Source organism: Lepus europaeus, chromosome 10 (assembly GCF_033115175.1).
Source record: "Lepus europaeus isolate LE1 chromosome 10, mLepTim1.pri, whole genome shotgun sequence".
In the NCBI taxonomy this organism is placed as follows: domain Eukaryota; kingdom Metazoa; phylum Chordata; class Mammalia; order Lagomorpha; family Leporidae; genus Lepus; species Lepus europaeus.
Window position 1 is genome coordinate 101,191,718 of NC_084836.1, and position 226,772 is coordinate 101,418,489.

Here is a 226,772-nt window from a genome sequence, read left to right on the forward strand (position 1 = left end):
CAGAATTGGGAGAAATAAATCATTGTAGTTATAGGTCACTCAGGTTAGATATTCTTGCGAGAGCAGTGCAAACAGATCAGGAATAATCCCATTGCCCATGTCTCTCTGGAGAACACCAACATGACTTGTTTGGGCCAATGAATGTAGACAAGATGATGTAAATATGCCTGTGCACATTTACCCTTTTTTGCACTCCAGGGACCTGCTGAGGTTGGCATTGGGCTTTCCACCCATCATTGCGGCTGCAGCTGGGTGTGGGGTACATTTTCAGACGGACACCTGCTTCCGTGTCTCCTGACAGAAACTTCCTCTAGGCCTCCAGAACACACCACGGCCCATCAGCCTGTCTGCCATCTCCACGTGTCTGCCCGAGTGGAATCACCCATTTGATTGTGGAGACGAGTTTGCTTCTCCCTATGTGCTGCTTTGTTGTTTTGCTGTAGAATGCACCTAGAACTGGAAATATCTAACCATGCAGAAGAGGAGCTAGTGCTGAAGGAAAAATGGGCGAGAACTTGGATCCCATGAGCGCTGGACTCCAGGTCTGCAGAGCAGAGCTGCCCCGCCTGTGGGCTGCAGCAATGTCATGAATCGCCCCCACCTGCTAGCAATCGATACGTGGCAATGGCAGGACAGGATCTCAAAGATCTGCCCAGCACTCTACAGACATGATCTGGCCAGGACAAGGACAATTGGAACTTCTCAAAGTCAATTCTCCGGAACAATGAAGTATTCTACAGGATTCTTTGGTTCCCATTATTGTGGAAACTTCTGATGAATGTCTTGTCTTGCTCTCATCTGCATCACCTCCAGTCCCAAGGACTAGCACAGAGCAGGCACATACAAATCCTTCTCAGGTGAACAGTGGGAAGCAGACGGATGAGCACATGGAGGGAGATGAGAGCAAAATCAGAATGTCTCTGCTTCTCTTCCTCTCCCAGGTCTCCAGTACCCACATTCTAGAACCTGCTGGGGTTCTGGCACGCTCCAGGACTCATGCGCCAAGATCCTCACGTGGAGGCTCAGTTGGAACTGTTAGTCCATTGTCATAGTGCTAGCCACGTGCGGCTACCGAGCACTTGATACACAGCTAATGTGAGTGAGGAACTGAACTTTAGCTTTAATTGATTAAAATTGATTTTTAGTGAACTGAACTTTAGTTTTAATTGGTTAAAATTAAAAATCTGACCAACCATTTAGTTATTGAAAGACTTCAGGATGTTCAGAACAACATGCTATATGATGCTACTTTTTTTTCAACTGTAAATGTTATAAAATCTAAATGCAAATAAAGGATCTCTAATGAAAATTTGGCACCTGAATAGAGAAGTGCTGTAGGTATAAAATACACATTGGAGGGCCGGTGCTGTGACGTAGCAGGTAAAGCCAACCGCCGCCTTTGACACCTGCATCCCATATGGGCACCGGTTTGAGACCCAGCTGCTCCACTTCCAATCCAGCTTCCTGCTAATGTGCCTGGGAAATCAGTGGAAGATGGCCCAAGTGCTTGGGCCCCTGCACCCACATAGGAGACCTGGATGAAGCTCCAGACACCTGCCTTCGGCCTGGCCCAGCCCTGGGTTTTGCAACCCTTTGGGGAATGAACCAGTGGATGGAAGATCTGTCTCTAACTCTTATCTTTCAAATAAATAAAATAAATCCTTAAAAAAATACACTGGATTTCAAAAATTTAGTAAAAAAAGGGAATATTAGGAATATTAAATATCTCATTAATAAATTTTTATATTCTGTGTTATCTTTAAAAAATAAATTTTTATATTATGTGTTGAAGTGATGATGTTTTGGATATATTGGGTTAAATATTCACATCAGGGCCGGCACCATGGCATAGTAGGTTGCGCCTCCCACTGTAATGCCAGCATCCCACATAGGCACCAATGCTAGTCCCGGCTGCTCCACTTCCGATCCAGCTCTCTGCTATGGCCTGGGAAAGCAGTGAAAGATGGCCCAAGTGCTTGGGCTCCTGCACCTGTGTGGGAGACCCAGAAGAAGCTCCTGGCTCCTGGCTTTGGATCCAGCCATTGTGGCCATTTGGGGAATGAACCAGCAGGTGGAAGACTTTTCTCTCTGTCTCTCTCTCTCTCTCTGTCTGTAACTCTGCTTCTCAAATAAATAAATAAATAAATCTTTTTTAAAAAATAAACGTGCACATAATTTTCACATTTTAAAAATGTATTTGTAAATATAGCTACTGGAAATTTTTATTTTTTTAATTTTATTTACTTGAGAGGCAGAGAGATAGAGAGAGTTCCCACCCACTGGTTTACTTCCCAAGCACAGACAATGGCCAGGTTTGGGCTGGAGCCAAAGCCAGGAGCCAAGAATGGAATTCAGGTCTCCCACGTAGGTAGCAAGAATCCAATTACTTGGCCATTACCACTGCCTCGCAAGGTCTGCATTAGCAAGAAGCAGGAGTCAGGAGCCAGAGCCAGGAATCAAACCTAGATATTCTGATGTGGGACACAGACAGCTCAACCACCAGGTCAAACTTTAATTATACCTATGCGTCAGGCCACACTTCCACTGGCTGGTCATAACTCCCGACCCACAGAGCCAGAGAGACAACAAACACTGCTCCAGGCAGTCACGTGTCAGGGTCGTTTGTCACAGAACGGACAACCAGTGCACGGCCTTTGGGGCCCTTGGTTGAAGGTCTGCTCTTGCCCGGGGAAGGGGCTCCAGTCCTTGGTCTGGGCCATCTTGGACCGCGGGAGCCAGCACAGGGCCCAGAGGTCGCACACAAACTGCAGACACCAGAACAGGCTGCTAATGTGCTTGCAGGCTGTTTATTTATCGAAGAACGAGAGAGAGAGAGATAGAGAGAGAGAGAGAGAATATGAAGAGAGAAACCAGAGACCCCAAGGTGGTGGGACAGAGGGGACAATGAGCAAAAAGGCTTCCGTTCTTTCTCCTGCCACTGACCCCGGGGGACTCCGACTTCAGATGGGGCCTCTGGGAGTGACTCGGGGACTTCCTGGAGGCCTGGCAGTTCAGCTGTTGTGCGGAGTCAGGATCCCCACGGGGGCAGGTCCCAGGCTCGGAATGGCTTCTATGTACGTAAAATCTCTCTCTGCAAAAGGCACTGGTGGAGGGGGCAGCGGGAAGGCCACCCCAGCACAGGCGGGGTCCAGTGGGTCCATCCCCAGACCAGTCCAGGCTCCCTCGGGGGCTGGCTCTCTGAGCACCTCGCTCCTCCCCTCTCCCTCCCCTCAGCCCTGGGGTGAGTGGTCAGCGGAGGGCCAGGTCAGGCCACGTGGTGGACACCCCCTCTTCAGGGCTGGTGCATCCGGCGACTTCTAGGCCAGCAGCCCCAGGCGGGTGACTTTGGCCGAGAGGAAGGAGTGAATGATGAAGACCATAGTTTTGGGACACGAGTGCAGGTCCAGCTGCTGCAGAGAGATGGAGAGAAGCCTCAGAGGCCCTGTCCGGGCCCAGCCTCTGGGACAGCAGAGCCCTCCTCCTCCCCAGGCTGCAGGGGGAGCCCCTCCACTCACGATCTCGCCTTCAGCACCACCAAAGTCCAGGAAGAGGAGACTGGCACCGTCATCTGAGGACATCTGCAGCTTCTCGAAGGGCTGTCGGAGCAGCACGGCTCGGGCGGCGCCAGGCTCAGCCGCCCACAGCGTGAAGCCCTTGTCAATGTGCACAGAGAGGTTGCAGGGGCGGCCGTTCCATGTGCAGGCTGCAGGGGCAGGGGGCGCACGGGTACAGGGACAGCCAGAACCTCAGAGACCACAAGCCCTGCTCCCACCTGCAGTCCCCATGATGGGAGGTTCACGGCTGGTCACGACCGCTGTCCACCCACCATGCACAGTCACCCCACCCTAACATACAGAAATAGGGCCCATAGGGGCTGGCACGGTGACATAGCAGGTACAGCCTCTGCCTGCGACACTGGCATTCCGTATATTCTGGCTGCTCCACTTCTGATCCTGCTCCCTGTTAATGGCCTGGGAAAAGCAGCAGGGGATGGCCCAAGTATTTTGGGCTCCTGTCATACATGTGAGGGATCCAGATGAAGCTCCTGACTCCTGGCTTCATCCTGGCTCAGCCCTGGCTATTAGTCATCTAGGGATTGAATCAGCAGATAAATATTTCTCTCTCTCTCTCTCTCTCTTCCTATCTCTCTGTAAATTTCAAATAAACAAATAAATCTTTTAAAAACAAGAAAAAATAAATGTTAAAAAAAAAAAAAACAAGAAGGGGCCAGCGCTGTGGTGTAGTGGGCAAAGCCCCAACCTGCAGTTCTGTTATCCTAAGTGGGTACCAATTCTACTCCCAGCTGCTCCTCTTCCAATCCAGCTCTCTGCTGTGGTCTGGGAAAGCAGTAGAAGATGGCCCAAGTCCTTGTGCCCCTACACCCACATGGGAGACCCTAAAGAAGCTCCTGGCTCCTGGCTTTAGATCGGCTTAGCTCCGGCCATTGTGGCCATTTGGGGAGTGAACCAGCAGATGAAAGACTTTTCTCTCTGTCTCTCCCTCTCTCTATAACTCTACCTCTCAAATAAATAAATAAAATCTTAAAAAAAAAAAAAAAAAAACAAGAAAATAGAAGCTGTCCCTACTTCTAGTCCCAATTGCAGCAGCACCATGAGGAGCAAGAGGGAGATTAAAATGTGTCACAGACAGGAGGCCCACTCCTGGCAAAGGCACCAAGGACCTACCAGGCATGGTCTTAGAGCCCTTGGAGACCTGTGGAATAGCCCAGTTGAATTTAAATTCCGTATAAGCAAGGTACAACTTAGACAGCCAAAGACAGCATTCGTGATGTGAAATTCAGTTTTAGCTGGGAGGCCTGTATTTTATCCAGCACCTCCCCCAGGCGCCCTCCCTCACGGGCTCACCAGCAGACTCCCTGGGGGCACTGGTGGGGGCAACAAGCCACGCTCTACCTGCTCCTGCAGCACCCTGAAGGACGCCTGCCTGCCTCTGGGGACAGGAGCCTTATGACCACAGAGGCACACCAAGATCCACCCAGCGCACCTGTAGACACCTCCTGCACACCCTCGGCGGCCCGGTGACAGCCGTCCACCAGCTGACGGGTCCAGGCAGCCAGCTCCTGTGGTGACTCCACGCTGAACAGGTGCGTGTCCACCCCGTGGCGTGTGCCCGTGCGCAGGGCAAAGGAGAGCTCTGCATCGTAGGGCACGGAGCCCTTCGAGGGGCCCGAGTGCACCAGCCTGCGGGGCAGAGGGCAAAGTGAGGCGCTGTGAATGCGTTACCATCTAATGGGTCAGGGGCGCTGACCAACCCAGAGGACACCTCTCGCGCCACCCTCGCCCTCGCTCCCTCCATGCAGCCCAACTGGCGTCCTCGCACGCACCAAGCACACACCTGCCTCGGCACCTCTGCACATGCCGTTCCCTCCCTCCCTGGCCACCCTTCCCTCAGAGGCGGCGTGGTCCACTCCCTCACTTCCCTCAGATCTTCGCTCAAATGTCACCTCTTCTGAGAAGCCTTCCCTGGCCTCACAGCACACTTGTCACTCACTAGCCTCACTTTCCATCAGGGCACCGGAAGCCGTACTTGGCGTTTCCGTGTTTCGGTTGTATCTTGACTGCGATTCTCACTGCTTTGTCAGCTCAGATAGAAACGTTTCTGTTTTGTCCGCCATGGTATTCACAGTAATGGAGACCAGGCCTGGCACACAGCAGTTGCTCAGGAAACCACCTGTTGCCTGAACTAACACCGCCCTTGATCAGGTAGGCCATCCATGGCCTACTCGGCCCTCCCGGGCAGCAGCAGGCTCCCATCACGTGGGCCAGAGTCCAGCCCGAGTTAAGAGACACAGGCGACAAGGGGCCCCGACCCGCAGCCTCTCACTTGCTGTGTGGACTTGGGAAGCTCACTGCTCCCTCTTTGAGTTCTGGCCCTTAGGTCTCTCTGCTCCTCACTCCACCTCTTCTCTCTCTGATATCCTCACTTGGAGCCACTGCTGACGCCCAGTCTCCCACATCCGGGCCTGAGCGGCAGACCCACGAGTCCCCAAGCTTCCTATGAGGACCTGACTCAGCATCTGCCCATCCCCCACCCCCAGACACAAGCTGCAAACCTCCCATTCATCCTGGACGCCTCCCTCACCCTGCCCATCTGGCAAGCACTGGCCCTGTTAATTTCACCACCCCTGTGTTTCCCAGTGCGAATGCTGCCTTTCTTCTCCATCTGCTGCCTCCACCCACCTCCCTCTCCCCCAGCACCAGGCTCTCTCCTTCGGGAAGGCAGCCTCCCCACGCCTGTGCCACATGGCAGCCTTGGGCATTCTTGAGTCCCCGGGTCCCCGCCCTTGCACGCTGCCTGCCGCAGCTCTGCGGGGGAAGCTCACACTCCTTAACCAGGCGATCTCTGCGAGATCAGGCCCTGCCTGGTCTCCGTCTCTGTGCTCCCAGTTCCCCACACAAGTCCGCTCACTGGTGAGAGTGCGCTCGGAGCTCCGTGACCAGGCTGCAGCCCTCCGTGCCTCTGCACCGTGACCCTGAAGTGCTCTCTGCACAAGATGCTTTCCATCCAGCAAAGTCCCGCCTTGCCTGGCCAGGCCATGCCGTGCTCAGTGGCTCCTCCAGCCCTGCACCTAATGGCCAGTCCCTGCTTCCCCTGCTAGACTGCGTTCTTCCTGACGGCTGAGATTGCTGGGGTCAGCTCCAAGTCCCCCAGGCCACTCCACTGAGAGGGTCAGTGGAGGAGGGACCTCACTTCCTCCTGTTCCAAACTCTGATTTCACAAGTGAAGAAACTGAGGCCCAGCCAGGGCAAAGGTCACCTGGGGAATAACCCTGGGCAGAACCCTGGGCGTCCCCAGCTCCTGGGGCCCAGCCAGAGCATCTCCCCCAGAGCTCTGCCCTTGGATACCTCGTGGCGATGAGCGGGGCAGTACGGGCCGGCCGGCTCAGGGCCTCACGGGTCTGGGGGAGACCACCGTAGAGGAGCAGCTCCTTTTCTGTCAGCAGGGCCAGGGTTGGGGCTGTGCCCCCACTGGGCAGCTGCAAGGGACAAACAGCAGTGAGGAGGGGTGGGGGCTACAGATGGGTAAGATGACAAGGGTACTGAGGGAGCGGGAGAGGGAGGGGTGGGTCGGTCCCCAGCCCAGCAGGCACCTGCTCAGTCAGCCAGCCAATCTGCTTGATGTCCTGGCTCCCAGCTGGGCTGGAAGCTGCCAGCAGTGCCTGGAGCTCGTCCTTGACCCAGGGCAGCAGAGCGTTGATCTGGGCTTGGATGGCACTGGCCCACGACCTCGCACTAGCCTCATCCTTGGCTCTCAGGAAGAGGGTGTCTTGGCCATCTGCTGAACAGATCTCCAGGTACCTGCAGGCACAAATTGGGGCAGGGGGAGGGAATGGCCTGGCCACAGGGCTGCACCTGCCCTGAAATCTGCCCCAAAACTCCACCCGTTGCCAAACCAGAAGCCAGAAAAGATGTCCATGAGAGACTCAGGACAACACCAGCTGCTGGGGCTCCTGCCGCGGTTACCAAGGCCTCATGGGGGCCGAGGACAGGAGACTCCTGCTGCACGTGCTCACTCGCACATACACGTAAGGGCACACACACTGGTTAGGAGCCCGAATAATTACATTCGTGATCCTGCCCTTTGCTCTGGTTTCTATGGAGGATTCTCTTGCTGGAACCGCTCCAAAGCACAGAAGCAAAGTAATTCACTCACAAGGAGTTGGGGAGAGGATGGAAGAGGCTTGAGCTGCCCGATCTGTGTGACACATCTCTGGGGCAAAGGAGGAGGCAGCACCGTGCAGGCAAAGGCAGGAGGAAGGGTTTCGGAGGAAACAGCAGGAGAGCGACATGGAAAGGATCCCTGTCCTGGGCGCTGGCGCTGTGGTGCACCTGTGTCAGCTAGGGGCACCCACATCCCAAATCAGAGCGCCTGGTTCAAGTTCCCCCAATTCCATGCGTCAGCTCCAACTTCCTGCTAATGCATCTGGGAGGCAGCAGGTGAGGGCTCAAGGACTGGGGTTCCTGCCACCCACATGAAAGACCCGGCCTGGCTCCCAGCCCTGGATATTGTGGCCATTTGGGGAGTGACCCAGTGAGCGGAAGCGTTCCGTTCTCTCTCCCCCTCCCCCACCCCGTAACTCTGCCTTTCAAATATAAAACTGTTTTCAAAAAGAGAAAAGAAAAGAAATGCTCATTCAGCCCCTAGCTGTTCCAACCATCCCAAGAGGTACCAGGCAGGTGGGGAAGCAGCCATCTTGGGCTTTATGCCCCAGCAAATAGCACAGAGAGAACTGGCTGAAATGGTCCCCATTACAGAACTGTGAGAAATAAGAATTATTTTCTCTTTTAAAAGATTTATTTGTGTTTTTAAAAGGCAGAGCTACTGGGGGGCGGCGGGGAGAGATTCATCCAGTTCTGGGGCCAGGAGGGAGTCAGAAGCTAAGAACTCCATTTAGGTCTCCCACATGGGTGGCAGGGGCCCAGATACTTGGGCCACCTTCCACTGCTTTCCCAGGCACATCAGCAGGAGGGAGCTGGATCAGAAGTGGAGCAGCCGGGTCTCCAACTGGCACTCATATGGGATGCCAAGCATCACAAGCAGCCGCTTAACTTGCTGCACCACAGCACAGGCCCCAGTTATTTTCTTCATACGTGTTCATCTTGTAAGTTTATTTATTTATTTGGTGGGGGGAGAGAGACAGGGAGAGACAGATACATCTTCCATCTACTGGTTCTCTCCCCAAATGCCCACAATAGCCAGGGATAGGCCATGTTCAAACCAGAAGCCAGGCACTCCCTCCAGGTCTCCTACATGAGCGGCAGAAACCCAAGCACTTGAGCTAACATCTGCTTCGTCCCAGGACACAGCACTCGCCCGTTTTCTTGCTTACAGCAAGAGATACACAAAATGCCAGGGGAAATGTCCCTTTGCCTTTTGCTCCTTCTTGTCTGGAACGTGGACACTATTCTTGGAGGTACAGCTACCAGACTACTCTAGGAAAGAGGAAATCAATAATAAAAAGGCAGAGGACGAAGGAGGAAGCTCATCACAGCCTGTACAGCTGACCCCTGGACTTCTTTTTTGTTTTTGTTTTTTTTTTTTGGGGGGGGAGGGTTGTTTGTTTGTTGAAAGATGTATCTACTTGTTTGAAAGGTAGAGTTACAGAGAGGCAGAGACAGAGAGAGAAAGAGAGAAAGGTCTTCCATCCCTTGGTTCACTCCCCAGATGGCCACAACAGCCAGAGCTGGGCCAATTCAAAGCCAGGAGCCAGGAGCCTCCTCCAGGTCTCCCATGCAGGTGCAGGGGCCCAAAGACTTGGGCTATCTTCCACTGCTTTTCCAGGCAGTAGCAGAGAGCTGGATCAGAAGTGGAGCAGCTGGGACTTGAACCAGTGCCCATATAGGATGCGGCACTGCAGGCAGCAGCTTTACCCACTACGTCACAGCGCCGGCCCCTGGACTTCTTTTTAAGCATGTAGGAAAATAAACCCTTCATTTACTTAATCCATGTCTTCTTAGGGGTTCTATACTTGCAGTCCAGTACAATCCTAACACAAAGTAAAAGTTTAGGAGCTGGTGTTGTGGTGCAGCAGGTTAAGCCACTAACTGGTATGCTGGCATCCCATATGAATGCAGGTTCAAGTCTAGCTGTTCCACTTCCCTTCCAGTTCCCTGCTAATGTGCCTGGGAGAGCTGTGGAAGATGGCTCAAGTGTTTGGGCCCCTGTTACCTATGTATGAAACCTATATGAAGTTCTAGGCCCCTGGCTTCAGCCTGGCCAGTTCCAGCTGTTGTGGCTATTTGGGGAGTGAACCAGCAGATGGGAGATCTCGTTATGTCTCCCTCTCTCTCTGAAACACTACCTTTCAAATAAATAAATCTTTATTTAAAAAAAAAAGTATGGGCCAGCACTGTGGCGTAGAGGGTAAAGCTACCACCTACATTGCTAGCATCCCATATGTGCACCAGTTTGAGTCCCAGCTGCTCCACTTCTGATCCAGTTCCTTGTTAATGGCCTGGGAAAGCAGTAGAAGGTGGCCCAAGTCCTTGAGCCCCTGCACCCACATGGGATCCCAGAAGAAGCTCCTGGGTCCTGGCTTCCGATCAGGCCAGCTCTGGCCATTGTGGCCATTTGGAGAGTGTACCAGCAGATGGAAGATTCTCTCTCTCTCTCTCTCTCTCTCTCTCTTTGCCTCTGCCTCTGTCCCTCTGTAACTCTGCCTTTCAAATAAATAAATTATTTTTTTTTAAAAGTAAAAGTTTAAAAGTCTTTTTATCGGCCGGCGCCGCGGCTCACTAGGCTAATCCTCCGCCTTGCGGCGCCGGCACACCGGGTTCTAGTCCCGGTCGGGGCACCGATCCTGTCCCGGTTGCTCCTCTTCCAGGCCAGCTCTCTGCTGTGGCTAGGGAGTGCAGTGGAGGATGGCCCAAGTCCTTGGGTCCTGCACCCCATGGGAGACCAGGAGAAGCCCCTGGCTCCTGCCATCGGAACAGCGCAGTGCGCCAGCCGCAGCGCGCTACCGCGGCAGCCATTGGAGGGTGAACCAACGGCAAAAGGAAGACCTTTCTCTCTGTCTCTCTCTCTCACTGTCCACTCTGCCTGTCAAAAAAAAAGTCTTTTTATATTTTGGTTGTCAAACTGTGTTCCTTTGACCAGGGTATTGTGCTGATAAGGGGCCATGTGGAACCCCAGTTATTTCCAGGTCACACATGTAAACTACACAAGCATGCACATGTTCACGCACACATGCACGCCATACATACTCATGGGTATATGGACACCAAGGCTAACATATTCACACACAAAAACACCTCCTTCAAAAAGTTCATGAAAAAATAAATAAAAGAGAAGTTTATTTTGGGGTGAGTACTTTCTGGAGATTAAGACACTGGTTAAGACACCTGAGACCCAGACTGGAGTGCTGGGTTCCACACCCAGCTCTGGCTCCTGACTCCAGCGTCCAGCCGACCCTGGAAGGCAGCGGTGATGGCTCAAATAGGCGGGCTCCTGCCACTCCCATGGGAGTCCTGGATTGAGCTCCTGGATCTGGGTTTCACCCTAGCCCAGCCCTGGCCACCATGGGCAGCAAGGAAAGAAGCAATAGATGGGAGCTCTCTGTCTCTCAAATAAATAATAAATAAACCTGTTTATTTTTGTTTAAAAATAGAAATCCATGCATAATTTTTTCATAGTATGAATTTTCCAAGGACTTTTTGAAGCCATGGTGTGTACAAATCTGCATCCAGACACATGCAAATACTCGCGGAAACACACACTTGCACTTACAGGTTAACTACACGTGCACACACATAAAACACACACACGTACTTTCTTTCAGCGGTGCCTGGGATTGGAGGGGGGGGAACCTAAGCTCTGAGTCTCAGGAGGGCCCAGCACCACATCACCTGCACCCATCACAGAAGGTCCTGCAGTGAAGTGCCTGTAAGTGACCTGTGACTCGCTGGTCCCTGCCTCGTGGCCGTAGTGGGAGGGCCTGTATGTGTGGCCCACAGAGAGCCAACAGACTTGGGTGCTGAACATTAACCAGACCACACAGCCATTGCTGGGCACGTGCCTGGCATTGAACCTAGGCTGTAAGGAGGACCCACCGTAGCAAGAGATTACCCATGTGCCAAAGCACACCACCTACAGCACCGCGCAGCCCACTGGGCCCAACATACACTGCACTTGGCCACGGCAGCCACTCATCCACCCTGTGGCTTCTAAAGCACAGAGAGCCACCTGCAGTGAGGCCAGCACCCGCACTCCTGGTGTGTGCCCTCGGGTAGCTCATTCCCTTCCTCTGTCCTCGTCTAGGAAAATGGAGGTGAACTGCGGGACTTTCCTCGCAGGGTGAGCGTTAAGTGGAAGCGAGCATGAGAAGCCTGGCACACGGGGAGCACGCGGTTCGTGGCAGCTGGCACCAGTCTTCTCATCAGTGAGCTGTGGGAGACCGCTCGGTGGAGGTGGTGACTTTCCCCGGCCTGACATGAGTGTTGCCTCGGCAGAGTCGGCAGAGACCTGAGGAGCTCACTGAGCCCAAACCCCGTGTTTCACAGCGGAGAATCTGGAGGTCTGTGTGGCAAAGGGACTGCTCCAAGGAGGAGCAGGACTGGAACCCAGGGCTCCTCCCAGACCAAGTTCATGTGTTAGAAACTTAATACCTGGTGCTGGTGTATGGGGGCGGGGCCTTTGGCAAGTAAGGAAGGTTAGATGAGACCGGAGGGAGGGCCCTCCGGTCCGGATGGCACTGGAGGCAGAGACCTGAGCTCACACACGTGTGCCACACACTGTGATGCCTTCCGGCGTGTGCAGAGGCAGCAGGGAGGCCGTCTCAGATGCTGAGCAGACAGACGCCGGGGCCAGCCTTCAGAACCATGTGCCCTGTGTGTATCCTTTAGGAGGGATCTCGTCTCAGGTATTGTATCATAGCAACAGAGAAGCAGCTAAGACAAAGTGAGCAGCAATGCACAGCATCAGGCCCATAACTTCACTCCTGCACCCGTAAGCCTGTCTCTTTTTTTTTTTTTTTAGATTTATTTATTTAATAAAGAGGGAGAGAGAGGGGGAGAGAGGAGAGGGGAGAGGGAGAAAATGACCCAAATGACCCAAATGGCCACAATGGCCAGAACTGGGCTAGGCTGAATCCAGGAGCTAGGATCTTCATCTGGGTCTCCCACATGGGTGCAGAGGCCCAAGTACTTGGGCCATCTTCTGCTGCACGTCAGCAGGGAACTGATTCAGAAGTGGAGCAGCAGGGACTTGAACCGGTGCTCAAATGAGATGCCCGCGACATAGGTGGCAGCTTAACCCCACTACACCACACCACAGCCCCTCAACCTGTTTCGTAAGCACCCACCGTGTTCTGGCATTACGCTTGTCACTTGTGCACACAGAAGCACCTTGCTTTGGTCTCATCACACAGCACCAGAGTGTCAGCCTCACTGCCCCCCTCTCAGCCTTACCTGTGCTCCGGGTCCGTGGGGGTGCACCTCCTTGACACATAGGCCATCTTCAGGGGCACATGTTTGGCTTCGCTGAGGTTCCGGGGTTGAGACCCGGGGGACGAAGGCTGCCGCTGAAGGGGTGAGGCAGGAGGTGAGTCCCAGCCAACTGAGGTCCCACCAGCAGAATTCTTGAAATAAGGTGAGACCTCCTTCATGTACTTGACTGGTCAGGAGAGAGGTGGACAGTTACCACTGTGACAGGAGCTCCCAGGCAGCACACACCCCAGGTGGCACTACTCATTAAGAGTTCAGCGTATGCCTGACTGCGCTACCTTCTTCTGAGCCCAAGCCTCTGACAGGGCAGTGGAGCAGCTAACGCTGGGTGCCGGCCAGTGTCTGTCCTCTCACCTCTCCCGGGTGTATCAGGCACGTGGCGACCTCACACAAGGACGACACTTCCCTGTCTCTTCTGCAGTGAAGTGTGGCCACGTGACTATATTCTAACCCAGACCAGGCAGTCCCCTGGATCCTGGGGTTCTGCAGTTACGGACCAAGTTAGCTTTTAGAAAATTATGTCTGGGAGCCAGCATCCCATGTGGGTGCCGGTTCCAAGTCCCAGCTGCCCCACTTCTGACGCAGCTCCCTGCTAACTGCCCAGGAAGGCAGTGGAGGATGGCCCAAGTCCTTGGGCCCTGCACCCCATGGGAGATCAGGAAGAAGCCCCTGGCTCCTGGCTTCAGATCGGCCCAGCTTCAGCCATTGTGGCCATTTAGGGAGTGAACCAGTGGATTCAAGACTCCTCTCTCTCTCTCTCTCTCTCTCTCTCTCTCTCTCTCTGCCTCTGCCTCTCTATAATTCTGCCTTTCAAACAAATAAGTAAGCCTTTAAAAACATTACGCCTGTTCTGAAAATGTGCAGACTTTTTTGTCACTATTCCTTAAATTATACAGTAAATCACTATTTTTTTAAGGATTTATTTGTTTGAAAGGCAGAGTGACAGACATAGAGAGAGACAGGGAGAGATCTTCCATCTGTTCATTCTCCAAGCGGCTACAACAGCCACCGAAGGGCCAGGCCAAAGCCAGACGCCAGAAGCATCATCTGACTCTCCCACATGGGTGGCAGGGACCCAGATACTTGAACTGTCTTCCACTGCTTTCCCAGGCACAGTAGCAGGGAGCTGGACTGGAAGTAGAACAGCTGGGACTTGAACTGATGCTCATATGGGATGCTAGCATCACGGGCGGTGACTTAACCAGCTGTGCCACAATGTCAACCCTTACAACAACTATTTACATGGCACTTACATAGTATGAGGTATTATAAATAATCTGGGGATATAGTATAGGGGAGGATGTTCATAGATTATAATGTAAATATTATGTTATTTTATATAAAGAGCTTGAGAATTATTGGATTTTGTATTGGTGGGAAAGTGAACGGTTTTGGCCTTCAGCAAGGCAATGACAATTGTAACCCTGCTGCACCCAAACGGCCCCAAAGTCATGCTCCAGTATATGACCCTGCCTGCCTTGCTGTGCCGGCTGGACCAGGGGTGGAAACCTGAGTCACACCAGGACAAGCAAGCTGAGAATACATGGGGTCCTGATGCTGGCTTGAATGCTGTAGGGGTTGTGTCTGCTGTGGGGACAGAGAAGAGGAGAAAGCTAGTCTGTAAGAGGAGATCAGCTGAGAGACAGGGGAAGATGTGCCGGGCACCTGCTAAGATTCCAGTTTCTAGCACTTATCCTTCAGAAAGTTGGTCTATAAACCCAATGGGGCTCTATATTTGCAATCAAAAGGTCTTAACAGGATCCAGTGTTGTAGTATAGCAGGTAAAGCTGACACCCGAGATGCCAGCATCCCATATGGGCAGCAGTTCAAGTCCCAGCTGCTCCTCTTCTGATCCGGCTCCCTGTTAATGTGCCTGGGAAAGCAGCAGAAGATGATCCAAGTGCTTGGGCCCCTGCACCCATGTGGGAGACCCAGAAGAAGCCCCTGGCCCAGCCCTGGCCATTGCAGCCCTTTGGGGAGTGAAGCAACAGATGAAAGATCGACTCTCTCTCTCTCTCTCTCTCTCTCTCTCTCTCTCTCTCTCTCCCTCTCCCTCTCTCTCTCCAACTCTTTCAAATAAATAAATAAATTTTTAAAAAAGGAGTTTTGCCTGGGGCCCTGAAGATGGGGCTGGGATTGCTTGCCTGTCTAGAAAGCAATGGCAACTGGAAGCCATTGGAGCAGGTGTTCAGCTCAGCAGCTGAGACACTGGCATCCCACTCTGCAATAACCTAGGTCTGATGCCCACCTCTGGCTCTCTGACTTCAGCTTCCTGCAGGTGCAGCCCTTGGGAGGCAGTGGTAATGGTTCAAGTAACTGGGTTCCCACGATGTGGGAGACCTGGACTGCATTCCCAGTTCTTATTCCAGCTGCAACCCAACCCTGGCCCAGCCTCAGCCACTGTGGGCATTTGAGGGGTGAACCAGTGGATGGGAGTTCTCTTGCTCTCTCTCTTTTTCTCCCCTGCTGCTCTGCTTTTTAAATAAATATATCTTAGCTGGCGCTGCGGCTCACTAGGCTAATCCTCCACCTGCAGCGCCAGCACCCCGGGTTCTAGTCCTGGTTGGGGCACCGGATTCTGTCCTGGTTGCTCCTCTTCCAGTCCAGCTCTCTGCTGTGGCCCAGGAAGGCAGTGGAGGATGGCCCAAGTGCTTGGGCCCTGCACCCGCATGGGAGACCAGGAGGAAGCACCTGGCTCTTGGCTTTGGATGGGCGCAGCGCACCAGCCGTAGTGGCCATTGAAGACCTTTCTCTCTGTCTCTCTCTCTCTCACTGTCTAACTCTGCCTGTAATAAATAAATAAATAAATAAATCTTTTTATTAAAAAAAAGATATTTGCAGTTTCACTTTATAGGTAGTCTGGAGGAAAGCAAATTAGGTAGACCCTCTGCCTTTCTCGTGGCTTTCTCCTCATGACCACAAGGTGGCTGCCATGGCTCAGCCCAAGCATTTCTTACTTGACAAAACACAAAGGGAGGAGGGAAAAAGAGCCAAAAGGGTTTTCTGCTCACATCTCCTTACCAGAGACACCCCCAGTAGATGCTTCCTTGAATTTTACTGGTCAGAACTGGGCTGTATGCCCAGCTAACCCAACCATCAGAAGGAGGGAATATTCTTGAATTAGACCAATCATTATTCAGCCTCTGGGGTGGAGTTTTTTTTTTTTTACAGGCAATAAAACCAGCCTTCTATTGGCAAAGAAGGAGACACGGATGGGGGGCAGGCAATCAACAGTGTCTGCCACACTTGCTCCCGAGGGGGGCTGCCCAGTCTCTAACATGAGTTACTGGGCACAGAGTGCATACAGTGAGGTGCTTAAACGACTCGCCCCAGGGGCCGGTGCTGTGGCATAGCGGGTAAAGCAGTCGTCTGCAATGCCGGCATCTCATATGGGCACCGGGCACTAGTTCCAGACTCGGCTGCTCCACTTCTGATCCAACTCTCTGCTATGGCCTGGGAAAGCAGTGAAGATGGCCCAACTCCTTGGGCCTCTGAGCCCTTGTTGCGAGACCTAGAAGAAGCTCTTGGCTCCTGGCTTCAGACCAGCCCAGCTCTGGCCATTGCAGCCATTTGGGGAAGTGAACCAGTGGATGGAAGACCTCTCTCTCCCTCTGCCTCTGCCCTCTGTAACTCTGCCTTTCAAATAAATAAATACATTTTAAGAAGAAAAATAGGCTTGTCCCCACATTGCCCTGTCTTCCCCAGGCAGGCCATCCCCTCTGCTCCTCCACGGAGGCTACCTGATGCCTGCTAGACGTGGGGCAGCCCTCCCTCCTCCCCTTCCAAGCACACCCGCTCTGTAACATGTGGCACCTGGCTATCTGACATTTGCAGTCACAGCCCAGCTGTCTGTCGGTAGACAGCACAGGAAGCAGTTCTTGGCCCAGCTCCCTGGGAGAAGCAGATAAGAAGCTATTTCTATCTCAGGAGACACCCCTAGGGCTCAGCTAGGATTCAAGGCACACAGGGGTGAATAGAGAGGGAGTTACAAACACTTCTGGGGTTGGAGGATAGGTTGTGCTGGGTTTTCAGGAAGCAAACTCAGCTTTGGAGGTCTGAAGTTTGGGGGAGAAGACTGAAAACAAGGCAGCATCGCCAGTGTCAGTGACTCCCCCAGGTACTCTGCCATTCTCCAAGGAGGAGGAAAGGCCTATCTCAGCCGACCTGACAGTCGAAAACCACCCCCACCCCTTACTAGCAGAACCCTGAGTCCTGGAGGCTCAACTTCTCTCCAGCCTAGGGGTTGAATCCTGATTGATCAAAGCGAATGATCATACTTCTTGCTTGTGGTTCATTTGGAAAGCGGAAGGTGGGGCAAGCGCTGTGGTGCAGTGGCTTAAGCCACTACTTGGGACGCACATATGCCCTCTCAGAGCGCCAGTTGAAGTCCCAGCTAGTCTGCTTCTGACCCAGCTCCCTACTAATGCACCTGGGAAGCAGCGCAAGATGGCCCAAGTACTTGAGTCCCTGCCACTCACATGGGAGACCTGGATGAAGTTCTGGCTCCTGGCTTCAGTCTGGCCCAGCCCTGGCTGTTGTGGCCATTTGGAGAGTGCACCAACATATGGAAGATATTTTTGCTTTTCTGTCTCTCTACCTTTCAAATAAATAAATACATACATCTTTCCAAAACGGAGGGGGCTGGTGGTGTTGTGGTATAGCAGGTAAAACCACTGCCAGTGATGCCAGCATCCCACATGGGCACCGGTTCAAATTCCAGTTGTTGCTCTTCTGATCCAGCTCCCTGCTAATGGCCTAAGAAAAGCAGTGGAAGACAGCCCAAGTGCTTAGGCCCCTGAACCTATGTGGGAGACCCAGATGAAGTTCCTGGCTCCTGGCTTCAGCCTGGCCTAGCCCTGTATGTTTCAGCTACTTGTGGAGTGAACCAGCAGAAGGAAGATCTCTCTCTCTCTCTGTAACTCTGACTTGCAAGTAAATAAATAAATCTTCAAAAGAAGAGGAGGTGGGCAGATGACACAATTCTGGCTGAGACATGAAAGGGAAGAAAGCATGCTCCCTTTGTTGACTCTTCTCTCGCTGGGAAGGAACTTGGGCTAGAACACTGACAGCCACAAGGGATGGGATCCACACAGTCAGGACAGTAAAACAGGAAGACTGAGCCCCCAGATTAACCTACCCTGGGGCCACGCTGCCTGGCAGACAACGCATTTTCTTCAGGGTGTAAACCTCTCCGCTGGGTTCCTGTCATTGCAGTTACAGGTGTCCTGACTGCTCCAGCCCCCAGTGGTGCAAACACTGCTGTGCCCCCGCACTCCCCTGCTCCTGCTACCCTGCACCCATCACCCCAGCTTCTAGGCCCTCCAGGACCTGGGCCCGGCCCACCTCCCTGGCTTCACCCCCAAGCGCTCCCCTGATCTCACACTGACTGCCACAGCTCTCAGAAGCCATAGGCACTCCCACACTTCCGCACCTTCAAAAGGGCAGTTCCGGCCGGCGCCGTGGCTTAACAGGCTAATCCTCCGCCTTGCGGCGCCGGCACACCGGGTTCTAGTTCCGATTGGGGCGCCGGATTCTATCCCGGTTGCCCCTCTTCCAGGCCAGTTCTCTGCTATGGCCCAGGAAGGCAGTAGAGGATGGCCCAAGTGCTTGGGCCCTGCACCCCATGGGAGACCAGGAGAAGCACCTGGCTCCTGGCTTCGGATCAGCGAGATGCGCCGGCCGCAGCGGCCATTGGAGGGTGAACCAACGGCAAAAAGGAAGACCTTTCTCTCTGTCTCTTTCTCTCACTATCCACTCTGCCTGTCAAAAAAGGGGGGGGGGGGCAGTTCCCACCCCACGGAATGCCCTTGTACATGGTTAGGAGTCAGGTGCTCTTGGGTTTGAGTTCCAGCTCCAGCCCTGTCTGATTGTATGACTGTGGACAAGGCAATTCACCTCTGCAAAGGCCCGAATCCAGCAGACAACACGAGAGGAATAACAATGCTGATCTCAGAGAAAGGTTACGATTAAACAGAATGATGGGTGACACACAGCAAATATTAGAAATCGGGGTTTCCTGGGGTAGGCGTCTGGTGCAGCAGTTGGGGCACTGCTTGGGACACCTGCACCCCACATCAGAGTGCCTGGTTCAAGTCCCTGTTCTGCTGCCTCTGATCCAGCTTCCTGCTGTGTGCACTCTGGGAGGCAGAGGATGATGGCTCTAACACTTGGGTTCCCTATGAGGGACCCAGATTGAGTTTCTGGCTCCTGGCTTAGGCCTGGCCCAGTCCTGACTGTTGTGGACATTTGCAGAACAGTCCAACAGGTGGATGGAGGATATCATTTTCTTTCCCTCAAATAAAATGAAAACAAATACATGAAAGGTTAAAAAAAAAAAAAAGCATTTCTTAGCTATCAGCCTCCCCTGCCCCCACTTCTCAAAACTCTGTCAGAATTTTGTGGGCTGGGGCTGTCTCCCTGAGCAAACCGGGAACTCCTAGAGGACAAAGGCTGGGTTTGATTTGAACCCAGAATCAGTGTTCTTGGAATGGAGAAATAAAGGCCAGGCCAGGGCAGAACAGGTTAACAGGAAGAAGGTGTCACAGCCCAGGACCCAGCCCAGCTCAGATGCCACCCCTTCTAGGAAGCCCTCCCAGATGCCCAGTCTGGATTCATCGCACCCACCGCTCTGCAATCCCTAATACCCCACTCGCGCGTGACCAGCTGTGTGATGTGCGTGTCTCCCACCAGGCTGCGAGCACAGCAAGGGCAGGGACCTCATCTGACTCATGGCTGCGTCCCCAGAATCCAGCAGGGACCTCACATGCTACGTGCTCAGCAAACGAACACTTGTCCACTGGGAAGCCAGAGAAGCTGCTCCCGCCCTGCTGCCCCGGCCATCCAAGGACTGGGTCTGCCTTCTCCTTTCCCACAGCAACGCGCTAAAAATGGACAGCACGCCAGCTGGTGCCAGGAACAGCACTTGGATTTCACAAACCAAGTGGCCTGGCCCAGAGTGGGGGCAGGGTTCTGGGGGCCCCAGAGTATGGCCATAAATAGCCCAGCTCTGAGGCCTCCTCCCTGATCTGATTTCTGCCTGACTCACCCGACCAGGCAGGGCGGCGCTGGCCAAAGGCAGTGGACAAGAGCTGGGAGCTGACCATGGCCCTGTGGCCAGCATTTTTGAGACGCCAAGGGTAGGCCCAGTTGGCATCGACACCCTCCCCAGCCAAGCCCCTGGCCCAGGAGCTGGATAAAGCAGTGACATGGTGGTGGGGGAGGGGGTTCCTTCTTAGGGAAACTGAGGCAAAGGCAAACAGGGGCCCCAGGATCTCCAGCTCTGCCGTGGAGCAAAAGTGATGCCAGCATATCCTCAACTTACTGCATGATAAAAACAAATAAGGAGGAGCTGGTGCAGCAGGTAAGTGGCACAGCGGGTAAGCCACCGCCCTGCAGTGCCCACATCCCACATGGGCACCAGTTCTAGTCCCGACTGCTCCACTTCCGATCCAGCTCTCTGCTATTGCCTGGGAAAGCAGTGGAAGATGGTTCAAGTCCTCAAGTCCTTGGGTCCCTGCACCCATGTGGGAGACCTGGAGGAAGCTCCTGGTCCCTGGCTTTGGATCGGCCCAGCTCTGGCCATTGCAGCCATCTGGGGAGTGAACCAGAGGATGGAAGACTTCTCTGCCTCTCTGGAACTCTGGCTTTCAAATAAATAATAAATAAACCTTAAAAAAAAATAAAAACAAAACAAACACAAAGACTCTCTGGAAGGACATGTGTGAAAGCACCCACAGGGGTTTTCCCTAAGAGGTGATCATTTCATACGTCCCTGTTGTGGGCTTTGTTGAAAGAATATATATCCCTTCTTGTGTTTATTTTTTTAATATCTGTTTATTTATTTGAAAGTCAGAATTACAGAGAGAGAAGGAGAGGCAGAGAGAGAGAGGTCTTCCACTTGCTGGTTCACTCCCCAGATGGCTACAATGCCCCAAACTGCTCAGAGCTGAAGCCAGGAGCCAGGAGCTCCTTTTGGGTCTCCCACGCAGGTGCAGGGGCCCAAGAACTTGGGCCATCTTCTTCTGCTTTCCCAGGCCATAGCAGAGAGCTGGATGGGAAGTGGAGCAGCTGGGACTCAAACCAGCGCCCATATGGGATGCTGGCACTCAGGAGATGGCTTTACCCACAGCAGGTTAAGCCAGCATTCCATACAAGTGCCAGTTCAAGTCCCAGCTGCTCCTCTTCCAATCCAGCTCCCTGCTAATGCACCTGGGAAAGCAGAGGATGACGGCCCATGTACTTGGGTCCCTGCACCCATGTGGGAGAGCTGGATGGAGTCCCAGGCTCCTGGCTTCAGCCTGGCTCAGCCTTTGTGGCCAGCAGGGGAGTGAACCAGCAGATGGAAGATCTCTCTTTCTCCCCATCTCTGTAACTCTGGCTTTCAAATAAATCTTTTTTTAAAAATCCAGTTTCTTTTTTTCAAAAATATGCCACCCCATTCCAAGCCACCCACACCAGCATTCAGAGATGAAGCCCTGACCTCAGGAAGCTTAGACTCAGGGTCTGGGATCTTACTAAGAGAAAGCAGCACCTATTAGGCGCCTAATAAACACCAAGCACCCCGCTCAACTCTCTGAAACACCTTGACCTAATCTCGCCAATTCAATAAGATGGGCTGACATCCTTGTTTAGTGCAGGAAGAAACCGAGTCTTAGGAGGGTGACGCAGGGCCAATGCTGTGTGCAGCAGGTTGAGCCCCAGCTTGTGACACTGCTTCAGTCCCGGCTGCTCCAATTCCCAGCCAGCTCCCTGCTGATGCATCTGGGAAAGCAGAAGAGGATGGCCCAAGTGCCTGGGCCCCTGCACCCACACGGGAGACCTGGATGGAGTTCCAGGCTTCTGGCTTCTGTTGCAGCCATTTGGAGAGTGAGCCAGCAGATGGAAGAAATCTCTCTCTCTCTCTCTCGCTGTCACTGTCGCTGTCGCTGTCGCTCTTGCTCTGCCTTTCAAATAAATAAATCTTTTTTTTTTTAAAGAGGGGGGGTGACACAACTTGCAGTGCAGTACAAATATTCAAGAACCAGGGATTTGCCTACTGAGAGATCTGGGCTCAGTGCTTATCTCTGCCACTGTGTGACATCAGGCACGTAACTTCACGTCTCTGAGTTTCGGAGTTCTCTTCTGTACAAGGGGATGTATAACAAACCCGACTAATGAGGGGTGGCACTGAGGGTTCAGTGAAGTAACACGTGGAAGGCACAGAGCACAGTGCCCAGCTCACCGCAGTGCCCGGTAAACAGCGGCCCTCGTCCTGGCCATCATGGTGACTGCTTCCACTAGCAGCAGCAGCAGCCAGGGCTCACCGCTGAGCAGAGCCAGAGCCTGCCTCCAGAGGCCCAAATGGCATTTTAATCAAGGTCTGGGGAACTGGCCAGGGCTAGATGAAGCCAAGTTCAGTCTGTGGTCTGTGGGGAGTCACAAGGTCCCAACTGCTATGTGTGTGCAGGCAATCGATGTCCTTGAGGACACTGGCGACAAGAGGTCCCAGAGTGGCCACTCTGCCCACATCCCATATCGCTGTGCCTGGGTTGGAGTCCCGGCTCTGTTTCCAGTTCCAGCTTCTTGCTAACACACACCCTGCGAAGCAGCAAGTGATGGTTCAAGTACTTGGGTCTCTGTCATCCACTTGGAAGACCCAGACTGGAGTTCCTGGCTACTGGTTTTGGCTGTGTGGGCATTTGGGGAGTGAACCAGCAGGTGAAAGAGCTCTCTCTCTCTCTCTCTGGCCTTCAAACAAATAAAAACAAAAAAGAACAGAAGGTCTCCACAGGGCGGGAGACCAGGGGTGGGGGGCTCCATTCACGGCTCTGGTTCTGGGCACAGGAGTCCCTCAGGCACCTCTGGTCCGAGGCATCACTCAGCCAAGCTGAACAACATGGCCCCAGATCAGCTGCACCCATGAATGGCAATGACATTCCACTTTGACGGTGGTGACACATGGAGCCAAATCACCGGCAGGACACCTGGCAGCATCCATCTCCCAGGGAAGGAGCTGGCTGGAAGCCGGTCTTTAAGGTTCTGAGGACTCAACACAGAGAAGCTCGGGAGTCCATCAGAGCCAGTGTGAGCCACAGCCCCACCTTAGCCATGCAGGAGTCAGCAGCGCACCCTACCAACCCTCCCCCAAACACCCCCCAAGATCTACCATTTGCTGGGCTCACTGTCAGGCCCGGGAGCTCAGAGACAAACAACACGTGGTCGCGGCCCTCAGAGAGCCTCCAGTTTACCAGAGAAAATGGTGACAACGATGACGATGACAGGGTGGGAAAGGCTGATACTTACTGAATACGTACCACGTGGAAGACACTGTACCATTCACTTCAAATCATGGTCTCATCAACAGCAAATAAAGCCAATGATCCAGTACCTACTATGGGCACTGGCCTTGGCCCTTCACACGCACTATTCTTCAATCCTGCAAACAACTAAGCAAGGCAGCCAGCAAAAAGGCTGAGACAACAGAGGTCTCTGCCAGCACAGCGTGGTTCAAATTCTGACTTTGCCGATTTGTTAGCTGTCCGACTTAAAGTAAGCAACTAATTCTTAATAAACCCGGATAATCTTGTCTGTAAAATGGGAATGACAGCAGTATCTGTTACTCTACGCCTCCTTTTATCATGCATATTTATATGCATACTGCTCAATGCCTCTGTCATTTTTCTTTTTAAGATTTATTCATTGGGAAGGCAGAGTGGCAAACAGAGAGGGACATACACAGAAAGAGAGAACTTCTAGTGACTGGTTCACTCCCCAAAGCCCAAAACTCAATCCAGGTCTTCTGTGTGAGTAGCAGGGGACCCAGTGACTTGAGCCATCACCTGCTGCCTCCCAGGGTGCACATTAGGAGGCAGCTAGAATCAGAAGCAGAGGCGGGACCAGAACCCAGGCACTCTGTCATGGAATGCAGGCGATTTAGCTGCTGCACCGAACACCTGCCCCAAACATTATTGTTTAGTGCTCACTATTGTCACTGTCTTGCCAACCACACTGAAGATGGGAGGAGAGAAGGACATTTTCCTCATGGTTGTCCCTCTTCTTCCCCCAGGCCTGGTCTACAGGGCCCAATAGGCCTCTCTACATGGCGGACAGAGGAGTGTTAGCTGCAGGCTTGGGCCCAGACTGTGGTCACAAACACATCTCTGTGGCTAGACCAAGTCCAGGGCGTTTTACAGACCCCTGAGCTAGCACAGAAGTTCCCAAGGAAAGGGCCGTGCTGCCAAGGCCCAGCTGAGCCCGCAGCTCACACCAGGGAAATTGGGCTCTGGCTGGCACCTGGCGTTCGCTAATATCTGTTCTTCCAGGACATGTTCAGGGCATTCTGTACCACTGATCCAAACACCCAGGAAGGATGCCCAACTGCTTTGCCAAGTTCATATCCAAAGGACAGGCCATGCTTCCATGGCTCCCTAAAGGTATCCTCGGGAATAGATTTGGAAGTTCTGAACGATGCAACCAGCAACTGCACCCCAGGGACCCCTGGCTCCAGGCTGGGGCAACTGCTGGGCCCTGACCTTCTTCATAAACTCCCCAAAGTCCCAAGGGCCAGCCACAACCCAGCACCCCAGCTGTCTCCTGACATCCGGGCTTCTGAACTCACTCCTACAATACAGCGATTCTCCAGGGCCTTGGGCAACCAACCCCCTACCCGCACCCCCATCCTCTGAGCTGCTTTAGGTGGGATTCCCACCTTCTCTAAGACTACTGGGGCCATGACAACAACTCAAAAGAGACTTCTACTAAAAAAGAGCCAGAAAAAAAAATCAACAAGAAAGCCATGACTCCCTTCCTTTTATCCAGGCCTGGGGCAGAATGTAGCAAGGAATGACCTTGCCCTGTGAAGACGAGAAGCTGGAGACCCCAGTCCTGGGACAGCATGAGACTTTCCCCTCTACTGCACCTGTGGCAGGTATCACTAATCAATTCCACCTTCTTCCTGCTGAGCCCAGACAAGACCTCCCAGGCCTTCCCAACATGGAGCTCCCAGCAGCTGCCAGTGGAGCTGACGCTCTAAACGGGAGATACGCCACAGTCTCATCCACGGGGAGGGAGACTGAGGTCGCAAGGAGGCATTACCCAAGGCCCAGCAGTCATCACAGCACACAGGATCCGGTATCCCGGAGCACACAGGATCCGGCTGGTAAATCACGCATGGAGGCAGTGCTTCTAACAACACAGACTCCCCCAGGGTCTGCCCTGCCCCATGGTGGGCCCTTCAGGAGGGGGCCTCGCCCATGCCAAGCATGTAGCGGGCATCTACGACTACTTCTCTGCTCAGTGAGGAGGGAACAGAGCTAGGGAATTGGCTCCAACACCAGAAGGCGCTTCCAGCAGCAGACATTCAGAGATGCCCCACTCCCAGGATCATACACAGCCTAAGCACCAGGGCGCTCTAACCTGAAGACGAGGAGGGTGAGGGGGCCTCACCACAGACTAGAATCGTGTCTCAGGCAGGAGTCTTTTTGTTTTTTTTTTTTTTTTTTTTTTTTTTTTTTTTGACAGGCAGAGTGGACAGTGAGAGAGAGAGAGACAGACAGAAAGGTCTTCCTTTTTGCCGTTGGTTCACCCTCCAATGGCCACCGCGGTTGGCATGATGCAGCCAGCACACCGCGCTGATCTGATGGCAGGAGCCAGGTGCTTCTCCTGGTCTTCCATGGGGTGCAGGGCCCAAGTACTTGGGCCATCCTCCACTGCACTCCCTGGCCACAGCAGAGAGCTGGCCTGGAAGAGGGGCAACCGGGACAGGACCGGTGCCCCGACCGGGACTAGAACCCGGTGTGCCGGCGCCATAAGGTGGAGGATTAGCCTAGTGAGCCGCGGCGCTGGCCCATGGAGTCTTACTATGCATAGTCTGAACTCTCACACAGAAGAAACTAATTTTAAATATATATATATATATATATATATATATTTGAAAGGCAGAGTAAGAGAGAAAGAGAGGGAGGGAGAGACACAGACACACACACAGGCAGACTGGACAGTGAGAGAGAGAGAGAGAAAGGTCTTCCTTTTCCGTTGGTTCACCCTCCAATGGCCGCCACGGCCGGCGCGCTGTGGCCGGCGCACCGCACTAATCCGATGACAGGAGCCAGGTGCTTCTCCTGGTCTCCCATGGGGTGCAGGGCCCAAGCACTTGGGCCATCCTCCACTGCACTCCCTGGCCACAGCAGAGAGCTGGCCTGGAAGAGGGGCAACCAGGACAGAATCCGGCACCCCGACCAGGACTAGAACCCAGTGTGCCGGCCCCGCAAGGCGGAGGATCAGCTTGTTGAGCCACGGTGCCAGCCCAGCCCCTGTGCTTTTTAACTTTATGTTAAAATATGACTGATACAGTAAGTTTTCAGGGGCCAATATTCTCAAGTCAGCCTTTTTAAGTACAAATAAAAACATCAGTGGCATTTCAATATGTCCAAAATGTAAAAATAAAACAAAATTGAGTGGGAATTGAGGGCTGGTCATAAGAAAGCCAAAGATCACCCAGGGCCCAGTGTCTGTTTGTGTCTGCGGGCCTCTTGGAGACCTCTTAGGGGAAACCAAGGCAACGCAGCAGGACTTGAGCCCAGGACTCAGCCCTGCAGCTTTGCTGGCTGTGACACTCCATCAGCCCCCGCCACCTCTCTGTGTCTGTTCTGGGCCATGAGCCAAAGACACATTCCTCAGGCCCCCGCGGGCTTCCGGAGCCAACAGAGTGGTGTTTGAGGGAAGGGTGGAGGAGAGCAGACATCTAGGGAGAGACGGCACAGAAGTGGACACACAGCCACCAGTGGGGAAACTGAGGCCCAGAGAAGGCAAGGGTCTCTACCAAGGCCACACGGTGCAGGGACAGTAGGGAAAGCCATTCAACTGAGGTTTTCCCACCAGAACTCATCTCAGACCCTCGCCAGGATTCCACACCCTGCTCCAAAATGGCCAAGTCTTCTCCCTAAAGGAAATGGGTCTCAGGGTGTTAGGGCTCCTGGGTGTTATTAGAACCTAGAGACGAGAGCTCTCCAAGGCCCTCATGGAAGACTCTTAGTGGTGTGCATTTGATGCAGAGGTTAAGTCACTGCTTGGACGTCCACATCCCACAGCAGGGTGCTGGGTTTGAGTCCCAGCTCCACTCTTGATTCCAGCATCCTGCTCACACACACTCTGGGGGGCAGCAGTGATGGCTCAGTTACTTGGGTTCCCAGCACCCACATGAGAGACCCAGACAGAGTCCTGGGCTCCTGGCTTGGCCTGGCCAAGCCCTGGCTGCTGCAGGAATTCAGGGAGTGAATCAACAGCTAGAATAGCTCTACCTGTCTCTATCTCTGTCTCTCTTTCAAATAAAAAAAACTGAAAATAATTTTTTTTTTTAATTTTTGACAGGCAGAGGGGACAGTGAGAGAGAGAGAGACAGAGAGAAAGGTCTTCCTTTGCTGTTAGTTCACCTTCTAATGGTTGCTGCGGCTGCCGGCTGGCGTACCGCGCTGATCCAAAGCCAGGAGCCAGGTGCTTCTCCTGGTCTCCCATGGGGTGCAGGGCCCAAGCACTTGGGCCATCCTCCACTGCACTCCCGGGCCATAGCAGAGAGCTGGCCTGGAAGAGGGGCAACTGGGACAGAATCCGGCGCCCCAACCGGGACTAGAACCTGGTGTGCCGGCGGCGCAAGGCGGAGGATTAGCCTGCTGAGCCACAGCGCTGGCCCTGAAAATAATATTTAAAGATGTATTTTATTTATTTGAAAGGCAGAGTTTCAGAGATAGAGAGGGAGAAGCAGAGATCTTCCATCTGCTGCTTAACTCCCCAGATGGCCGCAATAACTGGGGCTGGGCCATAGGATGCTGGTGCTACAGGCTGCAGCCCAACCCACTGTGCAGCAGTGTTGGCCCTAAAATAAATTTTTAAAAAAGAATCTTAGAGGCCAGTATTGTGATATAGTGGGTAAAGCCACCATCTGTAACACCAGCATCCCATATGGGTGCCAGTTCATGCCCCGGTTGCTCCACTCTCAATCCAGCTCCCTGCTAACAGCCTGGGAAAAGCAGTGGGAGATGTACCAAGTGTTTGGACCCCTGCCATCTATGTGGGAGACCTGGATGAAACTCCTGGATCCTGACTTCTACCTGGCCCAGCCCTAGCCATTGCAGCCATCTGGGGAGTGAACTAGCAGTGGAAGATGGCTCTCGCTCTGTCTCTCCCTCTTTCTCTGTAGCTCTTTCAAAAATAAATAAATATCTGTTGGCGCCATGGCTCAACAGGCTAATCCTCCGCCTTGCGGCGCCAGCACACCAGGTTCTAGTCCCGGTTGGGGTGCCGGATTCTGTCCCAGTTGCCCCTCTTCCAGGCCAGCTCTCTGCTATGGCCCAGGAAGGCAGTGGAGGATGGCCCAAGTGCTTGGGCCCTGCACCCCATGGGAGACCAGGAGAAGCACCTGGCTCCTGGCTTCAGATCAGTGCGGTGCGCCAGCTGCAGCACGCCAGCCGCGGTGGCCATTGGAGGGTGAACCAACGGCAAAAAGGAAGACCTTTCTCTCTGTCTCTCTCTCTCTCACTATCCACTCTGCCTGTCAAAATAAATAAATAAATAAATAAATAAATAAATAAATAAATATCAAAAAATAAAGAAGACTCTTAGCTGCCCCATGCCTCTCCTTCCTGAGTCACTCATTGGGTGGCACATCCTACCATGTACCTTTGACCTATTCACAACGACCCAGAAAGGCAGGAGTTGCAACCTCATTTTATAGAAGAGCAAACTGAGGCTCAGGGAAAAGTGCAGTCCAAGGCCCATTGCTAGTGAATAGGAGAGAGGAAATGCAAACCAGCTCAGCTTAGCTCTGTGCCAGCTCTTCCTCTACCCCACGCTGTCTCCCAAGTCCCCACTCACCAGCCAGGCTCCAGTGCGGGGCTGGGTGCACTTGAGGCCGGGAGGAGATAGGGAAGAAGCTGGACACCGCCACCCCAGCTCCCTGGGCCCTGCGCTCCAGGGCTTACCCTCCAGCACCACCTCCTTGCCCGTCTTCTTCAGGGCCTGCACTGCTTCATCGTGGGTGGCAGAGGACAAGTCTTCCCCGTTCACTGACAGGATGGCATCCCCCACAAACAGGGCCTCTGTCTGGTCCGCCGCCAGTCCCTTGAAGATCTTGGAAATGAGGATGGGCATCTTGTTCTCCCGGCCTCCTGCACAGGCACAGAAGGAGGAAGAAACAGGCAGGGAGTCAGACCAAGGTGAAGTTATTTCTGAAGTCCTCCCTCAGTGCCCAGCCCAGGGCTGCAACAGGGGAGATGGGAGAATAAAGAGAATCTCAGAAGGGAGCCATAGCAGTTTGGGATACTGGGGCCCGTGCTGTGGGATAGAAGGTAAAGCTGGTGTGGGATACTGGGGCTTGTGCTGTGGCATAGAAGGTAAAGCTGTTGTGGGATACTGGGGCCCGTGCTGTGGCATAGAAGGTAAAGCTGTTGTGGGATACTGGGGCCCACGCTGTGGGATAGAAGGTAAAGCTGTTGTGGGATACTGGGGCTTGTGCTGTGGCATAGAAGGTAAAGCTGTTGTGGGATACTGGGGCCCACGCTGTGGCATAGAAGGTAAAGCTGTTGCCTGCAATGCCAGCATCCCATTTGGACAGCAGTTACAGTTCCCAGGCTATTCCACTTCCAATCCAGCTCCCTGACAATGCACCTGGGAGAGTAGTGGAAGATGGCCCAAGTGCTTGGACTCCTGTCGCCTACTTGGGAGACCTTGATGAAGCTCCTGGCTCCTGGCTTCGGTTTGGCCCATCCCCAGCACTTGCAGCCATTTGGAGAGGTAACCAGAGAATGGAAACTAGTTCTTGCGCGCGCTCTCGCTCTCGCTCTCGCTCTCGCTCCCTATCTCTTTCTCTTTCTCTGTAACTCTGCTTTTCAAATAAATAAAACAGATCTTTAAGAAGAAAAAGAAGAAGTCTGGGATACTGGTAAGACTAAGTCATTGTTAAATTCACAATACTAGAGTTTGGCAGCAGGGTCTGCTGGTTAAATGCTTTGAGTAACTTGTAAAGTTAATAACTTGAAGTTCAAAGCTTTTTAACTTTTTAAAAATATTTTGAGTTTAAGCAATTTTCCCACAATGACACCTCCCTACCCGCAATTAAACGAACAGTTAGCTATTGCTAGGGCTCCAGAGCACCTCGCTGACAATCCTAAAGTTTTACAGTCCAGGATCCAGGCTGGAAACCAAGGCCTTAGAGCAGGGGTGGGGAGTGACAGGCTCACAGGCCATATAAGGCCCTCAAAATCATTTGGTCTGGCCCTGCCAGGCAACCACAGGCAGGACTCGGAATCCAATAAATCTATAGCAGGCTGATTTTTAAGTTGATAATTTTGCATGGCCTGCAAATGATGTTATAAATATCCACATGGCCCTTGGCAGAAAAAAAGGCTCCCCACCCCTGCTAGAATCTAGAGATTGCAAAAGTCTATCTGAACTGGATCTCTGATACAAAAGAAGCAAATGTGCTCTACTGAATACTTTATTGCCAAGTTCTCAAATGCCTTTTTTAAAACAAGAAACGTAATCAGTTCCTATTAGTTCTGCATACCATGGGCCAAGTAGAGAGCTAAATGCTCGCTCAGTTGGCTCACTGCATCCTCCCAACACTCGCCACACAGCTAGGCTCAGATGCCCAAAGGAAAACGGAAGCCCCTCATCCAAGGTCACTCATCCACGAAGGGGCACAGCCAGATTTTGAACCTAAGGCTCCTGGCTCCAGAAACAGCCCTGTTAAACCTACAGTGGACTGTGCGGGTCAGGCCCCCAGATTTCACACTTCTGGCCTAACCCAGGAGTCCTGAAGATGAGCAACTAGTGGCCCAGAGAGGGAGATCCTGGTTCCAAGGTCACACAAGCTGCCTAGTGGCAGACCTGGGACTGGAACACCTCTCCTGCCCCCCCCCCCCCACAGGCACAACTGCTCGCTCACTGCAGTGCACAGAACATGGGGCCTGCGAAGGAAGGGGTTTTATTTACACCTGCCCTCACCCACCTAAACCAGGCAGTTGGAAGCTACAATCATTCATGACTGCCTGGGATCCAGCTGGACCCTAGAGGGAGGTTACCATGGCAACAGGCACCTGGTCTCCATCCCCAAGGCCTTGGATGGAACTGGTGCTTTCCCCTGAAGTCTCCTAAAAGTAGCCTCACCCCCACCTGGAAGTATGGAACCTGAGAGTAACTGTGTGCGACCTTGGAAAGTCCTGTCTCCTTGCTGTGTCTCAGTTTGCCATCTGCAAAATGGAATCCTATCCAAACTCTTAAGTTCCTTCCTGCTCTGACCCACTGGGTGTTCCTGTTGCCCCACCCCAGGCTGGAGTCTGGGGTAAGACTGGGACCACCCCCTGACTTCCTCATTTGCCTCTTCTGCGCCCCTTTTGTTGGCTTCCTGGGAGTTTGCCCTTCCACAGGAAAGCTGCCCTGGGCACCCCCTGGAGAACAATGGCTTGATTACAGATCCCACCCACCTCTGCCACTCACAGAATGGTGTGATTCTGGGAAAGTCACTATACCTTCTGAATATCAGTCTCTTCGCCTGCAAAACAGGGCTTTTGAAGGCCTTGGACTTCTGCCACCCATGTGGGAGACCAGGATGGAGTTCCTGGTTCCTGGCTCTGGCCTTGCCCAGTGCTGACCATTGTGGCCATTTAGGAAGTGAACCAGGGGATGGAAGATCAATCTGTCTCTTCTCTCTGTCTCTCCCTCTGCCTTTCAAATAAATAAAATCTTTAAAAAAAAAAAAAAAACCACTGGGATTTACTGCCTACCTTTACCACTTGTTGCCCGGATGAAGCAGCTGGCACAGCACCTGGCACCCGGTGACAGCATGGTATTTGCCTCCAGCCCCACCCCCTCCCCCCGGCCAAAGGGTCCAGAGGCCCCGGTGAACAGAGCCAGCAGCAGGGAGAGCCAGGGAGGGAAGAGTGCATGTTCAAGGTGATACAAGGGCTGACACCCTTTCCCAACGCACTCTGCAGGGGACGGAACCTGAGAAGCAACCAGGCAGGAACTGTGAGCTGGCAGCTGGAGGACTGAGGGATTCCAAGCACCAGGCACAGCGGCTTTGGGAGTCTCCTGGCCTCCACTGTTCCTCTCATGCAACAGCAGCTCATTGCCAGGCACCTACTGTGTGCTGGCAGGGAGAGCCTGCGTTCACAGACACAGATCCTCACTCTCACGCCACAGCTGGGGACACTGAGGACAGAGGCGGGAAGTGACTGTCCGAGTTCACACGGCTGATCTTGAACTCACAAACTACCTGTACTCTAAAGAAGTTTGTCGGGATCGGAGCTGAGAGCTCCTGGGAGAAGAGACAACGGTGCCCACCCTCTCCACCTGTGCAAGGCAAAGTGCAGAGGACCGGACCTGGATGCAAAACCCAGGTGTTGGGCTCCTCACCTAGGAACACAGCCTTCCTGGGGTCGCTGGTGTCCAGGAACCTGCCGGACCCTGTCTGTGATCTCAGCCAGGAACTCTGGGCCGCAGCACACCCTCCACGACCTTGAGAGGGTCTCAGGGGCTTCCGCTCGATGTCTCTCCGGTAGCCCAGGGCCTCAACCCCCCATTCTCCCACCTCTGACCTCCCAGGGACCTCCGGCCTCTGGCGCCCTTGCTAGTCCCCTCTCACACCCCTGTGCCCGCACACAGAACTCCCCTACCCTGAGTCCCAGTGTGCCACCAACCTCATCCACACCTGTGCCTTCCGTGTCCCCCCGGAGCCCCAGAAACCCCTGCGACCTTGGAGCCCCCAGTGCCCTGGGAGGTTTCCTCACACGCACCCAAGCCCCCCGACAGGGGCCGCCAACTCCACGTCCGCGGCGCGCAACCAGCCCCGGCCCCTGCGCCCTCAGCGTCCCCACAGACAGCGCGCCCCGCTGCCCCGCAGAGGCGCCCGCGCCCACCTTTGATGCTGATGCCCAGCCCGCCCGCGTCGGCCTTGCGCACCGTCACGCGGCGCCGCTGGAGCAGCAGCGCCTCGGGCAACTGCGGGGGCGCCGCGCCCGGCTCAGCGGCGCCGTTGAGCTGTGCGGGCTCGGGCTCCCGCGCAGCGCCGGGCTCGGGGCCTGGCTCGCCGTCGGCGGGGCTCACGGTCAGCGCGTCCTCCGCCAGACTGACCAGCACCCGCTGCCAGCGCTCTCCGCCTGCCCCCGCGCCCGTCCCGGCACGAAGCTCCAGCAGCCCGGTTCGCGGGGCGCGCCTGCCGGACGCCATCTTCGCCACCGAGCCCCCGGGTCGCAACCGAGCCCCGGCCCGCCTGCCCGGCCCACTCCGACCCGGCGCCCAGGGCGGAGGGCAGCGGGGGCCCGGCTGGGCCAGCCGCCACCCTACCCCGGCCCCGGGGGTGGAGCCTCGGGGCGGGGCCGCCTCGGGGGTGTGGCCAGCGCCAGGGGCGGAGCCAGGACGCGCGAGGGAGGCTGGGGCGGGGCCCCGAAGCCCGAGGAGCTGGAGTGGGACCACGTGGAGGGTGGGCCCCAGGGGGCGGGGCGGGGCCGCGGAGGGCGCGGTTTCGTCTTGGGGGCGGGGCCCTCGGGAGCCCTCGGAAGAAGCCTTGCCCGTGGCCGTCCAGGAGCACTGACTTGGAGCGCGAGAAAAAGGCGCAGAACCGTGGATACTGGGTGCCGGACGGAGAGCGCTGGGGCACGGCTGCGTTTGGTAGAGGGCCGGGACTCCGGGGGCTTTGCCTGAAGAGTTCCTATTGGGGGAACCTGGGAAGGGGCAGGTGTCCCATTGGAGGATCCGGGCTTTGGCTTGTGGGCGTGGCTTCTGGAGGCCACGGCCCCGCCCACCTGTAGGAGCGCACGCCGGACTCCAGGCGGGCCTGCGCGGGTAGGAGGGGGGTCAGACGCTTGAAAGCTGGGGAGGAGTTTAAGAGATAAACGCCCTACTCTGTGCACAGGCCTGGGGGAAGAATCCGGAATCATGAGAGGTGTGAGAAGGCTGCAAAGTGGGGCTCTAAGTCTGGAGGTCTGGAGGGCTGGCATCCCATCCTGGCGCAGACACTCTGCTAGCTCCTAGTGGACCTTGGTCTTGTCACCTCACCTTTCTATGCCTCAAGTCTCTCATCTGTGAAATGGGATCATAATAATCCCTACCTCACGGAATCTTTGTAAGGAAATATCAATGTGGAACGCATTGGACGCTGTGAATTCCTATGCCATCCATAGATCGCTTTCATTTGTTGTATGCTTGCTATTGGCCAGGCCTAGCATTGGGCATTTTCTGTGTGTTGTCTTATAGCCTCACGGGTAGCTCCTATCAAGAACACCCCCATTATACAGAAGGGGAAACTTGGGTTTCCAAGGTCTAATTGGCCCAGGTCACACACTTAGTAGTGGAGCAGAGCTGGACTCAGACCTAGGCCTGTTTGACACCAGGGATTGGTCCCTGAACCACTCTGCTAGACAGCTGCCAAATACAAAATTAAGGTTGTTATCAGAAAAAGCCCACCCCATCACACACCTCTTATCTGCCCCTGTCTCTGTCCTCCTTTTTAGGTGGGATTCTTGGATAATTAAAATGCCCCACAGGGGCCAGTGTTGTGGCACAGTGGGTAAAGCCACCACCCGCAACACCAGCAGTCCATATGGGCCCTGGTTTGAGACCCAGCTGCTCCACTTCCAGTCCAGCTCTCTGCTAATGCACCTGGGAAGGCAAGGCAAAGTGGTCCAAGTGCTTGCACCCCTGCCACCTATGTGGGAGACTCTGAAGAAGCTTCTGGCTCCTGGCTTTTGGCCTGGCCCTGCCCTGGCTGTTACAGCCATCTGGGGAGTGAACCAGTGGATGGAAGATCTCTCCCCCCTCCCCCAACTCTGCCTTTCGAATAAATGATCGCAGCTTCCTGCTAATGCACATCCTGGGAAGTAGCCATGACCGCTGAGGGGTTTGTTTCCCTGCCGCTACATGGAAGACCCAGATGCAGTTCCCTGCTCCTGACTCGGCCTGGTTAAGCCTCAGCTATTGTGGGCATTTGAGAGTGAACCCAAATGGAAGATCTCTTGTGTCTCTATTTTTTTTTAAGATTTGCTTATTTATTTGAAAGGCAGAGTTACAGACAGAGAGGAGAGTTAGAGACGAGGGTCTTCCATCTGCTGGTTCACTCCCCAAGTGGCAGCAACAGCCAGAGCTGGCTGATCTGAAGCCAGGAGCCAGGAGCTTCGTCCGGGTCTCCAACACAGATTAAGGGGCCCAAGGACTTGGGCCATCTTCCACTGCTTTCCCAGGCCATAGCAGAGAGCTGGATCAGAAATGGAGCAGCCGAGACTAGAAACAGCACCCCTATGGGATGCCGGCACTGCAGGCAGCAGCTTTACCCACTATGCCGCAGCGCCGGCCCCGTCTGTCTCTTGCTTTCTCTCTCTACCTTTCAAATAAAATGAAAAGGAATTAATGAGGAGTACTCACCTCAGCACCAGGAACCGACTTCCCTCATGTCCTGCAGCAGGTGGCACCGAGCTCACAGCCCACCTACTCCCCCTTTCGGCAGCACACATAGCAGAAGGTGATGCTGTGACCGTTCATTCATTCATTCATCTATGTAACAAATATTTATTAAATAGCCACTATGTGTGTCCCATAGAGCCAGGCATAGGAATTGAGTTTAAACAAGAGAGACAGGGGCCGGCGCCGCGGCTCAACAGGCTAATCCTCCGCCTTGCGGCGCCGGCACACCGGGTTCTAGTCCCGGTTGGGGTGCCGGAGTCTATCCCGGTTGCCCCTCTTCCAGGCCAGCTCTCTGCTATGGCCCGGGACGGCAGTGGAGGATGGCCCAAGTCCTTGGGCCCTGCACCCGCACGGGAGACCAGGAGAAGCACCTGGCTCCTGGCTTTGGATCAGCGCAATGTGCTGGCCGCAGCGGCCATTGGAGGGTGAACCAACGGCAAAAGGAAGACCTTTCTCTCTGTCTCTCTCTCTCTCACTATCCACTCTGCCTGTCAAAAAAAAAAATTAAAAACAAAAAAACAAGAGAGACAGGGTCTCAGCTCACAGAGCATACAGTCCACGGGGAGGCAGGGTTCCACAGTGGTTAGGAACGCTGGCTCTGCATTCCGTTTCATGGATTTGGATTCTTACTGTGTTGCAGCAGGCATGGTGGCACAGCGGTGACACCCACATTCCCTATCAGAGGGGCCAGTTTGAGCCCCAGATATTCCGCTTCCCACCTGTCTTCCTGCAAATGTGTCCTGGGAAGGAGCAGATAAATAGCTCAAGTCCTTGGACTGCTGCCACCTATGTGGGAGACCCTGATAGAGTTCCTGGCTCCTGGTTTTGGCCTGGCCCAACCATGGCTGTTGAGAGCATTTGGGGAGTGAACCAGCAAGCAGAGGATGTCTCTCTCTTTCAAAGTGAATATAAATAAAAGGTTTTTAAAATTTATTTGAGCATGGGGCCAGCGCTGTGGTGCAGTGGGTTAAAGCCCTGGCCTGGCATCCCATATGGGCGCCGGTTCTAGTCCCAGCTGCTCCTCTTCCAATCCAGCTCTCTGCTATGGCCTGGGATAACAATGGAAGATGGCCCAAGTCCTTGGGTGCCTGCACCAATGTGGGAGACCTGGAAGAAGCTCCTGGCTTCAGATCAGCGCAGCTCCGGCCGTTGCGGCCATCTGGGGAATGAACCATCAGATGGAAGACCTCTCTCTCTGTCTCTACCTCTCTCTTTAACTCTGTCTTTCAAATAAATAAAGTAAATCTTTTAAAAAAATTTATTTTGGGGGAGGGGGCCAGTTCTTTATTGCAGAGGGTTAATCCATAGCCTGCAGCACTAGCATCCTATATGGGTGCCAATTCAAATAAAATAAATACTTTAAAAAAAAATAAGCTTCTAAGAAAGGAAACTTTGGGTAAACACTTGTGATAAATGAGAACTAGATCCTACTTGGCTTCTAGAAGCTTCACTCCATTGGTAGACGGGGACAGGGAGGAGAGAGCAGGAGGAGGCAAGAGACAGGGGGAAGTAGGGCTCCTTTCCCGGGACCAGAGCCTGGAAACAGGTCCTTGAAAGTCCCCCCACGTCTTGCCCTGCTTAAAAGCCACTTAATGAGGCCCAGACCAACTTGATGAGAAAGAGTCCCTGGGGGGAGGGGGCGGAGTGGCTGCCCTCTGTGGATGCCGTGGGAGTGGGGAGGGGGAGGGGTGGTGTGCTCGGAAAGGCTAGAAGAAAAGAAAGCAGCAGAGCCAGAGGAAACAGTGATGTGCGTGTGTCTCTGTGCATGTGTGGGATGGTGCAGTGATGTGTATGTGCAGGCATTGTGTGTGTGTGTGATGGTGATGAGTAGGTGCACACGTGTGTGTGTAACAGTGTATGTGCACGCGTCTCTGTGTGTGTGACGATGATGTATATGTGCATGCGTCTGTGTGTGTGTTGTGTGTGGAGTGTCTGTGATCACATAATACAGAGTCAATCCCCTTGCCCCTATCAGCTACCCCCAGAGCCCTGTAACTCGAAGAACGCTCTGCTCCTCCACTGTGGTCAGCTGATGCCTCTCTGCTGTGGCTCAGAAATCAGCCTCCCACACACACGCACAGGCCTGGCTCTCCACCAAACCCCAGGCTCAGCTCCCAGATGAAACCGGCTCACTCCCAAGGGATAGGACACAAGGAAGGGAAGAAGAAAGAGAGAAGGGAGCTGCCCAGCCCACAGAAACCCCCTACAGGCTCAAGCCTTTAGACCAAGGGTCTGGGGTCCTGGTTGGCCAGAGAGTTCCCTCTGCACAGGCGCCAGGGCAGGGGCCAGGGGTCCCTGGACTCTGGCCTCTCAGAGCTGGTAAGGACAGAACTAATGACAGTTAACGTGACTGCGAGCTTATGAACGCCTTCTGTGGCTCGTCTTGTGTAGCCCTCAAGACAATCCCAGGAAGTAGATCCTGTGATTATCCTATTAGACGATGAGAAACTGAGGCTCAAAGACGTACAGTAAGGTGCCCAGCCGGGGGGCGCCAAAGCTCCTGGGGACGCCGCCCTGCCCTCCCGGGAGAGGCCTGGATCTAAGTGGAGAATGGGAGGCGTCCAAGGCCTGAGGCTGAGGTGCCCTGCGAGATGGAAACCAAACCAGGCTCGTCCCGTCCCTGCTGTGCTGCCTTTTACTCTGCATTGCAGCCTGGCAAGGCCTGAGCGACCATCATTATTATCCCCACTTTACAGAGAAGGAAACCAGGGCTCAGAGAGGGAAGCGAGTTGTCCAAGGCCACACAGCTAACAAAGAGCAGAGCCCAGGTAACAAAACAAATTATTTCCTTTATATATACATTTGAAATTAATTCATTTTTAAAGATTTATTTATTTATTTGAAAGGCAGGCACACACACACACACAGAGAGAAAGGAGAGAGAGAGAGAGAGAGAGAGAGGGAGAGAGAGAGAGGTCTTCCCTCTGCTGGTTCATTCCCCAAATGGCTGCAACAGCCAGAGCTGGGCCAATCTGAAGCCAGGAGCCAGGAGCCTCTTCCAGGTCTCCCACGCAGGTGCAGGGGCCCAAGGACTTGGGCCATCTTCTACTGCTTTCCCAGGCCATAGTGGAGAGCTGGGTTGGAAGTGGAGCAGCTGGCAATGGAACCAGCACCCATACGGGATGCTGGCACTGTAGGCAGTGGCTTTACCTGCTATGCCACAGCACCAGGCCCCTAAGTAATGTTTTATTTATCTGAAAGGAAGAGACAGAAACAGAGACAAAAAGAGAGCTCTCATGTACCACTTTACTTCCGAAATGCTTGCAACAGCTGGGGACTGGGGCAGGCCAAAGCCAAGAGCTTGGAATGCCATCTGAGTCTCCTACATGGACATCAAGGACCCAGGTACTTGAAGCATCACCTGCTACCTCCCAGGATGTGCATTAGCAGGAAGCTAGATTGAAAATGGAGCCATGGTGCTGGTGCTGTGATGTAGCAGGTAAAGTCACCACCTGCAGCTCCAGCATCCCATATGGGTGCCAATTCCTGTCCTAGCTGTTCCACTTCTGATCCAGCTCTCTGCTATGGCCTGGGAGAGCAGTGGAAGATGGACCAAGTCCTTGGGCCCTGCGCCCACATGGGAGACCAGGAGAAGCACCTGGCTCCTGGCTTCGGATCAGCACAGTGCGCCAGCCACAGCGACCATTGGGGGGTGAACCAACAGAAAAGGAAGACCTTTCTCTCTGTCTCTCTCACTGTCCACTCTGCCTGTCCCCCATAAAAAGATCTACTCATTTAATTGAAAGAATTGCAGGGGATGGGGACCAAAGCCAGGAGCATCTTCCGGGTCTCCCACGGGGGTGCAGGGGCCCAGACACTTGGACCGTCTTTTACTGCTTTCTCATGCCATTAGCAGGGAGCTAGTGGATCTGGATCTGAAGTGGAGCTGGATCTGAAGTGGAGCACCCATATGGGATGCCAGCACTGCAGGTGGCAGCTTTACCCACCACATCACAGCGCCCGCCCCTCAAGAGTTTTTCCTCTTACACCAGATACGCCCTGGGACTCTAATTCTAGCCCAAGGGCAAGAAACTGCATCTGAGCCGGGATGGTGACGGTTCAGGCTGGGCTTCAGTGGTGTTCATGCAGGGATGAGAACTGGAACTCAGGAGCTGGGGCTTCAGAGACCATGAGGGGCCAGGAAGGTGTTAACCTTGGCAGAGATAAATTTGGCATACTTGTCAAGGATTAATAATTAATAATTGTCATAACCTAGCATTTCATGAAGGAGGAACCAAAGGCCCAAGAGAGGGCTTCACCGGCCCTTCCTCCCCAGCCCAGCGTGGGTCCCCTGAGCACTGGTGGGAGAGGAGACAGGCTGATGCTGGAGGCCACCCAGTCCACATCCAGGTGCATGCCGCATCGAGAGCTGCCAGCAGGGGGCAGAAGAGAGTCAGGGCTGCAGGGTGCCAGCAGGCGGGACATCCCAGGCTTGGGGGAAGAAAGACAAGGGCTCCTGAGATTCTCAGCTTTGGAACACTCTCTTCCTTTCTCCACATGAAGATTACACATCCATTTCACCGATGGGGGTGATATGTAAAAAAAAATTTATTTTCATTTTATTTGAAGGACAGAATCAGAGAGAGACAGCAACAGAGACAGAGATACATGAGAGATCCTTCTGCCAGCTCAAACGCCCACAACAGCCAAAGCTGGACCAGTGTGCCAGACGCCTGCCCAGTGGTTATTGTTGTTATCTCCGTTGTTAAATCAGCCACATTATTTGATCCCATCCACTCTCTGCACCCCCACCCCCGAGTCACAGATTGGGGCGACGGAAAGCTTGGAGATCAGGCTGACCTGGCCACAGGCCCTGACTCACTGTGTGACCTCCAACAGGCCCCTTGCCCTGTGAGTCTCATTTTCCTCACCTATGAAATGAAGATAACAAAATACCCAGGGCTCTGGGAGAATGAAACTGGCCAGTGTGAGTGCCTGGCCCAGGAGAGGCCTCCTGCCTTTTAACCCCTTCTCTGGCTCTGTAGGCTGCCTGTCACTGCGGGCTTGCTCTGTACCTCGTCCTATCCTAGGGTCAAGGACACCGAGTGGGCATCACAGGTTAGCAGGAACCAGGGAAGCACCCTTATGCAAGTCCCCGCCGAATCTAGGGTGTACCTATGTGGATTTTTAAGATTTATTTTTTATTTGAAAGAAGAATAACAGAGGAGGGGGAGAGAGGGATCGATCGTCCATCCACTACTTTACTCAACTGACTGCAACAGCCTGGACTGGGCCAGGCCAAAACTAGGAACCAGGAGCTTCATCCGGGTCTCCCATGTGGGTGTCAGAGGCCTAAGTACTTGGGCCGTCTTCTGCTGCTTTCCCAGGCACATTAGCAAGGAGCTGGGTCTGCAACTGGTGCCCCTATGGGATGGCTTAACCTTTTATGCCACGACGCTGGACGCTGGCTCCACCTCTCTGATGAAGAGCCAGGATTCCAAATTCTGCTGCTGCTTTGCTTTCCATTTTTGTGCCACTTACTTTGTGATCTTGGGCTCTTGATCCTAGTTCCCGGGACCTTAATTGTATCATCTGTGGGGTAGTGATGGTACCTGGAGGATCAGAACAACATTTAAATGAGACAGTGGACCAGGACATGCTTTGCCTTATGCCTCACACATAGTAAGAGCTCAGTGAGGCAGGCATTAGGCACAGTGGTTAAGACACAAGTTGGGGCTGGCGCCACGGCTCAATAGGCTAATCCTCCACCTGCGGCGCTGGCACACGGGGTTCTAGTCCCGGTCAGGGCACCAGATTCTGTCCCGGTTGCCCGTCTTCCAGGCCAGCTCTCTGCTGTTGCCCAGGAGGGCAGTGGAGGATGGCCCAAGTGCTTGGGCCCTGCACCTGCATGGGAGACCAGGAGAAGCACCTGGCTCCGGCCTTCGGATCAGGGCGGCGGCCATTGGGGGGTGAACGAACGCAAAAGGAAGACTTTTCTTTTTGTCTCTCTCTCTCACTGTCCACTCTGCCTGTCAAAAAAAAAAAAAAAAAAAAAAAAGACACAAGTTGGGGTACCGACCTCCCGTATTAGAATGCCTGGGTTCAGTGCCCAGCTCCAGCTCTCAATTCCGTGCAGGGGATGGCTCAGGTGCTGGGTGTCTCCTGCCCATGTGGGAGACCTGGGTTGAGTTTCTATCTCCAGGTTCTAGCCCAACCCAACCACAGCCATTACAGGTATTTGCAGAGTGAACCAATAGATGGGAGTTCTGTCTGTCTGAAATAAATCAATTAGTTTAAAAAGGAAAAACAAAACCAACACAGCAGTTAAGTCACTGCTTGGGACACCCAAATCCCACATTGAAGGGCCTGGTTCGAATCCCGTCTATTCTGCTTCCAGTCCAACTTCCTGCTACTGCACATCCTTTGTGGCCAGGGCCTGTTAGGAAACGGGTGCAGTTTCATCTGTGGCGCGGTCCACACCCTGATTTACATCCTAAGGCCCCGTTCCAGCTGCCACTGCTGAAAGCCAGCTAGCCACCTGGCCCAACTACCTGTGCCAAGCTCCACCCTCAACCTAATGGGAGTGGCTATTCCTGCTTCCCTGCCCGCCCTCCGGCAACGTTTTAGAAGGGCCTGTTCCTGAACACGTGGCTCTCTTGGCTCCTCTCATCTGCTCTCCTCCTCTCTCTGCTCTCTCTCTTCTCTCCTCGATAGCTCCTCTCTCTCTCTCCCTCTCCCTCTCCTTCTCCCTCTCTCTCCCCCTGTCTCTTATACTCTCCCCCGCTTTCCCCTTCCCTCCGATCTGCTGCTTTTCCCCAATAAACCCTGTCCCTTACTCCGGTGTTTGGTGTGTTTTGTGACAGCCTAACAGAAATACATAACAGGGCCCACCCCAGAGTTTTATTTTTAAAAAAGATTTATTCATTTGTATTTGAAAGGCAGAGTGACAGAGAGAGGAGAGACAGTGAGGGAGATCGGCCTGAAGCCAGGAACCTGGAACTCCATCCCTGTCTCCACGTGGGTGGCAGGGGCCCAAACACCAGGACTCCAAAGGATACGGGTGTCACTCCGCCCAGCGGCCACAGTGGATCCCGGAGCCTGCAGGAATCTCACGCGGCGTGCTGGTCAGGTCCTCGGCCGGGCTACCTTGAGTTCCGCCCAGCCTCCCGACGTAGGGCTGGGGTGACTGTGGGCGGGCGTCCCTCAGGTTGGCCTCTGAAAGGCTTTGTCCACCGGCCCCGCGATCTGCTGCTTTGCACCAGCCCAAGTCAGGAGTTCCTGGGCCTGGAAATCCTGCCCCGTGACGCACACGTGCTCCCTGCCCCGTCACGCGTGCCCGCGTCCTCCGCACATGCGCCACGCCGCTCGCCGGGCACCCCGGCTCGCGCTGCAGCCCTCTGCAGATGTTTGCCTCCCCCTGCTCTCTCTGCTCTGAAATTCCCTCAAAAGCGTTCACTAGTAATTTTTCCAAATCACAGTAATTACCTCATTACTTGGATATTAATAGACTTCACTTGGCCCCGAGGAGCCAGTTGAGCAGCCCAGGCTCTGTGTGCAGGGAGGGTATCCCTGGAGGCAGCCCCGCGTGGGGGCATGCTGGCCAGGCCGCACCCCCTCTCCAACCTGCTGTGGCTCCCATGCCCTCCAGTCCAAGGCCCGTCAGGGCAGAGGAGCTTCAGCCTCCCGGGCAATGGTAAGGACCCTCCCCCCAATCCAAAAAAGGAACCCAGGGCCTGTGTGCCCCCCCCCATCTTCCCTTTCCTCCTCCTCAGCTGTGCCCCGAGGCCCTTCTGACTTGGAGACCCTCCAAATCCCTCCCGTGAGTCCCCCAGGCAGAAACCATCCCTAGGCACCGCCTCTTGCCTCAGCTAACACGGACAGAGAAGGGTTCCATTTACTGGTTCACTCCCCAAATGCCTACAGTAGTTGGGCCTGGGCCAGGCAGGGCCAAAGCCAGGAGCCCAAATTCAGTCCAGGTCTCCCATGTGAGTGGCAGAGTCATCACTTGCTGCCTCCCAGGGCGTGCACCTGCGGGAAGCTACCCGGGGCAGGACTGGAGTGGAGCCGAGCGTGGATCCCAGGCACTCTGAGACGGGACAGGGGCTCGAATGCAGCATCTCAAGCACATGGTCCACAAACTTTCTTTAAGGAAATTTCATTTATTTGAAAGGCAGAGTTGCAGAGAGAGAGAGAGAGAGATCTTCCATCCACTGGTTCACTCCCCAAATGGCCGCAACAGCCACGGCTGGACCAGGATGAAGACAGGCACTAGGAGCTTCATCTGGGTCTCCCACATGGGTGCAGGGGCCCAAGCACTTGGGCCATCTTCTACTGCTTTCCCAGGCGCTGGATCGGAAGTGGAGCAGCCGGGACTTGAACCAGCATCCATACCCTACTGTGTCACAAGACCAGCCCTGGTCTGTAAACTTTCGGGGGGTAACTTATTGTCCCCAGCATCCCTGAGAGCGCGCTGCTGTCATTTGAACCACACAACAGATGAAAAAGCAGAAGCACATCAGGACACCTTCAAGACGGGGCACAGTGGTACCTGGGGAGTGTGCCAGGCCTGAAGCAGCCTGGGACCTGACTGCCCTGGGCCCCTGCCCTCCCCACCCTGGGGCGCTCTCTCTCTTTTTTTTTTTTTTTTTTTGAACAGGCAGAGTGGATAGTGAGAGAGAGAGACAGAGAGAAAGGTCTTCCTTTTTGCCGTTGGTTCACCCTCCAATGGCTGCTGCGGCTGGCACATCGCGCTGATCCGAAGCCAGGAGCCAGGTGCTTCTCCTGGTCTCACATGTGGGTGCAGAGCCCAAGGACTTGGGCCATCCTCCACTGCCTTCCCAGGCCACAGCAGAGAGCTGGCCTGGAAGAGGGGCAACCGGGATAGAATCCGGCGCCCCAACCGGGACTAGAACCCGGTGTGCCGGCACCACAAGGCAGAGGATTAGCCTGGCTCAGGGCGCCAGCCAAATCTGGTGCCCCAACTGGGACTAGAACCCGGGGTGCCGGCGCCGCAAGGTGGAGGATTAGCCAAGTGAGCTGCGGCACCGGTCCTGGGGCTCTCTTCTCTCCAGGAACCTGAAAGCTCTTTCTAGAAGAGGATGCTAACAAGGTTCATATGCTGAATGCTTACTGTGTGTTAGATGCCTTCCTTATCTCACACACCCTCAGGACTGTTCTCTGTAAGGATTTGATTGGCTCCATTTCAGATGGAGAAACTGAGGACTTAGGTGATCTGCCAACTGACTCACTCTCAGGGGCAGATCTGGGTGGACTCAGGCTGACTCCCAAGCCTGTTCTAACCAGGAGACTCTTCTGCAAGCATCCGCCCCAGCAGTATTAGTCACGGGGACCTTCGATGAGGTTTCCCTGAGCGGCAGGCACGAGGGCACTGCATCTCTACCACACCCATTGCATTTGATCTTATTGCCATCCTTGTAACCATGGGGCCACACTGCCTTGGTCACACCTGCCCATCCCCATCCTCAGTTTGATGATAAATGCATTTCCAAGTTCAAGGCTCTCCAGGAGCATTAATGAGATGGGAGAAGGGGCAGTCTCAGCACAAAGGCTACCCGGGGCAGGCCAAACCAGGTCTGAGGGTGACTGGGCAGCCAGAGACTAGACGAGCCAAGCTGGTCAGCGCTGGGGGAGAGACAGTACACAGGATCCTTTGTCAGGCCACAAGCTGCAAGGCCGCCCCATCCCCACCATCTGGCTCCAGCTCCAGCCCAGTGATGCATAATGGGGAAGATGGGGGGAGGGGGTGCTGGGGGCTGCCCACCTGCTCTGCCTCCTGGGATAAGCCAACGTGAGACCTCCCAGGCCCATCTGGCCAACACATCCCTGGGCCCTGACCACCCCTGGGATTCCTTTCGACAGGCTGAAATTGGCCGGGAGAGTGGCCAGCCTGCCAGGGTCACAGGTCACCGTTAATCTGCCAGAACAAGGGAGGGCAGGCGGGTGGGCAGGCAGCCGGTGTGGGCAAAAGCCTGGCAGTTCCTGCCGTCTGCTCTGGTGGCTGCAGAGGGGGGTTTCCCTCCCTGGGAGGCAGGAGGTGGGTTGGGAAGAATACAGGACTCTAGGAAAAGTGCAGATGCTCACATCTCACCACCTAACAGTTCCCCTTCGAGAGAAATACACACTTGCCCAAGAAGTCCTTGCGGTACTGCGTGGCACAGTGAGACAGGGGGGAAAACCCAAGCGCCCAGCAGTGGGAGATTGGGTGCACATGGAAAGCCAGACCCTGATCCTCAACGTTACTCAACTACTGAGTCTGAGAACTGAGCCCCCTTGTGTGAGAGTGAGTAGACTGTCCCGGGGAATTCTTGTTTGGAAAGACGGAACTGTAACCGATCATTAACGCCACTGTTGCCACAGGAGATTCGTGCACAAACATTTGTTTGCATAAATTGTGTGCTCATCGAGCAAATACTTGTTTTACTAGACAGACCATGTTTCAAGGACCTCTTCTCAGATGTCCACCAACCCTGAACTGTTGTATCACAGACTCTGCCCAAAACCAACTGGTTTCTGCCTTACAAGAGACTTACCCGGGAGCTGGTGTTGTGGCATAATGGTTAAAGCTGCTGCCTGCCACTCCAGCATCCCATACGGGCCCCGGTTTGAGCCTGGCTGCTCCACTTCCAATTCTGCTCCCTGCTGATGCATCTGGGAAAGCAGCAGAAGATGCCCTAAGTGCTTGGGCCCCTGCACCCACGTGGGAGACCAGAACCGGAGGAAGCTCTTGACTTTGGCTTGGCCCAGCTCAGGCCGTTGTGGCCATTTGGGGAGTGAACCAACAGATGGAAGATCTCTCTGTCTCTCTCTGTGGCTTCCTCTCTTTCTGTAACTCTGCCTTTCAAATATATATATATGTATGTGTATATATATGTATGTGTGTGTATATATATATATATATATATATAAAGTCTCACCTGAAACCTGGATGGAACTGGAGGACATATATTAAATGAAATCAGTCCGGCACAGAAAGACTAATCCTGCATATTCTCACTTAGATGTAGAAGCTGACAAGTTGATCTAAAGGAACTGGCATTGTGGCACAAGGGTTAAGCTGCTATTTGTGACACTGGCACCCCACTTCAGAGCTCCAGTTCAAGTCCCAGCTAAGCTGCTTCCAATCCAGCTCCCTGCTAATGATTTTGGGAAGGCAGTAGAAGATGAACCAAGTGCTTGGGCCCCTGCCGTCCATGTGGGAGAACAGGATGGAGTTCCTGGCTCCTGGCTCCTGGCTTTGGCCTGGTTGTTGCATGCATTTGGCGAGTGAGCCAGCAGATGGAAGATACCTCTGACTTTCTCTTGGTTTCTTCCTCTCCCTCTGTCATTCTGCCTTTCAAATAAATAACTAAATATTTTTAAAAATAAAACACATGTGTGGATTTATGGAAACACAGCTTCCCTGGGGGAGACAGAAAGGGCAGTGGGATAGATGACGAATAGACAGAGGGCCCAGTGGAAGCTGCAATATTTCCTCACTTTTGTTGAAAAGGAAAACAAAAGGAAATCAAAGTAACAAAATTAACGTGGCCATGTTTGATTGCTTGGGGAAATAGGTTCACACATGATTTTTGAAAACTTTCCTATAATTGCATTTTTAAAAAATATTTATTTATTTGAAAGGCAGGGTCAGAGACAGAGAGAGAGGGAGGAGGAGGAGGGCTCTGTCTTCCATCTGCTTGTTCACTCCCCAAATGCCCACAACAGTAAGTGCTGGGCCAGGTGGAAGCCAGGAGCCAGGGACTGCGTGTGGGTCTCCCATTTAGGTGGCAGGGGCCCAAGTTCCCGATCTGCCTTCCAGTGCCTTCCCAGGTGCTTCAGCAAGGAGCTGGATCAGACACAGAGCAGCTGGGACGTGGGCTAGAGCTGGCGGTCCGCAGACAGGCAGCTCAATGACCTGCAGCGCCATAACTCCGGCCCTGTGGATAATTTTGTGACCGATCCCCACGCTGTGTCCCACAGTGGCTGCACCATTGGACATCCTCGCCACCAGCAGAGCACAAGGTTTTGACTTCTCCACTTCCTCTTCATCACTTGTTAGCTTAGTTTTGTTGTTGTTGATTTTTGAATACCAGTCATCAAAATAGTTGTATGAAGTGGGCTTTTTTTTTTTTTTTTAAGATTGTATTTATTTTAAAGGCAGAGTTAAGAGGAAGAGAAGCAGAGAAAAGTGGGCTTTTTTTTTTTTTTTTTAATGCCAGGAATAAGCGGATATAATCTTGTACGTTTTTCTATATTGAAAGAAATGCCAGGCCGGCGCCATGGCTCATTAGGCTAATCCTCCACCTGTGGCGCCGGCACCCTGGGTTCTAGTCCCGGTCGGGGTGCCGGATTCTGTCCCAGTTGCCCCTCTTCCAGTCCAGCTCTCTGCTTTGGCCCGGGAGTGCAGTGGAGGATGTACCCCCATGGGAGACCAGGAGAAGCACCTGGCTCCTGGCTTCGGATCAGTGCATTGCACAGGCCGCAGCATGCCGGCTGCAGTGGCCATTGAGGGGTGAACCAATGGAAAAGGAATCTCTCTCTCACTATCCACTCTGCCTGTCAAAAAAAAAAAAAAAAAAAAAAGAAAAAAAAAAAGAAAGAAATGCCAAAGCTAAAGGTCAGACCTGTGACCGTGGCCCATTGGGTTGGGGTGTGGCATTGAACGATCTGCTTCACTTGTCTGAGCCCCAAGTTTACCACCCAGGAGCAGGGTGACGTAGCAGATCCAGAATGAAGGAGTAGCAATCGCCCGGATGTTTGTGGATAGAAAGGAATTTGGCCAGAAAGTTGGGAGGTCAGAATCTGGGTGAAGGAATGTAGATCCAGGAGACTCTCCTAATCCAGAGAAGGAAGTGGAGTCCCCAGGGTCCGCCACTCAGGGCAGCAGTGGGACTCTGACCGCGCAGATGAAACAAGTCCTGGCTGTCATGTAACCTTCTTCTGACCTGGGCCCTACAAAGCAGAGAGTTCAAGTAACTCATGGTTACTGGGAGCTGGCCACGTGCTGGGCACTCAGAGCCCCAGCAGGAATAGGTCGGCTTTCTGTAGGAATATGGCTCAGGTAAGCAGGTCCTGGGACTGGCCCAAAGCCACACAGCCAGTGATAGCATTGGTCTGCAGAGCTGCAGAGCTGTGAATGTGGGAAACTCAGGATTCGAACCCAGCACAGGCAAGACTCAAAACCAGTGCACAGTCTTTGGCATCCTCTGTCTCCTCAGATCATCTTTCCTACTGTCTGCTCTTCTTTTTAAAGATTTATTTTATTTACTTGAAAGGCAGAATTAGAGAGAGAGATATTATCTTCTATCTGTTGGTTTACTCCCCAGATGGCTGCAACAGCCAGGCTGGGTCAGGCAGAAGCCCCAAGAGCTTCTTCCAGGTCTGCCATGTGGGTGGCAGGGGTCCAAGCACTTGGGCCACCTTCTGCTGCTTTCCCAGATGCATTAGCTGGGATCTGGATCAAAAGTGGAGCAACCAGGACATGAACTGGTGCTCATATGGGATGTTGGATCAGGCCAAAGCCAGGAGCCAAAACTTAATCCAGGTCTCCCAAGAGGATGGTATAGGACCCAGACCATCACCTGCTCTATGGCAGGGTGTGCATTAGCAGGAAACTGGAATCAGAAATGGGGCTGAGACTGGAACCCAGGCACCCAGACATGGGATAAAGGCATCCCAAGCAGCATCTTTTTTTTTTTTTTTTAAGAATTATTTCATTACTTTTTTGTAAGGCAGAACAGTGAGAGAGGGAGAGGGAAAGGGAGAGGGAGAGGGAGAGGGAGAGAGAGAGAGAGAGAGGTATCTTCCATCCACTGGCTCTCTCCCCAAATGACCACAATAATTCTCTGCCAAGAATTCTATCCTGATCTGCCACACGGGTACCAGGGGTCCAAATACTTATGCCATCTTCTGCTGCCTTCCCAGGCACATTACCAGGAGACTAGATTGGAAGTGAACTTGAAACATGTCTCTTGTGGGATGCTGGCATCACAAGTAATGGCTTAACCCACTGTACTACAATGCTGGTCCCCAAATCACATCTTCACTGCTGGGCCAAATATCCACCACAAGAGCTTCTTGTCTGACCTGGTGCCCACAGGCCGTGCTGGCCAGTCCTTGAGTGCCTTGTGAGGGATCCTCAGGGCCATCACTGCCAGGCCATCTCTGAGCTTCCTCAGTGGTACCGGCCCTGGTTGCAGATGCTATGTGACATTCACCCTGCTTTCCTGGGCCTCCAAAGCCGCCTCTCTGGCCGAGCCAGCCCCAGGGCAGCTAAGTTCTTGCTCAGGCACCAGCAGCTTAGTAGGCTCCGGAAAGAGGCAAGTCTGGGCTTGCTGTGCATATATCCCCAGCAGGCGGTGGCCCAGGCCTCTTGCCCTGCAGACTGCCAGCATCTGCTCCTGTCCCCTGCCCCAGGTCCCCACCTCCTCCTTCCTGTTAGCAGCTCAGACTCCAGGTCCTCAGAGAAGGAAACAGGAACCTGCTTGAGTCCTGGAATTGGGGCTCAAGCTTCAAAGAGTTCTTTCAGGCAAAGGAAAGGGGCCAGGGCTGGAATAATTGGGAATAATTATTTCAAGTTCAACAATCAAAAGACAGCAACATTAACAGCTGACCTTGAGAGCAAGCTTATCAGTGTGTCCAGCACACGTTGGCTTCCTTAACCTTGTCATTCTCTCCAGAATGCTGTGACCTCAGAATCTTCCCTTTCTATTTTGAAGAAGTGAAAATCCAGCTCAGACAGGTTAGAGAATTTGTCCAAGGTCACTTTGTGGCCTGGTGGAGCCTGGAGAAGAGAGAGACCTGGGACCTAGACCTTGCCCTGCCTGCTGCTGCCTGGAGCATTGTGGGAGAGTTAAATCCTCTGGGAGCTGAAGGCTTCCCAGATGCGAAAGGGAGGGAGAAGGCAGAGGGGCTGGAATGGAGTGACTCAGCCTGATGCGACCCTGTGAGCGGAAGCGGTGTCCCAGGACCTCTAAGTGGAACCGAATGAAGCCCTTGCAGTAAGAACTCTTCTTACTCAGCTGAGGACTCAGACAGGTTAAATAACTTCCCAGTGCCGCACAACGGGTGGGCAGGTTTGACTCTGGATCCCTGAGACTCCAAAGCTCTTATTCTGCAACTAGCAGAGTCTGCGAGCTCCACATCCAAGTTCCTTGAATGGCCTCTAGAGCTGCACCACCTGCCACAGTCGCCCTTGGCCCCGTGCAGGTGTTTGTAATGAAGCACACCGAGCAGCTCAGCTCCTCTACCGCACCAGCACCCGATTTCAAGCGCTTGATAGCTGTGTGCAAGCCCATGCCCTCCCCGTACTGAGCAAGTGCAGAGAACGTTGTTTCCACCCTGTTGGTGCTGTTCTAGGAGGCGGGGAGGTGTCAAAGGGCAGAAGCAGTGGGAATGACCAGGGCACTGAGCGGCGAGGGAGGGAGCCAGGGATAAAGAGGACACCGGACCCAGGCGGTGGCTGGGGGCAGGCAGGTGGGTGGGGTGATACAGCCGCGAGGCCCTGAGAGAGCAGCCCCTGGCTTCAGAAGACCTGGAACCCTCTCCCTGCCCCTTGTGTGTGGCTTTGGCTAGTGTGTGCAGGCAATTTCTCCAAGCCTGTTTCTTCCACTGTAGGATGGAACTAGGGGGCAGCCGTTAAGACGCCACTCGGGAGGAGGCACACACAGCTCTGCTTCTGATCCAGATCCTGCTCACGTGCACCAGAGAGGCGCCAGTGATGGCTCAAGCACATGGGTCCCTGCACCCACGTGGGAGACCTGGACTGAGTTCCAGGCTCCTGGTTTCAGCCTGGATACTGTCAGCATTTGTAGCCCCCGATGTTAAGAAACTAATGGAAACAAGTTATCTATCCCACCCTTCGGGGTGGCTTTTTTGTTTTTTGTTTGTTTGTTTTGTTTTTTGACAGGCAGAGTGGATAGTGAGAGAGAAAGAGACAGAGAGAAAGGTCTTCCTTTTTGCCGTTGGTTCACCCTCCAATGGCCGCTGCGGCCGGCGCATCTCGCTGATCCCAAGCCAGGAGCCAGGTGCTTCTCCTGGTCTCCCATGCAGGTGCAGGGCCCAAGCACTTGGGCCATCCTCCACTGCCTTCCTGGGCCATAGCAGAGAGCTGGCCTGGTAGAGGGGCAACCGGGATAGAATCCGGCGCCCCAACCGGGACTAGAACCCGGTGTGCTGACGCCGCAAGGCAGAGGATTAGCCTGTTAAGCCACGGCGCCGGCCTGGCTTTTTTGTTTTATGAGCAAGCCAAACAGTCAAAAAAGATTGCAGATCAGGTCTTTTGATGGGTTTTGTTCCAGCCTTGTAACTGAATGTCAAGCTGATAAGTTTTTTTCCTTCCCCAGAATTGTGCTTAAAAACCCCACTACCACCAGGCTCTTTGGGTTTTGCCTCTCTTAGAAGCCATCTCCATGCCACTCTGTCTGGAGGTCTCTGACTCTAATAAATCTTGCTTTAAATCTCAAAAAAAAAAAAAAAAAAAAAAAAGAAACTAATGTTAAGCAAAGGGGGAGTGAACCTGCGGTTGGGAGATTTCTGTTTCTGTATCTCTCTGCCTTTCAAATAAAAAATAATTAAATACAAGTATAAATAAATAAATGCAGTGCTCTACCATTAAAAAATGAAATGGAAATAATTAAGAATATCAGTTACTCACATATAAGATATGGGAGTCCCAAGAGGTTACTTTAACCCACCGAACCACAACACCTGCCCCAGGTCTCGCCCATCGCAGGGCTGAACCAGGGCGGGTTCCAGCTCCCACCCTGCCACCCTCCTGCCACAGGGCCCTTGGAAGTGCATTTCCTGGTTGGCTCCCACTGATCACTGAAATGTTTGCTCCCCAGCTGCTTCCTTTCCTGGGAAAAATGTCCTGATTGGTTAGAATTCCCAGCCTTCAGAGTGCTATTCGAATTTCACAACCAGAGAATGGTATTGATTAGAATGTTATGGCACCAGAGAAATATTGATCAGCGTCCCTGGCTCCACAATTCTATTACTCAGGATGTCATGACTTCGCGGTCCAATGGATTGGAATTTCATGGTGTCTCGGTGTCCCAGTGAGGCAGGCTTCCCGCGGGTCCCCTTCCCAGTCAGGTCGTCCCTGACCTCAGTCTGCCACCTGCTTATTTTCCCCATGGTGTTTATCCCCCCTTAACTGCATCAAGTGCATCATCTCCTGATCCCCAGCAGAAGACGCTCTGCCAGGGCAGGAATTTTGATTTTATTTATTTATTTATTTATTTATTTATTTTTGACAGGCAGAGTGGATAGTGAGAGAGACAGAGAGAAAGGTCTTCCTTTTTGCCGTTGGTTCACCCTCCAATGGCCGCTGCGGCTGGCGCATCTCGCTGATCCGAAGCCAGGAGCCAGGTGCTTCTCCTGGTCTCCCATGCAGGTGCAGGGCCCAAGTACTTGGGCCATCCTCCACTGCCTTCCTGGGCCATAGCAGAGAGCTGGCCTGGAAGAGGGGCAACCGGGACAGAATCCGGCGCCCCAACCGGGACTAGAACCCGGTGTGCCGGCGCCCACCGCAAGGCAGAGGATTAGCTTGTTAAGCCACGGCGCCAGCCGATTTTTATTTATTTTTTATAGATATATTTTATTTGTTTGAAAGCCAGAGTGACAGAGAAGGGGGGGTAGAGATTTTCTATCCACTGGTTCACCCCTGAAACAGCCACAAGAGCTGGGGCTGGACCAGGCTGAAATCAGGAACCTAGAACTCCATCCAGGTCTCCCATGTGGGTGGAAGAGGCTCAAAGTACTTGGGCCATCTTTTGCTGCTTTCCCAGGTACATTAGCAAGGAGCTGGATTGGAAGCAGAGCAGCCAGGACTTGAACTGATGTTCCTGTATGGGATGTTGGCATTGCAAGCTGTGGCTTAACTGGCTACACCACAATGTTGGCCCCTTATTTTTAAATTTTTAATTTTAGAAATCTTTTCTATTTTATTTATTTGAAAGACAGAGAGACATACACAGACAGGGTTCTTTGATTTGCTGGTTCACTTCCCAAATATACACAGCAGCCAGACCCGGGCTGGGCCAAAGCCAGAAGCCTGGAACTCAGTCTGGTCTCCCCGGGGGGGGGGGGGGGGGGGGGGGTGACAAGGACCTAAGTACTTGAGCCATCCTCTGCTGCCTCCCGGGGTGTGTGTTAGCAGGAAGCTGGAAGAAAGAGCAGAGCCCCAGTTGGAAGCCAGGCGCTCAGACATGGAATGCAGGTGTCCCGGTTGGTGCTTAACCTCCTGGGCTCGCTGCCTGCTGCAGGCAGGGATCGTTATCTGTCTGGTCCACTGCTATATCCTCAGGACCTAGAATGGTGCCTGGCATGTAGTGGGTGCTCGGCACCGAATTGGAAGACTGTTGGTGAGGGGGTGAACCGGGGGAGAACAAACAGCTGTAAGTGTCGCACGAAGGAACCGTGTGCGCCTTCTAAGGCAGCGACTGCTGACTCAGCCACCTGCCTTCTCCAGCTTGCTGCGGTCCACGCAGGCAGGGGGAGCAACTGTGCCTCTTTCCCTAGAAAATAATTCTCCCCTGAGGTTGGTTCATGTCCTGGCTGCTCCTCTTCTGATCCAGCTCTCTGCTCTGGCCTGGGAAAGCAGTAGAAGATGGCGCCAGTGCTTGGGCCCCTGCACCGGCGTAGGAGACCCAGAAGCTCCTGGCTCCTGGCTTCAGATCAACACAGCTCTGGCAGTTGCGGCCAAGTGGGGAGTGAACCAGCAAATGGAAGACCTCTCTCTGCGTCTTGCCCTCTCTGTCTGTAGCTTTACATCTCAAATAAATAAATAAAACCTTTTTAAGAATGAAATAAAAATAACTAATTTTCCCCTGAGATGTGATCAAGGCTCCTAGGAGTGGGAAAGGAGTCTCAAGGGGGAGGCCCTAGAACAAGGAACCTCCTAGTTCCTCAGTTCTCAAATATTGTCACCTCCTCCAGGAAGCTCTCCCTGATGGGCAGATGGATTTGGCTCCCCTCTCCAGTGCTCTGTAAGCCCCACACCTGCTCACAGGACTCTGTACGGCTTATATTTACAAATGTGCTAGGTGATTCTGATGTCTGCAGATGAGGCTCACATCCACCTTGTACCTTGTGCCTAGTTCCATGCCGGGCACACAGTTCCTGCTCCAGGCATATTTGTGGGAATGGACCGTGTCACATTTGAGCAGACAGGATGGAAAATGACCTGCCACAGGGTGAGAGCTGCCAATCAGGACTCCAGAGAGAGGGATATCTTTAGGGGAACTGAGCATTTGGGTTCTCAGCCTCCCTCCCACGTAGCCAACTCCTGAGTAAGGGACAAGTACGGGGGGGGGGGGGCAGACTACAACATAGGCTGTGCCAGCCATGTGGTCTGCGGTCCCTCTGTCTGCTGTCTTAGCAATCAGCCATGCACAACGTGAGCCACAGACAATGCGTACTCTGCAAGCGTGGCTGGGTTCCAACAAAACACTCCTGGTTGAACTGAAAGTTGAAGTTTCACAAGACTTTCACAGGGCGGGGAGAAGACTCGCAGTCCCAGAGGCAAAGCAGGGGTGGGAGCCTCAGGTGGTGCAGTCACCTTTTCTCCTAACGCTGGGAAGTCCCTTAACCGCTCTCAGCCTGAGGCTCCTCATTTGGCAAAGGCTGTAATAAAAGTCCTGGACTCCCAAGGCGGTCATGAGGATTAACTGAGCTAACTCCTCCAGCATCAGCCTGGCGGGCTCAGCATGAGCCATTGGATCGCTATTGTTGATCATAATTATTATTACTATTACCAAGGGGACTTTGGGAGGAGGGAACGGAAGGACATATGCAAATCCTGCAGCGCCATGTCTGGCACCAAGGAGACCTTCACAAAAAGCTCCTAAGCTCCCACATACTGCGCTCCCACCCACACACCCACCGGAGTTCATTCCAGACAGACCTTCCCAGCATCCTCTGCTGTCCCACACAAGCCGGAGAAGGTGCCTAGAGCAGCTGGCCAGGGCGCGGGAGAGGGCTGGGCACAGAAGTGAGAAGGGTTCTGACCAGGCCCCCGCCCATTGTGTCAGCCCGCCAGCCCGCCAGCCAGCTGATGTCCTGGGTGGCTGACACCAGCTGGCCGGCTCCACCCCCACCCCGCCACCCCCCCTCCACCAGGTCCCTCAGCGTCACTCAGCCTCCACCCCCATCCACCCGCAGCCCAGAGAGACTCAGGATGCAATCAGAGTCTGAGCCTTTGTCCCCCAAATCGGAGGCTGATTGGGTTCCTCAGCAGTTTGTAGAGGGGCTGGGCGGATTCAAAGCTGCTGGCTTTGGGTTTATTTACTGAGTGGGGTTGAAATGTGATTTGGGTGTTCCCTTTCAGCTTTCAGCACTTCCGTATTCAGAGACCTTGGCCTTCTGATTTCACCACTCCGATGCTCAGTTTCCTTATCTGTGAAATGGAGACAACACTTTTTTTTTTTCCCACAATATCATAGTTGTGAGGAGTAAAGGAGATGCGTGCAATATATGCAACATAAAGTGTGTGCTTGGGGCTGGTGCAGTGGCTTAGTGCGTAATGCCAGTGACTGTGGTGCCAGTGTCCCTTGTGGGCACAGGTTTGAGTCCCAGCTGTTCCACTTTTGATCCAGCTCACTGATAATGTGCCTGGGAAGCAGCAGAGGATGGCCCAAGTGCTTGGGCCCCTGTACCCACGTGGGAGACCTGGAAGAAGCTCCTGGCTCCTGGCTTTGGCCTTGCCCAGTCCCAGCCATTGAGGCTATTTGGGGAGTGAACCAGCGAATGGAACATCTCTCTCTATGTAACTTTGCCTTTCAAATAAATAAATAAATCTTTAAAAAAGAAAGTGAGCACTCAACAAATGATAGATGTTATTACTTTATAAACATTATTTATTTATTTGAAAAGCAGACAGAGTTCACTAACCCCAACACCTGCATAGCTAAGACTGGGCTAGGCTGAAGCCAGCTGCTGGGAACCCATTTTCAGGTCTTCCATGTGGGTGGCAGGGACCCAGCTACTTAAGGAGTTGCCTGCTTTCTCTAGGTGCACCTCTGCAGGAAGCTGGATCAGAAGCAGAGCTTGGGCTTGAACCCAGAGACTCCAGTGTAGGTTGTGGGTATGCCAAGCAACGTCTTAAGCCAGCTGTTATTGCTTAAAGATTTTGTCACTATCATTCATCTTTTAGAGCCGACTATTAAAACCTGTGCTGTTCAAAACAGCCATCAGGGGCTGGCGGTGTGAATTAGAAGGTAAAGCCACTTCGTGCGACACCAGTATCCCATATGGGAGTCAGTATCGAGTTCTGGACACTCCACTTCCAATTCAGCTCCCTGCTAAAGACCTGGAAAAAGCAGTAGAAGATGGCCCAAGTACTTAGTCCCCTGCACCCACCTGGGAGACTCAGATGAAGCTCCTGGTTTCTGGCCTCAGTTGTGGCCCAGTCCCGGCCATTGTGATTATCTTGGGGGTGAACTAGTGATATAATGTCTCTCTCTCTCTGCCTCTCCCTCTCTCTCTGTAATTCTGACTTTCAAATAAAATAAATAAATCTTAAAAAAAAAAAAAAAACAGCCATCACTAGGCACATGTGGCTGCCTATATTTAAATTTATTAAATTTTTTAAAAAATTAGGCCGGCGCCGTGGCTCAACAGGCTAATCCTCCGCCTAGCGGCACGAGCACACCAGGTTCTAGTCCCGGTCGGGGCACCGATCCTGTCCCGGTTGCCCCTCTTCCAGGCCAGCTCTCTGCTGTGGCCCGGGAAGGCAGTGGAGGATGGCCCAAGTGCTTGGGCCCTGCACCCCATGGGAGACCAGGAGAAGCACCTGGCTCCTGCCTTCGGATCAGCGTGATGCACCGGCCACAGCGCGCCAGCCGCGGTAGCCATTCGAGGGTGAACCAACGGCAAAGGAAGACCTTTCTTTCCGTCTCTTTCTCTCACTGTCCACTCTGCCTGTCAAAAAAAAAAAAAACTGATTAAAAAAAATTAGCACTTTAGGACCACTTTAAGTGTCGAACAGCCACAAGCCCTGGAGACAGCTACAGATCATTGCAGAAAGTTCTCCTGGGTGGTGTGGTGCTGATTCAAACCTTCTAATACCCCTAAGTCGGTTTCTCCTTCTGGAACAGGGCTCTCCCAGCTGCAGCCTCTCTCCCTTCCCCCATCCTGGCAATGACCTTGGGGAGTGGGTGTTCTTTTGTTCTCTTCAGGCCTGCACCTGGGCAGGAAGCTGGAGAACAGGTGTGGAGCTGTGCCCTGGAGCAGTGAGGGAATGGGAACAATTGTCTCCAATTGTCCCTGTTGTAACGCAAACAACTGCACCCACCCAACTTTGTCCCAAGCACCAGCAGGAGCCAGTGCTGGCAGGAGGTGAATAAGGGAAGCAGATCACCTGCCGCCAGGGGCAGTTTAAGGTCACACAACAAGTCTGGGCCTGGGTGGTTTCCAGCCCAGCTGACACCTGGGAAAGGTGCGCCAGATGGGAGGCCCAGAGGGGAGGGGAGGGAGAGTTGGCAGCTTGTCAAAGGCCAAGGCTCAGCTGCACCAGGGCTGTGGGAGGCAGAGTGGGTCACATTCAGACTACAGGTTATACACATCCTGAAACCGAGCCTTTGATGCAGGTGTTAGATACTATCAGGTCCTAGTCTCCCACGGCCTCCCAGCCTCCCTCTCTTAGATTAAAGTTTCCTTGCCCTGTTTTTATTAAAATGAACTCACCAAGGTGAAGGTGTAGTGCAGCCAGTCCCACAGTATCCCTGAACACAAGACTCACGAGATCCTTTAGCTCCCCTGTAGATCTTGCTGTTCAGGCTTGAGAGGCGTCTCCAGGAACCTCAGACCCCAAGCAAGAAGCCATCACCGCCTGACTTTGCCATCACCAAAATTCTGCAAAGTGCATGATATCACTGACCAGTCAAAGGAGCACCATGAGCACTGTGGACCAATCAGGGACAGGACGAGAACTGGATGCCCGCCTCTCAACCCCAAGGTGGGTCTATAAAGCCTTTACCCCCAGCCCTGACAAGCCTGGGAAGTGGGCAATAACTGCGCCCAGCAACAAGCACCTGCTTCTTTCCACCTCCCTGCTGTCAGTGATTGGCTCGCGCCTTGCGAGTGGACCTAAGTTTGGGGGTTCTATAGCAATTCCTCCGATCAGTTTTGGGGGTGTTCTGTAACAATTGTGCATTCACTTCAGCTCTGTATCAGCAACAGCTACATCGGCACGTGACTGTCTATTGACATCTTCAAGTTAACATCCCCAAACCTGAACTCTTGCTTCTGCCCCCAAGATGCCTGTGTTCACCTAGAGATGTGCCCCTCACTAGGTGGCTGTTGCATCCTTCTAGCTGTTGGGCCCAAAACCATGGTGTTATCTTTGACTATTTCCCCTCCCTCCCCTCCTTCCCCTCCCTCCTTCCCTCCCCTCTTTCCCCTCCCTCCCCTCCTTCCCCTCCCTCCTTCCCTCCCCTCCTTCCCCTCCCTCCCTCCCTTGCTTCCTCCCTCCCTTGCTTCCTTCCTTTCTCTTTCTTTTTTAGAGTGAGAGAGGTCTTCCATCCCCTGGCTCATTCCCCAAATGGCTGCAACAGCTGGAGCTGAGCCAGCCCGAAGCCAGGCGCTTCCTCCAGGTCTCCCACCTGTGTGCAGGGGCCCAAGCACTTGGGCCATCTTCTACTGCTTTTCCAGGCCATAGCAGAGAGCTGGATCGGAAGTGGAGCAGCCAGGACTAGAACCAGCACCCATATGGGATGCCAGCACTGCAGGCGGCGGTTTTACCTGCGACATCACAGTGCCAGTCCCTCTTCTCTTTCTTGTACCCCAGAAACAAGCCATCAGTAAACCCTATCGATCCACCTTCAAAATACATCTGTAATCCAACCCCTTTCCACCATCTCCATTGCCAATATCCTGGTCCTTGCCACCGTGGTGTCTGGATTCACCCCAGCAGCTTTTCATCTTTGCTTCTGTGAGCATAATTTTCACTCTGGAGGGCTTAAAATCATGTCATCCCTTTGTTTGAAACTGTCTAGTGTCTCTGAAGTTTGCTTAGAATGCAGTCAAATAGCAGGTTGATGTTGGAACATAGCGGATTAAGCTGCCACCTGTAGCACCAGCATTCCTCTGGGCACTGGTTCAAGTCCTGGCTACTCCACTCTGATCCAGCTCCCTACTAATGTGCTTGAGAAAGCAGTGAACGATGGCCCAAGTGCTGGGGCCCCTGCACCCACTTGGGAGACCCAGATGAAACTCCTGGCTTTGGGCCATTTAGGGAGTGAACCAGAAGATGCAGATCTCTCTCCATTTCTCCCTCTCTAATTTTGCCTTTCAAATAAATAATGAAAATCTTTTTCAAATATCTCGCTATGGCCTAGGAATCTCTGGATTTTCTGATCCTAATTCCTTTGCTCAGTCTCCAGCTATACACTGATGTTCTTTTTATTTTTTAACAGATTTATCAAATATTTAAAAGGCAGAGTTAGATGGAGACAGAGACAGAGAAGAAAGAGAGATTTTTTTCATCTGCTGGTAAAGTCCCCAAATGATCACAACAGTCAGGGCTGGACTAGACCAAACCCAGAAGCCAGGAACTCCATCGGGGTCTCCCATGTGGGTGCCAGGGGTCCAAGTCCTTGGGGCATACTCTTTCTCAGGCACTTTAGCAGGGAGCTGGATCAGAAGTGGAGCAGACAGAACTCTACTTGGGCTCCTGTGGGATGAAAGCATCGCAGGTGGCGGCTTAACCTGCTGTGCCACAATGCCAGCCCTGCTTTCTTAATTTTTAATCAGCTTATTTCATTTTATTTGAAAGACACGCACACACACTGGAGGAGAGACAGAGACCTCCTATCTGCTGCTGATGTATTCCCCAAATGCCTGCAACATCCAGGGCTGGGCCAGACCTCCCAGCCCAAATCTCTCTCTCTGTCTTTCAGTAAGTTTCTCTCTCTCTTAAGTCTCCTGACCCTTTGTTTACAGGAGATAAAAGGCAAATCAGAGTCCTCGAGGGGGCGGGCTGGAAACCTTTCATATGCCTTCCTTAGCCTCGGGCTTCCAACTCCCATTCCTGTCTCCACTCTGCCTCCTGGAGCCCAGTCCACCCTGCCCGGGAACAAGCTGAAGGAACGATGGATGAGAAGGGAGTGGAGAACTCTGCTGCTGGTGGGGAAGGTAGGAAAGAGGTGGGATGGAGGAGGGAGGTCTGCACAGAGGATATAGGATTTGGAATATCGCGGAGGCCACTTTTATATTAAGGACATTGAAGAATCTTAAAGGTGTTTAACTTCTTTCTTTTTTAAGATTTATTTATTTCTTTTTTTAAAAAAAGATTTATTTTATTTATTTGAAAGACAGAGTTACAGAGAGAGGAGGAGACAGAGAGAGAGGTCTTCCATCCGCTCATTCACTCCGCAGATGGCCGCAACGGCCGGAGCTGCGCCGATCCAAGGCCAGGAGCCAGGAGTCTCTTCAGGGTCTCCCATGCGGGTGCAGGGGCCCAAGGACTTGGGCCATCTTCTACTGCCTTCCCAGGCCATAGCAGAGAGCTGGATTGGAAGAGGAGTAGCCGTGACTAGAACTGGCGCCCATATGGGATGCTGGCACTTCAGGCCAGGGGTTTAACCTGTTGCACCACAGTGCCGGCTCCAAGATTTATTTATTTTTAAATTTATTTGAAAGCCAGAGTCACAGAGAGAGAGAGAGATCCTCCATCTGCTGGTTCACTTCCAAACAGGCTGCAAAACCTGGGGCTGGTTGGGCCAGGGGAAAGCCAGGAGCTAGGATCCTCCTCCAGGTGTCCCACATGGGTGCAGGGGCCCAAGCACTTGGCCCTTTTCTGCTGCTTTCCCAGGTGCATTAGCAGGGAGCTGGATCAGAAGTGAAAACACCCAGGTCTCAAACCTGCACCCATATGGGAAGCCTGATGTCACAGGCAGCAGCTTTATCCACTGTGCCACAATGTGGCCCCAGGATCCGACTTCTAATAGCATGGATTGGCTTTGTTTATTCTAAGGACTTTGAATATAAGTGGAAAGTATATACTCTTTTGTGTCTGGATTCTTTCACTTAACACTTAGGGAGAGTCCCCTCTGTTCTCTGTTTAGCAATAGTTTTATTCATTGTCATGAATATGCTGCATCCATTATGCAGACATATCACAAGGTTGGGACATTTCTGGTTTGGGTTTCTGTAAAGGATGCCCTAGGAGCATTATGTAAGCTTCATCTCCAGCATATGCTGGCTCCTTGAACAAGCACTGGGTTAGCTTTAGTAGTCTTTTCCTGGTGGTGGCTTTGTTACACTCCCAAGTATGAGCTTTCACAGGGTTGTAGGCAGGGAACGACCACACTCATCACAAAACATCCAAGGGTCCAAAACACAGCCATGAACAGGGAAAGTTGTCTGCTAATCAGGAACCGCAACCTGTATTGGGTAACACAGATTTTTAAAAAAAATTTTTTATATTTTTTGACAGGCAGAGTGGACAGTGAGAGACAGAGAGAAAGGTCTTCCTTTGCCGTTGGTTCACCCTTCAATGGCCGCCGCGGCTGGCGTGCTGCAGCCGGCGCACCGCGCTGATCCGAAGGCAGGAGCCAGGTGCTTATCCTGGTCTCCCATGTGGGTGCGAGGCCCAAGCACTTGGGCCATCCTCCACTGCCTTCCCGGGCCATAGCAGAGAGCAGGCCTGGAAGAGGGGCAACCGGGACAGAATCCGGTGCCCCAACCGGGACTAGAACCCGGTGTGCCGGCGCCGCAAGGTGGAGGATTAGCATATTGAGCCGCGGCGCCGGCCTGGGTAACACAGATTTTAACACAAGTTTTCAGGTAACTGAATATGTTTTTTTTTTTTTAGATTTTTTTTTTTAAAGATTTTATTTATTTACTATTTGAGAGGTAGAGTTACAGACAATGAGAGGGAGAGACAGAGAGAAAGGTCTTCCGTCCACTGGTTCAGTCCCCAAATGGCCACAATGGCCGGAGCTAGGCTGATCCGAAGCCAGGAGCAAGGAGCTTCTTCTGGTCTCCCACGTGGGTGCAGGGGCCCAAGGACTTGGGCCATCTTCTACTGCTTTCCCAGGCCATAGCAGAGAGCTGGATTGGGAAGAGGAGCAGCTGGGACTAGAACCAGCGCCCAAATGGGATGCGGGCGCCGCAGGCAGAGGATTAACCTACTGCGCCACAGCGCTGGCCCCAATGTTTTTAGATTTTTTAAAAAATATTTATTTATTTATTTGAAAGTTAAGAGTTACACACAGAGAGAGGAGAGGCATAGAGAGAGAGAGGTCTTCTATCTGCTGGTTTACTCCCCAGATGGCCGCAATGGCTGGAGCGGTGCCGATCCGAAGCCAGGACCCAGGAGCTTCTTCCAGGTCTCCCACATGAGTGCAGGGGCCCAAGGACTTGGACCGTCTTCTACTGTTTTCCCAAGCCATAGCAGAGAGTGGATCGGAAGTGGAGCAGCCGGGTCTTGAACCGGCACCCTTATGGGATGCCGGTGCTTCAGGCCAGGGCATTAACCCACTGTGGCACAGCACCGGCCCTTTTAGCTTTTATTCTTTATTTATTTAGCTTACTGAATTCTGTCTTCATTTGATTGACCTTGTATTTTCTTCGAATAGTTGATTTCTTTTTTTAAAATATTTTTAGATATTTATTTGACACCCAGAGTGACAGAGCGGAAAGACAGATCTTCCATCTACTAGCTAATTCCTCAAAATGTCTAAAACAGCCAGGCCTGGACTAGGCCGAACTGAGAGACAGGAATTCTATCCTGCTCTTAACATGTGGGTGACAGGGATCCAAATACTTGGGCCATTATCTGTTGCCTTCCCAGGCACATTACCAAGGAGTTGGATCAAAAGATTGGACTTGAACTGACACTCTGATACAGGGTGACGGCGTTCCAGGTGGTGGCTTAACCAGAGGTGCTGCAATGTCAGCCCCTATACAGAAGACTTAAGTCTGTGCTCCAGTGGGGTTTTTGGGTCTGTGTTCAGCACAAGGGAACTTCAATTGTCTGGAAGTACCGGGACTTCTGGAGAATTGCATTAGAGGAACCTAACAACAGTTAACTAGATTTTTTTTTTTTTTTTGGTGAAATTTATTTATTTCAAAGGCAAAGTTACAGAGAGAGGGGGAGAGAGAGAATCTTCCATCTGCTGGTTCACTCGCCAAATGGGCTGCAACCTCCAGGGCTAGGCAAGGCTGAAACCAGTAGCCAGAAGCTTCTTCCAAGTCTCCCACATGGGAGCAGGGGCCCCAAGACTTGGGCCATCCTCTGCTGCTTTCCCAGGTGTATTAACAGGGAGCTGGATTGGAAATGGCGCATCGGGACTCGAACTGGAGCCCATATAGGATGTCAGCGCTGCAGGCAGCGGTTTTACCCACTAGGCCACATTGCCGGCCCCTAACTAGCATTTTGAGGCTCATTTATCTTTAGATCCAGGGAGAAGGTTCAGGGACCAGAGGGTTCATGTGATCTGGAGAAGGCCAAGTATGGACAGCTGAGGTGAAAACAAGAGCTCTGAGGGCCAGCGCTGTGGCATAGCGGGTAAAGCCGCCGCCTGCAGTGCCAGCATCCCATATGGGTGCTGGTTCGAGTCCCAGCTGCTCCACTTCTGATCCAGCTCTCTGTGATGGCCTGGGAAAGCAATAGAAGATGGCCCAAGTGCTTGGGCCCCTGCACCCACGTGGGAGACCCAGAGGAAGCTCCTGGCTCCTGGTTTCAGATTGGCCCTTCTCTAGCCGTTGTGGCCATTTGGGGAGTGAACCAGCAGATGGAAGACTTCTCTCTCTCTGCCTCTTCCTCTCTGTAACTCCAACTTTCAAATAAATAAATAAATCTTTAAAAAAACAAAACAAGGGGCTGGCGCTGTGGCTCACTTGGTTAATCCTCCGCCTGCGGTGCCAGCATCCCATATGGGCATCGGGTTCCAGTCCTGGTTGCTCCTCTTCCACTCCAGTTCTCTGCTGTGGCCTGGGAAGGCAGTGGAGGATGGTGCAAGTGCTTGGGCCCCTGCACCTGCATGGGAGACCAGGAGGAAGTACCTGGCTCCTGACTTCAGATCAGTGTAGCTCCGGTCATAGCGGCCATTTTGGGGGTGAACCAATGGAAGGAGGACTTTTCTCTCTGTCTCTCTCTCTCACTGTCTATAACTCTACCTGTCAAAAACAAAACAAAACAAAACAAAACAAAAAAAAAAAAGCACAAGGGCTCTGAAGCCAGCCAGCTGTGTGTCCTGGGATGTCGCTTAACCTCTAGGAGGCTCTGGCCTCTCTTGTGTTAAAAGGGATCATATGTTAGCACTCAACAGAGCTGGGCTGTGAGCTGTATTAGGGCTTGAATGCAGCACCTGGCACACAGGAAACCTTCAATCCTTGCAGCTCTTGTCAAGTGTGTCTGTCTGTGGCTGCACGGCAAGGCAGAGCAAGCGGATGGTGAGGGTCAGGGAGGGTGGAATGGGCACAGCCTGGAACCGCCTGGAATACCAGGAGAGCTTCCAGCTGCGGGAAGCCAGATAAAGATATATGTATCTGAAAGGCAGAGAGTCACAGGGAGAGAGAGGAAAACAGAGACCTCCCATCCTCTGCTTTACTCCTCAAATGGCCAAAATGGCCCAGGCTAGGCCAGGCCAAAGCCAGAAGCCAGGAACTCCAACCGGGTCTCCCACATAGCTGGTAGGAGCCCAAGCACTTGGGTCATTTTCCACTGGTTTTAGCAGGGAGCTGGATCAGAAGTAGAGCAGCCAAAACTCAAACTGGAGCCCATTTAAGATGTTGGCATTGCTGGTGGCAGTTTAACCAGCTAAGCCACAATGCCAGCCCCTACGTGGGATTTTATTTTATTTTAAAGATTTATTTATTTGAAAGTCAGAGTTACACAGAGAGAGGAGAGGCAGAGAGAGAGAGAGGAGAGGCAGAGAGGTCAGTCTTCCATCTGATGGTTCACTCCCTGGAGTGGCCAGAGCTGTGCTGATCCGAAGCCAGGAGCCAGGAGCTTCTTCTGGGGTCTCCCACACGGGTACAGAGGCCCATGCACTTGTGCCATCTTCTACTGCTTTCCCAGGCCACAGCAGAGAGCTGGATCTGAAGAGGAGCAGCCGGGACTAGTACCAGCGCCCATATGGGATGCCGGCAATGCAAGCTGGGGCTTTAACCTGCCATGCCACAGTGCTGGCCCCAATAAACTGTTTAAAGAGACTCCAAAAAGAAGGTGTTGAGAACCTCATCCTGAATGGTGGAAGTGAGTATGAAGAAGGCATGAATCCAGCGGCATTAAAGGGAGAAGCCCTGGATGATGGCTGGGACGCGAGTTGAGAGGAGCAAGCCTCTGTGTCATTACCTGGAGGGGTGAGGTGTGCACTGCTTTGGGTGGCATCCACTTCTCCTCAGGAGCAAGTCAGAGTTTTGAGAATTCACTTATTCATGGTGGAATAATACTGGCTTCAAAAATATTTTAAAACAGTGTTAATACCCATTGTTAGGATGTTCCAAGTTGAGTGTATTAAAATACTACTAGTGGCGTTGGCGTTGGGCAGCAGGTTAAGGCATGTTTTGCAATGCTGGCATCCCATATCGGAGCACCCACTTGAACCTCAGCTGCTCTACTTCCAGTCCAGCTCCCTGCTAATGTGCCTGGGAAGGCAGTCATTGGAGTTCCTGGCTTCTGGCTTTGGCCTGGCTCAGCCCTGACTGTTTTAAGCACTTGGTGAGTAAGCCAGTGGATGGAAGATCTCTTTCTGTCTCTCTCTTTTTTTTTTTTTTTTTTTTCTTTTTTGACAGGCAGAGTGGATAGTGAGAGAGAGAGAGACAGAGAGAAAGGTCTTCCTTTTTGCCGTTGGTTCACCCTCCAATGGCCGCTGTGGCCGGCGCATCTCGCTGATCCGAAGCCAGGAGCCAGGTGCTTCTCTGGTCTCCCATGCAGGTGCAGGGCCCAAGCACTTGGGCCATCCTCCACTGCCTTCCCCGGGCCATAGCAGAGTGCTGGCCTGGAAGAGGGGCGACCGGGATAGAATCCGGCGCCCCAACCGGGACTAGAACCCAGTGTGCCGGCGCCGCAAGGCGGAGAATTAGCCTCTGTCTCTCTTTTTGTAATTCTGTCTTCTGAATGTATAGATGGATAAATCTTTAAAAAAAAAAAAAGAAAAAGAAAAAGAAAATTTGCAGCCATGTCGAATGTTTCTGTGGCACACAGATAGGCCTTATAAAGTGCCTTGGGTATTTCAGGCTCTTATTTACTCAACAAGAGCCATATACCTTTAAGTCGCTTCCCCTCGCTGACTGTCATCTGTCCTGGCTTCCTGTTTATCCTTCATTAGCGGAAGGGGCATGGCCAGAGCAGATGGCAGGCAGCGTGCCCTTCTCCATGACACCCATCTTTATCCTCCTCATCACTAGTTACAGGAAAACAATCCTTAGGCTTGGACAAAAAATAGTCAAAGCCCCAGCCAATTTGTTCAGGTCATTTAGAACCTTCGATTGTAATAGAAAGTTGTGAAAAGAATCCCAGAATGATATTCTGTCATCTGAGACTAAGCTTTAGACTCAGGCAGACGCTATGAGGGCTCCAAGCCTCTCCAAGCCTGCGTTTCTTCACTGGGAAATGGAACTTCTGCAAATCCAAACTCAAATTTCTTTTAGAAAGCATCCAGCCCTGTCCTTGAAGGGTACAATGAGAGGAGAGACAAAGATTTTCCATCCACTGATTCACTCCCCAAATGCCTTTAACAACTAAGGCTGAGCCAGGCTGGAGCCAGAAGCCAGGAACTCCATCTGGGTCTCCTACGTGGTGGCAGTGGCCCCAGCACTTGGGCCATCTTCCACTGCCTTTTCATACACGTTAGCAGGGAGCTGCATTGGAAGCAGAGCAGCTGGGACTCGAACTGGTGTTCCATCTACACAGGATGCCAGGAGCACAGGCAATACCAGCTGTGTCACAGTCAGCACTTTTTTTTTTTTAAGATTTACTTATTAATTTTTTAAGAATTACTTATTAATTTGAAATGCAGAGTGACAGAGAAGGAGAGACAGAGAGAGGAAGGATCTTCCATCTGCTTGTTTATTCCCCAAATGCCCACCATATCCAGTGCTGGACCAGGCTATATCTAGGAGCCAGGAACTCCATGTAGGATTTCCTACATGGGTGGTGGGGGCCCAAGCACCTGGCCCAACTGCTGTCTTTCCGGAAGCTAGATCTGAAGAGAGCAGCTAGGATTCCAGTACAGGATGCAGGCATCCCAAGCGGCAGCTTAACCCACGTGCAACCTCATCCACTTCTGTAATGGTTCTTTTTTTATTATTATTATTTTTTTAATTTTTGACAGAGTGAACAGTGAGAGAGAGAGAGACAGAGAGAAAGGTCTTCCTTGCTGTTGGTTAACCCTCCAATGGCCGCCGTGGCCGGCGTGCTACTGCTGGCGCACCGCGCTGATCTGAAGCCAGGACCAAGGTGCTTCTCCTGGTCTCCCATGCCCAAGCACTTGGGCCATCCTCCACTGCACTCCCTGGCCACAGCAGAGAGCTGGCCTGAAAGAGGGGCAACCAGGACAGAATTTGGTGCCCCAACCAGGACTAGAACCCTGTGTGCCGGCGCCGCAAGGCGGAAGATTAGCCTATTGAGCCACGGCGGCCTGTAATGGTTCTTTAACTTTACAAGCCAGTCTTCCCCTAGGCTGATTTTCAGAATGTAATCATAGCAGTCAAATCTTGTGCTCCAAAACCTCCAAGATGTCTAAAGAATGAAATCCACATACTTTTCCTGCAGTGTCTGTCCTGTCTCCCTTCCCAGCCCATTCACTACCACACTTCCTCTCATCCTAGCAGCTCTGGTCACCCAGGCCCCTTGGGCCTCAGGCACAGGATGTTGGTTTCCTCAGGGCCTTTGCATTAGCTCCGCCCAGAGCACAGTTCCTCCAGGGATTCCCAAGGCTTGTCTCCGCTCACATGCAACTCCTCCAGAAGCCTTCCCTGCCCCGTCACTGTAAAATGAGTCTCTGCACCTCTTGTGTTATTTTGCTCTCTCCTTTACTTTTATTTTTATATTAAGGTCTATTTTTCCTTATTTGTTTATTGTCTAAAAACTATTTCATGAAGATGTGACCATTGTGTCCCACAACAGGATAGGTGCTTCATAAATACTTGTTCAATGAGTGAGTGAGTGAGTGAGTGAATGAGTGAACACATTCACTCTTTTCCTGAAGATCCTTCTATGACTCCAAAGTGCGTGGGATGTGGATCAAGGGGAAGGGAGCTAGCAGGAGACGCCTTTGTATTCCCATAGCCTGGGGATTACTCGATAGATACTTACAGAGTGTGAACACTAACCTAGGCACTGGAGATACTTCTGACGGTGAACAAATAAAACGTTTTTATGGAGTTTGAGAACTAAAGAGGAAGACAGATACTTAGAAGTATTTCAAGAATGGGGGAGGCATGCAAAATGAAAACGAGATGGACCATGAAGAAGAGGTACATGGTTTTATAGGTTGGTTATATAAATGTCCTTCCTCAAATTCTCCTTGGAGCCAGTCTTTCCATCTTACTGGTTTCCGTGTTAAAGAGTTGAGTAAACTCTGTGACATGTATTCATTCTACCTGGTATAAAATCTTATTTTTAAAAGTGTTTTGAAGATTATTTTATCATGCATGATAAATATTCCCATACATAAATATGGGAATATAAATACAAATATAAATATACAAATATAAATATTCCAAACATATTCCCACAAAATAATTGACGTTTCAGCTGGACATTTCAGCTGCATTTCTCTTAGAGTTTCAGGCTTAGCTCGGGGCCCTTCTCCATGTTATCCTGAGGAGGTTGGAGCTGCTCAAAATGCAAGAGGCAGGACTTTCATCATTGCTCATGTCTTTGCTTATCTTAAATATTTGCCTGTATGTTCTTCTTTCTGTGTTCTGCCTTGAAAACTTGTTTTCAATCACACAAGTAATATATAAATGCATCCCATATTGTTGGTTTGAGATATCTAAAATATGGGTCTGGCATTGTGGCATAGCAGGTAAAGCCACTGCCTGTGACACTGGCATTCCATATGGGCACCAGTTTGTGTCCGGCTGTTCCACTTCCAATCCAGTTCCCTGTTAATGTGCTTGGGAAAGGCGGTGGAAGATGGCCCAAGTGCTTGTGCCCCTGTACCCACATGGGAGACTCTGACGAAACTCGGGGCTCCTGCCTTCCGATCAGCCCAGCTCCAGATATTGTGGCCATTTGGGGAGTGAAATAGCGGATGGAAGACCTTGCTTTCTGTCTCATCCTCTCTCTATAACTTTCAAATAAATACATCTAGTTAAAAAATTGAATATCTAAAATAATACTGGAAAACAAAAGTTCTCCTTCTATTCTAATACTTTTCTCCTCCTGGTATGTCACCAGTTATTTTGTAAACATTTTTTGGTGCAGTTATGTACACACACAAACATATACACTTTTCTGTTGTTTAGTTGACATAAATGGGATGATATTGAAATATTGAAACAATGGAACTGCAGTTTGCTTCTTCAGTTAATGATATTCCTGTGCAATCTTTTATTACCAACAAAAGTAGACTTAGGTATGTCTTAACTATTGTGTTCCAGTCTCAATAGTTTATTTCACTAGGGCTCCACATTCAAGCTGGTTCCAATTTTTGTTCTTATAACTCTGAAATAAACTTCCTGCCCATGCAGCTTTTTGTACACATTAACTAGTATTTCTTTGGGATGAATATCCACAAGTGGAATTTCCAATCTAGTGCATGAAATATGGTAACATTATTAGAGAAGTGGAGGATTTTTTAGTGTTTATTAGGCAGATTACTGTGCACTGTTTAGCCATTCACTATTAAATTCAGTTTTCTTGTTGGTTTAGTTCTTTAGTCTGAATATTGATTCTTTGTGAATAAGTTTAAAATATTTTATCTATCCAGTCTTTTGCTTGTAAAAGAGATAAGGAAGGTAAAAATAACCTTGTTCCGGGCCAAAAGCAGTTGCCTGTGACACCAGCACATATGGGTGCCGGTTCGAGTCCCAGCTGCTTCACTTCCCATCCAGCTCCCTGCTGATGCACCTGGGAAAGCAGCGGAAGATGGCCCAAGTGCTTGGACCCCTGCCACCCTCCTGAGAGACCCAGATGGAGTTCCAGGCGCCTGGCTTCTGCCCGGACTTTGCCGCCATTTGGGGAGTGATCTAGCAGGATGGAAGATCTCTTTCTCTCCCTCTCTCTCTTTCAGAGTAAATAAATCTTCAAATAAATAGAAATCTAAAAAAAGTTACGTCTATTATAAAATTAAAGCTATTAGGATATTTTATACATGTAGAACACTGTAGGACAAAAAGGAGAAGTCATTTTAAAAAGCGGCTTGTGCAAGAGCGATTAGGGCCGCACCTGGGGAACTCAGGTGCAGCCTAGTCGCCTCCTCCGAAGCCCCGCCCCCCAGGGCTCCGCCCCGGGGCCTGTTCGGCTGCCCCTGCCACATCAGGGGGACCAGGTGGGTCGCGCTCGTGACGGGCGCGCGTGACGCAGCGGGGGGGCGGGTCTGAGAAGCAGGATGCGCGGGGATAGGGTGGTAGGTTCGCGCGGAAGGGGCGGGGCGGGTCAGGGGGCGGGGCTTAGGGAGCTGGTCGCGGGGCCGGGCTTCCGCGTGCGTTGGTCTGGCGGGCGGGAGCGTGCAGCGGGGGTGTGCCTGGCGGGCGGGGTGGAGCCAGCTGGGGGGCGGTGCGGCGCGCGGCCTAACGGCGGCGGCGGCACGGGCGGCGGGGGTGAGAGCTCGGAGGCTGCAGGTCCCGCGTCCGCGCCTGCGAGGCACCCGGGCCGCTGGCCGAGGCGAGCGGCGTGCGGCCGGCGGCGCTCGGCGATGGTGGGCGTTCCTGGAGCGGCCTTTCAGCGTAAGCGGCGCGGGAAGGCGGGCGGCTGAGGGGGGCGTGTGAGGGGCCTGTAGCGCCACGGGCGCGAGGCTCCCCGGAGGGCCCCCCGGCGCGAGACCGGCACGGGGAAACTGAGGCCCGAGGCAGGGCGGCAGAGCCAAGGTCAAGCGGCGGGCCGGGCCTCGCCGGCGCTTCCTGTGGCGCCGAGGGCTCGGGCTCGCGAGGCGAGTGCGGCCGTGGGCCCCGCGGCCTCGGAGCCCGGGCCGGGCCGGCGTCCGTGTACTTGCCGGCGGACAAGTATTGTTTTGTTCTCCTGGCGCAGGGGCCACCGAGCCCGGCTCCTCGGCGTTACACCCGCCCGGTGTGGAGCGTGTGGTGGTGGGTGTTGCGGGAGGCGAGGATGGCCCCTCGGACGGCCTGTTGAGCGCAGGCTCGGGGGGATCGGACTGCCCGGGTTCGCGCCCCGGCTTCCCCGGGGAGGGTCCGTGACCTTGCCTCCCCCGGGGCCTCAGTTCCCCCGTCCAGAAAATGGAGATGTAATGAGCGTTCCGTTCGTCCGCCGTGGAGCCTGGGCTCACTGGGCCAGGAGAAGGCTCTGCACAGCCCCTGGCACACATGCGAGCGTGAAAATTGTTGTTATTGTTATCGCGGTTTACTCATCTCTCCCACTGTGCGCCTCACTCGAAAAAGTCCGAAATCGGGCTCTGCTTGTGTGTTTCGGATTTTATTTTGTCGGCGGTTAGGCTTGCTCTGGGATCCAATTGTTCTTGCCTCCTTTTCGCCATTCCAGTTTTGATCTGGTGTTTCTCCTAGAATTGAGATCCTTGGGGGGAGGGGTGGTATCTTAATAAGAACAATAAAATTTTAATTGTTTCTCGTTATAATAGCAGTAGTAGCCAACATTTGGTGAGCACCAGGCATTTTGTACTCTATTCATTTAATATTTATTAAAACATCTCTTAAGTAAAATGGATCATTTTATGCTCTGGGAAGATGGGCAGCAAACAAGAACTGGGGCTTTGAGTTTAGTTGGGAGAGGTTAGAGACTCAGCTCAGTGAAAGGAATCCTAAATCTGGGACAACCTAAATCAGTGTATTTGAGTATGCCCATTTTGCAGAGGATGAAACTGAGGATAGGTTATGTTCTAGCTCTGAACAACACATAGAAGCTGTGCTTTGCATAGCTTTCTTCCCCTTTGTTTGGCACCCATTAAGTGTTGGATTGAAGAAATACAAAAAAGTAGATGCACTCAGCTAATGCCTGTTCATATTTAATTAAGTCTGCTGTTGCTGCTCTGGATGGTTTGATCCATTCCGCTTGGAGCTGTGGAGGGGCAAGCAGGTGATCCCTTAGGTCTGACAAAAGTGCACACTGTAAATATTGTGAAAAGGACCTTTTACCTGAACTTACTTAAATTTATGTCCACATCTCTTTACTGTAGTCTTCAGTTTAAAATATGCCTGGAAGTACAACTTTTGCTTCTGTTACATAACTAAGGTTTTTTTTTTTTTTTTTAAGTTTTCCTGAGAGAATTCTCTATTATATTCCTAGGCAGTGTGCTTAGTATGCTTCTTGTTTTAATCTGGAAGCAAATAGTAAGTTGCATTAAAATGGAGTGGTATTGAGAGGGCTTTTTTCAGCGAGGTTCTCATGATGCAGTGAGGTTCACGTATTGCTAAACACCGGGCTCTGTGCTGACCTAGGGCTTGCAAGACATAGATGAGTAAGAGCAGGGTTTTGCCTCCAAAGCTTACCCATGGCCTTGATGGACTAATGTTTTTAACTGATGTGCTGGGGAGAGAATGTAGGAAGGAACTCGGTCCTAGGTTCAGTGCTTTAGTCCTTGAATCCGAGTCTCTGGGGAAGTCGTTTAGAACTGTGTCCTCAAGTATTTTAGTGTTTATTCCATCAGTAAATAGGATTGCATATGTACACACAACATGTGGATGTTTCAAATTACAGTTACAGTGTGCCTGTACTCTGTATTATGTATGTCTTATAACATGTACAAAGTGGACATTACAGAAGAGTGAGCTAACATAAGTGTTAGAAGTTCCAACATTTTCTTGCCTTATCTCATTTTATGACTACCTCTTGGGATAGAGATCAGTGATCCTGTAGTGGTACCATCCCTTCAACTCATTAGGCCTGTTACTCTGGGAAAAAAAAAAAAAAAGGAATCTATTCAGTAGAGTGAGTGCAGTGGTTTAGGTTGAAATTCTAAACTTCTAAAATTAACTTTTTGCAGTTGTATGTAGGTTGAAATCCTGGGGTCCGATTCTTCTAAGCTTTGAGGCTTTGGGCACATTGCTTCGCCATTCAGTGCATTTCATTTTCCTCATCTGTAAATTGAGATCATGAGGTTTTCTACCTCATTTGCCGATTAGTGCCTGTATGTGTTAATATGACATGTTATATGTAAATAGCTTAAACAGTGCTTGACATACTGTTTTGGGTGCTGTTAGTAGCTGAGCTTACCAGAATGACTTAGAATCTCAGTCTAGTAGGGACCCTGTAGGATAAGAGAGCAATGATAAAGCACTTTTAAGTGCTTTAAGCAAGGCTTTTGGGAATGCAGAGGAGGTGCAATTAATTGTTCTTTAAGGGTCTAAGTAAGGTTTAGGTAAGGAGGTGACATGAATTAGGCCTTGATGACGAAGAGAGGCTTTTTCCAGGAGGGGGTGACTCTTACTGGCTGAGGGTATAGAGTATGCAAACTTGGAGGCTGTTGAGAGCTTGTTGAGTATTTCCACATTCTGGACCTACAAGAGACCTGAGTGAAGCTGATATACCTCGTTCATAGAATAACAGTTCTGGCAGGAGTTGTGCCAGGCAGGGGCCAGATGGCAAGGAAGCCTGTTCAGAGCTTTTCACAGCACTGCTGCTCTGTGCTCTGTGGCACTTACCTCCTTCTGTCTACCTCATTATCTAAGAATATAAGCTAGACTATAAACTCCTTGTGGGTTGTGATATAATCTGCATTTTTGTCATTTTACTTTGCCTGGCAAGGTGAGTGGGAGGTCAGTAAGTGTGGAAAGGTATGTAAGTCATTGGACCTTCAAGGAAGTCCAAACAGTTGTGGGATGGTAAATGACCCTATTTATTCATGAGAAACTTGGTTACAAATCTTTTATAGTAGGTAAGTCCTATGCGTAACTATTCAGAAGGCATGAGAATTAGTCTGTGTTCAGGAACCTTTTCTTTATCTGGCGTTTACCTATTAGGTTACAGAAGACAGGCGAAAGTGTACCAGAAAGACTTCCCCGTGTTCTGCCAGGCGCCTCTCCACCCGTCCTCGCTGTATTCTCTGCCCTGGTGAGCTGACTTACCTCCAGGTCCTGTATCCATAGGCTTCCTTCCCCTCTAGGGTGACGACTTTGTTTCCTTGCTCCCTTCCTATGGGTGTTGCCCCTAGCCTCTGCCTTGATTCCAGGTCACTGCTTCGCTGGAGGTGGTCCTCTACCTGACTCCTTTTAAGACTCAAAAAGTGTTCTGTTCCTTAACCTTGTTTATAGTTCCCCTATTAAACCTTCCATGGAATATGCCATCTCTCCTGCTGGGGCCCTAACTGAAGCTTCTAACCTCGTCCGTAGGACTTTCAGTCAAAGCTTACTCATATGATTGACTGAGTCCTTGGTGCATAACCAGTTTAAAAGCAGCAAAACAGATGGGGAGGAGAGAGGCTCTCCCCAGTAGGCGTACTGACAAGGAAGGTAAGGACTTGTCTTCTCCTGAGGTCCTGCCTGCTGTGCCACATGGTTGTATTTAGTCCTTCCCACAACCCTACCGGTGGATAAGAACCAAAAATTGGAGTAGAACTAAAGGCACCATAATCTAGCCCCAGTTACTTTTGAAGCGAATGCTCTTATATGCTTCCAGGTCATGGAATCAGGACTAGTTAAATTGCACTTAGTAGACGAATTTCGTTTGAAAGCTGGGGAGATGTCCATACACGAGGCAGCTTGTTTGGCATAACAGAAAAAGCAGAGCTTGAAGTCAGACTTTGGATTTGAGACCCAGTTCTACTGGGAAGTTTTTTTGTTTTAACCAGAAAGTAATGTGTTTATTTCACTTAAAGGCTTAAAGATAAATGAGGTAATTCCTACCTCATAGTAATAATGACTGGTGTTGGAATAAGGGGGAGAGAAGCAATACTTATAGTTATCTTTTCCTTGTTTCTTTTCTTTCAAGGGGGAGACATTATCTAATATACTTCACTTCTCCATCATCCCCCATATCTTTGCCCCTTTGCAGAGTTGAATGAAGTTAGATGAAGGCTTTGAGAGTAATATTGCTACAAAATCCATTATTAAATACTGTCTTCATGTTAATTTAGAACTTGTGTTTCAGTACTCATGTGTAGAATGGTGTATATTTTTCTTTCTTTTTTTTTTTTTTAATAAAGATTTATTTATTTGAAAGGTAGGGTGACACAGAAAGAGGGAGAGACAGATCTTCCATCTTCAGGTTCACTCCCCCAAATGACCATAACAGCCAGGACTGGGCCAGGCTGAAGCCAGGAAACTCCACCCAGGTTTCCTGAGTTCCCGTGTGGGTGGCAGGCACTCAAATACTTGAGCTATCATCTGCTGCTTCCCAGGTGCGTTAGCAGGGAGCTGAACTGAAAATGGTTTTCTAAACTTGAACCAGTACTCTCAAATGGGATGTAAATGTCCCAAATGGTAGTTTAACCTACTTTGCCACAACATCTGCACTAAGTTTTTCTGTTAGTAACAAAGTTATCCTTTGACTGTGGTTGAGTTTGGAGTTAGTTAAATTGAATCATGTCTCGGATACTTGAAATGATTTTTTTTTTCTTCACTGACTTATCTATAAATTTATATGTGCTTGGAACCAACTGGATTTTCCATATACAGGAGGAAAAATCAAAGCAGAAGTGGATGTTCAACCTAGTGGCTAAGACACTTGTCCATATTGGGGTTCTATGCCTGGCTCTGGCTCCGATTCCAGCTTCCTGATAATGCAGTTTTGGGGAGGTATTGATGGGTGATGACTCAAGGAAGTCCCTACAACCTCCTGGGTGACCTGGATTGAGTTCCTGGCTCTTGGCTTTGATCTGGCCCAGCCATGGCCATTATGAGCATTTTCTTAGAGAACCAGCAGATAGGAGCATGCTTTCTCTCTGCCTCTCAGAAATAAGCACAGATTGACTTTAAGCTTATGTTAAGTCTGTTTTGTAAGGTCTATGAATCCAGGTTTTATGATCAGTTATTTGAATTTAATGAATAATGTATAATGAATGAATGTAACATTAGGATCAAAGTGAGTTAATTTACTAAGCTCTTTTAAACAATTTTTAATTTTTTTTAATTCACTAAGTTTATAGCTCTTTCAGAGTAAGGAAAATAGAGAGTGGTGGGGGAGTAGAGTTTATTACCTGTCAGTTTTATCCTCATTCCTTAGTTTTAGAATTTTTTTGCAAAGATTCATTGATTTATTTATTTGAAAGGCAAAGCAACAGAGAGAGAGAGGTAGAGATTTTTCATACTTTGGTTCACTCTCCAAATGTCTGCAACAGCTGAATCTGAGCCAGGCCCAAGACAGGAGGCTCAGACTATGTCTGGGTCCCTCATGTGGATGGCAGATCCTCAAACACTTGGGCTATCGTCTGTTTTCCCAGGTGCAGTAGCAAGAAACTGGATCAGAAGTGGAGCACCTGCAACTTTAAATCAACACTCTTATACTGTGACACAACACTGGCCCTTATTGTTTTGAACCTCATTATAGAAAATGATAGCTGGATTATCTTTTTTTTTTTTTTTTGACAGGCAGTGGACAGTGAGAGAGACAGAGAGAAAGGTCTTCCTTTTGCCGTTGGTTCACCCTCCAATGGCCGCCGCGGTTGGCGCGCTGCGGCCGGCGCACTGCGCTGATCCGATGGCAGGAGCCAGGTGCTTCTCCTGGTCTCCCATGGGGTGCAGGGCCCAAGCACTTGGGCCATCCTTCACTGCCTTCCCGGGCCACTGCAGAGCTGGCCTGGAAGAGGGGCAACCGGGACAGGATCGGTGCCCCAACCAGGACTAGAACCTGGTGTGCCGGCGCTGCAAGGCGGAGGATTAGCCTAGTGAGCTGCGGCGCCAGCCTGATAGCTGGATTATCAACAGTAGCGTGTTTAAAAGTTTGTAGAGGCCAGCGCCGCCGTAGCTCAATAGGCTAATCCTCCGCCTTCGGCGCCGGCACACCAGGTTCTGTTCCTGGTTGGGGCGCCGGATTCTGTCCCGGTTGCTCCTCTTCCTGTCCAGCTCTCTGCTATGGCCCGGGAGTGCAGTGGAGGATGGCCTGGGTGCTAGGGCCCTGCACCCACATGGGAGACCAGGAGAAGCCCCTGGCTCCTGGCTTTGGATCAGCGTGGTGCACCAGCCGCAGCGGCCATTGGGGGGGTGAACCAATGGAAAAAAGGAAGACCTTTCTCTCTGTCTCTCTCTCACTGTCCACTCTACCTGTCCAAAAAAAAAAAAAAAAAAAGTTTGTAGAAAAGTGGAATTAAAAGATAATGCGTATTTCCCATTAACTTTTTGAACCATCTCTTATTTATTTCAGATCCCTGAAAGCTTAAAGGCTAATGAGGAAGACTCTGCCCTTGTCTTTTTTTTTTTTTTTTGACAGGCAGAGTGGATAGTGAGAGAGAGAGAGAGAAAGGTCTTCCTTTTTGCCGTTGGTTCACCCTCCAATGGCCGCTGCGGCTGGCCGGCACATCGCACTGATCTGAAGCCAGGAGCCAGGTGCTTCTCCTGGTCTCCCATGGGGTGCAGGGCCCTAGCACCCGGGCCATCCTCCACTGCCTTCCCGGGCCATAGCAGAGAGCTGGCCTGGAAGAGGGGCAACCGGGATAGAATCCGGCGCCCCAACCGGGACTAGAACCCGGTGTGCCGGCGCCGCAAGGCGGAGGATTAGCCTGTTAAGCCATGGCGCCGGCCTTTTTTTTTTTTTTTTTAAAGATTTATTTATTTATTTGAAATGCAGAGTTACGGAGAGCCGGAGAAAAAGAAGAGACTTCCATCTGCTGGTTCAGTCCCTAAACGGCCGCAACGGCCAGAGCTGAGCCCATCCAAAGCCAGGAGCCAGGAGCTTCTTCCAGGTCTCCCACTCGGATGCAGTGGCCCAAGGACTTGGGTCATCTTCCACAGCTTTCCCAGGCCATAGCAGAGAGCTGGATTGGAAGTGGTACAGCAGGACTTGAACTGGCGTCTATACAAGATGCTGGCAATGCAGGCAGTGGCTTTACCTGCTGTGCCACAGCGCTGGCCCCTCCTCTTGCCATTTTTAAAGATTGTTATTGGGCCGGCGCCGTGGCTTAACAGGCTAATCCTCCACCTTGCGGCGCTGGCACACCAGGTTCTAGTCCCGGTTGGGGCGCTGGATTCTATCCCAGTTGCCCCTCTTCCAGGCCAGCTCTCTGCTATGGCCCGGGAAGGCAGTGGAGGATGGCCCGGGTGCTAGGGCCCTGCACCCCATGGGAGACCAGGAGAAGCACCTGGCTCCTGCCTTGGGATCAGCGCGATGTGCCGGCCAGCCGCAGCGGCCATTGGAGAGTGAACCAACGGCAAAAAGGAAGACCTTTCTCTCTCTCTCTCTCTCTCTCTCTCTCACTCTCACTCTCACTCTCACTCTCCACTCAGTCAAAAAAAAAAATTTTTTTTTATTGGACCCCTCTGTTGCTTGGAGGACCCAGAAGAAGCTCCTGGCTTTGGATTGGCCCAGCTTTGGCCGTTGCAGCCATCTGGGGAGTGAACCAGCAGATGGAAGACCCCTCTTATCTCTTTCTCTCTTTCTCTCCCCCTCTCCCTCTCCCACACCCTCTCCCTCTCCCTCTGTAACTCTGCTTTTCAATAAATCTTTAAAAAACTTATTTTTAAAAAGTTAATTTCCTGGGGCCCGCTCTGTGGCGTAGTGGGTAAAGCTGCTACCTGAAGTGCCAGCATTCCATATAGGCAATGGTTCCAGTCCCTGCTGCTCCACTTCTGATCCTGCTCTCTTCTATGGCCTGGAAAAGCAGTAGAAGATGGCCCAAGTCCTTGGGCTTCTGCACCCACAGGGGAGACTGGGAAGAAACTCCTGGCATCAGATTGGCACAGCTCTGGCCGTTATAGTCATCTAGGGAGTGAACCAGCAGATGGAAGACTCTCTCTCTCTCTCTCTCTCTCTCTCTCTCTCTCTCTCTCTCTCTCTCTCGCTGCTTCTGCCTCTCAAATAAATAAATAAATATTTAAGAAAAAAAGTTACTTATTTGAAAGGTAGAGCAAGAGAGAGAGAGAGAGAGACTTTCCATCCCCTGGTTCACTCTCCAAATGCCCACAACAGCCAGGACTGGGACACATGGAAGCCAGGAGCCAAGAACTGCATCTAGGCCTCCCATGTAGGTGGCAGGGACCCAAAAATTTTGGGTCATCTTCTGCTGCTTTCCCAGGTACAAGAACAGGGAGTTGGATTGTAAGCAGAAAAACCAGGGGCTTGAATTGGCCCTCTGATATGGGATATACCACACTGCCTCCTCCCCCCCCCCCCCCCCACCTTTTTTAAATGAACAGAGGCACAGAGAAAGTTTCTGTCTGCTGGTTCATTCACTCTCCAAATGCCCACAGTGGGCAGGGATGGGCCCAGGTCAGAGCCAGGAGTACAATTCAGATCTGTGTGTGTCAGGGACCCAACTATTCCAGCTATCACTGCTTCTTCCCAAGCTCTGGTTTAGCAAGAAGCTGGGTTCAGGAGCTTGAGCTGATAATGGAACTCAGGCACCCTTGTGGGACATGGGTGCATGAACTGGTAGGCTCCCATGTCCACTGGTTATTGTTTATTCTTTGGTAAGATTATCAAGGAGAGGGCCTCAGTACTGCTGTGCTGATAGGGCACATGTGCAGTATGAACTGGTATATGTTCCTGTGGCAGATCTTGTTTCTGGGTTTTATTATGGCTGGTTAAGTTGCTTTTGGTTCTGTGTGGTTTCTCTCAGGCCTCTTGAAGGCCATGAGACTATGTGAAATTACAGAGGTTGGGGTACCATAAATTAAGCTTTCTGAATGAGTCAATAGCAGATATGTCAACCAAATATGATTTTTTAGTCCAGTTGAATTCTTTACAAAAAAAGTCTGCTACATTTTCTGCCTGGTGTCTTTTCACCTCTATCACTCATCTCGTGTAATTCTTAGAACCACTTTAGAAGGGAGTTAGTATATCTTTTTCTGATGAAGAACTAAGGCCTAGAGAAGTTCAGTAAATTGCTGAAGGTTGTAGAATAAGTAGTAAGCACACTCTTCAAACCTGATTCCATATTGGTGTCAAGTTCTTTTATTATACATTGAGGTCAATGTCCAAAACCCACTGTTGGGTTGACATGGCTACTTTTTGACTAGAATGACTAGAGGTCTTTAGAACTATGCTCCAGAGGAGTCCAGAGCTCCCTGAACATACTTGATTTCCCATCATCTTTTTTTTTTTTTTTTAACAACTTTTCCACCCCCTAACAACTCTTAAAAGTGTCATAGGAAGTGGGATGATTTAAAGATGGTTGTATTGGATCTTGCTCAGGGGTATCCTAAATTGGCCTTAGAGATGAATTTAAAAAGGAAAAAAAAAAAAAAAAAAAAAGCAACAGAAACTCTCAACAGCCTTTACCAATTCATCCCATATGTTTTCTCATCTTAGCAGTGAGGCAGATGATGGCAATGAACATCAAAATCCCAAGAAATGTCCGTGCTAATTTTGCTTTGCTCTATGAGGAGCTGTCAAATATGGATCATCAAATGTTGTATATGGACTGTGCAGTGAAACTCAGCATTGTGACTCTTTCAGATTATACTTTTGCCCCTCTGTTTTGTATTGCAGTTAAGAAAGGCAGAAACCAAAGCAGAATTTGGAATAACCCAGAGCTAGGTATCCTGAATTTATAGCTTTGGAGTTGGCTAGACCTTTTAATTAAATTAGCTGATGGAGACAAATATGTAATCTGACCTCCCTGCAGCTCAAGTGAAATGTTAATACCAGGCATAGCACAGCTCCCTTGACACACTGCTTTGACCTTTTCCTCTCTTACAAATGTTTCCCTTATTCCTTTGTTAACTCAGCCAACCCTGCAGAGGTCCTGCCTGCTTTTAATTTTTCCAAGCCACATGAGAATAGACATACAAACAACACATATTTATTCAGTTTGGCCTTCTATCCCTAGAGCTTCACTAACTATAACCAATTTTTCCCCTAAATTATATGTAGTTTTTAGCTAGCTTGCTGTCTCCTTATCCTACTCACCCTTCCATATTTCCCCTCTCCCTCAAATGAAAGCTAACATACCAGTGACTCCCCCCCCCCCCAATGTGGCAGTTTTCTTGTTCTTGATTTTGAGAAAGTGATCATATCTTTTTTTTTTTTTTTTTGATAGGCAGAGTGGACAGTGAGAGAGAGAAAGGTCTTCCTTTTCCGTTGGTTCAACCCTCAATGGCCTCTGCCGCCGGCGCGCTACGGCCGGCACGCTGCGCTGATCTGAAGCCAGGAGCCAGGTGCTTCTCCTGGTCTCCCATGTGGGTGCAGGACCCAAGGGCTTGGGCCATCCTCCACTGTACTCCCAGGCCACAGCAGAGAGCTGGACTGGAAGAGGAGCAACTGGGACAGAATCCGGCGCCCCAACCGGGACTAGAACCCGGTGTGCCGTTGCTGCAGGCGGAGGATTAGCCTATTGAGCCGCGGCGCCAGCCTAGTGATCATATCTTTATTTTGTTTCCATGTAGAGAAGGGAGTCAGCCTTGAGGGGAGGAGGCAGACAGAAAGCAAGGCATCTTTATGAAGGAGAAAGGGAAGTTCTGCATGGTGAGGGAGAAGTGGGGGAGGAGGTGATGGTCTTAGCTCCTTCGGTTTTCCCCAACTGCTTTGAGTTCCCCACTGAATTTTCCCTTGGTGGATTGGTCTGACTCAGAACAGTAATGTATCACCGTGCAATGGGTTATAGGCCAGTTTGTGTGTATTTACACAGTCCTAGATAATACATCCTACTACACACTTAGTTGTATGATATATATGTTTTCTCTTTTATTTTCATGATTTATAGTATTGTGTATGTAGTCTGTCATTGAAATATGTGGTATATTGCTGTATCTGAAACTATACTTGTAGCCGTTCTTAAAAATATTAACATATACAAATATACTGTAAGATGCTTTAGAAAAATATCACATATTCAAGATTATGATCTGTATTATTTAAAAAACTTTTTGGAGGGTGTTTGGCATGGAGGTTAAGATGCTGCTTGAGATATCTGCATTTCATACATGAATCTGAGTATTGGTTCACTTCCAATTCCACCTTCCTGCTAATGGCTACCCTGGGAGGCAGCAGTTGATACAGCTCAGAGGTTGGGTTCCTGACAGCCATGTGGGAGACCCGGATGGAGTTCTAGCTCCTGGCTTCTGCTTGGCCTGGCCACAGATGTTGCCAGCATTTGGGGGATAAAGCAGCAGTGGAATACCTGTCTGTCTCTTTGCCTTCCAAATGAATAAAAATTAAATAAAAAATTTTTTAAAACTTTCTGTCCTTTTAAAAAGTATGTTGATATAAGTTCAAACTTAACAATGGTATATGTTAAAATTCCTGTAAACTGAGAAAGGTCCAAGTACTTGGGTCCCTGCTACTCCATGTGAGAGACCAGGATGGAGTTCGGCTCCTGGCTTTGGGCTAGCCCAGGCCCTGCTGTTGGAGCCATTTGAGGAGTGAACCAGCAAATGGAATGTCTCTTTCTCTCTGTCTCTCCCTCTCTGAGTTATATTAATTCTTCTTCTTCTTTTTTTTTTTAATAAAAGATTGATTTGTTTTTATTTGGAAGGCAGAGTGACAGAGAAAAGGAGAGATAGAGATCTTCCATCCATTGGTTCACTCCCCAGATGGCCGCAACAGCCAGGAGTGGGTTAGGCCGAACTAGGGACCAGGAGCTTCATCCAGATCTCTCACGTGGGTGGCTGGGTCCCAAGCAGTTGGGCCATCTGCTGCTGCTTTCCCAGGTACATTAGCAGGGAGTTGGATTGGAAGAGGAGCAGCCAGGACTCAAACCAGTGTCCATATGGGGTGCCGGGCCCTGCAGGTGGTAGCTTAGCCTGTTACACCACAGTGGCAAGCCCCTCAAATAAATAAAATCTTTAAAGGAAAAAAAAATTTTGTATACAGTTTAATTCTCCAGATGTCGAACATTGTATTCTATTTTGTGTGTTCTTTATATATACATATTTGTTTTCTGAACCAAATTTAGAGTAAGTTACAGATTTGGTACTTCTTCACCATAAATGTATCAATGTATATTTTCTGTAAAAGAACATCATCACAGGGGCCGGCGCCGTGGCTCACTTGGTTAATCCTCCACCTGCGGCGCCGGCATCCCATATGGGCACCAGTTTCTGGTCCTGGCTGCCCCTCTTCCAGTCCAGCTCTCTGTTGTGGCCCGGGAGGGCAGTGGAGGATGGCCCAAGTGCTTGGGCCCTGCATCCGCATGGGAGACCAGGAAGAGGCACCTGGCTCCTGGCTTCGGATCAGCGTAGCTCCAGCCGTAGCAGCCATTTGGGGGTGAACCAACAGAAGGAAGACCTTTCTCTCTGTCTTTTTCTCTCACTAACTCTGTCAAAAAAAAAAAAAAAAAAAAAAGAATGCCGCTGTGTGCCTTTTCAGTCATCCTTCCCTTTTAAGGAAAAAAAAAAAAAAAAAACACATTATCACATTATGCTTACCTAAATCAGAAAATACAGACAGCTTTGATGTGATATTATTGCCTAGCAAACAGACCTTATTCAGATTTTGATATCTATTCTAATAATGTTCTTTAAAGGAAAAGGTTTTTCTACTCTAGGAGTTAATGTAGAATCGTATGTTGTATTTATTTTTTTTCTCCTTTTTTTTAGAAAAAAAAATGTTCGTTTATTTATTTGAAAGGCAGTTAGAGAGGGAGAGGGAGATCTTCTGTCTACTGGTTCACTCTCCAAATGGCCAAAACAGCCAAGGCTGGGTCAGGCCCAAGCCAGGAGCAAATAGCTCTCATGTGGGATCCCTGTGTTGCAAGAAGCAGCTTAACCTGCTGCACCATAGTACTGACCTGCTGCACCATAGTACTGTCCCCTTAATCTTCATGTTTCTAATTCTTCAATCTAGAAGAGACTTCAGTTTTTGAACAGTATAGGTCAATTTTCTAGAATATCCCTCAATTTGAATTTGTCTCCCTGATGAATGGGTTCAGTTTATGTGTTTTTGGCAGAAACACCACAGAATGTCCTCAATGCATTATATCAGGAAGCACCTAGTGTCCATTTGCCAACTAATCATGATTTTGATAACTTGTTTAAGGTGATGTCTGCTACATTTCTTTACTATAAAGTTACTGTTTTTTCCCTTTTTAAATTATTTTTTTCTCTTTTTAAATTATCCTCCCACGTGGTACAGGGGCCCAAGCACTTGGGCCATCTTTTGCTGATTTCCTGGGCACATTAGCAGGGAGCTGGATTGGAAGTGGAATAGCCAGGACTTGAACCAGTGCCCTTGTAGGATGCTGGCGCTGCCAGCAGTGGCTTAACCTGCTGTGGCCACAGCACTGGTCCCTTAATGGGGGCTTTCAAAGGGTTTATGGAGAATGTATATTATGAAAAATGTATGGGGAGGAGCCAGTGTTGTGGCGTAGTGGGTTAAGCCACTGCCTGTGGCATCTAAAATAGGCACCAGTTCCAATACTGGCTGCTACACTTCCAATCTAGCTCCCTGCTGGTGTGTCTGGAAAGGCGGCAGAGGATGGTCCAAGTGCTTGGGTCCCTATTGCCCACATGGGAGACCCTCATGGGGTTCCTGATTCCTAGCATCCACCTGGTCCAGCCCAGCATTGCAGTCATCTAGGAAGTGAGCCACAGATGGAGGATCAATTGGTGTCTCTCTCTCTCTCTTTGCCACTCTAATTCTGCCTTCCAAAGAAATAAATCTTTATTAAAAAAAAAAAGTATGCATGGATTTCAACTTTTATACCAAAATAAATACATTTTTTAAACATTTTACTTTTTATTTGAAAGAGGTAGAGACTGAGAGAGAGAGATCTTCCATCCACTGGTTCACTCCCCAAATGGCCACAGTGGTTGGAGCTGAGCTGATCTGAAGGCCAGGAGCTTCTTCCAAGTCTCCCATGTGGGTTCAGGGACCCGAGGACTTTAGCCATCTTCCACTGCTCTCCCAGGCCAATGCAGAGATCTTGATCGAAAGTGGAGCAGCTGGTACTTGAACCAGCACCTGTATGGGATGCCGGCATCGCAGGCCAGGGTTTTAACCTACTGTGGCACAGCTCCAGCCCCCAATAAATATGCTTTACTTTCATGTTTCACATACTTTTTAAGTGCCCTAGTATTATAGTCAATATATTGAGTTTTGAAGTGAACTTAAGGTAGCTGCTCATTTTTGTTTGTATAAAGATTTATTTATTTGAGAGGCAGAGTTACAGAGAAAGAGGTCTTCCATCCACTCGTTCACTCCTCAAATGGCCACAATGGCCACAGCTCTACTGATGCAAAGCTAGGAGCTTCTTCCAGGTCTCCATGCCAGTGCAGGGTCCCAAGTATTTGGGACATCTTCCACTGCTTATCCAGGCCATAGCATAGAGCTGGATCAGAAGTGGAGCAGCCAGAAGTAGAACTGGTGCCCATATGGGATGCTGGTGCCGTAGGCAGAGGATTATCCTATTGCACCATAGCACTGGGCCTGATTTGGGCTATCTTGTGCTGATTTCCCAGGCATGTTAGCAGGGAGCTGTCAGTGGGCAGTCTTCCACTCTTTTCCAGGCACATTAACAGGCTGTTGGATTGGAAGTGGAGCAGCCAGGACTCCCAACTGGTGACCACATGGGCAGACCCCATGTAAACTGTTTTGTTAAACAGATAAAAAGGACTGGTGATAAGTGTGCAGCTTAATGAATCCACACTAAGTGATCATGCTTACGTAACTAGACTCTGTTTCTGCTTTTCAATTTATTTGAGAGTGTGCATGCGTGCAAGCCTTCACCTACTGGTTCACTCCCCAGATGACAGGCTGGGCTGAGGCTAAAGCTGGAATCTGAGAATATAGTCTAGGTCTTCTACATGGGTGGCAGGAACTCCGTTACTTGAACTGTCACTGCTGTCTCCCAAGGTCTGCATTAGTAAGAAGCTGGTGTCAGGAGCCAAAGCTGGGAATCAAACCCAGCTATTCTGATGTGGGACATGGGTGTCTTAACCCTTAGGCCAGATACCCACTGTTGACCTTGAATTTTAATGTGAAAACATATTGTATGTGCACATATTCAGGTAATGATAATGAGGAAGGTATGCTGTGTAGAGAGAGGAGGGTGTTGGGGAAATTCTGTCAGATAAAGTGTTTAAGGAAGACTTTTGGATCAAGTGGCATTTGAACAAAGATCAGAAGTGAGCTAGCCATGTGCACATGTTGAGGAGGAGCAGTCCAAGGAAAGGGAACAGCAAGCTGGACCCTGAGTGAGAGCATGCTTTCTGTGTTTCTGTGTTCACAGAACAGCAGGGAGGCTAGTGTGGCTGAAACAGAAGCTGCTATCAGGAAGGGGACCTAGGAATCGTGGTAAGGATTTTGGATTTCTGAAGAACTTGAGAAGCCATTGGGAGGTTTTGAGCAGAGGAATGACATTGTCCCCTTTCATTTTAAAGAGATCACTCTGCTTCTGGAAGAAACACTCCAATGAGGCAAAGGTGGAAGAAGTTGTGGTAGGCCAAGAGTGGGAGGTTGGTAGTTTGGTTTAGAGTGTTAACGTTGGAGGTAGGGAGAAATAATTGGATTCTGGATATTTTGAAGGTATTTGACAATGGGTTGGATATAGAAGAACTGCAGGAGGTTAAAAATGAGGCCAAGATTACTGGTTTGGTTGCCAGTGTCCTGATTTTTAGAAACTGAGATGGGGTCGCTGAGTAGGAGGCCCAAGTAGGGTTGGGATCGGGTGAGACATCAAGAATTTGATACGGCACATGTTGTATTTGAGATTCTGTTAAATATCTGAGTGCAGGTGTTAAGAAGGCAGTAGGGGGGCTGGTGCTATGGTATAGCAGGTGAAGCGGCCACTTGCAGTGCTGGCATCCTGTATGGCCGCCAGTTTGACTCCCGGCTGCTCATTTTCTGATCCAGCTCTCTTCTATGGCCTGGGAAAGCAGTACAAGATGGCCCAAGTCCTTGGGCCCCTGCACCAACGTAGAAGACCTGGAGGAAGCTCCTGACTTCAGATTGGTGCAGCTCCAGCTGTTGTGGCCGATTGGGGGGTGAACCAGCGCATGGAGGACCTCTCTCTCTCTTTCTCTGCCTGTCTTCTCTCTGTGTAGCCCTGACTTTCAAATAAATAAATCAATCTTAAAAAAAAAAAAAAAGGCAGTAGGATATGCCTGTATAAATAACATGGTGAGTGAATGAGATTGCACCTCATGGCTTTCAGAGGGTTGTAGAGGAAACAGAAGAGTTCTCTTCATTTGAACGTTTGTTAAGTTCATTAAGTGGAATTTGGATTGTGTGGATTTTCCTTCTGTTTTCATGAGACATTTGACAAGGGAATAGTAAGAATTTATTGAGAAGGGTCCTGGATATTTCTTGGAAGGATGTGTGACCAAAGTTACTAGACTTTGTGCAGATGCCTCCTGGTCTACCATTCTTTCTTTCTGAGTTTTATTTTATTTATTTGAAAGGTGAGTGACAGAGAGAGAGACAGGGAGAGACAGAGATCTTCGACCTGCTTGTTCACTCTCCAAGTGGCTGCAGTGATGGGCTGGGCCTGGATGAAGAGGGATCCATGAACTCCACTAAGAGCTCCCACATGGTTGGGTCATCTTCCACTGCTTTCCCAGGCACGTTAGCAGGAAGCTGGATTGAAAGCAGAGCAGCCAGGACTTGAACCAGCACTCTGATATGGGATCCCAACATCTCAAGAGGCCGTTTAACCTGCTGTGCCATACCGCCAGCCACTCTTTTTATGTTTAATGTTCATTTATATTTTCATTTCCTTGAAAGGCAGTGAGAGAGAGAGAGATAGTAGGTATCTAACATCCTCTTGTTCACTCTCCAAATGCCCACAACAGCCAGGTCTGGGCCAAGCTGAAGCCAGGAGCCAGGAACTCCACCCGTCTCCCACCTGGGTGGCAGGGATCCACGCACTTGAGTCATCATCTATCATCATCTACTGCCTCCCAGGGTGTGCATTGGCAGAGAGCTGGATTGGAAGCATAGTAGCTGGGACTCAAACTAGTGCTCTGATATGGGATGTGGGCATCCCAAGTGCAGGCTTAGTGCATTGTGCCACACACCTACCCCACCATCTCCATTTTAAAGTTGAGGAAACAGAAGCTGAGACGATAATGAGCTGACTCAAGTCAGGAGTGGGTCTGTCTGATCAGATAGTAATATCTTTTTTTTTTTTTTCTTTAAACTTATTTGAAAGGCAGAATTACAGAGAGGCAGAGGCAGAGAGAGAGAGAGAGAGGTCTTCCATCTGCTTGTTCATTCCCCAGATGGCTGCAATGGCCTGAGTTGGGCCGATCCACAACCAGGAGCCAGGAGATTCCTCTGGGTCTCCCAGGTGGGTGCAGGGGCCCCCCTCGTGGGTGCAGGGGCCTATGAACTTGGGCCATCTTCTGCTGCTTTCCCAGGCACATCAGCAGAGAGCTGAATTGGAAGTGGGGCAGCCGGGACTCAAACTGGTGCCCATATGGGATGCCAGCACTGCAGGTGGTGGCTTTATCTGATATGCCACAGCGCTGGCCCCAGTAGTTTCTTAATGAATGATAGAATTGTTATAATATTCTACTTTGATACTGCTTATCTAAAGACATTCTTTAAAATTCTAGCAAAAAGAGTAAAGTGTGGCCGGCGCTGTGGCTCAACAGGCTAATCCTCTGCCTAGCGGCGCCGGCACACCAGGTTCTAGTCCCGGTCAGGGCGCCAGATTCTGTCCCGGTTGCCCCTCTTCCAGGCCAGCTCTCTGCTATGGCCCAGGAAGGCAGTGGAGGATGGCCCAAGTGCTTGGGCCCTGCACCCCATGGGAGACCAGGAGAAGCACCTGGCTCCTGCCTTCGGAACAGCGCGGTGCGCCGGCCGCAGCGCGCCGGCCACGGCGGCCATTGGAGGGTGAACCAACAGCAAAGGAAGACCTTTGTCTCTCTCTCTCTCTCTCACTATCCACTCTGCCTGTAAAAAAAAATAAATCAATAAAGTGTAAAAATTACCTTTCACCTCATCACTGAAGGTTTATTTGCATTTCTAAACTTTTGTGGGCATTTATAACATATCTATAACATAAAAATATATTGTGTTTTTGATAAATTCATACCTAATATTTTGCATAGTCTTTATAATTTCTTGTCAAATGGCAAGTCCACAAAACTACTCTATCAGGTCTTTGTACAATAGCAAAGACATTTATCTCTTCTGTTGTTTTAAGTAGCTTAGAATGGGTTTTATCAAAGACAGCAATATTCAGTATTGATTTACTCAGTGTTGGTAGTGAGATGCCTTTAAAGTGATTGCACCTTGCATTTCAGAGAACTCGATAAAAAAGGCAGGTGCATGATTAACTGCTTCTTAAGGTTGCCAAACACTGTCCAAACTCTTTTCCCTCTCTTAGAAAGTGCAAAGTCGTCCATTTTGGAGCCATTGGCTCTTGCAGATGTGTTTGTACCTGCGGAGGCTGGACATGATGTTTCTCCATCTGTCTGACAGCAGAAAAAGCAATGAAAGACCCTGTAAAGTTCTGCAACTAGACAGAACTATGCTGGAGATGAAAATAGGGCCTTTGTGCTGTTGATGACAGGGAGGAAGAAAAACTTCATGTAACCCAAGCTCTCCAGGCTTGAGTCTGTAGAAGCCTTGCCAGTTTTCAGCTCATCACTGCCATAAAGACATTTTGGTGATTATTTCCACTGTTGTCTACTAACTCGTGTGACAAATTATTGCATTTCATTCTTTTAATACTCCTAGTGATTCAATCAGCAGATTCTCATGCTGCTAATATTTTTATTAGAAGGAAAAAGAAATTGAACTACTGTGGGGGAAAAGCATGCATGAGGCTTGCTCTGGGCCAGGCAGTAAGACTAGGCAGGTATGCTGGGGGAGGTATCGATGTCTTGATCAGGACACACAGCAGACCAAACAGGAAGTGAAGTTGTCTGTGTCTCAGGATTTCAGAGTAATGAAGGTGAATTCAGCTGGTAAATGGTTTATATAAAAACAGTGATTTAGTACGGAAAAAACTATATGCAACATACACTGTGGTGTGTCCCCCAAGCATCTGAGAAACTTATTAAATGCAGCATCTGCCACCCCTACCCTCTCGCCCCAATTTAAATCCTGGAGATCTGGTGTAGGGGCCAGGAATCCTCATTTTCATCATGCTTTCTAAGTAGTTCTTTTGTTAATTGTCTAAAGTATTTTGAGAATCACTGTCCTAGAGTGTCTAAACCTGACAGACCAGCCAAGTCTTTTTTTTTTTTTTTCTTTTTTTCTTTTAAAGATTTGTTTATTTGAAGGAGTTACATAGAGAAGGAGAGGCAGAGGGAGGGGTCTTCCATTCTGCTGGTTCACTCCCCAATTGGCTGTGATGGCCGGAGCTGCACTGATCCGAAGCCAGGAGCTTCTTCCGGGTCTCCCACGTGGGTGCAAGGGCCCAAGGACTTGGGCCATCCTCTACTGCTTTCCCAGGCCATAGCAGAGAGCTGGATCGGAAGTGGAGCAGCTGGGACTTGAACCGGTGCCCATATGGGATGCTGGCACTTTAGGTGGCGGCCTAACCTGCTACACCACAGCACTGGTCCCTAGCCAAGTCTTTTTTTTTTTTTTTTTTAATTTAAATATTTATTTATTTATTTGAAGGGTAGAGTTGGAGGAAGGGAGAGAGAGACAGAGGGAGGGAGGGATCTCTTTCATCCTCTGGTTCACTCCCCAGTTGGCCACAGTGGCCAGAGGTGTGCCAATCCAAAGCCAGGAGTTTCCTCCTGGTCTCCCACGTGGGTGCAGGGACACAAGAACTTGGGCCATCTTCTGCTGCTTTCCCTGACCATAGCAGAGAGCTGGGTCAGAAGTGGAGCAGCCAGGACTCGAACCTGCGCCCATATGGGATGCTGGTGCTGCATGCGGCAGCTTTACCTGCTGCGCCACAGTGCCGGCCCCTAGCCAAGTCTTGATAAAGAGTAAAATGAAGAAAAACTTTGTTGATATATGACAGTTTGTGGTACAAGTGGTAAGTGGAGATGTCTGAGAAAGTATTAGAAGAGTTAATGCTGTAAGAGAGAGGGATGCTGATGTCTGGTTCAGATCTTTCCTTGGATTACCTTGTGTTTTATGTATCTGATGGTGCTATGTTAGCTTTTGGTAGACAAGGTTTTGTATCTTTACTCCCAGGACATCTTTAATTTCCAATGTAACTCACCATTCTCCGTAAGTCACAAAATATTCTAAAAAATGTAACTTTTCAACCTTTATACTAATCTGTGACATTAAATGTTTGTCACCTTATTACTGTTTTTGTTTATTTTCTCAACAAATAACCACTGATTTTAATTTATCAATATTGATGAATATTCCTTAATGGGGAGAAAGTTGTTCTGAGAGTTTAAGTAAAGGTTGATTTGAAACTCCCTGGGGAGAATAAAAAATAAATTTCCCTTACAAGGTTTTGTAAGTACGAAGAAGTTCTTATTTCTCACATACTGATATTATTATTCATTAATTCAACGTATTTACTGGTCTTGACGCTACCTTTTTAATTCATAGATCTATTGATTTTTTTAAAAGATTTATTTATTTATTTGAAAGGCGGAATTATAGAGAGGCAGAAGCAGAGAGAGAGGTCTTCCATCCTCTGGCTTATTCCCCAAATGGCTGCAATGGCTGGAGCTAGGCCAGCCTGGAGCTCATTCTGGGTCTCCTACGTGGGTGCAGGGATCCAAGGGCTTGGACCATTTTGTACTGCTTTCCCAGGCCAGAGCAGAGAGCTGGATCGGAAGTGGAGCAGCCTTGACTCGAACTGCTGCCCATATCAGATGCTGGCACTACACGTAGTGGCTTTACCTACTATGCCATAGCAGTGGACCCCCTACCTTTTTTTTTTTTTTTTTTTTAAGATTGATTTATTTATTTGAAAGGCAGAGCTACATAGAGAGAGGCAGAGACAGAGATATCTTCCATCCATTGGCTCGCTATCAAAATGGCTGCAACAGCCAGGGCTGGACCAGGCAGGAGCCAGGAGCTCCTGTGTCTCCCAATTGCTTGGCAGGGACCCAAGCAATTGGGCCATTTCTTGCTGTTTTCCCAGGTATGTTAGCAGGGAGCTGGATCAAAAAGTGGAGCAGCTGGGACTTGAACCTGTGCTCCTATGGGATTCTGGCATCACAGGCAGTGGCTTAATCTGCTGTGCCACAACACTTGCCTAGACTCTAATTTTTTTTTTTTTTTTTTGAGAGATAGATACAGACAGACATACAGAGATAGAGAGCTCCCATTTACTGATTCATTCCCCAAATACCCACGCTAGTGGTGGTGGATGGCAGGAGAGCCGAGTGTGATGCTTGGAGCCGGGAACTCAATCCAGGTCTTAGACGTGGGTGGTAGGAACCCACTTGAGTTACCACCACTGCCTTCCAGGATCGCTTTAACAAGAAGCGGTTGTCAGGAGCTGGGTGTAGATCCCAGTACTCTGATATGGGATGCAGGCAGTGTAATCACTTGGCCAAATGCCTGCCCTGACCCACTACCATTTTTAATTTTTAATAAGAAGCCCTGACTACTGGGTAATGATAGTGGATTATCTTCTTATAAATGTTGTAAATTAAGAGGTTTGGGAAGTGGATAAGACAACCAAATTTGTAATCTAGTGTTGTCATACTTTATTACAGTTCTTTGACATTATTGTTGCACCTGCAAATTGTTGTATTTGTGTTTCAAGGATGAAAGGTGTATCTTAGCATTCTATTTGATAGAATGGCGTTGGTTTAATCTGTGCAGTAGGATGAAAATGCTGCCCTGGGCTTGCCTGCTCTGTAGCTAGCATTGTTCTAACAAGCAGCATGGAATGACTGTGTGGAACCAGGTGTTTTACTTTAACTGCAGCTGTGCCATATGTGGGAGCAGGTGGACAGATTCTTTGTCATCAGGAAAACACAGCTGGTGAGATTTAGGAGAAGAGTTAATTGATTGCTTTTCGACTCTCTCCAGTCACATACACCTAAGTACACTTTTTACCTTGGCACACGTGGTGTTCTAGTTAGGACAGTAACAGTAAAAGTGAACAAAAAAGGTGTGAATTTGGCTACTTGTGTGTTTTGTTTTTGGATTGGCACTGATAAAAATATTTTGAGGTCTTATTTTTTATTTTTGTTTTTAGTCACTTAAGGTTATTTGCAGCCTATTGTATTACCTGAGAGTTCCTGGTAAGGACAGTTGTATGTAGTGATATGTGCATATAGTTTATGATAGACTTTCTGGAGAAGTGGGAAGTAAGCAAAAAGGGCCTTTAATTAGGCAACAAAGAGTAACATAAGGGTCATAGTCCCCCACATTGAGGAATAGAATGGAGATGGGGACTACGATCCTAGACTTCTTCACATTAGAATAACCTGATGACTGTTGTTCTTAACTACTCCATAGATGTGAAAGCAAAGACTTGGAGAAAGTAAACTTCCTCAGTGCCAGTGCTTTGCTCCCTGGGGAACTGGGTTAAACTTAAAAATAACCGTAATTTCTGAAAATTATTACAGAAACCAATAGTGAAATTCAGTAGATTAAAGCCAGTGATATTTTACAGAACAAAAGCAAAGCAGGTAGTGAGCCAATTTTACTGAGGGGAGGAACCAGTTGTGTCCATGATATTAGCTCATCTGGTGCTGCAAACGAAAAAATGAACCTGTCATAGGTCTCCAAAAGCCTGAGTCCTCTTGCCTGCTGTGCAGAAAGTCAATCACTGACACCACTGTGGTAAAAGAAAGTAGTTTATTTTGCAAAGCACGGAACAAGAAGCTGGGCAGCTATCACTCAATTCCCCAACTTCCCGAGGTTCTAAGGGTGGTGAATCTAATGAATTAAAGGTGGAGTTGAGCAATGCGTATCAGTCCATGGAATTCCTTGGGTTGGTGAGCGATAGGAGTTCGGTGTGTTCCTGAAATGCTACGATGGCAGAGTGGGCTCTGACCCTTATGTGGTCTACAGGTGGATTGTCTATTACTTTGTTTGATCAGGCCTTGATGTTCCTGTGAAATACTTATTTCAGAATAGAGTCTAGCATTAGGATGTTAACTATAGAGGTGATGATTGAATTCTGTCTTGTGATCTGGAGTCCTACAGAGCTGCCCTGACCCTTGCACTACTCCCTTAATTGAATGAGTTACTCTTTTTTTTTTTTTTTTTTTTTGACAAGCAGAGTGGACAGTGAGAGAGAGAGACAGAGATAAAGGTCTTCCTTTGCCATTGGTTCACCCTCCAATGGCCACCGCGGTAGCGCATTGCGGCCGGCGCACCGCGCTGATCCGATGGCAGGAGCCAGGTGCTTCTCCTGGTCTCCCATGGGGTGCAGGGCCCAAGGACTTGGGCCATTCTCCACTGCACTCCCGGGCCACAGCAGAGAGCTGGCCTGGAAGGGGGGCAACCGGGGCAGGATCGGTGCCCCGACCAGGACTAGAACCCGGTGTGCCGGCGCCACAAGGCGGAGGATTAGCCTATTGAGCCACGGCGCTGGCCTGAATGAGTTACTCTTTAGGAAGGATTTGGCTTGTAATCTCCACAGTGAAGACAAGTCACTGGCAGTTAAGGGAGAGAGACTGGGGCATGCTAAAGTCTACACCAGAGGCATTAGGGTTAGAGGCTTGGTTATCAGGAGCCAAGAGTTTGCCCTATCATATTTGTGCACCTCTGTTTAAGTGATACATGTGGGCAGCATTTGAGAGGGGTAAGTTGAAAACAAATACCTGGATAGTGTTTGAGGGGGCTCAGAAATCCCCAAAAGTGGGCTTTTAGATTAGCAGTTAAGGATGTCGGCGTTGTGGCACAGTGGTTAAGCCTCCACCTGCAGTGCCAGAATCCCATCTGAGCACTAGTTCGAGTTCTGGCTGTTTTTCTTCTGATTCAACTCCCTGCTAATGTGCTTGGAAAAGCAGCGAAGGTGGCCCAGCTACTTGGGCTCCTACCACCCACATGGGAGACCTGGATGAAGCTCCTGGCTTCAGTCCAGCCAGCCCTGGTTGTTGGAGCCATTTGGGGAGTGAACCAGCAGATGGAAGTGCTCGCTCTCTTGCTCTCGCTCTCTCTCTTGCTCACTTGCTCTCTCTCCCTTTCTCAAATTTTTAAAAAAAGATTATTTATTTGAGAGGCAGTTACAGTAAGAGAGAGGGAGAGACAGAGAGGTTTTCCATCCACTGATTCACTCCTCAAATGGCTGCAATATCTGGAGCTGGGCCATTCTGAAGCCAGGAGCCAGGAGTTTCCTCCAGGTGTTCCACACAGGTTAGGGGCCCAAGGACATGGGCCATCTTCCACGGCTTTCCCCAGCCCATCAGCAGGGAGCTGGGTTGGAAGTGGAGCGGCTGAGATTCGAACTGGTACCCATATAAAATGCTGGTACCACAGGTGGAGGCTTAATCTACTATGCCACAGTGCCAGCTTCCAATGAATACATTTTTCAAAAAATATTTATTGGGGCTGGCGCTGTGGCATAGTGGGTAAAGTCACCACCTGCATTGCCAGCATCCCATATGGGCGCAAGTTTGAGTCTCAGCTGCTCCACTTCTGATCCAGATCTCTCATATGGCCTGGAAAAGCAGTAGAAGATGGCCCAAGTCCTTGAGCCCCTGCACCCATGTGGTAGACCCTGAAGAAGCTTCAGGCTCTTGGCTTTGGATCGACACAGCTCTGACCATTGTGGCTAACTGAAGAGTGAACCAGTGGATGGAAGACTTCTTTCTCTCTGCCTCTCCTTCTCTATGTAACTCTGACTTTCAAATAAAAAAATCTTTAAAAAAAAAGATTTATTTATTTATTTGAAAGGTAGAGTTAGAGAGGAAGAGAAAGATATTTTCCATCTGTTGGTTCATTTCTCAAATGGTTGTAGTGGCCTGAGCTGTGCCAAACCAAATCCAGGAACCTCTCTGGGTCTCCCATGTGGGTGCACTTGGACCATCTTCCACGGCTTTCCCAGGCCATTAGCAGCAAGCTGGATTGAAGTGGAGCAATCAGAACTCGAACTGGCATCCCATATGTGATGTCAGTGCTGCAGGCATGGCTTTACCTGCTACACCACAGTGACAGGCCCAATGAATTAATTTTTAAAAGATTTATTTATATATTTGAAAGCAAAATAAATCTTTTAAAAGAAAGCATAACAAATTAAAAAAACAAAAAGAGTAGCAATTAAGACACTGGCATCCCATATCAGAGTACCTGGGTTCCATTCCTGGCTCTGGCTTCCTGCCACTTCAGACTCTGGGTGGCAGCAGGTGATGGATGGATCAAGTAGGTGGCTCTCTGCTATTCACTTGGGAGACCTGGATTGAGTTCACAACTCTAGGCTTCTGCCATAGACCAACTCTGACCTTTGAAGGCTTTTAGGGAGTGAACCAGTGAATAAGAGTGCTCACTCTCTTTCTCTGTCTTTCAAATATATAAATTAAAACCACCTTTTTTTTTTTTTTTTTTTTTTTTTTTTTTTTTACAGGCAGAGTGGATAGTGAGAGAGAGAGACAGAGAGAAAGGTCTTCCTTTTGCCATTGGTTCACCCTCCAATGGCCGCTGCGGCCAGCGCATCGCGCTGATCCAAAGCTTGGAGCCAGGTGCTTCTCCTGGTCTCCCGTGCAGGTGCCACGGGCCCAAGGACTTGGGACATCCTCCACTGCCTTCCCGGGCCATAGCAGAGAGCTGGCCTGGAAGAGGGGCAACCAGGATAGAATCCGGCGCCCCAACCGGGACTAGAACCCGGTGTGCCAGCGCCGCAAGGCTGAGGATTAGCCTATTGAGCCACGGCGCCGGCCAAATTAAAACCACTTTTTAAAAATATCCAAATATGATTAAGAAAAAGACTTCAATTGAAAGGTTTAAAAAACTGCCTGAAGTGGAGGATGGCCCAAGTCCTTGGGCCCTTCACCTGCATGGGAGACCAGGAGAAGCACCTGGCTCCTGGCTTCGGATCAGCGTGATGTGCCGGCCAGTGCGCTGCAGCCATTGGAGGGTGAACCAATGGCAAAAAGGAAGACCTTTCTCTCTGTGTCTCTCTCTCACTGTCCACTCTGCCTGTCCAAAAAAAAAAAAAAAAAAAAAAAAAAAAAAAAAACAAACAAACAAAAAACAACCCTGCCTGAGGGCCAGCGCTGTGGCGTAGTGGGTTAAAGCCTCAGTATCCCATATGAGTGCCAGTTTGACCCCCCCCCTTTTTTTTAAAAATGTTTATTTATTTATTTGAAAGTCAGTGTTACACATGCAGAGAGAGAGGTCTTCCTTCCATTGGTTCACTCCCCAGATGACCACTATGGCTAGAACTGTGCCGATCTGGAGCCAGGAGCCTCTTCCGGGGTCTCCCACATGGGTGCAGGGGCCCAAGGACTTGGGCCATCTTCTACTGCTTTCCCAGGCCATAGCAGATCAAAAGTGGAACAGCCAGGACATGAACTGGTGCCCATATGGGAAGCTGGCACTGCAGGTAGCAGCTTTACCCGCTATGTCACAGCGCCAGCCCATGAGTCCTCTCTTTCTGTAGCTCTGGTTTTTTTTTTCTCCCCTGATTAAAGATTTAGTTACTTATTTGAAAGGCAGAGCAACAGAGGGAGAGACAGTGGTTGACTTTCCATCTGCTTGTTCATTCCCCAAATGGCCACAGTAGCCCGGTCTGGGCCATGCAGAAGCCAGAAGCCAGGAACCTTGTCCTGGTCTCCCATATAGGTCGCAGGGGTCCAGGTACTTACACCATCTTCCACTACCTCTCCAGGCACATTAGTAGGAAGCTGGATCAGAAGTGGAGTAGCTGGGACTCAAGCCAGCACTCTGATATGGGATGCCAGGATCACACAAATGGGCAGCTTTACATGCTGCAAAGCAACAGTGGACCAAGCCTTTTTCTTTTTTTCTTCTTTGGGAGATTGCACTTCCATGGTCTGGTTAAGGGCTCAAAAAAGAGGGAGAGAGGTCCCATCTACTGGTTCCTTCACCAAATGCCTGCATTGTCCTCTGTGAAGCTGGGAGCTAGCAGTGCAATCCAAATCTCCTACGTGCTTGGTGGAAACCCAACTACTTGACCAGTTGTCATTGCCTTACTCCACTGTCTGCTAATTCACTCCCCAAGTGCCTGCAACAGGCTGAAGCCAGACACTCCATCTGGGTCTCCCATGTGGGTGACAGGGGTTTAAGTACTGGAGCCATCATCCGCTGCCTCCTGGGGTATGCATTAGCAGGGAGCTAGAATTGGGAACAGAGCCCAGAATTGAACTTAGGTACTCCAATATGGGATCCAGACTTTTTAAGCAACGGTGGCTTCTTTCTTCTCCCTTCTTCCTCCTCCTCCTCATTCTTCTTCTTCCTCCTTGTACTTCTTTATTTACTTGAAAGGCAGTTGCAGATATATCTATATCTATATCTATATCTATATCTTCAATCTACTGGTTCACTCCCCAAATGGCTACAATCGCCTTTGCTGGGTCAGGTCAAAGCCAGGAGCCTGGAACTCTCACAAGTACTTGGGCCATCTTCCACTGCCTTCCCAGGCACATTACTCAGGAGCTAGATTTGATGCAGAGCAGTTGGGACTTTAACTGGCAGCACTCCCATGTGGGAATGCCTTCAATGCATTCAGCAGCTTAACCTGCTGCTCCACAATGCCAACCTCCTCCTTAGCAGCCTATTAACCACTGCTCGAACCCCTGACTACTTTATTGCTAATGTCATATACTTGAACAGTTTTACATAGGTAATAAAGTGCTTTCTATGTATTATGTAGAAGGAAGGAAAATTAGATAGAGAAAGCCATTTTGTAAGGATACCAAGATAAATGAAAGTTTGTAGGCCAGTATTGAAGAGAAAGTAGGCATCCCATATCATTTGGAATGATATGGTATCAGATAACTGAAAACTCAGAGCAGCGCAAATGACAGTCATACACTGGTTTGTAGACTAGAAAAGTCCCAGATTTGCTACAGTAGAGGGGGTTTGAGGTTGATCTGTGCAACAGCTCTATGGTGTCAGTTAATGAAGTGTTTTTTTCTCTATCTTGCTCAGTGTCTGAATCCTCTTACAGTTGACTTTACTTATGTAAAAGGTTAAGACTTTGTTTCACTGTTGTGAAAAAGAGGGTGAGGAGACCCACTCAGCATTCCACGTGAGTCCAGAAAAACAGATTAGACCAGCTTCCCCCCCCCCCCCCCCTATTCAAAAGAGTTAGAGCGATTTAGACACAGAGAGAGGTCTTTGATCCACTCCCCAGATGGCCGCAACGGCCGGAGCTGCGCCCAGGCCGGAGCTGCGCCCAGGCCGGAGCTGTGCCCATCCGAAGCCAGGAGCTTCTTCTGGGCCTCCCACATGGGTGCAGGGGCCCAAGGATTTGGACCATCTTCTACTGCTATCCCAGGCCACAGCAGAGAGCTGGATCGGAAGAGGAGCAGCAGGGACTTGAACTGGTGCCCATATGGGATGCTGGCGCTTCAGGTCAGGGTTTTAACCCAGTGTGCCACAGCACCGGCCCCTAGACCAGCTTTTAAGTCTCATGGTCATCCTCAAATCACTTGTTAGAAGCACCCTAAAAAGTGCTGTGGGTCTTCCAAGAAAATAAAGATGGCTTCTAAGTGGAGTAACTGTTGAGTTGAGATCACAGATTTACCCACTAAGTGTCTGTCTGCATGCAGTGCATTGTCAGGGTGTGTTTCAGTGAACATTTGTTGAAGGAAGACATGATTTGACTATCTAAGCTGGAGGAATGAAGGAAACTGTAAGCAGGTGATCTTGGCTATAATTCCAAGTAGGGGATTTGTATGGAATGTGAACATGGTTGACCAGATCGACTCCATTTTAAAATACAAAGTGGATGAGCCTAGCAAGTCAGATGACATGAATGAGGGACTTATCAATTGAACACACACATAACCAGAGCTCAGTGCCAACATTGACCTAAGGGATATATCAAAATGGCACAGAGACTCATGGACTAAAGGATAAGGAAACAGTTCCACCCAAAGTGGCCTATAAAAGTAGAGCAAGAACTTTGACTCTGTGCACCAGGCTGATGCTTGACCTCTAGTGTGCAGGTGCCCACCTTTGACAGCTGCTGCAAAGCATTCTGCCCAAGTGATGCTGCAAGCAAGTCAGTCTAGAGGGACCACAGCCTTGATAATCCTAACATCCATGTGCCTAGTGAGTGGACATCCCCCCACCCCCACTTGTGATGTGAGTTATTGACCAACCTTGTGTGTTTGACAAGTAAATTTGATGTTGTGGGAAGACACAAATGTGTGCAGCCCCTTTCTTGTGAGAGAATATCAGGTTCACATGCATGCCCCGCAGGATTATAATAGCAAAGGCTCAAGTGGGAAAGCACAAGAGTTGCTTTCAAAATGGCAATTACTCCCATTGAGGCCACAGTGTGTCTCACATGCTCTTGTATGTCCTCATCTTGTGTTAGGGGATTTTGAAATGTGTTTTATTGAATAATTGTTCCACTAGAAAAGAATTCTGATCTTTTGCAATTCCACATTTCAAACTGCTCTTTTCTGGATTCTTTATCCTTGAGTTTTACTAATAGCTTCTGTGGTCACAGTGGGCCTGATCTGTTCCTATCCTAAATGAAAGTACACAAATCACAAAGCTGTGTAGGCATAAATGAGAGGCATATGGGAATGGTGTCAGAGGGACTCTAGGAGCCTTACATGCCTGGGTGGGCGAGCTAAGCTAATAGCTCCCAGCAGTTCTTCTGAATCAGACATTGTGGAGCCAAGAGTCTAGCGTTTGGAATTCCACTGCCTGTGCAAAGGGTCTGTCTTTTATCCTCCAAACCACCATTTGTTAAATGGCTAATGACCCAGTGGACCTGTTGACAACAAAGAGAGGAGGCTGGCAAAGATCAAGTTAAAAGGAAAAGAAAAGTTCAAAGGTAGAAAGTAAGAACAAGAAGGGTTTAATCATATCTTCACCTAACCCCACCCCCTTTAAAATTTATTGTGGAGAATTTTGAATGCACACAAAGCAGACAGAATAATATAGTGAACCTGTCCTCACTGTCCCAGAGAGTTGCAGTTTCCAGACTTAATGAAAGGAAACCAGGACTCGGGGGATTTGGTTTGGTCTCCAGACCTCCGTAGATCTCATCACCTTTGGCCTTAGGCCATTAAACACCTCTTTCCCCTGTTTTAGCACCTATGGTGTACAGAATGCTTTTGAGACATTGAGATGAGTAGGACAGCACTTAACCTCAAGTAGCTTAAGGAATTGTTACTGTTCAAGTATAGTTTTGCATGCAGAAGAGTATAATTCTGTCTGGGGAGTACAATGAAATGGTGACTTAGGAAAATTTTATTGATAAGATGGCATTTGAGTTAAAACTAGAAGTGGATCGGCAAAGGGGTAATGATGGATCTCTGAGATACCGATGTGAATGATCTATCAGCTCTTTTTCCTTGGACTATTTATGTTATCATTTATAACCCACCATATAGTTTATATGTGGTTTTCTTTCTTTAAGCAATCTGGAAATATAAGACCACGTCAGATATCTTCTGCTAAACTCTGTCTCCTTGAAAACCAAGATGAATTATACAAGGTGTGGTAGAGTCTTTTGAAAAACACTGTTTCAAAGCAAGCAGATTTGATGGTCTGGACAGGACCTGTGAGGGGATGTAGGCTTTGTCTGCATCTTGTTTCAGTTGTATTTATCAGTGAAATAAGCCAGAAAAGCAGTCTGACTCTTGTATTTCAAAAAGCTGATAGGCCAAGGGGAAATGTGCCATAAATAGTGTGTTATAGATGAATGAGGTACCTGGCACCGTCCTCTGCCTTGTGTGCTGTCTTTGCTGTTTCTCAAGGAGGGAGTGCTCTTTGTATTTCAGCCCCATGTTTCTCACTGCTCGTAGATGATGTCTGCTTGGCTCCTTTCACTGTTTTCTCACATCCAGCTGCATGGAATCCTTCGGGGCCTACACTCCCCACCCCCGTTAAACAGTGGTTTTGCTTAATGCTTTCTTAAACCTTTTATCACTTTGTTCCCTTTTCAGTTTTTTTTTTTTTTAATTCTTGATTTTTTAAAAAGATTTTATTTATTTGTCTGAAAGGGTTATAGAGAGAGGAGGAGAGATCGATTGATCTTCAACTGCTGGTTCATTCCCCAATTGGCTGCAATGGCCAGGGCTTTGCCAGGCTGAAGCCAGGAGCTGCTCTCCTCTGCTGTTCTCCCAGATACATTAGCAGGGAGCTGGATCAAAAGTGGAGCCTGCATCATAGGCTTTACCCACTATACCATAGTGCTGGCCTCACTTTTCTTTTTTAAAAGTGAATTTATTTACTCAAAAGGCAGTTACAGAGAGAGAGGGATTGATCGATCAATCTTCCATCCTCTGGTTCACTTCCCAAATGGCCACAATGCCTCGGTTAGGTCAGGCCAAAGCCAGGAGCCTGGAACTCCATCCTGGTCTCACAAGGGTACAGGGTCCCAGGCACTTGGTCCATCTTTTGCTGCTTTCCGAGGTGCATTAGTAGGGAACTGGATTGCAAGTGGAACAGTCCGGATTCAAATTGGTGTCCACATGAGATGCTGGCATCACAGGTGGTAGCTTAAGCTTCTACACCACAACTCTTGCCCTCCCTTACATATACTTTTGTTTTTTTCATGATTAAAAAAAATACAGAGGTATAAAAAAGTAGAGGTATAATTGCCTACAAATAGACTATGAAGTGTAGAGTTTGATAAATTTTGACATGTGCATATCTCTCCTTTATGCATTAAGGTAATCATTCCTTCCCATGTTCCTCCTAGCCTGTCCCAAGTGAACACTGATCCTTGTTCAGTTACTTTAAGATCAGTGTATGTTTTTAAGAGGTGTATACGTATATATCACATTTGTATTTCATATAAATGGGATTATATAATATGTACTCCTTCCTTTTCACATACTTTTTTTTTTAAAGATTTATTTATTTATTTGAAAGACAGAGTTAGAGAGAGGCAGAGACAGAGAAAAATCTTCCATCCACTGGTTCACTAACCAGATGGGTGCAACAGCCGGAGCTGTGCCGATCTGAAGCCAGGAGCCAAGAGCTTCTTCTGGGTCTCCCACGTGGGTGCAGGAAGGAGCCCAAGGGCTTGGGCCATCTTCTACTGCTTTCCCAGGCCATAGCAGAGAGCTGGATCGAAAATGGAGCAGCTGGGACTTGAACCAGTGCCAATATGGGATACCAGTTCTGTAGGTGGTGGCTTTACCTTCTATGCCACAGCGTTGGCTCCTCTTTTATGTTTTAAGGTTTATTCATTTATGTATTTGAAAGGCACAGTAATGGAGAAAGAGAGGGAGTAGGGCTGGGGGATTGGTGGGAATCTTTCACCCATTGGCTCACTTTCCAAATGGCTGCAACAACCAGGGCTGGGCCAGGCTGAAATCAGGAGCCAGAAATTCTGTTCTGGTCTCCCACATAGGTGGCAGGAGCCTGAGTATTGGAACCATCAACTACTCCTTCCCAGATGAATTAGCAGGAAGCTAGATTGGAAGCAGAGCAGCTGAAATTTGAACCAGTTCTTAGATACAGGATACCAGCATCAAAAGTGGCTGTTTAACCCACCATGCTACAATGCTGGCCCCTTCTTCACTTTTTGTTTTGGCTTTCCTCCAGTGTTATTTTTATTATTATTTTAAGGTTTGCTTATTTTATTTGAAAGGCAGTGACAGAAAAGGGGGGAAAGAGAGAGATCATCCATCTACTGGTTCACTCCCCAAATGGCCACATTGGCTAGGGCCAGGGCTGGGTTGGGCCAGGCCAAGATGAAGTTCAGTTTATTGTTTTTTTCTTTTATGGACTGGACAGCACTTTTGTTGTTGCATCTAAGAAATCTTTGCCTGGGGCTGGCATTGTGGCACAGCAGGTTAATGCCCTGGCCTGAAGCACCGGCATCCCATATTGGGGGGGCAGTTCAAGACCTGGCTGCTCCACTTCCAATCTAGCTCTCTGCTATGGCCTGAGGAAAGCAGTAGAAGATGGCCCAAGCCCTTGGGCCCCTGCACCTGCGTGGGAAACCAGGAAGAAGCTCCCAACTCCTGGCTTCTGGCTTTGGATTGGCACAGCTCTGGCTGTTGCGGCCAATTGGGGAGTGAACCAACGGATGGAAGACCTCTCTCTCTTTCTCTCTTTCTCTCTCTCTCTCTCTCTGCCTCTCCTCTCTCTGTGTAACTCTTTCAAATAAATAAATAATCTTTTTTAAAAAAGATATCTGCTTAATCTGAAGTCACAAAGATTTTCTTTTATGCTTCCTTTTAGACTTTTTGTAGTTTTTTTTTTCCAAAGAAACTTTTTATTTAAGGAATGTAAATTTTGTAAGTACAACTTCAGAAATTAAAAAAAATTATTTATTCAAAAAACAGAACAACATAGGGAGAGACAGAGAGAGGTCCAGGTTTGCCATCCTCTGGTTCACTTCCCAAATGCCTGGAATGGCAAGGGCTGGTTCAGGCTGAAGTCAGGAGTCAGAAGCTCCATCCAGGTCTCTCGAGGGTGATACAGGTCTGAGCATTTGAGCTGCCTTCCAGGATGTACATTAGCAGGAAGCTAAATCCGAAGCAGAGTAGCTGGGACTCAGATCAGCTCTCCAATATGAGATGCGGGCATCCCAGGCAGTGGCTTAACTCACTGTGCCACAACACCTGCTCATGGAATTTGTTTAGTTTCGGGGTTTATATTTAGATCTATTATCCATTTGTAGGTCATTTTGTGTATCTTTTGAGGTGTGGATCAGAGCTCATTTTTTTGTATGATTGTACATTTGTTACACTTCCAGTGATTGAAAAGAGTATTTCTCCACTGGATTGCCTTTGTACCTTTATCAAAACTCAGTTATCTATGTATGTGTGGGTCTGTTTCTGCATTCTATTCCATTGGTATGTTAGTCTTATCCTGTGCTTATATGTACTACACTGTTTTGAATTACCAATACTTGAAATGAGATAGTGTTACTTTTCTAACTATATTATGCTTCAGAGTTGTTTTGGATAGGCTAGATTCTTTGCCTTTCCAACTAAGTTTTTAAATCAAGTTGGCAGTATCTACAAAGATAAAAGGATGCTCAGGCTTCTGATTCTGTGGGGAGAACTGACAACAATGAGTCTTTTGATTTGTGGACAATATATCTTTCCATGTATTTAGATCTTCATTAAATTTTTTTTTTAAAGATTTATTTATTTACTTGAAAGTCAGAGTTATGCAGAGAGAGAGGGGTCTTCCATCTGCTGGTTCACTCCCCACATGGCCACAACGGCTGGAGCTGAGCCGATCCGAAGCCAGGAGCTTCTCCCAGGTCTCTCATGCAGGTGCAGGGGCCCAGGTACTTGGACCATCTTCCACTGTTTCCCAGGCTATAGCAGAGAGCTGGATCTGAAGTGGAGTAGCTGGGACTCAACTGGCGCCCATATGGGATGCTGTCACTGCAGGTGGCAACTTCTTTACCTGCTACACCACCATGCCGGCCCCTCATTAATTTTTTGAGTAGTTTTTTTTTTTTTTTTTTAAGATTTATTTATTTTACTTGAAAGAGTTTCTGTGTAGAGGAGAGGCAGAGAGAGAGAGAGAGGTCTTCCATCTGATGGTTCACTCCCCAGTTTGCCGCAACTGCTGGAGCTGCACTGATCTGAAGCCAGGAGCCAGGAGGTTCTTCCAGGTCTCCCACACGGGTGCAGGGGTCCAAGGGCTTGGGCCATCTTCCACTGCTATCCCAGGTCATAGCAGAGAGCTGGATCGGCAGTGGAGCAGCCGGGACTCAAACTGGCACCCATATAGGATGCTGGTGCTTCAGGCCAGGGTGTTAACCCGCTGCCCCACAGCACTAGCCCCTTGAGTAGTGTTTTGATATTTCCATGTACAGGGATCTTATCAGATTTTACGAGGATTTCACAATTCTTGAAACTGTTATAATTGTGTATTTGAATTTTTGATCATTGCTGCTTTGTAGAAATGTAGTTCACTTTGGTGTATTGATTTATATTCTGCAACTCAGCTAAATTCATTTACATTAATCCTGAATTTGATAAAGTTGATCTTCCTTATTTAGCGTGGTGCATTTTTTTTTTTTAAGATTTACTTTATTTATTTGAAAAAGTTAGAGAGGTAGAAACAGAGAGAGAGGGGGGTCTTCCATCCACTGGTTCACTCCCCAGCCGGAGCTTCCCCGATCCGAAGCCAGGAGCCAGGAACTTTTTCTGGTCTCCCACATGGGTGCAGGGGCCCAAGGGATTGGGCCATCTTTTACTGCTTTCCCAGGCCAGAGCAGAGAGCTGGATCTGAAGAGGAGCAGCCGGGACTAGAACAGGCGTCTGTATGGGATTGCCAGCGCTTCAGACCAGAGCTTTAACCCACTGTGCCACAGTGCTGCCCCTAACTGCTCCCCCGTGCATGTTCTTTTCTTTTTTTAAAGATTGATTGATTTATTTGAAAGTCAGAGTTACACAGAGAGAGGAGAGAGGTCTTCCATCCACTGGTTCACTCCCCAGTTGGCTGCAACTGCTGGAGCTGCGCCAAATCCGAAGCCAGAGACAGGAGCTTCTTCTGGGTCTCCCACATGGGTTCAGGGACCCAAGGACTTGGGCCATCTTCTGCTTTCCCAGGCCATAGCAGAGAGCTGGATCGAAGTGGAGCAGGTGGGACTTGAACCGGTGCCCATGTGTGATGATGGTACTGCAGGCGGCAACATTACCCGCTATGCCACAGTCCTGGCCCCTCACATTGATAATCTTAAATAAATTAATAAAACGCACCCTGAATATCCCATTCCGCTTGACTAACTTATCACCTTCTAACATTCTTTTCATTTTACTCATTTATTATTTCCCTACCCTTGCTATAAAGTACATTCCAAAGAGGACAGGAATTTTGTCTGTTTCATTTGTCGGTGGATTTTCATTGCTTGGAACATAATCAGCCATGTGGTAGATGTATGATAAATATTTGTTGAATGAATGAGTAGGGTAGTAAGCAGGGTAGACAAGTGGTCCTTGGACTTGTAAAGTTTAATTTATGGTTTGCTTTCCTCTGAAGGATATTATCCATATTTTCTGCATTTTTGGTATGTACAGTTAAAAATCTTTTTGAAATAGTAGATGTTTAAACCTCTGGAAGCAATATTTCTTAAAAAGAATGATATTTTGAGGTGTGTTTTGTTTTTATTTCTATTAGTTATTTGAAAGGCAAAGAGCAGAGAACTCCATCCACTGATTCACTCTAGAAATGTCCACAGTGGCTAGGGTGGAACCAGGAGCTCAGTCCAGGTCTTTCATATGGGTGGCAGGGACCCAACCACTTGAATCATTAACCAGCCCTTTCCCAGAATGCTTGTTAGGTAGTAGGAAGCTAGAATTGGAAGTGAAGCCAGGACTTAAACTCAGGCACTCTGATATGGTATGAGATGAAGGCTTTTTTTTTTTTTTTTTTGGACAGGCAGAGTGGACAGTGAGAGACAGAGGGAAAGATCTTCCTTTACCGTTGGTTCACTCTCCAGTGGCTGCTGCGGCCTGCACACCGCGCTGTTCCAAAGCCAGGAGCCAGGTGCTTCTCCTGGTCTCCCATGCAGGTGTAGGGCCCAAGGACTTGGGCCATCCTCCGCTGCGCTCCTGGGCCACAGCAGAGAGCTAGACTGGAAGAGGAGCAACCGGGACAGAATCTGGTGCCCTGACCGGGACTAGAACCCCGTGTGCCAGCGTTGCAGACGGAGGATTAGCCTATGGAGCCGCAGTGCCGGCCGAGATGAAGGCATTTTAATCTGGCGTCATAACTAGTAGGCTAAACACTCACCTCTCAAGTGTATTTTGAATGAGCTGAAACCTTTAGAACATTAAAATAGAAAAGCCATGTGCCAAAAAAGGTGGTAACTCGATCAATTTTAGAGCAATACTAGGAGGTCATTTTGGATGTTAATTTCTTTGGCTCATTAGTGGGATTTATAAGTGAAATTATTTTAGTTCTCATTAGGGCAGCTTACCTTTTTTTAACAATCTCCCATAAAAATGAATTTTATTTAAACTCAGAAATCTGTGGAAGAACTTCAAATATGGAAGACTTTTGAATAAATATCCAGTGTTGAAGCAAACGTAAATAGTAGATATCATATTGATGCCAACTGAGGAAATGTGAGATTAGACTTAGTCAATAAATAAATCTGTTATCATAATCTGCCTTGTGCCAATTTAAATAATGAAAACATTACTGTAGGAGGATGTTTTGTTAAGTGTCCACAAGGCCTGTATCTTTGTGCAAGCCAGCCATGTGGTAGACACTTAATAATAATTGTTTCATAATAATACTGATTTTTAATTGCTTATCTGAGGGAGAAGATACTTGTATGAGAATGTAAACTCCTGACATGCCTTATCTACTGATAGTTGGCACTTTTTCTTTTCCCTGAAGATTTGCAGTGAGTTTATAATAGAATAAACATTTTTGTCATTTTTAAAACAATTAATTTCATTTTATTTGAAAGGCAGAGTGACACAGATACAGAGAGATCTTCCATTCACTGGTTCACTGCCCAAATGCCTATAATGAAACAGGCTTTGTTAAGTTGAAGCTCATTACAGTCTCCAATGTAGGTGGCAGGCAGTGAAGTACTTGAGCTGTTACCTGCTGCCTCCCAGGGCATGCATTAGCAGGATTCAGGATGCCAGCTGAGGGGCCTGCACTTGAACTAGGTACTCCCATATGGGATGCTGGCTTCCCAAGTGGTGTCTCAACCCCTGTGCCAAATGCCCTTCTTTTTTTTTTTTTATTTTTTAAAATTTATTTTTATTTTTTGACAGGCAGAGTGGACAGTGTGAGAGAGAGACAGAGAGAAAGGTCTTCCTTTTGCCGTTGATTCACCCTCCAATGGCCGCCGCGGCCGGCGCACCGCACTGATCCGATGGCAGGAGCCACGTGCTTTTCCTGGTCTCCCATGGGGTGCAGGGCCCAAGTACTTGGGCCATCCTCCACTGCCTTCCCAGGCCATAGCAGAGAGCTGGCCTGGAAGAGGGACAACCGGGACAGAATCCGGCGCCCCGACCGGGACTAGAACCCGGTGTGCTGGTGCCTCTAGGCAGAGGATTAGCCTATTGAGCCGTGGCGCCGACCAAATGCCCTTCTTTATGATGTTTTTTTCCTCCTTTGATAGTTTTTACAAAGGGTGACTGGTGAGGGTTATAAAATTGGTTCACTCCCAATTGCAACAGCTAGGGCTGGGCCAAACTGAAGCCAGGAGCCCAGAACTCAACCCTAAGTTCCCACATGGATGTCAAGAAGGAAAGTAGTTGAACCATCACCTCCTGCCTCCCAGAGTGTGCATTGGCAGGAAACTAGCATCAGAGTCAGAACTGGAACTTGAACCCAGGCAGGCCTTTCTGGGATATGGGTGTTCCAGCTGACTTTTTTTTTTTCTTTTTTGGACAGGCAGAGTGGTCAGTGAGAGAGAGAGAGACAGAGAGAAAGGTCTTCCTTTTGCCGTTGGTTCACCCTCCAATGGCTGCCGCGGCTGGCGCGCTGAGGCCGGCGCACCGCGCTGATCCGATGGCAGGAGCCAGGTGTCTATCCTGGTCTCCCATGGGGTGCAGGGCCCAAGCACTTGAGCCTTCCTCCATTGCACTCCTGGGCCACAGCAGAGAGCTGGCCTGGAAGAGGGGCAGCCGGGACAGAACCGGCGCCCCGACCTGGACTAGAACCCTGTGTGCCGGCGCCGCAAGGCGGAGGATTAGCCTAGTGAGCCGCGGCGCCGGCCCAGCTGACATTTTAATTGTGCCATACACCTACCCCCGTTGAAGTTTTTTGTTGTTGATGCTCAAACTATCTCAACTTCATCAGAAGATGGCCCCAGTCCTTGGAAGTTGAGTGGAAGCTCTCAAGTATTTTGGATACAATCCTAGAGTCTTTGATAGCCTCATTGCTCTTTGATAAAAGGCCTGTACATTTCCTGCTCCATATCTGGAATCCACGGGGGTTTTTTTGTTTGTTTGTTTGTTAAAGAGCCTAGCTTGCATTTATTGGGAAATGGTATTTAACACACATCTTGATACAAGAATTGAAGGAACCAGCTTTTTTTTTTTAATCTTTGTAATTAACAGTAAGCATTATCTCACAGTTTCTGTGTGACATAATCCCAAATGGCTTGTATCTGCAGTCAGGACGACTTATTTACGTCATAGTAGATGGCTTCCTCCTGAGTGAATGATCCATGACAACCAGCAGTAGGATTCATTTTCCTACTTGAAAATTGAGTATAATGCTCTGGTTGCGGATCCAGGCTATCTGGTGCTGACACTTGATAGCCCTATTTTCCATAGTTGTAACATACAGATAACACCTAGCTTATAGGCCCTGTAATACATGATCTTTGTGATGATTCAAGGAAATCAGAATAGTTTTGACACTTACCGGATACCCATATAGAATTCAACCTGCTATGCTCTTATTACTATTGCTACCACTGCCAGTGGATTGAACTGAAGTCCTGAAACTGATTGATCGAATTGCCCTAGACATAATTTTTCCTTCTGTATCCCACATATGTGAATAAGAGTTATAACCTGTTTGATTATATATATGGGGAATCTTTTCATAGATTTTATAATAAAATGTGACCTAAGAAGAATGTGGACATCCCTAGCAATGTCTTTTTTTTCTTTAAAAGAATTATTTTATTTATTTCAAAGAGTTACAGAGAGAGAGAGAGAGGTCTTCCATTCCGCTGGTTCGCTCTCCAGATGACCACAATGGCCAGAACTGAGCTGAAATCCAGAAGCTAGGAGTTTCTTCTGGGTCTTCAACCCGGGTGCAGGGGCCCTAGGACTTGGGCCATTTTCTGCTGCTTTCCCAGGCCATAGCAGAGAACTAGATCAGAAGTGGAGCAGCTGGGACTCAAACTGGTGCCTATATGGGATGCCGGTGCTGCAGCATGGGGCTTTAACCCACTGTGCCACAGCGCTGGCCCACCTAGCAGTGACTTAACTGCTACACCAAATGCTCCCCATCCCCAACTCATTTTAAAATATGCTTTCACAAAAAATTGAAAGAAAAAAATGCACAAGGAGGTCTGGCCGCTTCTTCATCTAGTTTACCCTAGTGGTAACATTTTGTATAACTATAGTATCACTTAAAAAAAGATTTATTTATGTATTTGAAAGTCAGAGTTAAAGAGAGGAAGAAAGAGGGAGAGAGAGGTCTTCATCCAATGGTTCATTCCCCAGATGACCACAACGGCCAGGGTTGGGCCAGATAGAAGCCATAAGTCAGGAGCTTCTTCTGGGTCTTCCACATGGGTGCAGGGGCCCAAGCACTTGGTCTATCCTCTGCTTTCCCAGGCATATTAGCAGGGACCTGGACTAGAAGTAGAGCAGCTGGGTCTTGAATTGGCACCCATATGGGATGCCAGCCTCGCAGGCAGTGGTTTTATGCGCTAAGCTACAACACGGGCCCCATAGGATCACTTTTCAATAATCAGTTTTCATTCAGCAGCAATTGACTGAGTAGCTATTATATGCTTATTCTTGGGGTTACTAAAGATTAAACTCTTTATACACTTCTGTGCTCTCTGGATTCTCATCCTAATTATCTACAAAAAATTGTTTTAATTTTTGCTTTTCATTGTTGAAAGAACCTGTTCTTTAAAAGTTGAACATCATTATTTCTCACATTCACACTTGCTTTGGTTTAAAACATTTTTTGCATTGTGTCCCCATTTTTCATTTATAATCTTTACAAGCACCAGAACCATGTTGCCTGCATTGTGGTATTTTAGTCACGTGCCAGTTTTGCAGTGCTACCAAGTCTGGATCTGAAAAGGCAGCATGTGTGAATCACTGACATACATTTCTGTTTATATTCAACAAATTTATTTTCACCTTTATATTTTTTAACCAATTATTTGTTTAAAGCAGATTTTTAATAATACAATTTAAGAAGGAATTTGTCATGTGAGATTTAAAATTGGGTTAAAAAACAGAAGCTATTAAACAATAGCAAAAAGCAGATAATATGTAGGGCTCTAAATGATAATTGCTAAACAATTGAATGTTCTCAAAAACGTGAGTTTCTGTTTTTGCATTAGGGACTTGCACAGATAGGTTTTGCACAATATCCTTGCTGTTCATTGTCAGCCATAAACAAATTACACGTATTTAACAAGTTAATGTTAGATTGGCCAGGAGCCACTGGGAGGTGTGTACTTAGTGACATCAGCTGGCAAAGAACCCTGGTAACAGGGAGCATTGCAAGGATAGTAGAGAGAGAGGAAGCAGGAGGGAGGGCGCAAAAGACTCACTGTATCTGGGGATTCTGGCAAGGTGAAGAGCTGGTCTGTTTAGCAGGACCTTCCCATCTGGGATCCATCTGTGTTTCCCTGGAATGGGACAGGCAGCTCTAGTCAGTGAGAAATCGCAGATGTGAGAGAGCTGACACATGTCCAGCTAATGAAAGCAGGAGGAAGGCTGGTCTTGGATTGGGCTTTGAAGATCAGGAGGAGGAATAGAGGAGCTTTTTAACATCTATTTTAAATAAATTTGGTGTAATAAGAATCTGGACTCTCATAATCTGGCCATTCCAGGTAAGTGCATTTAGATTTGGAGGGTAAAGTGCACAATTCTCTGACTTTTACTTATCTCCAATCATTATAATGTGAATGGTCCTTAATTTTTTTAATACTAGATGTAAGAGTTCATCTTTAACTGTTTTGATCTCATTTTATCTCATTTATATCTCATTTTCCAGTTTTCCCCTTTATATTTGAATGTCAGTCTTTTTGGAATGGAAACTTTAGTTGATGATTAGATATAAGAATTCTGTAAGTCTCCCAAATATTTCTGTAAGGTATTTCACATTGTATCCTGTGATGTTTTGAGGGAACCCTTGTCTCCTTCATCATGCAGTATTGAGGCAGTATTGAGGAGAGATGGTTCAGAGAACACCCCTTTCTGTTGTCAGGGTTTATTTCAATGTATTTAAACAAATTATAACTAAAATAGACTGCAGTAAAACTAGCTGCATTTTAGAAATATGTAGCCCTTTTTTCCCATTACATTTTGCTCCTATGCTGTTTTCTATTTACTTCCTACATATTAAATAAATAGCATTAATTATTTTGACTTGAATTCTGAGTTTGGGGTAGTTTTGCTGTGTTATGTACTTCTAGTTAGTTTGTGATCTGTGTTTTAACTATTCATGTTTTTGAGGCCTCCAAATCTAGACACCTGGGAAGAACATGAGTTTAGGAGTTCTACTTACTGTATGGCTTTTTTTCTTCTTTAAACCAATTCTATGACCTCAAACAAGCTACTGTTCTCTTTGATATCCATTTTTGTGTAATGCTTTACTCGTGTTATTACTGTGGGAATTTGTCTAACACACAGAAGGCCTACAACTTAATTTCAAAAGTTTCTAGTTGTATATTTTTCTGCTAGAGCAGGTTCCTTTGCATTTTCAAGGCCAACTCGTCTCATAAGTGTTTATCTCTAGTTTTCAGGGTACCCTTCTTCTCACTGTTCCCATCTTCCTGATCATCTGTTCAGTTACAAATGTAATATACTATCAAGCCCCACTACAGATTATAAACAGCTTTGAATCATTCTAAATATTGTAATGCAAATGGAACTGTATTATAACAAAAGAACTTTTAAAAAGCCAGCAGATCAGGAGTGAGGTACTTAATTGTGTAGCTTTGTGACAACATTGTTTATACTGTCCCCTCTCCCCCTGAAAATTCTGTGTACTCTCTAATAGGAACTTAAAATAATACCTTTTTCCTTTATTTTTTAAAGTTTTATTTTCATTTACTTTAAAATTTTAATTAGTTTTTAACAGATTCAAATTCTAGTTAGAGTTTTTAACCTTTTCTGCTGGGTGTCTGTTTTAAGAGTACGATCAGTACTTTCAGTTTCTTCCTTTAATATTATCCAGATTTCTTGAGATGTAGGAGACTTTTCACGTTTACCTAATAGATTTCATGATTTAGGAAGAATCTGGCAGCTTCTGGTTTGACAGGTGCATTGATTGTTTAGCGTCTTTCTGGCCTGTCTGAGTCTTATAGGACACAGTGTTTGTATTGAATTTACATTGTACTCATTCAGTGAGCAGACTCTTCACATTGCACCCTAGGAGAATTGTTTGTAGGCATGAGTGGCAGAGAAAGACTTAATGCTGAAGTGTAGTATATGCTGAGGTCTACTGTGGGGGCCCTAAAAGGAATTTCATACCATGCTAGCAACACTGTAGATACTAGACTGTCAAAAAACACAAGAAATGGTTTTGGTGCATTTAATGTGAAGATCCACCAACTATGCCTAAAAGTAGTTGATTGAAAGTCTTGCTAAGATCAAACAGTTCTGGAGAGTAGTTGTCCGTCATCGAGGTATCTGAGTTGAATGCTGCAGGAGAAAATTATCAACAGAAGTATGCTGAGGAGTTTTATTACTACGAAAGGAGAAAACTCCCAGGTTGGATTCCAGAAGGGATCCAAGGGCTTTTTCATAGAGGGGACCATGTTGGACTGAACATAGAGATAATAAAATAATGTAATAAAGCGGAGATGAGGGTAAAGATAGTTAAATGGCATCTTTGAAACAAAAAATGCTTTTGGGTTTGAATGAATATATTTTGTACATAATTGGAAAAATCCAAGTGGATCTGAAAGATTGGTTGGATTATTTGATGGTTATTTTAAGGCTATTCAGTGCTAGAGATGTTCTCAGTCTCTAGTGATGACCTGGGGCAATGTTAAGTTAGGAGAAGATTTTTTTTTTTTTTTTAGATTTATTTATTTATTTGAAAGAGTTACAGAGAGAGGGGAGAGGCAGAGAGAGAGAGATAGGTCTTCCATCCACTGGTTCATTCCTAAATTGGTCGCAACAGCTGGAGTTGCGCTGATCTGAAGCCAGGAGCCAGGAGCTTCCTCTGAGTCTTCCCACATGGGTACAGGGGCCCAAGGACTTGGGCCATCTTCTGCTGCTTTCCCAGGCCATAGCAGAGAGCTGGATCAGAAGTGGAACAGCTGGGACTTGAATGGGATGCTGGCACTGCAGGCGTTGGCTTTTACCTGATTGTAGAGGAAAGGATAATGGAGTAAGCAGTGTGCTTGGCCCAGAGTTTAATGCCCTAGTTGGTGGCTAAACTTGGAGTAGAATTGTGTTGAGTTTCCAGGACATTGATTTTGCAAACTTTTTTTTTATTGCCTGTTTAGTGTGATAATACAATAAGCAGTAAAGAAAGTAAAATCTCACAGAGGAGAGAAAAATCTAAGTATCTGTGAATGTATACAAGTGGTTGGTAAGATTGGAAATTAGTACCAGCTAACTTGAAAGAATCAGAGAATCTTCATGAAGGAGTTAACATTTCACGACATTGTAGAAGGACATGAAGGATTTGGACTCCTTGTGTTTGGAAGGAGCGTTGTGGATGGGGAAAGGTTCACTTTCCATTGACCTCAGTGCCTTAAATTAGACATGGTCAGGTAGTTATCCAGTGTTCATTTCTGCTGCGTTTTGAAGTAACCTAACTGTTGCTAGAGCAATTATTTGCTTCTGGGATACTTAGCTATATACTTAAATATCCCCTCCCTTTTAAATTTGTGATTTCCATACCAGGGAAGCTCTAATTTATAAGATTTCTACTATGATGGAGTGTGTGAGTTGTTCAATTTTCTAAGTTAAAAGTCAGTAAATAAAGGAATTAGTGGTAACTGTATCTTCCAGAAGAACAACTTATTTTAACTGGTTTTATATTTTCACTGGCTGATGGGCTTTCCAAACAGTATTTATCTTTTAAGCACTATATGGTGACACAGATTTATGCTGGGGAATTTAGAATACATACAGATTTACTTTTTCATAAAGCATGCCAAAACCTACAAAAGCAACTCTGTGCTTTGTTCAAAGCAACAGCTAGTGGAAATTCTGTTATCCTTCAGTCTTAGCAGCTAGTCAGAAATGTCTGGCAAGATGAGGTGCAATCCTGTATGGAATATGTATGTTTATATGAGTATTATCTATATTTGCCTGTCAGAGTGCTGAAGTAAATAATTTAGTTCTGGAGTTATTTAGGACAGGTGAAAACATTGGATGTAGGCTTTAGCTTAGGCTGTGTAACCTAGAGCTCATTTAACCTTCACCTGTAACCCTCAGTTTTCTCTACTATAAAAGGGGAATAAAAATGAGTTAAATGGATTAAATTAGGAAGTAACTGGAATAATTTGCTTCATGAATACTAAGTAAGATTTCTCCTTCCATGTGATTTTTCTTAGTTCCCCCAAACATCTAAGACATATTAGAATGTGTTTATTGTATATTTTTGACATGTCTCACTTCAGACTGATAGCAAACCAATTCTGCTTCCTTAACTAATTCCTAGTCATGGGAGACAGTGTGTGTAGAGAATTCAGCGGCCTTAAAAAACTCAAACCTGTTGCTGTGTGGCAAGCTGTTCATGTTTAGGGACCATGCATTACTTACCCTGCTGGAAGAGCTGGGGGCTGGGCCACTCTGAGGGTGACAGATGTGCCCTCTGCTGCCGGCGGGCGCGTGCCGGCTCTGTCCCTCTGCTCCCAGCACCAGGTGCAGCCATTGTTCTGGCTGGTCTCTCTTCATCCGGCCTCGTCTGTTACTCTGCTCTTTCTAGCTCATTGTTTCTGTAGGAAATTAGCATTAAAAACCCATCTGAAACCCCTATGTCCCTCAACTGCAGGTGACTGTTATTGGCCCCAGCTGCCACCCTTGCGCTTGATTACTTCCATATGGGTCTGTGCAAAGAAGTAGTAGCCATTTATTGATTTCCACCACAACCCCCACCTCTGTTACTCAAACTATAATACCCTGAAATCTATTAGACCCCCAATAGGCTGTATAGCTCGGTTGGCATTACAACTGTGATGAACGTTTTACAAGCAAAACTAATTACACCCTCTCTCCACCTCCTATCTAAATATTAAATGTAGAAAAACCAGAATGGAATACTAAATCTTCTAAATGTCTGAAGATGAATCTCTTTCTGAGTAGTAAAGCTTTTAGTCTGTGGATGGGCTTTTATGGCAAATTCTAGTCATTGCTTTAAATTTTTCATACCAAACATATAATATTCGAGCAAATGATGACCCAGTAGGCCCTTTGGGTGGGGATGAGGGGGTCAGAAAAACTTTCATCACTTGTCTTTTTGGTTGTTTGAATTTAATTTGAAAGGGTAATATATTAGGAAAGGGGCCTAGTTTACAATGGCAATGTTTTCTGGGAAAAACTTAATGCAACCAGTATTAATTAAACTCTAGTTTTATGGCCGGCACCGTGGCTTAACAGGCTAATCCTCCGCCTTGCGGCACCGGCACACTGGGTTCTAGTCCCGGTTGGGGCACCGGCTTCTGTCCCGGTTGCCCCTCTTCCAGTCCAGCTCTCTGCTATGGCCCGGGAGTGCAGTGGAGGATGGCCCAAGTCCTTGGGCCCTGCACCCCATGGGAGACCAGGATAAACACCTGGCTCCTGCCATCGGATCAGTGGAGGATGAACCAACGGCAAAAAGGAAGACCTTTCTCTCTGTCTCTGTCTCTCTCTCACTATCCACTGTATCTGTCAAAAAATAAATAAATAAACTCTAGGTTTTTTTTATTGTTCTGCACAAATAGTGCTACTTATTAGAATAAATACCACAGCAAGAAAGTTTTGCTTAGACTTATTTTTTTCTTCAGTAAACAAAAAGTAAGTGTTCGATTTTGGTTATTATTCTAAATCAAGATTGTAAACAGATAATTTTAGTACTCAGCTTAAGACCCTGAAGAATTATAAGGAGGGGGGGTCATATGGGTGCGATTCCAGTCCCAGCTGCCCCACTTCAATCCAGCTTGCTGCTGATGTGCCTGGGAAAGCAGTGGAAGACGGCCCCAGTGCTTGGGCTCCTGGGCCCACTTGAGTATCCCGGAAGAAGCTTCAAATTGGCTCAGCTCTGGACTTTGCAGACTTTTGGGGGAGTGAACCAGCAGTTGGAAGAGATCTCTCTCCTTTCCAAAAAAAAAAAAGGGAAAAAAAAAAATTATAAGAATGTCCCTTGATTGTTATTGGCTCCTGTTGAATTATATTGTGACCTTGACAATGTCACTACCTACCCATGAAGAATTTCTTGGTAGTCTTTGCAAGTTAACAGCCCACGAAATCAAGAGGGAGAGATGTCATGGACTTTGCTGCCAAGCCTTTCACTGAGCAATACAATTTTAAAGGATAAAATTCGAAAGTAAGTTATTTAATAATTATTACATTGAAAGCAACAATTTCAGTTTTTAAGGTTGTCTTCTTTATGTTTATGTCATAAATTCTGTGCTAATCTCATAAATATACTTTAGGTAAAACTTAAGGATGTTTCTGTTGGAGAAATGTCTTTTTCCCTTTCCGTTTCCTTCTTTCTTCCGCAGGTCCAGTTCCATTTTTCAATAATGTCTAAAGCTGGGGAGGATGGCAGATTTGGTGTGACTGATCTTCTGGAAGTATTCTTTTCCATTTTTATTTTGGAGAATGAATAAAATTACCTAACACCACATCTTTTAAATTGTGTCATGAGGAGGGGCAGGAGAACTGGTGATTTGTCAGTGAAATTTTTTGCTGTTCAAACACTTTTGATGTCAAGTTCAAACACTTTAGTGTAATTTTATTAAGGTATTTTCATCATTTTCCTTGTTTCTTTTTAATAAGCCTAGAACTCCATCCACGTCTCCCACATGAGTGGCAGGCAGTGGCCCAAGTACCTGGGCCACCTTTTACTGCCTTCTCAGGTGCATTAGCAGGAAACTGGATTGGAAGCAGAGCAGCCGGAACTCCAACCAGCACTCCAATATGAGATGCTTGCTGGTCTCAAGAATAGTGGGTGATTTTTAAAGATAGATGTTTTCCATTATTTAGATGTTTACTATCAACATTTTATTATATATACCTCAGATGACAGGTTAAAATGTTAATTCTCACATCTTTCTCCATTTTTAAGTACAGAGACTTCAGAGCACTTCAAATTCTGCAACTTCCCTTTTCAATGTATAACTACTGTCTAGGAATTTGTTTCCACTTTGTTTTATACTCACTCCACCCTAATAATTACTGTCATTATTTTTACAGCTGATCCTTAAGCTTTACCAGTTTATCCAATTACCTTCTCTGCTTGCATCTTTATTACAGTTTTTCCCTTCTCGGTTAATTTTCTTTCTGCCAAAGTACATCTGTTAAATTTTGAAGAAACTGAGTTGCAAACTCTTCTTGTTGACCTGAAAACATCTTTGTTTCACCTTACTTGAATAATGGGTAACCCTTGTCCAGTGGCGACTTCCATTGTCTTGGAAATGTGAAGTCTGCTCTCAGGAAAGCTGCCTTTTCTTTTTTCAACCTTGTATTTTTCCCCTCTCTGATTGAATTTACAGTTTTGTTTTTTTTTTTTTATTTGCCTTTGTTGTTCTGCTGTTGCATGATGATGTGAGTTGTGGATTTATTAGTGGTGCTCAGGAGAGTGTGTACTACTTTAATTTGAGGATTCAGGTCTTTATTCACTTTTGGAAAATTCTCATCTGTGTCCTCTTTGACGGTTGGCCTTCCAACACTCTTCATTTACTCTCTTATCTGTGCTAGATACATGTTGGACCTTCTTGTCCTGTACTGTATTTCTCATTCCTTTTGTGTTTCTTACCTTATATTTTTGTATTATATGAATAGTTATAGTGTCACAGTGTTACCGAGATGAGAGTGCTAGGGAGAAGGGGAGCAGGTTTAAGAAGGTGCAGGTTAAGGAGGGTCCCCACTGAGAGGTGATGATGTTGAGAATGCAAGGAGATGATGGATGTAGAGTTCAGTACTCTGTGTGGCCTGTATGTCTCTCACCTTTTGAGCAAATACTATGACTGTGATGAAGTTGGAGGATGGTTATTCTTGTGGGGCACCAACCTGACAAAGCAATGCATTTTTATGATTTTGAACATAGGCATAAAATTACCAAATGATTGGCCAAATAATTTGGAGTAAAGTTTACAGAGGTACAAGTCTTTGTTTTACATTTCACACCAATAGTATCAACGGTTTTGTAGTACATAAAATGAGATAGATTAAAAGACCACGCTAAAAACAGGCAGAGGGTCATGAGCCAAAGAATTTGAGACAGTAGAATGAAGTTGTTGATGCTCAACACTCAATTTTGCACTAATTTGATTTCATTTTAGCTAAAACAAGGTTGCTACCTCTGTTGCCATCATGTGGTTAGAAAACACACACCCAGCAAAGGCTTTCAAGCTAGTATAGTCAATCTGGAGAAGTGTCTCCTGAAGAGACAATTTGTATCTGAATGAAAGCCTGGAGAGGGTGGAGAGTATGAGGTTAAGGACACTGCACCAGAGCAGGTTAAGCCAGCACCAAGGGTGCCCACATCCCATACTGGAGTGTGTGGGTCAAGTCCCAGCTGCTCTGTGCTTCCAGTCCAGCTTTCTGCTAATGCTCCTGGGAAACAGCAGATGATGTCTCAAATATTTTGAGTCCCTGCCTTCCATGTAGGGGTCCCAATGGAATTCCTGTCACCTGGCTTCAGCCTTGCCTGGCCGTAGCTTGTTGTGGACATTTGGGGAATGAACCAGCAGATAGTAGATCTGTGTGTCCTGGGTAACAATAGTTAACAATAGTTAATAGTTAAATATACTATATCTTTCTTTCTTTCTTTCTTTTTTTTTTTTTTTTAACTTTTTGACAGGCAGAGTGGACAGTGAGAGAGAGAGACAGAGAGAAAGGTCTTCCTTTGCCGTTGGTTCACCCTCTAATGGCCGCCGCGGCTGGTGCGCTGCGGCCGGCACACCGCACTGTTCCGAAGGCAGGAGCCAGTTGCTTATTCTGGTCTCCTATGGGGTGCAGGACCCGAGTACTTGGGCCATCCTCCACTGCACTCCCTTCTAAATAACTGTAAGAAAGATTTTTTTAATGTTCATACCACAAAAAAAACTTGAATATATGAAGCGGTGGATGCTAATTATCCTAATTTGATCATTAAAATCTATACATGTATTGAAATATTGTACCCCATGAATACATAAAATTGTCAATAAAAACGAAGAATCTAATAAATTTAAAAAAGATGTGTGTGTGTCTCCCTCTCTGTCACTCTTTCAGATAAATACATCTTTTTATTTGTTTATTTTTAAAATATTTTTGTATTTATTTGAAAGGCAAAGTGACAGAGAGGCAGAGACAGAGAGGTCTTCCGTCCACGTGTTCACTCCCTAAATGGCCGGAACTGTGCTGATCCGAAGCCAGGAGCCTCTTCCAAGTCTCCCACATGAGTCCAAGGGGCCCAAGGACTTCGGCCATCCTCCACTGCCTTCGCAGGCCATAGCAGAGAGCTGGATCAGAAGCGGAGCAGCCGCGACTCGAACTGGCGCCCGTATAGGATGCTGGCACTGCAGGAGGTGGCTTTACTGCTACACCACAGCGCTGGCCCCTATTTTATTTTATTTTGAGAGGTAGAGATACAAACAGAGAACAGAGACAGCTGATCTGAAGCAGGAGCTTCTTCTGGGTCTCCCATGTAGATACAGGGTCCCAAACACTTGGGTCATCTTCCACTGCCTTCCCAGGCCACAGCAGAGAACTGGATCAGAAGAGGAGCAGCCAGGGCACAAACCTGTGCCCATATGGGATGCCAGTGCAACAGGTGGAGGTTTAACCTATGCCACAGTGCCAGCTTCAGTATATAAATTAAAAAAAAAAAAAAAATACCAGAGAGATAACTAATGTCTACATTATAGAATATCTTTTTAGAATAGGCTTCATCCTGTAAGTGATAGGATTAAACTTCTTACAGATAATTTTGTTTTATTTTTAAGCAGTGGTAACTTTAATTTTTAAAAACTTATTTAAAATTTTCCTTTACATTCATTTTTATTTATATTGATATATTTACACCTTTTGAATAACAGCAAATATATATTTTAATGTGTAGCCTCATTTTCCCATGTAACTTACTGTTTTCAAGTATCATAATTTCAAAACACCAACACTTTCATATAACATAATGTAATCATGTCTTTGAGGGTTTTCATGTTATTTAGATGGTGAAGGTCTGAATTTTGGTGTAGATATGATGGACTGAGGCAGAGGATTTGAATTTGGGGTGTCTATGATGCAAAGAATGATTGGTCTAAGAAGCACAGTCAGCATTAAAAAATTAAATTGATCTATGTGTTTATTTTAAATAATGTGGCCAATGAAGTATTTGTGCTTTCACAGTGTGGCTGGAGGTGGGTATTTGGCACAGCGGGTAAGCAGTGCTTGGGATGCCCATCTCCCGTATTGGCATGCTTGGGCTCAGGTCTCAGTTCCTGCTTTCAACTTCCTGCTAATGCAGACCCTGGGAAGTATTTGGGTCCCTAACCCCCATGTAGGAGACCTATTGGAAGAGATATCCCCCCCCCCCCAAATATAATGGAAAGAAATGTAATAAATGATACTGTAAAGGAGATTAGATGAATAAAGTTGGGTACCGTGTTTTATTAGATATTTGAAGGCAGCCGAATAGTTTCTAAAGCATCTCTTACAATTTCTTTTTCATTTTTATATCCAGAATGAAAAAGTAAATTCTGGGTTTCTGATTAAATTAGCAGGCCATATGGTGTTTGCACAGGCAGACTGCTTATGTGAGGTAGCTGTGTTATTTTTCTCTTTCAAGATATGGTACTTCACCTGAAGCCAATGTTCTGAAACGTTTATTTTCTAGTCAGCAGTATGTGAAGCAGTCATTCTGTCTTTGTATTTTTAAAAAATGATATATTACCACTTCTCTATAATTGGTATGTTATTTCTCTCTTAATTAATTAATTAATTTGAGAGGCAGAGAATTCCCATCTGGTGGTTCACCCCTCCAGTGCCTTCAACAACCAGGACTGAAGGTTGGAGTGGGAATATAATCCAGGTCTGCCATGTGGGTGGCAGGAACCCAGTTACTTGAGCCACATCACCACCGCCAACCAGATCTGCTTTAGCAGAAGACTGGAGTCAGGTGCCAGAGCCTGGCATCAGCTTAGGCACTCTGATATAGGATATAGTTGCCGTAACTGCAGCGCTCATTGTCTGCTTTGACATTTTTATTTTTAAACAAGGGCATCTTAATGGTGAGACCAAGTGCCCTTCCTTTTTTTTAAAATTTTATTTATTTGAAAAATAGTTACAGAGGGGAGACAGAGAAATGTCTTCCATCCACTGGTTCACTCCCTCCTTTCTTTCCCACCTTCCCTCCCTCTTCCTCTCCCTCTCCCTCTGTAACTTTATCTTTCAAATAAGTAAAACAAATCTTTAAAAAGAAGTATTACAATTAGTTGTACTGGAGTTAGGGAAGGAGAACCTATATTGTGTACGAGGTGTACTCGGAGCTCCGGTTATAAAGAAGCAAAGAGCTGAAGGAACTCTGAGAGGCAGGCCCCGAAACTGATTCCCTGTGGCACACTATCACCAATGATACTATTGTAGAGGTGTTTTTGAGGGGCTGTAAGAGTGCCTTAATTCTGAGGTAGAATTCCAAGGGTTCAATTGTTTCAAAGTGTATCAGGGAGGATTGATAAAGAGATGTTTGAGTTGAACCTAAATTAGAAGTCCCTGGGCCAGTGCTGTGGTGCAGTGGGTTAAGCCATGGCCTGGCATCCCATATGGGCGCAGGTTTGAGCACGGACTGCTCCACTTCTGGTCCAGTTCCCTTCTGATGTGCCTGGGAGAGCACAGGAAGATGGCCCAAGTGTTTAGGCACCTGCACCCACATGGGAGACAGTAAAGAAGCTTCTGGTTCCTGGCTTTGGCCTGACACTGCCCTTTCTGTTTCAGCCATTTGGGCAGTGAACCAGTGGATGGAAGATCTCTCTGTGTCTCTCCTTCTGTAAATCTACTTTTCAAATAAATAAAAAAAAATTTTTTTTAAAGTCCTTAAGGTGCCTGGGACAGAGAAAGCAGGGCATTTTAGCCGAGATCACAACCTGTTTTAATCACTGTTCTGCCTGTTTAATGTCTTTGGAAGGACCCCTCTGAATATCAACATAGATGTAAGAACTTAGGGAGTTTGTGCTAATGGCAGACATGGTGCCAGAGCACCCATCTACCTTCCATTTATGTTGTTTGGATTCAGTCCCCACTGTAATATAGCCTTATATTTGCATTGTGCTTTTAATTTTCAAAGCCTTTCATTCTCATAACAGGCCCCCAGGGAAAGGAAATAAAGGCCAGGTGGTAGGGTTGTGGGTTTATTTTTTTCTTCCTTTCCTATTTTAATAGAAGCGAAAACTGAGATACCAACATCCTATCAATATTTTAGTTTCCAGATAAGAAAGTTTTTTGGAGGCTGGCACTATGGTGTAGTAAGCTAAGCATCTACCTGTAGCACCGGCATCCCATATGGGCGCCAGTTCTGCTTCATTTCCGATCCAGCTCCCTTGCTGTGGCCTGAGGAAGCAGTGGAAGATGGTCCAAGTGCTTGGGCACCTGCACCCACATGGGACACCTGGAAGCAGCTCCTGGCTCCTGGCTTGTGCTTGGCCTGGCTCCATTGCGGCCATTTGGCGAGTGAACCAGTGGATGGAATACCTCTCTGTCTCTCCCTCTCTCTTTCTGTAACTCTTTCAAATAAATAAATAAGTAAATAAAATATTTTTTTAATCTTTTTTTTTTTTGACAGGTAGAGTGGATAGTGAGAGAGAGAGACAGAGAGAAAGGTCTTCCTTTTTGCCGTTGGTTCACCCCCCAATGGCCGCTGCAGCCGGCGCATCTCGCTGATCCCAAGCCAGGAGCCAGGTGCTTCTTCTGGTCTCCCATGCGGGTGTAGGGCCCAAGCACTTGGGCCATCCTCCACTGTACTCCCGGGCCATAGCAGAGAGCTGGCCTGGAAGAGGGGCAACCGGGATAGAATCCGGTGCCCCAATCGGGACTAGAACCCGGTGTGCCGGTGCCGCAAGGTGGAGAATTAGCCTGTTAAGCCATGGCGCTGGCCTAAATCTTTTTTTTTTTTTTTTAAAGTCTTTTTCTACTGCTTGACTGGAGAAGATGCTGTCCAACAGGAAGACCCTCCCTCAGTTACCTGGACACATGTCAGAAAGCTGACTCAGACAGCCTTTAGGAGGGCACAGCAGGGCAGGCGGCTCTGTTCCTGAGCACAGTGTGAACAGCTCGGTGTCTACAAGCTGCAGCTGCAGCCTTTGGCTACAGCATATCCGTTTTTCTGCTCACACTTGTGAAGAATCACAGGATTCTAGTGAAGAGTACAAGTTAAACCACTCCAAACTTACCAGTGTGCTTTATTGCTGGGAGTTTTATTCTGGATTGGGTAGAATTGTTCAGGAGGTACTAAGGTTGGTAGCTTTCTCAGTTTGTATATTGTCATGTTTAGTCCACCTTCCTTATACCAATTTTAGTTTAATGGCAGAATAAGATTAAGCTATCATAATAAATGAATTGAGTGGGTGCAATTGTGTCATTGAAATGTTTGCCAGATACTTTTTTTTTTTTTCCTAGCTGGCTTTGTTCTATCTCTGGCCTTCAGTCTGTTTTGGATAATACAGTAGAATACCTGGTATGTTTCAGGGTACCCTTTTAAAATAATTCTTTCTATGAGCTGTGATGGCTGTTGGCCCCTCATCCTTGTCTATATCTAGTAGTTCCTTTAAAAAAAATAAATAAATAAAAACTTGAACTTTTGCAAATCATGAAGGAATGAAATTCTCTATCATTCCTTTAAAAAAAAAAACGTATTTTATTGTTTGAAAGAGTTACAGAGAGAAGGTATAGACAGAGAGGTCTTCCATCCACTGGTTCGCTCCACAAAAGGCCACAATGGCCAAAGGTGAGTGATCTAAAGCCAAGAGTTCCCTCTGGGTCTCCCACGTGGGTGCAGGGGCCCAAGTATTTGGGCCTTCTTTTGCTTTCCCAGGCACATTAGCAGGGAGCTAGATTGGAAGTGGAACAGCTGGGACTCAAAACGGTAGCCCACATGGGATGCTGAAGCTGCAGACTGGGGCTTTAACCTGCTGTGCCACAGCACCGGCCCCTGAATCATAGACTTTTGAGGAGTTGCATTGGCAAGAGAAGGGTGGTCTTGGTTTGGAGCCATTTTCTTTTTTTAAGGATTTATTTGAAAGGCAAATTTAGAGAGAACATGCATAGATATTCGTGAGCTGGGAGCTTCCTCCAGGTGTCCCACGTTGAGTGCAGGAGCCCAAGCACTTGGACCATCCTCTGCTATTTTGCCATGCCATTAGCCAGGAGCTGGATTGGAAGTGAGCAGCCGCAACTCGAATCTGAATTCACATTGGATGCCAGCACTGCACGCAGCGGCTTTACCCACTACGCCCAGCACTGGCCCTGAGCTACTGTCCTTGAAATCATGTTTATTATTATTCACTAAGGCGTCCCATGGCCACTCCTGAAGGTCATTCATTTGCCAGCTCTTTAGTGGTTGAATACACAAATGGATTCCTACATAAGACTTCTACATTTCAGTCTGCTGTTAGGTCGTCTTTGACTGTAGACTTTCTACATTTACCTTCAGTATTTGTAAAGAAAGACAGGACCTATAGAAGAATATGAAGATTCCGAGTTAAGATCAGTGTTCATTTCTTTTCTCTTATTAAATTCTTGGTCAATGTATAAGTTTCATTGAAACATGAAATAATTCATTGTTTCAGCCTCACTCAATTGAGATTTCTTTTGCTATAGTTAGGGACACTGGAGTCAAGCAAAGCTGTTGCTTCTCCTTAGCTGCATGACCTTGGGCGTACTCTAATGTCCCTGAGCTTCATTGGTTTCTGGTTGAATAAAGGGGTTAAGAGGCCTCTTCTGATTTTTCCCCCCCTTCATAGCTGACTACTTTAGTATTTATACCTATTTTTTCCACATCCATAAAATTTTGTAATGTTTTCTAGGATAATTCATGTGATTGAATTAATTTACATTTGTGTATGGTTTCCTTGGGGGAGTACTATTATTTAAAAAGTAGCCGGCTGGCGCCATGGCGTGGCAGGTAAAGCTGCCACCTGCAGTGCCAGTATCCCGCTTGGGTGTCAGTTTGAGTCCCAGCTGCTCCACCCTCTTTTTTTTTTTTTTTTTTTAAAGATTTACAGAAAGAGGTAGACACAGAGAGAGAGGTCTTCCATCCATTGGTTCACTCCCCAGATGGCTGCAATGGTCGGAGTTGCGCCAATCTGAAGCCAGGAGCCTCTTCCAGGTCTCCCACGCGGGTGCAGGCGCCCAGGGACTCAGGCCATCTTCTACTGCTTCTCCAGGCCATAGCAGAGAGCTAGATTGGAAGAGGAGCAGCCGGGACTAGAACCAGCACCCATATAGGATGCCAGTGCTTCAGGCCAGGGCTTTAACCCACTGTGCCCTCCACTTCTGATCCAGCTCTCTGCTATGGCCTGGAATGTAGCAGAAGATGGCCTAAGTCCTTGGGCCCCTGCACCTGCGTGGGAGACCCAGCAAAAGCTACTGGCTTCAGATCACCACAGTTACAGCCATTTCAGCCATCTGGGGAGTGAACCAGTGGATGGAAGATCCAATCACCCTCCTTCACCCCCCTGTAGCTCTGCATTTCAAATAAAATAAATAAAGAGGAAAGACCCATAATCAAGATAATTTTTTTCATTGAAAATTGTGGCCAGATCTCCGCCAGGGCAAAAGTCAGGAGCTGGGAACTCAATCTAGATCTCCCACGTATGTGGCAGGAAGCCAGTTAACTTGTGCCACCACTGCCACCTCCCAGGGACTACATTAGCAGGAATCGGGGTTCAAGAGCTGAAAACCAGGGTTTAAATGCAGGCACTCTTAAGGTAGGATGCGCCTTTTTTTTTTTTTAAATGAACTTTGGATTCTATTTTTCCCCAAACTTTTTTTTTTTTTTTTAGAGATTTATCGATTTACTTGAAAGAGTTACACAGAGAGAAGGAAAAAGAGAGAGAGAGAGATCGAGAGATCTGCCATCTACCAGTTCATTCCCCAAATGGCTGCAATGGCTGTGGCTGGGCCAGGCCGAAAACAAAGCCAGAGCCAGAAGTTTCCTTCAGGTGTCCCAAGTGAGTGCAGGGGCCCAAGCACTTGGGCTATCTTCCTCTGTTTTCCTAGGCCATTATTAGCAGGGAGCTAGATTTGAGTGGAGCAACCAGGACTCAAACTGGTGCCCATATGGGATGCTGCACTGCAAGTGGTGGCTTAACCCACTGTGCCACAGCTTTCTTAAATGAATTTTTGCTTGCACCCATTTGCTGCTGCTTTTCTCTTAGAGCTTTCAGTACTTTCTCCATGTTGCGAAGTTGTCAAGCTGCTATATTCTGTGGTGTCCTACAAGGCTGGCACAATCCTCTCTTTGCAGCGCCTACAGTTATCACCCACAGGGGCCAAACACATGGCATTGCAGTGTATTTCCAGATGTCATTCTCTCTGTTTGGATGACTTGGAGCTTAAGAAGGGCATTTGCTCTTGAATAGGAGAAAAATTGTTAACTTTGGCATTAGGCCCAACCTGGCACCATTCCCACATCTGCTATTGATTAGATGTGAACACTGGTCAGTCAGGATGCAAGAGTGCCAGTCTGATCATCAACTCAGCCTTCAGAATGAAACACTGCAGGGAATCTGAAAGATGGCATAAACTGCTGTGTACAGTGTGTCTGAAAGACCCCTTCATAGCTATTGTAGCGAACCTGATGTTCAGAGATAGCTTGAGTGCTTTCCACATGTTCAGAAAATATCATAACATCTACATGCAGAAAGTGACCAGAGAGGAGAGCCATGGAATGAGTGGTGGCGTCCTTTTGCAATGATTTTAGACATAGATAAGTAAAATAAAATGCTCATCTGTGTGTTCAACCCAGTTTTTTGTTTGTTTGTTTTTTTTTGTTTTGTTTTTTAATTTTGACAGGCAGAGTTAGAAACAGAGAGAAAGGTCTTCCTTCCGTTGGTTCACTTCCCAAATGGCCGCTACAGCTGGCGCTGCACCGATCCAAAGCCAGGAGCCAGATGCTTCATCCTGGTCTCCCATTCAGGTGCAGGGGCCCAAGCACTTTGGCCATCCTCCACTGCCCTACCAGGCCACAGCAGAGAGCTGGACTGGAAGAGGAGCAACCAGGACTAGAATCCAGTGCCCATATGGGATGCCGGCACCGCAGGCAGAAGATTAACCAAGTGAGCCACAGCGCCGGACCCCTCAACCCAGTTTTTAAAATAATTGCGTACATGTGTGTACCATTCTCAACTAGAAAATTTCAAAAAGTTATAATTACCAAAATGTTCCTGTCCACCTCCTACAACAATTATCTCAGTTCTTCACTGTATTTGCATTTCATGTAAATGGAAGCATATTGTGTGCTCTTGTATATGACTTGTTCATTTTTAATTTCCTACATGTAACTTAACTGTATGGATTACTAGTGTTCCTTTATAATGTGGTAGCTTTCTATTGTGTGGAAGTACCATAGTTTATTCATTTGATGATCATTTGGATTATTTCCAGTGTGGGGCCACTAAGAAAAAGGTTTCTGGGTCCTGCGTTGTGGTGTGGAGGGTAAAGCCGTCATATGGGTGCTGGTTTGAGTCCTGGCTATTCCTCTTCTGATCCAGTTCTCTGCTATGGACTGGAAGGTAGTGGAAGATGGCCCAAGCCCTTGGACCCCTGCACTTGTGTGGGAGACCTGGAGGAAGCACCAGGCTTCTGGCTTCAGATCAGCCCAACTCTGGCCATTGTGTCCATTTGGGGAGTAAGTCAGTGGATGGAAGACCAACCTCTCTCTGTAGTAATCTTTGTGAATGTATATTGTAGTTTTACCTGGGGTGGAATTACTCAGTCATTGGTTAGATGGATATTTAACTTAATATGAAACTGTTAAACTGCTCCCCAAAGTGGTTGTATCTTTTTGCACTTAGATCAGCAGTATATGAGAGTTTTAGGTGGTCCACATTCTCAAGATTTAATGATTTTTTTTTTTCTCCAAAGATTTATTTTATTTATTTGAAAGGCAGTGTTAGAGATTTTCCATCCACTGGTTCACTTCCCGAATGGCCATAGCAGCCGGGGCTATGCCAGGCCAAAGCCAGGAGCCAGGAGCTTCTTCCTGTTCTCCCACAAGTGGTCAAGAGCCAAGGACTTGGGCCATCCTCTGCTACTTTCCCAGGCATGTTTGCAGGGAGCTGGGTCAGAAGCAGAACAGCCAGGACTCAAATTGGTGTCCATATGGGATGCCAGTGCTGCAGGCAGCAGCTTTGCTCACTGGTTCCCAATCCCAGCCCTAAGATTTAATGTTTTTTAATTTAGTTATTTTAATGAATTTTAGATGGTAACCCATTGTGCTTTTAATGTATGTGTCATTGATGACTAAAGATGTTAGCCTATATGTATATATTGGACTTTGATAGGTCATCCTTTAGATATGTCATTTCATTTCATCTGAATAGTCCCTGTTTACACTTTCAAATTTTAGGTTATTTTGCATTTTTATTGTTAAATTGTTAAAGAGTCCTTTTACATTCTAGATGAGTCTTGTCAGATCTAAGGAGTGCAAATATTTCCCTTGTCTGTGATTCATGATATTCTTTGATCAGAAAACTTTAATTTTCATAAAATTTCATTAATTTTTTTGAGATTTTCGGAAAATATTTATTTATTTTAGTTGAAAGGCAGAGTTAAACAGTTCTTCCATCCGTTGGTTCACTCCCCAAATGGCTGCAATGGCCAGAGCTGTGCCAATCCAAAGCCAGGAGCTAAGATGTTCTGGGTTTCCCATGCACATGCAGGAGCCCAAGGACTTGGGCCATCTTCCACTGCTTTCCCAGGCCATAGCAGAGAGCTGGATTGGAAGTAGAGCAGTTGGGCCTCAAACCAGTGCTTAAATGGGATGCTGGCACTGCAAGCAATGGCTTTACCCCCAGTGTTGGCCCCAAGAGATTTTTACTTATGTATTTGAAAGGCGGGGTTACAAAGATAAAGATCTTCCATCTACTGGTTCATCCCTAAATGACCACAATGGCCAGTACTGGGCCTGGCCAAAGGTGGAAGCCGGGAGCTTCTTCCTGGTCTCTCTCATAGGTGCAGGGGCCCAAATACTTGGACCAGTTGCTTGCTCAGGCACATTAGCAGGGATCTGGGTTAGAAGTGGGGTTAGAAGTGGAGCAGCTAGGAATTGAACCAGTACCACACAGGGGATGCTGGTGTTGCAGGCTGTGATTTAACCCCCTACACCACAGTACTTGCCCATCATTTATTAACTTTATTTGTTTATTTTTTTGGACAGGCAGAGTGGACAGTGAGAGAGAGAGAGACAGAGAGAAAGGTCTTCCTTTTTCTGTTGCTTTACCCCCCACAATGGTCGCTGCGGCCGGCGTGCTGCACAGATCCAAAGCCAGGAGCCAGGTGCCTCCTTCTGGTCTCCCATGCGGGTGCAGGGCCCAAGCACTTGTTCCATCCTCCACTGCACTACTGGGCCACAGCAGAGAGCTGGACTGGAAGAGGAGCAACCGGGACAGAATCTGGTGCCCCAACCGGGACTAGAACCTGGGGTGCCGGCGCCACAGGCGGAGGATTAGCCTATTGAGCCGCGGTGCCGGCCTCATTTATTAACTTTAAACATTTTGTTATTTGTGCTTTTTGTGGCCTGTTCAAGAATGCTTTGCTTACACATGAAGTGAAGAAGATAGTTTTTCTTAGAAATTTTGTGATTCTGCGTGTTAGTCTATGATCTATCATGAATCATTGTGCATGCATGGAGCAAGAGAACATTGAGGATTTTTTTTTTTTTTCCCACTTGGATATACTGATCAAGTAGTATTTGTTAAACCTTTTCTTTCATTAAATTGAATTGACACCTTTATTGAAAATTATATGACATTGAGTCTGGACTTCAAATAATTTATCCCTCAACTTTGTCCTTTTTTTTTTTTTTTTTAAAGGATTGTTTTAGGGGCTGGCACTGTGGCGTAGTAGGTTAAGTATCTGCCTACAGTGCAGCCCATATGGGTGGCAGTTTGAGTTGCAAATCGAGCCCCAATCTAGTACACTGCTGAAAGCAGCAGAGGATGGTCCTAGTGCTTGGGCCCCTGCACCCATGTGGGAGACCAGGAAGAAGCTCCTGGCTCCTGGCTTCACATCAACCCAGCTCCAGCTGTTTGGGCCATTTGGGGAGTAAACTGATGGAAGACCTTTCTCTCAGTCTCTTCCTCTCTTGGTCTATAACTCTGCCTCTCAAATAAATAAAATAAAGTCTTAAAAAATAAAAATAACTATAGTATCTTGCCTCAGATATTTTGTTATGGTAAAAAAAACTTGAATTAAACATCATTTAAAAAAAGTCTAAGTGTTGACTGTATTAAAGAGATAAGAAAGTATTGTGTTCTGTGTTCTGGTCACTGGACTTTGAAAATATAGCAGTAATCAATACCGACATGGCCCGGTTCTCCAGGAGCTTACAACTTAAGGCACAGAGACAGACAGGTTTCTTCTGAAACAAAGATTAACATATGATACATTTGAACCTTGAGATGTCAGCAGAAGTTTTTTGATACTCTTCGTTATACAGCAGCTAATAGAAATAGCAGAACTTGGTAGGACACCATTTAGGTAGGGCTTAACTTGCAGTGTGCAGATGACATTGCTAGTGACCTGGGAAAAAGACAGAAGATGGCCCTAGTGTTTGGGGCCCTCCCACCAACTTTGGAGATCCAGATGAGGTTCCTGGCTCCTGGTTTTGTCCTGACCCAGCCCTGACCTTTGCAGCCATCTGGGGAGTGAGCCTGCAGATGGAAGATCTCTGTTTCTTTCTCTGTCTCTGTAACTCTGACTTTCAAATTTAAAAAAAAAAAAAAAAAAAAAAAACAAAAACAAAACAAAAAAAAAACTTAAAAAAAAATACACCCAATATTTTCTTTGTTGGTTAACCAGTACGTATTAATTCATCTTAAAATAATTTTTTTCTAGACATTTTGTTTTTTACCTGCAACAGCATACCTGTGATTCAAATTCTAGTTTTTTTGTTTTGTTTTGTTTTGTTTTAATCCGAGAACCAGAGGTGTTAGTCTATATTTTAAAACTCACATTTGGTAGTGGTACAAACAGCTGTCACACTGAATAATTGTCACAGCATCATAAGGGTTTCTGTTGCTCACTAATCTGGAGCTATAAATCTGGGTTTTAACCACATGTGATTGGTAAAAATTAGTCCTCACAAGAGTTTATGCTCTGTAGACCATCTGTTCCCTGTTTTCAAACCCAGAATGAAAAGTTAGCCTTAAAATTGGCAAGCCAGTGAGCTGCAATGTATGTTTAGAAGGTGGGCTGACTGAAGTCTTAGAAGATGATTTGGGATCTTGTAGGTAGACACTCCTGGATTTGGTTGCAGAAGCCTTAAAAGTGTACGTGGATTCACTGTTCATGTAATAGGTGCATTAGCAGGGAGCTGGATCAGAAGTAGGGCAACCAGGACTCAAACTGGGACTCAAACCAATTCCCATATGGAATTGCTGGCATCACAGGGGGCAGCAATAAACATAAATAAGCATAGACATTTGGCTTCTTTATGTTAATGTTAATGGAATCATGATTTATATAACTTTATACAGTCTCCTTATATGCTTAATGACTCATTAATATTGCCTATATTTGTACATTTGTTAGCGGTGTTTTTGTTTTCTAAAAGGGTTACTGGTAGATTTTTATAGCTATTTGTTTTGCCTCACTTGTGTCACAAAATTGTGTCAGTTTTTATGATGAATAGTCAATGGCTTAAAATTAGAATAACTATACCTACTATTGCAAATCATGCTTTTAAAACACACTTTAAAAAATCGTTCATTTATTTTTAAAATTTTTTAAGATTTTAATTTTTTTGTTTGAGAGGTAGAGTTACAGACAGTGGGAGGGAAAGACAGAAAGGTCTTCAGTCTGCTGGTTCACTCTCCAAATGGCCGAAATGGCCGGAGCTGCACTGATCCAAAGCCAGGAACCAGGAGCTTCTTCTGGGTCTCCCACACGGGTGCAGGGACCCAAGGACTTGGGCCATCTTCTTTTGCTTTCCCAGGCTGTAAGAGAGAGCTGGATTGGAAGAGGAGCAGCCGGGACTAGAACCGGTGCCCATATGGGATGCCGGCGCCGCAGGCGGAGGATTAACCACAGCACCGGCCCCTATTCATTTGTTTTTTATTTGGAAGGCAAAAGGGCTCTTTCATCTGCTGGTTCACTGCCCAAATGCCCACAACAGCTGTACTGTGCTTGGGTGAAGCTGTGAGCCTAGAACCCAATCCAGGTCTCCCACACTGGTGTCAGGGACCCAAATGCTTGAGCCGACATAAGCAGAGCCAGAACTGGATCCCAGGCACTCTATTATGGTATGTCTTCTTGGTTTTAGGATCCCTTTGCAATCTTAAAAAGTATTAAGGATCTGAAAGAATGTTTCTTGTGTTATATACATATACATATCCCCTTATTTGAAATTAAAAATAGATTTTAAAATACTCTTAAAAACATTAAACCTATTACACATTAATATAAATAAAGTATTAGCAAAAGTATTTATGTATTTATTTGAAAGAGTTACGGGGAGAAAGAAATAGAGAAGGCAGAGACAGAGAGATCTTTGATCTGCCCAGTTTATTCCACGTGGCCGCAACTATCGGAGCTGAGCTGAGCTGATCTGAAATCAGGAGCCAGGGGCTTCCTCCAGGTCTCCCACATGGGTGCAGGGGCCCAAGGACTTGGACTGTCTTCTCCCGCTTTCTCAGGTGATTAGCAGAGATGGATTGGAAGTGAAGCAGCTGGGTCTCAAACCAGCACCAATATGGGATGCTGGTGCTGTAGGGAATGGCCTTACCCACTGCAGCCAAAGTGCTGGCTCCCAGTGAAAGTATTTTCAAAGCATACATTTGGTAAGAGTGGCACCATTTTACAGTTTTATAATTTTTTTTAAAAGATTTATTTATTGAAATGCAGAGCTACAGAGACAGAGACAGAGGCAGAGAGAGAAGTCTTCCATCTTACTGGTTTACTCCCCAAGTAGCCACAGTGGCAGGAGCTGGGCCATTCCAAAGCCAGGAGCCATGTGCTTCTTCCAGGTCTCCCCTGCAGGTGCAGGAACCCAGGCATTTGGGCCATCTTCTGTTTTCCCAGGCCATAGCAGAGAGCTGGATTCGAAGTGGAGCAGCCGGGACATGAACTGGCACCCATATGGAATGCTGGCACTGCAGGCGGCAGCTTTATCTACTACACCACAGTGCCAGCCCTGACAGTTTTATAATTCTCTCATGACTGGTTTAATAGAAGATAGTTGTCTTCTACATCTTACTTGCATTCAGTCTCATCATTCATCCTGTGGTCTCTGGAAAAGACACTATATGCTCATGAAAAGCGGGAGAGTAGGAACGGTAAATAACTTCTCATTACATAATTATTTAAGTTGTTTGGACCTGTTCACTTCTCTCTACATATATCCCATAGAGTCTCCAGAACCTCCAAACATCAGCCCCCAGACCATTCTTTAAGAACTGGTGGCTAGATAATGGCATTGAATCCAAGGGAAAGAATTTGTGTTTTGTTATTAGAGCAATAGCAACCCATTAGATTAGTTTAAATAGATTTGTAGCAAAGTATATTTTAGGTTTTCTATCGATACTTAGGGTGCTAATAGATGTATAGATCAGAGATGAATAGTCAGGAGTCCGGTACAGTAAAAGAGCCCAAGGAAAAAAGGTAGGTGGGAGGAGTTGCAGTGGTCTAGGTAACAGCCAACAATGGCTGAAGTGCAACATTGGAGATGGGAGAAGTGATAATGTGATAGACTTCAGAGGTAGACTGTTAGGACTTACTGATGTGTTGATTCTTGTCTCACAAATAAATCAATAGCTAAAACAGACTTGAGTTTAACTCTTAGGAAAGCCAGTAACTAGAGAAATTGATAGCATTTCTTCTTGTTCCCACAAAAAAATGAGAGAGAGATTATATTTGACCAGGAAGGTGAGAGTTAGCTTATTTCCTGGCAGTCTCAGATACTCCGGGTTCTTGATGTTGGCTCCAGTATAATCAAGGTTGAGGTTGGGGTTGTGGTAGGTCGGGTAGCATCCATGAGAAGGTGAGATGCTGTTCAAATATAAGTCATTTCTTCTCATGTGAGAAATATTAACTTCATGGAGATTTGAAACAGATGGTGTGCAGTTGGAGGAAAGAACTGTATTATTCCAAATAAACATTTACTAGGGCTGGGAAGCAATAATCCACCTTACACATACCCTATTTACATGATTAGGCCAGCTGTGTTACTGTTCCTTTTAATTTGCATTCAGGTTATCAACAGGGTTTTGATGTTGGCAGGCAATTACAGCATATCTTATTTTTTTTAATTAAAAAAGTTTTTAACGATTTAATTTATCTATATGGAAGGCAGAGTGACAGGGGGAGAGACAAGAGAGATCTTCTACCCACTGTTCACTTCTGAAAGGCCCACAATAGCCAAGGCTGGGCTCTGCCAGGGCCAGAAACGAGAAACTCCATCTAGGTCTCCAGTGTGAGACGCAGGGTCGCAAGTCCTTAAACTGTCAGCCTATGCTTCCAAGATGCATTAATTAACAGGGAGCTGGATCAGAAGCAGAGTAGCTGGGACTCTCACAGGCACTCTGATGGCATGCAGGGTGTCCCAAGTGCTTGTTTAACCTGTGGGGTAAACCAGATGGAAAATTTATCTTCTCTCCTCTCCTTTTTCAAAGAAAAATGAAAATAAAATAAAATGGAGACTGGTGTTTGCAGTGCAGCATGTTAAGCCACTTACTATGTCCACAATTCTGTTTCAGATTGTCAGTTCAAGTCTCAGCTGTTCTACTTTTATTTTATTATTTATTTTTTTTTATTTTTATTTTTTGACAGGCAGAGTGGACAGTGAGAGAGAGAGACAGAGAGGAAAGGTCTTCCTTTGCCGTTGGTTCACCCTCCAATGGCCGCCGCGGTTGGCGCGCTGCAGCCGGCGCACCGCGCTGATCCGATGGCAGGGAGCCAGGGGCTTCTCCTGGTCTCCCATGGGGTGCAGGGCCCAAGCACTTGGGCCATCCTCCACTGCCTTCCCGGGCCACAGCAGAGAGCTGGCATGGAAGAGGGGCAACCGGGACAGAATCCGGTGCCCCGACCGGGACTAGAACCCGGATGTGGCGGCGCCGCAAGGGCGGAGGATTAGCCTAGTGAGCCCCGGTGCCGGCCCAGCTGTTCTAGCTTTTAATCCATCTTCCTGCTAATGCAATTGGGAAGGCAACGGATAATAGCACAGGTACTGGGGTCCCTGTTTACCCACATGGTAGACCTGGATGGACTTTCAACCTCATCGTTTCGGACTAGCCCAGTCCAGGTTGTTGTAGATATTTGAAGAGCGAATCTGCCAATGGAAAATTGCCCCCATCTCTCTCTCTCCCCTCGTCCCCTCCTTCCCCCACTACTTCTCTGTCACTCTGCCTTTCAAATAAATGAATAAGATAAAAATTAGAAGGAAATAATAAAACTATTATAAAATAAGAAAGCTAAGAGAAGAATGAATGCTTTCTTCTCCAGACAATTTCTATCTCCTTTTTATGAAGAGAGAATTATACTCTATTTATAGTATAATATATTTGAGAGGGACAGTATGAGAGAAAGGTCTTCCATCCATTGATTCATTCCCCAAATGGTCACTAAGGCTGGAGCTGGGCTGATTCAAAACCAGGAGCTTCTTCTGGGTCTCCCACATGGGTGCAGGGGCCCAAGCACTTGGGCCATCTTCTACTGATGTCCCAGGCTGTAAGTAGAAAGGTTAATGGGAAAAGGAGCAGGGTCATGAACTGGCACTCATATGGGATGCCAGTGCTGCGGGCAGAGAATTAACCTACTACGACACAGTGCTGGCCCCTGTATTCTTCCTTTTGTTGCGATTGTTTCTGTTGTTATTAATGTCATCAGTATCACTGTAATTTGGTTAGTCTTCCTGCCTTTTTCCCTCCAAAAATAAAGGTACTTTTCTATTAAAAAAAAAAAAAAACTTGACCAATAAACAAGTATTAAGGTTAAAAACCTTGGGGGAGTGGCACTGTGGGATAGCTGATCAAGCTGCCACCTTCCATCCCTTTGAGCACCAGTCTGAGTCCCAGCTTTTCTACTTCTGATCCAGCTCCCTGCTAATGCACCTGGGAAAGCAGAAGAAGATGACCTAAGTGCTTGGTCTCCTGCCCCCACATGGGAGACCTGGATAAAACTCAAATAAATCTTAAAACAAACTTTGGGGGGCTGGCGCTGTGGCGAAGTGGGTAAAACTGCCACCTGCAGTGCCAGCATCCCATATGGGCGCTGGTTTGAGTCCCTGCTGCTCATGTGGTCTCTCATTTGTGTCCCGACTGCTCTAGTCCCATCTACCTCCCTACTAATGGCCTGGGATAAACAGTGGAAGATGGCCCAAGTGTTTGGAAACCTGTCACCATGTGGAAGAATTGAATAAAGCGCTTGGCTTCTTATTTCTGCAGGGCCCAGCACTGGCGATTGAAGCCGTCTGAGGAGTGAACCAGGGTGGAAGATGTCTTTCTTTCTGCCCCACGCCCCCCCCCCCCCCGCGCTCTTTAAAAAACAACAAATACATCTTTAAAAAAGAATAACTACCAAACTTAAACTTACCTCCATTCCTCCTCCCAAGTAGTGCTATTAATTTTCTGTATATTCTGTCTTTTAAATGTGTATTATTAGTTTGCAGTTCTTTCATATGATTGGCATCCTGTTTTTGTTTGCTGGACTGGGGAAGATAAATAGGACAAACCAAGAGTTCAGGGGACTCTGTTGCAGTGGTAAAGGACACAATGAAAGGCAGAGATGTCATTTTTTTTAAAACCCCAAAGCTTGACTGACTGATTTAATTGAAAGGTAGAGTTAAAGAGAGAGAAAGATCTTCCATCTGCTGGTTTACTCCACAAATGGCCACAACATCCAGGGCTGGACCAGGCCTAAGCTAGGAGCTAGGAACTTCTTCTGGGTCTCCAATGTGGGTTCAGGGGCCCAAACATTTGGGCCATCTTCTGCTTTCCCAGGCCCATTAACAGGGAGCTAGATTGGAAGAGGAGCAGCTGGGACAGGAACTGGCGCCCATATGGGATGTCAGTTCTGCAGGCAGTGCCTTAACCCACTAAGCCACAGTGCCAGCCCTGAGATGTCACTTTCTGATGTGTGCATAAGTATAGATTTATTTCTTTTTTTAAATGAATATTAGCCATGTGCTGTTCAAAGAAAGTCATGATGTTTTTGAAAAAAATTTTTTTTATTAATTTTTTTTTTTTAATTTGAGAAGTAGAATTAGAGAGATCTTCCATCTGCTGGTCATTCCCCAAATGGCTGCATCGTTGGGAACTGGGCTGATCTGAACCAGGAGCCTCCTCCGGGTCTCCCTCTTGGGTGCAGGGGCCCAAGCACTGGGGCTACCTTCTACTGCTTTCCCAGGCCATAACAAAGAGATGGATCGGAAGAGGCGCAGACAGGATGCGAACTGGAGCCCATATGGGATACTGGCGCCATATGCAAAAGCTTAGCCCACTATGCTACAGCGCCAGTCCCTGAAAAGTTTATTTTGAAAGAGTGACATAGAAATGAGAGGGAGGGATCTTCATCAGCTGGTTCACTTCCCAAATGCCCACAAAGCCAAAGCTGGGCCAACAGAAACCTGGAGCCTGCAACTCAATCCAGAATTTCCTTGTGGGTGGCAGGATTTCAAGTTCTTGGGCCATCATGTGCTGCCTACTACATTAGTAGTAGTAAAGATCAATTAGTAAAGATCTCTTTATATCCAGTATTAAGAAATCAAAATTTTACACATTTACCACCTAAGTGTCTATTGTAAAATAAATAAAATTTTTAGGCATAGAAGTAAACTAAGAATTAAATACTTGAATTCTTTCAGCTCTTCAATCTGCTATGCAGGGATCAGTAAACTGTTTTTCACTTTCTGTTTCTGTAAATAAAGTTCTTTTGGGACATAGCCAAACCCGTTAGTTTGTGCATTGTCTACAGTGTGCTTCAACAGCAGAGTTTAATAATTGTGACAGAGACCATATGGCTTGCACTGCCAAAAATATTTACTGTCTTGTTCTTTGCAGGAAAAGTTTGCCGATTCCTAGGCTCTAGGAATGTATTAGATGAATTAATTTTCCATTATACTAATAAACATGGTCTAGAAAAAAATTGCTTTTCCGTAACTACTTTGAGCATGTTAAAGCATTAATTTTGCTTTAATTGAGCTATCTTTAAGGTCCTTTGTAAAATATTTTCTTTACTTGAGTCCTTATGTTTCCATTTTTGTTGGATGATAACTTGTCATTGTAAACAGTTCTTCCTGCCTGTGTCTGCATATGAAGTCTGTGTGTTATTGGAAAGTTGGATATGTTGTCAGGTTTGTGACAAAGCCATAATGATGGGAAATGCTCATCCTTGGGCATATACCATGTCCATATTTAGTTTGGCCAACTATATAAGGCCATAACAGTGATCTAGCTTTAGCAAATTAGAGTGGCTGATTCTGGAAATGTTTCTCATCTAACAATTACACATTCAGAATGTTTACCTGTCCTTGTCAGTGATTGAAGAGGGGCTATGGTCCATGGACTCTTGATTTTTCCCTTGGCTCTAATCCCAACTTTGGGGGCAGTGTTCAGACGATCCTGTGCTGCCTATAGAACCAATTTGTCCTCACAGCAAAGTAGTCTTCCCTAGCCATCATACATGATAATGTTTTTCTATTTCCCCAGTACTGTGCACATTTTTATGGTTACATGTTTTTCCCTAAGACAGATTGCTGTATTTTTCTGAACTTCCCCACATCCTGGCAAATACAGAACAATCAATAAACTGACACATCTTCAAAATGGGATATCATGCAATAGTTTTAAGAAAATAAATAATTAGGCCGGCGCCGTGGCTTAACAGGCTAATCCTCTGCCTTGCAGCGCCGGCACACGGGGTTCTAGTCCCGATTGGGGCACCGGATTCTATCCCGGTTGCCCCTCTTCCAGGCCAGCTCTCTGCTATGGCCCAGGAAGGCAGTGGAGGATGGCCCAAGTCCTTGGGCCCTGCACCCACATGGGAGACCAGGAGAAGCACCTGGCTCCTGGCTTGGGATCAGCGAGATGCGCCGGCTGCAGCGGCCATTGGAGGGTGAACCAACAGCAAAAAGGAAGACCTTTCTCTCTGTCTCTCTCTCACTGTCCACTCTGCCTGTTAAAAAATAATAATAATAATAATAATTAAGACTTGCAGGACTTACTGTTAAATTATAAAACGCAGTAAAATTAAAAACCAATAAAAAGGGCCGGCACCGTGGCTCAACAGGCTAATCCTCCGCCTTGCAGCACCGGCACACTGGGTTCTGGTCCCGGTCGGGGTGCCGGATTCTGTCCCGGTTGCCCCTCCTCCAGGCCAGCTCTCTGCTATGGCCCGGGAGTGCAGTGGAGGATGGCCCAAGTGCTTGGGCCCTGCACCCCATGGGAGACCAGGAGAAGCACCTGGCTCCTGGCTTGGGATCAGCGAGATGCGCCGGCTGCAGCGGCCATTGGGGGGTGAACCAACGGCAAAAAGGAAGACCTTTCTCTCTGTCACTCTCTCTCTCACTGTCCACTCTGCCTGTAAAAAATAAAATAAAATAAAAAAAATAAAAAGTTCAAGCAGCAGTGTTTCCATGCAGTATATAGATCAGCTGCCTATTCTTGCATAACAGTCTGTCAAAACTTAACTCTTCCACTTTGTTACATAGACTGAGTCATTTGGGTGGTTCACTGAAGTAACTCGACTTAGGTTAGGCTGTCACATGTTTGGGATGGTTTAGGATGGCTTTAGCTGGTACAACTTACCTTGCTTCTTATCTCATTCTCCAGTCCAGTCTTTATTTATTTTTATCACAGAGTTAGGGTTCCAGGACCAAGCTCAAAAGTGGCACTTTGTCACTTCAGTCAAACCACATTGGCCAGAGTGATTCAGAGGATTTGGCTATGTTCTGGGAGTGGGGAAATAGATGCCACTTCTTGATATATTTGCCAAAGGCATGGCCACAGAGATGCCATTATTTGAGGCACTCATTTTGAGGTAATCATACTTTTCTTGTGTCACCATCATGGGAAAGGTAAGAATTTCTGTATTTCCTCATGAGTATACAGAGAAAGAATAGAAGCATAACCAAGAAACCTATTAAAATGGCTACCTATTGAGTAAGGTATATAGGAATAGGAATATATATTTTTACATCATATTTAGTTTTGAAACATGTGAATGTATGTTTTTATATAGAAAATAATTTTCTACTTCTTTTCCTATATTCCCAAAAATAATTCGCTTTAAGTTCTTCCAATTCTTTAGTTAGGTGTCTGGTTTGTTTTAAAAAACAGATTTGACTACTTCCTTGTCTAGCCTGTTGGGAATGATCAGAATTCCTATCCTTATGCATCTATATTATTTCACTTTAAGTATAGGTATATATATTTGTTTATTTTTAAAGTCAGAGTTTCACATACACACACACACAGAGAATCTTCTGTCCTCTGGTTCACTGCCCAGATGGCCACAACAGCCAGTGATGGGCGATGCCAAAGCCAAGAGCCAGGAGCTTTATTCGGGTCTCCCACGTGGTTGGCAGGGGCCCAAGTACCTGGACCATCTCCCACTGCTTTTTCCAGGTCATTAGCACGGAGCAAGATTGGAAATGGAATAGCCAGAACACACACCGGCACCCATATGGGATGCCAGCATCTCAGGTGTCACCTTTACTCACTATGCCGCAACATTGGCCCCTGTGCCACAGCTTGGCAGCCCCTCCTTATTTCTTTCAGTGATGATAAACTGAATCATTATCATTTGATCATGTCTTTCTACACAAAACTCAGCACAAACATCTCTAATTCCAAATAAAAGGATGGTCTTACAGATTTTTAATCTTATTCAAATAAAACATGTAGGAGTGTCTTCTGTGTATCAGTCCTTGCTCTATCCATCATGACCCCACACAATAACCCTTAGTTGAGTCATCCCCAGTGACACAGCTGGCTTATGTGCTGCCCCTTCCACATCTGAGTTTGCTTTCTTTCCAGTTTGGGAGTTGCCTTTCTCCTCATGTCCTTGTGTCATTTTGCTTCTGCTCCTTACTTTTCCTTTGCCAGCTTCAAAGTACTTTATAAAAAATTGAAGAAGAGGGGGCGGTGCTGTGGCGCAGTGGGTTAATGCTCTGGCCTGAAGTGCCAGCATCCCATGTGGGCACCGGTTCAAGTCCTGACTGCTCCACTTCTTATCCAGCTCTCTGCTGTGGCCTGGGAGGACAGTGGAAGATGGCCCAAGTGCTTGGGCCCCTGCACTCACATGGGAGACCTGGGGGAAGCTCCTGGCTTCGGATCCGCTCAGCTCCAGCCGTTGCAGTCAATTAGGGAGTGAACCAGCGTATGGAATATCTCTCTCTCTCTCTCTCTCTCTCTCTCTCTCTCTCTCTTTCTCTGCCTCTCCGCCTCTCTTCTCTCTGTTTTACTGACTTTCAAATAAAAATAAATAAATCTTAAAAAAAAAAAAATTTGAAGCAATTGGGCTGGCGCCGTGGCTTAACAGGCTAATCCTCCGCCTTGCAGCACCGGTACACTGGGTTCTAGTCCGGGTTGGGGCGCCGGATTCTATCCCGGTTGCCCCTCTTCCAGGCCAGCTCTCTGCTATGGCCCGGGAGTGCAGTGGAGGATGGCCCAAGTCCTTGGGCCCTTGCACCCGCATGGGAGACCAGGAGAAGCACCTGGCTCCTGGCTTCAGATCAGCGCGATGTGCCAGCCGCAGCGGCCATTGGAGGGTGAACCAACAGCAAAGGAAGACCTTTCTCTCTCTCTCTCACTATCCACTCTGCCTGTAAAAAAAAAAAAGCAATTTAGAATAACTTGCTAAGGCCTTTTAATGAGCTGTTTATCATAGAGGTATCTTCTCAAGTAGCCCTGTAGTATGTTCAGTATTCTTTTGGAGCTACAGAATGGTTCTACTCTTTACTTTTATGTTTGAGTCTTCAGATTCCTATGTGGGAAAATATATCACTGTTAAATTATTGTCTCTTAACTGTTTTTATGACATTTTTAGCATGTCAGTGAAAAAGTAAAATTATTCAGATGTACTTTGTTCCACTGGTTCTTCAAGTTGTTTGGCTTTTTACATGGCTGGATTTCTTTCTTTCTTTTTTTTTTTTTTTTCTTTTTTTCTTTTTTTTTTTGGGACAGGGCAGAATGGACAGTGAGAGAGAGAGAGAGACAGAGAAAAAGGTCTTCCTTTGCTGTTGGTTCACCCTCCAATGGCCGCCGCGGCCGGCGCACCACGCTGATCCGAAGGCAGGAGCCAGGTGCTTCTCCTGGTCTCCCATGGGGTGCAGGGCCCAAGCACTTGGGCCATCCTCCACTGCACTCCCGCACCATAGCAGAGAGCTGGCCTGGAAGAGGGGCAACCGAGACAGAATCCGGCGCCCCGACCGGGACTAGAACCTGGTGTGCAGGCGCCGCAAGGCGGAGGATTAGCCTGTTGAGCCACGGCGCTGGCCCATGGCTGGATTTTGAAACCCCTGTGATTTTAGAAATGCATATTGTAGCATCTGAGGCTTGGATTTTAACCTGTGCGCCCATATACGTTCAAGCTCCTCTTAATGCAAGAGATACATTCTGGGAAATGCATCATTGGACCATTTTGTTATAGTGTATATCATGGGGATCAGCATGGCCTCTTGATGCAATTCAAAGACTATAGGGGCCCGGCGCTGTGGTGCAGCAGGTTACGCCCTGGCCTGAAGTGCCAGTATCCCATATGGGCACCGGTTCAAGTCCTAGCTGCTCCACTTCCTATCCAGCTCTCTGCTATGGCCTGGGAAAGCAGTAGAAGATGGTCCAAGTCCTTGGGCCCCTGCACCCGCGTGGGAGACCCAGAAGAAGCTCCTGGCTCCAGGCTTCAGATCGGCACAGCTCCAGCCATTGCAGCCAACTGGGGAGTGAAACAGTGGATGGAAGATCTCTCTCTGCCTCTCCTCTCTCTGTGTAACTCTGACTTTCGAATAATAAATAAAATAAAAAAGAAAGACTATAGTATGGACTACTCTTTTATAAGCAGTACACTCATAATAGTAAAAAGTATACTGTAGTTTATACATAGAGCAGCAACATAAGTCATTTATTATCATCAAGTATATTGAACAGGGCATAATTTTATGACGATCATTTGTTTTTATATAATTGTCAGTGCAGTTGGTTTGTATACACGAGGAGAGCCACAGATATTTGACTGATGTGTTGCGACAATGTTATGAATCGATAGACAATATTTTGTGGGTTTTTCTTAAGGAATTTTTCATCAACCTTATATTCCTTTTTTTTTTTTTTTGCTATTCTATGGAACCATCATCGTCATCTGTGTAGTTCATATTGCCTGAAATATCCTTATGCATGCAGCACATGGCTATATTCACAATAATCAAATAACAAATGCCGGTGACCTAAATTGTCAGTTACTGAGAATTTGCCCTCAGAATTGAGCTGAATCTTTGTGACAGAACTAAGAATTATTTTAATTTTCTGTGATCAAATACTTTATGGCTGATTTTTTGCCCAAGTAGTGATTTTTATTCGCTCAAGTCAGACTTGAGGAAAAGGAATTTCTTACTGATCTTTATCTAATAATCTCTGGTATTGAAAAGAGCTCAGGATGTGGTTGGGTCTTTCAATGTCTCAGGTAGAACGTAACATATCAATTTGTAAAAACTCAGAAATACAAATACCATAATACTGGTGATATAAAAGCATGTCACAGCCATCTTCCCACAGGGGTTTACTCCAGTCTTAGTCTGACTCCCACACAGTGGATTAAAATGCCTACTCCAGGGGTGGGCATTTGGCTTAGTAGTTAAGATGGGAGTTAGGATACCACCAGAGTACTTGGATTCAATTCCAGGCTTTGACTCATGACTCCAAATTCCTGCCAGTGTGCTTTTGGGAGGCAGTGGTGCTGGGTTCCTGCCACCCTTATAAGAGACCTGGATTGCGTTCCCAGCTCCTGACTTTGACATAGGCCCAGCCATTGTGGGCATTTAGAGACTGAACCAGGGGATAGGAGCTCTCTGCCTCTCAGATAAATTAGAGAAAAACATTGTTAATTCCTGCTTTGGAATGTACTCCTTACCCATCAACTAACTGAGCAACTGCTTATTTTCTTGTGTTGTAGACCACCTCGGATAGATCTCTCACCATTAAGTGTGCTCCTGCTTCCCAGCATCCAGCAAAATACCGTGGTACATTGTCCTGGGTGCTTTTTAAACTTAGCTTTTGGATCATTTCACCCACTGATAAATTATTGATAATATACCCATTTTCATAGAAAATGATGTTAATGTTAACTTGGACATGTTCATGTTCTGAGTTGAATTGTAAACCCAGATTTTGACACTAAGAACCCTGTTTTCTAATCATTATTGTGTACAAAGCACCTTCTTTATGTCTAGCACTCGTCTAGGTGTTACATCAAATCTTACAACTTTCCTCCTCTAGTAGGTCTTACCACTCATTTTATGTGTATTGAAAACCAGCCCCAGAGACGTGACATGATTTGCTAACATTTGTGTCAATTGTGAGTAATAGAATGAGGATTTGCACCTGATCTCTCAATCTGCATATCTTTTCCTGCTGTAATTTTTGTTTTTTTTTTTTTTAACTTTTTTTTTTTTTGACAGGCGGAGTGGACAGTGAGAGAGAGACAGAGAGAAAGGTCTTCCTTTTTGCCGTTGGTTCACCCTCCAATGGCCGCCGCGGTAGGCGCGCTGCAGCCGGCACACCGCGCTGATCCGATGGCAGGAGCCAGGTGCTTCTCCTGGTCTCCCATGGGGTGCAGGGCCCAAGCACGTGGGCCACCCTCCACTGCACTCCCGGGCCACAGCAGAGAGCTGGCCTGGAAGAGGGGCAACCGGGCCAGGATCGGTGCCCCGACTGGGACTAGAACCCGGTGTGCTGGCGCCGCAAGGCAGAGGATTAGCCTAGTGAGCCGTGGCGCCGGCCGCTCCTGCTGTAATTTTTGAAACAGGAGAATTGACACTTGTGTTACAGTTGTGTAGGTAATGAACCAGAGATAAGTTGTGTCAGTCTATATACAGAACTCAGGGTTGGGTTTAGCTCACTACTTAAGGTTTTGGTTGGTAAGACCATGCAGTTACTGGTTTACATTTTGACTGATGCAACTTTTGGATACTGCCAAGTGCTGAATGTTAAAACACATGTCACTCCTAAGCCCTCCTTGGGCCTTTGGCTCCTTTGCTGGTAAGGCAGGTGGTCTGAGAAAAGGCTTTCCCTAGGTTGTGGCACGCTGTGCACAACAGAGAGCAGTGCGAGACAACTGTCAATTTCTTCTTTCCCTTCTCCACCGCCCCCTCCAGAAAGCTGGGGCCCAGATGGAAGAGCTGGAAGCATGTCAGCTGTTCTGAAGGGCATTGAGAGAATACTGCCAGGGAGAAAAAGGCAAGCGCACCAGCATGTTAGTCTACTGATCAGACGGGGTGACCATACCCCTCACAAAGGAAATGTCCTGAACAGAGGGACTGAGAAGGACTGGCAGTGCTGCCTACATGGTTTTGTCAGAGATCTGTAATTTGGGAATGTTGTGTCATTGATTGATTTTCTTTACTCTTAGGTCTTTTTGTAAAACGTGGCCACTATAAACTGAAACATAAAAATAATATTTGGGGATATTTTTCTCATCAGTCCTGTGAATAAGCAAAGATGTGTTTTGTTGCCAGGGCTATGAACACTTTTGTGTGCTCTTTCTTTCTTTCTTTCTTTCTTTCTTTCTTTCTTTCTTTCTTTCTTTTTTTGGACAGAGTGGACAGTGAGAGAGACGGAGAGAGAAAGGTCTTCCTTTGCCATTGGTTCACCCTTCAATGGCCGCCGCGGCTGGCGCGCTGAGGCCGGCACACCGCGCTGATCCGATGGCAGGAGCCAGGTGCTTCTCCTGGTCTCCCATGCGGGTGCAGGGCCCAAGCATTTGGGTCATCCTCCACTGCCTTCCTGGGCCATAGCAAAGAGCTGGCCTGGAAGAGGGGCAACCAGGATAGAATCTGGTGCCCTAACCGGGACTAGAACCTGGTGTGCCGGCGCCGTAAGGCGGAGGATTAGCCTGTTAAGCCACGGGGCCGGCCCCCACTATTTATTTTTAAAGACTTATTTTATTTATTTGAAATGCAGAGTTACAGAGGGAGAGAGAGAGAGATCTATCAATCAATCTTCATCCACTGGTTCACTCCCCAAACTGTGAAAACTCCCGGGGCTGTGCCAGGCTGAAGTCAGGAGCCTTGGGCTTCACCCAGATATCCTGTGTGAATGGAAGGGCCCAAGTACTTGAGGCATCTCCTGCTTCTTTGTCAGGTACAATAGCAGGGAGTAGGATAAGAAGTGAAGCAACTGGGACTCTAACCTGTGCCCATATGGGAATCCACTGGCTTAATCTACTGCACCACAGCACTGGCTCCCAATGTGTACTATTTACATAGAAAACGTTACCTTGCTAAAAGGAACAGAGCTCAATTTAAAAGTGATTGTTTGGGGGCCGGCGCTGTGGCACTGCATTGCCAGCATCCCGTGTGGGCACCCATTTGGGTCCTGGATGCTCCACTTCCGATCCAGCTCTCTGCTATGGCCTGGGAAAGCAGTAGAAGATGGCCCAAGTCCTTGGGCCCCTGCACCCATATGGGAAGCCTGGAATAATATCATGGCTCTTGGCTTTGGATTGGTGCAGCTCCAGCCGTTGCGGCTGTCTGGGGAGTGATCAGCAGATAGAATATTGTCTCTCTCTCTCTCTCTGTCTGCCTCTGCCTCTCTGTAAGTCTGCCTTTCATATAAATAAATATGTTTAAAAAGTGATTGTGGTGGTCCTGGTTTTATTAGTAACCAAAATGTGTAACATTTTGCCTTTGATGGGGAAGAATAATTTCTTATAGATACTCATGTGGCTGTTGTTGTGCCCTAGAAGGTTAGGCCACCTCCTTTGAAGCCAACATCCCATATGGGCACCAGTTAGTGTCTGATTGCTCCATTTCCAATGCAGCTCCTTGGTGGTAGCCAAGGAAAAGGAGTGAAAGATAGATCAGTGTTTAGGCCCCTGCCACCCTCGTGGGAGACCCAGATGAAGCTCCTGGCTCCTAGCTTCAGCCCACCCAGCGCTTGGTGTGGGGGCTATCTAGGGAGTAAACCAGTGGATTAGCAGATACAAAGAAGATCGTTTCTTCCCCTACTCTTCTGTAACTTTCAAGTAAACAAATTACCTAGTTTAAAAAAAAAAATCACTCTTCAGTATGAAGTCTTACTCATGTTCATGCAGACCTAATTCTAATGTCATTAGTTAGGTTTGATTTGTCTAATTTTTCCTCCTGGAATTTTGTTGCTGTTTAGTATTATCAACCTGCTGCTTGTCGTTGATCCTGTAGTTGAAGTAGCTATGTTTAATTTAGAATCAGTTCTGCTTTTCATCGATTTGAACAATATACATCATAAATGAAATTTCTATGCATGATGTTATAGATTGACTTCATCTCTTTTGAGAGTTGAGACATAAAGATACAGTATTTCATCATGATAAGTAATTTATAAACAACTAATTACATTTCTATTTCTGTGCCATGCAGTTGAGGTCTACAGGTTAGATTTTTTCCCCCTGCTGATTTGCTGCGTTAATAAGGAGAAGCCTTTGCAATTTTTAACCTTTCTCAGCCACCATCTAAACTGTTAACTGTTAGTTCATATACCCCTTGACCTGTCCCTTTGTTCTAGTGTCAGGTTGACAAAACAGAGTACCACAAACCGGGTGGCTGAAGATAATAGAAGTTTATTTTCTCACAGTTTAGTCATTCAAAAGCCTAACATAATGGTGTGGGCAGGGCTGAGTCTTTCTGCAGACCTCAGTGGCGAGGCTCTGTTCCATAGTTCTCCTAGGCGCTGGCGGTGCTATCAGCAGTGCTCCTTGGTTTGCAGAAGCATCACTTCAGTGAGTGCCTCTGTCACCAAGTGTTGGTCTCTCTCAATGATTCTCTTCTCTTCTTCGTTAAGGATGACATTTACATTCACTTTGGATTTAAAGCCCACACAGATAATCCAATGTGATCTCTCCTATGGAGAACCTCCCCTAGTTATGTCTTCAGACACCATTTTCCTGTATAAGATAACAGCCACAGTCCCAGATGTTAGGACATGGACGTATTTTGTTGACACTAAGTGTCTGCTTAACTTGTCGTTATTCTAGAACAGTATGTTAGTATTTCAGTTTGTCACTATTTTTATTCTGTTATAAAAAAGCATGACCTTCGTTTCTTTTATTCTCTGTAGTTGGTCCTGAGAAAAGGGTGCCAGCAATGCCTGGGTCACCTGTGGAAGTGAAGATACAGTCAAGATCCTCACCTCCTACCATGCCACCCCTTCCACCAGTCAATCCTGGAGGACCGCGACCGATGTCCTTTACTCCTACAGCATGTGAGAACTCTTAATTGCTTGGGTTTATGGCTCAGGTTGCTATTTGAATCTAGGTGACTAACTTCTCTTAAGTCTTGCAGATACACTATTCATTTTGAAATGCTATTAAAATATGTGGATAGATGAACATAAATGTATCTCGTTGTTTCTTATTTTTACTGCCCAGGTAAGTGCTGCAGTAGTTAAGATACCAGTTAAGACACCCTCAATTCCATATCAGAGGATCTGGGTTCGAGTCCAAGCTCTACTCTAGGTTCTGATTTCCTCCTAATGGACACCCTGGGACATAACAGGGGATGGCTCAAGTGGTTGGGTTCCTGCTAACCATTTATAGACCTGGATTGAGTTGTAGCCTTCCCCCCCCCCCCCCCGCCCAACTTTAGCGTTCTGGCTGATGTGGTCTTGTGGGAGTAAACTAGCAGATAGGAGTTCACACACTCACCCAGTATTTTTCTCTTCCTTTCAAAGAAATAAAATAAATATTAAGAAATTGCATTTTCTATCTGAGAATAGTACTTACCTATTTAGAAGACTAAATATTTTATTTTCATGCTATTTAGCTGCTATTATTTCTTAGAGTCGAACAACGTCAATTTGAATTTCTGTACTGATTTATAAGGTTCAAGATTCGTTTCTTAGGGGTTGGTATTGTGGCATAGCAGGTAAAGCTGCTGCCTGCGACACCAGAATCTCATATAGGCACCAGTTTGAGTCTTGGTTACTCCACTCAAATCCAGCTCCCTGCTAATGGCCTGAGAAAAAGAACAGAAGACGGCCCAAGTGATTGGGCATCTGCTATCCACGTGAGAGACCTGGATGAAGCTCCTGGCTCCTGGCTTTGACCTGGCACAGCACCAGCTATTGTGAACATCTCTGGGGAATAAACTAACAGATGGAAGATTCTCTCTCTCTCTCTCATCTTCTCTCTGTAACTCTGATGTTCACAATAAATAAATACGTATTTTAAAAAGTATATTTTTCGGCCGGCGCCACGGCTCACTAGGCTAATCCTCCGCCTGTGGCGCCAGCACCCCGGGTTCTAGTCCTGGTTGGGGCACTGGATTCTGTCCCGGTTGCTGCTCTTCCAGTCCAGCTCTCTGCTGTGGCCCGGGAAGGCCGTGGAGGATGGCCCAGGTCCTTGGGCCCTGCACCCGCATGGGAGACCAGGAGGAAGCACCTGGCTCCTGGCTTCGGATCAGCGCAATGCGCCGGCCATAGTGGCCACTTGGGATGAACCAACAGAAAAAGGAAGACGTTTCTCTCTCTCTCTCTCTCTCTCTCTCACTCTCTCACTCTCTCACTCTCACTAACTCTGCCTGTCAGAAATTTTTTTTTTAAAAAGTATATATTTCCTAGAATTATAAAACTACTTCTAAAACTGTTCTATGGCTATCATGGAAATGTTTTTACAAAAGAGAATGTAATGTCCTAAGAATACCATAACAGAATGGGTAACGTTTATTTTCTCTCAGTTCTGTAGTTTAGAAATTGAAGAGAAAGGTGTTGGTTTCTTAAGCCTTTTTCCTTGCCCTACACACATCACCAGTGTGTCTCTTCCTCTACTTAGAAAGGCATTAATGAGTTTGGAATAGGACTACTCACTGGAGCTCATTTCACCTGGGTTCTTTAAAGTCTCTGCCTGCAAGTACAGTCACATTGTAAGGTACAAGGGGTTAGGACATCAAGATGAAGTTTCAAAAGGGCACAGTTTAAAAAAAAAAAATATCATGTTTCAGTGAGGATGTATGAAGCAACTTGAATACTCACACATTGGTGGTTGGAGTATCATTTGGCACAGCCACTTTTTCTTTTCCTTCCTTTCTTCGTTTCTTCCTTATTATTTCTTTGAACCTAGAGTTAGAACGAGAGACAGAGTGGTATCCCTCTGCTGGTTCACTCCCCACATGGTCCCAACACCCAGCGCTGCTCCAGGCTGGAGTCAGGAGCTTCATCCAGACCTCCCAGTTGGTGACAGGGGCCTAAGCACCCAGACCATCTTCCATTGCTTCCCTGAGCATATTACCAGAGAGCTGGATGAGAAATGGAGCAACCAGGACACAAACCAGTACCCATATGGGATCTGGCTTGCAGGTGATAGCTTAATCCACTCCACCAAAATGGTACCGCTGGCATAACTACTTCCAGTATGCACTACTGCTGAATTTTCACTTACCCTGTGACTCAGCAATTTAAGTCTGGTGTACATATTCTAAAAAGATGCCAATTTAAAACTTAGACAAACACAAGCACACACAAACACACACTTGTTCAGGGACAAGTTCATAGAAAAAAAATTAAGTAATTTGAGAGGCAGAACAAGAAAGAAACACAGAGAGAGTTCCTATCTCCTGGTTTTCTCTCCAAATGCCCATGACATCGCAGGCTGTACTAGGCCAAAGTCAGGAATTGGAGGCTCAGTGTTAGTATCCTGTGTGGGTGACAGAGACAAAAACACTTGATCCAAACAAGGAATGTCTTGCTGCCTCCTGTGGTGCACACCAGTAGGAAGCTAGAATCAGGAGCAGAAATGGGACATTGGCGGGCGCTGCGGCTCAATAGGCTAATCCTCCGCCTGCGGCGCCAGTACCCTGGGTTCTAGTCCCGGTCAGGGCACCGGATTCTGTCCCAGTTGTCCCTCTTCCAGGCCAGCTTTCTGCTGTGGCCTGGGAAGGCAGTGGAGGATGGCCCAAGTGTTTGGGCCCTGCACCCGCATGGGAGACCAGGAGAAGCACCTGGCTCCTGGCTTCGGATCAGCGAGATGCGCCGGCCGCAGTGGCCACTGGGGAGGTGAACCAATGGCAAAGGAAGACCCTTCTCTCTGTCTCTCTCTCTCACTGTCTAATTCTACCTGTCAAATAAAAAAATAAATGAATAAAATAAGTCTTTTAAAAAAAATAATTGTAGAAGAAGTAGATTCTGTCCACTCTGCCACCAAAAAAAAAAAAAAAAAAGAAGAAAAAAAGAAAGAAAAAGAAATGGGACATGAACCATGTACATAGGCAACACAAGGATGATTGATAAAATTCCCATGGGCATCCCTGTAGATGCAGTAGCAGCAGGTTCAGATAAAGTGCTCATATATGGGCAGTGTCTGAGGTGAAACTTTCACTCAGTTTGTGAAACATGCATATTAGGGAAACAATGTATATATTGCAAATTTCTAACAACAATAAGCTTTTTTTTTTTTTTTTGGTAGGATTCATTGATTTATTTGTTTATTGAAAGGCAGATGACATAAGAGGGAGAGAAAAGTCTTCCATCTGCTGATTCTGCTGATTCAGTCGACTGCCTACAATAGCCTGGGCTGAGCCAGGGCAAAGCCAAAAGCCCAGAACTCCACCAGTTTGTCCCTTGTGGGTGACAGAGTTCCAGGTACTGGGCCATCATCTGCTGCCTTCCTTGGTACATTAGCAGGAAGCTGGATCAACAGCAGAGTGGCCAGGCCAGTGTTGTTGTTCAGCGGGTTAAAGCCCCAACCTGTAGTGCTGACATCCTGGTTTGAGTTCCAGAAGCTCCACTTTTTTTTTTTTTTTTTTTGACAGGCAGAGTGGACAGTGAGAGAGAGAGACAGAGAGAAAGGTCTTCCTTTTCCGTTGGTTCACCCCCCATTGACCGCTGCAGCCGGAGCAGGGCGCTGATCCCAAGGCAGGAGCCAGGGGCTTCTCCTGGTCTCCCATGGGGTACAGGACCCAAGCACTTGGGCCATCCTCCACTGCACTCCCTGGCCACAGCAGAGAGCTGGCCTGGAAGAGGAGCAAACGGGACAGAATCTGGCGCCCTGACTGGGACTAGAACCCAGTGTGCCGGCGCCACAGGCAGAGGATTAGCCTATTGAGCCACGGCGCCGGCCAAGCAGCTCCACTTCTAATGCAGCTCCTTGCTAATGTTCCCGGGAAAGCAGTGGAAGACAGCCCAAGCCCTTGGGCCCCAGCATCATGTGAGACACCCAGAAGAAGCTCCTGGCTTCAGGCTCCAGATCGGATCAGCTGTAGCCATTGTGGCCATTTGGGAGTGAACCAGCAGGTGGAATTCCTCTGTTTGTCTCTACCTCTCTCTGTAGCTCTTTCAAATAAATAAAATAAGGCTGGCACTGTGGCTCACTTGGTTAATCCCCCTCCTGTGGTGCCGGCATCCCATATGGGCAATGCTTCTAGTCCCCGTTGCTCCTCTTCTAGTTCAGCTCTCTGCTGTGGCCAGGGAAGGCAGTGAGGATGGCCTAAGTGCTTGGGCCCTGGCTACCGCTTAGGGGGTGGGGAGAAGCTCCTGGCTTCAGATTGGCATAGCCCAGCCATGGCATCCATTTGTTTGGTGAACCAACGGAAGGAAGACCTTTGTCTCTCTCTCTCACTAACTCTACCTGTCAAATAAAAAAATAAATGAATAAAATAAGTCTTTTAAAAAAAAATAATTGTAGAAGAAGTAGATTTGCCAGCACTTGAACTGACATTTCCACATGGGATGCTAGGGCCCCAAGCATTGTCATAACCTGGTGTGTCTCATGCCCACCCCAAACTTACCTTAATTATATTCTTTCATCCATTTTTGAAGTCCCTTTGTATAGAATGAAGAAGAGTTCCAGATAAAGTTCCATGAAAGGTTGGCCTAGGAGCAAGGAACAGGTAGTCATATGACACTGACTGGCTTAGAGAAAGCAGAACAGAAATGGGAAATTGATAAGATTGTTAGGCAGAATACAAATAACTGTCAGCTTCCTAATCTAGGTGAAAATTTAATGATTGTACTCTTTAATCCTTGCTCATTATTTGTATTGTGTCCTATTTCTATACATTTAACATAAATAAATTATTTGTGAGAAATGATAGAGACAGAAAGCTCCCTTATGTTGTTTCACTCCCTAAATGCCAGCGACAGCCAGGGCTGAGCCAGGCTAAAACCAGGACCAGTATTTCAATCCATTCCTTCTTGTGGGAGGCAAGGAATCATCAATAGTTGATTCATGCCTACTGACTCCTGGTGTACAAATTTAAATGGATGCTGGAATCAGCAGTGGAGCTTGGACTTAAACCCATGCACTTTTGTATGGTTGATGACTGCCAGGGCAAACACCCTCCCCGCTTTTTTTAGATACTGTTTCACTTTCTTAGTTTTTCAAGCCTGAATATGATTAAATGAAATCCTGGTGTACACCTAGATACTAGGTAATTTTTTTTCACTGTTCAATGACAAAGGAGGTTTTACTTAATGCCAGCAAGAACATAGCTTCCTGATTATTTTCCAAGTTGAAACTACCAAGAAAGGACTATTAAGAACAACAGGAGTGAAGGTGTTTATCATAGCAGTTAAAACTCTACTTGGGACACCTACTTCCCCATATCATAGTGACTAGATTCAGGTGCCATCTCTCTCTCTCTTTCTTTCTTTTTTTTTTTTTTAAAGATCTATTTATTTGAGTGGCAGGGTTACAGAGAGAAAGGTTTTCGCTCTGGTGGTTCACTCCCCAAATGGCCACAACTCTAGGAGCTGGATCGATCTGAAGTCAGGAGCTTCTTTCAGGTTTCCCACATGGGTGCAGGGGCCCAAGCACTTGGGCTGTCCTCTGCAGTGTTCCCAGGTCATTAGCCAGGAGCTGAACCAGAAGTGGTACAGCCAGGAATTGAACTGGCAATCACGTAGGATATGGACTCTTCAGGTGGAGGTGTAAACTGCTGTGCCACAGCTCTGCTCCCAACCATCTCTGCTCCTGATTACAGCTTCCTGCTGATTGCAGACAGTAGATGATGGCTCAAGTATAAAGTTCCTGTGACTCTTGTTGGAGACCTGAATTGAGTTCCTCGCTTGCACCTTCATCCTGGTCAAGCCACAGTTGTTGTGGGCATTTGGGAAGTGAACCAGTGGATAGGAGATTTCTCCCTCCCCCTCCCCTCCCCCTCCCTCTCCCCCTCCCCCTCTCCCTCTCAAATCAATAGATTAAATATATTTAAAAATTAAAGAAGTAGGAAAACCATAATTAGCCACATGTATTAGAATTTTTTAAAAAAGATGTATTTTACTTAAACGTCACAGTTACACAAAGAGAAGGAGAGGCTTACAGAGAGAAAGGTCCTCCATCTACTGGTTCACTCCCCATTGCCTGCAAGTGAAGCAGCCAGGACTCAAACCGGCACCCACGGGATGCCAGCACAGCAGGCAGCGGCTTTACCTGCTATGCTACAGCGCCAGCCTCTGTATTATAATTTTAATAAAAATATAGAATTATTGGCTCATGGAAATTAGACAGTGCTTTATTGAACGACCAAGAAATTGGCAGTGTTAATCTAGCAGCATATAAACTGACTGATGAACTTGAGTTTCTGAATGGTCATTAAATCTATAGTCTTTGATAATTTGGGTTAAGACCCTGAAATTAGGAAGAAGATGTAATAAAAAATGGGCAAGACTGTCCACTCAGTGGATAGACAGCTCAAGCTCTCCTTGTTGAAGGCAGTTTTTGTCAAAGCTGCCCAGCCCTGCCTGTAGGACCCCTGGAGTGACAAGTGCCTTCTCTATGCTGAAGAGCACTTTTGTTTTAACTTTGCTCTGTTACATTGTTATCTTTATTTTTTTGACAGTTTGTCTCATAGCAATCCTGCTCAAAACAGAAATGGAGTTTTTGTTGCTCTTTTTTAACTTGGTGGTTTACAAAATTCAAATAAGGAGAGAGCAGAGGTCCTCCTGCTTCTTAGTTAAACTGGATCTTTCATTTTGACTTTCTTTTAGTAAGCAATGGAATCAACCATTCTCCTCCAACCCTGAATGGTGCCCCATCACCACCACAGAGATACAGCAATGGTCCTGCTTCTTCCACATCATCTGCCCTAACTAATCAACAGTTGCCAGCCACTTGTGGAGCTCGGCAGCTCAGCAAGCTCAAACGCTTTCTTACCACCCTGCAACAGTTTGGGAATGACATCTCGCCAGAGATTGGGGAGAAGGTGCGGACTCTTGTACTAGCACTGGTGGTAAGTATGGAATTTCTGCTGTTGACAGCTGGCTTGGATCTAAACTCTGTTGGATTGTAATCTTTATCAAGAAGGAAAACTATGCTTACCTTATTGCTGAAGGTACTGATAAAATTCCAGGAAGCAGCTTTAGTTTGTTTGTTTGTTTTAAGAGAAGATTTATTTATTTGAAAGCAGATCTTACATCTGCTAGTTCACTCCCCAAATGGCTCCTACAGCCAGGGCTGGGCCAGGCCAAAGCCAAGAGCCTAAAACTCGATCCAGTTCTCCCAGCTGGGTGCTAGGGGCCCAGGTACTTGGGCCATTAATAGGGATCTGGATCAGAAGCAGAGTAACTGGGACTTGGACCAGCACTCCAATAAGGGGTACTGGCATCTCGGCTACGGGTTAACCTGCTGTGCCACAACACTGGACCCTGGATTTTTTTTTTTTTTTTTTTTTTTTGACATGCAGAGTGGATAGTGAAAGAGAGAGAAACAGAGAGAAAGATCTTCCTTTTTGCCGTTGGTTCACCCCCCAATGGCCGCTGCGGCCGGCGCATCTCGCTGATCCGAAGCCAGGAGCCAGGTGCTTCTCCTGGTCTCCCATGGGATGCAGGGCCCAAGGACCCAGGCCATCCTCCACTGTCCTCCCGGGCCATAGCAGAGAGCTGGCCTGGAAGAGGGGCAACCGAGGTAGAATCCGGCACCCCAACCGGGACTAGAACCCGGTGTGCCGGTGCTGCAAGGTGGAGGATTAGCCCGTTAAGCCACTGCGCCGGCCTGAATTTTTTTTTTTTTAAAGAATTATTTTATTTATTTGAAAGACAGAGTTACAGAGAGAGGTAGAGCCAGAGAGAGGTCTTCCATTCCATTGGTTCACTCCCCAAATGACCACAACGAAGCCAGGATCCAGGAGCTTTTTCTAGGTCTCCTATGCAGTTGCAGGGGCCCAAGGACTTGGGCCATCCTCCACTGCTTCCCTAGGCCATAGCAGAGAGCTGGATGGGAAGTGGAGCAGCTGGGACTTGAACCGGTGCCCATATGGGATGTTGGCGCTGCAAGCCAGGGCTTTAACCCGCTGCGCCACAGCACCAGCCCCCTGAATTTGTCTTAAAATTGGTTTCAACAAGCTTTCTGGGGTCCAACCAAGTTAATTCTAGGGTTTGTAATTTAATGTATTCAGCACTAAGACATAGTTTCCCTACCATGCAGATTAGAGTACCAGCAAGCTTAATTTTCAAAATAATAATTTATGAAACTACAAGTTTCGTGGTTTAAGTAAATTTTATCAATTGTATTTCATTGCTCTACTCCTTATGCATATGTAGTTTCTGTAGAATTTTCAAGATAACACATAGTTTTTCTTTCCGTATTGAGCATGGTAAGGCTGTGATAGAAAGGAATGGTTTTCTGATATTAACAGCCAAAAAGGATATTACTCTCAGTGTTTATAAGGAAAGTACTGCCAGTTCCCAATGTTTATAAATTAGATTTTTCAAGATGTACCTCCAGTAACAGCATCCTGTACATCTGTCTCCATATGTGTTAAAAAGATGCATCACAATAACACCCTGCTTGATGTGCCATCCAGGGACCCCTGGAATTCCCCTGATATCCTTTCTAGGTGTCCAAAACATCCAGACCATGTTCATAGAAAAAATAAGATGTTACTGGCCTTTATTTTCCTCTTATTAAGCATATATGGTAGAATATTCTAGGGACATGCTGTGGGATATTGTGACAGATTAATGCAGAAGTGGTGGATTCTGTCTTTTAATTGACTAGCTAATATGGATTTGCGACACTGTAAAATAGTGTCCTTCTTACTACCTTTCTTTTGGGAAATTGTTTTGTATTGTTTTGTTGTTTTAAGATGTTATTTTAACATGTAAGGGTTATTTTGAAATGGGTTAATTTTTTAAATTTTTAGATCTAATACAGTGAATATCAATTGATACAATATATATAACTTACATGGAATCTGGGTCCAAAAAGTTGAAGAGCTACTTCCTTAGAAGATGTCTCAGTCTAGAAACGGACACAGTGGTTAAAGTGCTATTTGGGATCTTGTATCTACATCTAAGTCATAGGTTTGAGTCATAGCTCCATCCTCAATTCCAGTTTCTGCTGTTGTGCACACTGGGGGGCACCAGGTGATGCCTCAGATGATTGATTGCTGCCACCCTGAAGGGGTGGATTTATTTTCTGGATTCCAGTTTTGCCCTGGCTGAGCATTAGCTTGAACATTTGCAGAGTGAACCAGTGCATGGGAAGTTGGACTTGGCCTCTGGTCTCACTTCCTCTTTTTCTCTCTCTGAAATAGATAAAATTAATATTTTAAACAGAAAGAAACATCTTTTGTGAACTTTGAAGCAAATGTTTTTATTTATTCTCCTTAGCAGACGGGCTGAGATGCATTCCTTGTTTAAAGGCTGGACTCTTGTTGCAGCCATCTGGGGAGTGAACCAGCAGGTGGAAGATCTTCCCTCTCTAACTCTGCATTTCAAATAAAAGCAAAGAAAAGGATAGATCCAAGAGAAGTGCTAATAACTTCTGCGAGTGATTAAAACTTGCTTAGGGGAATTTGCCCATTTGAAATTGTTCTGAAAGGCTACTAGGTCATTTAAAGGTAGATGACACCGATTGTTCTTTTTGTTTGGTTTTAGCTTCCATTTAGAAACCATGGGAAAGCTAGCTTCAGGTGGATAGCAAATACTATTAAGTTGGCATTTTGGGCTGAGTTAGGATCTGTTCTACAGAAAACATTGTAAACTTGATTCTCTGGCCCTGATGGGCCTTTGATGAACCCTCCAATTCGAGGTGGACCTCAGTGCCTCTCTTCATGAGAGGTGAGGAAGGCAGTGCCCTGCTCTGGCCCAGGCCACCAAGCACAGGAGCTTAGCTTTCAAGTGGGGCCAAATTTCCTTTATAAAGGAAATAGGATTTCATTCACCTTTGAGGGAGGATTGAGTTAGTGACAGTCCTCTGGCATTTTTTTTTCCCTTGTGATTTGAAAGGGTTCAGCACTGTGACATAGTGTCCGGTTTTGAAAATAAACAATGTTATTTGTCTTTTCAGAACTCAACAGTGACAATTGAAGAATTCCATTGTAAGCTCCAAGAGGCCACAAACTTTCCTCTTCGTCCTTTTGTGATTCCATTTCTCAAGGTAATTCTAAGAGATAGCTACTGAGTTTAACTTCATTTTCTCTAGATGTACTGATACCTGTTCTAGGATCTCAATCAAGGCAGTTGGCCCAGCTTTCCTTTCTTTGATTATTTGGGTCTGCCAAAAAGCTGTGAGTAAAATCTGCAGACAAGCATCATGCTTTATTGAGAGGTACAGGAGTCTAAGTTGTGTGAAGCCACTGCATACAGAAGGAGCAAGTAGAGGAGGGAGTTGGAGGTGCTGGGGGTGGGGGCATAGGGTGGGGGAAGGCTGGGTTCCCAACAGAAGAAGTAACTGGTCACTCAATCTTCTGACTATGGCCAGCAGGGTTAGGTATACTCGAGAGGAGGCCTGCATAAAGGAGGGGCCTGTGCAGTTTGCCCTTTACCTTAGTGAGCGTGGGGAAACTTTTTTCTGCCTAGGGCCTTTTGGATATTTATAACATCACTCATAGAACATAAAAAATTACCAACTTAAAAACTAGCCTGCTATATAGATGCATTGAAGTTTGAGTCCCGTCTGCAAATGCGTTGACAGAGCCAGATCAGGCTGGACATTCCACACACCTGAGCAGGAGAGAAGGTGGAAGGATAGCTTTTTTTTTTTTTTTTTTTTTTTTTAATTTTATTTTATTTGACAGGCAGAGTGGACAGAGAGAAACACAAAGAGAAAGGTCTTCCTTTTTGCCGTTGGTTCACCCTCCAATGGCCGCCACGGCCGACGCACTGCGCTGATCTGAAGGCAGGAGCCAGGTGCTTCTCCTGGTCTCCCATGGCACTTGGGCCATCCTCCACTGCACTCCCGGCCACAGCAGAGAGCTGGCCTGGAAGAGGGGTAACCAGGACAGAATCCAGCGCCCCAACTGGGACTAGAACCCGGTGTGCCGGCGCCGTAAGGCGGAGGATTAACCTATTGAGCCACAGCGCTGGCCTAATGATAGCTTTTTTGTTTGCTTTGTTTTTGTGTGTGGGTGTGGTGTATTTGTTTGTTTGTTTTTGCACAGGGGGGCACTAGACCCATACAGACAGCTTGCAGGAGTCATACCTTTTGTCCTTCCACTGGCAGGCAAATACTGTTATGTAAACTTCATGGTAGGCTGCACACCTTTGAGAGTAGCCAGAGCTGGAACTGGGATTGCAGGTGCAGGCCTTGGGCCTTGGGCTTGGTTTGAGCCTGGGTCTGGGCCTTGACTTGAATTTTGGCTCGGTCTTGGCCTTTGCGGTGTTCTTTAGCCAGGACAGTCTAAGACCCTGGGCAATGTGGGCTCATGTTTGTTGCAGACACCCTTTAGTATCATGGACTTAGCTTCCTTAGGCTTGACCAGGGCCTTGATAGCTTCAGCACATGCAGTGTTAGCCTTGGTGCTGTTGGCCTTCATCTTCTTCAGGCCCTGCTTGTTGTGCTGCTTGGCAAAATGCATTTTCCTTAGGAACTTGGGGTCCAGCCCTTTGAGAGACTTTTGTCTTTGTGATTGGGGTTTCTTGGTGCCATTTCTGTGCCATTTTTGGGACTGATGGTTTGTAGTGTGGTTCTTGGACTTGGCCATGTCTGCACCAAGTGCTGCCAAAGTGCCTGGGGCCAGAAAAAGAAGACAGGAGTGCAGTTTTACATCTCCATAAGCCCCAGTTATGCTAGATTCTAATACTGCCTCCTGGAATTAATGTTCTCTGGAACATAGCTTTGGAGACACCGTTCTAACTTGTCCTTACCTGATAAGTACTGAAGTGTTATAGAGTATGCATGCTTTAATACCCTTATCTTTGAAATAGTTTCATGCTCACAGGTAAACTGCAAAGTGGTACAATAAGATCCTTGCATAACCTTCTCTCAGATTCTGCATATGTTAATATTTCAACCACATTTACATTATCATTCTCTTTCAATTTATTTTTCCAAAAAAATTTGGAGAATAAGCTACAAACCAGATATATCTGAATACTTTAATACAATTATCAGGAAATTCATACAACACAGTTCTTTATAAACCTTGCCCATGTTTCATCAGGTTTTCTACTTGTGTCCTTTTACCACAACAGAAATGCTTGTGTTGGCAAGGGAAACATAGTCCTGGATGTAATTCAGTATCACGTGTTGCATTTAGTTGTCTTGTCTCTTTAGCCTGCTTTAATCGGAAAAAATCTCTTACCTTTTCATGATCTTGAAAAGTGTGAGATCTTTATTTAATGGAATGTCCCTCCATTTGTTTTTTCCTAAAGCTTCCTCTGGATTAGTATCAGGTGGTGCTTTTTGCACCTGAGTGGTAGGTAAGAGTATCACTGTGTGCTCTCAGGAGGGTAGCAGGGGGCTATTGACTTTGATCATTTGATAAAGGTAGTAACTGCCATGCTTTCAACTGTGAAGTTGCTGTTGTCTCCTTTACTTAAATGATAAGTTTCAAAACCAGATAACATTTAAAAAATTAGTACATTTCAGAGGTTTTGTTGAATTCATGGTCAGTGAGGGAATCAAAATGTCACAACCAGCTCAAAGGTAAATTAAATAAAAGGCACATTTACAGATGCCTTTATGATCCTGCAAACACTGGTAAAATCGACAGCTAAAGATAATTTGTATGTCCCTAGGCAGCAGATATTCTGCATTACTACCACTTATCTATGCGTTATAGGGTTGGAAAGCAGTTCAAAGACATTGAAAGAGGAGAAACAGATACCAGTCTGTTGTAGACCAGGTTTAACAGACTGTGTCTCAGATCCAACCTAGCAGATGGTTTTATGCAGCTAACGTGAGCATTACAGACAATGTCTGTAATCATGCTGGTGATAGGGAATTCTAAGCTAAATGTTATCATACAGAAGGATTAGATTCAGTTGGGTTTAGAATTCTGCTGATATGGTATTTGTGAAAATTTGTTTCCTTTTTTATTTTTATTTTTTGTCCAGGCAGAGTGGACAGTGAGAGAGAGAAGAGAGAAAGGTCTTCCTTTGCCGTTGGTTCACCCTACAATGGCCGCCGCGGCTGGCGCACCACGCTGATCCCAAGGCAGGAGCCAGGTGCTTCTCCTGGTCTCCCATGGGGTGCAGGGCCCAAGCACTTGGGCCATCCTCCACTGTACTCCCGGGCCACAGCAGAGAGCTGGCCTGGAAGAGGGGCAACCGGGGTAGAATCCGGCGCCCCGACCGGGACTAGAACCCGGTGTGCCAGCGCTGCAAGGCGGAGGATTAGCCTGTTGAGCCAGGCCGCCGGCCTGTTTCCTATTTTATTAACATTTACCATATAAAATCTTTAATTTTGCCTATTGACTCAACAAAACTATATTGTAGCATAGCAGACCCAGAGGAAAATGCAGAGGCCTAAGGTTCACAGACTGCCCTATATCTCCATTGTGATCAGATTTCAAGCCTCAGTGGCCCAGAGCAGTCTGTACGCCTTTCTCAGCTTTTGACACAGCTTTGCATGTTCTGTCTGGGTCTTCCTGTGTCAGAGCTAGTAGACAGCTATTTCTCATGCCTCTAGAGTAAAGAAAGATTTGTATTAGTGGGAAATAATTATTATTTTATTATTATTCATGATAGAACAATATGTCACAAATGTAAAGATCTGACATGGTATTTGTTTTTCCATTTAAATTTTTGCAGTTGCAGAAAGATTGAACTTACAGAACAAACTTCAGAGTTTTATATTGTCAGATTTCCTATTCTTGACTCTGTTATTTTGGGAAACAGCATGAAGTAGGTTGTTATGGCAGTTTTTTGGCTGGAATTCAGGGTGTTGTCAATTTATTTCTGCTTTAAAGCAGTCATTAGTTATGGTGCCTGCTAAGATAACCTCTCTGAGGGGATGACTACTTGTTTGTATTAAAACTCCTTTCTCTTGTTCATCTTCCTTTTGGATAAAAGCTTTTATTATAGGCTGAGCCTGAAATATTTTTAAGTTTGTGTAAAAAACAAAATTCTTACCTCTTTAATGAAAAAAATACAGGTAAAGTAATATCTGTTTATGAAGGATTTAGAATTCTGAAGTTTAAAAGAGGCATAGGGTCCAGTATTATGGCGCAGTGGGTTAAGCCACCATCTGCAGTGCCAGCAGCCCTTATGGGTGCTGGTTCAAGTCCCAGCTGCTCTACTTCTGATCCACCTCTCTGCTGATGTATTTAGAAAAGCAGCGGAGAATATCCTGAGTGTTTTGGCCCCTGTACCCACATGGGAGACCCAAATGAAGCTCCTGACTCCTGATTTCAGCATGGCCATTGCAGCCATTTGGGGAGTAAACCAGCAGGTAGAAGACCTCTCTTTGTCTCTTTCTCTCTGTAACTCTGCCTTTCAAATACATAAAATAAATCTTTTTTTAAAAATGCATATGGTTTTTCATAGGGTTAGTCCCCATTAAAAGTTTTCTGAAGGGAAAGTATCACTCCATAGTTAATTACCCTTTTACAGGGTATCTCTCTCCTAGTAATCCTTTGTAGAACTCTGTGTTCCACAAGAATCTCTTTCGGAATTCCATGGCAGCACTCTGAAGAACAGGAAGGGAAGTTTTGCTCAGAGGTTTGGGATCCCAGAGACAGAAACCAGCATTTGTAATGATGGAGGAAAGAGTGAGATTGCTCTTACTGCCTGGTAGGCAGTCTCTGAAAATGCATGAATTCAAATTGTGCTCTACAGGTCATTACTGACATGTGACCCCCTTCTTTAAGGAGGTTTCAATCATCTTTTTAGAGAAGAAAGGAGTCAAGTAGCAATTCTAGTACGGTATCATAGGCATCTCTCTACATAATGAAGAACTTTGGAAAATCAGAGCTACAGGGAGAGCAGGGCTTTGGTTTCATGTGACTTAACTCTGAAAGCCATATGAGGTGCTGATCCTGGCTGCATGGGGCACAACCCTGGAAAAACTGCCCCTTCTTTTCAAGGCCAACCTGCCCCTGCTGCAGCGGGAACTGCTACACTGCGCCCGGGCCGCCAAGCAGACCCCGTCCCAGTACCTGGCTCAGCATGAACACCTTCTGCTCAACACCAGCATCGCATCCCCGGCAGACTCCTCGGAGCTGCTCATGGAGGTGCATGGAAACGGGAAGAGACCCAGTCCAGAGAGGTGAGAAGGAAGGACTTTGTTCTTGATTTTCTGGAACCACTGTGACCTTCTTCTTTGTGTGTGAACAGGAATTTGATTTCCATGCTTATAGATAGCTAATCAGTGTTTCAGGCTTTCTAAGGTTTGTTTTGCTTTTTCCCAGTATCAAGTAGTAGAGGGAGTAAGAATATCTCCCAGACATGAGTAACTTTCAAAAACCCTTCAGATGGGTCTGCATACCCATGGTGAGAAATTCTAGAGCATTGTATGGATCCCCTCTGCTTCTGGGAGTATAAGAAAATTCTCTTAACAGTCAACACAGAGGACTCGTGTGACCAAATGGGGGTGGGTTTTTTGTCCACACATCAAGCAAGCAGTCAGTTTGGCAACAGATGCCAGCTGGAACTCCTGCAGTTTGATTTAGTTCTGACGCTGCCTACGTGTAGATTGCATCAGATTCTGGATTGAGACTTCAGTCCCCAAAGCTCTACCTTATCCCCTCCTTGATCTGCCAGTTGCCAACCCTCATAGGTGCTTTTTCCTGTGCTTCAGACCAGCTGGCTATAAAGTAGCACTCCCCCAGCACCCTCTTCAGGCTCCATTCATTTAGAGTGGCTTGCAGTCTTCACTGCACTGTGTTTTCTGGTTTATTCCAAAAGATGTCGCACAGGATACCAGAGTACAGTGCAGCAAGATGTGGGAGAAGGGGCGTGTAGCTCCCATGCCCTCTGTGTGCAGGTTCTTGAGACGCTGTCCTTTCAGGTTTCTGTAGAGGCCCGGTTGAGTGGTTGCTTAGTGATTGCTTAGATTTGTAGTTGGTGGTGATTGGCCTAACCTTCAGCTCATCTTCTGTCCTTAAGGTTGAAGGCAGGTCTGAAAGTGCAGACCTTCATCTTTCTACTCACCCCAACCCTAAAACTACTTTGTTGCTGCCAGCCACCAGCTTGCTCACTTGCATACAAAAATAGGTTTACCACTTTGAAGAGTCCCAGGACATTAGAATTTATGCTGGGAAGACCAAATAGGTATTTCACAAGTGGTTACCACAGCATTCTATGGGTTATTAAGGAAGTTATATTTTCCCAATGGTTGAAAATATATTACAGTTGAAGTGGAATGACTGAAAAATCTCAAGTCACAAGTGGATTAGTGAGCCTTTTTTTATCCTGTGTAAGGAATTGTTTCTTTCCTATAACACCTCCTGGTAAACATGGTCCTTCATAATAAAATGACCCTAGGTAGAAGCTGAAAGCTTCAATGTTAATAATATCTTACTCAGAATATATTTATGAGAATAAAGTTCTGACTAATGAAAATAAAACAAAAAATTCTGAACACAGGAATCCCCTCTGTATGTATGCCTCTCACACTGGAAATGCAGTCGTCTCCTTACTCTTTACTTTGTTTCCTGAAGGTTAGATGTTTCCGCGTGGTTATCTGCAGTTGACATGATTGCCTAGCACCTGAAGACAGTTCAAGCCATGCCACATGTACATGTTTTCTTCCAGTCTTTGTGTAGCAGAATATGGAACATAAAGTAGTGCTCGGGGGATGCTTGAGTGAACACTTGTTGTCAGGCTCAGATGTGCACTTCTGGTTCAACAGGAGGGAAGAGAACAACTTTGAAAGAGATCCAATTCCTCCTGAGCCTCCTGCCAAAAGAGTGTGTACCATCAGTCCTGCTCCCCGGCACAGTCCTGCCCTCTCTGTGCCGCTTATGAATGCTGGGGGCCAGTTCCATCCAACTCCTCCTCCTCTGCAGCACTACACCTTAGAGGATATTGCAACTTCACACCTGTACCGAGAACCCACGAAGATGCTGGAGCATCGAGAAGTTCGTGAACGGCACCACAGTCTTAGTAAGTGACGTTCGCAGCATGGCAATGCTTTAAATTCAGGCTGAATGCTTGGATTTCCTTCCTGTCTCATGATGAAATTAAATAATAGCATCATTGCTTTTTCCCCGTTGATAAGATCAAACAATATTGCATGTAGAAATAAATGTTAGATGAGATGGAAACTGAACAAATTTGGCAGTTGTTATGGTACAGCAGGTGAAGCTGTCATTTGGAACACCCATATCAGAACACATGGGATCAAATCCCACCTCTGTCTCTCCTTCTGCTTCCTAACCAGCTTCCTGTCAATGCACCTGGGAGGTAGGCAGCAAATGTTTGGATTCTAGTACTGAGTTGCTGCCACCCACAGGAAAGACCCCTATGGGATCCTTGCTCCTGGCTTTAGCCTGGCCCAAAGTGGCTGTTTGGGGCATTTGAGGGGTTGAACCAACGAATGGAAGATCTTTCTGCCCCTCTGCCTTTTAAATGACTGAATGACTGTTTTGTTTATTTTAATATATATACTTAAAAAAAAAACCCACAAATTTTAGAAATTATGAAAGCTTCAAAAAGTTCATGGAGAGGCAGGCACTTGACTTAAACCAGGTAAGATATATTTGTCTTGTATCAGAGTGCCTAAGACCCTAAGAGGCAGTGGTAATGGTTCACGTAGTTGTGGCCCTGCCACTGAAGTGGGAGTCTTGGACTGGCTCCTGGTTTTAACCCTGGTGTGAACCAGTTCAAGGATCTCTCTGTCTCACTATCTCTCAAACAAAAATTTAAAGATTTATTTATTTGAAAGGCAAGTTACAGAGAGAGGGGTCTTCCATTTGCCGATTAACTCCCCAGATGGCCACAATGGCCAGTGCTGGGCCAGGCCAAAGCCAGGAGCCAGACTATCTAGACTTGAATTCCCAGCTTTCCTGTTTCACTGATTATATGACAAACTATTAAATGCCACAAAAGCAGCTTCTTCTTCTGTGTCAAACTTATTACTATGTAAGCTTCTTGGAGAGGACTTGTAATACTTAGATTAGGGACTGGTATTTAGTAGGAAATAATAAATAATTGTGGGTTGTCTCACAATTGTTTTGAGGCCTAAAGCAGAGAAATATATATTATTTAAAAATGTATATATATGATTTATATATGTATCGAGCAGAGGCAGAGGGAGAGGTGTCTTCCATCTGCTGGTTCACTCTCCAGATGGCTACAACTACCAATCCGAAGCCAGGAGCCAGAAGCTTCTTCCTTGTCTCCCATGCGGGTGTAGGGGCCCAAGGCTTTGGGCCATCTTCCACTGCTTTCTCAAGCCATAGCAGAGCGCTGGATTGGAAGTGGAGCAGCCGGGTTTTGAACCGGCAGCCATATGGGATGCATCTGTCAGTGGCCCCTGCCACCCATATGGGAGACCCAAATGGAGTTCCTGGCTCCAACCTGGCCCAGTCCTGGTTTTTGCAGCCATTTGGTGAGTGATCCAGCAGATGGAAGGTCAGTCCCTCATACTCACTCATTCACCTGCCTTTCAAATAAATAAATAAATCATTAAAAAAATAAAACATTGGTAATACTCAGCTGTGCAAGTAGTTGTGCCAGTACATACCCACACTCTAGTTTTGATTACGGAGCATTGGCCTTGCCCCACATCCTTGCCAACACATTACTGTCTGATACTCTAATTGTCTGCTGTGTGTTAGAGGTGAAGTACTACCTCAGTGAAGTTTTTGATTTGCATTGCCCATCTTTTCCTGTGTCTGTGGACCCTCCATCTTTTCTTGCATGGAATATGTTTTTTTTTAGGCTGCTTGTCTTTCACAGTTGACTTGATATTCTTTTTTGATTTTTTGTTAAGAATTTTTTAAAAATATATTTGACAGAGTTACAGACAGTGAAAGGGAGAGGTCCTCCTTCTGTTGATTTACTCCCCAAGTGGCCGCTGCGGCCGATGCTGCGCCAGTCCGAAGCCAGGAGCCAGGTGCTTCTCCTGGTTGGTCTCTCCTGCAGGTGCAGGGGCCCAAGCACTTGGGCCATCCTCCACTGCCTTCCCGGGCCACAGCAGAGAGCTGGACTTGAAGAGGTGCAACTGGGACTAGAACTGGCACCCATATGGGATGCCAGCACCACGGGCAGTGGATTAACCTGGTGCGCCGCAGCGCCGGCCCTAGCAGTTCAGTTATATTCTTCCTGCTATCTTTAATCTCTTGATTTCTGATAGGTCTAAATGGAGGCTATCAAGATGAGTTGGTGGATCACCGCCTGACAGAAAGGGAATGGGCTGATGAATGGAAGCACCTTGACCACGTAAGAACCTCACAGCTTCTGATTTCCCTCTTTATTACTTCTAACAGTAAGTAGAGCATGTAAGCTTGAAATGAGGCATCTTTTGCTTATAATAGAAACTGAAGTATCTACCATTCCCTCAGCCTCAGAGCCTCAGAGGCACTCCCAACTTTTACTTTGGTGGCATGATCACTTCATGTCATCAACCAAGGAAAGTCATGAATTGTGATGGTTAGAAACAAAGGTTTGTGAGTTTATGTCTGAACTTTGCCTCTTCCTGTCTTTGTGAGGTGGGCAAATTTCTTCACCTCTTTCAGCATGAATATGGAAATATGCACATAGCAGCCTTTCTTTCCTGAGTGATAATTGTTCCTACTCTATATTTTTTGATTGTGTTATTACAAAATTTGCAGCTTTATCAGATGATGTAGAGATATTTAGACAGACTTACAATGGCTTTATATGACTGTTTTATAGAGATTATGTTGTTGCTGCAACCTTGAATCTAGAAAGCATTATCTTGAGATCTTAAGAAATGAATAATTAAATTATGTGTATGTTTAAGTATATGTGTTTTAAAAGAAACTGTAAGGGCAGCCTTTCATTGTAAATTTGTGTCCCTAAGCCTGTAAAATTCTTGAACCTGCATCCTTAGTTTGTTTTCCCTATACTTGATATTTAGTGTTCATTGTTTGAATTTCCTTACCCACTATCTGCCTGACTTGCCCTGTTCAGGCACTGAATTGCATTATGGAAATGGTAGAGAAAACAAGGCGCTCCATGGCGGTTCTGCGGCGCTGTCAGGAATCTGACCGTGAAGAGCTCAACTACTGGAAAAGACGGTACAATGAAAACACAGAGATGAGGAAAACGGGCACAGAATTGGTCTCCAGGCAGCACAGCCCTGGGAGCACAGATTCTCTCAACAATGGTAAGAGGGTGGTCTTGAACGAGGCACACATCAAACATCAGCCTTTGTATTCAACCTGATAACAGCAAGGAGGGGTCTTTGTATTTTAATTACAAGGAAGATGGTGCTAGATTATGGAGTTTTAGAAGGCCCTTATGTGAGGAATGTACCCAGTACATCACTTATCCTTCACAGTATCCCTAAAAGTGGTCACCTCCTCTTTTTCCCATCTGGGAAAATAACACATTTCTACCACTTGCTGGTGGCATGATACAATAGGTTTTGCTGTACCAAGCTGATCATCCCAGCTCTCCTTCTCCCAGCCTGTAGCAGCAGAGACATGAGCAGCTACTCTCTCAAACCAGGATACTTCTATGAAGCCACAATAATTCTCACAGAAATGGCTCACATTTACCCAGCAACAATACCCTATCCCGAGGCACAACTGAGTGACAGGTCATCTACTGTCAGACTCTCCCCTACCCATCCACTTAAAGTTCCCAAATATTTACCAGGCAGACTTAGCATGTTCCATAGAAGATGGCTGCTAGAAAGACTGCGAGAAAAAAACTAAGCAAAGCCAGAGTTAATGTAGTGTGTTCAGACACTGGTAGTCAACTGTTGGTATGCACTACATTAACAGCGCATTAACTCACACACAGCTAGAGCTCTTGAGCCAACTACAGGTTGTTAGAGCTGCATGGTTCGTTTCATAAACACTTCCTAAGCAGACAAAGCGGATCTTCAGGTGTCCCTCACCATCTGAGCCTTGTAGACATTTCCTGTAACTACCTAGAATCTAAAGGTCACCGTTGCTGGCGAGTGCCTGTATGTAGGTGAAGACGGCAGAACCTGAATGGGCTGCAGACATGAGCCCTTCTCCAGTCCAGATCGTGGACTTGCTGGTGTCTAATTTGAACCTTTGTGTGCCCACGCTCCATTTTTCTCCCCTTCTGCTTAAAGCTTTAGCTTCTGTAATTCGATTGGGAAAGTCCAAGTTTATGCCTGTGTCCTATCATAATTATTATTAGTTTCTCCCTCTCAAAAATGAAGACAACAAAGATGATAAATTATATTGTCATTCTCAGTTTAGCTAGAAAAGCTAAACTGAACCTTCTGTGAGGCTTCTGAGGGTGCAAAATAAAACACTATTTATTGGTATTTTTATATATATTATAAATTTATGTATATACACATTTATCTTATGTTCATTGCTCTTATGGTACATGTTTGTTATAGGGTATAGGAATAGCATGATTTGTATCCAACATGCTATTCAGAATGTGAACCCAGATATGAGGAGCTGTTACCAGGATGTACTTATATCCATGGATTTCAAATTCTTTTGAATTAAACTTATCATTTAATTCCATTTCCACAAACTGTTTGCAGCACCCCTATATTGATTTTTAAATATTTATTTATTTATTTGAGAGGCAGAATTGCAGACAGAGAGGGAGACACGAGAGGTCTTACATCCCCCAGTTTACTCCCTATATGGCCACAACAGCCAGAGCTGGGCCTCCCCAAAACCAGAATCCAAGAGTTTCTTCCGGGTCTCCCACATGGGTGCAGGGCCCAAGCACTTGGGCCATCCTCCACTGCTCTCGAGGGGCATTAGCAGGGAGCTTGATTGGAAGTGGTGCATGTAGGAAACAAGCTGGCAACAGTGTGGGATGCTGACACCACAGCCAGAGACTTAACCTGCCACGCCATGTGGCCAGCCCACATTTTGGTATTTAAGGATACATAAAGAAGTTAAAACTATAAGGAAAAGCAAGAATACCACAGAAGTCAGGAGATTGGTTCCCCCTGGTTTGGCAAGTACAACATTAGAGAGCTCTAGCTGCAGGTCTGGATTGCCAGTCTGGACAGCATCATTTATTTCTTTTTTCATTTTTATTAATTTGAAAGGCAAAGAATAAGAAAGAGATCTCCCATCTGCTAGTTCACTTCCCAAATGTCTGCAACAGCCATGGCTAGGTCAGACCAAAACAGGGAGCCAAAGCCAAAAAGAGAATTCAATCAGATCACCTTAGTGGATGGCAAGGACCCAACCATGTGAGCCACTGTCACCTGCTACTTCCCAGGGTGCACATTAACAGGTAGGAAGCTAGATTCAGCAGCAGAGCCAGGATGCAAACCCAAGCACTCTGATATGAAATGTGGACATCCCATGCAGTGTTTTCTTTTTTTTTTAAAGATTTGTTTATTTATTTGAAAGGTAGTGTTACAGAGAGAGAGGTCTTCCATTCCCTGGTTCACTCCCCAAATTGCTTCAACAGCCAGTGCTGGGCCAAGCTAAAGCCAGGAGCCAGGAGCTTCTTCCAGGTCTCCCACATGGGCGCAGGGGCCCAACACCTAAACCATCCCCATCCCAGCAACAGAGGATGGGTCAAGTGCCTGTGCCCCCTCATCCACGTGGGACACCCAGAAGGGGCTCCTGGATTCAGCCCAGCCCAGCCCCAGTTATTGTAGCAATCTGGGGAGTGAACCAGTGGATGGAAGGCCTCTCTGTCTGTCTCTGCCTCTCTTTAACTCTTCCTTTCAAATAAATAAAATTAATTAATGTTAAAAAAGAAGAAGAAATGGAGCAGCCAGGATTCAAACCAGCAACCATAAGGGATGCCATCATTGCAGATGGTGGCTTAACCTGTTGCACCACAACACTGACTCACAATAAGAAAATTAGAAGTCACCCAGCTCATGGGCAAGCACTCACGTAGATTGTTGTCATAATTGCAAAAAGTAGAGCAGTAGTGGACTGAATTAGTCTACTGAGTAAACTACCCAGCAAAAGAAACAGACTTCATCAGTTAGCATCATTGAAAGTTAGAAGACAGGGTTGTTTTTAAAAGATTTATTTATTTCTGGTCCGGCGCTGTGGCACACGGTAGGCTAAGCCTCCACTTACGGCGCTGGAGTTCCATGTGGGCACCAGTGCATGTCCTGGCTGCTGCTATTCTGGTCCAGCTCTCTGCTGTTTCCTGGGAAGGCAGTAGAAGATGACCCAAGTGCTTGGGCCGCTGTGCCCTTGTGGGAAACCTGGCAGGAGTTCATGGCTCCTGGCTTCTGATCGGCTCAACTCCAGCTATTGCAGCCATCTCAGAAGCGATCCAGTGGATGGAAGACCTTTCTCCCTCTCTCTCTCAGTGGCTCTGCCTCTCTGCAGTGGCTGGGACTCAGCCAGACCATAGCCAGAAGCCAGGAGCTTCACTGAGGTTTCCAGTGTGGGTGTCAAAGGTCCAAGCACTTTAGCCATCTTTGCTGCTTTTTTTGTTCTTTTTTAAGATTTTTTTTAATTAATTTATTTGACAGGTACAATTACAGACAGAGAGAGAGAGAGAGAGAAAGGTCTTCCCTTCCGTTAGTTCACTCCCCATATGGCCGCCACGGCTGGCGCTGTGCCAATCCGAAGCTAGGAGCCAGGTGCGGTATAGGGGCCCAAGCACTTGGACCATCCTTCACTGCCCTTCCAGGCCACATCTGCTGCTTTTTTAAAAACTTTATTAATTTACTTGAAAAACAAAGTTACAGAGAGATTCTGCTGGTTTACTTCCAAAATGGTTGCAATGGCTGGGTCAAGCCGAAGCGAGGGCCAGGATCTTTCCTCCAATCTCCTGCATGGATGCAGGGGCTTAAGCACTTGGGCCATCTTCCACAGCTTTCCCAGGTGCATTAGCAAGGAGCTGGATCAGAGGTGGAGCAGCTGGGACTTGAACTGGCACCCTCATGGCATGCTGGCACCACAGACGTCTTAACCCACTATGCCATAGTGCTAGCCCTTACCAGATCAATTTTTTAGAACATGCAAGAAACAAGAAGCAAATCCTGAGATAGTGGGAGAAAGCCCCAAGCAACAGTGCAGAGGTGGCCTAGAAAGCATCCAGGGCACACTGGAATGGCCCAGAGCTTGCAGATTTTAGTAAATATTTACACAACAAGAGAAGGAGAATTTGAGATTGGATTAAAAATAACTACATAAGAAGCTTAGCACATGAATAGACAAGGCAGTCATTCTAAGAAACACAAATTTGTTTAGAAAGATAAAAGTATTTATAAACTGAAAACTACATGTATGGCTCAGCTGTGTTCAGCATTCACAATGGAGGGTTATAAATGCTGACTCTACAGCCCCATTAGGGCGTGGAGGGAAGCAGTTAGGAATGTCTGTGTGAGAGGGCTGGGGGTGCACAATGCAAGTCAGCAGGTGATGCTTCTAACTGAAAAATGAAGAAGTAGCTACAGAAAGAATTAAGTGGAAAGTATTGTTTCCGGGTTAAGGAAATGGATGGGCGTTACCACTTTTATAACAAATATATGTAACTCTTGGATTCTAAACTGGTCATACTATTTTGATTAGCTTGGGAATTAACTTTTACCTTTTTTTTTTTTTTTTAACATTTTTTATTGATTTGAGAGACAGAAACAGAGATCTCCCATTCACCGGTTTACTCTCCACATGCCTATAATAGTCAGGGTTGTTCCAGGCTAAAGCCAGGGGCCACTCCAGGTCTCCCACATGGATGGCAAGGACCCAGATATTTGAGTCATCACTTGCTGATTCCCAGGGTGTACATTAGCAGTAAGCTGGAATTGGAAGCCGAGCCAAGACTCAAACTCTGATGCTGTAATATGGGATACAGGCTTCTGACTTTGGCTTGGACCAGCCCCAGCTTTTGTGAGCATTTGAAGAAAGAACTAGTGGTTAGAAGATTTCTGTCTCTCGGCCGCAGCGGCCATTGGAGGGTAAACCAACGGCAAAAGGAAGACCTTTCTCTCTCTCTCTCTCTATCCACTCTGCCTGTCCAAAAAAAAAAAAAAAAAAAAAAAAAGATTTCTGTGTCTCTGCCTTTCAAATGAATAAATAATCAAAAAGTGTATCTTCATATGCTGAAAGATTTTTTAATTCTAGGGCTGGCACTGTGTTATGATGAGGTAAGCCACCGTTTGTGACACTGCATCCCATCTCAGCACGCTGGTTCCAGTCCCAGCTGCTCTGCTTCCCATCCAGCTCATTGCTAATGCCTAGTGCAGGCAGCAGGAGGTGGCCCAGGTGCCTGGTCCCCTGCCACTTGTGTAGGACACCTTGATTGAGTTCCAGGCTCTTGACTTTGGCCTAGACTATGCCTAGCCCTAGGTGTTGCGGCCTTTTGGGGAGTAAACCAACAGATGGAAGACTCTGTCTCTCCCCTCCAGCCCCTTTTACTCTCTCCATCCTACTGTACCTCCTTCCCTTCTCCCCCAGTTCCCCACTCCCTGTTACTCTTTCAAATAAATAAGTAAATGTTTTATTTCATAATTTTAAGACTCTAATATTCTGTCTTATTTCTACTGTGATTTCCTTAAATTGTTCCTGTTGTTGCTAAGGTTTTGTGGTGTTTTTTGTTTTTTTCTTTTTGCTTTTTTTTTGTTTTGTTTTGTTTTGGCTTCTTCTATTTTGTTTTTCAGTGAGTAATATAGACTTAATAATGCTTATTCAGATGTCTTGCATTTTTCATTAGGATATATTGTTAGCCATACAGTGAATGGTTATGTGTACATAAATATCTGTGAGCTTAGATTTGGGGGAGTGCCTTAATAACATATACATGTTTCAGGGGACAAAATTATGTCTGGGTAAGGTAAAAGTAGGAAGCGAAGACCACTTAACCTTACTGCTTCCAAATATTAGTGCTTGATGCATGCATTTTAGCCTTTATGAGAGTGTTTTGTCACACTAAGTGAACGTTCACGCTGGAGTCTTTTAGTGGTGAGTGAGATTGTTGCAGAAGGAGCAGGCATTTGATGATGAAGTTAAGACACGAGTTGGGTGCCTGTCCCACACTGGAGTGCCTGGGATTGAGTCCTGGTTCTGCTTCTGACTCCAGCTTCCTGTGCATGCATACCTAGGCAGCAGCAGATGATGGCTCAAGTACTTGGGTCCCTGCCACCCGCGTGGAAGATGTGGATTGATTCTGGGCTCCTGGCTTCAACCCACCCCTGCCCCAGTTGTTGCAGGCATTTGGGGAGTGAACCAGTGGATGGAAGATATCTCTCTTTGTGTCTCTCTCCCTTTCAAATAAAAAATAAATTTACACAATTGCCATGTCAGTTAAAAATGGATTTTTAAAAATTGTTGTACAGGGGGCTTGTGTTGTGGTACAGTGTGATAAGCCACAGCCTGTGATACCGGCATCCCTTATGGGTGCCCATTCAAGTCCCAGCTGCTCCCCTTTCAGTCCAGCTCCCTGCTAATATACCTGAGAAAGCAGTGGGGGATAGCCGAGTCCTTGGGTTCCTGCACTCATGCAGGAGACCTGGAAGAAGCTCCTGGCTCCTGGCTTTGGCCTGGCCCAGCCCTGGCTATTGCTGCCATTTGGGGAATGAACCAACAGGTGAAAGACCTCGGTCTTTGCTTCTCTTTGTAACTCTGCTTTCAAATAAATAATCTTTTTTAAAAGTATATATGGCATAAAAATAAAACTGATCTTAGGCGGCATCTGACAGTGTGCTCTTTCTCTCTCCTGCAGATTCTCAGCGGGAATTCAGCAGTAGGCCAGGAACAGGCTACGTACCTGTAGAGTTTTGGAAAAAAACTGGTATGTGTCTGCTCGCGGATGGGGAGCACTCACTCGTGCACGATTGGAGAGCACAGATTGGGAGAGGGGTGGTGGCCACATCTTTGTCTCATAACTTGCTCCTGACAGCTCCAGGCTCCTGCGGCTCCTCCTGTGGCTTGCCCCAGGACACCTGTCCTGTTGCTGGACAGGCCAGGAGCTTGCAGGAGGCGACCAGCTCCTCTTTGCCTGTTTGATCTGTGCTGTTTTGGGGCCATTAGCTGGATTCACCTCTGCCTGAGCTCCTTACTTAGGACCTGTGCACACTGTGCTCACACTCCTGCTGCCGCTGCTGAGGTGCAGCTCTCACACCCCTTGGTTCTTCCTTTCACTGCCACTCTCTCTGGCTTAGCCGTGACCGCTCTTGGTGGATGTACTGACTTCAGGAATAGAGGAGAGCGGTGACCGACTATTCTGGCAGGATAGGAAATGGAGGGAACAAAAAAAAACCTCACATCACTCTTACTCTGCAAATACCAGCTTCCTTTCTTCCTATCTCACATTTATTCAGCTTTGAGCAAATTATGCTCTGAGAAATACAAATATTTCTTCATTGGGAGTTTAGCATTACCACTTATGTCACAAGTACACACAGATTCTTGAAGCTGTTCCTTATTTTCCTGCCTTCCAATGCTTCCTGTCAAAAGCAGATGTCCAGGCGTAAGCACAGATTGTTACAGCAGCAAAGATAGTGTTTGTAGTGCAATCTAAGGGCAAGGGCGAGCAGCCTGGGAAGAAGCCCAGTGTGCATAAGGGCTTAAGTAACTTTACAAGGTTACACCAAAACAACAGATTATTTCACCATTTAAAACAATTTGGGAAACTACCTTCAACCTAGAAGAATCTTTGCTGCTGGACACAGGGAAATATATATTACATTGACAATAAGTAGAATAGGATTATGTGGAATGAAGGATAATTATGAGGTGGAATGAAAGATCAGTGTATAAGGTGTCCTTAAGACTTGTGGCTTTGATACTTGAAAGGTACTTCTGGTTACCTGTGGTTAAGAAGCCAGCTTTGGTGTTGGGTCAGCTGGAGTTGAGTCCTTGCTTTGCTACGGTGCCATCTGTGACCTTAGGTGATGTCCAGTAAGATAGTTTCTAAACTGATTCTTACTGCTCCATGCTTAAACTGAGAGGATAGAGATTACCTGAGAGCATGGTTATTGGCTTGCTCACAGGCACTTAACACCTTCCTGACAGCCACAGAGAGGCCCGTGGAAGATGGTTCTCGTGGGCTGCAGTGAGTCTGTGTGGTCACTGGGTGTCAGGAAGCCTGGAATCCTTAGCCTCTGGAGCAGTGAGATGGGAAGTGCTGACTCAGGGTCCTGGAACCTGGCTGAAACCTCCTCTGAGCCCAGCTCACATAAAGAGCTGAGCTGTTGGGGAGTTCCTGTGGCTTCTGGGCTGGCCAGTCCTGTGGGTTCATGTGAGAGGCCATGCATGTCCTCATTGGGCTGAGGCTCACTCAGCTGCATAGAGCATGCTATGTGGAGTCTCCCCTCCAGGGAGACCAAGCGAGGTGGTAGCCATGGATGGGCAGGAGTGATCGGGAGCTAGCTGGGGGAATTGTGACCACAGGGATTAGAAATCTGGCTCTCTGCTAGCTGCCTACATTGTGTCTTCAGCTCCTAATTCTCCACTGACTTTAGTCTCAGGTTGCTTCCTGCCCATGGTCACAGGTACCTGCATGACCTGGAGGTATCGCTGCCTTCTGCCGTGTGTCCCTGCCATCTATTGTGTCCTCGTGTCACCTAGTTCCATGCATGGTTCTGTTCTTCTCTAGCACTCCACAGCCAGACCCATCGGTGCTACCCGCCTCCTCCTGGTTTACCCCCTTCTTGGTGCCACCTGCTCCTGCTGAGTTCAGAGTCCTGGCATGCAGGGCTTTCCAGACCTCTGCACACCATCGCTTCATACATGTTTTCCTGATCCCTCCCCGGCCCCTCCATAGGGGACCACTTTTCTCCTTGGCACTCTCGTCTCAGGGGTTGGAGTTTAGGTGGTGGCACCTAAAGCACTGTCACAGGTGCACAGATGATGTCCAATCGCCTGTACATCTCCAGCCAGCACAGTGCCCACCCTGCTGCACTCCACAGATGGTTGAGTGAATGAACACGTGATCCTGTGTGTTTCTAGGAAACAGGCATCCTTTTTCAGCTCTGACCCTTCTCAGAAAATCTGTGGGTTGGGAGGGAAAGGAGTTCTCGGCCAGTTGATTTTACTGTCACTTTCTTCTAGAAGAAGCTGTGAATAAAGTGAAGATTCAGGCCATGTCAGAAGTACAAAAGGCTGTCGCCGAGGCTGAGCAAAAAGCCTTTGAAGTGATTGCCACGGAGAGAGCACGAATGGAGCAAACGATAGCCGATGTCAAGCGGCAGGCTGCAGAGGATGCATTCCTGGTCATCAATGAGCAGGAAGAGTCCACGGAGGTCAGCGCTCTGGGGGGCCGGGGCTGGGGCTGGGGCCGTTGCGGGTGCTTCGCCCATGACTTTCCTCTCGTGCGCTGGACAGTGAGACAAGCAGTTCACTCCTGAATTAGCGGCTGCTTTTTGTCCTGTCGCTCTGGGACTGTGCACACTGTCACTATGTAAGACTCATTATTGTTATGTGTACTTGTGTGTGTGTATGTATACACATTATATTATATATATGCTCCTTATATTGGTTTGTTTTCAAATCTCACCCTAAAGACTGTGACTGCCTGAGAATGGTGGGCAGCACTGAGGGGGTTACCATGTGCCAGACAGCCAGCTCAGTGTGTGTTTTCCTGTTGTCACTGTGCTGTGGGGTGGGTACATCCTGCTGACTGACTGATAGGGAGCAGCGCCGTGCGGGGGGACTTTACCTGACGTGCAGCTTCAGCGCTGATGCTAGCCTAGAGGAGGAAGAGCGTGCTGGGTCCGGTGGCACCTGCCACAGGATACTTGGGTGGGCACAAGTGGCAGGGCAGGGAGACCTGGCCTAGGACTTGCTGTTGTCTCAGTGCAGCAGACTCGTCTACCACAGTGGGCACAGACATGATGAGACGTGCATGCAAAACATTGTAGTAGTCATGTAGAACTGAAGGACATTTTCAATTTTAGTTATTTTTTCAGTTTTTAAAAACAAGAAATTAGCCAGTTTTTATAAACAGATACATTCCATCTACTGTTGGGAGAGCAGCTCTCTTTGGGACATTCTCTTGAAATTAAAGAACTTACTTTTTTTTTTTTGAACAACAGAAATTGTATTTTCTCAATGTTCAAATGGTCCATTTTCAAAAAAAGAAAGGGTTACACAGAGAAGGAAAGGCAGGGGGCGGGTCCTCCATCTGCTGGTTCACTGCCCAGTTGGCTATAACAACTGGAGCTGCACTGATCTAAAACCAAGAGCCAGGAGCTTCTTCCGGTCTCCTGTGAGGGTGCAGGGGCCCAAGGACCTGGGCCATCTTCTACTGCTTTCCTGGGCCATAGCAAAGAGCTGAATCAGAAGTGGAGCAGCCAGGACACAAACCGACACCCATAAGATCCATTTTAAAATAGCAGTTCCATGCGTGGCACCGTGAGGGTGCCTTTGCCTATGGCAGTGTGAGAATGCACGTGGCCTTCAGAAGTGGCACAGTTCTCAACTATATCACACCAGCCAGGACACAACCCCCCAACTGCTTTATCTTTAGGGTTGTGTTTTTTTGTTTGTTTTTTTGATAGGCAGATTTAGACAGTGAGAGAGACAGAGAGAAAGGTATTTCTTCTATTGGATCACCCCCAAAATGGCTGATACTGCTGGCGTGCTACACTGATCTGAAGCCAGGTGCCTCCTCCTGGTCTCCCATGCGGGTGCAGGGCCCAAGCACTTGGGCCATCCTCCACTACACTCCCGGGTCATGGCAGAGAGCTGGACTGGAAGAGGAGCAACCAGGACAGAATTTGGCGCCCAAACCAGGACTGGAACCCGCGGTGCCAGCGCCGGCCAGGTTGTTTCTGAGCCATGATGTTTGCTCGGATCTGTGTTTGTCTTCAAGCTGCTCTCCAAAGAAGGAGTGTAGCCCTTTGCTTGGAGCATGAGTTCCGGACCTGGGCTGCATAGGGCTAAATCCCAGCTCCATTTATAGGACTGTGCTTTTAGGGAAATACAAGTTTAAATTATGCAGGAAGTGGCCTGAGGTGAGGTGAGGTACACACCTGTCCCAGCAGACTTGCTAGACTGCTTTGGGTGAGAGTGTGCTGGACCAGCATGGCTGACTCCCTCCACAGCATCCACAAGGTGTTCCTGGGAGCTCCACAGAGCTGAGAGGCCCTGTGTTAATGGGAAGGAGCCTAGCACTGGCGTTAGGAACCTGAAGGTCTTCCAGTTTCCCCTCAGTCCCTGTACAATGGGTATAACAGCCCCTATCCTGTTGCCCTGATAGGTCGTGGGGGAGATGAGGTGAACTCATGGTTGTGAAAGTGCTTTTACGCTGCAGTGCACTGTTGTCAACCACTTACATGCTGTCGCAGGGCCCAGTGACACAGAGCAGCCGCTTCTCTGAAGGAAGGAATGGCTCCATCCAAAGGGGTGGAGGGAAAACGTGAGAGAACCCCTTAACTTGGTCACATAGGACTTTCTGTCCACAGCTTGGTTTTCCTGGCAAATACAACGGCCCAGCAATTGACAGTGACATATGGGGAGGTTTACAAAAAGGTCAGAGACCTGGGCTGGGTCACAGTGAGTTTGACCCTGGGCCACACTTGGAAGAACGTTGGCATAAACAGATGACCCCTGCTGGCCACGGGAAACTTTGCAGTTACCTTTCTGACTTCTCTGGCCAGGAGCTCTGTTAACTTGGCCACGTCTGATGTTCCAGCTGCGGAGACGCTGCTTTGGAGGGTGGCAGCAGTGATGAACACTTATCTTGGCCAGAAAACCCACGGAAGTCAGGGAGAAGCCAAAGACAGCAAGCAGAGGCCTTCTTGTCGCCATGGTTGTGCTGGTGCTGGTGCACTGGTCGTGCCCTGCGGGAGGCTGTTCATTTGTTTGAGTGTATTTCCTAAGTCATAAAATAAGCTCCTGCTCATGGTTTAATGCCCAGACCCATTTCTGGGATGCCACACAGCCTGGAGAGGAGAGGGGCTCCATGGTGCTGGTGGCAGCCCTGTGTGGACAGCAGCTAAGTTCCTCCCACCAGCCCCGCCCACAGCCTTGTTTACAGCCAGCCTGGCAGAATCCAGAGCATGAAATTGTCAGCAATGCGGTTTGCTTGCGGACTGTTCCTGGAACCCGAGTCACTTCTGTTTCCTTTTTGGTCCTCCGATGTTGGTTGGTCAATTTGTGCGTTTCCTGAAATGCCTGTTGCGTTGGGAATCTTGTCTCATGCTCTTGAGAAGTAAGGGTGGGCACTGAGTTTAGGGGTGTCCAGAGGTCGGGGGCCCAGACTTTGCAGAGCTGCTAAGCAAAGCTTTCAGCAAGTCCAACCCTGACTCTGTTTCCCTTCTGAATAGCCCACGAGGTGGCGAGGTGGCCCCAGTGTTGTCTTTAGCCCTGCGTTTTACAGAGGAACCCAGCACTCTGGCTCCCCTCAGCCGGACTGCAGCCTGCCTCCCAGCTGTGTCTGCCCCTGGAGAGTCCATGTGGGGTGGGAAGGGAGAACGAGGGGCAGCCGCAGCTGGGGGCTGGTTTCTTTTGCCAGCTTTACGGGGTCAGTGCTCAAGGCGCTCTTCTTCCCAGTGGGTCCTGGAGAGCTGGGGTGCAGAAACTCAGGGCTTGCACACTGATGGGAGGGGAGCCCAATGGAGCTGTCGCGGGGGTGGGGAGGACTGCATGCATGAGCACATGTCTTCTGTGCTGCCTGGGGCATGGGGCAGCTGTCTAGCTAGGGCCTTGCCCCTTTCCACTGCTGGTGTCAGGGCTGCTCCTTGCAACTCACACCAATCCTCCCCTGGCTCGTGTCTTCCACGGTATTAATTAGTGCATCCTCCACAGTACCCTCTAGTAGCACTTACTCCCCTCTAGGAAAGTACAAGAATCCGTTTAAAGGACGGCGCCGCTGCTCACTTGGCTAATCCTCTGCCTGCAGCGCCGCTACCCCAGGTTCTAGTCCCGGTTGGGGCGCCGGATTCTGTCCCGGTTGCCCCTCTTCCAGTCCAGCTCTCTGCTGTGGCCCAGGAAGTCAGTGGAGGATGGCCCAGGTCCTTGGGCCCTGCACCCACATGGGAGACCAGGAGAAGCACCTGGCTCCTGGCTTCGGATCAGCACAGTGCGCCGGCCGTAGCAGCCATTTGGGGGGTGAACCAATGGGAGGAATACCTTTCTCTCTGTCTCTGTCTCTTTCTGTCTAACTCTGCCTGTCAAAAAAAATCAGTTTAAAAACAAACAAAACTCCCTGACCTGGACTTCCAGGGTCCTGAGTTCTGAGTGGCCCTTCAAACAGGCAAAAATATTCCTGTGCTCAGCCCATCAGTGCTGAGACACTGAGAGGAAGAGAGGGCAGAGGGGAGTGGCAGCTGCCTCCACTCTGGTCCCCGGCCCGTTCCCTGACTGGAGCATTTTGGAAATGATCCCGTTTTCCCAGTACTCCCTGAAAACACTGTTAAAAGTTTAGCACTGTTGGAAAGAAGGAAGAAAGGAGGCACCCCTCATCCAGCAGGAGTTGCAAAAGCAAACTCCTGACATACCCCTGGGCACGTGGCCTCCTAGTGGTTGGCTTGGGTGAGCCCGGAACAGTTTGACGCCTCAGGCCTGAAATACCAGTGGGAAAGCGGAGTCTGTGGCTGAGGGGGGGCAGGCAGGCTCTTTTCACCCACGCCCCTCCTCCCCCTGCCTGCCACACACACACACACACACACCACACCCCTGCCCTCCCCGGTTGGTATTTTCCTGTTCCACAGATGAAAGAATCTCAGGCCAGGGGGCTGGGTGTCCCCCAGTTCAACAGATGGCAGTAGAGGCAGGACCAGCGGGCAGTGAGTGGCGAGTGACAGGCCTGCCCCGCAGCCCCCGCCGCCACTAACCAATGCTGTGTCTTGCAGAACTGCTGGAACTGCGGCCGCAAAGCCAGCGAGACGTGCAGTGGCTGCAACATCGCGCGGTACTGCGGCTCTTTCTGCCAGCACAAGGACTGGGAACGGCACCACCGCCTCTGTGGCCAGAGCCTGCACAGCCAGAGCCCCCACAGCCAGAGCCGGCCGCTGCTGCCCGGGGCCCGGGGCTCCTCGGCCAGATCTGCTGACTGCAGCGTGCCCAGCCCGGCCCTGGACAAGACCTCGGCAACCACCTCGCGCTCCTCGACCCCTGCCTCCGTGACAGCCATTGACAGCAATGGGCTCTGAGCCCCAGAGCCCGCCTGCCTGGTGGCCCCTCGCGCCAGGCGTGGAGCTGTGGGGTCACCAGCAGGAGAAGACGAGGGAACAGGAAAAAGTCCAAGCCTGGGGCAAGCACTCCCCACCCCTTGGGACTTGATGGGACAAGCGTGCCGTTGTATCTGCACACAGGCAGCTGGCCCAAGCTGGCCTACACCTCCGTGGATTTCCTGATTTGTTCCTCCCCTGCCTGAAGCTGGCATAGCCAGCGTGCCGTGTGGGCCACAGCTCCCCCGCTCCTGAGTCTCAGACTGTCGGACGTGCCGGCGCAGCAGACACGGAGGGGCCCCTCACCTCCCTTTCCACTGTTTGCAGGTGACACAGGTTGGCCTTCTGGGACCTGAGTAGGCAAAACACGGCCCTCGGGACGCCCTCCTCTGCCCTGCTGTGCAGACTTGACCGGAAGCTCAGACGACAGGAAAGAAGTCACCATCTCAATAATGACACCCAAATAAAGAATGAGTACCTGTTCCCCAAGCACCACACATGATTCTGGACAAGAGTTTGCCACCTGTCTGGCCACTTTACCTTGGGACCTGTTTTTTTCTCACTTAATTTTGCTTGTGCCAAGTGCTGTTTCCAGTGCGTGAACCAGGCTCAGAGAGGAGACGCCTGCAGGAGCCTGCTGTCTCCGAGCATGTCGGCCACTAGCATCGCCAGATTCCCAAGCCCATCACCTTGGACCTCCCCCTCCGCCTGTCCTCTCACTCCGCTTCTCTTTAGCTCCCAGACCACGCATATCCAGATCCCACGGGCATCACCTGCCTTGGGGCCCTGCTTTGGTGGTCCTGCTGGACGAACTACGGTGTCTGTAGGATGTGCCACTCCTAGTCTCATCTACATGGCCCTACCGCACCTGAAAGATTCCTTCAGCCCTCACAGTGCTGTGTCGTTAGACCTACTGCAATGGCTTAGTATCAGGCAAGCAGTCTCCGCTTCCTTTTCTTACGTTACCTGTTTGGTTCCTCCCCTCTTTGAACTCAGAAAGAAAGGTTTTGTGAAACACGAGAGCCATTTCTGGAAAGCCTGATCCGTTGTTCTTCCCGTCTTCGAGGAGTTTCCCAGCTGCTTACCCGGCTGTCTGACAAACAGGATGCCTCCTTTCTGTTCCCCTTCAGAGTGTCAGGGCCCAGAGCCCAAGGGCCCAGCACCCCTCTGCCCCGCGAGCCGCCAGCTCTGCACTCATAGTGACTTCTCGACCAAGGATTTTCAGTCTTAGAAAGAAACTTGGAACAAGAACCTTCAGAATACTAGGTTTCAAAATTTCATTGCATATGAAGTAAGCTATCCCCAGAGAGAGAACAGCAAAGTAACAGTGTTCCTTCGCAGCGGGCCACGTGGACTCCTGGGTGAAGTCCAGCAGTTGATGGGCAGCCTGACGAACAGGGCGGAGTCAGCCCCACAGTGGGCCCGCCCACGTTGCCCTACGACGCAGGGTGTTGTGGAGTCTCGCGTTGGCTGCAGTGAGAGTGGCTTCCAGGGGCTCTGATCTCAGCCTAGACTTGACCTAAGCAGGTTTTCCAAGCCTTCAGTAGCCACAAAACAGCCAGGGGAGCTCAGGCTTTAACGGATGGAATAAAGCGCCAGACACAACCCAGCAGTCCATACCAGAGCTCAAGGTCAGCTTCTGCAGCTGGGGTCTGTGTGCAGTGTGCAGGTCTGGCTGCTTTCCCGGGCAGCCATTCCAGCACGGTTCTGTTTTCCATCTTTGCAGTACCATTCTAGACTACGTGCTCACAGGCACTGCCAGTCTACACAGCAGGGTGGTGGTCCACACCATGATTCTGCTCTCAGAACCTTTGCCGGGTTGATTCTGCTAGAGTTCACATAGACATCGCCAGGATGTCTGTCCAGGACTTCCTGTTCTGATTTGAAGAATCCTTTCCCCCCGTTAGCTAGGGGGACAAGAGAGAGTCCAGGTTCCCTGCTCGATTTTTGGTTCCTGCTGATGCCACCCTAAGTTCCAGGTTGGAAACGGGCACTCAGGCTCCCCACTCTGCCCTGAGGCCCGGCCTCTCTGGTCAGTGTTTGGTGGACAGTAAAGGCAAAGGCTGACTCAAGGTCCAGAGAGTCTCAGGTCAGTTGCAAGCTTCCTGACGTTGGTCTGGAACCCAAAAGCAAATGCAGTACCTGGCTGCCCGCCTGCTGCCATGTCTGCACACTATGCTGGGCTCACCACCACCTGCTGGGACCCTCCAGTCTTCTGCCAAGTGAGGGGTGACAGCAGGAACCAGGGGTGGCCAACGCGGGACCTGTCTTCGCTCATCCTCTATTTCCCTGCGTGCCTGCACCATGTCCGACTCCACCCGGCCACAGTGTACCTGCTCCCCAACAGTGGCCCCAGCTCTGCAGCCGACGCTCTGGCAGATCGTGAGGTGATGCACAGGGTGGGGGGTCTGTTCTTGGGCCGTTCTGAGCTAAGACGTCACTGTCCCCCGGGCTGTAGGTCCAGAAACAGGACACATCCACCCAGCACAGGCCCACACTGGTGGTGGCCGCCACCTTGCACGGGTGGACGTCTTTGCCCATCTGGGCCAGCTGCTTACAGACAGACAGTGTACGTTTTGTCCCACGCTGTCCCAGCGTTGACGTGGCCCCCAGTAGCTCTGTGAGGCGTCGGCAGCAGCCCCTCTGGCATCATGCGGCAGCGGCGAGTGTTTCAGAACGAAAGCCGGGAAAATGGCCAGTTGGCCACTTGTCCTGGAGTCCGCGGAAGGGATTATGGGTTGGAGAAACCATTGGAAATAGGACACCTCTCAGAGGCTTTCTTCAGAACTGGACTAGAACCAAGGTTCCCAGCTGGGCTCCGGGTCAGTAGCCACCGCCAACTTTCTTCGATGATTTTTAGCTGTTTGCAGAGAACCAGGTGGTGGCATGCTTGAACCAAATGTGAGGAAAGCCTGAAGGACCTGGGCTGTTCCGACAAGGGCCAGATGGCGGCTGGCAGGAAGGAGAGCTGCCCGCCTTGGCCTGGGGCCTGGCCGAGCTGCTCAGGGGGGTCTTCCACCCCTTGGGTGTCTGTCCTTCTCGAGAAACCAAAACGTCCCCTCCTGCCTCTGCCCGCACGCGTGGACGTGCGCATTTCCAAAGACGCCAGTGCAGTGACCTGTCCATCACGGTCGGGGGTGGGCGTGGGGGTGGGGATGCCCGAGGGCGGGCCTCGTGTCCCCCACGTCGTCGTCCTTGGCCCCTGCACACCCCATCTGGTCAGGCCTACGGCTGCCCAGTGGATACTCGCTGATGCTTATACCAAATAGGGCATGTGTGGCTGGTGTCTGCTAGGGACAGCCCTGTCCCTGCCTTGGAGTTGGCAGACAAGCAGCTGGCAGAGCTGCTTGGCTAAGAGGCGTCCGGTCCACTTCCCGGGCTTTGTGGGTGCCTGAAGAAAGCCTGCGATGGACGTAGAGGGAGGCCTCCACACGGTCTGCGAAGTGGCGGTGAGTGTACAGCTCTGCAGGGCGCGGCCCGTCTGCGTTTTCTGTGCTTTGTCATTTTACTCTGATAGAACTTTTCGTTACTCAGCTCTCTGCATAACTTATTTAATGTACTGTATAAACGAACCAAAACTGTTAAATATGTATTTAGTTTGTTCTACTTAAAGTAGTCAATAAAAGGCTATATTCCTTTTCTGCCTCTGCTGGGCTGGGCTGGGCAGGGTACACACGCTGCATGCCATCTGTCCACCTGTGTCCCTTCCTCGTGCCCACAGCGGTGCTTGTGGCCTAGGGCTCTTGGGGCCTGGAGCCGGGCCTCTGCCTTGTCGGAGCCATGGGGCCCGGGCCCCACTGCTCATGCCCACCCTGGGGCCACCAGCCAGAACTCTTCCTGTATGTCCATGTTAACTCCTGAGTACTGTCCCTGCTGCCTGATTTGCATAATGGTTGGATGGTTTCCTGAACTCACTTCCTGGGCAGTCACTGCGGGACTTAGGAAGTCAGCGTCTGCTGTGGACTTTCCAAAGTGGCATTTCCATTGCTGACCACTTCCTGCACCCTTGCACCATGTCCACATTGCTTTCCCAGTAGCCCCCAGCAGCCTCTGGGAGTGCTGTCCATGGCCTTGACGTGGGTGCAGACACGGGTGTGTGCACCTGTGTGGAGTCGCAGCCATCTGTGATAGGCTGGCTCCTGGGGCTGAGGCCTCACTCCTGTTACCTGCACCATCGTGGGCTCTGCCCTGGAGCCACCGCTTGTGAGCAGCCCTGCCTCAGAGACCTGTTGGGACCCCCAGCTTCCCAGGCCCCTAGAAGGCGAGAGAGGCCTGGCTCAGATCTGGAGTAGGGAGCAGGGCTGACCTGTGCCCTGGCCCTGGAAGACAAGGAGGGGCCTCAGTCTGACGCTGGATGCAGGCCTGTCAGTCATGCTCAGAGACGCCGCGCCCGCCCCACTGAGCCAGCCTGACAGCACCACAGCCCAGAAGCGGCAGGCTGAAGAGTTGTCAGCACCGCACAGCTCTCCGGTGCCAGCTAAACTGTAGTGAATGTTGGAGCTGCAGTGCTGAGGTCACAGAGGAGAACATACAGGAGCTCCCTGAGGGCCAGGAAAAACTAAGCTGAAACCACAGAAGTAGCCGAGTACCCAGGAGGAAACCTGCAGAGGATCCACGCCTCTGGGGCTCCCTCCCCGCAGGCGGCTCACTCCAGGGCTTTGGCCTGGTAGAATCCACCTGTCTGAGCTGGGCCCCTCTGCGCCCCTGCTTGAGAAAAAGAATTGCCAGAGACTGATCTTAGGTCTGCTCGCCCTCGGGGCTCAGAGGTGAAGATCATGCCAGGCTTGTAGCAGCTCCCGGGGTCTGGGACTCCCGGCTTCCCACGTGGTGACATCCACCTTAGGATGAGCTGTCTGGGAAAGAGCATTCCAGGCACAGCGCCACAGTGAGCCAGGCCAGCAGGAACAGAAAGCTGATGTGGGCTCCAGGCATGGGGAAACATGTGGGACCTCGGAGGGAAGTGCTGGAGGAGGAAGTGACGGGCAGAGCCGGGGTGTGGCAAGGCAAATCTGCTCAGGGCGCCGTTAGTCTCCAAAGACACGTGTCACTGGGACTCCTTGTCACACACCAAAAGCTGGAAAGTGGGAAAAGGGCCATTCCTTCTGGGAGGTTGGCAGGGGGAAGGGTGCAGGTAGAAGCCATTGACGGGTGTCTCAGAAGGGGAAATAAATGATCAGGCTTGTCTCCACCCTGGTGTTTCAAGGGGATGGACGCTCCCAGCCTTCATCCCTCAGGAGTGTGGGGAAACCCAGAAGGCCTGCCACGCCTGGATCAGTGTCACTGCCTGGTGCTAGCGCCCTCTTGTGGACGGAGTGGGGCCTGCTGCCGTGGCCTTCCCCTGGTGCACTGTCTGCCCCCAGCGTTCTCCGGGGCTTCTGGGGAGCCTCCCAAGTGAACTCCACCTTGTGCTGCCTGATCTGCCGTCCTGGCATCGCTCCTTCGGTTACAGCTGCCACTGCACTCAGCCCCAGGTTGATTCCTACCAGATGCTGCTGTGTGGCCTGCAGCCAGACGATGTCCCCCCAGCTTTCTTCTGGTGTGAGTTGGGGGTGCAGCAGGGTCCCAGTTCAGGGCCCGGCACTTGGGCAGCCCTCACGCTTGCCTGCGAGCCTGTTGCTCCCCTCGCCGTCTGTCCATCTGCGAGTCACTGAGGACTCGCTCCTTTGCGGGCCTACGGTCTTGCTCAAGTGGTCTGAGAAGTCCTGAAGACACACCTAGCTCTCAGTGCCTTCATCTCGCCTTTGCAGAGGCTGGGCCAGGGGGCCCAGTGTGCATATTTGGCCTCCAGTCTGCTGCTCTCCCCAGCACCTGCCTGGCACTGAGCCAGGCCCCAGGACAGGTTTGAATGTGCAGGTGAGTCACGGGTGCAGGTGTGAGGAGGCAGGTGCAGGGAGTAGGTGAAAGGGTCGGCACGGCAGCTGGCCGAGGAGCTTGGAGCTCTTTTGGCTTCTGGACTCTGCCTGTGCTTGTCCTGGGTGCTGTCAGCAGCCTGGGATGTTTTCTTCATCCCCAGCACCTGCTACCAAACAGGTGCTTGGTGACAGTTGAAGAATGACCCAGGGCAAGGATTGGGAAAGGCTGCCAGAACGCCCCTGCAGGACTGAGAGGGGCTTCAGTAGTAGACGGGCCAGGGAGGGGCTGACCAAGGCTGCCAATAGCCCGGGGCAGGGAGATCGCACAGGTGGGTGGTAGCACTCAATGTTAATGCGAGTGCAACTTGAAGCTGAAGAGAGTGGGTGCCAGTGAAAGGTTTTGGTTAGTGGTCGCCGTGACAGCATGTTTGGGAGGGAGGGAGGGGGTCAGAGTGCAGATGAGAACCCCGGGGAAGCGGCTGCTGTTCCAGGTGAGAGGTGGCCGGTACCCGGGGACTGGGGGTCAGCGCAGAGTGGGGGTGATACAAAGTGGGCTCCTGAGAGTAGAGGGGCACATGGCACCGGCTTGTCCCCACGCACTCCTGTTGCGCCCTTGTGGCCCACTCTGGCTCCCCGCCTGCCCCCCACAATCGTGTCTGCCTGGAGAGGTCACACCAGATCTCTCTCCAGGAGGCCCTGCAGGACGGACTGCTCCCCCACCTGCAGCATCTTCCCCAGCAGCCCCAAGCCCGTCAAGGGACGGAACAGGTGAGCCTGCCAGGCACCTCGCACCAAATGAGACGTGGCAGCTTGAGCGCCAGCATCTTTGTTTAGAGATGGCAAGGGCTGGGGGCTGGGGTTGGGGTTAGAGCGTCAGTGCCAATCCCAGCTGCTCCACTTCCCATCTAGCTTCCTGACAGCGCGTCCTGGGAGGCAGTGGATGATGGCGCAAGTTCCTGGCTCCTGGCTTTTAGTCTGGCCCAGCCTCAGCTGTTGTAAGCATTTAGGGAGTGACCCAGAGGATGGGGCGTTTCTGTGTGTCTCCTCTCTCTGACTCGGAGTCTCTGCCTTTCACATGAAAGGAGGAGTGGAAAACACATCCCGTATCTGAGTGTGTAGGCTCAAGCCCCAGCTCTGCTTTGCCTTTTTTTTTTTTTTTTTCCTAAGGTTTATTTAAGAGGTAGGAGAGTTGGAATTACAGGCACAGAGGAGAGACAGCGAGGTCTTCCATCCATTGGTTCACTCCCCAGATGGCTGCAATGGCCAGAGCTGGGCCAATCCAAAGCCAGGAGCTTCTTCCAGGTCTCCCACATAGGTGCAGGGGCCCAAGCATTTGGGACATCTTCTAATGCTTTCCCAGGTCATAGCCAAGAGATGGATCGGAAGAGGAGCAGCTGGGACGTGAACTGGGGCCCACATGGGATGCCATTGCCACAGGTGGAGGCTTGGCCCACTACACCACAGCGCCAGCCCCTCCGCTCTGCTTTGAAAGGCAGTTTACAGAGAGAGGTCTTCCATCCGCTGGTTTACTCCCCAAATGGCAAGTCGAGCCAGGAGCCAGGAGCTTCATCCATGTCGCCCATGTGGGTGCAGAGGCCCAGGACTCAGAACATGGGATGTTGGCACTTCAGGTGGCATCTTTACCCAGTACACCACAGTACCAGCCCCTGGCTCTGCTCCCAATCCCAGCCTTGTGCCAATGTGCACCTTGACACTCCGTGAGAGACCTGGATGGAATTTCCAGCTCCTGGCCTTGACCTGGCCCAGCCCAGTTGTAGGGCGCTCGCTGCCTATAAGACCCTGCTGGAGGCCTACCACCAGGGCACTTACTACCCAGCCCACTGCCAGTCACCCTTCAGGGCCCTACGTCCCCAGCTTCACCCCAACTCCCTCTCACCTTACCCTGGCCTCGTCGACCTCCCCCCTGTCCACAGGGCAAGCTGTCCTCCCCTTCAGCGCCTGGAAACTTCCTGACCAGCCCAGCCTCGGTGCCACCTGTGCTTCCATGGTGGCACACAGCTCGGCACTACCTGTGGAGATGCCTTGTAGGTCTCCCTTCCCCTGCTACACCTGACTCGGCCATTGTTCTCAGGAGGTTGGGTGAGGGGACAGGACTCTGCCCAGTGTCCAGGACCTGGAGGAGGCTGTGTGCGGCGAAGCTTAGACCTCCGGCAGGTCTGGGAGACCGTGTCGCTACGACGGCCGCCACCCTTCCAGCATGGGGGCTCGAGACGGGAGTCACTGATTGCTGAAGAAAAGCTTCCGGCCCTGCCAGGAAGAGGACGCGATGCCAGAGGTGACCACTGCCTTTATTGCCTCTGAGTTGGAGTCCTGGCCAGGGTTCAGAGGTCTCTGCGGGCAGCAGGCAACTCTGGGCCCAAATTATTGCTACTTGACAAGGTCACCTTGGGGCTTCCCATAGTGCCCTGAGAATGGATGGGGTGAGAACATGCAGATGATATGCAGATGACATGCAAACCAACCCAGGATCCTCCTCAGGTGGCTGGTGCAGGCATGGGTGCTGGAAGAGTCTGGAGCCAGCCCAGGAGGGTGGTGGGCACGCCCAGGTCCTTACCCCACACTGCAGACCGATCCGGCCCAGCCTCAGGGCACGAGGTTCCAGGGCTTGGGGTTCCCTGAGCATCAGCCCTGCTTCTGCTGCTGCTTGGGGAAGAGCAGAAGCCTGGTCCCAAGACAGCAGGAAGAAACCAGGACACCCGCTAGGCAGCCCAAGTGGGAAGGGACCTGCCCTGGGTCATAGCAAGGCAGGGGCAGAGGGACCAGACTCCATGCCTCCTGAGCCGGGTGCAAGTCAGAGTGCCCTGGAGGCCGAAGCTACAAACAATCCGCGGATGGAGAAAGGAAGCAAGCAGCCCAGTCCCTGGTCTCTGGGCCGAGGCCCTCCACCAGCTGGCCGGGCCCGGGCTAGGAGGAGGCAGGGGCCTGGGCTGGGTGCCGAGTTGACCCGTTCAGAAGGCTCCCGGGGAGGCAGGCAGGGCCCTTGGCTTTTGCAGGTCGGGTTCAGTTGTTATTCATGACCCACCAGGAGGCTGCAGGACAGGAGGTGGGCGTCAGCCATCTCAGGCCCACTGCCCTCCAGGGCCCCGGGCTGCGGTGGGCACTGGGGCTGCAGCACACCTGGGAAGAACACGGTGGTGAGGGTGTCTGGAGCCCGCAGGTGGTCGATGAGGATGCGCTGGAAGGCCTTGCTGCAGGGGGCCTGCTGGTGCCTGGGGAGGGCGCCCGGGAAGCCGGCTGAGCCGCAGCCCCAGCTTAGGCCCCTCCCGCCCCGCCCCGCCCCTGGACTCCCACCCGGGCCTTCCTCGAGCCAGCTCTGAGCCCGTTTCTCCCATGAGAAAGGGGCACATCAGTGTCCACTGCACTGGGATACGGTGAGGCAAGGGCAGCCAGGTTCCCCGCAGGGTCCGTGCTCGCGGCGTGCTGGCTGGTGGGCGTCTCTCATACCTTCTCCAGGAGGCCTCGTCCTGCCAGAACTCGTACAGGGTGAAGGAGGCCTGCTCCAGCATCTTCTGGGCGGACACACTGCAGGGCCAAAGAGATGGCCGGGCCGGGCCAGGCTGCTGTGATGCTGCCCACCAGCCCGGGACGCCCAGTCCAGCCCCCTTCTCTGCTCCCCCCTCGCCACCAGCCAGCTGGGCACTCACTGCAGACAATGGCTCTGGGCCCCCGTGAAGTCCATGTAGCAGCACAGGGCCCGGTGGAAGTCCTGCAGGGCCTCTTCTGCCACCTGCACCTGCCTCTGGGCCACCAGGATGTGCTGGCAAGAGAAGCCCCAGTTAGCTGGCGCAGCGCAGGGTGAGGGGCTAGGTGCGGCCTGCAGGAGCATCCCACCCTTCCCGCCGCCACCCGGCCCCCAACATCCCTGACTCCATCCTCCTTGCCCCATCTCTAAAGTGGCTGTCACGATCTAGCCATCGTCCCCCTCTTCTGTGGTTTGTCCCCACCAGCTTCTGTCTGTACTGGCCCAGACCTGATTTTGAGCAACACAGATGGGGAATGGAGGCTCAGGGACAGTGATCCCAAAACCCAACATCAGTCAGGTGGGCAGCGGGACAGGGGAGAGGCAAGCATGCACTGCAGGGGGCCCTTGGAGCCCCCCCACCCCCACCCCGTCCCTGACATCCAGCCACCTGCCCGTGTCCCAGCCTCACCGAGCCAGGCCCCTTGGCCAGGTCCTCTTCCTGCAGGGGTTCTAGCCGGGGGGCCTGTGAAAGACACCGAGTGTGGGCTGGGCCGGGCCAGGCCGACCCCCCTGCCCCCCGCCGTGTGCCTGGCCTGGGCAGCGGTCACACAGCGCTCACCTTGCACTCGAGCTGATCAATGAGCTCCTGGAGACGGCTGACCTGGAGCCGCCACTGTGACTCGGCCTCCAAGCTGCACCCTGAGGAACCCGGAGGGGTCAGGCGTGGGCCTGTTGGGCCAGGAGCCCCCTCGGCAGTGGAGGAGCAGGCCCTGGGGTGCAGGGGATGCCACCCCCCCCACCACAGGCACACCTGTGTCTGAGCAGCCAGGAGACCAGGTAGGCGACCGAGGGACAATCCTCAGGGCCCTGCGCCCTGCCCGCCGGCTGCCGCGGGGCCTGCTCTGCACTTCGGCGCTCTCTTCATCTGACCTAGGGAAGGGGTGGCTCAGCCCACCGTCACCACCACCCAGCCCCAGAGCCAGCCGCCCCTCAGTCCCTCAGGGTCTCCCTGCCCATGAAGGCGAGTTCCAAGATGCTGGAATTCAGGGGCCGGCATTGTGGCAAAGTGCCACGGTCCCATGTGGGCACCGGTTCGAGTCCAGGCTGCTCCACTTCCAATCCAGCTCCCTGGTTTTGCACCTAGGGATGTGGTGGGAGATGGCCCAAGTCCTTGGGTTCTCTGACACCCACATGGGAGACCCAAAAGAAGCGCCTGGCTTCGGCCTGGCCCGGCCTGTCACTGCGGCCACTGGGATAGTGAACAAGCAGGTGAAGATGCCTGTCCTGCCACATGCCTTTCAAATAAATAATAAAAAATCATGCTTGCTTCATCCACTTGGGGATGCCTAGGGCACTGCAGTGTGGGGACAGCAGGCACTCCTGCATGGGACCCCGGGCGGCAGGGCCCTCACATACCGCAGGTCGCGGGCCTGGGCCTCCAGCGTGTCGGATGCCCCCTCCAGGGAGCTCTGCAGGGCCTGCAACTGGCTCACCGTCTCTCGCAGCAGGAAACGCGTCACGAACTGGTCCACTTTGGAGGCCTGCTCGTACTCCTGTGGGGCACAGGGGCTGTGGCATCTCCAGCCTGGGCGGGGAGCCACCCTCCTGCTCGCTCCCTCTTAGCCATCAGAGCACGGGGATAGGCAAACCTGGCACAAGCAGGGGCGCCGCGACTTCTCTTGCTCACAGGTGTAAGGCCAGCCAGCTGGCTGGCTTTTCTGGACCACGAGGCCCCTTCCCCACTGGGGCTACCGCCTTCAGGATTGCTATGGCCAGTGAGCCCCAGGCACCGCTAGGCTGGGTGGGGCGGAGGGCAGTACGCACAGGCCATCCAAGGGCGGGGTGTGGCACACGGTGTCATGTGACCCCACACCTACCAGCTGGCCTCAGACTCAGAACCGACATCCTTGTTCATTCATCCACGCAATAAACTTTGTACTGGGAGCTGCAGCTACAAGACCCAAGACTGCTGCCCACACACATCACACCAGCACTGGCCCCAACAAGAATTACTGCACACCCCCCAAGGTGGGCAGAGGTCAGGAAGCTGACCACGGGCCAGGCCCAGCGCCCCCACCTCAGTCTCTCAGAAACTCCCGCGCTACCTTCACTTCCGTATGCCTCAGTTTCCCCATCTATAAAAACATTAACACTCATGACACGGAGCCGCTGAGTGGCTGCGTCAGGGACGTCCTACTCGGGGCTCAGCCCAGCACCTGGCACACAAGTCCTCCACCCCTTAGAGCTGTCGTCATTGCTGTCAGAAATGACACCAACAAGGACCCCGCCCACTGGCACAGGCAACCTGGGCCGGCACACGACTTGCCTCGGCTCAGGCACCAGGTAGGAAGCTCCTGGACCAAGCTCCCAGTGGAAGACAGGGACGGAGAGGGCTGGGTCCTCCCTGCTGGGACAGGCCGGTAGCATGTGTCCCCGGGAGGTCCTCTCATACATTCCCTTTTTGGTTCTTAAAATGGCTGACGGGTTTCCCCTAGTTGCAACCAAAATGCCCAGCGGACACAAGCACCCACTGTGGGCCAGGCACTGCCACAAGAAATTGCCTTTAACCCTTGCAACCACTTCCAGGAAACACGGCTGAGCCCATTCCACAGATGAGAAGACTTGGGTCAGTGGAGGCCAGAAGCCAAGCCCACGCCACAGAATTTCCTCTACTCCCCACCGAGGCCCTCCTCTGCGACCCCGAGTCCAGCTTTGCTGAGAAACCAAGGCCAGGAGACGTCACAGAGTAAACAGAACCCGGACTTGCCAGTGGGTGCCTGGAGTGGTGAGGTCAACCCATGAGGTCACAATGTGCCTCCAGGCCAAGGCTAGGCCAGGGTCCCCGGCGGGCAGGGCAGAGGTGGCCTGGGCCGTGGCCCCCAGTGGTGACCAGCACTGCCATGGGAAACAGCAGTTCCCAGAAGCGGGCCAAAGCACCCACGCAGGCCTGCGAGGAGACCCCGCCTGACACGGACGAGGCCGGGAGGAAACCGTTCTTCAGCCACTCCAAGGGCAAGAAACCGGGTGTGAGTGCTGGGGGGTGGGCAGTGGGCCCAGGAGCAGGCCAGGGATTTGAGGAGCCAGAGGTGCCCAGGCTTCCAACCCTGCGCAGATGTGCCTCGGGCCAGCAGGGGACTCAGCCCTGGTTGCCAGCTAGGGCTGTACCACGGGGAACCCCCTACCGCCTCAGCCCTCCCCCCTCCTCAAAGGAGCAGAGGCCCAGGACCAGGAGGGGTAGGTGAAGGCCCTGGCATCACAGTTGGGAGGGTGGGCTCTCAGTAAGCCAGCGGGGCTGGGCTGGGGTCTGCCAAGGTGGGCAGGTTGGGTGAGGGTCCCTGGCGCCAAGCAGGGAAGGGTGCCTGATTGGCACAGCGGGACCCCCACCCACTTCCGCCAGGGAAGACGGGTCCTGGGAGATAGGGCCAGGTGGCTGAGGGTCCCCGGGAGGCGGGCGCAGCCATACAGGGTGCTTCCCCTCATGCCCTGCCCCACCCCCAGGCCAAGATCCTGCTGCTTTTGCAGTTGGACAAGCGGCAGCAGAGAGCCGAGGCGGCGGCGGCGGCGGCGGGCCCAGGCGCACAGCCCGGGGAAGGCGTGCCGCGCGGCTCGGTGGGCTTCCCCGCGGCGGCGCCCATGCTGCGGGGAGCGGGCGACGGCGCCGAGCGGCGCGAAGGTACACGCGAGAGAGAGATGAAAAAGATCCTGGTGGTGCTGCTGCTGCTGGACGCAAGGCTGCGCGAAGACGGGCGCCGCGCGGCGGGCGGGCCCAAGGCACCGGGCAGCGGGCCGCGGCCCGACGCCAGCCCACCCGCCTCCAGCGCGGCGCCCGGCGAGCGCGACCCCAGCGAGGAACGGCCACGCAAGCGGCGCCGCTGCCCTCGCCCACGGCCCTGAGCCGCCGGCGCAGCCCCCTGCCCAGAGACCCGGCCCAATAAAGAGCTCAGAGCAACGCGGCCGCTGCCAGCTCTGCCGGAGGGGGGTGGGCGCGGGGCAAAGCTACCGCCCGCCTGGGCTGCAGGCCCAAGGGAGGCGGGCAGGGCAAGCCCACAACAAAGACACCCGGCGCAGGCAGAGGGAGGGTCCCAGCCAACAGATACCATCCCGGGGAAGCGGAGAGGTTCAGGCTCTAGAGCTCGCCCAGGAGAGGTGGTGCCCCTGGGCCTCGCCCCCTCCGGCCCTGCCCGTATCCGTCCAGGGTAGCGCGATCCCTCCTCTAGAGCCCCACGCTGCCCCCCCCACCCCCAGGGAAGTGCCCAGAGGGCGCTCTGCAGGCCCAGCCTCACTCCTCCCCCTTGGGCCTCCAGGTGGTTATGGCCACACCAGGCCTCCAGGGTGATGCTCGCTCCCTAAGTCATTCAAGAGAGGCCTGGCACAGTTCCTCTGGGCAGGATCCCAGCCCCCAACTGGTGACCAGCTTCACACGGCCCCCTCGGAACCTACTGAAGGTGCACCTGTGTCACCCACAATGCGATCCACTGCCCTTGTCCGGGGGCCTGACCCGTGGATTCTCATAACCGCCCCTTCTCACCTCCCGGGACCAGCCCAAGTAGGTAGCGCCAGTGCCCTCCCTAGGGCTGCACTGCAAAGACAGGGCACCTCCTGGTCCCCCATGGCCTTGTGGTCAGACCTAGTTCCTGACACCCGACTGTGCCCTTGCCTTTGGTGTCCAATACAGAGCCTTGCAATAAAATCCACACTTTAGGGGCCGGCGCCTGCAGTGCCGCCATCCCACATGGGCGCTGGTTCAAGTCCCGGCTGCTCCACTTCCAGTCCAGCTCTCTGCTATGGCCTGGGAAAGCAGTAGAAGATGGCCCAAGTTCTCGGGCCCCTGCACCCGTGTGGGAGACCCGGAGGAGGCTCCTGCCTTCGGATCAGCGCAGCTCTGGCCATTGCGGCCATTTGGGGAGTGAACCAGTAGGTTTGACGGCCTCTCTGTCTCTCTGCCTTTCTAGTAATTAATCTTTAAAAAATAAATAAAAACCCCACACTTTAGCTTACAGCCACCTGTGCCTAATGGCCACCAAAGTGGTCCCAAAAAGTGCACACCCGCAGACACAAGAAGCGGCCTCCTGCTTGTGCAAGGGGATGGAGGAAGACAGCCCAGAGGAAGAGGACTGCTCGGGGCCGCACAGGGAGTCAGTCACAGGCCTCGCAGGTGCGGGTCTGAGTGGACGCGGAGGCGCCACCCAGCCGGCCAGGGCCCACCGGACAATGCAGAGCACTTTGGGAAGGGACCAGCCTGTTTGTCCACACAGCTGCCAGGAGAGGAAGGGTCCTGGGAGCTTCCGTGGGGAGGGGCCAAGGACTGAGGTCACAATGCGTCCAATCCACGTTCTTCCTCCTCCCATCCCTCCTCGAGCGCGGGACCAGGACCTTCATCTGCCAAGTCCAGGCGAGCGGAACCCGGCTGCCTGGGTCCCCAGGGCGAGAATCACGTCCGGACGGCCTGGCCACAAAGCCCTCCGGCTGCCGCAGCTCCGGCCCTCCTGGCAGTGTCTCAGCCTCTGAACGGACTCGCCGGGGCCCTGTCGCCTTCCACGCGAGCCAGGTCTCGGGTACGGAGCCTTGCGGCCGAAGCCGGCGAGGAGCCCAGGAAGCAGCGGCGCGCGGCGCTGGGGCGGGGCCCACGGCTGAGCCGGCCCAGAAGAGGCGGGGACTTAGGCTCGGGAGGCGGAGCCAGGCGGTGAAAGGCGGGGCCTCCGGGGAGCAGGGCTCCCGGGCGAAGAGCGCGGCCGAGCCTCGAAGATGACGCAGGCGTCCAGGAGCCGCAGGGCCCACCGGCCGCCCTCGCCCGGCCGCATAGCCGTGGTGGTGGATCACGGCTCGGGCTTCACCAAGGCGGGCTTCGCGGGCGAGGGCCACCCGCGCGTCGTGCTCAAGAGCTCCAGCCTGGTGCCCAGCTGGGACCGGCCGGTGCGGCCCGGCGCCCCGGGCTGCGAGCTGGCGGGCGGGGTGGCGCGCGCGCACCCCATCAAGCACGGCGTGGTCGTGGACTGGGAGGCGCTGGAAGGGCTGTGGGAGCGCCTGCTGGTGGGCCGACTGCGCGTGTGCCCCGAGCAGTGGCCCGTGCTGGTGAGCGAGTCGCCGTCGGCGCCGCCCGCGGGCCGCGAGAGGGCAGCCGAGCTGCTGTTCGAGGCCCTGGCGGTGCCCGCGTGCCACGTGGCCAGCACGGCGCTGCTGGCGCTCTGCTCGGCCGGCGCGCTCAGCGGGCTGGCGGTGGAGGCGGGCGCGGGCGTGTGCCACGCCACGCCCATCTACGCGGGCCACTCGTGGCACGAGGCCACCTTCCGGCTGGACGTGGCAGGCAGCACGCTGTCGCGCTACCTGCGGGACATGCTGGTGGCGGCCAGCCCGGACCTGCAGCCGCGGGCGCTGCCCCGCAAGGCGGTCACACAGCTCAAGAAGCGCTGCTGCTACGTGTCGCTGGACTTCGAGGCCGACCTCCGGGACCCGGGCCGCCAGCGGCCGGCCAGCGTCTGCGTGGGCGACGGGCGCTCCCTCAGCCTGGGCAGCGAGCGCTTCCGCTGCCCCGAGCCCATCTTCCAGCCGTGCCTGCTGGGCCAGACGGCGCCGGGACTGCCCACGCTGGCCTTCCGGGCCCTGCAGAAGGTGCCCGCCTCGCTGCGCACGCGGCTGGCCCGCACGGTGGTCCTGGCTGGCGGCTCCACGCTGTTCCCCGGCTTCCCCGAGCGCCTGGACGCGGAGCTGGAGGCGCAGTGCCGGCGACACGGCTACGCAGCCCTGAGGCCCCGCCCGGTGGCCAGGCCTGGCCGGGGCACCGCGGTGTGGACAGGCGGCTCCATGGTGGCCTCCCTGCACTCGTTCCGACGCCGCTGGATGACCCGGGCCATGTACCAGGAGTGTGGCCCCAGGCTGGTGCACGAAGTGTTCGACTGAGTCACGTTGGACTGGAGGGGGTGCCACAGCTCCTCACCCCTGGAGCATCCGATAAAAGAATGGGCAAGCCTTTGGAGCAAGCAGGGTCCTCGTGTGGTGACAGGCCACGCCCCCACCCAGCAACACCTGCCATTGTCTCCGGCAACCACTTCCAGGTCCTGGAACGCCAGTCCAGCCAAACCCCCGGAGCCCCGTTTCCACGGCAACAAGGCAGGCCATGCCCCCACTTGGTGTCCCTCATCCCCACCATGTGGACACGCTGCCAGGCCCCTTGGAAGCAGACCTTTGGGAGGGGACTAGGTCTCGCCTGCACACAGCCAGAGGACCAGCCCTGCCCCTGCCCCGTGATTCCACTGAGAGCCTCAGTTTCCCCTTCCATACAAAGTGGGATGGAACACAGTCCTGGGCCTCCCCACTGCCCCCCTCCTTAGAGGAGCTGTGGGGTAAGTGGGGGTGAGCCATTTCTTCAAGGGAACAAAGGCAGTTGACTTATTGAAGCCACCAAACAAGGGCCTGGAGCCACACAGGCACACACATGTGGGCACAGAGCGCGGCTGCCTCCTCCCGTGCTGCGGCGGGCGCCACCTACAGACATGTGTGAGTACTGCACACACACACACACAGACACGTGTGAGTACTGCACACACACACACACACACACCCATGCAGCTCCCGCCCTGAAGCCTGCTGTGTGCCAGGCGCTGGCCTGGGTGCTGGGAGCAGGGCAGAGAACAAAACAAAAACCCTGCTGTTGGCTGCTGGGGCCAACACGACGCGTGCGTGGTGGCAGGCTCTACTATTGCCTCTGGTTCACAAGAGAAAACCAAGGCCCAGAGTGAGTTGGGAGAGAGCCAGCCTCAGAACGCAGGCTTCCAGCTCCCCAGCCCCAGCCACGGCACAGCGGCCATGCCCGCCTCACTCTGCACGCCCTGCCAGGAGCCCCTCTGCTCACCAGCTTGGTGGTGTCCATGGCGGTGAGCACGGCCCGGTTGAGCGACTCCAGCGCAGCCAGCACAGGCCGGTAGACACCCAGGTGTTCTGAGAAGTAGTCTGCGGGCGGAGGGAGTGCTCAGGGCCTTCCTGGAGCCTCCCACCCACCTGCCCACCCTGCCTGGGGTCCCTCAGGAATCAGGCCTGGGACCCCGAGCCTGGCCCAGGCTGTCCCGTCGGACCACCTGCCCTCGCCACTCCCGGCTGCCAGGGGCCCGTGGACACAAGAGCTCCCAAGAGGCCTACTCACCACACAGTTTCTCCGTTTCTACGTTGCTGCAAGGAAAAGAGAAGGTGCCCTTCAGACCCTAGACTCGGGCCGATCCCCTGCCCTACCAGCTCCCCACTGAGCTGACAAGGGCGTGACTTCCGCTCCACCCCAGCCGAGCTGGTCAGTGGGCAGAGGACTGGGCACCAGCAAGTGCTCTGGGAGGACAAAGGCACAGACCTACTATGGGGCTCCAAGGGGGTCTCAGGCCAGAGGAGACAGATGTGAACTTAGGCCAGAGAGGAGTGGTCAGAGCTGGGAAGGACAGGCAGGAAGAAAGGCATCCCAGGAAGGCATAGGTTACTGCCTGGTAGGTCAGGGAGGGCTTCCTGGAGGAGGTGCTGGCCTTGAGGGATAAATTTAACTGAGAAGTCTGGTTGGTGAGGGAGGGGGAGCACTGTAAAGGCTTTAGTCCAAGTCTCAGGAGCCTTGAATGCCGGCCCAGAGCCTGGATGGATCCTAAGGAGACGGAGGGAAGTGAGAGGCAGGCACAGCCGTGCCTGGCTGTGCACCAGAATGAGGAAGCGCGGGAGGAGGGCGCGCTCGTGCCGAGCGGGCGGGGGGGGGGGGCACCCGTGGGGAGGTGTGTGTGTGCACATGCACCTGCAGCCCTGGGGGTGGGGAGGAGAGCAGGCAGGGCCCAGCTGTCCCCAGGCATCCTCTGGTCCCTGCAGGATGGGGGGAGGGGGGCTGAGCCACCGGGTGGTGACTCAGGCCTGGCTATTTTGGGGTCCCAGCTGGAGGCAGTGTAGTGGGCAAGACTGGAGCTGGGGAGGGGGAGGAACATGGGTAATATTGGCACGGAGCCCTGGCGCCTTCCCCCTCCCCGTCTCCCTGCCCTCATCCTCCAAAAGGAACGGCGGCAGAGGGGACATGGCAGGGTTGGGATGCTTGGCCTCGCTTGGTTCACCCACAGCTCAGCCCCCTCTCGCGTACTCACGCGGCAGGATGCCCATCAATGCCGCTGAAGAGTTCCCGCAGCTCCCCTGCGCTGAGGACCCCGTCAGCAAAGTAATTCTGGAATTCCTCAAACGAGAGCTTCCCGTCATCTGCGGCGAGGGTGGGAGCAGAGGACAGGGAGCCCAGCCAGTCCCTCCTGCCCCCAGGCCCGGCCCCCAAAGCGGGGATGGGATTCTGAGTAGAGGCCCAGATCGTCCAGGGACAAGAGGTCTGCACCCAAAGGTACCCTCTGAAGGGAACAGGGCCCACTTTGCAGGAACCCAAGGGACAGGGCAGTTCCTGTATGGCACTGGGTAGGGACACAACAAAGGCTCGCCAGAGAACCCAACAGGCTGGGACAGAGCACGGCAGGGCCCACACGCCACGTGGGGCCGAGGCTCGGTGCACATGCCATCCAGCCTTGCTCCAGGGCAGAGGCCACCCGCGCTCTGGCCCCAGGACCTTCACGGAGAAGCCACAGGGAGGCGCAGGGAACCCTCCCAGCTGTCGTGGCCTCTGGGCTCCATCAGCAGAGGCTGAATGGTCCAAGGGGACGGCCAAGGACACCGGGGATTTGGTCTCTAAGCAGACGTCTGCGTGCAGTCTGGGACAGTGGTCAGCCCCAGCGAGAAGAGATGTGAGAAGGGACAGGGGTGGGGACAGGACTCTGCCTTTAGGATGCTGAAACACGAGGGACTGAGTGTGAGCCTCCACGGGCCACTCGGGCACGGTGGGCGGCTCCCCGGGGGGCCCCTGCTTTCGCTTCCAGGCTTTCTCAGGCCAGCTTCTGAAGCCGCCCAGGACCCAGGACAGGAAGAGCTGACTTCGGTCCTGCAGGCCTTCCCTGGGCCTGGATGTGGATCAGGCAGAAACGGACATCTGAGTGGAGTCCCCCACAGGGCCTTGTCTCCATTTTCCCACTCTTCCAAGCCCCTCAAACAGGGAATCTAGACGCCTGTGTCACACGGACCTGGGTTTAAGGCCCACCAAGCTAAGGCTGTGTGGCGTCAGGCCATCTGCTCTACCTCTCTGAGCCTCTGCTCCTCTGTGGCATGAGGTGAAGAATTCCCACCAGCTGGTGGTTGTGAGGACAACACGAGGTCACTGTGCCAGGCACTGCGTGAGCATCGCTCCCATGGGCCTTCGGCACGGCCAAACCACACTCGCCTCCTTGGGGAGGCTGCTGATTGGCTCTCGTGTCAGGTCCTCCCCAGATCTGCCTCCATCCTAGACTGTGCTCCCACAAACGCCCAACTCTCCCAGGGCCTGAAGTCCCCCACCCTGCCCAACGGTGGGACGCAGGGGAAGCCAGACTCACCATTCTTGTCGGCTCTGCGGAACACCTGGAGGACAAAGGCAGGGGTGGGAGCTGTGAGTGGGCCTGGGAGGTAAGAGGGGCCCCCTCCCTGCACCCCTGGTCTTTTCTCTGCCCAACCTGGGCCCAGCCCCTTGCTCAGCTCAGCCCTGCAGGAGCTGTGCCTGCACGAGGGCACAGGAAGAGCGCCCAGCAGGTCGCACCACTTGCTCACTTCCCCCGCAGGGCCCAGCTTCATGGGGGCTGCGGGGGTTCTCCGGGCCAGCTCCTGCACATCCACTTCCCACAACTAGAGGCTGGCCCAAGTCCCAGCTGATGCATTGGACCATGGCACGGTCCCAGCTTGAGGGAGTGTGGGGAGATGGCCAAGATGCGGCTCAGGGAGTCTGGGCAGCTGTCCCAGCCCCAAGTCCCCAGCTCTGCTGTGTGGCCATGGTGTCTGTCCCCTCTGGGCTGTTTCCCTGTGCTTACTGAGGACCACCACACAGGAAGCGGCCTGGGGTTCACCCCTTAGGGGTGCGCCTCCCTAGAAAGTGGCTGTGAGGGTCTGAGGCAAAGGTAGGAGCACAGGAGGGTGTGCACTCATGCAAAGGGGGCGCAGGGTGGAAGCGAGTGGATTTTATCAATGAGTTGAAGAGGAACAGCACCGGAAGCAAAGAGCAGAATCAAGACAGGTCCCCGGGACTAGACCCCCAGGTCGCCGCAGGCAGCCCTTGCTGGCCGGGCAAACAGGGGGAGGCCAAAGCCCGGAAAAGAGCCTGAGCTCCAGCTCCCAAGTGCCAGCCCCTCCTGCTGTGTGCTCAGGAAGGAATCCTCTCAGAAGCCTGTCCCTGGTCAGGGTCACACAGCAGCCCAGTGTGGCCTGGCTGGGGAAGCTGGAGACACGTTACGATGGGATTGAGGGCATCTGGGGCCACATCCTGTGGTGTCCCTGCCTCCACGTGTGACCCAGGACAGATCCCCTCAGGCCTCAGTTTTTCCATCTGGGAAGGGGGAAGAGGCAGGTCCCTTCCAGCCAGGAGGACTGTGGTCAAGGTGCTGAGTCACTACTGGGGGCACTGGGGAGGGGGCAGGGGTGTGGCTTCTCCCAAAGAGGGGTGCTGGAGTGGGGGCAGGCGGGGGTTGAGGGATTCAGCCCAAGGGTACAGAGTGCAGCCGAAGCCCAGCCAGGCTGCTCCACACTGGTGCCCAGGGTCTGCAGGGCTACCTGCTGCCCCACAGGAGGGGTTCCCAGGCCACAGGACATGTGTGGGCACCCCTACCAACTGTAGGACTCGGCTACCCTGGCTTCAGGCCTGCGGGACGCGCGGTGTGCGGGGAGGCACTGGGTCACCAGGGGCCCCTCCTGTGTCCATGTCCCCTGGCTTGGGGCAGCCCAGCCGGGGTCTACCACGGGGCTGGCATCAAGACTGCTCCCGCCCTCAGGGGCTGCAGCCCCCCCCCCTCCAAGAGAGACAGGGTGGGTCTGGGATGGGGGCAGCAGGGACAGAAGCCGGGACACATTAGAGGGACAGAGGGGCAGACAGGCAGGGGTGCAGGGGCACGGCCTCAAGGGACCCGGAGTGGGAGACACTGACACCCACAGACGCAGAGAGCCACACACACGCTGGCAGAGACCCCGCGAGCCAGCCCGCACCCCACTCACGTCCTGGAAGAGCGCATGTCCAGCGGGCCTATTGTCCGGCGCGGGCTCGGGTGGGCGCGGGGCCCGGGGGGCTGGCGGCCGGAGCAGGCACACGGTGAGCAGCCCCGCGCATGCCATGGCGCCGCCAGCCGCTCGCCTCTGGCTGGGCTACGCTCCCTCCCGGAGCTGGTCGGCTAGGAGGGCTGCGGGAGCCCGCCCATTGGCGCTGGCGTGGCCAGGGCCACACCCCCGGCCCCGCCCCCTCCTGCTAGGCCGGAGCAGCACCAGCTTGGACCCCGGCCCCAGCAAGCCTACCACCACCACCACCACCACCCCCCCCCCGCAGGCTGGGACAGTGCCCTAGGAGGCTCTCAGAGCTGCAGCCCCCGCGCGGTCAGGACCAACCCACGCAGGTCATTTCCCCCGGGCTGAAGGCCCACAGCCCACCCGGAGGGAGAGCCCCAGACTACTGCGGGATAAACATCGCAAACTGCAGAAGCATGAATGACACCAAGCGGGCCACACCCCCAGGGGGCTTGACCTCTGGGAAAACCTGTGGGGACTGGCTCAGAGAAAGCTGGTCCACTGGCCGCCACCTGGCCCAGGCCTCGGACATCCCGACCCCACCCTCGCATTCACCTCCTATCTCCGCCCAGCAGTCAGACGGGGCGTTCAACTGCACGGGACCCGGAGGGCCTAGTAGCTCCTTGCGCCCCCCCCCCCCCCCAAAGAGAAGCACAGCACTCCACTTCCCTCTCCTGTGCCACTCCATCCCTTGTTTCAGGATCCCTGCCACACCAGGCTCCCAGCCCTCTGTGCCCTGCCCCTCCCGCCCCAGGGCCTTTGCTTGGAGTGACTCGGATTAGCTCCCACTCATCCTACAGTTCTCAATTCCAGCACCACCCCTTCCAGGGAGCTCTCCCAGATCTCATTTGTGCAAATCTTCATCAGCCTCTGAGACCCACAAGGGAAGTCATTCACATATGGGAAAGCACCTGACACAAAGCTCTACTGGGGCTGGCACTGCAGCACCCCCATCCCACAGGGCACGGGTTCAAGTACCAGCTACCCCACTTCCAGTCCAGCTCCCTGCTAATGGGAAAGCAGAAGATGGCCCAAGTCGTTGGGCCCCTGCACCCGCATGGAAGACCTGGAAGCAGCTCCTGGCTCCTGGCCTGGCCCGGCCCTGGCTGTTGTGGCCATTTGGAGGAGTGAACCAGCGGATGGAAGACCTCTAACTCTTTCAAATAAATTAATTAAAAGAAATGTATTTGCTGCATGTTTACAAGGCCCACAACTACCCAGAATGAACGCGGCCAGCTGGTGAGTTGCCTGGGGGCAGGGGAAGGAGGTGAGTCCACTTACCCCCTGCGGTGCCTCTGTAGCATTTGTCACTTCTCCGGACAAAATTCTCTACTGGACCCATTTTTAGGCTAGGAAGAAGATGCCCACGTTTCTTGGAGCCATGAGGCTCAAACGAGACTGACTGGGGCAGGGCGAGGAAGGGACGTGGGGAACGACATTTCCCAGCCCGACTTGCTCCCAGTACAGAGTCCCCAGACCCAGCCCAAACATCATCAAAATATTTATTAAAACCAAAGCAGGAGAGAACAGAGCTGTTAGGAAACAAGTCAAAGTGCAGATGGAGGGTGGGATGGAGCAGTCAGCTGACCACACGAGGGGCCCATGCAGTCTGGGCCCAAGAGGCCCCTCACTCACCCCTCCTGCCCACCCTCAGTGAAGATCCCTCACTCCCCTCTCCCTGCGCACGGCCAACCTGGGGGACGGCTGGGGACCTGCAGTGACTCTCTGGGGAGGAACCACCCCCTCCATCACTCACGGCTGGCTGGCTGGCTGGCTGTCAGTCAGTCTGTCTCCCTCCCTCCTTTTCCCAATAAATAAATCGCTCAGGCCTCAGCTCCTTCCGGGCGGGGTGAGAACAGCTCAGAGCCCCGTCTCTGCTCAGGGACAGGGAGTCAGCTCTGCAGGCCTTCCTCCCTCCTACCCTTTGCTCATTCCCAGGCTACCCAGGAGGCCTTGATAAATAAATAACGCTCCATTAAAGCTTCGGTCAGGAAACCCTTAAGACAGAAGTGCTCACTGTCCTGTACCCTCACAGCCAAGGGCTCCCACCTGGCCCACTCAGCACACAGGATGCTGGGGGCAGGGGGCTGCCCTGGGCCTCGTGGGGCCCCTGGAGCAAGGAGACCGAAAGTGCAGTTCGAGCCCCCTCACGCGCACACACGGACGCACGCCACACACGTGGACACACTGGGGTGCGTCTGCAGTGCACGCACAGATGTGTTCACCTTCATTCCCCGGTCCACGCACACAGGCACGCTCACACCACATGCACCCCAGGTACACGCGTGGGGGGTGTTAGGGATAAGCACACACACACTGCAAACAGAATCCCCCCTTCCTGGCGACAGCCAGATCCCAGAGCGAGAAGCCACTGGAGATAGGAGAGGGGAATAAATTAAACATTTCCAATCAGGCTGGGAGGACGGCCAGAGGCAAGCGGCTCCGGGGCTGCAGAGACAGCCAGGGGGGCATCTCAGGAGACACCTCCCCCCCGAAGCCTCCTCAGAAATCCAGCGGGGCGAGATCCCCAAAGTCACAGTCAAAGAGGTCTCTAATGCCCTCCCCCTCCTCGAGGCCGAAGTGGTAGTCGAGGGTCTCCTGGGGAGGGGAAAGACTGATGAACTCCTCGGGGAGGAGGCTGGAGAAGTCCTCCCGCACGTGCTCCAGGAGCGAGTCGGCTGCCACCAGTGGGGACAGGCGGTCCTCGTCCACGGGGGCTCGGAGGCCACCCATCCGGGATAGCAGCGGTTCTGGGAAGACAGGGGAACATCACAGGGGCTGTCCGCACGCTCACGAGGGAGCTCTGCCCCACCTCACCCTGCCCCGCACCCTTCATCTACCTTGCTCCAGGCTGAGAAGGGACTGGCTGGGATCCATAGCAGGGGGTGAGGGAGGAGATGACGAAGGTGGAACCAAGGTGTCAGAGTCAGCTGTCCTGTCTTCCTCCCCAGATGCCAAGCCCTGGGTCGGGGTCTTCCCAGGACTGATCCCGCCCACGCTCTCCTCAGGGCACAGGAAAACATCGATGGGGCCTTGTTTGCTCTTAAGGGAGATCTGAAAGGTCTGGGTAGAGGTGGCAGGCGGGGTAAACAGAGGCCCGGGCGATCACCAGCCCAGCCCAGCCTGTCCTGGTCTCACCTCTGCAGAGTCCACAGCTTGGAGCTGGGTCTCAGGAGGAGCCTTGATCACCATGACCATCTGCTCTGCAGGATCCACAATGCTCCGAAGGTCTTGGCAGGTCACGTAGGCCAGGGTTGGAGGAGTCAAGGACTACACACGGCCTCTGCCTCTGGGGGCCACTCACCCAGACAGCTCATGGGCAAGGCTGTGGCTGCCTGTTCTCTGCTGTCCTCTCACTGCTCAACCCCCTACCTAGGGCCTGGCACGTGGTACCTTCAAGATCTCCCTTCCCTACCCCAAGCCTCAGCTGCCACTCCCATACAATGGGACCATTCAGCTCCTCCAATCCCAAGGGGATGATGGCGGCTGCCTGCACCAATCACTCCTAGGAAAACGCTCAGTGCAACCCCAGGCCCAGTGCTGGCAACTTATTTGAACCATGATTCTGGAGTCAAAACTTAGAAGCACAATGTTAGTCCTATTTTAAGGAAATTCCTTACAAAAATGAAAAATAAATTGCCTGTACCTTTGAAGCCACAACGGTGTTACTGTTAACACTTGCCTGCCTTTCATGATCTGATTTCAGAGTTGGACATTACGTCCTTTATAGATGAAGCTAAGCGCTGAAAGGTTAGGCCTAGTGACACAGTATGTGCTGAGCCAGGACCTGCACCCACAACCCAGGTGCTCTCCCAGGGTCCAGGGTGGCCTCTACTTGTCGGGGAGCCCACAGCCTCAGCCAAGGATATCGCTGGCTGTCAGAGTCCTCAGAAAGCAGCCGCAGCTGTGTGGTACAGAGGTGCATCAGGTGGTCCAGCTGCTGCTCACTCTCCTCCAGCTGCCGGAGGTCCTGCGTTAGCCCTTCAAGCCGTCCGCCGATGCCCACTGTGGTGTGGCTGCCTCTGTGGGGAGGACCAGCAAGGGTTAACAGCTCTTGGACTGAGTCTGCTACTGCCTGTTCTGAGACCCAGCCAAGCCCTTGCCCCTCTCTGGGTCTGGCTCCTCAGGGGGCCTCCAAATCAGCCTGTATGGGTTTAAAGCCTGGCCTCGATGTCTGCAAACGCACATAGGTGCCTCCTCGGGGGCTGGATAAGCAGATGGACCCACTACGGAACATGACAAGGTTGTATAAGGACAAGAATGCATCAGACACACACAAAGCACTTTTGACTCACAGTCAATGAGAAGGGAACAATGCTGTGAAATAGGATGACCTGCCACAGGCTGAAAAGGCAGATGTGTCAGAGAGAGGCTAGCAGGACGCCTGGGGGAAATAAAAAAATAGGAACGAGCAAGAGGGGCCGGTTCGAGTCCTGGCTGCTCCACTTCTGATCCAGCTCTCTGCTATGGCCTGGAAAAGCAGTGGAAGATGGCCCAAGTCCTTGGGCCCCTGCACCCACGTGGGAGACCCAGAAGCTCCTGGCTTCAGATTGGTGCAGCTCTGGCCATTGTGGCCAACTGGGGAGTGAACCAGCAGATGGAAGACCTCTCTCTCTGCATAACTCTTTCAAATAAATAAAATCTTTAAAAAAAAAAAAATTAGCAAGAGCAGGGCTGGCATTGTGGCACAGTGGGTTAAGCCACCACCTACAGCACCTGCATCCCACACAAACACCTGTTCGAGTCCTGGCTGCTCCACTTCCAATTCAGCTCTCTGCCAATTTAACTGGAAAAGCAGCAGATGATCCAAGTGTTTGGGCCCCTACCACCCACATGGGAGACCCAGACAGGATTCCACGCTCCTGGCTTCAGCCTGGCCCAGCCCTGGCTGTTGTGGTCAGGTGGGGAGTGAACCAGTGAATGGAAGGTCTCTGTCTCTTCCATCTCTGTCACTCTGCTTTTCAAATAAAATAAACCTAGGGGACAGCACTGTGGCACAGTGGTAGAGCCTCCACCTGCAACGCCAGCACCCCATTGTGCCCTGGGTGCTCCACTTCAAATCCAGCTCCCTAACAGACTGGGAAAAGTGGTGGAAGATGGCCCAAGTATTTGGGCCCCTGCCAGCCATGCAGGAGACCCAAATATCCTGGCTCCCAGCTTTGGCCTGGCCCAGCCCTGGCCAAAGCCATCTGGAGAGTGAACTAGCAGATGGAAGCACATGTTCTCTTTCAAACAAACCTTTAAAAAAAATAAAAAGAGCAAGGGTACAAAACACCTCACCCATGGCAACCAAAGCCAAACACTGGTGACCTGGCGGTAGGAGGAGGGGGCAAAGACTGGAAGGGGCACCGGGGATCTTTCTGGGACTTGGACATGCTCTTCACCCTGATCCGGATGGAGACGACTTGGGTGAACAGCACACAGAGCTGCACTGCGCTGGCTATGGAGGATCCGTGTGCTTTCCAGCATCTGCCATCTTGGGGAAGCCACCGCTGCTCTCTGAGCGCTCCCCGCACTGTGAGAGGAGGGTGCAGAGAGCCACAGTGGGAGCTGCTACCAGCTCCTCTGGGTTGACACGGGCAGGTATGTCCGCTGTCCCCCCCTAGACTGGTACCTACAGCCACTGGATGTGGTTCTTGGACTTCTTGGCAATGAGCTGGATGCCCTCAAGGACGTTGGTGATGTCATAGATGCGCCGTTTCTGCACCTTCAGCACCTCGGCTGCCCAGTTCAGGTCAACAACACCATCAGCGGAGCGGCTCAGCAGCTCCAGGAAGCGTTTGGTGGTCAGGTTCAGTGAGGTCTCGTAGCGTGACTTCTCCCCAGGGGATTTCACACCTGGGGGAACCAGGCAAGAGCCCTCAGCACCCACTACCCACCCCCCAGCTAGGCTTGCCTCCCTGGCAATGCAAAGCAGCAGGAATGGGGGTGGGGGCCTGCAGATGGTTCCTCCCCCTCAGCCAGGCCAGGCAGGGAGGCCCAGTGGCTGCTGCCTGCCAACCACCACATTCCTTTTCCAGCCAGGGAACTCCCCAGCCCCCAGAGTCTGAGGAAGCCATGCCAGGCAGACCCCCTAGGCCTGGCTCTGACCCAGACCTGACCAGCCAGCCTTCAGTCTGCCACAGAGTTTGTCTACACCCTCGCCCTGGGCCTGGTCAGAGGGCCTGCCAACCCCAAGCTCCACGGGTACCTTTCCCCGGGTGGCGGCCTCTGCCCCGGACGGGCACACTGCTTTCAGCCAGGTATTGATGGTCAGTTTCCAGGTCCAGTCTCCGCTTCACCTGCAGCAAAAACAATGGGAGGATGCCCAGTAACCAGGAGTGAGGCCAAGGAGACCTGGCTGGGAGCTTGGTGCCCCTGTCTTGGCTTTACCTAGATGCCTAACTGTGAGTACAGGAGATCCCAGGGAACACAGGCTGGGGGGGGGGGGGGGGGGGCGGGGGGATTACAATCCTGCCACAAGACAGACACAAAAAGGCAGAAGACCAGAGTTCAAGTCCCAGCTCCACCGTTTTACAGCCAGGGCCCACATTTCGGCTGCAACCTCGAGACCCTGAGGCAGAAGTGTCCGGCTACGCGTGCTGCACTCCTGACCCACAGGAGCCGTGTGATGCACGTTCCTCGCTGTAAGTCACTGAGCGCAGTCCCCCGGGTAAACCACCTGTCTCAGGCCTCTGAGGACTCAGAGCCGCGCAGCAGCTGGCGCTCACAAGCACGTGGCGTACACTAGCCCTGTCCAGCCTGCGGACCAGCAGTACAAAAGCCCCATTTGACAGACAAGACAACTGAAGCTCAAGGATGTCCAAGGTCATCCAGCTAGGAAGTGGCAGAGCTGGGACTTCGGCTCTGAACCTCCATGCCCTCTGGCTCAGTACAGATGCTCAAGGGTGATGACTGTCCCCACTGTGCCACAGACAGCTCAAATGCACCCTGACCAAGACCAGACCTCGCTCTCCACGAGCCTCTGACCTGGGACCTCAGTCCCTGCCTGCTTCCTTCCTCACATCCAGGTGCTCAGAATGCACACCACAGCCACTCCCTGGCTGGTTCACGTCCACACTCACACTGGTGCCCTTCCTCCACCTGCCATCATGTCCTATCACGTCACTGCCCTGCTCAAGAGCTTCGCCTGGGGCCAGCGCTGTGACACAGTGCGTTAAAGCCCTGGCCTGCAGCACCAGCATCCCATAGGGGCGCCAGTTCGAGACCCAGCTGCTCCACTTCCAATCCAGCTCTCTACCAGGCCTGGGAAAGCAGCAAAAGATGGCCCAAGTCTTTGGGAACCCTGTATCTGCTTGGGAGACCCAGAAGCAGCTCAGCTCTGGCCATTGCAGTCATCTGGAGAGTGAACCAGCGGATGGAAGACCGCTCTTTCTCTCTCTGTAACTTTCAAAGAACTAAAATAAATCTTAAAAAAAAAAAAAAAAAAAAAAACACCTCTCCTGATGCTCATCTGGCAAACCCTCTCCACACGACCTTCTGTGGAGCCTCGTTCGTGACACATCTGTTGCCCCTGCCCCCACACCTGCTGCTTCCACCTCTGGTGGGCATTGGGCTTCACCAAGTGGCTGCTGAATGAACCTCTGAACCTCCTCACAGGCTGGCCATTTTCTGTGACAAATATGTATTAAAGTGGAAAACGTGGGCTTTTCAATGGCCACTGACAATGGGGTATGGGTAGAGGGGCAGGGCCAAGGGGAACAGCTGAACTTGTATACAGCAGGTGCTCAGTGAATGGTCACTGGTATGGAAGCAAAGCCTGTAGCTTATTTCAAGGACAATTCCCCCAAAAATATCAGTACAGTAAGTGGAGGACAATGCTGGGCCTTTCTGAGCCAGTCCCCTTCCCCACACACCCACACCCAAAAATACCTCCTGGCACTAAGGCCTGGGTGGGCAGAGGCTCCATACTGGCCCATGCCGGCACCTCCTGGGCACTTACTAACTCAACCGTGGATGAATAGCACGCTCGGGCTCCTGACGCCCTGGGGACAGAGTGGAGAGCGTTTTTCCCTATGCCAAGCCTCCCCTCTGAGCCCAGAGCCCAGAGCCCTCACCTGGAACTCAGCTCCCCCAGCACAGCACCCACAGGCTGTCAGGTCTCTTCAGTACTGGGCCTGCTAAGCACTTGACACCTGCCCAGCTTCCAAGCTGGCCCCTGGGGGACAGGAGACAGGCCAGGTGACCCACCCCTGGGACGACACCCCCCTGCTCTCAGGAGGAGGGTCCCCAAGACCTTCCAGGGCTTTCTTCACCCTCCATCAGCATGGCTAGATCCACTGCCCAGAGACGTGAACTGGCCCCGCCACTCACCAAGTGGAGTGGGGAAGGTCCTAGCACCTTGAGGCCTCAGCCTCCCTACCTGTGACAGGGAAGGCTGCTGACAGGGTTAAATGAGTTAATTGGGTAAAGTGCTTGGCACAGAGCCTGGCATTCAAAACAATGCCGGCCACTATTGTTATTATTATTAGCATCTTGGTGATTCCGGAAGGAAGGCAGCACTGGGCACAGTGCCAATGGGGTTGAGGGGCCCTCGCAGGACGCCTCGGGGACCAGCTGCCACCCACACTTCCATCAGCAGTTAAGCAGCTTCGAACTCCTAGTCCTCGCCCCCCCACTGCTCCAAGCCCCCTGCTGAGACCCCATCCAGCCCAGCCAGCCCCTGCCTGCCTGCCCGCCCGCCCCACCTTCACCCACACCCTGTGCCCGTCAAACTGGTCCCCACACCCTGTCCCGCGGCCCACAGGTCCGGGCTCCAGACCTCCACTCCCTTCTCCCACCAGAACTCAGCCGCCTCTCTGGGCCCCCCAACAAGAACCAGTCCCCAGCTTCGTGCTGCTCGCTCATCAGGGAGGACTTTCCAAGGGACCTCCCTGGCTGGCGTCCTTTCTCCTGGCAGCCAGCTCCCAGAGGCCCAGCCCACCCAGCCCTTCCACAGAGGCTCGGGGTCTGCCTGCCTGATTAATGAGGCTCCATGGCAACCAGGGTGGAGGGTAGCAGATGGAGGGGATCAGCAGCTGGCCCGGCCACCCCGCCCCTGCGGAGAAGGCCTCCCAGCCGGGAGCCTGTCCCCAGAGGCCTGCAGGGCCAGACTGCACCTGGCGGTCAAGCACGGGGCCGGAAGGAGGGTCTCCTCCATGCTGCCCCCTCCAAGGGTCAAGCCCCAGGAGTGTCCCCAGCCCGCCTCGCCTCCCCAGGCAGCCTTGCCCACCGCCCCGCCCCTAATTCTGGTCTCAAGCCCGCAGGCCTCAAACCCCAGCCTGACCACCTGCAGCCCTGTGACCAGGGGCGAGTCACTTTCCCTCTCCGGGCTCCCCCAGACAGCCATGGTGACAACACCGAGCTCACAGCGGGGTTGTGAGTTTTATTTAGCTGGCGAGAAATCTGCCACAGGCTGGCACGCAGTAAGCGCCAACTGAATACACGTGGGCTATTATCGCTCAGGCCCACAGCCCTGAGGAGCCAACAGGGACCCGCCCGAGGTCACCACGCACCCCGGGGCGGGGCCCGGAGGCCCAACCCAGGCTCTGGACCGCCCAGCCCGGGCGCCTCAGTCCACCCCTCCCCCGCCCCCGCCGCCTGCGAGCCAAACACCGCACCCGCCCGGGTGCGCGCGGGGCCGTCAGGCAGGCTTTCGGCCCGGCGTCTCCGGAGTCCGTACCGGCGGGCGGCCGAGCGCCGGACGCGGCGCGCTGGGTGTGGGTCGGGGCGCCTGCGGCGTGGCGAAGAGCAGCAGGTCGGGGTCGTGAGAGGCCGCGGCGGGGCCGGCGGGGGCCGGCGGGGCGCTGGCGTCCTGCGCCGCGGAGATGATGACGATCTGCGAGGAGTCCAGCAGCCGCAGCGCGCCGGCCCCGAGCAGGGCCTCCAGCGCCGGCGCGCACGGGCCGCCCGCGGGGGCCACGGCCATGGCGCTCACGGCCCGCGTGGCCCAGGTGGCAGGCGGCGGCGGCGGCGCGGGCCCATGGCGACAGGCCCCGGCGAGGGCTTGATCCCGCTCCGCCCCCGGCCGCCGCTGCCTGCAAAGTCCCGGCCACTTTTACGCGCCAAATCCTTTTTGCCGCGAAAGAGCCACGAGCCGCCGAGAGCCGCCACCATTGGCTGTCCGCGCTGTGACGGAAGCGGCGGCGGCGGCGCCCATTGGCTGCATCGAGCACGGCCGGCGGCGGAGGGCGGGACGGGGCGGCGGCGCGGAGTGGCGCGGCCAATCGCAGGGCGAGGCTCGCGCAGGCTTTGTCGGGGCGGTGCCCAGCGAGCTCGCACTCCCCACCCCCAGCACGGGCGGCCGTGCGGGAGGCGTGGGCACTGGGACCCCGCCCCGCCCTGACACACCCCGTTCTGCTGATTCCTCTTTCCTGAGGCTTAGGCCGGGGCCTCGGTCCTGCGCGTGTTCCTGTCAGCACATCCCTGGTGACCCGCCCCCAGACCCTCCACCCAGGGCCCCTCCACGCTCAGCCCAGATCTGCAGACACCGCCGTCGCCGCCTGTCTGCGCCCTCCAGAGATGCCGCCCCATCTCCTACCCTCGGGGGCCCCCACCTAGGCCATTGCCTCAAGCCCCTGGCCGAGCTCCAGCCGAGGGGGCTCCCAGGAAGTGCGGGCGGCCTCAGTGCCGTCGCCGCGCGGCGAACCTTCGCGAGGCCGCCTCTGTGGTCCCCTCCTCAGCGGCGGCCCTGACTGGGGCCGAGGGAGAAGGGGCGGCGGCGGACAGAGAGGCAGCAGCTGTTTATAGCACTAGGAGGTTTCGACCGTGAGAGACCTCACAAAGGGAGGAGGCGAGGCTGCGGGCGTGGGAAAACCTCTAGTCCCGAGGCCCTGAGACACCTCCATCAGCACTTGCCATTGCTCAGGTCGGCCGATGTGGCCTTGTGTCGGCGCTGGGGACAGAGATGTGAAACACGTCCTAACTGTCGAGTTCGCCTGCTGCCTGGTGAGCGTGGCGCACAAGCAAAAAGTAGCTAGGACACAAACAAGAGTCAAATACCGCTTCTTCCAGGGAGCCCTCCGGAGTCAGTTACTGACTTCTTCCACTGCCGGCTGCGGCCTCTGTTCCTCCAGTCGCCTCCCCTCCCCGTCTGGGAGCTGCAGTGGTCGCTACTCCCAGCACGGTCTGGTCCGCGAGCCGGCACTGGGAGAGGTTCTGAAAGGACAGGGGCTACCAGGGCTACCGATTCGACCTTATGCCCTTGGCTTCAGAGGCACCTGGGCCTCCCTGGCCCTGCCAGTTTAGAGTCTCTGAATAGCCAGGGGTCTATTTTACCGAGTGCCCTCCCCCACCCCAACACACACCCTCAAGCCAGGGGCGCTCGTGTGTGCTCACAGGTGAGAACAGCTTGGTTTAACCAAAGTGTGTGGTGCCGCCTCAAAGCACAGGTCCCGGGGATACTTCTGGGCCTTGGTTTCTTCATCTGGGAACTGGGCACGCAGGCCCTGCCCTGGCCCCTTCCAGGGATGCCATGGCTGGAGGGAGTAGGGGTTTGCACATGTTTTGCAATAAAGTGGTGTTTGGGAAAGCGGCAGGCATTTCTCCCTCCCTCCGATAAGCAGTTGGTGAAACTACTATTCCAGATCCTGGAATGTGTCCATACTTGAAGAGACCACAGATGGGCAAATGAGGCACATTCAGGGGGAGGTGGTGGCAAAGCCAGCCAGCGATAGACTGGCCTCCGCTGGACTCCTGGCTGTGGCATCTGCCGGTCCCCTTTGCTGCCATCCCCAGGCTCCCCATGCAGAAGCTCAGGGCTAGATCTCACTTGAAATCGCCAAGCCAGGTACGGACAACACAGGCAGCTGGCACATTCCCACTTCCGGTGGAGAGTTTCCTTGCTCCACACCTTCCCAAAGGGTCCCAATAATCAAGACTCTTTTTTTAAAAGATTAATTTTATTTGAGTAAGAGATCTTCCATCCACTGCTTCACCCGCCAAATGCTTGCAACAGCCAGGGCTGGACCAGGCTGAACCCAGGCGTCAGGAGCTCCACCCAGGTGTCCCTCATGAGTGGAAGGAGTCAAGTGCTTGAGCCAGCACCCGCTGCCTTCCAGATGCATGGGCAAGAAGCTGCATTGGAAGCAGAGTGGCTGATTCTCCAACCAAGCACTCCAGTGTGGGATGCGGGCGTCCCAAAATGTGGCTTACACTGCGGTGCCGCCATGCCTGCCCCAGTCATAACCCTTCTGTAAAACCCTCTCATACCCAATAGTCGTTCAACAAATACTTACTGAGTACCTGCTACATATAAGCAGCATGCTAATTGCTGGAGAGGGAAGAGCTATTTTTCCTCTTATTTTAGGATGAGGAAATCAAGATCTTACCAATTAGATGAAAAGGCTTGGTAAGGCCAAGGCCAATGGTTTTCCAAGTGCCTGCCTTCCCCAAAATAGTCAACTACACACCTGAGGGAGAAATAAATGCCTTCCTTCCCACAATCCCTTGTGTCCTACTGCAGCAAAAAGGAGTGAAGCCCGTAATTCCCAGCATGAAGCCAAGGAGGAGATAAGAGCTTTCTGGATCTATTAATACCCACTTAAAAGCAGACAAGCCTGATGGATGGGGTCCCTCAGCCCTGAGCCTGGCAGATCCCGATAAGGCTGTTCTCAATGTCAACAGTCCTCCTTAGGCTGACAGGCTTCCGAAACACTCCCAGCCATCAGGCAGCCACTTCCACCCTCTCCTTTCAACCTGATAATCCTGTGAGTGAAGCTTGTTTATCCACATGATACAGGAAGAGGGAGACTCAGAGAGGGGCGCTCAGGACTCAAGGTCACACAGCAGAACCGGGATGGACACTCAGCCTGCTCCACTGCAGAACCCGGGGCCTGCCCTCCATGCTTGTCACCCAAGAGCCGGGCTCAGGGCTGTTGTGACGATAGAGTGCGGCTTCCAAAAGGTCTGATGATGGATTTCGGCTTAGTGACAGGTGTTTACAGTTGTCAGCACTTCCGCCAACCCCTTACTCTGGGAGTGCAAGGGACTGGAAGCTCCTGGGCCCATGATCCCCTGCCTGGAAACAGCCTTTCCCTGGTTCTTTCCAAGAGGCAGCACAGTGGAACACAGGCTTCTAAGTCACATGGGTACACAGGAATCCTGGCACGGTGATTTGCTTCTCTGAGACTCACTCCTTCAATCCAGATATTTATTGAGCACCTAGGATGTGTCTGACTTTGTGCTGGGTGCAGGGGAGACAGTTATAAGCAAAACGGACCCATCTCTGACACTTGCAGCTCACAGCCCAGTGGGAAAGTAAAGAATGATGTCTATATACCTACACAATATGCTTGTTAAGAAATCTGACAAGTGGGGCCGGCGCCGTGGCTCACTTGGTTAATCCTCCACCTGCGGCCCTCCCATATGGGCGCTGGGTTCTAGTCCCAGTTGCTCCTCTTCCAGTCCAGCTCTCTGCTGTGGCCCGGGAGGACAGTGGAGGATGGCCCAAGTGCTTGGGCCCCTGCACTCCCACGGGAGACCAGGAGAAGCACCTGGCTCCTGGCTTCGGATCAGCACAGCGCCAGCCGTGGCGGCCATTTGGGGAGTGAACCAACGGAAGGAAGACCTTTCTCTCACTCTCTCTCACTGTCTGTAACTCTACCTGTCAAATAAATAATTTAAAATCAATAAAAAAAAGTCTGAGAAGTGATACAAGTCACTGAAAGCCATTTATTCCACATACAGCATCTCCCCTAACCATACACTCTTAGCTTCGAAAACAAATCTCCAAACATGCGTATCTCTTCATTATAAGAAATGCATAATTGAGAGAAATTATTTTGTGCTGGCTTGATTTTATTAAGGGGCACAGAGACATCCATTGTTCAGCGCTGGCAGAGGGAGGTGGGGAGTTTTGCATCTGCAACTCCTCATTCCTCTTGAATGAGCCCTCGACGCTACAATGACTGACGGTTTACTGTCCCTGGAGATGTTCTGTCGCTGTGCCAGGTCTCTCTGTGTCTCAACAGGCCTCTCACCCATCAGGAGGCAGTCCACCATAGTGGTGAGTCTTTGGGGGTCAGGCAGACCCCAACCCTGAGACTTCCTGCTTATAGGACCTAGGGAAGCAACTGGCTTGAGCGGTGTGGATTGCCTCATCTGAAGAATAAGTGAGAACATTTCTTTTGTTTTTTTAATATACATTTTTAAGTTTTAAAAAATTACTTATTGGGCCGGCGCCGCAGCTCAGTTGGCTAACCCTTCGCCTTGCGGCGTCGGCACACCCGGATTCTGTCCCGGTTGCCCCTCTTCCAGGCCAGCTCTCTGCAGTGGCCCAGGAGGGCAGTGGAGGATGGCCCAAGTGCTTGGGTCCTGCACCCCATGGGAGACCAAGAGAAGCACCTGGCTCCTGCCTGTGGATCAGCGCGATGGCCGGCTGCAGCGTGCCGGCCACGGCGGCCATTGGAGGGTGAACCAACGGCAAAGGAAGACCTTTCTCTCTGTCTCTCTCTCACTGTCCACTCTGCCTGTCAAAAAAAAATTACTTATTTATTTCAAAGATGGAGAGACAGAAAGAGGGAGAGCTTCCATCTGCTGGTTCACTCCCTAAATGGATGCACCAACCAAGGCTGGGCCAGGCCAAAGCCAAGAGCCAGGAACTCCTGGGTCTCACACAGGTGGAAGGAATACAAGTACTTATGCCATCACCCACTGCCTTCCCAGGTGCATTAGCAGGAAGCCCAATCAGAAGCCATGGCAGGGCTTGATCCCAGGCACTCAGATATGGGATACAGGCTTCCCAATTGGCAGCTCAACCCACTGTGCCACAACACCCACCTTCTTGGCTTTCTTTTAAAACAGTAATATCCTCCTTATTTAGTATAGCCATTAAGCCTTTGACTGTAACGTAAATTAAAAATATATTATCTCGGGGCCAGCTCTGTGGTAAAGCTGCTGTCCGAGACACCAGCATCCCCTATGGGTGGCAGTTCAAGCCCAGCTGCTCCATTTTTGATCCAGCTCCCTGTTAATGGCCTGAAGAAGCAGTGGAAGATGGCCCAAGTGCTTGGGCCCCTGCACCCACTAGGGCACCCAGAAGCTCCTGGCTCTTGGCTCTCATCAGGCCCAGCCCTAGCCATTGCGGCCATTTGGAGAGTGAACCAGTGGATGGAAGATCTCTCTGTCTCTCCCTCTCTCTCTGTAACTCTCTCTACCTTTCAAATAAATAAAATATAAATCTTTAATATATATATATATATCTCAAAATACATTAAAATGTATGGAAAGATAAATTTAAAAAGCAGTAGTATCTGGAAATAACTGTCAGTCTGCCACAGTCCCCCTGGCTCACTCAGTGACTGCACTTGTCCTGCCATTCCAGGTATCTGAGGTTGCAACCCCTCAGGTCCAGTGCCTGGCACACAGCGACCTCCCAATAAACGTGCACTACTATTGGTCACGCTGTTTCTGACACTGTGACTGCCAAGGAACCAGCTGGTAGCAGCACAGCCCCTCTGCTCTGCAGGTCACCAAAGACATGGAGACAGAAGAACAGGGAAAGCTAGTGAGCATGCATGGTGAAGCCTAAGACACAGGGCTGAGTGCCAGCCAATAGCCAGGCTGGGTGGCCTTGGCCAAGTCCTTGGCCACCAGGCTGTCCATATGTCCAGTGGGGTTGGGGCCAGGGGGTCCAAGGTCCAATGTGATTGGATAGGTCTCAGGGAGATGAGTCTCCCTCCCCCCACCTCTCTGGGGCCCTCTGCTTCCTCCAAGGCTCGCCTGGTACAACTTCCTCTCTCTGTATCACCCAAACTTCTGAGGAGGAACCTGCTTTTCCATGCGGAGGGGAAAGCCAGTCATCGTGGCCACGAGGCCCTTTGAACTGAGGGACTCTGTGTTTCCATCTGTAAAATGGTGATGATAATGATCCAGGTGTTTATCTGGTCGGGTTTTGGCACACTGAGTATTCACTGCACAGGGCAGTGCCTGGCGCAGAGTGCTGAGTGACTACCGGCTGTTATTTAGAATGAAGCCTGATCTACCCACGGATCAGAAAAACTGCTCTTGTTAGAGTGCTGAATGGGTAAGTCTTCAGAAAGCAAGGCCCGCACTGGCTCTCACGGGACAACCAAGTGTGTAGATGAGACGACCCTATATTCCATCGATTCAAAGACGTTCTTCCCCCGGTTTTAACATTCCTGCAGCCTTCAATCAAGACAATGTCCGTTTTTAAGCCAGTGGCTCTTTTCTTCCTTAGGGACTCAAGATGACAGCGTATGTCATCTCTGACAGCATCTTAGAGGGGATGAGCAAGGGTGGACGGAAAGTGCGGGGAGTCCCTGCAGTAGCCTCACGCTATTCAGCTTGGCCATGGTGCAGCGATCAGCTTTTCTTTCTTTTCTTGCTGACACCTGCTGACCTGCATTTGGTCCTCCGGTTGACAGGCACATGGCAAATGCAGGCGGGGAGCGGGGAGCAGGGGGTGGGGGACTCAGGATGGGAAGAGAAAGACCTTGTATAATATATTAAGATATTCAGAGAGGAGGAGCCAGAGATCCTTTTTTTTTTTTTTTTAAACAACAACAACAACAAAACAACACTCCCTGCTGGAAGCCGGAGTTATATATATGCCAAACAGGCCAGGAAACCCAGCAGGCCTCCTGGAGCTGGCAATGAACCGAAACAGGGGCATTGTGTCCAGGCCACTGGCTGGCTGAGGGGGCATTGTTAGGGCCTGGCCCTGTCTGGGAAGAGCGGGGTGGAGGGGGCAGGGGGAGTGTGTTCCCATGACTCCCTGGGGAGTAACAACAATTAGGGCCAGCTGGAAAGCCCGGCATGCCAGGGGCCCAGTGGGCAGGCGGCTGGCCCCAAAGGGGCCAGAGAGGGCAGTGGGGGGCTGAGGAGGTGGGGGCTGGGTGGGCAAGACCAAGGCCTGCTTCTTAGCTGGGGGCAAGGCCTAAAGATGGGAAACATGGGAGTTAGTCACTATACTGCTTTCCCTCAACCCCACTTCCAATTCCCTGGGTCACTGTACCTCACTCCTAAGTATACCCCCAAATCTGCCCTCTTTACCTCTGCCAACGCCCCTCCACCCAGACTGTCATGGTCTCTCACATGGGCCACCTGTGGCTTCTTCACTAGGGCGCATGCTGCCGGCCCAACCCCTACACTCTGGTCTCCAGAGGATCTTCTCAAAGATCCAGCACTTTCCTGCCCGCCTGCCCCCCTCGCTTACAGAAAACCCAAACCTACTGCTCTGGCTCCGGAAGCCTGGTTAAGGGGCTCAGCCTGCTATTCAGACCCGTGTCTGGAAACCCACCCCTGCACCTCCTGGGCCTTGGAACCTTCCAGCCATTCCCTCCTCAGAGCCCGTACACCTTCAGGATCCTCCACCTGGGACACCCTCCTTCCATAGCTTTGTGTGGTTCTCCCCTCATTATTCAGGACTCACAGTCACCCTTACCATCTCAGAGCCTCTGCTCTCACCTCCCCAGACACCCTACAGTACTGCCCTGTGGTGTCTGCGTCCCAGAATCTATCACACTCCGGAATCACTCGCATACCACTGGTCAGTCTCCCTTCCCCAGGCTGTAGCCCACGTGAGTAGGAACTGGCTTCTTTCATTGCCAAATCCTGGCCTCCAACATCACCTAGCACTTAGTAAGGACTTGGCCAGGAGTGGCCATTTGGCTCAGCAATGAAGTCACTGTTTGGGATGCCTGCATCCCTTATCAGAGTGCCTGGTTCAAGCCCCAGCCCCTCTGCTTCTGATCCAGCTCCCTGCTAATGTGCATTCCGGGAGCCAGCAGAGATGGCTCAAGTCCTTGGGTCCCTGCCACCCACTTGGGAGACCCGGATGGAGTTCCTGGCCCCTGGCTTCAGTTTGGCCCAACCCCAGCTGTTGAGGGCATTTGGGGAGTAAACTACCAGATAGAAGATCTCTCTGTGTCCCTCTGCCTTTTAAAGAAAAATAAACAAATAAAAATTTAAGGACTCAGCCAACATGAACTTTTTTTTTTTTTTTTTTTTGCAAGTCAAGATGTCGTATCCTACTGGCATACAGGGATTTTTTTCTTTTTAAAGACTTATTTATTTATTTGAAAGTCAGAGTTACACAGAGAGAGGAGAGGCGCAGAGAAAGAGAGAGGTCTTTCAACTGATGGTTCACTCCCCAATTGGCCGCAACAGCTGGAGCTGTGCCGATCAGAAGCCAGGAGCTTCTTCTGGATCTCCCATTTGTGTGCAAGGGCCCAAGGACTTGGGCCATCTTCTACTGCTCTCCCAGGCCATAGCAGAGAGCTGGATCAGAAGTGGAGCAGCCGGGTCTCGAACCGGCACCCAGATGGAACTTCAGACCAAGGCATTAACCCACTGCGCCACAGCACCGGCCCCATGAACTATTGTTTTTATTGTTCCTGCACTTAGAGCTGGTAAATCGTGAGAGCAGCTGTGTGGTGGGGCTGGAAGGCCATGCTCCAGCAGAGGCTCTTGAATCTGGGATCCATGGATCCACAGAATCAGACAGGAAAAGATCACACTTCTTTTTTCACTGGTTTCAGACTAAAATTAAACATTGCTTTCAACTTTGAACATAGGCAATGGGGCTGGTGTTGTGGCACAGTGGGTTAAGCTGCTGCTTAGGACACTTGCCACTCACACTCCCTATTATTTTTTAAACATTTATTTATTTATTTATTTGAAAGGCAGAGTTACAGAGAGGCAGAGACAGAGAGACTGAAAGGTCTTCCATTTGTTGGTTCACTCCCCAAATTGTAGCAATGGCCGGAGCTGGCCGATCCGAAGCCAGGAGCCAAGAGCTTTTCCCAGGGCTTCCACACAGGCGCAGGGGCCCAAGGACCTGAGCCACCTTCTACTGCTTTCCCAGGCCATAGCAGGGAGCTGAATTAGAAGTGGAGCAGCCAGTACTCAAACTAGTGTCCATACGGGATGCCAGCACTGCAGGCGGTGGCTTTACCTGCTACGCCACAGCACCGGCCCCTTGCATCCCCTATATTAGAGTGCTGGTTCCAATCCAGCTCTCTGCTAACCTGCTTGGAAGGCAGCTTATATCCCAAGTGCTTGGACCCCTGCCACCCACGTGGGAGACCTGGATGGAATTTGTGGCTCCTGGTTTCAGCCTTGCCCAGCTCTAGCTGTTGTTGGCATATGGAGAATAAACTAATGGATGAAAGCTCTCTCTCCCTCTCTGTGACACTTTCCTTTCAAATAAATCAATAAATCTTAGTGGGGAGGGGGAACAGGCAACAAGGCTGAGGACCTTAGCAGCACCCGGGGCTCTGTCACCAAGACACATACAGCTATTTTCTTTTTTTTTTTTTTTTTTTTTTTTGACAGGCAGAGTGGATAGTGAGAGAGAGACAGAGAGAAAGGTCTTCCTTTTTGCCGTTGGTTCACCCTCCAATGGCCGCTGCGGCCGGCGCATCACGCTGATCCGAAGCCAGGATCCAGGTGCTTTTTCTGGTCTCCCATGCGGGTGCAGGGCCCAAGCACCTGGGCCATCCTCCACTGCCTTCCCGGGCCATAGCAGAGAGCTGGCCTGGAAGAGGGGCAACCGGGATAGAATCCGGCGCCCCAACCGGGACTAGAACCCGGTGTGCCGGTGCCGCAAGGCGGAGGATTAGCCTGTTAAGCCACGGCGCCGGCCACATACAGCTATTTTCATATGGTGTCACAGCTGCTCCAGGTATGGAGATAGTTGTCATGCTCCTCAAGCCTTTAACATCCTAACCGCTTTGGTCCTGCCACCAGATCTTGTTATTTAATGTGTGGGAAAAAAAGAACACATTATTAAATCACAAATTTTAAAAATATTTTGATAGCTATTTCAAAGTCCCATATAATTAGTCTCTTTTGTAATCCCATGTATTTTATCTAATGGGCTTTGGAACAGATTCTGAGAAGGATGGATGCCAAAGAAGTTCATGACACACTCATAAAAAAGTCACTCTGAAGAGGAGAATCTTCAAAGAGCTCGTGTGGGCTGGCCCTGAGCCCTCTCACCAGCTTACAGCCAGCTTGCCCAAGGGGAGAGGCTGGAGAGAAGCCTGGAAGAGAAATGAGGCAAGGCTTCATTATTTTAGAGAGAGAGAGAGATCGAGATCTTCCATCCGCTGGTACATGCCCCAAATGCCTCCAACAGCCAAGGCCGGGTCAGGCCGAGGCCAGGAGCCTGGACATCCTGAGAGTCTCCCATGTGGGTGGCAGGGGCCCGAGCACTCAGACCATCTGCTGCTTCTCCAGGCACATTAGCTGGGA

General features: G+C 50.0%; 6 protein-coding genes across 13 annotated transcripts; 3 read left to right on the forward strand and 3 right to left on the reverse strand.

Annotated features, from left to right (window-relative positions):
* Nucleotides 1–2,791: 2,791 nt before the first annotated feature.
* Nucleotides 2,792–33,268, reverse strand: SNTA1 (syntrophin alpha 1). Of its 2 annotated transcripts, none has more exons than XM_062204035.1 (8): nt 32,852–33,268; nt 28,916–29,101; nt 12,927–13,131; nt 7,112–7,319; nt 6,867–6,997; nt 4,973–5,201; nt 3,516–3,703; nt 2,792–3,410 (listed from the first exon to the last, which is right to left on the reverse strand). In XM_062204035.1, exons 1-8 carry the CDS (start codon nt 33,159–33,161, stop codon nt 3,293–3,295), a joined length of 1,575 nt encoding a protein of 524 aa, XP_062060019.1. In that variant the 5' UTR covers nt 33,162–33,268; the 3' UTR covers nt 2,792–3,292. The 2 variants fall into 2 exon arrangements, with proteins under 2 accessions (XP_062060019.1, XP_062060018.1); XM_062204034.1 differs by having other exon boundaries at nt 5,005–5,201; nt 32,852–33,266.
* A 37,832-nt stretch (nt 33,269–71,100) lies between these two features.
* CBFA2T2 (CBFA2/RUNX1 partner transcriptional co-repressor 2) lies at nt 71,101–188,541 on the forward strand. 4 transcript variants are annotated; one of them, XM_062204036.1, is made up of 11 exons: nt 71,101–71,177; nt 150,689–150,832; nt 157,550–157,791; nt 160,851–160,940; nt 165,811–165,992; nt 167,577–167,830; nt 170,025–170,110; nt 170,825–171,020; nt 177,512–177,580; nt 179,842–180,032; nt 184,587–188,541. In XM_062204036.1, the coding sequence occupies exons 1-11, from the start codon at nt 71,147–71,149 to the stop codon at nt 184,884–184,886; spliced, it is 1,785 nt and encodes a 594-aa protein (XP_062060020.1). In that variant the 5' UTR covers nt 71,101–71,146; the 3' UTR covers nt 184,887–188,541. The 4 variants fall into 4 exon arrangements, with proteins under 4 accessions (XP_062060020.1, XP_062060021.1, XP_062060023.1 ...); XM_062204037.1 differs by having other exon boundaries at nt 179,845–180,032; XM_062204039.1 differs by lacking the exon at nt 71,101–71,177 and adding an exon at nt 86,725–86,742.
* A 4,511-nt stretch (nt 188,542–193,052) lies between these two features.
* On the reverse strand, nt 193,053–206,630 carry NECAB3 (N-terminal EF-hand calcium binding protein 3). Of its 4 annotated transcripts, XM_062204043.1 has the most exons (13): nt 206,514–206,630; nt 204,872–204,896; nt 203,555–203,663; nt 202,597–202,622; nt 202,309–202,406; nt 195,876–196,012; nt 195,271–195,389; nt 195,079–195,158; nt 194,929–194,982; nt 194,422–194,534; nt 194,222–194,299; nt 193,895–193,986; nt 193,053–193,806 (listed from the first exon to the last, which is right to left on the reverse strand). In XM_062204043.1, the coding sequence occupies exons 1-13, from the start codon at nt 206,628–206,630 to the stop codon at nt 193,778–193,780; spliced, it is 1,077 nt and encodes a 358-aa protein (XP_062060027.1). In that variant the 3' UTR covers nt 193,053–193,777. The 4 variants fall into 4 exon arrangements, with proteins under 4 accessions (XP_062060027.1, XP_062060028.1, XP_062060026.1 ...); XM_062204044.1 differs by having other exon boundaries at nt 193,053–193,986; nt 203,555–203,631; nt 206,514–206,591; XM_062204042.1 differs by lacking the exon at nt 206,514–206,630 and having other exon boundaries at nt 204,872–206,458.
* Nucleotides 197,360–198,353, forward strand: C10H20orf144 (chromosome 10 C20orf144 homolog). Its single transcript, XM_062201856.1, has 2 exons — nt 197,360–197,485; nt 197,958–198,353. The coding sequence occupies exons 1-2, from the start codon at nt 197,360–197,362 to the stop codon at nt 198,351–198,353; spliced, it is 522 nt and encodes a 173-aa protein (XP_062057840.1).
* ACTL10 (actin like 10) lies at nt 200,205–201,356 on the forward strand. The gene has a single exon (XM_062201857.1). The coding sequence runs from the start codon at nt 200,205–200,207 to the stop codon at nt 201,354–201,356; it is 1,152 nt and encodes a 383-aa protein (XP_062057841.1).
* Nucleotides 206,631–208,062: 1,432 nt separating the features above from the next.
* On the reverse strand, nt 208,063–216,498 carry E2F1 (E2F transcription factor 1). Its single transcript, XM_062204045.1, has 7 exons — nt 216,238–216,498; nt 212,767–212,857; nt 212,195–212,414; nt 210,446–210,598; nt 209,715–209,829; nt 209,417–209,639; nt 208,063–209,326 (listed from the first exon to the last, which is right to left on the reverse strand). The coding sequence occupies exons 1-7, from the start codon at nt 216,481–216,483 to the stop codon at nt 209,079–209,081; spliced, it is 1,296 nt and encodes a 431-aa protein (XP_062060029.1). The 5' UTR covers nt 216,484–216,498; the 3' UTR covers nt 208,063–209,078.
* Nucleotides 216,499–226,772: the final 10,274 nt, after the last annotated feature.

Coding starts and splice junctions, on each gene's coding strand:
- SNTA1 (XM_062204035.1), bottom strand. CDS start 33,161: ATGGCGTCCGGCAGGCGCGCCCCGCGAACCGGGCTGCTGGAGCTTCGT. Junction 7,320..12,926: donor CCCACGGACCCGGAGCACAG/GTAAGGCTGAGA, acceptor TTGTGCCTGCAG/GTACCTGGAGATCTGTTCAG. Junction 6,998..7,111: donor TTGGCTGGCTGACTGAGCAG/GTGCCTGCTGGG, acceptor TGTCCCTTGCAG/CTGCCCAGTGGGGGCACAGC.
- CBFA2T2 (XM_062204036.1), top strand. CDS start 71,147: ATGGTGGGCGTTCCTGGAGCGGCCTTTCAGC. Junction 150,833..157,549: donor GTCCTTTACTCCTACAGCAT/GTGAGAACTCTT, acceptor ACTTTCTTTTAG/TAAGCAATGGAATCAACCAT. Junction 171,021..177,511: donor CACAGATTCTCTCAACAATG/GTAAGAGGGTGG, acceptor TCTCTCCTGCAG/ATTCTCAGCGGGAATTCAGC.
- C10H20orf144 (XM_062201856.1), top strand. CDS start 197,360: ATGGGAAACAGCAGTTCCCAGAAGCGGGCCAAAGCACCCACGCAGGCC. Junction 197,486..197,957: donor CCAAGGGCAAGAAACCGGGT/GTGAGTGCTGGG, acceptor CCCCACCCCCAG/GCCAAGATCCTGCTGCTTTT.
- ACTL10 (XM_062201857.1), top strand. CDS start 200,205: ATGACGCAGGCGTCCAGGAGCCGCAGGGCCCACCGGCCGCCCTCGCCC.
- NECAB3 (XM_062204041.1), bottom strand. CDS start 205,106: ATGAAGCTGGGCCCTGCGGGGGAAGTGAGCAAGTGGTGCGACCTGCTG. Junction 195,390..195,875: donor GCCCAGGCCCGCGACCTGCG/GTATGTGAGGGC, acceptor CCCCTTCCCTAG/GTCAGATGAAGAGAGCGCCG. Junction 194,535..194,928: donor TGGCCAAGGGGCCTGGCTCG/GTGAGGCTGGGA, acceptor TTCTCTTGCCAG/CACATCCTGGTGGCCCAGAG.
- E2F1 (XM_062204045.1), bottom strand. CDS start 216,483: ATGGCCGTGGCCCCCGCGGGCGGCCCGTGCGCGCCGGCGCTGGAGGCC. Junction 209,830..210,445: donor GAGGACTCTGACAGCCAGCG/ATATCCTTGGCT, acceptor GACTCCTCCAAC/CCTGGCCTACGTGACCTGCC. Junction 209,640..209,714: donor AAGCTGTGGACTCTGCAGAG/GTGAGACCAGGA, acceptor ACCTCTACCCAG/ACCTTTCAGATCTCCCTTAA.